At 43.1% G+C, this 288,358-nt stretch overlaps 2 protein-coding genes across 2 annotated transcripts; both read left to right on the top strand.

Moving 5' to 3' along the window:
• Positions 1-63,092: 63,092 nt before the first annotated feature.
• LOC141111093 (G protein-activated inward rectifier potassium channel 4-like) lies at positions 63,093-165,925 on the top strand. Its single transcript, XM_073603099.1, has 4 exons — positions 63,093-63,255; positions 116,636-116,912; positions 121,549-122,785; positions 164,231-165,925. The coding sequence occupies exons 2-4, from the start codon at positions 116,697-116,699 to the stop codon at positions 164,587-164,589; spliced, it is 1,812 nt and encodes a 603-aa protein (XP_073459200.1). The 5' UTR covers positions 63,093-63,255; positions 116,636-116,696; the 3' UTR covers positions 164,590-165,925.
• A 16,089-nt stretch (positions 165,926-182,014) lies between these two features.
• Positions 182,015-245,950, top strand: ZW10 (zw10 kinetochore protein). The gene is made up of 16 exons (XM_073603098.1): positions 182,015-182,233; positions 190,274-190,408; positions 197,099-197,200; positions 208,003-208,080; positions 209,168-209,327; positions 217,038-217,187; positions 217,270-217,461; positions 217,949-218,109; positions 218,186-218,368; positions 220,862-221,088; positions 222,214-222,285; positions 231,157-231,326; positions 231,436-231,566; positions 234,195-234,326; positions 243,883-244,085; positions 245,751-245,950. The coding sequence occupies exons 1-16, from the start codon at positions 182,129-182,131 to the stop codon at positions 245,869-245,871; spliced, it is 2,322 nt and encodes a 773-aa protein (XP_073459199.1). The 5' UTR covers positions 182,015-182,128; the 3' UTR covers positions 245,872-245,950.
• The last annotated feature ends 42,408 nt before the right edge of the window (positions 245,951-288,358 follow it).

The following is a 288,358-nucleotide window of genomic DNA, read 5'->3' as shown; positions in this document are numbered from 1 at the left end:
GGTCTTGTTCCCATTTATATAGGAATGAGGGCTGCACTGATGAATTTAGGGCCAATAGTTTCTGGTAGAAGAAAAAAATGGGGGGTATGGCCGGGAAATCCTCAACAGATACGGCACCTCATCCCATTTGGTAAAAAATGGTAGATAGAGGTAGGAGGGGACTATAATGGTGCCAATAGATAAAGGTCAACAATAGGTACTAAAAAATGACAATTTATTTTATTTACATATATAGAAAAAAGACATACACATAGAGTATACATACATACAAAAAAAAATAACCGGGGGTCACGTAACTAGTTAGCATGGAGGAGTCTCGTTCGTTATCAGAATTAACCAGACAAATCGCTCCACCAACTAAGAACAGCCATGCACAGCCAACAAGGGAAACCTTACCCGGCCCGGACACGGAAAGGATTGACAGATTGATAGCTCTTTCTCGATTCTGTGGGGGGTGGTGGTGCATGGCCGTAAATAAAATAAATTGTCATTTTTTTAGTACCTATTGTTGACCTTTATCTATTGGCACCGTTATAGTGCCCTCCTACCTCTATCTACCTTTTAGTGCCTGGTAGAAGTAGGAGATGGGTTTCTCAGGTGGTTGATCATCAACAAGTAATCTCTCCACCGGAGTTAGATCCGAAAGGGAGCATAGTGGTTGGGGGTAGAGATTTGGCGAACCTGGAGAGCAGATGGTACTTCCACTGGTCCATGAATGAGATTGTGGGAAATGGTAAAAGTGTGGATATGGATAAGATACCATTGGTCGTCGTCGCTTGGTGGAGTAGGACTGGGGACATGGAGATTCAGTCGCTGAATTTAGGGTCGACTTGGCCTTGTGTTTTGGATCATTGTCATGTTGAAATGTCCAAGTACGTCCCATGCGCAGCTTCCTGGCTGATGAATGCAAATGTTCCTCCAGTATTTTTTGATAACATACTGCATTCATCATGCCATAAATTTTGACCAAATTTCCTGTGCCTTTGTAGCTCACACATCCCCAAAACATCAGTGATCCACCTCTGTGTTTCACAGTAGGAACGGTGTACCTTTCATCATAGGCCTTGTTGACTCCTCTCCAAATTGAGCGTTTATGGTTGTGGCCAAAAAGATCAATTTTGGTCTCATCACTCCAAATGACTTTGTGCCAGAAGGTTTGAGGCTTGTCTCTGTGCTGTTTGGCGTATTGTAAACGGGATACTTTGTGGCATTTGCGTAGTAATGGCTCACTTCTGGCAACTCGACCATGCAGCCCATCTTTCTTCAAATGCCTCCTTATTGTGCATCTTGAAACATCCACACCACATGTTTTCTGAGAGTCCTGTATTTCACCTGAAGCTATTTGTGGGTTTTTCTTTGCATCCCGAACAATTTTCCTGGCAGTTATGGATGAAATTGTAGTTGGTCTACCTGACCGTGGTTTGGTTTCAACAGAACCCCTCATTTTCCACTTCTTGATTAGAGTTTGAACACAGCTGATTGACATTCTCAATTCCTTGGATAACTATTTATATCCCTTTCCTGTTTTATACAGTTCAACTACCCTTTCCCGCAGATCCTTTGACAATTCTTTTGCTTTCCCCATGACTCAGAATCCAGAAACATCAGTGCAGCACTGGATGAAAGATACTGGATGAAAGGGTCTGCCAGGAGTCCAGAAACTCACTGACCTTTTATATATATATACACACACACTAATTACAAGCAAACAGATCACAGGTGAGGATGGTTACCTTTAATAGCCATTCAAACGCCTTTGTGTCAACCTGTGTTCATGTTATCAGGCCAAAATCACCAGGGTATGTAAACTTTTGATCAGGGTAATTTGGGTAGTTTCTGTTGTGATTATTTTTTTTGTATAATACATTTTTATTGAAAGATATGAAACCGTTTACAATGAAATACGGGTACGTTTCCCCAGTAGGCAAATTCCATAAACACAGATCTCTACATTGATTAGAAATAACACGAGGGAGCAGTATGTGTATACTTGGCGACAATGGAAACTAATGGCCAGTCATTAAACATAGGCCAGCGCTACTCATTGGTTTGGTAGAGTACAAAATGCGAAAACAATTGCCATATACGGGCATAACGTACCACATTATGAGGATAGCAATATAGAAAACTGTATATAACAGAAAGCGGAAGTAGGAAGAGATATTAAGAAAAAGTGAGGTAGATGAGAGGGGGAAGGAGGGGGGAAGGTTACCCTGCCTCAGTAAGACACCAACTTGTACAGTAATTAACTAGTCGTCAGCTTACACCATTTGAGATATGATTTCCGCATATGTGGCAGAAAATTTAAAGGCAAACCAACAGGACCATATCTTCTTGGATAGTTTGGATTTATTTCTAAGGGAGTAAATGATATCGTCCATATGGTATTTGTGACTTATCTCCATTAGCCATTGGCGTAATGTAGGGATGATCTGTTGTTTCCAAAATCTTGGAATAAGCACCTTGATCGCATTCAAGAGGTGGGGTGTTATGGATTTTTTATACAGTCCTACTGATTTGCCTGTACAATTAAAAAGTATCACCCATGGGTCATTTGGGACTGCATAGCCCTGAATCTCTTTGATCCAATAAAATATAGTAGACCAATAGCGCGGATGCGTGGGCAGAATCTCCAGATGTGAGCATGTGTCGCCTGTTCTCCACATCCTTGCCAACATAGCACTGATATGGACAGAAAGACTTTGTAAAGCACCACAGGGTTATAGTGCCACCTTGTCAACATTTTGTAGTCCACCTCTGCAGTTTTGGAGGATATTGAAGAAATGTGGGTTAATTGAAGGATCATTGAACATTGCGTTTCTGAGAGAGGACTTTGTAGGTCTTGTTCACATTTAGATAGGAATGAGGGCTGCACTGATGAATTTAGGGCCAATAGTGCCTGGTAGAAGAAAAAAATGGAGGTATGGCTGGGAAATCCTCAACAGATATGGCACCTCATCCCATTTGGTAAAAAATGGTAGATAGAGGTAGGAGGGGACTATAACGGTGCCAATAGATAAAGGTCAACAATAGGTACTAAAAAATGACAATTTATTTTATTTACATATATAGAAAAAAGACATACACATAGAGTATACATACATACAAAAAAAAATAACCGGGGGTCGCGTAACTAGTTAGCATGGAGGAGTCTCGTTCGTTATCAGAATTAACCAGACAAATCGCTCCACCAACTAAGAACAGCCATGCACAGCCAACAAGGGAAACCTCACCCGGCCCGGACACGGAAAGGATTGACAGATTGATAGCTTTTTCTCGATTCTGTGGGTGGTGGTGCATGGCCGTAAATAAAATAAATTGTCATTTTTTTTTAGTACCTATTGTTGACCTTTATCTATTGGCACCGTTATAGTGCCCTCCTACCTCTATCTACCATTTAGTGCCTGGTAGAAGTAGGAGATGGGTTTCTCAGGTGGATGATCATCAACAAGTAATCTCTCCACCGGAGTTAGATCTGAAAGGGAGCATAGTGGTTGGGGGTAGAGATTTGGCGAACCTGGAGAGCAGATGGTACTTCCACTGGTCCATGAATGAGATTGTGGGAAATGGTAAAAGTGTGGATATGGGTAAGATACCATTGGTCGTCGTCACTTGGTGGAGTAGGACTGGGGACATGGAGATTCAGTCGCTGAATTTAGGGTCAAGGTTTCCCGGAGGGAAATAGTCATGACCCGTTATTTGTTCTGTTGTGATCATGATTTAAAAAAAGTAAACACCATTAATTGATAATAAATGGCTTCAGCCAAACACTAACCACGAGTGAAAGAAATGTTTTTGTGTTATCATTCATATTCTCTGAAGAATGGCCAAGAAATCATAAACTTATGAGCACAACTGTATACCGAGACCTGAGTATGTGAGTGCGTGCCTGTATATCACCAATAACTTCAGTCCCTTGGAAGAAGAAGGCCTTGAATCTTCAGCTAGCCACTTTAGTTGGTGCACTTGAAATTCCTGTTTGGTAGAGTGAAAATGCAGTATGCTGGCAGCATCTGAGTAGCAAGGTGGACACTGTGACTGCTTAACAAGATGTAAGTGTGACTCAGGCCCCACAAGTGTAGGTAAAATAGGCAATGTTGTCTGTATGCAGTGTCTTTAAGGTGGGCAAATGCCCGCTCACCAATCCTGCGACCAAGGCCCAAGCAAAGTAACCTGGAATAGTAGGCTCTTTAGGTTCATTCTGTCTGTACAGGTGCGACTGGAGAATGCATCTTGGATCCCTTGGAGCTCTTGGAGGGGGTGATAAGGGACTATATACAAGATTTTAGTAATGACAACGGTATCATTAGCAGTAATCAGCATGGATTCATGAAGAATCTTTCTTGCCAAACCAATCTTTAAATCTGCTATGACGAGATGAGCCCGTAGACATGGTGTATCTGGATTTTGCAAAAGCATTTGATACAGTTCCCCAAGAAACGTTTACTGTACAAAGTAAGGTCAGTGGCATGGACCATAGGGTGAGTACATGGATTGAAAACTGGCTACAGGGGTGAGTTCAGAGGGTGGTGATAAATGGGGAGTACTCGGAATGGGCAGGGGTGGAAAGTGGGTTCTCCCAGTTTTCTGTCCTGGGATCAATCTTATTTAATTTATTCATAAATGACCTGGAGGATGGGATAAACAGTTCAATCTCTGTATTTGCGGACAATACTAAGCTAAGCAAGGCAATAATTTCTCTGCAGGATGTGGAAACCTTGCAAGAAGATCTGAACAAATTAATGGGGTGGGCAACTACATGGCAAATGAGGTTTAATGTGGAAAAATGTAAAATAATGCATTTGGGTGGCAAAAATTTGAATGCAATCTACTCACTGGGGGAGAATCTCTGGGGGAATCTAGGATGGAAAAGAACCTGGGGGTCCTAGTAGACAGGCTCAGAAATGGCATGCAATGTCAAGCTGCTGCAAGCAAACCAAACTGAATATTGGCAAGCATTAAAAAGGGGATTGACTCCAGAGATAAAATGATAATTCTCCCACTCTACAAGACTCTGGTCAGGCCTCACCTGGAGTATGCTGTCCAGTTCTGGGCACCAGTCCTCAGGAAGGATGTGCTGGAACTGGAGAGAGTCCAGAGAAGGGCAACAAAACTAATAAAGGGTCTGGAGGAAATTAGTTATGAAGAAAGGTTACAAGCACTGAACTTGTTCTCTCTGGAGTAGAGATGCTTGAGAGGCGATATGATTTCAATGTGCAAATACGGTACTGGTGACCCCTCAATAGGGATAAAACTTTTCTGCGTAAGGGAATTTAATAAGACATGCAGCCATTCACTAAACCTTAAACTGCATAGAGGGTTCTTTACTGTAAGAGCGGTAAGGGTGTGGAATTCCCTTCCAAAGGCAGTGGTTTCAGCGGGGAGCATCGATAGTTTTTTTAAATTATTAGATAAGCACCTGAACGGCCATAACAGGGATATACAATGTAATACTGACATATAATCACACACATAGGTTAAACTTGATGGACTTGTCTTTTTTCAGCCTTGCCTACTATGTAACTACAGATATACATGCTTAAGTTAGGTTCCATGAATGGGGTTTACAACTACTTTAAAAAAAAAAAAAAAAGATTGTCCTGTGTGCTCTTACGTAGCTGCCTTTATGTTTGCATAGAGAATGTAAAAAGCATGTGTGTACAGCAACCACATGTGCCTTATCTTGTAGTTGTATTATCAGATTTGTTCTCTTTTATCCAAGAATGACGCTATGGTTTTCTCTAAATGCAATCCAAATATATTTCCCAAACAATTCTGCCTTGTTTTGTGGATAAAAGAAGAGTATGAAATTCTGTTTTCATGCTGACTAAATGCATGATGCTGCAGGCACCACACTAAGCACTTTTGCTGCCAGTCCATTGTGCCTGTAAAGAGAGGTTGTCATAGGAATTACCTCTGTGAACAGGCAGACCAACAGGGGCAGAAGTGTCAATTGGCATGACAGCTCAGGGAACAAAGTTATTTTATTTGTGTTGTACAGGACACAGGCAAAGTATTCAGAGACCCTGGGTTATAGGATCGTACCTTCAGGTGATTGGACACTGGCATGCTTTTGAGGACAAGCCCATTGGGTGCCACCCCTATGAACCTACCACACTCCGTGAGTCCTCAGTTTTATGCTAGATTCCTAAGGTGATGTACTTCTTCTCCTTCGTGGAGAAATCACTCTTAGCTCAACAATTTTTTTTCTTTATTTTATCCTTGGGGTCTTTAAACAACTTCTCACTGCCTTCTAATGCAACAAAGCAGTGCATCTGGATCACTCAACCTTGGTAAGCCTTAGGAGCCAGACTCCACACTGTGGGGATGGCTTGTAATGTTGCTTCGGGCACTGGATGCTGCATGGTTGCTCACCTTGGCACTTAGTGCAACATGTGTAGTCAGCAGCAGGGTACTATACAGGTCCAGGGCCGTGGTCAGTCCCTATGGAACCCGTTCCCTGAACACCCCTTTGGGGGTATTCCTACCGAGAGAGATGAAGCCTGGACTTTATATACAATCCAGAGTTGTGGACAGGCAAGACATAGTCACCCTGTGTGCTTCTTACTGACTATAAATGACCAGGTAATATTTCAATTCATTATAGTGTAAACTATAAATTTGGAGCTAAAATTCAACCATTTAGAGCTTAGTCTCAGGTGGATGAACAGGTGTGGCATCACACCAATAGTCTCACTTGTTTTACTGCCACTTCTTCCTCGAACCCTTATATGGTACTTAGGCTCTTCTTCTCACCTTTTCACCAGTGGCGGCTGGTGCTCAAAATTTTTTGGGGGGGTGCAAACAAACTGAAAAAAAAACATCAATTACAGCTACTGTGCCATCAAACGCAGCCACTGTGCCCATCAAGCGCAGCCACTGTGCCATCAAACGCAGCTACTGTACCCATCAATTGCCGCTACTGTGCCTCATCAAATGCTGCCAGTGTGTCCATCAATTACCACTACTGTGCTCCATCAAATGCTGAAAGTGTGCATCGCCCGGCACTTACCTGTCTCGCAGCAGGTCAGCAGCGGTGTCCTGTACACTCCTCGATGTCTTCTTTCCTCCTCTCTATCAGGCGTCCAATCACAGTGACTGAAACTTCAGGCGACAGGTAACAGACCCAAGCACCTGATTGGCTGAGAGGCAGTTCAGTGTTAGCAAAGCGAATTCCTTCGCTTTGTTAACACACAGCTGAGTAAACAGCGAACGCACAGCATTGCGCCCACTGTTCACGCCTATTAGAGCCTATGGCACCCCCGCCGCTGTAATTCAGGTGCCCGGCACTCGAAAAGGGGCTGGATACCTGAATAGGGGGTGTCAGCGGCCATGCAATGCATGAATCTATGGTGATAGAGCGGTGCCAGGAGAGAGGGGGCAGCGCTCCTGTGCCCTTTATGGACACACCACCACTGCTTTTCACTATGAGGACTCACTACAGCAGGGATATGCAATTAGCGGACCTCCAGCTGTTGCAGAACTACAAGTCCCATGAGGCATAGCAAGACTCTGACAGCCACAAGCATGACACCCAAGGGCAGAGGCATGATGGGACTTGTAGTTTTGCAACAGCTGGAGGTCCACTAATTGCATATCCCTGCACTACAGGATGGTCTATACCCGGATTGCTGCGTTCTCCTTCTGGAGACCCTTACCCTATACTCTGTACCTTACTCTTTGAGTATCCGACAAGGGAACACCCTCATATGTAGCCATTGTGGAGACCAGGTGAAAGAGAGCCATTGTGAAACTGCAGGCGAACATTCACTCTGCCAAAGGTCTGCACAACAACCAATCTCAGAGTGAGCCCTGGTTTTAGATGCCTTGATAATTCCCTGGTCTCTGTTCAGGCTAATCTATGCCTCCCCCCTCCAGTGTGAATGCTGCCTTGTTTGCTCAAAATGATAGAGCAAGGGAGGAAAATAGTGATTCTCATTGCACAGAACTGCTCCAGAAGAACCTGGTACAAAGACATACTCAGAATTCTAACAGACAACTGCTAGCCTCTATTTGCCATTTCATCCTGTTGCTCAGTCTCTGACTTTAATGGCATGGCTAACCTATGGTGTGTATGTGAGCTGCTCAGGCTGCAAAGAAGTCTAGTTCTGTACCTGCTGCTGTGAGTGCTGGCTGGGAATGAGCCCACCCATACTCCAGACAATAATAGATAAGAGCTGAAGGTACCGGGAACAGCACATCAGAATAAGACTTGCTGTGTGTGAACAAGTGGCAGTAAGCCCATGAGTAGACTCCAGTGGGGGAAGTGAAACGTGTTGGGGGCATGGCCTGGCGGGGGTCCAGGCTGAGACTGCCACTTGTTCACACACAGCAGGTCTTGTTCTGATGTGCTACTCCCAGGACCTTCAGCTCTTATCTATCTTTAAAGGCATAGCTGCTAAAGCCCAGGTCTTAAAAGACAGAGGGGTCTCTGAGGTTGTTATTCCTACCTTGCTAAAAGCAAACAAGCCACTTCCGGGAAGATGTAATATCATCCCTAGAAATCCATCTTTGCTTGACAGGTCTAAACACAGGCACTTCAATCTCAGAGATCGAAGGCCTTCTTACAATCAGGTCTTGACCAGAACTTGGCCTTAAGCACTTTGCAAGGACAGGTTCCGGCCTTGCCGGTTCTCTTTCACATACCTTTGGCTTCAGGGCTGGCAATAAAGGGGTGAAACCTTCCAAGCTGAAGTGGTAATTTGAGCCAGCAACAGGCAGAACCAATCAAATACTCTGAGTTTAGGGAAGGCCTGCAGAGCCCAGAAAATGAAGAACAGCTCAGGCTGGTTACAGCCTAGCAACAACACACACAAAATGTAGCTAGGGTTACAACAGCATAGGACAGGGTCTCTATGGATGGTGGATGGTGGATTTGCCGATACAAGGGTGAAGGGGTTGCCAGGATGGCAGGAACTGCCAGCAGAGTGGAATTTTAATTAGTCACTCATCTCTGCTCACGAACCATGTGTGGCTCTTACACTTTGTCTGAACACCTGCTGGGTGGTACATTTCATCGAACCACAAAGACAACCAAAGTCTAATCAAAATTAGTTCATTGATCTGTTTATCACAACATTTTTGTCCATGGACAAGTCCAAGTTGAAAATAATATCAGCACTTACTGTTAAGTATTGATTAAAGGAAAGCGTAACGTAGCAGCATGGATAATGTGCCAAAACACAGCAAGTGCACTTTTAAAATGATGTCCAGACCATAATCACACCGTGATAAAAGAATATGTTTACTATATTCATGATAAAATCAGTATTTACCCTTTTTCTGTTAATATACAGTAAGTGTAATGTCTTTCACAATAGCAAAATCACAAAATATGACATCTGTCACTGGTTTTTCTGGGGCATTGGCTGTTGAAAGAATACAAAAGCTTGCAAAACATTGATCCTACTATGCTATGTGTCATGGACATTTTATATTACATTGTGATGTATCATAACTTGCAAAAGCTTAGGAAGCACTGTCTTGCAGCCATAAATGTATGATATGGTATTGCTGACTTACTTTGAAGAAGCATGTTGTTTGTCTTTTGGCTACAGTTCTTTCTGAGCTACCACCCTGAAACAAGTATGCAGCAAATGAAGTCAGAGAGAAATGTAGAGGCTGCCATATATTCCAATAAGAACACTGGTTGTCTCTGGTTACATCCATTTTTTGATAAAGTAAAAAATCCTAAGCTATATACGCTGATCAGCCATAACTTTATGACCACCTAATATTGAGCAGGTCCCTCTTCTGCTGCCAAAATAGCCCTGACCCATCGGGGCATGGACACCATTAGACCTCTGTAGGTATGCTGTGGTATCTGGCACCAAGCTGTTACTAGCAGATCCTTTAAAACCACTTAACCGCTTCCCGACCAGACACTGCAGTTTCACTGCGGCAACATGGCACAATTGCGCGAATCGCCGTTATGTTATGTTGCTTCCTATTGTGGCCACTAGGGGCACGCGCGCGCCCGCTGCTCGACCCCGGAGCCGATGCGAGTGCCCGCCTGTCGCGACGAATCGCAAAAAATGGCCTGGTCAATCAGCAATCTTCAGGGGTTGAAGTGGTTAAGGACACTCTTTCTGAGATTTGGTGTTCACAAGTTAAAAACTGTTTTTTTTTTTGCTAGAAAATTACTTAGAGCCCCCAAACATTGTACATTTTTTTTTCTAACACCCTAGAGAATAAAATGACGGTCGTTGCAATACTTTCTGTCACACCGTATTTGCACAGCGGTCTTACAAGCTCACTTTTTTTGAAAGAAATTTTTTGAATTAAAAAAATAAGATAACAGTAAAGTTAGCCCATTTTTTTTTATATTGTGAAAGATAATGTTACGCTGAGTAAATAGATACCTCACATGTCACGCTTCAAAATTGTGCACGCTCATAGAATGGCAACAAACATTTACCCTTAATCTCCATAGGGGAAATTTAAAAAATTCTACAGGTTGCATGTTTTGAGTTACAGAGGAGATCTAGGGCTAGAATTATTGCTCTCACTCTCGATCGCGGTGATACCTCACATGTGTGGTTTGAACTCCGTTTTCATATGTGGGTGCTACTCAGGTATGCGTTCGCTTCTGCACACGAGCTTGGTGGAACGGGGCGTGTTTAAATCTTTTTTTTCTTATTTATTTTACCTTTTATGTTTTATTTTTACACTGTTCTTTTAAATAAAAAAATGTGTCACTTTTATTCCTATTACAAGGAATATAAACATCCCTTATAATAGAAAAAAGCATGACAGGACCTCTTAAATAACTATTTATTCAAAATTTTGAGCGTTTTTTGATTCAAGCATAAAAAATAAAAAACCCATTGGTGATCAAATACCACCAAAAACAAAGCTCTATTTAGTGTACAGCATTACATTACTACGCACCTTGAAGATTCTGAGGCCACATGGAAAAAGGTGTTATGGTCAGATGAGACTTACATGAATTATTTGGCCTCAACACCAAGCGATGTGTCTGGCGGCAATCCGATACAGCTCACCATCCAAATAACACCATTCCTACAGTAAAGCATGGAGGTGGTAATATGCTGTTATAGGGATGTTTCTCTGCAGCAGGAACTGGAGCCCTTGTCAGGGTAGAAGAAAAATTGGATTGGGCAAAATAACATCAAATTCTTGAGGAAAATCTGCTGCCCTCTGACAGAAAGTTGTCAATGGGAAAAAGGTTTACCTTCCAACATGACAATGACCCAAAGCACACAGCAAAAATGACCACACAGTGGTTGAAGGAGACAGAGGTGAATGTCTTTGCATGGCCTAGTCAGAGCCCAGACCTAAACCCCATTGAAAATCTGTGGAATGACTTGAAGACTGCAGTCCACAAACTGTCACCATCAAATTTAACTGAACTTGAGCAGTTCTGCAAAGAAGAGTAGGCAAATATCGCAACGTCTAGATGTGCAAAGTTAGTTCTGACATATCCCAACAGACTAAAGTGTGTAATTAAAGCAAGATGTGGCTCAACAAAATACTGACACAAGGGGGTGATCCTTTTTCCATCTTAGAGAGTCTGTTTTTGAATTTTTTCTGACATGTTGGTGTTCTATCTTTCACTTGGATGTTATAGGTTGCACTAGTAAATACAGCTGGATAAAACAAGAACTGTGCCTGTCAAATTCCAGGCTGCTTAGCAAAAACAATTTGATCCTTTTAAAGGGGGGGGGGGGGGGTGATTCTTTTCTATACCCACTGTATATGTATATTTACAAGTACTGGGCAGCACAGTACCTAAATGGTTAGCACTTCCACCTGACAGCAATGAGGTCTTTGGTTTGAATCCCAACCATGGCACTACCTGCATGGAGTTTGCATGTTCTCCTTGTGCTTGTACGAGTTTCCCCCACACTCCAAAGACATGCTGGTCGGTAAATTGGCCCTAGTGTGTGTGTATATGTTTAGAGACCTTAGATTGTAAGCTCCTTGACAGCATGGACTGATGTGAATGTAAAGCACTGTGTAAATTGTCAGCACTATATAAGTACCTGAAATAAATAAACTAGCCAATGTTAAATGTAAATACTTGTGCAACAGTCAGTACAGGTCTGGTAACTGTATAAGAATGTTTATGGTGATCTTTTTCTGCCACCTAGTGGAAGATGCATGAGTATACACAAAGAGCATTTGGCAAAATGTTTTCAAATCTAATGTCCTATATGAACAGATAAAAGGACCCAAGATTACGTTTAGCACCAATGGTTTCAATTAAAATCCTATTGGATTTTTTTTTTTTAGAGCCCATCTCTGGGCAAGTGTATTTTTTTAAGGTCCCCCACCCCCATGCAGCCCCCGTTTTATTTTTTAGTCTTTTAGTCTTTTAGTTTTTAGTCTTTAGTCTGTAGAAGTCGTCCTTGTAAATGCAATCTCCTAGAGCCCTGCTCATTGGCCTCAATCACGCATCCTGCATTTATCAAAAACAATTGTTTTCTGTGTGCTCTGTTCACACCATATGTCCCGTGTGCACTGTGCATGTATGCATTTTTATGCAAGCAACTCGCCACACTGCATGTCGCTGCAGTGCAATGTGGTGCATAGAGTTGAGTAAAGTGTAATTTTACTATACATCAGTAAAGTCAAAAAAAGCCATTAGTAATTACTAACTATAATAGTGTTTTGACCAGCAGTAATCCAATGCATGCTGTCCCTGATTGCTTCTAGGCAAGCCTGCCCATATACTGTCATTATTATTATTAACTGTATATTGAAATTTAAAGGAAACCAGTGTCAGTACTACTACTATGTGTAGGATGCCTTTGATGGACTTTCCTTCTGAAAATGCTACTTACCCAGCTGTCACGTTGATCCAATGTCTTCAATAAGATCATTAGTTTTGACCTCAATCTGCACGCTTGTTTCAGGTCAACCAGTCAGGCAACAGTTATGCCGTGTACACACAACTGGACTTTTCGGAATCAAAGGTCCGACGGTCTTTCCGACGGAGTTACGACGGAGTTCCATCGAATGGGACTTGTCTACACACGATCACAACAAAGTCTGATGGATTCGACTGTGATGACGGAAGACCGGACTAGAATAAGGAAGTTCATAGCCAGTAGCCAATAACTGCCCTTGCGTTGTTGTTTGTCCGTCGTACTAGTATACAGACGAGCAGATTTTTGGAAGGGAGCCCGAGGGCGCCACAACACTGGATCTAAGGTGAATAATGTTTCTCTTTAAAACAAGGTGTCCTCTAATTAGACAAGGTGCAGATTGTAATGTCACCACCACACTTCTCCCGACCTCTTCCAATCAGAAGATTATGGCTAGCACTGTAGTATCACTGATGACTATCGTGATTGTCAACCTCCACAGCAGTCTCTAAGGTATGAGATATACACATACCTGGAATTTAGCTTTATTGCTTCCCTCTCCACAATATATATACCCAACTTTACATCACTCCCCTGCTTCTGCATTCAGTGCTGGGAGTAGGAAGAAGCTCCAGGTTTGGGTTGAACATGAGTTTGCCCTGAACACAGCCTGTTCAAAGTTTGGTGAACGGGTGGGCAGTGTGCCTACTTCCCCAAACTTCCATATAATTTAGCGGGTCGCACACCAATGATGTCACCCAACAGCACATGTCGCAGTTCCCTGCTCCAGAGACAGCCCCTCTAATAAAAGAAGTGATGTCATTCATTTGCAGCTTGCTGATCTACACATTGGTTCTCAGCAGGGCATAGACAGGATTGTTCGGCCGGCACCTGGCATGTCCTACAGAGGAGGGAGCATTTGGAGTAGTGAAATCTATATGGATTTCCACCCAAACCAGTGATTGATCTAGTTGACCATTTGTCATTTAGCAGGGGTTTTACTACTGCTTCTAAATTACAGACTCCTTCCGGCTTTGAAATTGTAAATTAGCCATTGGGGACCCTGGGTGACATTGTTTACCAAATATGTTTTGGTTTAGCAGATTTTTTTCCTGGGTTCTCCAAACTTCTTGCAATCTGAACTTCGCTTGATTTGCTCACCTCTAAATAAGGAGTTGAAAAAAAGCTTGGTATTCCTGAGCATGAGGGGGACACATGGCTCACTCTATGTATCAGGGCTGATGCTTGGTAATTGATCAATGCCGTCGCATGGGGTGTGGAAAGAATTCTCAGCTAGCTAGAGCAACATGGCTCTTCAGTCATACTTGGGCCACCCCATGGGTGCTCCTAGCAACACTATGGGCCTGGGAACCCACTGTGTAAAAAGGCACATGGCCACGTTACTAAGTTTTTTTGACACAGTGCCTCTATGGGCTAGGCCTTTTGACTAAGTCCTGGGCATTTTTTGCTACCAGGCCTCAGGGCCTAGCCAGTGAACCTGCACGCGCACTAATTATTTATTTTTCTCCTTATGTTTTGTCACTTTGCACTTTTGTCTGTGTGTCTTTTCTCACTAAGATGGAGGGTGTGGGTCTTTGGGCCTACCTTGAAGTCTAGGGGAAGGATGTGTGGCCATCATGTTCCTTTCTCCCCTGAACTGTGGGGGGGGGGGTGTCTCTCTTCAGGAAAGCCCCCTCACCTAGTACTCCTTGGTTGTCTGACCATGAGCACACTTTTTTGTTTGTGTGATTAACGTACGCTTTTTTTGTACACTTAGGTGTTTTGTTTTTGCGCACCACCACGGATTAGAAAAAAAAACTTGGACCCCCTTCTTACTCTCAGCCGCTGAAAAGAGCTGTAGTGGAGTAAAAGGAGAGGCAAGTATGGGCTGATGGGGAGGGGGGCATTAAAGCAAACCTTTTGCTTTGCCCTGCAATTTAAGCTACAGGGGTGGAATTATACTCTAAAAAAATATTACAATAACAGTATCTTGCTTTGAAGTCACTTTGAGGTCTTATCAACTCTAAACAGTACTTTGCGCACTAATTTATACAAATATGTATGTAAAACTGCTGACATTGAGAGCTTATCCATTCATACAGCCAGAGACTCGGCAATCAGAATATAGTTGTAGTATCTCTGTACCCCTAACAGTTCACAGCCAGAAGGAATTAACCAATCCTACTTGTCAGAGAATAACATGTTTAATGGGAATGTTTATGTCTCCCCGCATAGTTAAATCACTTGTGACAGCAGTATATTATAAAAATAATAATAGCTTTTTAGTTATCAAGCACCTTATGAGTAAAGGAGCCCGAGGGAATAAAAGAAAGCCAAATTCAGCAATAAAGAAAAAAGCAAAATGTGCTATTAAAGCTTACCCTGTTAACATATGCAAATTGAAACAATGCTGGGAGATTTATTTTGTTGCTATTTCAAATGAGATTGTGTGTATGCGTGTGAAGGGAATGACTGCTTGTTTTCAGGCGCCTAGTTTATTAAGCACGTTGGCGCTAATACACATTATTTTTGTTTGGTAGCCTGGCGAGAATACTATTAAAAAAAATATATCAGTGTCTGAAAGTCTAGAAAGTTCAGAATGTCAGAGTCTAAAGTCCTACAGGCCCTGGTTGGATGTGCTGGGCCACTGATTAATGTGTGAACTTAGATTGGGCGTGATGGCTCCTATTTTGTCTCTTCTTCTTTGAGCATCAGAGCCTGTGGAATAATACACCAGCCTCACTCAAGCAGTGAAAAGAGCAAAGCCCTAAGTTGAGTAGCCCATAGTAACTATTCGGAATCAGTCTATCAAAGCCAGGCCAGCACCAGAGGCAGAGAAGAGCAATGAAGAGAAGAAACTTAAGGCCCCGTTCACACCTGAACAATTTTCTGCTTCTAGGTTGACGATCCAAGATACTCAACAAGCAAAATCCCATTCATTTCAATGGTCCATGTTCACATCTGAGCATTTTGTTGCCTGTAGCAAAACACCTTTCGCTCAAAAAAGGACATCAGCTTCTTTTTAGGCAGATTATAGGCAGATTGGAGTGTTTTTGGCCCCATAGACTTCAATGGGAACGCCTAAAAAATGTGCAGCATGAGCATTTAATGATCTTTTTGTTGCTCGCTTTCCAGCCAAACATTCCTTGCATTAAGGTAGAAAATGGGCCACTCTGTGCAATACCATTGTACAGAGCAGGTAAGTATAACATGTTTTTATTTTTCAAAAATGTATACAGTAGTTTACAACTGTTTAAATACAATTACATGTAAATATATTTTTAATAACTACAGCATAATTTTCTGTTGTTTACTATCTGCCTGGAATTAAGCTTTAAAAGAAAAACTTGAAAAGAAAAAACACAGAGGCTGCCATCACTGGCTTCTTATTCTTTAAGTACAAACAAATTGTAATCTGTGCCAGATTTCCACATTAAATAATATAAGTTGCTGCGCTAAAAGATCAAAATGATACAAATGATAAAGAAAGTGTCCATATATAAACAACTCCTGGTATTCTCCAAACAAAGGAATCAGTGATTATGGATAAAAAATCTCTTGATAAGTGTCCAATATAAGTGATCAGATATTCAATAACAACCTTATCCACGTGTACCACCACCGTGAATCATATATGGAAATCTAGATTCCAAAATATAAGAGTCTGGATAAACGTGAGTGGTATACAGAAGGTCTGGACAATTCCCTCTATTTAAGCTGAAGGGGGTGGTGTCATGGCAGATTTCCACATAGCCAGCATAGGCCCTGGTCTAGGGCAGCAGGGGTGCCAGAGCCCCCCTCTATACATCATATGGCTTTTTCCTCTTGTATAATAAACTTCCAGACTGCCGCCCTTCCTGCAAACAATCCTGCTGGAGTCGGAGCATTATTTCTGTTCCTGTACGGTTTGTACATTTTTGTTAGTCAAATAGCAACTGTGTGCTTACGGTTGACCCACTCTGGGTTCTGTACACCTAGAACAGACCTACTAGCAGACTAGGGTAAGGGTATGCCATGCTCTACCACTGGGCAGGTTAAGGTGTATTGACGTTTTGACACAGAGGGCAAACTGTTCAGCTTACATCCTCAGCATGGTTTTTGGTTGATATTGATAATATGTTAAAAAAAAAACAGCTGAATCCCTTCTGCTCTGCCTTCAATGCTGGGTGAAGGGGATATACAGAACCGTCAGTGTTCCAACACATGGGATTTGTATAAGAGGTGTTGCGTGAGATGTCATCAATGTGCAATGGTTTGCTTTTTCCTTTCCATGGAGTAAGATGAGGGCAACAAGATACAGTTGGCCTATAAGGGTAGAAAGTAGAAATCCAACCCTTGTTTATAATCAGGCTATTGTGCTTCCATTTTTTATCTTGTGGAGTTGCATGGGTTCTTCCCTTGAGTATTGTGCTGTGTGTTTTAAAACATTATCATGTGATTCAGAAAGCTTGCAACTATTACGAACTATCGCAACTTGTAACTATTGGTTACTGTTGCATTAAATGAATTTCAAGAATGTGCTCATCAACATTCTTTCTAGAGCAGTACAGCTCATAATATTTAATGAATGTAATACTACAGAAAACTGTCAGAGACACATTATATATGAATAATACAGATTACTGCTATTACAGCTCCTTCACAAATCATTTCTTCCACATCTATACTCCCTAATGCCCACTTAAAAATATTGATACCACATCAAGATATGAGATAGGAAGAAAAAATAACATAAAAAAGAGAAATAATTGGATAGTATAGCAAAAGATAAGATAGTGTGAAGGAAATAAACAAAACCACGTAACTACTAGAACCCAGTCTAAACAATATTTTCTTTCACTTGCCTGAGTAAGAATATAGGTAAGGAGAATACTCTCTGCCGATGCTACTCTGTGGCAGGACCCTGAGGCTGCATGATGAGCAAAAAAGGACTTAATGTGTCCCTGGACTGCAGGTTGAGACCATGGATTAAGAACTTTATTTTTTTTGTCTGATTTTGAGTTTCATTTTAGTTGGGATGTGTCAGGATCACTTAAGTGCTCCTGCTCCCCATTCCAGCATCCGGGTGTTGGCTGTTGCATTCTCCCTGTCTGTGTTCACCTGTTAGATAATTGATCTGGTCAGTCACCTGATATAAGCAAACCCGAACACTCTATCCCCTGCTTGTGATAGAGACAGAGTTACCTGCATTGTTCCTGATCAAGCCTCCTGTTTGTCTGTCTGTCATTGGATCAGATATTGGACTATTCCTTAAACTCAGCCTGCCTTTTTCTGGTCTGTCTTAGAACCACGCTATCTGTCTGCTATACTGCAAGTAGTCTGTTGTTTGCTCTGTTCGTGTCTGCCCAGGTGTGGTGGCCAGGCACTATAGCATTGTGTATAAGTCCTGGGGTCAACCAAGTACCGGTAGGCCTGCTTGCCTTAAGGGAAAGGGGGCTGCTATAGGTGAAGCACACAGTAGCCAGCTATGTTGTCCGACCTCCAGTATTGAGGTAGACGTGACATTCGTGACATTATCACAAGCCTTTAACAAAAAATTTCTGTCAAGATGGGCTCAGCGCAGGCTTTCTTATTTGCTGAGGAAATTTGCAAACTGACACGCCAAGTCTAGGAACTAAGTACAGAGGAACAGACAAACACACATGGATTTCTTTAGAATAACAAAAGCCCTTCTTTATATTTTTCTGATGCATGAGGGTATTGCCGTATTGTGACCCACCTGGATATCATTGGAGACATTTAAGAACCAGCAGCAGTGAGCAGTAAAGCCCATCAAAAGCACTACAGGCCTGATACCCCTGCAGGGGTTCCGACAGTTGGTGAGTGGGCAATTTGAGGGGGGAGCACAGAAGTCACCAGTCAACTCTGTTCACATGAAAGTCACCCTGGGAAATATCTTGCCTTGCTGTCGTGAAAAGTGCATGGGACTAATATACAGTGCTCCAATTGTCATAACATATGAACTGTGTAAACATTGATACATGTATGCATATGGTGGATATAGCCTCTCTTCATAGGAATTAGCAAAACCTCACTAGTATATGCTTCCTGCTACATACAGTATGTTTCCAGCTGCTTTGTAATAGTGCTGGATATGGTTACTGATTTAGAGATTGGCTATTGATCTATCAGTAACATATAGTGTTTATATAAGGTTTTTTTCTTATATGCTTTACATACCATTCTTAACGTAGGCTGCATGCAGTAATAGTTATGATTTACACACATGTCTCCTACCCATTTATAGTATTATTAAATATTCCCTCCCATACATCTTTGAGGGTTTAGAATCTTGTATATATGAGATAGATAAAAAAACGTTATGCTAATGTTTCCTGTATAGGCTTAGCCAACAGGTTTTTCAGGTAGCGCCGTTCTATCCCTACATTTTTATAATATATATGCTTGGCAGGGCACTCCTAGTGAGTGTCTTTGTATAAGGGAGGCAGCAACCTGTGTTTTTTCTTTGCCTTATAGACTTGTCCTAAGCGCGTTTTTTCAAGAATATTATCAAGTCTAGGAACTGTCTGTGCGTGTAAACGCACCTCCAGCAGTAACGCAGGAGCCAGAGCCTGATCATTTTCCTGGTAACCCCCATGTGTTTTCTAACTTTAAAAATAAATTGTATGCTATACTTTAAGCTCAGACCACACTCCTCTGATTCTGAAGCACAGCGGGCTAGCCTGATTATTACATGGTTGCAGGAGGATCCCCAGTCTTGGGTGTTTAGTCTCCCCGCAGATGACCCAGTCAGAGGGTCAGTTGAAGCCTTTTTTTAAAGCCTTAGATTTACTGTATGATGATCCTGACCATGCCCATTCAGCTGAAGCTAACCTTAGGTCACTTTGTCAGGATAAGTGCACTGCTGAACAATACTGTCCTGATTTCCGCTGCTGGGCACCTGACTCACAGTGGAATGACCCAACTCTAAGAAGCCAGTTCAGGTTAGGCCTATCAGACTCCATCAAAGACTCCTTAGTTCACTATCCTGAACCGAAGTCATTGAATGAAGCCATGCAAGTAGCCATCCGTATTGACTGGCATTTATGGGAAAGGCGTACAGAGATGTTTCGTTCTTTGCCCCCTAGTACACTGCCCACCTTTTCTTAATTTCCTGAGCCCTCTCAGCCACTCCAGGAGGATGAGCCCATGCAAATTGGCACTACCCATTTATCCTCTGGGGAAAAGGCTAGAAGGAGATCTCAGGGTCTCTGCATATATTGTGGCCACTTTGTCGCTAGTTGTCCTAATAAGCCGAGAAATGCCAAGTGTGGGTGGGGTCTGCTTCTATAGACCATACTGTGTCTGTTTCCCTCAGAGATGGCTTTTTTGTTCCTGCACAACTTAATTCTGCCAAGTTTTCTCACCACCTCTCCACTTTCATTGATTCTGGTGTTACTAGCAATTTCATTGATAGGGACCTAGCACACAATCTACAGATTCCGGTGACTAAGGTGCACAGACCCATCTCAGTCTTAGCCGTTGATAATTCTCCCTTGTCCATGGGTCTGGTGACCTTGTGTACGGTACCTATTTCCCATTGGGGAATTTCACAGGGAGACAATCAGCTTCTACCTGATCTCTTCTCCTGCTTATCCCCTTATCTTGGGGTATCCCTGGCTTAAACTTCCCAACCCGCACATAGACTGGGCTGCAGAGGAAATTGGGTCCTGGTCCCAAACCTGCATCCAGAAGTGCATTAAAACCGCTGATCAGTTGCCCATGTATAATGCTTGTGTGGCCCATACCAGTCACGTGCCTTTATTACAGTCCTATTCAGATCCTGATCATGACAACGTTTCCAAATGTGACTACAGTTTACATAACCATGTGCCTTTATATGACTCTGTTAAAACAAAAGACGCTGACAAGCCTATCAGTGGCATCACTAGGATTGGTGTCACCCGGTGCGGTAAAACATGGTGTCACCCCCCTCCACCAACTATAGTTGCCCCTCAATACAGACCCCCCTCCTTCAGTACAGACCCCCTCCAAGTATAGTCCCCCCTCAGTACAGACCTTCCCTCCACAAAGTATAGTCCCCCCTCAGCATAGACCCCCCCACTTTGTACAGACCCCCTCCCTCAGTGTAGACGCCCCCGACTAAGTATAAACCCCCTCTATCAGTACAGACCCCCCTCAGTACAAACCACCCCCCTGCTCCATCAGTACAGCCCCCAGGACAAACTACCCCCTTTATCAGTACAGCCCCCCCAGGACAAACCACCCCCTCCATCAGTACAGCCACCCCAGGATAAACCACTCCCTCCATCAGTACAGCCCCCCTAGCACAAGCTACCCCCCTCCATCATTAGAGCCCCCCATGACAAACTACCCCCTTCATCAGTACAGCCCCCCAGGACAACCTACCCCCCTTTATCAGTGGTACAGCCCCCCCACCTGTCTCAACACCGCGGAGGACATCCCCTCTCATCGCAAGCCGCACCAGCTCAGGCAGCTCAGATACATGAAACACCCAGACGACAGCTGAAGAGGAGAGAACAGTGTGCAGCCACGCCGCCCGGGTGGAGATGGATCTTGACAGGCAGCAGTGCCATAGAGACAGAGGAGGAGGAGAACACCCACGGCGCTGGAGGGTGGGTTTCCAGCTGAAAGAAAAAAACTTCCAAAGCCAGCAAGGGCTTTCCTCACCCTCGGGATGGTGTCACCCCTGTAGCGGGTGGCACCCGGGTGCAGACTGCACCCCCCGCACCCCCCTAGCAACGCCACTGAAGCCTATTGATATCTCTACAGGTCACCTCTCCAGCCAATTGCCACAGCCCAAACCCTCTCCTCCTAGAAACCAAGCTTATCTGTTGTCTCGTAGCCTTGAGCCCTGTTTGGAAACTTCCTCTAAGTCCTCAGAAGTCAAGTCCCCTGGATTATCCTCCAGGACAACGATCCTAAACATACAGGGGGTGTGGTCTGGTCGGAGTCCAGGCTGGGGTTACCACTCTACTCATCCCAGTAGGAAATCTTAGATGTGTGGTACTCCCTTCTTTCCTCAAGCTATTACAGGAGCCAGGACGGGCTCCATCCCCTGCCAGCACTCTAACAGCCGTTACGGACGCATTATCTGCACATCCCCCCTTCATCGAGCCTCACGGCACACACACACTTTCCACACCCTAAACATACAGACAGAGCTACAATGGAATGGTTTAGATCAAAGTATATTCATGTGATAAGACCCATACACACCACAGGACTTTTTGACGACAAATGCTAATGCAAATTAGCAGTTTGAAGGCAACATCCTACCGTGTGTACGCTAAATCGGACAAACTTTTTCGTTTGGTTTTCATCGGACAAATGTTGGCTGTGCAAACAGACAAACTTTCTGGCAACAAAAGTCCTATGGTGCAAAATCCTATCGTGTGTACACAAGTCCATAGGACTTTAGTCCAAAGTACAAACACGCATGCTCAGAACCAATGCAAAAGATCAGACAACAATACAGAAGTTGACCAAAGGGTGGCGGTAAAGAGCTGAAAAACCACATGATTTGGTGAAAGTTGGCTGAAAAAGTCCTGCCGTGTGTATGCTTAGTTTATGGCCAACGCCCTTTGTACAAAAATCCACAGGAAAGTTTGTACAAAGTCCAATCGTGTGTATGGGCCTTTAGAGTGGCCCAGTCAAAGTCCAGACCTAAATCCAATTGAGAATCTGTGGCAAGACATGGAAATTGCTGTTCACAGGCGCTCTCTATCCAATCTGACAGAGCATGAGCTATTTTGCAAAGAAGAATGAGCAAAAATGTCACTCTCTAGATGTGCAAAGCTGGCAGAGACATACCCAAAAAGACTTGCAGCTGTAATTGCAGCAATAGGTATTTCTACAAAATATTGACACACTTTTCACATATTTGTTTGTAAAAAAATGGAAAAACCATTTATCATTTTCCTTCTATTTCACAATTATTGGCCACTTTGTGTTGGTCAATTACATACAATCCCCAAAAAATACATTTATGTGTTTGGTTGTAACATGACAAATTGTGGAAAATTTCAAGGGGTATAAATACTTTTTCAAGGTACTGTAAGCAAGTGCCAAGTGATGATAGCATCTGTAATAAAAACTGTAATAAACCTGTGACTTTGCACCTACATTTTTGTAGCCTCCCTTTCAGGTTGAGATGTGCAGTGTGTATGTAAGCCTTTCTGAGCACTTCTCTCGGCAACGTTTGAGATCAAGCAGGATGTTGCTCATGGACCACCAACATTTCATTCTGAATATACATGTATGGCCCCTCGCCTGATACACAAAGCACACGTTCTGCTGGAGACAGCATGTTCTGTGTGGAAGACATGCCATCTGTCCGTTTACAGATAGTAAACCGGCATAAGCAGGAACTCTCGGAAACTCATCTTTAGTGGGGGATTATTGCTATAAGCTCTTGCGTATTCAGCCTCATTGTTACCCGAGAGGTTATAAAACATGCAGCTACAGGAAACAGAAGTACATTTATTTACAGTTTATAGCTATCAAAAGTGAGTAAAACACATAGAGATGTAAAAAACACAATACACAAATACAAAATAATGTACATACTGTAGCTTTGTTTAATAAAACACATAGCACATAGTAACGTTCAGTAATCCTTATTAACTAGACTTTTTTTTATAGTGACCTGATTTCAATGAGCAGACCTCTTGTCTTTAACCACTTGCTTACTGGGCACTTAAACCCCCCTCCTATCCAGACCAATTTTCAGCTTTCAGCACTGACACACTTTGAATGACAATTGGGCGGTCATACAACACTGTACCCAAATGAAATTTTTATCATTTTTTTCCCCACAAATAGAGCTTTCTTTTGGTGGTATTTGATCACCTCTGCAGTTTTTATTTTTTGTTAAAAAAATGTAAAAAGACCAAATTTAAAAAAAAACAATTTTTTTTATATTTTGTTATAAAATCTTAAAAAGGGTAATTTTTCTCCTTCATTGATGTACGCTGATGAGGCGGCATTGATGGGCACTGATGGGTGGCAGTGATGGGCACTGATGGGTGGCAATAATGGGCACTGATCGGTTACACTGACAGGCAGCACTGCTAGGTGGCAGTGATTGGCACCACTGGAGGGCATTGATAGGGCATTGATAGGTGGCACTTGTGGGCATTGATAGGTGGCACTTGTAGGCATTGATAGGTGGCACTCATGGGCATTGATAGGTGGCACTGTGGGCACTGTCAGGTGGAAATGGCAGGTGGCACTGGCAGGGGGTACTTGTGGCACATATGAGGCAGAATTGCCTCTTCCTCTTCGGGACCGATGTGCCTTGCTGATAAGCCAGTGATCGGATTTTTTTTCTCCTCGCGCTGTCAATGTGAGGCGAAAAGAAAAAACTATTACAGAGCTTTTGTTTTGATCATGTGATCAGCTGTCATTGGCTGACAGCTGATCACATGGTAAGGGGCCAGGACTGGCCCCTTACTCGGATCGGTGATCACCCTAGTCTCATTGACTTCGTGATCACAGCGCGCTCCGCGCATGCCCTGCAGGGCGCATGCACAGGGGAGGCCGTCATAGGGAGGCCTCCCAAAAATTCAGGTCCACGCTGTAGCCGTCATTCGGCTATAGCGCGGATGTCAAGTGGTTAATATGCAGGCTTGTGCACTTTTCAGCGTTTCTGTTTGCTTTTATGCATGCTACATGTCTGTCAACTATTAATAGGTACACCACAGTAGACATGTGCTTGACAAAAAAAATGTGTTTCGTTATATTCACTATAGCGCTGGTAAAAAAAAATACTCCCAAAATCCAATTTACTATAGTTCCCTGAAAACAAATAGCGCCCAAACACTTACTCTGCTAAAACCTGGAGTAGTGCACATGGAAATAATGTTTAGAGCATGATATAATTGCCTAAATAGTACTGAAATATGCAGTATATTATTTAAAGATAATCTGCTTTTAAACTGTGTGAAAAGTGATTTCTACACTGAAATATCTTTAAAAGTCTGAGCAGAGATAAATTCCCCGTTTTTGTAAACACAACTGAGCATGCTCAGACCTGCAAATAGCTCTCATTTTAGCTCCAATTTCTTTTTTACAGTAAATATCAAAAGTAATGCTGTATTAAAGAGCATTTTTTGGGAGTGAAAATCTGCGCTATTATGCCCCGTACACATGGTCGGATTTTCCGATGGACATTTTCCATCGGATTTTCCGACACACAAAGTTTGAGAGCAGGATATAAAATTTTCCGACAACAAAATCCGTTGTCGGAAATTCCGATCGTGTGTACACAAATGCGACAGACAAAGTGCCACGCATGCTCAGAATAAATAAAGAGATGAAAGCTATTGGCCACTGCCCCGTTTATAGTCCCGACGTACGTGTTTTACGTCACCGCGTTTAGAACGATCGGATTTTCCGACAACTTTGTGTGACCGTGTGTATGCAAGACAAGTTTGAGCCAACATCCGTCGGAAAAAATCCTAGGATTTTGTTGTCGGAATGTCCGAACAAAGTCCGACCGTGTGTATGGGGCATTATAGTCCAATGCAAGTTTTAGTCATTGATTCTAATGGTATAATTGTAACTTTCCCAAATAAATCCTTTTAATGTTGAGATGAAATGTATCTTTCTCTGAAATAAATTTTCCTTTGCAACATTGTTGCTTCTACTTCAACTATTTTGTTTTTAAGAATGCTAGAATGTTGAAGCTGTGTGAAGTTGGCACCCCATGTTTGTAAAACCTGAATGAAAATATACCATTCATTTGTGCTGCGTTTGTGCTGATTTGTGCTGCAAAAATAAACGTTTGTGCCGCTTTGGTTTCAGAGATATTGTGCGTTATAGTTGCTGTAACCCCGCTCACTTATGCACCTCATGTTGCTGAATTATAAAAACAAATGCGCCATTCTTTTGTGCCACGTTTGTGCTGGTTTGTGCTGCAAAAATAAACGTTTGTGCCACTTTGGTTTCGGAGATATTGTGCGTTATGCTTGCTGCAAACCTGCCTACTTTGCACCCCATGTTGCTGAATTTTAAAAACAAAGGCACCATTTGTTTGTGCCACATTTGTTCTAGTTTGTGCCGCAAAAATAAACATTTGTGCCGCTTTGGTTTTGGAGATATTGTGCGTTATAGCTGCTGCAACCCCGCCCACTTTGCACCCCATGTTGCTGAATTTTAAAAACAAATGTGCCATTCGTTTGTGCCATGTTTGTGCTGCAAAAATAAACATTTGTGCCACTTTGGTTTCAGAGATATTGTGCGTTATAGTTGCTGAAAACCCACCCACTTTGTACCCCCTGTTGCTAAATTTTAAAGACAAAGGCACCATTCGTTTGTGCCACGTTTGTGCTGGTTTGTGCCGCAAAAATAAACATTTGTACCGCTTTGGTTGCGGAGATATTGTGCATTAAATTTGCTGAAACCTCGCCCACTTTGCACCCCATGTTGCTGAATTTTAAAAACAAATGCGCCATTCGTTTGTGCTGCATTTGTGCTGGTTTGTGCCGCAAAAATAAACGTTTGTGCCATTTTGGTTGTGGAGATATTGTGCATTATAGTTGCTGAAACCCCGCCCACTTTGCACCCCATGTTGCTGAATTTAAAAAACAAATGCACCATTTGTTTGTGCTGCGTTTGTGCTGGTTTGTGCCGCCAAATTAAACGTTTGTGCCACTTTGGTTTCGGAGATATTGAGTGGTATATGTTGTCAAACCACACTGAGCTCTGGCTCTAGTGAGGCAGAGCCAGCTGTCAATCAGGCGGCAGGGTGGATCGAGACAGTATTATTGGGATCTGTCCCGGCTGCATCGCGGCTCTGCACTGTCAGGATATGCACATAGTTTTTTGTCACAGGAGAACCTACTATATGTCATCTTGTGAACAAAAACAGAACTAAGGCCAAAAAAGGTTGGGCCATAGTTCTCTTTTAATAAAAGTTTAAACCAGGTGTTAACTAAGCAAAACAGCACTCCGGCAAATTCTCTTATATAAGTCACTTCTTTTTTTAATTGCTTTTTTTGAAAAACGTCTATGTCAGTAAACATTCTTTTCCTGACAGACTCCATGGCAGACTATGTGTGGGTTAACCACGCCTCCTCTCCAATGCTATAGGACCCCACTCCCATAAATTTGGGCTCACCACTAGAGACTGCGTTCCTTTTTTGTCCTCGTCATTGAACCTACAAGTCAATGCACTTATGTTTATGGATGTCCAAAATTGATCATGGAAGTTGCTGCTGGGCAGTTTCAAGATAGCCCAGGGCTCAGCCTATGCAAGTGTGTGGCTCCAGGCCCCTGTGTCAGGGACGGCCTTCGTATGCCCAGGCTCGGTGGAACGGCTGGCAGGTCTGAAGATTCTCCATGGCAGCAGTTTTTGTATGTAAAAGCTCCCTATTTGTTTTTCCCTCATGTGCCTTGCTGTCTTCTTTTTGCTTCTATGGTGCCTGGAACACAAGTGCGTTCCAGGGTTCGGCTCCCTCTTCCGGGTCACGGCTCTGGCTCGCTACTGCGCATGTGCGATCCTTGGACGAAGCCGAGGCTTAGTTTTGCGCATGCGCAGTGTGGCAGGGGACCCAGCGGCCGTGCAGGCGCTCTATGGCAGGTCGCCACTGCGCAGGTGCAGTCTGGGCACGGCGGTGATGTCATTCTGGCGGGGATGTTTGAATCCCTGAGAGCCCTGTCATTCTAAGGCTTAATAAAGGCAGCTTGCGTCAGCTCCTCAGGCCCCAGGTTCCCAGATCATGGTTAGCTTCAGCTTGGGACTATGGTAAAAGAGGAAAGGGGGGCTAAGATGCCTCTTAAAGGGGAAGCTGTACTGCTGTTTGTACTCCTTTGTTCCAGGACATGTGAGTGTTCATACAAGGCTGCAGGATCGCCTCCTATTCGTCCGCCAGGGTGCCATGGACAGAGCACTGCTTCCGTGCGGCCAGCCCTCACGCTCTAGGTATGTGGGGCATGAGAAGGGGAGGGTCAGGTCCACGTGCAGATGGACTGATTCCTTAAACGTCATGTTCTCCCTTTTTTAGCCCTTCCAGAAAGACCATCAGCTTATTGTCCAAGATGACAGGGACCTTGCCAGGCTGCAACTCCCACCTTCTTCATCAAGGTCCAGACGTGACTCTCCATCTAGAATCCAACATCAGAGGAGATGTTCCCATTCCTCCTCCCAACAGAGGAGATGTTCCCAGTTCCCATTCCTCCTCCCAACAGAGGAGACGTTCCCATTCCTGCTCTCAACAAAGGAGATGTTACCATTCCTCCTCCAAACACCACACCCACCGCCACGACAGCTGTTTTGATCACAGATCCTGCTGGGGTTGTGGGAACTCGGTTCCTGGAAGTCAAGTCCTTATGTGACCCTTGTTATGCCAAGGTGGTCGGGAAAAAGATGCTGAAAGCCAGCAGCTTGGTCAAACAGGTGGTGCAAGAATCCCACAAAGAGTGGGGTACATCTTACATGCGGAGCCAGTCCACCACATTATCTGTCTCTCTGGCTGATGAGGCCCAGGAGGATCCGGGCCCATTCCAGCCTTATGATTCCTCCCCTGATTCCTTGCACAGCGAGATGGAGGGAGTTTGTCGGAGGCTTCGACTTCACCCTGGTTTCTCCAATAATTAAAGCGGTTAAAGAAGCCCTTAAGTGGGAAGACTCTTCTACTCCCCCAGCTAAACAGAAGAAATTCTTTAAGCATCTGGAGAAAGAACATTTCAATTTTCCACGCCTTTCTGAATTAAAGGATATTTTTGATGAGGAATAAAGCAAGGTAGATAAGAAGACCTCCATGTCAAGTAGAACCTTCAGGTTATACCCCTTCAAGGCTGAGGAAGTGAAATATCTGGAAAACGCTGCCCTCGTAGATGCAGGTTTGATGTGACTAGCTAAACGCATCACTCTTCCTCTGGAAGATGCAATATCCTTCAAAGATGGGATTGAGAGAAGAATAGATCAAGATCTTAAAAGGATTTATGGATCAGCTTGGATGGTCTTGCAAACCTGCCTTGGCCCTTGCGGCCATGTCCAAGGCCATGGAGGTCTGGATGGAGAATGTAGACTCCATGATCAGAGGAGTCTCAGAAGAACTGGCCAGGGGCCTCGGTAATCCAGGAGCTGAAGCTGGCGGTGGCCTTCCTGGGGGAGGCTTCAATCAACCTTATCCGCCTGTTGGCCTGGACTATGCTGTCCTCGGTCATGGCCAAGCGGGCCTTGTGGTTGCACCCCTGGCTCGGCTTGTCTCATATGTGAAGAGACAGGGGGGCACTTGGAGCTCTACTTTGCTCCAAGAAGTCAAGCCCATCATGTCCTGGGCACAGAAAAATCTGGCCAATATTTCAGCAGTCTTTGTCCCTGGAGTCTAGAATGTCCAAGCAGACTTCCTGTCGCTCACTCAGCTGGACAACAGCGAGTGGTCACTGCATGCGCAGATGTTCGAGTGGATCCTGTCCTTGGGAGTCAATCCCGAAGTAGATTTATTTGTATCCCCCTGCAACTTCAAAATCAAGAAGTATTACACTCGGGGCTGTTGCAGCCATGCCTTCAGAATAGATTTCCTGACAGATCAGTGGAAGCTCCAGCAAGCTTTTTCCCGTTCCCGATCATCCTCAGATTCCTGTGGAGGCTTCAAGCGGAGGCAGTTGAGGTGGTGATGATAACACCTCACTGGCCAAACATTCCATGTTTCCCTTTCTGACCCAGCTCAGCTTGTGGGACCCGCTACCTCTTCCTCTCAGGCCGGACCTTCTTTCTCATGGCAGCAGCCCTGCACCCTTGTCCGGCATTACTGAGACTGATGGTCTGGATCTTGAGAGGGAAGGGCTGGAGTCTCTCTGGTATGCTTCAGGAGCAATTTACACCCTCATGGGCTCGAGAAGGGCAAGCACGAATAAAGTCTATGAGAGAATTTGGGCCAAGTTTGTCAAATTCTCATCCTCTACAGGGAGATCATTCAGGGATCCGGGAATCCCAGGATATTCTCAGCTTTCCTCAATCTGGTCTAGATCTGTCTCTGTCCATCAGCTCTCTCAGGGTCCAAGTCAATGCCTTGTCGGCCTTCTCTGGTACATCGTGGGCTGTTCACCCTCTAACTCGGCAGTTTTTTGGTGGGGCAACAAGACTCAGGCCCCAAAGAAGACCAAGATTCCCCAGGTGGGATCTTCCCCTGGTCCTCGACTCAATGTCTGGACTAAGCACCTCGGGATTTGCCCCGCTTTCTATTAAGGACTTTTCTGCAAGAGTCGCCTTTCTTGTAGCCATCACTTCGGCTAAAAGGGTTTCTGAGATTGGGTCCTTGGGTCATGAAGAACCATTCCTTGGGTCCTCATCCCTATGCTCGGCTCAAATCCGAAGTCTCTTCAGTGTTCCATGAGGACCAAGCAATTGTCCTACCTACATTCAGGACCCCAGGTTCCTCTGAAGTTCATCCTCTGGATGTAGGCGAAATGCTGAAGAAATACCTATGAGTAGGGATGAGCCGAACACCCCCCTGTTCAGTTTGCACCAGAACCTGCGAACAGACCGAAAATTCGCACGAACGTTAGAACCCCATTGACATCTATGGGATTCGAACGTTCGAAATCAAAAGTGCTCATTTTAAAGACTAATTTGCATGTTATTGTTCTAAATGGGTTTGGGGACCCGGGTCCTGCCCCAGGGAACATGTATCAATGCAAAAAAAAGTTTTTAAAACAGCCGTTTTTTCGGAAGCAGTGATTTTAATGATGCTTAAAGTTAAAAAAAAAAAAAAAGTGAAATATTCCTTTAAATATCGTACCTGGGGGGTGTCTATAGTATGCATGTAAAGGGGCGCGTGTTTTCCGTGCTTAGAACAGTCCCTGCACAAAATGTCATTTTTAAAGGAAAAAAAGTCATTTAAAACTGCTTGCGGCTTTAATGTAATGTCGGGTCCTGGCAATATGAATGAAAATCAGTGAGACAAACGGCATGGGTATCCCCCAGACCATTACCAGGCCCTTTGGGTCTTGTATGGATATTAAGGGGAACCCCGCACCCAAATTAAAAAAGGAAAGGTGTGGGGCCCCCAGGCCCTATATACTCTGAACAGCAGTATACAGGCGGTGCAAACAAGACAGGGACTGTAGGTTTGTTGTTAAGTAGAATCTGTTTGTAATTTTGAACTGGTACATTTTTAATGTGTTTAGCTCCAGCCATAAAAACTCTTTTAAGCTTTTTGGAAAACCTAGGGAAGGGTTATCACCCCTGTGACATTTGTTTTGCTGTCTGTGCTCCTCTTCAGAAGATTTCACCTCACTTTTTGTCCCAATGACAAATGTTTTTTGAAAATTTGGGGTTTTTTGTGAAACAAGGATTGGTGATAAAGCATCAGTGGAAAGGAGAAATGTTTTTACCATATTAACTCTTACAGGAGAGAATTTCCCTTCCTAGGGGTAGATTTCATCTCACTTCCTGTTGTCTCCTTCCATTTGCAAGTAGGAGTCGTTTGTAAGTTGGATGTTTGAAAGTAGAGGCCTGCCCTATATACTCAGCAGAAATTTGGGCCTTAGGTGTTGTTGTGGCCACAACACTGTAAGCCCTCACAGGGCCCTGCTGTGAAATATTAGATCAAGAATTGTAATTACATGCCCATGTTGAACAGGGGCAGAAAAATTGGGTCTTTGGTGGTGGTGCTGGTGCCACAACACTGTAAATCCTCGCACATACTCTTGGTGGGTGCAGAAACGGGCCCTGCTGTGAAATATTAGATCAAGAATTCTAATTACATGTCCCTGTTGAACAGGGGCTGAAAAATTGGGCCTTAGGCACTGGTGCTGGTGCCACAACACTGGAACCCCTCACAGATACTTTAGTTGGAGCGCAGGAACTAGCCCTGCTGCAAAGAATTGCATCAAAGATTGTAATTACACGCCCCTGTTAAACAGGGGCTGAAAAATTGGGCCTTAAGCACTGGTGCTGGTGCCACAACACTGCAACCCCTTACAGATACTCTAGTTGGAGCGCAGGAACTAGCCCTGCTGCAAAGAATTGCATCAAAAATTGTAATTACACGCCCCTGCTAAACAGGGGCTGAAAAATTGGGCCTTAGGCACTGGTGCTGTTGCCACAACACTGCAACCCCTCACAGATACTCTAGTTGGAGCGCAGGAAGTAGCCCTGCTGCAAAGAATTGCATCAAAAACTGTAATTACACGCCCCTGTTAAACAGGGGCTGAAAAATTGGGCCTTAGGCACTGGTGGCAGGACTGGTGGTGCCCAGAACCAAAAATGTTCTTACAAGGTATCATCATGATCATTGAGGAAGAAGAGGATAATTATTCAGTATAACAGGATAGTCACTCAGCATCAGCATAGGCAGTCTTTGAAGGGATCTGACATTTCAAAAAAAAGTATTCGGTTACATCAGCATCAGGTTCTTGGTAGCTGGTGGTGATCCAAGACTGATTCATTTTTATGAAGGTCAGTCGATCGACCGAGTCGGTGGACAGACGCACCCTGTGATCGGTTACAAAGCCTCCAGAAGCACTGAATGTGCGTTCCGAAAGAACGCTGGTTGCAGGACAGGCCAGTAGCTCAATTGCATACTGTGCAAGCTCTGGCCAGTGATCCATCCTCAAGACCCAGTAACCCAGAGGATTTTCGGTGGGAAAGGTCAGATCAAGTCAGATCTTGCCCCTAGGTATTCCTGCACCATGTAAAACAGACGCTGGCAATGGTTGCTGGAACCGATCATACCTTGGGGCTGCGGACTAAAAAATTGTCTGAACGCGTCGGTCAGACGGCCACCTTCTCCACCGCTCCTTCTTTGACTGACCGAAGCCTCAGCAATACGTTGTCCAGAAACGGGAGTTTGTAACCTCCCAGTCTCTGGAAAAGCGTTGCTCAGACCTTTCTGCAAGGCCTCCCGAAGATGTTTCATCCTCTGCTCCCTCTGCGATGGCAAGATAAGATCCGCAACCTTACCCTTGTAACGTGGATCAAGGAGGGTTGCCAGCCAGTATTGTTCCTTCTCCTTGATACCACGAATACGAGGATCCTTCCGCAGGCTTTGCACGATCAGGGAGGCCATGCAGCGTAGGTATTCGGTCCGGAGTCCTCTGGGTCACTAAGGACGACATGACTAGCAGCCACCTCCTCCCAGCCACGTACAAGTCCATGTGTTTCTTGGGACTGTAAATGATCCCTTCAAGACTGCTGCTGAGTGCCAGGCTCCACCTCCATACTGACAAAATCCTCCTCCTCCTCCTCCTCCTCTACCTGTGTGATCGGCGGGCACGCAGGAACACTGTCTGGATAAAGGGGGCCTTGAGAGCTAAGGAAGTCCTCCTCTTCCTGCCTCTGTTCTGCCTCAAGTGCCCTGTCCATTATTCCACACAGCGTGTGCTCCAACAGGTGGACAAGGGGGACAGTGTCACTGATGCATGCATCCTCGTGGCCTCCTCAAATGGTGACAGGACAGTGCATGCATCCCTGATCATGGCCCACTGGCGTGGGGAAAAAACCAAGCTCCCTTGACCCTGTCCTGGTGACATAGTTGCACAGGTACTCATTGATGGCCCTCTGCTGCATGTGCAGCCGCTGCAGCATGGCCAACGTTGAGTTCCACATGGTGGGCATGTCACAGATTAGGCGCTTCCGGCCCCAACAATATAAATATACAATGATAACAGCCAATCCGGTGCCCTGAGGAAGTCATGTGACATGACGTAACGCGTAGGACGTGACCGGAAACACAACACACGCGGACCGGAAGTGACGTAGCGGGGATTGAAACCGCTGTTTTTCACTGCTGCCCAGCGCTGTTTTTAATGTAAGCAGTTTATACGTTTTAATAAAACTTTTGGTCATACTCTATTACACTATTGGAGTCCCCCTTTTTTAATTACCCCCTATGCGGAACCCATTTACTGGAGGGAACATCGCTGATGGCCTATCTACAGGCACTCCAGAACGCCAGCACTGATCCAAGTGGAAGGAGTTCTACATCCAAGGGATTCTAATAGGCACTTTTATTGTGTCATCAAGGTGAGAGTTCTGGGAGCCCCGAGTGGGGACCAAACACCACGAAAGTCACCAGATCTCCTATCAACGCACGTGCACTTTGTTCAGTCACTTTATATTGATGCATTAGTCACTTCACTGTATATATTAGCACTGAAGTCACTTTAGATGTTTGTTTGTTTTTTATAGAGCATATTTCTTATAGATGCACTTATTTGCAATACTTATTGTTCACTTTGTACCAGTGAATAGTTTTTTGCGCAGAATCACAGACACATCTTATTGTTGTGGTATTTATAAAAAACCAAGCTCCCTTGACCCTGTCCTGGTGACGTAGTTGCACAGGTACTCATTGATGGCCCTCTGCTGCATGTGCAGCCGCTGCAGCATGGCCAACGTTGAGTTCCACCTGGTGGGCATGTCACAGATTAGGCGGTTCTTGGGCAAGTTAAATTCCTTTTGGAGGTCTGCCAGCCGAGCACTGGCATTATATGACCGGCGGAAATGCACACAGACTTTCCTTGCCTGCCCCAGGACATCCTGTAAGCCCGGGTACCTGCACCACCAAGTTAAGGACGTGAGCCAAACAGGGCACATGGGTCATTTGTCCCTGTCGGAGGGCGGAGAGGAGGTTGATGCCATTGTCGCAAACCACCATTCCTGCCTTAAGTTGGCGTGGCATCAACCACCTCTGAACCTGCCCCTGCAGAGCTGACAGAACCTCTGCCCCAGTGTGGCTCCTGTCCCCCAAGCACACCAGCTCAAGCACCGCATGGCATCTTTTGGCCTGCATACTTGAGTAGCCCCTTGAACGCCTACGGAGCACCGCTGGTTCCGAGGACAAAGCACAGGAAGAGGCCATGGAGGAAGAAGAAGAGGAGGGGGTGGAGGAGAGAGGTGTGTCAGAATCATTAGTAGTGGCATTTTGGAGGCGTGGTGGCAGAACAACCTCCAACACTACTGCACCTTGTCCTGCATCCATCCCAGCTGCCAGAAGAGTCACCTAATGCGCCATGAAACTTAGGTAACGTCCCTGTCCATGCCTGCTGGACCATGAGTCATCGGTAATATGCACCTTACCGCTGACCGCCCTGTCCAGCCACATGCCGGTAGAGAGCCGGAATCGCCTTCCATGAGAAAAAGTGGCATTTGGGTACCTGCCACTGAGGAACCGCACATTCCACAAACTCACGGAAGGGGCAGAGTCTACCAACTGAAAAGGTAGCAGTTGAAGTGCTAGCAATTTTGCCAAGCTACCATTCAACCTCTGGACATGTGGATGGCTGGGAGCAAACTTCTTTCGGCGGTGCAGCAGCTGGGGCAGGGAAATTTGCCTTGTACAATCTGACGTCGGTGTACCGAAAGCAGATTGCCCACAAGTACTTGGCTGTGACACACCTAGTTCTACACCTTCATTCCTCTTAGTGCAGGTCTCAGAGAGGACTGAAGCTATAGTGGGGTTGGAGATCTCAGATGATGAGGAGCAAGGAGAGGTCCTCTTTGTTCTTTGGTGTGGGTCTTTTAGACACGCTTGCCAACGAACTGCATGGCAGGTCAACATATGTCTGGTCAAGCATGTGGTGCCCAAGCGGGAGATGTTTTGGCCACGCGAGATATGCTTGCAAATAGCATCAGTGCGATCTGATGCACTCGTCACAAAAAAGACCCACACCAAAGAACTTTGGAATAACGCGCAGAGACAGCAGCACCCTGCACAAGCGGAGCTTTGCGTTGTGATGCAGTCAGTGTGCTGCCCTTAGGCTGGCCCTTGGAGGGCATCCTGCCTCATTGGTGATGTGCCTCCTCCTCCTCTCTCCTATCAGGCACCCACGTTGAGTCAGTGACCTCATCATCCCCTCCCTCCTCATCACTGGAGCAAACCTGGCAGCATGCTGCAGCAGGGGGAGCATGACTGCCAGATTGCTGTCCTTCTTGGGCACCCCTCTGTCGGTGCTCACGTTACTGCCTTCATCTAGCTCAGTATCATCATCAGAGCCTTCTAAACGCTGGGCATCCTCCTGGAGCATGTACCCAACACTGTGGTCAAACAGTTTGAGGGACTCCTCAGGAGGACATAGTGGGGCTAGGGAAGGAGTCACTGATGTCATTGAGCCGAGGGAAGAGGCCGCGTTGGCAGCTGCTTTGCCAGACAAAGTACCCTGAGCATGGGTGAGGAAGGATGAGGACGGCTTGGTCATCCACTCAACCAAGTCTTCCACATGTTGCGGCTCAACACGACCAGGTGCCGAAAAAAAGGCCAAGCGTGTCCCACGGCCACGTGCTGGTGAGGATGCACCGTCTCCACGACCAGCACTGTTGCCTCTAGACACAGAGCCTAGCAAAATCAACTGCCTACCTGTAGTATGAGAACACCACCAATCTTCTACAGGTAGCTTTAGATGAACACTGTGCAGAGGTTGCACTACACTAACTTGTAGCTTTAGCTGAACACTGTGCAGAGGATGCACTACACCAGCGTTAAAATAATGTAGCTGCCTGCGGTAGTGATAGGATCAGGAAAACACCACCAACCTTCTACAGGTAGCTTTAGCTGAACACTGTGAAGAGGATGCACTACACTAACGTTAAAATAATGTAGCTGCCACCCATTCCCCACCGACTTGTCCCGGGTTCTGGAGATGGGTGGCTGTCCCCTCCCCTTTCTTCTTCCTATCTCTATTCTTTTCTTTCCTTTTTCTTTTTGAGAATCTATACATTTATGCAAAGGGTACTAACGAATACAATGTCTGAGATGTATTACAATCCAGTAGACCCATTTCACTTTCTCACTAACTGTTTATACTGAAAGGCTTCTCCGCCCAACGTTTGGGTGATTTTATGCCGAATTGAAATGTGATAATATGATCTCTTTGTCTCCCTGTACCCAATGCTATAATGCTGTATTGTTTTTCTGTGGAAAATAATAAAAAATTGTCAATTAAAAAAAAAAATAATGTAGCTGCCTGCGATAGTGATAGGATCAGAAAAACACCACCAACCTTCTACAGGTAGCTTTAGCTGAACACTGTGCAGAGGACGCACTACACTAACGTTAAAATAATGTAGCTGCCTGCGGTAGTGATAGGATCAGGAAAACACCACCAACCTTCTACAGGTAGCTTTAGCTGAACACTGTGCAGAGGTCGCACTACACTAACTTGTAGCTTTAGCTGAACACTGTTCAGAGGACGCACTACACTAACTTGTAGCTTTAGCTGAACACTGTGCAGAGAATGCACTACACTAACTTGTAGCTTTAGCTGAACACTGTGCAGAGGTCGCACTACACTAACTTGTAGCTTTAGCTGAACACTGTGCAGAGGTCACACTAAACTAACTTGTAGCTTTAGCTGAACACTGTGAGGAGGACACACTACACTAACTGTAAATAGTCTAGCTGCCTGACTGTGGTACTAATAGGAACAAAACAAGCCTGCCTGTCAGTAGGAAGATAATAATAGGAACGGATCTAGCTAAACTGAATACAGTATATATATATATATATATATATATATATATATATACAAAACACCTGGGATGCATATATATACACAATACACTGTAAGTGCAGCTAACTGACTGACTGTCCTGCCTAATCTATCTAACTTAAATCAAATGACACTGTCTCTCTGTCTCTGTCTCTCAATGCCGGAACACACTACACAGGGCCGCCGTGCAGGCGGCTTTATATAGTGTGGGGCGTGTACTAAACCTCCTGAGCCATAATTGGCCAAAGCCACCCTGGCTTTGGCCAATTACAGCTCTCTCTACAGACGGTGCTGTGATTGGCCAAGCACGCGGATCATAGTGCATGCTTGGCCAATTATCAGCCAGCAATGCACTGCGATGCCGCAGTATATTATGGGCTGTGACGCGCAACACGAATTTGGCGTGAACGGCCCATATCATGCGCAATTCAGCGAACGATTGAACAGACGATGTTCGAGTCGAACATGGGTTCGACTCAAACATGAAGCTCATCCCTACCTATGAGTTACTTCCTCCTTTAGACTCTCCGACTTCCTCTTTGCTCCACACTCCGGCAACAACAAGGGGAAACTGGCTTCATCCAGAAAGATTGCGACCAGTCTATCTAGCAGGCTTATAGGGCTAAGGGCCTGGCTCCTCCAGAGGCAGGGACAGCACACTCTACCAGGGGTATGGCGGCTTTGTGGGCAGCAGCCCAGCATGTGGCTCCTGATGCCTCATGGGCCTCCATTAATACCTTTATGTCACACTCTTGCATAGAACCTGCTTCTCTATCCTCTTCAATCTTTGGTTTAAAGTGGTGTTCCGGCCGAAATGATACTTTTTAAATAAAAATACCCCTATAATACACAAGCGTAATGTATTCTAGTAAAGTTAGTCTGTAAACTAAGGTCTGTTTTGTTAGTTTATAGCAGTAGTTTTTTATAAAAAAACTACTGCTATAAACTAACAAAACAGACCTTAGTTTAGTTTATAAACTTACAGCAGGCCTTGGCCATCTTAAGTGTGGGCATCTGAAGCCAGACTGTATTTCTTCCTGGATCTCATCCTTGCAGATCTCGCACATGCTCAGTGCAGCACAAGCAGTGTAATAGGTTTCAGGTCAGGTTTCCATAGCAATGGCAGTGTCAGAGGAAGTTGCCGCCCCTTCCCAGAAGGCATTGCAAACAGGAAATGATGCGATGGGCCACGGCCAGGGAGGAGGAAGTGAAAAATGAATACAGCAGATATACAGTAGGTGCTGAGAAAAAAAATGTAAAAATATCCAATTCGTTTACAGTGCACAGTTTAGTGAGGGATGCTGAAGAGTTGTAAAAGTGGGTGGAACTCCACTTTAAGAATCCAGTCGGTTGTTGGGGAGAATTAAACTTCTTTTTATCAGCATACCCACCTGTGTGGTTTGGCTAGTTGTTTCCCGCACATAGTCTGCCATGAAGTCTGTCAGGAAAACGGAAAATGGCAGGCTATTGCCCAATATATCCTGACAGCTCAGAGCCGCGCTGCAACCGGGTCAGATCCTGACAATACTGTCGAGATCCACCCTGCCACCTGATTGACAGCTGGCTCTGCCTCACTAGAGCCAGAGCCAGCTGAGCCCGCCCCCTCCCCAGATTTCCTCCTCCATCTGTTCTTCCAGTCAGCGCTAGAGAATCGGAAGGGGGGGATCCCTCTGGGGGTGGCAAAACTACGCATGCGAAGTAAAACATCACGTACAATATCCACCAAATTTGCACAAACCGCGAACAAATAAATCTAGTTGTATGTAAGATTTAATAACGAGGTGTAAAGTCAGTGTGGTTTGACAACATATACCACTCAATATCTCCGAAACCAAATCGGCACAAACGCGGCACAAACAAATGGCGTGTTTGTTTTTAAAATTCAGCAACATGGGGTGCAAAGTGGGTGGGGTTTCAGCAACTATAACGCACAATATCTCCGCAACCAAAGCGGCACAAAATTTTATTTTTGCGGTACAAACCAGCACAAATGTGGCACAAACGAATGGCGCATCTGTTTTTAAAATTCTGCAACATGGGGTGCAAAGTGGGTGGGGTTTCAGCAAATATAATGCGCAATATCTCTGAAACCAAAGTGGCACAAACGTTTATTTTTGCAGCACAAACCAGCACAAACACGGCACAAACAAATGGCGAGTTTGTTTTTAAAATTCAGCAACATGGGGTGCAAAATGGGCAGGGTTTCAGCAAATATAACGCACAATATCTCCGAAACCAAAGCGGCACAAATGTTTATTTTTGCAGCACAAACGTGGCACAAATGAATGGCGTGTTTGTTTTTAAAATTCAGCAACATGGGGTGCAAAGTGGATGGGGTTTCAGTAAATATAATGCACAATATCTCCGAAACCAAAGTGGCACAAACGTTCATTTTTGCAGCACAAACGCGGTACAAACGAATGGCGCGTTTGTTTTTAAAATTCAGCAACATGGGGCGCAGAGTGGGCGGGGCTTGCATTTATTTGAATGTTTAATATCTCAGAAACCGAACTGCCACAAACGCTCATTTTTGCAGCACAAATCAGCACAAACGCGGCACAAACAAATGGTATATTTTTATTCAGGCTTTACAAACATGGGGTGCCAACTTCACACAGCTGATTGTGCAATGTTTTGATGTTTTGGTCAAATATATTTTTCTCTGTCACTTTCACTTGTTACTCTCCATCTCACAATCTCTACCCAAACTCACACAGGTGTCTTTACAAACCACAAACAATACCATTGCTGATGCAAATTTAAAATGAGTCACAATTTTTTGTGCTTTTTATTATTTCCAAATAATCATAATTTGAGCCCCAAAAATGTGATATGTGTACCAACATCAGAAAAAAAAATGTAATTCCCAAAAATTTGAGGGTAACATCTCTATTCTACACTGACCCACAAAAAAACACCAAATATCACAGAATAAATCAAGAAGAATAACTCTTGTGTGATGTAATTCCATCACCTGTATGTCACATGTGGCAGCTCTGTGGCTTAGAGGTTAGAACTTCTGCTTAGCGTCCTTAGAGAAGTTGTCTTGTCTCCCAGGTCCTAAAACTATGTCTAAATGTAGTATTTATGTGTAGGAAGGTTCCACCACCATTGTAAATCTTGCCAGATACACTATCTAGCCAAAAGTATTGGGACGCCTGCCTTTACACACATTAAAAATTGATTTGGCCCACCCTTTGCAGCTAGAACAGCTTCTGGGAAGGCTGTCCACAAGATTTAGTGTGTCTATGGGAATATTTGACCATTCTTCCAGAAGTGCATTTGTGAGGCCAGGCACTGATGTTGGATGAGAAGGTCTGGCTCGCAGTCTCTGCTCTAATTGAGCCAAAAGGTGTTCTGTTATGTTGAGGTCAGGACCCGTAGGGTTCAAAATTCATTTGGACCACCCTCTGCAGCTATAACAGCTTCAACTCTTCTGGGAATGCTGTCCACAAGGTTTAGGAGTGTGTCTATGGGAATGTTTGACCATTCTTCCATAAGTGCATATGTGAGGTCAGGCACTGATGTTGGACGAGAAGGCCTGTCTTACAATCTCTGCTCTAATTCATCCCAAAGGTGTTCTGTTATGTTGAGGTCAGGACTCTGTGCAGGCCAGTCAAGTTCCTCCACCCCAAACTCGCTCATCCATGTCTTTATGGACCTTGCTTTGTGCACTGGTGTGCAGTCATGTTGGAACAGGAAGGGGCCATCCCCAAACTGTTCCCGCAAAGTTGGGAGCATGAAATTGTCCAAAATGTCTTGGTATGCTGATGCCTTAAGAGTTCTCTTCACTGGAACTAAGAGGCCAAGCCCAACCCCTGAAAAACAACTCCACATCATAATCCCCCCTCCACCAAATGATTTGGACCAGTGCACAAAGTAAGGTCCATAAAGACATGGATGAGTGAGTTTGGGCTGGAGGAATTTGACTGGCCTGCACAGAGTCCTGACCTCAACATAACAGAACATCTTTGGGATGAATTAGAGCAGAGATTTAAGACAGGCCTTCTCGTCCAACATCAGTGCCTGACCTCACATATGCACTTATGGAAGAATGGTCAAACATTCCCATAGACACACTCCTAAACCTTGTGGACAGCATTCCCAGAAGAGTTGAAGCTGTTATAGCTGCAGAGGGTGGTCCAAATGAATTTTGAACCCTACGGACTAAGACTGGGATGCCATTAAAGTTCATGTGTGTATAAAGGCAGACGTCCCAATACTTCAGACAATATATTGTATATTGCTTGTGACTGAGCATAACTATGGTCTTAGGACTGGTTCACACCACAGAGATGCAGACAGCATGTGTGAAGCTGCCCGCTGGCTAAATGGGTAGCAATTCCATCTAGCAGCACTGGGGTTGCTGGTTCAATTCCCCAACATTCTAATGCTTGTGTTGAAGTTTATATATTCTGCCTGTGTAGGTTTCTCACCACAATCCAAATACATAGTGGTATTGTATTTGTCTCCCGATGAAATAGTCTCTAATGTAAGAAAGTTTGTTTTGGACTTTAGATTGGAAGCTCATTGCAGCCATGGATGGATGCTAATGTTTGTTAGCACTAATCATGCCCAGGGACTTGGACATTTAAAATTGTAAGGTTTGCACGGGTACATATGCTTAGAAAACTGTTGCTTTGTTTATGTGCATGCAAATGGACTTCGAACTTTGGCCTGTAGTTGGAGATTTGATGCACATAGCCAAGGGCTAACACAGTTGCAAATAGTATTATGTGTTCCTGCTCATCAGGTGCAATCACTTTAACATACATGAAGAGACAGATTGAAAGATACTGGTGGGGGTGTACTTCTATTGGGCATGTGTCAGTGTGCTAACAATACAACCTATCTTATATAAACGTGTGCAGTGGGGGGGGGGGGGGGGGGTAGTTTGGCCTGAGAAGGCCAGGTTTTTTGCTGTGATTTGTGGGGGAGAAGGAATGATATTGTACATATTGACAAACGCCCAACTAGAGCTGTTTGCTGAAATTCTTGTGCATTTTTTCCATCAAAAGTGGATTTATGTGTCCATGCTGTCAATGTTGTGTGTGTATTGTTCATGTCTGACTATGCAAACATGATTTGGGAGCATGTGCTGACCTTCTACTCTTTGATCTCATTGCTTAATCATGTACACAGAAATGCAGCTTCCAGCAGAACATGGTCACTATGTATGTGTGTGGATTGTGAGCCGGTGGTGGGTGTTATATTTTGAATCTATGCCTTTTTTAATATTATGTTGCAATGCTTTGTAAGAATAATGACTGTTAAGTATGTTTCTATAATCTTGCAGATAAAAATGATGTGGGCTGATGGGTGAGTTGTAGTATGAAATGTTACCCGTTATACACCGAAAGTAAAGCTGTGTCCACTCTAAGGTTTAGATAAATTTTAGATTGTAAGCACTTAAGAGCAGGGCCCTTAAAACCCAACTGCTAACTGTTTTGCTAAATGTAGCACCATTTATCCTGTAGATTTTATTTTTTAAGCTAGTAAATGAATGTGCATAGGTTTGTTTCTGCTGACAAAATAAAAGTACATTATTGAGCTTGTTTGTTGTGTTTTTTTTCTCTTTTCTTTCTTCTTTTAATTAGTTTTTTGGTTGGTGGTTTTGGGGAAGTGCAATATCTTTCTTTTATATCTTATAATTTCTATATGTACATTTCACTGCTTTTTTAGGTGAATGGATAGGGGTACAATGTACCCCATACCAATTCACATGGTGGGGGGCGGGATCTGGGGGCCCCCTTGTTAAAGGGGGCTTCCAGATTCCGATACCCCCCCTGCCCACAGACCCCCACAACCACCGGGCAAGGGTTGTGGGGATGAGGCCCTTGTCCCCATCAACATGGTGACAAGGTGTTTTGGGGGGACCCCAAAGCACCCTCCCCATGTTGAGGGCATGTGGCCTGGTATGGTTCAGGAGGGGGGAGCGCTCACTCACCCCCCCCTTTCCTGACCTGCCACGTTGCATGCTCGGATAAGGGTCTGGTATGGATTTTGAGGGGGACCCCACGCCATTTTTTTTTATACATTTTGGCATGGAGTTCCCCTTAATATCCATACCAGACTCAAAGGACCTGGTATGGACTGGTGGGAGGAACCTACACCATTTTTTTTCCTAGATTTTTTACTCTATATTGCTGGGAACCGGCAATTCATTACAGGCACAAGCAATTTTAAATGACATTTTTTCCTTTAAAAATGTAATTTTGCTGCGGTAGTAATAAACACGGGAAAGATGTGCTACTTTACAGGCATACTAAGGACACCCCCCAAGCACGATATTTAAAGGAGATTTTCATTTTTATTGTTTCACTTTAAGCATTATTAAAATCACTGCTCCTGAAAAAACGGCCATTTTAAAAACATTTTTTCCAATTGATACATGTCCCCTAGGGCAGGACCCAGGTCCCCATACACATTTTATGGCAAAGTACTTGCATATAAGCCTTCAGTGAGAACTTTTTTTTATTCTTGCAGGTTTTGCAGGTTTGAGTCCCATTGACTTCCACTATTCCCGCATATGTGATCTGACAGTCATGTTTGCCGGCAATAGCGCTGCTTTCCACTTGCATTAGTGCCCAGTTTCTAAGAGTTGAAGTCTTAATTGCCCTTATTCGGGTGCTATTTTCCGGGACTGCAGGATAATTTTTTGGCGCTATAGTAAATGACCCCCAATGACTCTTTAACCTGTTGCCGCCCGCCCACTGTCATATGACGGTGGAGCGGTGCGGCTCTTGTTCTGGACTGCCGTCATATGATGGCGGCACAGTCACACAGGGCATGTGCGTGATCGCGGGCATGCAGCCCTGCACTGTTGGTGGCGGCGTGTCCCCGAGACACAGCGCTTCACCGACAGGGGTGATCATGGCTGTTCATGTGATCGGCCGCGATTACGTCACAGCCGATCACAAATGGGTATTCCCCGCTTTAGACCGCACATGCACGCGACCAGGAGTGCGCAGCACGGTCATGTCGGTGGCGGCATGTGCCCAGGAATACTGTTCATCACCGACAAGGGTAAACAGCCAATGGCTGGCGGCTGTTTACCACATGATCGGCTGTGATCCATTCACAGCCGATCACTAAATGTAAACATAAACCGGTTGCTAGCTGTTACTGGCTCTTCTTTCCTCACACACCGTTTCCAGTGTGAGGAGAGAACAGCCAGGAGCAGCGAGTTACCAATCTATGTATTGTAGTGTACTGCACCAACACCACACTAAACAGAACCTGTCACATCGCCCCCCCCCCTTACAGCTATCACCCAACAGTCACCACATCAGTGCTTTTAAAAATGCACCTGTCACCCATCAGTGCCCACAAAGTGCACCTGTCACCCATCAGTGCCCACAAAGTCATCCCGCCTGTGCCCAACTGTCATTGTCAGAGACTGCCGTCAGCGGTGCACCTGTCACCCATCAGTGATCGTCTCCAGTGACCGTCATCAGTGACTGCCATCAGTGACCGTCATCAGTAACCCATCCGTGACCCTCATCTGTCACCTATCAGTCCCATAAAGTGCACCAGTCACCAACAGAGACTGCCATCATTGACTGTCACCCGTCACCTGTCACCCACCAGTGACCGTCACAAGTCACCTGTCACCTGTCACCCACCAGTGACCGTCACCTGTCAGCCATCACCTGTTGCCCATCAGTGACCGTCATTTGTCACCCGTCGTACAGCCCATCAGAAGAAATGTCCAAAAGATTCTATACAATTGAGGAGGCATTCCAGATCCTCTCCATGACTGATGAGAGCAGCGGAGAGTTCTCATCAGATTCAAATGCAAATTCCGATTGTGAATCAAATTCGAACCAATCGATAGTAGTGGATCGGCAAATGAATCAGAGGAAGAATGGATCCCTCCTAAAAGAGCATGGTGCTCTGGCAACCAGGCAGCCACCAGCAATATACCCCAGGATCAAATTCTCAGGCCCAGTACCAGCGCTGCCGCCAGCGATAGATGCCAAAACCAAAGGCCCACTACCAGTGCTGCCACCAGCGAAAGGCCACAAGAAATGCCCAGGCCCAGTACCAGCACTGCCGCAGCATCACGCCTAAATGCCAGCAGAGGAACCTCAAATCCTCCAACTACCAGCACTGGAGTGCCACGTCCCCCAAGAGCCAGGGCCACTACATATCTTCCAGCTGGTCTTGCAAATCCAATATGGCTGCCTTCCGACTCAGGATCAGCAAGAATTCCCTCTTTCACCGCACAGCCAGGTGTGCAGGCCAATACCCAAAATTTTTCTGAAATTGATTGTTTTTATTTATTTTTGCCCGACACTTTGCTGCAACTCATCGTGGACCAGACCAATTTATATGCCCAGCAGCAAAAACCCCCAATCATCTTATGTCCCCGATAAGCATATATGTGTACCCTTTTCAGGCCGGCTAGGAATAAAACAATACATTCCTAGCAAAAGGGCCAAATACGGAGTGAAATTTTATAAGCTTTGCGAGAGAGTCACGGGTTATCTGTATGCGTTCCGCACATACGAAGGAAGAGATTCCCAGCTCCAGCCCCCTGAGTGCCCAGTCTACATGGGCACAACTGGTAAAATTGTATGTGACCTGACATACCCACTGCTGAAGAAAGGTTACCACATATACCTGGATAACTTCTACACGAGCCTGCCCCTTTTCAAACACCTATACCTCGCAGAAATCCTGGCCTGTGGAACCTCCAGACAGAATAGGAAGGGCTTCCCACAAGCCATAAGTATGGCTATAAGAATAAGAAATTGCGAAGGGGAGAAAGAGCAACTTTGAGATGCAACGAAGTGCTGGCCTTGAGGTAGAAGGATACCAGGTACATGATGTCCACCATCCATGATGACACTACAGTTGAAGTTCAGAGAAGACGAGGTCCCATTGTAAAGCCAACATGTGTACAAGATTACAATCTGTACATGGGAGGGTGGATTTCAACGACCAAATGCTTCAGCCCTATTTATCAATAAACAATAAGGAGGTCCCGTTTCTGGTACAAGAAAGTAGCACTCTATTTAATTCATTTGGCCATTTGTAATGCCTACATAATTCACACCAAATCCACAGAAAGCCCTGCCCACTTCCTAAAATTCATAGAAGAAGTTATCACGTCCCTCATCTACCATCAAAGACCCCCCCCAAAAAAAAACCTTCACTCTGATGCTGTTAGCCGACTTCATGAACGCCACTTCCCGGACCACATTCCACCATCTGAAGCAGGCCAAAAAAGCCAAAAAAGATGTTGAGTATGCAGCAACAAAGGATTTCGAAGAGATACCAGCTACCATTGTCCCCAGTGTCACTCCGAACCCGGCCTTTGCATTGGTAAATGCTTCAGACTATATCACACGTCCCTAAAATATTAGCCCATATTCTTAACCATTTCCCCATTTTTATCATCTGTGCTGACCATTTCCCATGCTTCCTCAAATAACCATGCCACTGCCTTCCATGTGAACTGACCCTGGCATGTTTTTTGACTATGCCTCTGCCAACCATTTGGACTGCTTCCACGTGAACTGACCCTGGCCTGTTTTATCAACTATGCTTCTGCCTACTGCTTGGACTGCTTCCATGTGAACTGACCCTGGCCTGTTTTATCAACTACGCTTCTGCCCACTGCTTGGACTGCTTGCACGTGAACTGACCCTGGCCTGTTTTATGGACTATGCTTTTGCCTACCACTTGGACTGATCTGTTGCCCTGCTACTGTAGTACACAGGGGTCTCACATGTGAGGGGCTCCAGAAATGTTTTTCCAGATGGAGAAAACAATTTGTTTTGTTGTCTCCATGTTTCGTAAGGGTCTGGAGTCCGGAGGCTTCATAGAGATTTGGGTGGGTCAAAGCCTCTACCCCTGTGCCCCTGTGCACAGGTCTTACCTGATTGTGGCCCTCAGCCTGCTGCTGACTTACTGCCGCCATCCCCCTGTCTGCAGCATAAACTGACCACACCTCTGCCTGCTACCTGGACTATGGAAATAATGCCTGCTGTCTGCTGCCTGCTGCCTGGACCAATTCTCTCCTCTGGGGATACTACTAAAACTACAGGTAATACTTTTTTTTACCCTTTCCTCAGCAGAATTTATTTTGGAGTGTAATTTTTCGGTATGTAAATGCTATGTGTTAGAAATATAAGGGCCTTGAAAAATAATAAGTTGTCAGGAAATTAGATGTGTAATTTATGCTTGTAGAACGCCTGAAGGTGCTACTAAAATGGTGTGCCTCTGTATGTGGTCAGGCTGTGTAAAAGTCTCATACATGTGGTATCGTCATAGTCAGGAGGAGTAGCAGAATGTATTTCGGGGTGTCATTTTTGCTATGTACATGCTATGTGTTGGAAATATCTTAAAAATGGACAACTTTGTGGGGAAAAAATGCGTTTTCATTTTTTTTACACATTTTCCAAAAACTTCTGGAAAAAAATGAACCATGCAAAAGACTCATTATGCCTCATAGATTATACGTTGGGGTGTCTGCTTTCCAAAATGGGGTCATTTTGTGGGCTTTTCCATTGTCCTGGTGCTCCAGGGCCTTCAAAATTGTAATAGGTGGTTGAGAATTGAGATGTGTAATTTATGCTTGTAGAACACCTGAAGGTGCTACTTCACTGTTGGGCCTCTGTATGTGGCCAGGCTGTGTAAAAGTCTCACACATGTGGTATCGCCATAATCAGGAGGAGTAGCAGAATGTATTTTGGGGTGTCATTTTTGCTATGTACATGCTATGTGTTGGAAATATCTTAAAAATGGACAACTTTGTGGAAAAAAAATGCGTTTTCTTTTTTTTTACACATTTTCCAAAAACTTCTGGAAAAAAATGAACCATGCAAAAGACTCATTATGCCTCATAGATTATATGTTGGGGTGTCTGCTTTCCAAAATGGGGTCATTTTGTGGGCTTTTCCATTGTCCTGGTGCTCCAGGGCCTTCAAAATTGTAATAGGTGGTTGAGAATTGAGATGTGTAATTTATGCTTGTAGAACACCTGAAGGTGCTACTTCACTGTTGGGCCTCTGTATGTGGCCAGGCTGTGTAAAAGTCTCACACATGTGGTATCGCCATAATCAGGAGGAGTAGCAGAATGTATTTTGGGGTGTCATTTTTGCTATGTACATGCTATGTGTTGGAAATATCTTAAAAATGGACAACTTTGTGGGAAAAAAATGCGTTTTCATTTTTTTTACACATTTTCCAAAAACTTCTGGAAAAAAATGAACCATGCAAAAGACTCATTATGCCTCATAGATTATATGTTGGGGTGTCTGCTTTCCAAAATGGGGTCATTTTGTGGGCGTTTCCATTGTCCTGTGCTCCAGGGCCCTCAAAAGTGTAATAGGTGGTTGAGAAATGAGATGTGTAATTTGGGGTCATTGTAAAATGGGATCATTTTGTGGGTATTTGTACTTTCCTGGCTTGTAAGGCTCGGTTCACACTGGGGCAACACGACTTCAGCGCGACTTTGCACGGCGGCTTCGACGCGACTTCGACGCGACTTCGACGCGACTTTAGCAAATTACAAGGCGACTTGAAGTCGCCTGCATGACAGGCGACTTCGCCTGTGGCCAATCAGCTCTCTGGGAGGGAGGGGGGGAGGGAGGGGTTTTCCCTGCAAAGTCGCTTGACTTTACAGAGAGATCCAACTTGGAGGCGACTTCCATTGATTTCTATGGTACAGGTCGCCTACCAAGTCGGATCAAAGTAGTACAGGGAGTACGCTCTGAAGTCGGAGCGACTTCAGTAGCGTCTATTAAGACGCTAGCGTTAACTCCCATTCAAACTATTTCTGGGGCGACTTGGGGCGACTTGAGGGCGTACAAGTCGGATCCCAAGTCGCCCCAGTGTGAACCGAGCCTTAGTGTCTCAAGAAATGAGATAGGTCTTCAGTACATCAGGTGTTATCAGGTGTGATTAATTCTCAATGATTGGCATTAGCTTGTAGACTCTTTCACTTTCACAAAGACCAAATAATATACACTAATTAGGGTTATTTTTACTAAAGATATGTATCCGTATAAATTTGGGACAAAATTTATGAAGAAATATTACTAATTTGCAAATGTTATGACAGAAACAAAGAAAAAGGCATTTTTTCACCAAATTTTTAGTCTTTTTTTATTTATAGCACAAAAAATAAAAAACCCACTAGTGATTAAATACCACCAAAAGAAAGCTCTATTTGTTTGAAAAAAAGGACGCAAATTTAATTTGGGTACAGTGTTGCATGACTGAGTAATTGTCATTCAAAGTGTCATTCAAAGTGTGAGAGCGCTGAAAGCTGAAAATTGGTCTGGGCAGGAAGAGGGTGAAAGTGCCCCTGTAAGTGTTTAAATCACCTTTGGCTTAACTAAAACAGCATTATTTTGAAATGGTACTCTAATAACACACACAGTCTTTGATTTCAGAAACATGTTTACAGTTCGAATTCAACTGGAATTCTATGTAAAATTCGATTGGAATTTCAATTAGAATTTCGGAATTTCGGAGCATTGGGTAAACTTTGTTTATACTGTAATTCAGGTATTCAGATATATCCAAATCTCCGAATAATGAAAAATTTGTCCGAATATTTATTGGGACTGAAACGAACCGCACATGTCTACACCACGGTGCCATATTTCCCAACTTTCAGAAATGATAAAGAAGGACACCTTTAAAGTGGTTGTAAACCCATCCAAAAAACAAAAAAACCTGCAAGACAAAGGCATAATGAGCTAGTATGCATCGCATACTAGCTCATTATGAAATACTTACCTTAGATTGAAGCTGGTGCACCGCTGTGACCGGTGACATGTCTCCGGATTGTTACTTCCGGGTTTGCGGGCTCCGGCGCTGTGATTGGCCAGAGCCGCGATGACATCACTACCACACATGCCCGCGGGAGCCGCCAGTCACAGCACATCAGCTGAAGTAATGGCATGAATGTGCTGTTGCTTCAGTGCGCATGTGCTGATGACGTTGGTGGTGGGATATGAACCAGAAAGAACATTGGGCGCCAGTCACTTTTATGCTTAAACAAAAGAGAAGTTTATTTCTCAGAACAGGAAAAAATATGAGAGGGGAATAGGGCACAGGACACCCTTAGTAACGATCAGCAACCAGCAGATTGGCAGACTCCTTAGACAGAAATAGGTGAAGTAAGGCAGACAGCAGTACAGGAATAAGAGCCTTTAAGCTGAACCAGCACATCTGTACTTTGTAGGACAAGCTGTCTCCTCTAGTAACTAAACTTTACTCACTGATTCATGCACTGATTCCCTTGGATGAGTTCTCTCTGAAGTTGTCCCAGCCACTTCATAGCCTACTGCTCATGAAGGGTCCTCTCTCTGGTGCTTCCTTAGAACGCCATCCCTCTAGAATTAAAAAGTAAAAATATGTGGCGCTATTCCATCAATCAGTAACAGTACAAAGTGTGGTAAAGTGGGCAGAGTATAATCCACCTCGTGTGGTAATATGCCAAGCAAACGTGAATAATGGCCACGGATTGATGCCACCATACAAAAATGGATCAAATAAAAGCGGATGCACTTCTGCGATAAGAAAAATAAAGTATAAAATATATATAAGCAATTAAATAGAAAGTGCCACAGTGCTAGATGAGATAAACAATCACCCCTCAATAGGTGAAAGAAAAATCTGCAGATATGGACAAATGACTTCCCAAGTGAATGCTCACAACCAAAATTCATATATAAAGTGAAAGCAATTAGATGTAAAGTGACTCAGTGCTTAATGAAATATAACTGTGAATAAGAAAAATTACCTTCCCAAATAAATTGCTCACAACCAAAATTCATACACAAGTGATGCCGGTGACTCAAAATTATTCGCTAAACATAAATAATAATAAATAATGACGCTGATACAGAATAAATAAAGTCACTTCTTCTAAGTGAGCTAAAAAATGTATCTAGGCAGTGATAAAGTGACATATAGTGCAGTATAAAATATTAAGATCAGCACCAAATGTGTGCATAGATTGCAAAATAGTGTATAATAACGACCAAATTGAATAGTAAAATCATGCCATAAAATACAATAATACAGTAATGAAATAGTCAATGATAATAGGACAGCTAATCCCACAAAAGAGATGCTGTCCCAGATAGTGACAATAGTGCAATAATGTCCATACAAAAGTGCGGTAGTGATGAGTGATTTCCACAAAGAGTCTTTAGACACAGTGCAAAAAAATGTGCAGTGACTGATAATTTTTCTTCTATGCATGTTGTAGTGCATCTCCCAGGTGTTTCCCCCAGCCTCTCACCTCCAACAGCGGCCCCCAATGGGCCTAGTAGGGCGGGTGGATAATTCTAGGAGAGGATGTATTTCCTGCAGCGTGTCTTTCAAACATCCAGTAGGTCTGTCTCTCTGCAACTCATCCCACAGCTCTCAGCACTCTCAGCGGTCCCAGCAGTTTTTAAGAGCAAAGAAAAGATCTCATGGTGTAGTATTTAAAAGCCCATTTATTAAAAAAACATAGTAACTTACATTGAGATAAACAGCAAACAGTAGATGTGAGGGAAGCTTCCGGGTTCGGCCGTCCCCGAGAAGCGTCGGCACCTGACTCCTCCTACCCTGACGCGTTGCGTCACAGCACGTGACTTTATCAAAGGGATGAGGAGTCCGGTGCCAGTCATTCCATTTATATATGCGCCGTTGACATAGCAACGGATCAACAATAACAAAAGCCGAGCTTCTGTGTGCAATGCCGCATCATAGGGGGATGGCAATGATAAATTATTTAAAACCAAGGATTACATGATCAGTAAACAACATCTCTTCATTTAGACTGTAATATTAAAAACATCTTAAAAGTAACGCTTGTTCAAGCCATTAACATTATAAATTCTTGTGTTTAAAACAAAGTATTGGATAAACTATAAGGCCATTATCGCCATCTTGTGGTGACTAGGAAATTAACCTTGTTAGCCATTCTAATTCCACAGAGAACCATATAGTAAGAACAGAAATATTCCAATAAAAACGCTGGTCACTCTGTCAATACCCAAAACCATAGACAACCAGCTCATCAGGAGTCAGGTGCCGACGCTTCTCGGGGACGGCCGAACCCGGAAGCTTCCCTCACATCTACTGTTTGCTGTTTATCTCAATGTAAGTTACTATGTTTTTTTAATAAATGGGCTTTTAAATACTACACCATGAGATCTTTTCTTTGCTCTTAAAAACTGCTGGGACCGCTGGGAGTGCTGAGAGCTGTGGGATGAGTTGCAGAGAGACAGACCTACTGGATGTTTGAAAGACACGCTACAGGAAATACATCCTCTCCTAGAATTATCCACCCGCCCTACTAGGCCCATTGGGGGCCGCTGTTGGAGGTGAGAGGCTGGGGGAAACACCTGGGAGATGCACTACAACGTGCATAGAAGAAAAATTATCAGTCACTGCACATTTTTTTGCACTGTGTCTAAAGACTCTTTGTGGAAATCACTCATCACTACCGCACTTTTGTATGGACATTATTGCACTATTGTCACTATCTGGGACAGCATCTCTTTTGTGGGATTAGCTGTCCTATTATCATTGACTATTTCATTACTGTATTATTGTATTTTATGGCATGATTTTACTATTCAATTTGGTCGTTATTATACACTATTTTGCAATCTATGCACACATTTGGTGCTGATCTTAATATTTTATACTGCACTATATGTCACTTTATCACTGCCTAGATACATTTTTTAGCTCACTTAGAAGAAGTGACTTTATTTATTCTGTATCAGCGTCATTATTTATTATTATTTATGTTTAGCGAATAATTTTGAGTCACCGGCATCACTTGTGTATGAATTTTGGTTGTGAGCAATTTATTTGGGAAGGTAATTTTTCTTATTCACAGTTATATTTCATTAAGCACTGAGTCACTTTACATCTAATTGCTTTCACTTTATATATGAATTTTGGTTGTGAGCATTCACTTGGGAAGTCATTTGTCCATATCTGCAGATTTTTCTTTCACCTATTGAGGGGTGATTGTTTATCTCATCTAGCACTGTGGCACTTTCTATTTAATTGCTTATATATATTTTATACTTTATTTTTCTTATCGCAGAAGTGCATCCGCTTTTATTTGATCCATTTTTGTATGGTGGCATCAATCCGTGGCCATTATTCACGTTTGCTTGGCATATTACCACACGAGGTGGATTATACTCTGCCCATTTTACCACACTTTGTACTGTTACTGATTGATGGAATAGCGCCACATATTTTTACTTTTTAGTTGTTTTTTGGGGAACTGAGTGAACCTATCTATGTGAGCGGCTCTCCATCGGGTATTTTACCGTCAGTTTTACTAATCCTTTACTCATATTGTGGTTTTGCGCACTGGTTCTCACATATCCATCCCTCTAGAATTGTTACCGGATCTTTGGCAGGCTTTTCTCTGTATAAACTTGAACACCCGGATAGACTGCGGTTAGGCCTAGCAGCTGGCAGCCACCTGAATAGGCCCCAGGCTTTGGGCCCAGCAGCCAGGAACTCTATATACACCATCCACCCAGGCCATGCCCTCAGGCGGGAACACACTCCCTGATCACCTGACTTCATTCCATTAAATAACCTCTCCCAGCATGCTTAGCCACAAATATGATTGGCTGAGAAAGGTATGTTTATCATAACCTGAACTTCTCTGTAACTCATTACTCTAATGTCAAAGGTAACAGCACCACCTATTGACAGAAGGGAGAAGCCACAACTTAGAATGGAATTAACAGAAGTCATGTAATCACAGAATACTACAAATTGGCCAGACTGATTACCACCCAGCACAACTAAATTTAGTTGTAGCCATGTTCTAGGGACAAGGGTGCTACACCTTAAACCTCAATCTCTCCGAATCTACGGTTACGTTACCCAAACATAATTTTGAATTCAAATGGGCCACTCATTCTCTTTCTTATTTATGAATTCAATTGACCTCTTTCATACATAATTTCTACTCTGCAAATTATCCTCCTATGTTTAGAAGGGTTTCAGAAGATATGAATTAATGGTTAAGGTCGAATCTTTCTAGGTTTGGAAGGATTTCATCAGTCAAGAATTTCATATCTTTTTCTAAATCTCCCTATCATAACTTCTAAACAAGACCTCCTTCTAATTCAAAGAAAAGTCTTACATTTTATTTGGGGAAAAAAACACCATAGAATTAATAAACTAACAATTTACACTCCAAAAAAATGTGGAGTCCCAAGTGTAATTGCTTACTATCAAGCAGCTCAGATAGCCCAACTGGCAGTCACCACAATTCCTGGTCCAACTCCACACTGAGTTGACATGGAGGCCCTTGCATGCTCCAAAGCAGGGGTAGTCAATTAAAATTCACAGGCGTCCGGTCAGAAAAATTTTCTTCTAGCGGAAGTCCGAGTGTCATATTGGTGCTATGACTGCACGTGATATCCTCCACATCGCAGCCTCCTGTGCACGTCACGGTCCCCTCATCCCAGACCCCCCATCCCAGACTGACCCATCACAGACAGGTCCCCCATCACAGACTTACCCCTCATCACAGACTGACCCCCGTCACAGACCGGCCCCCCATCACAGACTGGCCCCCCATCACAGACTGGCCAGCCATCACAGATTGGCCCCCATCACAGGCTGGCCCCTATCACAGACTGACCCCCCATCACAGACCCCCCTTGATAGTAGACTCATAGCAGCACAGCACTCCCCCCTCCCCACAGAGCCCTACCTTATTCACACAAGATGGAAAGTATGGAAGCCCTGGACAATGGGCGGGACTTTTCACGTTAAAGGTGAGTTATAGATTGCTGGGACCGCCCCTCCGTGTAGCAACCAATCACCCACTTCTTAACGTAAAAAGTCCAGCCCTTTGTCCAGAGCGACCGTGCTTCTCATCTTGTGTGAATAAGACAGGCGGGGGGGGGGGGGGCAGTGCAGCGATCTTATCGAAGGGAGAGACCCGTGCACAGCACGCCTGCCAGGCTTTGAACATAGCAGCAGGCAGGCAGGGGAGCCGGCAGTGTGGAGAGGACATATAGGCAATTATTTGGTGGGGCTGTGGTCCGGGTAGTATGGCTACTGGGGCAGGAACCGGACCGCGGTCCGCTATTTAGTGATGCCTGCCCTAAAGGTTCGATTGCAGCTTTAATGTGGATTCCTAGCAAATTAAGGCCCCCGATGTTATGTCCTAATCTTTCTTTCTCGTTATTACTTTGGGATAGATGTCGAATAGGGAAAAATCTTTGTTCACCTCATACACCTTTATCTCCTTTATTTATTAATCCTGAATTTATACCTGGGTTAGCCTCTGATCTTTTTCAGTGGTGGGAAAATAAAGGTTTGCCACGTATTATGGACTTTTTATCTGGGAATAAATTATACTCACTAGAATATTATCAATCTGTATTACAATTGCCATCCTCAGAACTGCCTTGATACAACTTGATTGATTTATTCTTAGAAAATTGATTTAGTAGAATTAGTCACCCATTCAAGTTATCCCTATTTGAACAATCTTGTACTACTAGAAATCCCATAACAGGCTGTATATCTATTATATATAATATTTTAATTGAACCTGAACATAAGCTCCCATATATGGCACAATGGGAAAACGATCTTAATTTTTCTTGGGAAACCTCAGAATGGTATAAAACAAAAAATAATCTCTCTAAAATTTTGATAAATACATCTTTAGTGGAATCTAATTACAAAACTCCATTGCGATGGTACATTGGTTTCCATTGAGAATAGCTAAAATAAATCGACAAGTCTCTTCTGAATGTTTTAGGAATTGTTGTCAAGAAGGTTCTATGGTACACATCTAGTGGCGATGTTCCCAAATACGTAAATTTTGGATAAAAATATTTGACTTTATACATGACATGGAATTACCAAAAGAAATATTATTAAATTCCCCTGAAATTGCTCTTTTTCAAAAATTTTATACGAGTTTACCTAAACACACCAAACGCTTAATTTCTTATATAATCCTAGCCACTAGAATAACAATTGTGCATTGTTGGAATCAATCTGGAATAACATTTGAGTATGTTATACAAAACTTAAACTGGGTTATGATCAACAATAAATCGACTTGCATTTGTACGATGCCGTATAGTTTACCTGCTCCGTCGAATCTTCTTAGAACTTTCAACAGACACCATAAGCGTATACGTGTGTACTTAGTTCTAGCTATTTTACTGCTCCTCCTCTTTGGTTACAATCAGCCAATAACATTCATCATCATCATTATTTTTATTTATCTCTTCTCCCCTACGTCAAATCTTTCTCCCCTACGTCGAATCTTTCTCCCCTACGTCAAATCTTTTCTCCCCTACGTCGAATCTTTCTCCCCTATGTCGAATCTTTTCTCTCTATGTAGAATAATCTTGGACTAATAGAGTTAAGGTTAGGCACATTCGACCACAGGTTTGATGGACACAGATTGTTATTGTCATCATCATGTCGAATCTCCTATCTATATCGAACTGTTGTAGCAACGAAAACGAAAATAAAGCATTTGTTTATGTCGGATCTTTCGTTTTTCGGATTCTGCTCTTACGAAAATACCTGAAATTCGGACGAAAATGCATTCGGAAGAAAACAAATGCACATGTCTATTATTCATCTTTGAATACTAGCGATTCGACATATAAACCTTAACTGTCCTTATCTTGCCCACATTATTCTTCCATTTATTTTATTTATTTTTTATTATTTTTTTTCAGTTTGAACAGCTTTAAAAAAAATATCCAATTGATTAGTGATTAATTACAATAATACTTATTATACTACCAGAATACTACTTTATATACTAATTATTTTAATATCTTATTTAAACAATATTATTTTAAATTAGTTTGTCATAGAGACGAGAGGCCACTCGTCTTTATGACACTGCTGGGCGGAAGCGACGTCAAAACATCACTTCCGCCAATACATCATAAAGGCACATTCTTTTCAATGTAATTTTTTTAAATTACTTTTTTTTTTTTTTTTTTTTTTAATTGCATTTTAGTGTAAATATGAGATCTGAGGTCTTTTTGACCCCAGATCTCATACTTAAGAGGTCCTGTCATGCTTTTTTCTATTACAAGGGATGTTTACATTCCTTGTAATAGGAATAAAAGTGACACATTTTTTTTTTTAAACAGTGTAAAAATAAATAAAATAATGTAAAATAAATAATAAAAATTAAAAAAAAATTTTTTAAAAAACCCCTGTCCCGACGAGCTCGCGCAGAAGCGAACACATACGTGAGTAGCGCCCGCATATGAAAACGGTGGTCAAACCACACATGTGAGGTATCGCCGCAATCGTTAGAGTGAGAGCAATAATTCTAGCCATAGATCTCCTCTGTAACGCAAAACATGCAACCTGTAGAATTTTTTAAACATCACCTATGAAGATTTTTGAGGGTAAAAGTTTGACGCCATTCCACGAGCGGGCGCAATTTTGAAGCGTGACATGTTGGGTATCAATTTACTTGGCATAACATTATCTTTCACAATATAAAAAAATTGGGCTAACTTTACTTTTGTCTTATTTTTTTATTCAAAAAAGTGATTTTTTTCCAAAAAAAGTGCACTTGTAAGACGGCTGTGCAAATACAGTGTGAAAAAAAGTATTGCAATGACCGCCATTTTATTCTCTAGGGTGTTAGAAAAAAAAACAATACATAATGTTTGGGGGTTCTAAGTAATTTTCTAGCAAAAAAAACTGTTTTAAACATGTAAACACCTAAATTCCAAAACGGGGTCCTTAAGTGGTTAATACATGGCAAATGATGTTCACACTTTGTATAGTGATAAAACTGAATAAAAAACATTGAATAAAAAAAAAAATAAGTGAAAAACTTGATGTGCAAGCAAACAAAAAAGTGAATACAGTGCAATGAACTTGAAAAGTCCGATGTGCCACCTTAGGCACAGATAGCAACCAAAAAGTGATAGTACGTAGGACAATCAAAAGATGGATGAGTGATGATACCCTGTACCATAACCAGTGAATAAGTCCAATATGGTGACACCTCAGTATGCACTAGCCTCACACCTTACTGCTGTAAGGTAACAGCATAGAACTAGGTCAAATGCTTCAGACGGCCTCCGGGGGTTCTCTGGAGGTTCCTCTCCAGTGGGTCTGGCTGGTAGTACCTTACGATGGATAAAAGCCTCCTGTATGGTTTAATTTTTCCTAATCGATATATACAGCTGTCACATTACCCAGCTTTTTCCCAGGAGCTTCTAGTACTCTGCATAGAATACTTTTACAGTGAGGGATTTTCACACTCCCACCTGCTTCCAGGTGTTTAAAGTGGTATGAAGAACACTGACCACCTATGCCGAAGTGGCAACTGAATACAGCCACATTCTCAGCACCTTTCGCTCCTGAGGAAGTGGCACGCGCGAAACATGTCAAGCTTTATATAAAGGGATGGTGGAACCCTCTACTCAATACTACTGTGTTTTTAAATGTAGTTGGTTTTTTTTTGTAAATTCTGTATATATCTTATTTGTTGAAGCCGTGCCCATATAGTCCATGAACTATGGTTCAAATTTTTTTGGTGATTTAAACATAAGCTATAATATGTTTAATTTTCAAATATGTGTACACACACAGCATAATATTATGTGCTTGGGGTGTATTTTTAGTGTCAAATATGTTTTTATTAACAATATCAAAGAATATTTATACACAAATATTGATAGTCAGTTATTGATGGCAAAGACATCACTGAGTATTTCTTAGTCCAGTGTACAATGTTTGATTAGATCTTGCGTGAAAGGGGACCATCATCAACCAGCAATATTATATAGTAATGAACTGTCCATAAAAGCCTATAAATTAGTCTAGGAGAGACTATAACCACTGACTATGAGGTCATATTAGAGTTCAGGAAAGCGAGGAGAAAGAAAAGAAAAGCGGGTGGAGGAAAGAAAAGAGGGACAGGATACAGGGGGGGGGGGAGGGGCGTGGAGCAGACCTCGGCACGACAATATATGCAAGGAGTATTAAAGATGAATATTCGTGTCTAACCTTGAGTGGTCAATAAGGTTTTCAGGGAGTCTGACGTAGAGTATTCAATCCAGATAAGCCATAGAGTTTTGAATTTATCAAAAGTATCGTTATCCATGGCCAACCTCTCCTCCATGCGCATAATGTCATTCATTGTCGACACCCATAAAGTAAGTGGGGGTCTAGTGGGGGTTTTCCAAAATAAGGGTATGATCTGCCTGGCAGCCAATTAAAAAAAAGTGTAAAAGGGAGCGTTTCTGTGAGGTGATGGAACCAGGAAGCATGGACAGTAATGCAATTTCTGGGGAGGGTGGTAAGGGTTGATCATAGAGACTACTGTAAATGGAGAAAACCTGGGACCAAAGTGGTTGAATAGATGAGCAGTCCCACCATATATGTAGGTAGCTTCCGTTTTCTGAGCCACACCTCCAACAGGATGATGGGACCGAGGGGAAAATTTTGTTAAGGGATTGAGGGTCCTTGTACCATCGGGAAAGAAGCTTAAAATTTTTTTCCTGTGTATAACAGGATATTGAAGATTTATGCGTAAAGTAATATGATTTTTGCCAATCCTCTGAATGTAGTTCCTTTCCCAGCTCCGTGGCCCACTTCTTGGTGTATAAAGGAGGTCGGTTATGTAGTAGTATATTTTGTGTCGTGTATAAGGTGGAAAGTAAGTGTCTGGGGGTTTCCGTAAGAGAGCACAGTTGTTCGAATTCCTTTAAGGGTCTGTGGATTTGAGATGTGGAGAACAGGTCGGAGCAATAGGAGGATATACAGAGGGCTGTGAGCCAATTACCCTGTGTGTTTGGAAGGATGGGTGCACCAGAGGTAGGGTTTACAAATGATCTCGCCACGGGCCACATAGAGCGGGAATATGGGCCGATTGTGGTAGAGCCTTCATCCTGAGGGAGTGCGGGGTGGTCAAATAGGGAAGTGAGTGGTGAAGGGTCTGAGGAAGGGTCTGAGGCTGCAATCGTCAGTGGGGAAGTAGAGGAGAGTGAATGTAAATGTCGTTCGTATCCCCAAAGCAAGGCCCTGAGGATAGATCCTGTTCCACCATGGTGGACGCCTTGGGGAAAGGGCGAGGGAACCATTCTAGGACCCGGCATAACAGTGCAGCTCTATGGTATAGCTCATAGTCAGGTAGGCCCACTCCACCTTGTATTTTAGGGTATGTGAGTAAGTTGTGACGAATGCGGGACATGCCATTTTGCCATATGAATCGTATGGACATAGAGCGAAGAGACGTGAAAAATTGTTTAGGGACCATAATAGGAACGGTTTGAAATAAATATAGTAATTTTGGTAGGGTGTCCATTTTCAATGTATTAATGCGCCCAAACCAAGGTAATGTGGAGGGGTTCCATGAATCTAATTCCTTCCTAATCCGGGCTAGGAGGGATATATAATTTAAGGCATAGAGATCGGAGAGATTGACAGGAATTGTGATCCCTAAATAAGAGATGCCTCTGGAACCCCATTGGAAGGGAAAATTAGTCTGTAGTTGGGCAAGGGTGGTACTGGGTAATGATATGTTTAAGGCCTCAGTCTTAGACATGTTCAGTTTGAAGTTACTAAACTGTCCAAATCTATGAAATTCGTGCATCAGGGAGGGTAGTATGAGGTTGTTGTATGTAGACTAGTAAATCATCTGCGTAAAGCGAAAGTTTATGTTGAGATGAGGGTGTCTGAATTCCTACTATAGATGTATTTTGTCTAATGGCCTGGGCCAGGTGTTCGATCACTAAAACAAAAAGACAAGGGGCAGCCCTGTCGTGTGCCGTTTGAAATCTGGAATGAAGCGGAGGAGGAACCGTTGACCAGGACTGACGCCGAGGGACGTGAGTATAGGGCCATGACCCTAGAGACAAAAGTGGAGCCAAGGCCTATCTGTTGCAAAGAGAGGCGTAAAAAGTCCCAATTGACCCAGTCAAAGGCCTTCTCGGCATCAAACGAGAGCAGGCAAGCTTTTAGATTGTGTTTTCGGATACAGGAAATGAGGTGAATGGTTTTTGTGGTATTGTCCCTAGCTTCTCGGCCAGGGACAAATCCCACCTGGTCTTTATGTATGAGAGAAGGTAGGATAGGAGATAGGCGGTTAGCCAGGACTTTGGCGTAGAGCTTAATATCCAGGTGAAGGAGTGAAATGGGACGATAACTGCTACATTGAGAGGGGTCTTTGCCAGGTTTGGGTATTACTGAAATATTAGCTGCTAGGAGGTCTCTAGAGGCAAGATGGGTATCGTCTATAGAGTTAAATGCGCTAGTTAGTAATGGGGTCAGATGTTGAGCAAAGGATTTATAAAATCTCGGGGAGAACCCATCGGGGCCTGGGCATTTGGGGTGTATTTTTAATCATTTGTTTGTGAAATTCGTCCAATGAAAAAAAAATGGATAAATGAGCCCAACTATGACTTAACAGGATTTTCCAAGAATTTCCTAGCAGAATTTGTCCTTTGTATTATATGACATTTCCTGGGCAAATCTTAGTTCAAATCTCACCAAGATAAATTAATCTTGTTCATCAAGAATTGTTTGGGACCCCCATTTCGATTTTTTTTTTTTTTGGCTGAACCCCCTCAAGGCACCCTCCAATGCTGAAAGGGCATGTGGGTTGGCATGAGAATTACTTAGGCCCCATTCACAGCTGAGCGTAGCGTTTCCAGGCAGAAAGTAGTGCGATTTTACCGCGATTTTGCCACGTTTGTGCCACAATTTTGTACAGGTCACCAAAGTAAAAAGAAGAAAAACACCCAAATCTGCCTAAAAAAAAAAAAGTTCCAGAACTTGTATGAGCTTCAGGCATTTTGGAGCTTCTGGCTTCAGGCATTTTGGAGTGGAGATGTGAACCATCTCTATAGAGAATAATTGATTTTTTCCCCTCCAGCATTTTGTAGCTTCAGGCTTCAAGCTACAAAACACTCAGGTGTGAATGGGGCCTTAAGGTGCAGCATTAAATGCTGTATTGTGTATTTTAAACGTCTTTTTTGCTTTGGGGCTGTGGATTTTTAGTTTATGAATGCTGAGCATTCATAAACTAAAAATCCAAAACCCCCATGCAAAGAAGCCGTTTAAAATACACAATACAGCTCCAAACTAGGGAATATTTTAATATTGTACAAGATGAAAAAGTGAACGTTAGTTGAATTTTTAGAACAGTTAAACAAACCAATACAAAAAACAGATAGTGGACAAGTGTTGATTACTTTCTCACATGAGCGAATTTGGTTTGATGCTTATTTGACTGGTGAATTATATTTGATAATTGTTGAAAACAACTATTACAAATTAAATGCATGTGTAAAATTAAATCTTGGTTGAAAAATTGGAAAAAATTTGGGCTAATGTTAGGTGAATTTTGGGTCAATTCAATAATAACCCCCCTTCCATTTATGATGATGTAATTGACAGCATTTTAAGTATAAGTAATAATTTTTATATTTATTTAAATTAAAAGAGAACTTTCTTTGAAAATCAATACTGTATTTTTTTGTAAAGAATGTCAGTTTTCAAAATTGGTTACAAAACTTCTAATATTGTGTACTGGTGGCTTTAAGATATATATATAGAATCTTCATATGAATGATAGTGGCTATTAGTTCCCAACATGTTTCTGCTGTCATACTATGATATCTGATCATGTTTATATGATAATACTTGCACCTTTCACCTCGACAACACAAAGGGTTGAACACAAAGCCAAAAGTGAGATTAACCCTGCGGTGCCCATGTGCTTCTGGTTGCTGGTCCACTGATTAAATCATCTGGTGGTAATTCTGGTTGACATTGAGACAGATTAGTGAGTGACCTCCTTCCGTAGAGGATTGGAGCCTCAGTGACACTGGTACACATTTACCCTCCGGCACGTCTGTCAACCATGCATGGGGTCTCGGACCCTTGCTGATTCTAAATGATTCTCTCTGCTGCCGCTCCAACAAGAACCCTTTCAGGACTCTCAGTTCGTTAAGATCCTCAGAGACGCCAGGATGAGGTAGGAATTTGATCTTACCCAGCCAGTTTTCTAACTCCCTATGTGCTCTGTTCAAAATATGAATGATGATGTTCACAGCTATAGAATAAAGTGTTCCACCATACAGTTCACAGTGAAGGATTCCTTGTCCTTTACATCATGCAATAAATTACATCTAGAGTCATATATATATATATATATATATATATATATATATATATATAAAGCTATTTGATATAAAAAAAACAGTGAAGCACAATATATCATAAACACATAATACATTTTTTTTAATTGTTTTTATTTTATATATATATATAAAGCTGTTAATATGACATTTACCAAACATTTACTGCAGGTAAATCAACCATTGAAATTTAAAACATATTATCAAAGACTCACCTGGAATGAACGCTAGGTGAATGTCATATTCACTGCTTTAAAAGTAAGTGAAAAACAGCCTTTTCTCTATAAAAAGTATAACCCTTTATTTAATTTCACCTGTTTATATATATATTTATTTATATATGATATATTATATATATAATTTGATATATGTATATATTTCCCTTATATATATTTATATATCTATTAATATATTGACATATATATTTAAACAACAGTAAAGAAAAGTTGACATACAGGAAAATTGAAAAGTTGAAAATATAGGAAAATTGGATATGCAAGGACTTTAGCTTCTGTTAAAAAAAGAGTGCATATATCAAGAGAAGCATTCATTTACATCACAATTAATATTTCTTAAAATTAATACACCACTTGTCGGTTTTATTTATTATTTTGATTGCGAACCGTGCTTGTTTGAGGCTTTGAATTGCCATTTTTTCTCCCCAGTGGCAACCATTATGTACTGTAGTACACAATACAAATACACCCACATGACCACATGTGGACAAAGCAATCTACTGATCCTTCATCCTTTCTGCAAATATACAAAAACTCATTTTAAAGGATTAGTCTTTTCAAAAATCTGCATTAAAGACCTAATTTTCTTTTTTTTTCCCGCACTGTAATATGGATTTCCTGGCAGTTGTGAATGGCAAAAAAAATAATATTGATATGTTTTAGTAAATGCGACCTTGTTTTGAAAATCAGTACAAAAAAAAAAAAAACAATGAGCACAACTATTTCTCACTGAATGCTTTGACGAAATTGGTCTCAAAGGCATTATGTAAGCACAATATATAGAGGAGGTAGGGCACACATGGCCATGGGTTTTCCACATTTTGATTCCAAATGTGAATTGACTTCTATTATGGTGAGCGGGTACATATTATTTCTAATGTTACACCCAATTCAAATATAAGCAGAGGGGTAAAACTTCATAGAAATTCATATTTTTTAACTTTGTAACTATGTTAAGTATATAAATTAAAACATCTTTGAGAAATGTATTCCATCACAAAACAGATAATAGACAGGTGAAAATATATATACAACAAAAAATCTAATATTCAGTATGTAAACAAATACATAAAATATGTAATTAAACCCCTAACCCTAAGGCTAGAAAGGAAACATAATGTAGATTTAAACATCAATCATCATGGTTTATCGTTGTAGGCCTTTTCATCTCTGTTATCATGTATATACAGTAAATGGTTTCATATTTTAAGCTACATTTTGACCTCTGCTCTTGTTTGTCAGATTTGTTGAGCTAGCCATGCACTGTCCAAATTTCAGCCAGTTCCTGATGAACCAGACAAAATTTGCTCCATGGGTGGCCCTGTTTGCACTCTTCTGCCTGACATCCTTGGGCTGAAAACTTGAAGAATCTGGGTAGAAAAACGTCGCTTGAATAGCACCTGCATTCAATCAGATGCAGCCGCTGTTCAGATATTCTGACTGTCAGAATACAACAGCCGGTGCTGCAGATTCGTCCACCTGCACTGGTTAGCATAGATGGAGGGATCTGTTAGATTTTTTTCATTCAGCCTGCAGGCTGAACAAATAATACATATGCCTTTTGGTCAGCCTATAGCCTAGTACACAAGGGCCAAATGTTGGGTGGCATCAGCCGGTTCACTAGAAACTGGCCGACATTCGGCCCTTGTGTAGGGAAGGGGAGATTTCACCACTCCAGGAAGGTCAAACGATAGTAAACCTCTTCACCAGTTTAGAAGCCACAGGTGCTGGCAATGCATATAGCAATAGATAGGAAGTAGTTCTGGACAGCCGCACTCCGAAAAAATTGCCTTTTATTCAAAAAACAAAATCAAAAGTACATGCCACAGCAGAACAGAAGATCTGACGCGTTTCACACTACAAACAGTACTTAATCATAGTCTCAGCTATGATTAAGCACTGTTTGTAGTGTGAAACACGTCAGCTCTTCTGTTCTGCTGTGGCATGTACTTTTGATTTTGTTTTTTGAATAAAGGCAATTTTTTTGGAGTGCGGCTGTCCAGAACTGCTTCTTATCTATTCGGCCCTTGTGTGCTGTAGCCAGGTGGACAGAAACCAGTCGATAGGGCATGACCAAAAAGGGTCTGCTGATTGGCTTCTGATAAGCACTTTCAGCCAATGTCTGAGAGTGCTGATCAGAGTGTTCTGGCGGAGGCCGTCCCCCTGTCAGAACACAATAGCAAAGCAGGGGAGGTCGCTGTACTAACATCGCATTGTTAGTACAGGGGCTCCTCCAGAGCCGTCAGTTATTTAGTTCAACCCTGCTGGTTGAACGAAAAAAAAAAAAAACTACTAGTGTGTACGAGGCTTTACACTTCTGGAGAACAATCATAAAACAATGATTCTGAACACAGAAGATGTCTTATAGTGCATATGTCTTTAGTTACAGTATACTATAACAGCGATTATCATTCAGCTGTACTTTTATACAAGTGCTTCCTTTTAATCAGTCTCAGCATAAAATAAGCAGTATAGTAAAACATATAAACTCATTACACCCAATCTAAGGTGCATTTTGTAAGCACAATGGGTTATGTAATGGAACACTGGCAAGATCGTTTTAATCCTATTCTGAACCAGGACTTGTGAAGCCATAGCTGCTATGCTGACAGCGTGCGCACTGCGTGTTCCCAGAACAGAGACCAATGATTAGAACCGGCTTCCAATCCTGTGACCACTGTGGCAGCCAATGGCAGTGGTCACATCATCCGCCAATCTTTCCCGCTCCCCTGTGTTGAGAACTTTGTAATGGGATGCTGTGATGGGCAGGAAAGGGTTAAACCTGTAATAACAGAAACATGTTAGCTGGCATTCCTATCCCAAAAAACCTCCTGAAAAGCCTGGTTGTACCTGGCTCAGTGCTTTGAGTCACTAGAGAGAAGCATACAGCAAAGTGAGGTCTGAAGACAGACAGATCTATGAGCACCAAATTCAAGCCATCAATGTGACAGCCCAGTAACTAGTGTATTGGCATTCAGCAGCCAAAGGAAAAGTTCTACTTTTTGATGAACATTTGATCTAGTCAATATATTTGCTACACCAATTCATGTTATTAAAATTGACCTCCTCATACTAATCTGCAGACAGAGATGGTTTTATAAAATTGGCAAAAAGTTGGCAACCATGGTATTGGTTTATGTGCAGATGACCCCCCAGAAATCTCACGGTTGTGTGATTGGTTCAGTTTTTTCCTAGAGACCTAAAAAAAAAAAAAAACCTTAAGGTTAAATTTCAGACAACCCCAGCAGGGTTTTCAGGCTTGTGGTATTTCATTATTGATGTGGATGCTTCACATCTGGAAGGATTCCAAGATGTAGATTTTCTTCTACAACACATTGACTGATCAGGAGGGAGACAGTGAAGTGTGCTAAAATCTTTGTAATGTATGTAATTGGCCTAGAGAAAATTGTGGTATTCCATTTTATATTGGTTTAAATTGAAAATCACACGGGGTTGTAGTTAAAAATCAACATTTATCAAAGTATAAACCTGGCTGATGAACAAAACCTTGTAGAAATGGCACGGTACAGCAGTTGTTCTGGGGCAACAAAAATAATACTATGCACTAAATGAAAATTAGAGACTGACATTAATGTAAACTTTGCTGGATAGGAAGCAGCTTTATTTCCTCACCACATTGAAGAACATTTTGACACTCTTATCAAGATGTACATGATGTATAGAAACATTGGTCTAGTTTTATTCATGTGCTGAGGGACCAAGGTAGCTTCACTTGTAGCAAAGCAATTTCTGTTCAACCACAGTGGCCATACATGAATCAAAACTCAGCCGGCCCAATTTCAATCCATGTATGGGAAGGCTAGTCATACCCAAGGCAATCTATTGATTACTTTGTGTACGATCAGTTTGTTGGGTTTTTGCCGAACGATCAGTGCCACCGGCTATAGCTAACAACGCTAATCATTGTGTTCTGATAAATCAGTGGTGCTCCAGATCAGCAGAGACAAGGAGTCAGAGAAAAAAAAAGGCAAGAGAGATCCTTTTAAGGGTAGTATTTAGTTGAATGTATGGGAAAAGTACATCATAAAGTAGTGTAGTAAGCATATACTCACATTCATAAGGTTGCTGGATACCTGTCCTAGGGTCAGGCAACCTATTTTAGCACATGTGGAGAATATGATTGTCTCCATGCAGAGTGTGGGTGGTCGTACTAGATACTCGTCACGGTTCTCTGGAAATTCTTGCATCACACTAGGCTGAGATCAGATCAGTTGAACAATGGCCCCAAAATGGAATCAGTGTGTACCCATTCAATAAAAAGATGCTTCCAAGTGGATTTTTTAGGAAGGTTGGTATTTATTGATCATCAAAACAAGTTAAAACATCATCAACATATTTCGTGGCTCTTTAGTGGCCACTTCATCAGGAAAAGATGTACAGTACACTTTAGTGCGTGGGATCTGTGTGCATTCCTTCAGCCCAGAGCATACTGTTTTATTGCTGGTGTTGAAATGTTGATGGTATTTAACTTTTTTCATGATCAATAAATAACAACCTTTCTAAAGAATCCACTTGGAAGCAGCTTTTTTTTTTGAATGGGAGCGCCTCACACTGGTTCAAGTTTTCTATCTTCGTATTCTATCTACCATTGTATTCTGATGGCCTGGAAGCCTCTCCACTGTCAGAATACAATAGCTCATCAAGAAGGATTCCCCCATCCACAACGAATATGTGGATCAGGGAATCGGCTAATTTTTTTTTTGTAAACTGGTGGTTGAATGAAAAAAAAATGAATCATGTATGGCCGGCTTGAGTGCAGTAGTGTTTTCAGATCTTCATCCATTATCAAAGTGTTGTAACAACTGTCTGTGTTGTCTTTGATAAATCAGGTTCAATGGTATATAGAAATGCTTGTGGCCACATAAAGACAAATGCATTGCTTTATTAAAGCGATATTAATCCTCAAAACAAGAATTTAATATATTGCTGCTTACCAATCTGTAAATGTGGCGACTGCAATCACTTTTTAGGCTTTTATTTATTTATTTGTATCTGTTGATCTGGTCATTATTAAACTCCCTGTCTTAGGGTAACTCCACCCTGAATGGCGGAGTAACAGAGATACCTTTGGACAGCAACATTTTCAGCCCTCGGACAGGGTACTGTTAGATGCACTAGACGATTTAGGGTTGAAAATATTTTTATTGGTAGTATAAACAGTGTAACAATGACATGACTGATATATCAAATAAAGTAGAGTGGCAGCGAGTGGGCCAAGTGGCTATCGCCTGCAGCGGTGCTCGTGCTGTGAAACATCATAAACATAGATAAGTACAAATTATATCAAACAATAAATAATAAGGGAAAAAAGAAAAAGAAGGATAGGGAAAGAAAGGAATGGGGAAGAAGGAAGAAAGGAGGGGGGAGAACAGAAGGAATCTGCTGGGAGAGCATGGAGTAGAAAAGACAGTACCTTGGCTAGTGAGGGCCATCATCACATATTAAAAATTCATGGCAAAGGTTGGACTGACCTCGGAGGGGTGGGGAGAATGTCAGCCAGAGTATCGGATGAGGCACTAGACGATTTAAATGGACCTGGCAGGTTTTTTTCCCCATCTTTGTCCCATTGGGGAGACTTGCCTTAACTTCTTGTCCCATAGCCAAAGCAGAAAGTGAAAAGAAATTACTAAAAAATAAGGGAATCCCTTGGGGCTCCTCAGGTCATCAGAACTAGTGTCCACATTGGAAGATTTCCCCTCTATTACTTTTTTGGGGACAACCCAAAATTTGATATTTTCTTTTACTTTCACGTTCAATGATAATGGTACACAGGACAAATAGAGAGGGGGGATCTCCACAAAGGACACAGACAGCAATAAAAACCAAATAGGTGATCTAATCCCTCTCCAAATCTAAAAAAAACCCTTTGCCTTTAGTTATACTTAAAAGCTGAACTCCAGCTAACACTTTTTAAAGCAGTAAAAGCAGCAGTTTTTGGTTTTCGATAGAGTGCAGAGGGATTAGAACTCCTATCAGGTCTTTATTGCTGTCTGTGCCCCTGTTAGGGAGATTTACCCTCTCCATTAGACCTATTTACCATTATCAATGAAAGTGAAAGTAAAATAAACTCACAAGTTTTAGGTCGTCCCCAGAACAGAATTAGTGGAGATAGCTTCCAATGGGGACACTAGTTCTGGTGACCCTAGTGACATCCAGGATGTCCTCACTTTAGAGGGATTTTCTCTCACTTCCTGTTTTGGCTATGGGAAAGGAAGTGAAGGGAAATCTCCCCAATGGGACACTGATGGCAAAAATAAGCCTTACAGGGGTTATAACCCTCCCTTACTCTATTCAAATTAAAAATAAATGTTTTTCTTTAATTTCTAGAGGAAATTAATGCAGCCATCACATCTAGGGATTTGTGGCCTGCAATATATTACCACTTAAAAAGCCTAACTCAAGTTTATAGGGACCTTTAAATTTTTTTTTTTGAACTAAGCTGGTCCAAACAAACAATTTCTTTCACTAACACATGTAGCAGCTACGTGCGCTGTATAGACGATATGTAGCATCAGCTATATACAATATACAGCACTGTGGTTCGGCATTGGGATGTGAACCTCTCTTCCCTTTCCTGGAACAAAGTTGAGTTGGGCTGAGCACTGGTCAGCCATTTATAGGAAGCTTTGTATTTATATGAATGAATGCAAGGTTTCTTCTGATTGGCTGAGGTGGAGAGGTGAGTGAATGACATCATGATCTCCACCTCAGCCAACTGATTCATAAAATACAAAGTTTTCTGTGAATCGCTGAGCAGCACTCAATCCAACTCGATTTTGTTCCAGAGGCAAAACAGGAAGTTCATGTCCCATTACCAGAAGACAATGCTGTATACCATTGGTTCCCAAACTGGCCAGATGTGGCCTTTTGCTTGTCTTTTTAGGCCCTGGACACTATTCTTCCCACTGATATAAGGCACTATTCCTTCTACAATAACAATGGGGCATAATTCCTGTCACTGATAGCAATAATAGGGCACTATTCCTACCACTGACCCAACAATGGGAACTATTCTTCACACTGACATGAACTGCAAAGCCCTATTCTTCCCACTGACAACAATTATGGGGCACTATTCCTTGCCCTCATACCAACAATGTGGCCCTATTCCTCCCACTGATACCAAGGATGGGGCAGTGTTCCTCCCACTGACACCAATGATGGGGCACTGTTCCTTCACCCAATATCCACAATGGGGTACTATTCCTCCCAATGACGCCAATGATGGGGCACTATTTCTTCTCCTGATACCAACAATGGGCCACTATTCCTTCCACCGATAACAATGATGGATTATTCTTTACTCACACTGATGTCAGTGCATTTTCTACTCACACTGGCCACAGTCCGGCCCCCTCAAACCTCTAAAGGATAGTAAACTGGCCCTTTGTTCAGAAAGTTTGGAGACCCCTGCTGTATACACTATGTAGCTGAAGCTACATACAGTTTATACAGCGGGCACTGTCACTGCATGTGTTGGTGAGGGAAATTGTTTCTTGGGCTTTAATTTAATGGAGATACAATGTGTTAAATCTTGGTTTTAAAGCAGTGAAATAGAACATTCTTGTGGTAGCCAGTATTTCAAAGTTAAACCAAGTGCTGCTGCTTTAAATATTTTATTTCAAAATGAACAAATATTGGAATTTCATTGGCTAAACCAGTCATTCTAAAAAAAAAAAAACCTCGGAATTCCAGTAGCGGGTCAATCATATTAATGGCAGGTTTTAATTATGCTTAGTGAAATCATGTGGATTCTTAACAAGGATCAGACTAAACACAATTTGCTACAGTAAGTTTGGGGAATTGCCAGTAGCTAGAGAGGGAAAAAAAGTATAATCTCAGCATGTGTTTCTATTTGTCATGTGCATTGTTAGGCTCTGCTTAGGCTGCATAGTTTGGAAAAAGAAGGAAAGTGTATGAAACATGATGAAGACCATTATGAAGGTGTCACATGCTTGGGGAATCGAAAGGTCCCTTTAAAAAGTATTTTTTTTGTGAACTCTTTGAGCAGTTTTGAAAAACATCTAAAAAATGAACCTGTATTTGGTCAGCCTTAAACCTCGTACACACGATCGGATTTTCCGGCGGGAAATGGGTGATGACAGGCTGTTGGTGGAAAATCTGTCCATTTGTACGCTCCATCGGACAATTATTGTCGGATTTTGCACAGATAAATGTTGGCTAGCAGGTTTTTGTCTATTGTCGGATTTTCCGAGCGTGTGTACACAAGTCCGTCAGACAAAAGTCCAAAGTACAAACACGCATGCTCGGAAGCAAGGAGGTGCCAGAAGCGGTCGGTCTTGTAAACTAGCGATCGTAATGGAGAATTGACATTTGTGACGTGGCAAATTATGAAATCTCGAAATGCAGTGCACATTCTCTTCTTCTTTAATGATGGAGTTATAATAGTAATAATTAAGTTGCTTTGCTGGTGATACTGATGGAGTTATTGCAAACAAATTTTCAAAGGCTTTTTTTTTCTAGTGATATCAAGAATAATATTATTATGCTTTTTTTTATCCCGTAGTTTTTAAGACCAAAGATACATCTATGTTGGTGTCCCTTTTGTGCATTTAAAAAAAAAAAAAATTAGATATGTTATCTGCCAATAGAACTTAACCAAAAAGTGCATTCTATGCATCCAAAAATATAGAAAATATACCAAATCAATTCATTATTATTCAACCAAAAAAATGAAATAAAAGCCTCATGCATGTGTCCTGCTTCTTAATATAGGGGGTCAACAATGCCAAAAGTTGGTGAAAGTAGGGATCCGTCATCCGGAGATAATGCCGAAAATCATTTGGATTATTCTCCTGGAGCTCCCGCAGCAAAGGCATATGACATAATTGGTAATGATTAATAAAGCAACCATATTTTGGGTCAATAATAAATAACACGTTATCTCCTCTGATCCCGCAACATGTCTGGTTGACGAATGGCTGTTCAGAAACTAAATGAAAAGCGCAAAATGAAAAGTGCGGAAAAAAAACGCGAATCAACACTCACCAAACTTCTACTAACACAAAATTAGCGAAGGAGCCCAAAGGGTGGCGCTAAAGAGCTGAAAAACCACGTAGTACGTCAGTACGTTCATGTTTGTTGGCCGACAATTCCTTGCCGTTTGTATGCAAGACAAAATCCTGTCACGCCTTCGGACAAAAGTCCGAGGTTTTGTCTGCAGAAAATCTGATTGTGTGTACGAGGCTTAAGCCTAGAAAGTTTTATCTAGGTAACAATAATGATGTCAAGTGGTTGGAAAACTATTGAAGGTCTGTTAGGCCTATTTATGTGTCTCAGTAAGAGCCCATTCACATTAAACTGCAGCACACATATTTGAACTGAACAAATACTGTAAGAATGAATGGGATTTCTACAGCAAACGCTTTTTCATGCAGAAAAATTCTAATTTTTCAGCATGAAGGGGAGCATGCAGCCTCCAGACAATGTTTCAGTTCAAACATTTATACATTCTTAGGTTGCAGCAAACCTTCAATGTCCTCTGTAGTTGCAGGCACTATGAAGAAACTTGTCCTCAAAGCTTTGAATAGAAAAACTGAAATAGTTCCCTCAGCAGTTCAGCCTCCAGCCTTCCAGCTTTCTAATTTCTAATGTAAAAACAAGCATTTGGATGGGGCAAGGTAGCTACTGGGAGAAGGGCTTAAAAGACTTAGTGCTTCTGCAGTGAAGTCTGAGGATGAACTACTCCACAGTGCCCGCATCATTACTTTTTTGCGCAACAGATTTGTGTGGGTGGTATAGTGGTGATCTGTCAGAATGCGTCCTCCAACCAAGTCACCAGGCCCCTCTCCAGACCAGCACTCTGCATGATCCTTCCATGACGGGTCCTCCCCTGGGATCTTCTCGGTTGTCTAGCTTCTTCACTCAGGATACACAGCTCAGGACCGTTCCTCCGCTGCTGTGGTAGGCCCAGACAGGCTTCTGGGCCCACCCACACGCCGCAGCGAAGCGGGCCTCCGGAACGGAGGACCATGAGGTGGTATTCCTAGTGCATACCTGTCGGCCAGGAGGGCCAGCAGGTGGCTGAAAACGAACCCTAAAACATGGCGTCTGTCCCATAAGTACCCTCTCCCAGAATGCAACTCGGAGGACCACCTCCACGGAGTTATCTCCGGGACAGAGGAGCACTCATTCACTTCAACACGTTGCTTTTCCAACACCTGCCGATGGTGACAACGACACCCACCGGCACAATGTGGAACTGCATGCAACGTCAGCCAAGCTGGAACAGAGGCAAATCTAACTTCCTATAATAAGCGACCCACTAAATTTACCTATCAGCGGTAGATAAAAATCTACCAGCGCTACAAAGAAAATAAACTGAGACTTTAATATCACTTTAAACTCCCCCTTTCCCTGGCATGTGTGCATATGTGCACATGCCATAGTTTTAAAGATGGCAGCATGGAAAAAGGGCAGTTTAATTCAGCTATAAAAATACGTAAATTCTTGATTGTCTATATCCTGGCCACAAGTTCACTTTGTATTGCTTCCCTTGTGTGAAATCCCTGGTGCTCCTGCCAGTCCCTCTGCTTTCCTATTAAAAACTGACCACACTAAGCAGGAGAACACACAGTGGTCAGTACTCAGTTCATGCTGGGAACTAAGCCTGCTCTCCTCCAATGATCAGACTTGTCCTGACATGCTCCAGCTGAGCAGCCATTCACTATGAAGCTCAGTGTGCTACTGCTTCTCCTCCCCCAGCTCTTATGCAGTTGAGAACAGAGGGAATGTGATCACTTATAAAAAGTGAAAAAAGGTATTTAGAATGTTTTTTTTATTATTTCTATACACAAATGTTTTGCCTCCCATTTATATTTTAAATGAAATGGGTTGTTTTTGCGAGGTGATCGTTTACAATTACTGTATTTGTCGGCGTATGACACGCACTTTTTTCCCCTTAAAATGAGGGGAAAATCACGGGTGCGTGTTATACGCCGATCCCCGCTGATTGTGAGCGGAGCGAGCGCCAGCCGCCAATATACATACATAGCTGAGTGTACTCAGCTAGGCTTGGCTAGTTCTGCTCACAGTCACGCCCAGTTCCGCCCTATGATGGACATAACACAGGGACTGGGCGTTACTGTGAGCGGAGCTAGCCGAGCCTAGCCGAGTACACTCGGCTATGTATGTATATGAGCGGCGCTCGGCTCCGCTCACAGTCACGCCCAGTCCCGCCATTGGACCTGTATTAAGTCCATCATAGGGCGGGACTGGGCGGGACTACAAAAGGAGCCGAGAAGAGACGAAAAGAGCCGAGGACCGGCTCTGTGTATCTCGGCGCCGGCGACGCCATTTTCAAACTGCAGTGACACTGACAAGTCACTGCAGTTTAACTGCAGCCTGGGCAAGGCTGCAAATGTCACTGACAAGGATGCAGATGGACACTGACAAGGCTGCAAGGCTGCAGATGGACTCTGACAAGGCTGCAAGGCTGCAGATGGACACTGATAAGGCTGCAAATGACACTGACAAGGCTGCAAATGACACTGGCAAGGCTGCAAAGGCTGCAAATGACACTGGACAAGCATGCAGATGGACACTGATAAGGCTGCATTGATGGGCATTTAAATGTAAGTTTTTTCCTCAAAATTCCCTCCTAAAATTGGGGTGCGTGTTATACGCCAGCGCGTGTTATACGCCGATAAATATGCCCAGTTTAAGTTAAATTCTTGCCCTTTACCTAGAATATAATAATAATAATAATAAGTAATTACAGAAGCTCTTAATACACCAATTGCAGCTGTAAAGCATTTAAAAGTTCTTTAACCACTTGCTTACTGGGCACTTAAACCACCCTCCTGCCAAGACCAATTTTCAGCTTTCAGCGCTGTCGCACTTTGAATGACAATTGCGCGGTCGTGCTACACTGCACCCTAATGAAATTTTTATCATTTTTTTCCCACAAATAGAGCTTTCTTTTGGTGGTATTTAATCACAGCTGGGGTTTTTATTTTTTACTAAACAAACAAAAAAAAAAGGAAATTTTTGAAAAAAAAAAAATCATGTTTGATAGTTTGTTATAAAATTTTGCAAACAGGTAATTTTTCTCCTTCATTGATATGCGCTGATGAGGCGGCACTGGTGGGCACTGATAGGCTGCACTGATGGGCATGGATAGGCACAGTTAAGGCAGCACTGATAGGCACAGTTAAGGCGGCACTGATAGGCATAGTTAAGGCGGCACTGATAGGCACAGTTAAGGCCGCACTGATAGGCACAGATAAATCGGTACTGATGGGCACAGATAAGGCGGCACTGATGGCCACTGATGGCCACTGATGGGCGTCACGGATGGGTGGCACGGATAGGTGGCACAGATGGGCACTGATAGGTACCACTGATGGGGGGCACTGGTGGGCGGCACTGATGGGGGGCACCGATGGGTGGCACTGATGGGCAGTGATGGGCGGCACTGATGGGCAGTGATGGGTGGCACTGATGGGCACTTATGGGCACTGGTAGGTGACACTGATGGGCACTGATAGGTTGCACTGATGTGGGTGCTGATGGGTGGCACTGATGTGGGTGCTGATGGGTGGCACTGTGGGCACTGATGGGTGGCACTGTGGGCACTGATGGGTGGCACTGTGGGCACTGATTGATGGCACTGTGGGCACTGATTGATGGCACTGTGGGCACTGATGGGTGACGCTGGTGAGCACTGGTAGGCGGCACTGCTGCCTACTGCTCTGTATCAGAAGAGCCTGATGCCCCGATCACGGCCGCCGGTGATCAGGTTTCTTTTTTCCTCCTTACGCTGTCAGCGCGAGGAGGAAAAATAGCTGATTACCGGCTCTGTTTACATCACATGATCAGCTGTCATTGGCTGACAGCTGATCATGTGGTAAGGGGTCGGGACCAACCCCTTACTCTGATCTGTGATCAGGCGAGTCTCATAGACTCGCTGATCACCGAGCGCGCCGCGCGCGCCCTGCAGGGGGCGCGCAGGCCGCTCGTGCACGGGACGACGTCAATAGACGTCGTCCCGGCAATTTAGATCCGCGCTGTTGCCGTCATTTGGCAATGGCCCGGATCTGAAGCGGTTAAACTTGAATTCATTTAGTCAAAAACATTTCCACATTATTCATTCTTTTTTAAGTGAATTGCTATAACTATATTTTGGAAGGGAACAAAATATCCTCAGACCTTCTTAAGGCATTTGTAACAGTTACAGGTCAATGTCTTATAACTTTTATTAATAGTGTTATGCAAGTTAAACAGTAACTGTCCAAACCCCCTGCAGGTGATTTTGGAGCTTCAAGGAAGTTGTCTGCTTTTTTTTTTTTTTTTATTAACAATCATGCCCATACTTTCCAAAGTTTGAGCTAACCCCAGTCTGCAAGGCTTAAAATTAGGCTCCTATTAATATAAATTACCAGGTTTATACAGATGATCTACTCTAAGGGGACCCATACTAACAAAAAACATGGGTTTTAACCCTTCTCTATTGTGCCCAAAACTAAAAAACTGTGCTTGAGATACATAAACTGTAGTTTAGGGGCTGACCCAGGGGCAGATCCAGGGGGGCAATGGGGCAATTGCCCCCCCCCCGAGAAATTAGTTGCGGGTGAGTGAGTGGGCGGGCAGCTCGGCGAACGGGTGAGTGTGCGGGCGGCCTGGTGGGCGGGCATCTTGGCAGATGGGTGAGTGTGCGGGCAGCTCGGCGAACGGGCATCTCAGCAAATGGGTGAGTGTGCGAGCAGCTTGGTGGGCGGCAGCTTGGCGGACGGGTGAGTGTGCCGTCAGCTCGGCGGGTGGGTACCTTGGCGGACGGGTGAGTATACGGACGGCTTGGTGGGTGAGCGGGCGGCTGGCCAATCAGTGGACCGGCGGGCGGGGGAGCAGAGAGATGACATCATCTCTCACCGCCCACCCTGCATCCTTGCAGTTCCGCTCTCAATGTTACATCATCTATCTGCTGCCTGACTTCACTCTGGGACATAGCAAGAGACAATCCCCACATTAGCAGGAAAGTGACACAGCAAGTGACAATTGTAGCAGGCAGGTGACAATCCGCAAAGTGTGGCAGGTGACGTGGCAAGTGACAATCAGCAATGTGTGGCAGGTGATGTAGCAAGTGACAATCTGCATCTGGTGACAGGCGACGGTGGCAAGTGACACGCCCAGGGCTCCCACTGATTCTACATTATGGTGAGTTGAGGTTCATTTTATATAACAATGTAATAATAGAAATAATGCTCTTCAATCATCCTGACACCATAACAACCATGGTGCCTGGATGATTGAAGTGCCAACACCAGCCATTTCCCCAATAAATTAAAAAAACGTATTTTCTGGCAGTGCCCCTCCGAAGACTAGACTCTGGATCCGCCCCTGGGCTGACAACACTGTCTCACCATGAGATACTACTACTAGAGGGAGCTTGTAACATTTCTATGTGGAATATTTATATGAAAATATGACATAGAGAAGAAAGGTGGCCACCGCACACTCTAACAAGGGTGACAGCTCAGGTGCAGTCCATATAAAAAAAATGCACAAAAATAATCTATATGTAGGTGCAATCCACAGGACAATGAATAAATACTGAAAGTGCACAATAGTTTTTATGCAGCTTGTGTCCTGTGCTAAACAAGTAAAAGCCTTATCCAGACTAAAATGTAAAAAATAAATAAAAATGGACACTGTAGAAAAGGGTAGAACCTATGTTAGATTTTTATTTGTGATCTATTCCCCTTTTGCAGAGCTTTTTCATCACGTCCTGGGCAATAGATATGATGGTAACCTCTCCAGTGGAGTCACAGACTACTGCAAGGCACATTTTATTTCAGTAAAATGGAAGATGACTAAAACCTTTTTTAGGATACTAGAATTGGGGTGGTGGAGCTCTGGACTCAAAGCTTGGTGGACGTTCTGATTAAATATAATAATTTTTATAGTGTAGCTGCTCTCTATTGCCCGGTGGAGCCCCATTATGGTTGCTGGAAGCAAGACTGGTACAAGGGGTAGGCAGGAGGGGCAGCTGCCCTGGGCACTGTGGTATCATGTGAGGTGGGGGGGGGGGGCACAGGGAAATTGAGGAGGGAAAGGATTTGAGTTGGAAGGGGGAATTTGTGGGGCGGCAGGGGGAAAGTATTCTTCTAGGAGGAAAAATTTGGAAGGAGGGTGCTATGAGTGGTGATTTAAGGGGATTTATGTTGGGAGGGGGGAAGGGGGGAAGAAGATTTGTGCTAGGAGGGGGGGATTTGGGGGGGATTTTTGCTGTGGGGGGATTTGAAGTGGGAAGAGAAGATGTGTGCTAGAAGGGGACATTTTAGAGGTAGAGGATTTCTGCTAGGAGGGTGGAATTTTTGGGGGGTTGGCATTTGAGCTTGGGGGATTTGGGGGATGGGAGGGCAAAGATTTGTGCTGAGAGGGGGGATTTAAGCAGGGGGGCAGATCTGTACTGGGAATAGGGGGAGGTTAGGGGGTAAGCATGCAGATTAGTGCTCAGTGTTTTTGTTGGGGGACTTATGCTGACACATAATGCTCATACATCTTGGAGGGGCGCAGTTTAAAATGTTTGCCCTGGGCTCTAAATGACCTTGTCCCAGCACTGCCTGGCATGGTCAGTTTGTATAGAGAAGAAGGATGAGAGTGCCAAACCTTAGGAAACAGTCCAGATAAGAATTTTATTTTTCACAATAACAGCAGAATCCATCAAGAATTACCAACAAACATGTTTGCTGTCAAATCTTGAAAGACCCTTTTATTGTGAAAGAGAAAAATATGGACCAATTCCTATGAGTTTGTTCTCTCGCCCTTTCTCTCCAAACAAGTCTATTATTATTGTCTGTGCTTTCATGTTAAAGTGGTCAGTCTTTTCTTGTCACCGGGCAGGAGGTGAGGTGTCATGGGTATTTACTGTTTCCAAGTCCATCAAAAACTAAAGTAACCAATAAGAAACCAAGGTTCACCAAGGATCACCAAGGATCATAATGATAAACTAGTGATTTTTTGTTCTTTGGTTTTAAAATTGTGTCTCAATGACTTTGGTAGTGGTGACTTTTGCCTGGAGGTAGGCTATATCACAAGCCTATTGTCCCATACTTATTAATGCCCATCAATACAGTATGTTGCACTCCTTGTGTGCTTAGATGTAGTGCAGCTGGAAAACATTGCCATCCACCTAACTGTAAATGTACATCATGATTTTGATGTTAAATACTGGGGTTATGGCTGCAGCTCGATGCCATAACCCCAGTATCGTTTTTTTTCCCTTAAGTGGCCGGATTTTCGATAAAAGTGACCCCAGCGGTGGATTCTCGGCGAGATCACTTTTATAGGCGGCGGGAGAAGTGCCCTCCTCCCTCGGCTTCCTAGTTATTTCCAAGCTTACCGGAGGCCGTTGGTTAGACCCGAAACCGATCCAATGCGGTCGATCCCACTGCGCTTGTGCGCAGAAGCAAACGCACACGTAAGTTGCGCCTGCATTCGTATACAGTGTTGAAACCACACATGTGAGGTATCGTTATGATTGTTAGAGTGAAAGCAATAATACTAGCACAAGACCTCCTCTGCAACCCTAAACAGGTAACCTGTAAACATTTTTAAAGAGTCACCTCTGGAGGTTTTTAGGTACCGTAGTTTGTTGCCATTCCACAAGTGTGTGCAATTTTAAAGCGTGACATGTTAGGTATCTTGAGAGGTAGATTAGGTGACATTATGGTATCAGGCACCTCATCCCTGTTAAATTAGAATTAGCAGCAGCAGAATGTTTGGGATTATAACGGTACTCACAGTAAAGAAATATACATCTTTTATATAAAAATAGAAACGTTGTTACATAAAACAACAAAAACCCATCATTTGTTGTTGTTTTATCTAATAAAATTTCTATTTCTATATAAACAATGTACACTTCTTTACTGTGAGCACCGTTATAATCCCAAACATCCTGCTGCTGCTAATTCTATGTTAGGTATCTACAGTATTTACTCAATGTAACATCATCTTTCACATTATACAAAAAAATTGTGTTTTTTTTTTTTAATTCATTAAAGTGTATTTTTTCCAAAACAATCACGTTTGAAAGACCACTGTGCAAATACAGTTTGACATAAAATATTGCAAGGAACGCCATTTTATTCTCTAGGGTCTCTGCAAATATATTATATATATATATATATATATATATATATATATATATATTTTTATATATATATATATATATATATATATATATATATATATATATATATATATATATATATATATATATATATATATATATATATATATATATATATATATATATATATATATATATATAAAATATGTTTTTGGGTTCTAAGTAATTTTCTAGCAAAAAATATTGATTTTAACTTGTAATGCCCCGTACACACGAGCGGATTTTCTGTCGGAAAAAACTTGGATGGGTTTCTGACGAAATTCTGCTCAAGTTTACCTTGCATACACACGGTCACACAAAGGTTCTCTGAACTTTTGACCGTCAAGAACGCAGTGATGTACAACACTACGACGAGCTGAGAAAATTAAGTTCAATGCTTCCGAGCATGCGTCGAATTGTTTTCAAGCATGCGTAGGAATTTTGCACGTCTGAATTTGTACAGATGATCGGAATTTCAGATCTGAACTTTTTCCAACCGAAAAATAGAGAATCTGCTCTCAATCTTTTGCTGGCGGGAATTCCGCCAGCAAAAGTCCGATGGAGCATACACACGGTCGGAATTTCCGACCAAAAGCTCTCATCGGACTTTTGCTGGGGGAATTTCCGATCGGATGTACGGGGCATAACTTTAAGCAACAAATGTCAGAAAAAGGCTGGGTCAACAAGGGGTTGTTTACATCAGCCAGTCTTGTCTAAGGCGGTCCCAACCCAACAACGAGGCCATTTGCTTTTTGTCCTATGGTATTGTATCGTTGGTGCATGCTGAAAAAAAAAAAAAAAAGGACATGTTGCGTTCCAACTCGCTGTAATGCATCACAACCCACTGCAAACATAGCAATACATAGACATTTTTAAAAATGAAATAAAGGAAAAGGAAAAAAAAAAAAGCATTGCAATGTGTTTTAGCAATGCATGCCAGCACAAATTCATACTCCATACACGTTATATGCACGCTATGGTGTGAGCTGGCACTGATATATTTTTTATAGATTTTCTGTTATGTCTGTACACCCCAAAGACATGATGATAACTGTTTCTCTGAAAAACAGCAGAGAAATTATTTAAAAGGCTGTTTATGAGGACAGGCACGGTTTTGCCTTTTTGATGGCTGCTTCTGGTGGGTACAGATTAAAGGCAGATGGAAGAGAATTACTACACAGTAGCATGTGCTTGATCTGAAGATAAAAATAAATCAGAATTAGGCAGTAGGGTTTAGTAATTTTGTGCTGTGTTTAGCTTATTTGGGCTGCAAGCAGAGGAATCCTCTACTTCGTGCACCTCTCTGATCATACTAAAGATTGCTTTCCATTTATCCTCATTGGATATGTTTAGACGGATAACAAAATAAAAGCTTCTAAACTCATGCCAAATAATTATTCCTGTGATTTTTTTTTTTTTTTTTTCTTAAATCCGGCTAAATCCGGCAGAGCTCTTGGATGTTACAATTCTTCTCTCTGACTTCAAGCTTATAGGAACTGTGTAGTAATCTGCAGTTTAATTTTCCTTCTTCATTGGGAGTCTTACAGAAATGAGAACAGATTTAACTCTGTACAGGCAGCACAAGCTAGCTTTACATGGATCAAATGTTATCATTGATCAAACTAATTGGCTTTCTGTGTAATAGGAATATAAAGATTCTTATAAAACGCATATTTTTAGTAGCCGATAAGAAACCAAGGATCATAATGCTAAATTAGTGAATTTCTGTTATTTGGTTTTTAAATTTGGGTCTCAGTGACTTTGGTGGTAGAATAAATAAGGCGATATTACTTTCAAAAGGTAACGACTGCTTTCAAAGAATAAATGTGCTCAAGTGTCAAATCACTGATTTTATCATTGATTAACCTGGCAATCATGTGGATAAGCTGACAGCTCAGGAGGAGCCGCTGTACTAACTATCCGACGTTAGTACAGCTATCTCCCCTGCTATTCTATTGTGTTCTGACAGGGGGACGCCCCCCCGGCCAGAAGATTCTGGTCAGCGCTCTCAGCTAGGGATGCACTGATACCATTTTTTTTACCACGAGTACCGATACTTTGTTTTTTAGTACTCACCAATACCTACTGCAAATGTTTTGTTTAAACTTCAGCTGTCAAGAATGGTACAAAGCATTGAAACATTTTTTTTTTCAAATGAAATACAATTTTTTTAATTTTGCACTTTTTCAATGTGAAACGCGTAAATATATGTTAACTACTTACCGACCAGCCGCCATCATAACACGGCGGCAGGTTGGTTCTGTGCGAATCGTCGTAGCTATACGGTGGTTTGCGCAGGCGCACTTTGTGAGCGGGCACGCCTGCTGCACGCTGGGGGAGCATGCCTGTGGGTCGGGCTGACCTGCAATTGCCTAGTACAGAGGCAGAACGTGAATCTGCCTTTGTAAACAGACTGACAGAAGACATCTCAGAGATCTTCTGTTCCCAGTCATTGGGAACAGCGATCCCTGTTATGTCCCTGGCAGCCCACCCCCCTACAGTTAGAACACACCCAGGGAACACACTAAGGGCCCTTTCACACTGGGGCGGGGGCGGCGTCGGCGGTAAAGCACCTCTATTGTAAGCGGCGCTTTACCGTCGGTATTCGGCCGCTAGCTGGGCGGTTTTACCGCCTGCAAAACGACCCAGTGTGAAAGGGCCCTTAACCCCTTGATCGCCCCCTAGTGTTAACCCCTTCCCTGCCAGTGTAATTTTTACATTGATCAGTGCCTTTTTAAGGCACCAATCAATGTAATAATGTTGCTGGTCCCCAAAAAGTGTAATTTGGGATCAGATTTGTTCACCACAATGTCGCAGCCCCGCTAAAAATTGCAGATAGCTGCCATTACTAGTAAAAACAATAAAAGAAAATAAAAGTCCCTAAATCTATCGCATAGTTTGTAGACGCGATAACTTTTGCTTAAAGCAATCAATATACGCTTATTGCAATTTTTTTTACCAAAAAATATGTAGAAGAATATATATCGGCCTAAACTGATGAAGAAATTATTTTTTTTATATATATTTTTTGGATATGTTTTATAGCAAAAAGTAAAAAAAAAATTTTTTTCAAAATTGTCCCTCTTTGTTTGTTTATAGCGCAAAAAATAAAAACCACAGAGATGATCAAATACCACCAAAAGAAAGCCCTATTTGTGGGGAAAAAAGACGTTGATTTTGTTTGGGACATCGTCGCACGACTGGCGCAATTGTTATTTAAAGTGACGCAGTGCTGTATCGCAAAAAAAGCCTGGTAATTAAAGAGGCAAATCCTTCCGGCGCTTAAGTAGTTAAAGGTGTAAAAATATTAATGAACAAAGCAAACAAAAAAAGATTAAATTATTAATAGTTTATAAAATAGAAGTGAATAAAAAAAAAAAATCAGCAGGAAAATAATAATTAACCACTTGACCACTGGGCACGTAAACCCCCTTAATAACCAGACCAATTTTCAGCTTTTGGTGCTCTCACATTTTGAATGACAATTACTCAGTCATGCAACACTGTACCTATATGAAATTTTTGTTCTTTTTTTCACACAAATAGAGCTTTCTTTTGGTGGTATTTAGTCACCTCTGGGTTCTTTATTTTTTGCGCTATAAAAGAAAGAAGACCATTCGGTAAAAAAATGCATTTTTCTTCATTTCTGTTATAAAATTTTGCAAACTAGTAATTTTTCTTCACATATTTTGGCCAAAATTTATACCGCTACATATCGTTGGTAAAAATAACCCAAATCGGTGTATATTATTTGGTCTTTATGAAAGTTATAGAGTCCACAAGCTATGGTGCCAATATCTGAAAATTGATCACACCTAAAGTACTGACGGCCTATCTAATTTCTTGAGACTCTAACATGCCAGAAAAGTACAAATAGTCCAAACACATACAACAAACCAAGTTTAGCGCTGTCCCCCTATACCTATTCCAACAGTAAACAGTCTGTATATATGTATATATATTTTCAGAAAAGTACAAATACCCCCCAAATGACCCCTTTTTCGAAAGAAGACATTCCAAGGTATTTAGAAAGATGCATGATGAGTTTTTTGAAGTTGTCATTTTTTCCCACAATTCTTTGCAAAATCAAGATTTTTATTTTTATTTTTTTCACAAAATTGTCATATTAGCAGGTTATTTCTCACACACAGCATATGCATACCACAAATTACACCCCAAAACACATTCTGCTATTACTCCTGAATATGGCGATACCACATGTGTGAGACTTTTACACAGCGTGGCCACATACAGAGGCCCAATATGCAGGGAGCACCTTCAGGCGTTCTAGAGCACCCAGACCAATTCTGACATTTCTCTCCTACAGGTAAAAATCATAATTTATTTGCTAGAAAATTACATAGAACCCCAAAACATTATATATGTTTTTTAGCAAAGACCCTAGAGAATACAATGACAGCCGTTGCAACTTTTTATCTCTACGGTATTTGCGCAACAATTTTTCGAACGCTTTTTTTGGGGAAAAAAACTTTTTTTGCTTTAAAAAAAAAAAATAAAACAGTAACGTTAGCCCAATGTTTTTGTGTAATATTAAAGATTAAGTTATGCCGAGTAAATAGATACCTAACATGTCACCCTTCAAAATAGTACACGCTCGTGGAATAGCGCCAAACTTCGCTACTTAAAAATCCCCATAGACGACGCTTTAAAATTTTTTACTGGTTACATGTTTTGAGTTACAGAGGAGGTCTAGGGCCAAAATTTTTGCTCATGCTCTACCGATCACAGCGATACCTCACATGTGTGGTTTGAACACCATTTTCATTTGTGGGCAGGACTTACGTATGCGAGCACACGGGGACACGGGGGGAAAAAAAATATATATTTTTTTATTGTTCATTTTACTTTATTTATGTTAGTTTTACGCTTTTTTCCAAAAAATACATTTTTTGCTCACTTTTATTCCTATTACAAGGAATGTAAACATCCTTGTAATAGGAATGTGGCATGATAGGTCCTCTTTACAGTGAGATATGGGGTCAATAAGACCCCACATCTCACCTCTAGGCTGGAAAGCCTGAAATAAAAAAAATAAAAAGATCCTGGCTTCGATCGTAGTGGTGAGTCGAGGAAGCACCTGAGGGAGGCGGGGGGGGGGGAACACGTCCCCTCTCGCCTCCAGTAAGAACGATCAAGCAGTGGAACAGCCACTATGATCATTCTTATGGTGTAGGAAATCGCCGGCTGAAAAAGCTGATATCTGAATGATGCCTGTAGCTGCACAAAGTCAAGGACGTTGTATGACGGTCGGTGGGCGGGAAGTGGTTAAAACGCATTTTTTTTTACACAAAGTTGTCCATTTATACAATATTTCTAACACATAACATGTACATACCAAAAATGACACCCCAAAATAGATTCTCCTACTCCTCCTGAGTACGCCGATACCACATGTGTGAGACTTCCACAGTCTGTCCACATACAGAGGCCGAGTACAGCCGAGTATGGCTGAGCATGGCTGAGCATGGCCGAGCATGGCTGGGTATGGCTGGGTATGGCAGAGTATTGCAGGATATTGCAGATTATTGCGGGGTATTGCAGGGTATTGCGGGGTATTGCAGAGTATTGCAGAGTATTGCAAAATATTGCGGGGTATTGCAGAGTATTGCAGGGTATGGCAGAGTATTAGGGGGTATTGCAGAGTATTGCATGGTATTGCAGAGTATTGCACGGTATTGCAGAGTATTGTGGGGTATTGCAGAATATTGCAGGGTATTGCAGTGTATTGCAGAGTATTGCGGGGTATTGCAGGGTATTGCAGAGTATTGCAGGTTATTGCGGGGTATTGCAGAGTATTGCAGGGTATTGCAGAGTATTGCAGAGTATTGTGGGGTATTGCAGAGTATTGCAGGGTATTGCAGAGCATTGCAGGGTATTGCAGAGTATTGCAGAGTAGTGCACGGTATTGCAGAGTGTTGCAGAGTATTGCACGGTATTGCAGAGTATTGCGGGGTATTGTAGAATATTGCAGGGTATTGCAGAGTATTGCAGAGTATTGCGGGGTATTGCAGAGTATTGCAGAGTATTGTGGGGTATTGCGGGGTATTGCATAGTATTGCAGGGTATTGCAGAGTATTGTGGGGTATTGCGGGGTATTGCAGAGTATTGCAGGGTATTGCAGAGTATTGTGGGGTATTGCGGGGTATTGCAGAGTATTGCAGGGTATTGCAGAGTATTGCAGAGTAGTGCAGGTTATTGCTAAGCATGGAGGGATGGCTGAGCATGGATGGATGGATGTGACAGCAATAGTCACAGAGCAGCGCTGTGGGCACTACACATCCAGCCCACAGTGCTGCTGCCATCCGATCCCTCCTCTCTGTACCAATCGCTACAGAGAGGGGAGGGAGGAACCGGCTTCATGACATGACGCCGGTTTGTTTACATGTGATCGCTCCGTCATTTGATGAAATGATCATATGGTAAACGGTCGCCATCAGTGATCCGTGATGTGCCGGGTCCAGATGTTCTCGGGTGCGCGCCCCAGGGGGCACATGAGAGCAGGATTCTGGGAGAACGTCACTGTACACCCTCCCAGAGTTATCCAATCGCCCTGCAGCCGTCATTTGGCTATGGGCCAGTTGGTAACTGGTTAAATGGAGAAGGAGAATAAGGAGTTAATTAAGGCTGATTAGTGTAAATCTCCAAACTTTGGGTACTCAGATTTTTTAAATACCTGTCTTCCATTCCCTAATGCTGCACCCTCTCTTTTCTACCGGGTGCAGCGTGGAAGCTTTCATTTGCCTCACCTGCCAGCTGCCTGTAGCCAGTGAAAGGAAGCAGGGAATGCATAACCCCGCCCACTCACTACACAATACCCTTTAGTAGCAATTCAGCACGGCTCAAATTTTCAATGATGGGTTACGTTCCTTCATGCGGTGCCTCATCACATTAGGTGGTGGAGGGTTGCACTGTGGAGGGGAGGGGGGTGGTTGGATGACAGTGTGTGTGTGTGGGGGGGGTCAGTAAAATGCATCTTTGCCTGTGTAGACAAAAATCCTTGCACCGACCTTGAGTAGACGTGCCTAGATTTGACTATTTTATATGGAGCATGCACACTGCGCCTTTAGAAAAATAAGTGGGCCTCACTAGCCTTGTTGTAACAACTGGAAGAACTAGAAAGTAGCGTTAGGGTTTATTCACACCAGATGCAATAACATGTTTTGATCAATGCATGCCAGTGTATATACATTGAAAAAAATATGTATTTCAATAGAAGAAGTTCGCACCAGTGTGGTGCACTGGTAAGCGCTGCCCTACGCTGAAACAAAGTAGAACATGCATACTTTTTTTTCAGCGCAAGACGATGTAAACGTATTTAAGCAAGTAAAGCACATTAACGCAAGAGTCAAAATAGCCAGTTGAAGTTTTCTTTACAAATAAAGCTTAGTGAAGTAAAATGGACAAAAGTATTGCAGCACATTTAAAATACAACAAAGCATGCAAATGCTTGTCAATGCACATGTGTTTTCATGTTCTTTTACGCAAACTTTGTGGTGTGAATAGAACCTTAGGGCTGGTACATACAGGAACAGACAGCTGCTGGTCCACTTTACGGCTCCAGCAGCTGTTTGTTCCCAATTGCAGTAGGGGGCAGTGGGGTGCATCACACACACGGCTCCTTTTTTGTGTACAAACTTTATTTGAAGTGTGCAAAAGTAGACTTCATTCATGTCACTGCACAGCAGCGCAATATACTGTGCTGCTGTATAGTCATATGAGATTATGTACAGTGTGCTGTAATAAAATGCAGCATGACTGCATTTTATCGCAGCACTCTGAAGTGCAATTGTCAGTTTTCACTTACCTGGTGGAGACAGAGCTGGAGCGGGGGCCTCTCTTTCACCTCTTGTCCAACACCCCTGGTAATGGTGACAGGAGTTGGGAGGACACAGAGAGGCACGAGGGCCGGTGTAGCAGGTAGTGCCAGCTGGTGTTTGCAGGAAGTAGATGACTGTAGATCACCAGGCAGGAACCTGGAACTGGAACACAGTGACACCTGATCGGCAAACAGAAGCATAACCAGGGCACAAGCTAAAAGGTCATCAACAGCTAGGCAGGCACAGGAACATCAGGCAAAGGCAGAGTCAGGATACAAGTCTGGATCTGTACACAGTTGGACAAAGAGGTACAGGAACGCAAGACAAGAACAAAGGCAGAATACAAGCCGAGGTCACAGCAGGCAGGCAGAAATCCAAAGACAGATCAGGAGCAAGCCAAATCGTACATGGGTAGGTAGGTATGGCAGATCATGGCTCAGGTAAAGCAGGAACTAGCTGAAGATCACTCAGCAATCGATTTACGTCCTAGTCCAGCTTAAATAGGCCATTTGGTGCCAGTGCGTGTACACGTGCATATGCACATATGTTTTGTGCTCACGCTAATACATTTGCATGTGCATGCCAATGCTTGTTTTGCATTGAGCCTTTGCCCAGAATTATAAACATGAGCATATAATAGCCTTCTGGTTCCAACACATACTGGGTTTCTCTTATAACAGCTCTGTACTGTGTTGCAGTGTGAATGGAACACAAAGAAAATTGCACTGTGTGAATTTCCCCCTAAAAGGGGACCTTCATTCAGTTGGCACGCCACTTACTTTTTTCCCAATCTGTCCTTATCTGGTCTGTTTACAGAATTCAACAGCTCAAGCTGAAATTTATACGCAACTGAATGAATCAGGGAAGCTTTTTCTCCCCCTCCCAGAGAGTCTGTTAGGAAAGATCCTAAAGTAGATTCAACCAGAGAGATATAGTCTGAAACAAGCTTACAAAAGGATGTTCTCTGGGTATTTCTTGCAGTTGAAATGGAACTTCAGCCACAAGGGCTAGGAGTGAGTAACCTTGAGGCTGGTCTACGTGACAGGCAAGCACAGGGAAAAAAGGAATATACCAGAATTACAACATCAATAATAAACAAACAGCTGGGGAAGCACATAATGCTCTGTAAATCCTTTGTGTATATATTAAAAAAAATAAACTCTATATACAGTATCTTACAAAAGTGAGTATACCCCTCACATTTTTGTAAATATTTTATATCTTTCAAAACTGAGGAAATGACACTTTACTACGATGTAAAGTAGTGAGTGTACAGCTTGTATAACAGTGTATATTTGCTGTACCCTCAAAATAACTCAACAGACAGCCATTAATGTCTAAACGGCTGGCAACAAAAGTGAGTACACCCCTAAGTGAAAATGTCCAAATTGGGTCCAATTAGCCATTTTCCCTCCCCAGTGTCATGTGATTCGTTAGTGTTACAAGGTCTCAGGTGTGAATGGGGAGCAGGTGTGTTAAATTTGGTGTTATCGCTCTCACTCTCTTATACTGGTCACTGGAAGTTCAACATGGCACCTCATGGCAAAGAACTTTCTGAGGATCTGAAAAAAAGAATTGTTGCTGTACATAAAGATGGCCTAGGCTATAAGAAGATTGCCAAGACCCTGAAACTTAGCTGCAGATCGGTAGTCCAGACCATACAGTGGTTTAACAGGACAGGTTCCACTCAGAACAGGCCTTGTCGTGGTCGATTAAAGAAGTTAAGTGCACGTGCTCAGCATCATATCCAGAGGTTGTCTCTTTGGGAAATAGACACATGAGTGCTGCCAGCATTGCTGCAGAGGTTGAAAGGATGGGGGGGGGGTCAGCCTGTCAGTGCTCAGACCATACGCCACACACTGCATCAAATTGGTCTGCATGGGTGTCGTCCCAGAAAGAAGCCTCTTCTATAGATGATTCTCAAACGAGCCCGCAAACAGTTTGCTGAAGACAAGCAGACTAAGGATATGGATAACTGAAACCATATCCTGTGGTCTGATGAGACCAAGATAAATTTATTTGGTTCAGATGGTGTCAAGCATGTGTGGCGGCAACCAGGTGAGGAATACAAAGACAAGTGTGTCTTGCCTACAGTCAAGCATGGTGGTGAGAGTGTCATGGTCTGGGGCTTCATGAGTGCTGCCGGCACTGGGGAGTTACAGTTCATTGAGGGAACCATGAATGCCAACATGTACTGTGACATACTGAAGCAGAGCATGATCCCCTCCCTTCAGAGACTGGGCCGCAGGGCAGTATTCCAACATGATAACAACCCCAGACACACCTCCAAGATGACCACTGCCTTGCTAAAGAAGCTGAAGGTAAAGGTGATGGACTGGCCAAGCATGTCTCCAGACCTAAACCCTATTGAGCATCTGTGGGGCATCCTCAAATGGAAGGTCAAGGAGTTCAAGGTCTTTAACATCCACCAGCTTCGTGATGTCATCATGAAGGAGTGGAAGAGGACTCCAGTGGCTACCTGTGAAGCTCTGGTAAACTCCATGTCATAGAGGGTTAAGGCAGTGATGGAAAATAATGGTGGCCACACAAAATATTGACACTTTACTCCCAATTCGGACATTTTCACTTAGGGGTGTACTCGCTTTTGTTGCCAGCAGTTTAGACATTAATGGCTGTGTGTTGAGTTATTTTGAGGGGCAGCAAATTTACACTGTTATACAAGCTGTACACTCACTACTTTACATTGTAGCAAAGTATAATTTCTTCAGTGTTGTCACATGAAAAGATATAATAAAATAAATTACAAAAATGTGAGGGGTGTACTCACTTTTGTGAGATACTCTCTCTCTCTCTCTCTCTCTCTCTCTCTCTCTCTCTCTCTCTCTCTCTCTCTCTCTCTCTCTCTCTCTCTCTCTCTCTATCTTTTGCAAATATACTAATATATATATATATATATATATATATATATATATATATATATATATATATATATATATATATATATATATATATATATATATATATATATTGTATATTTGAAGTAAAAAAAATAAATAAATAACATGAAATTGATTTAAAAACCATCATAGTTTCTCTTTTACAGGATTCTCAGTTTACATTGAAAGCTTTTATAAACAGCTATATCTCCCTAATAGTACTTTGTACAGTCCTGCAAAGACTTTTAAGTTCAGCCAATCAGTTGTAATGAATCCAATAATCTGCAAATCCCATTAAATCAGTTCATGATACGATGGATTATAATTTCCATTTTGGATCACATTTTATTGCATATTGAACTCAATGTTTTTGTGATAGGATAATCAAGGATTTGTTGTTGTAGTAAACTAATGATACAATCCATCTTTATAAAGCCAGAAAAAGTCAATGCATAAGGCCTTTTTTACAGTGACGTAGGTGACAGGCATTTAGGGTGTGTTTTTGCTGCTCCCCAAATGCCTAGCAAAGAAGTCTATAATGGATAATATAGACATCGAACAGAGTTGTTCACATTTAAAAAAAACATGTAGCATTTGCGTTACTTTGCGTCACTGTGCGGTGAATACAAAGCTACATGTCGAGTCTGGGGGGGGGGGTTTGCATTGAAACTTGTCAACACCTTCCATTCAAGTCTATGATAACACACTGTAAACGTGCCTGTAGCATTCACAGCATGTTTACGGTGCGCTTACAACACGTTTGACAAGCGTTTATCAAATATCAGTGAGGTGGAAAAAAACTAATAATAATCTGTTTGGAAAAAAAAAATCACTTGGAGGGTTTCTGTGATGCATTTTTTTAAACACACCTTAAATGTGCTTTAAACGTGTCAAAAACGATTTAGGCCCGTTTGCATTAGTGTCAACGTTAGAATTTTTTACAAGTGTGAACTTAGCTTTATGCCCTGCACACACAATCTTACATTCCGACAGCAAAATCCATGGATTTTTTCCGACGGATGTTGGCTCAAACTTGTCTTGCATACACACGGTCACACAAAGTTGGTCAGAAATTCCGAACGTCGAGAACGCGGTGATGTACAACACGTACGACGAGCCGAGAAAAATGAAGTTCATTAGCCAGTGCGGCTCTTCTGCTTGATTCTGAGCATGCGTGGCACTTTGTGCGTCGGAATTGTCTACACACGATCGGAATTTACGCGAACGGATTTTGTTGTCGGAAAATTTTAGACCCAGCTCTCAAACTTTGTGTGTCAGAAATTGCGATGGAAAAAGTCCGATGGAGCCCACACACGGTCGGAATTTCCGACAATGAACTCCGATCGCACATTTTCTGTCGGAAAGTCTGATCGTGTGTACAGGGCATTAGAGTTGGATCTTTCAGATGCTGTATAGTCAGGAAATTCTGTAGGTTAATTATAATACACTGCGGAAAATACAATTGGAAAAAATTGATTATTATTGGCTATAGCGACCAATCAGATTCCTTGTTTCATTTATGTAGGGAATAAAAGATGAAAAACAGTTACTCTGGAAAAGAGCTTAATTGTTTCCATTTTCTCTTTGTCCATTGTTTTTATATGTAGAGTAGAGTGTGGACTATTCTCTCTCTCCTAAGCAGAATCTCAGCTAGACCTATGTTCAAATGTCTGCCAGGTAACAACATGAATCCTTAACATACGCAGATAATAGAAATGAATGCTGAACTCCAAGGAGATCTAAAAGACACACATGAAGAAAGCTTGTTATTTACAGTATTTGTACGTCATGGAATGTTTTTTTCCAATATACAGTAGGGTTCAGACTGGGAGTGGGACAACCAGAACAAGGAGCCAAGCGGGTGTGCTGCAATGCTCATGTACTAGCAAAGGACATTGCGTTCATCATTCTGCTGCTTCTATGTCTCCCCCCAGCCTGTGACTGGACAACGAATAAAGAAGCAGCAGACTGATGAGCTCATAATGTCTCTCTGCATTCTACTCTTATTTCGTTTTGGTTGCCACTTTACCCAGTCTGAGCTCTACTGTGCATGAAAAAAATACATTTGATGGTGTGGGTTGCTCAAGGCTTTTTTCAGCAGTGATGCGGGGGTATGCAGTTCTAGCATCTCCAGCATTGAATGTATGTAATGACAAGGGGTGATGGGGTGTGCTTGAGGGTCTATTGATGCTGGCGGGTAGGGGATTTATTGTAGCTGGGGGAATCTATTTTTGAGAGGGGTCTATTTTTGCTGGTGGGGGATCTATTGTTGCTGGGGGGTCTACTGTTGGAGGAGGGGTCTATCCTTACTGAATGCTGGAGATTCTATTGATTTGGGCTGCTGGGAGATCTGTTGTTGTTGGGGGAATTATTCTTGCTGGGAGGATCTATTGTTCTTGGGGGGTCTATTGTTACTGGCTGCAAGGGATCTACTGTATTTTACTGCTTTTCTTGTTGTCATTAGCACATTTCATACAAGTTCCTTAGCACCACAAAATGATACTTAGTTCTGTACTCTATAAAAGGAGCTTTACTGGGAGGTGGGTAGGGGACAGAACCAAGGGACGGTGCTCAGAGGTGGGTAGGGGGCGGAGACAAGGGGTGACTCAGAAGCAAGGAGTACCTGCAACTATTCTCTGAGAAAACAGTCCTGGTGTTACTCAACTGTAGCAGAGAAAAAAAAAACAAGCCTATTCCCCTTCCAGACAGGGCTGTGCTGTATGGCAGCAGGGTTGGATGCACAGAAATATGGAACTAATTCCATATTTATCCAACTAATTAAAAATGTGCTGCACTGATATATGATGTACTTAGTGATATCCATGCTCTGAGTTTGCTAATGAAAACACTGATGCCTAATGTACTGCGTGACTTGGCTGATCGACTTGGCTGATCAGACCTGTTCATTCAACAGTTGATCTGACGATCAGGGGGCGGCCACACTTGCTCAAAATTTGGCTGGTCCCTGCTGAACCGGCTGAATTTTGATGCATCTATGGCCACCTTGTATCTTGATTTGTGTTGGGGGGGGGAGGGGTGGTGCTAATGTTGCAACATTTTTGATGTTTACGCCAAGGCTTTTATTGTTCCCAATATCCACTCGGCTCCACTTGTCTTCCATTAGTGGTATGATGAATATAAAACAAAACCAAAAAAAAACAGCATTAGCTAACCTCTTCATAATGTGGTACAGTACAGATTCCAATACAATGGACAGACAATGACTGTAGTGCACTATAATATAATGCAGTCTGCCTTGCTAGTTTTCAGCCTCAGTATATCTCTCACTTAGTCTGCATTGCTCTTTTTTTATATCTTTTCATTTATTTTGATGTGTGATGTGGGATTGTGGTGTGTGTTTAGCACTGCTGAGTAGACTCACAGGACTTGTTCTATCATTATTATGGATAACGCTTTGCGTGTGAACTTCAACACAGTTCAAGACTCTATAAGGCCCAGAAGTGAAGACACGGAAGGGTGTATAAACAAGGAGATGCAAAAATAGATTTTTTTGCACAAATCTTGCAAATTCTCAAAGTGGAACTCTCTTAATCGACAGTAAACTATTTTTAATCTTTGTGTTGCTAGCCTTAGATAGGATAGATAAATTGATAGGAAAGTATATTATATTTACTTGTTTAAACTTTTAAAAACAAGATGCCCTTACTCAAGATGGCCATGGCTCTCAACACAATAAAGCATGGAGACATGGATAGATGGGTGAGTTTGCTTTGAATATTAAAAATAAATTCAATAGCGTTTTCAATTTATGGTGCTCAGATACAGTTTAGTTCCACTTTAAAGATGAACTCTAAAAAAAAAAGAAAAAGTAAAGGTGGTCATAGATGGATAGAAGTCAGGCCGGTTCAGCAGGACCCAGCCGAATTGAAATCAGTGTGTGGCCATTCCTGTTCGACAGCTAGATCAACTTCTGTTGAATGACCAATTTGGAAATCATTTGTCGCTCAATGGATGCCTTACAATGTCCCTGTAGAGAACCTAGCTTGTGTGGATAGAAGAATCGTTTTTTTTCATTCAGCTCACAGGTTGAGCAAAAAAAACTACCCGTCTATGGTCAGCTTAGGGCTTCATGTACACTAACAGCTCCTAAACTTGAGTCTAGGAGCTTTTGGCATTTTTTTTTGCCAAAGCTCCTAAACTCAACTCCATAAAAGCCATGTACACATACTGTAGGCTTTTAGCAGAGTTTTAAGAGCTGCTGTGGTTAGGGGAGCTTCAACCTCCCTCTCCTGAACACAGAAGAATTGCGTTCAGGATAGGAACGTTTTGACCTCCGGTCACAGGAAAACACAAAATGTTTTCCCACAGCCGTGGTGATTGTAGGCAGGGTGTACATGAAACCTTACACTTGCACTGGGGCCTCCTCCGCACTGCAGATTTTAAATGTTCGTCTTCTCTGGGGGATAGGAATAAGGTGAAATATTTACCTTATTCCCTTCTCCCACAGGCTTTCTCCTTTTTGTAAGACCAATCCCCTGAGGTTGCTCTTTTTCACAGCTCACCGACATCATCGAATACAATGCAGAACCAATGGTCCTGTTTTTTATGTATGCAGACTGAAGGTCCGCTCATTTCCTGGGAGTGTTAAAGCTCTAAAGTAGTACTCCAGACTTTTCATTTTTGGAAGGAATAAAAGCTATGTCATGTTTGTATTGATATTTGGGTCTTCAGAAAAATATTAACTTTCCAATCCTTGTAATGACAATTATTGAACTAGGAGATATTTGCAATGAGTTAACATGCATCAATGGGGAAGATTTAAATTCTTCATTGGGTTTTGCTTGCATCTCTGGACTTTTGGATGCTTTTCAATACTAACATGTAGGTTTACCAGCAGTTGTTTGTAGAGCTACCCCCCGCAGGGGCCGCTGATAATAGTTGGTTCTTCCCTAATAGTACAGAGGCTGTCCACCACCATAAGCACCAGTCAATACACTCCGGGTTCAATAACTCAGTCTAGGGTATGTGTTTTTCAAACTTATTGTTTGTAGAACTTTAAACAAGAGCAGGGTTCAGGCATGGGATACTCCAAAACACTGAACAGTAACAAGAGGACACTCTTCTCTAGGCTCACACACCAGGGTTCTGGAGGACAAGGGAATGTCCAGTACTCTGATACCCTGTATGAGCTGTCTCCGTCCAAGCTACTGCTGGCATTATATCCCAAAAGCCCACACAATCACCAGAAATCAGTTCAGAGTCATTACTCACAAGTCCCCAGGACAGCTGCGTACCTTCCTGCTACCCCTGGAAACACAGTCCAGTGAGGGAGACAATCCTCCTCCAGACCCTTATGTCCCACAGCTCCTCAGACGATCACTCTATGCCCTCAGCCCTGACACTGCTGAGGCCTCAAGAACAGCTACACAGTCCACAAGCTACCTCAGAGGGGCAGCAGCCCCCCCTTCCCCCAAAGGCTCGGAACTCTGACTCTGGAACTCTCCAGGGGAGAGAGAACCATCTCTGCAGGGCATCAGACTGTTATCACCTCCTCAGCCACCTTCTGAATACTCCTCTCCAGGGATTGGCAAGGAATTGAAGAAAATTCAGGCTGCTCATTTGAATCTCCCTCCATATGTTCTGGAAGCTTCTTCCAGAGGCAGTAGGAAGCAATCAAACTCCCAGCCTGTGAAACCCTGGACAGACCAGAAAAAAACAATCAATGCTCCCTTGGCAACAGAAGGAGACAAAAATGAAATTTGCCTAGCATCCTATGATAGGAGGGTGCTACATATCTTAAAGTGATTGTAAAGGCAGAAGGCTTTTTATCTCAATGTCTGAATGGACACAAGGAGCTGTGACTCGGCTCGGGAGCTCCATAGCAAGCTGCTTGCTGTGGGGGCACTGAACAGAAGGGAACGTCCAGGAGCAGAGAAGAGGGACCCAAGAAGAGGAGGATTGGGGCTGCTCTGTGCAAAACAGAGCAGGTAAGCATGACATGTTTGTTATTTTTAATTAAAAAAAGGAGACTTTACAATCACTTTAAGCTGACCATACATGGATCAAAATTTGATCAGTTCAGTGGTTAAAATTCAGTCCATGTTTGGCAAATGTGGTTGAACAGAAGTCGATCTATCTTAAGTTCAACCACCCTAAGGGATTTTAGCCACTTTATTAGCAATGTAGGCTATAGCCTTAGTGGTGATCAGTGTATTCTGACAGCATGGTGGATGGGGGAATCCTCCCCACTGTGTCTTTGTATTGAATGTGAGTATGGGGGAATCAGGTCAATTCTTCTTGTTCAAATCGCCAGTTGAACAGAAAAAAAATGGACTCATCTTTGGGCAGCCTTGGTCATTCAGGTACCCTTGTGGAATCCTTGTAGAAACATGCAAAAAGAAAAAAGAAGGTAAACGATGAAAGTGCCAGTCCTCTGTTCTGAATAGGGATTGATGAATCTGCCTGGGTTTGGTTTTACAAATTTCTCTTGCAGTTCAAAGTTCGCACGTTTTGCAGAGAACCCTATATGTTTATCTTGTAAAGTCTATCTTGTTATTCAATTCTGGCCATTTGTAGGGCTAATAAAAGAACTTGGTCCAAACTAACTATTTAAAGTTCACTAAAACATAAAGTTAGGTTTTAAAGCTAAAGTTGTCGGTCTATAGGGGAAAAGTGAGGCTCGTAGTGCATTCATGGTAATTAGGATGTGAACATGTAGATTTTATTACTATTATTATTATACAGGATTTATATAGCGCCAACAGTGTGTGCAGCGCTTTACAACATGAGAGTAGACAGTACAGTTATAATACAATTCAATATACGAAGAATCAGAGGGCCCTGATTGTTAGCGCTTACAATATAAAAAGGGATATAAAAGGTAGTAGCTGTGGGGGGATGAGCTGATGGAGAAAATGAAAGTACGGTTGTTAGGTGGGGGCAGGATAGGCTTTTCTGAAGAGAAAAGTTTTCAGGGATCGCCTAAAATTGGATAGAGTTAGAGGTAGTCGGACAGTGAATTCCAAAGGATGAGAGAGCCTCAGGAGAAGTCCTGGAGGTGAGCATGGGAGGAGGTGACAAGGGAGCTAGAGAGCAGGAGGTCTTGGGAGGAACGAAGAGAACGATTTGGTTGGTATTTTGAGACTAGGTTAGTGATGTTGCTGGAGACAGAGTTGTGGGTGGCTTTGTAAGTTATTGTTAGTATTTTAAATTTCATTGGTTGGGTGAGTAGCAGCCAATGGAGGGATTGGCAGAGAGGTGTAATAGATGCTGAGCAGTTTGTAAGGTGGATGAGTCTGGCAGCAGCATTCATGATAGACTGAAGGGGGCATAGCCTATTTAAATGTGAGCCAATGAGGGGGGAGTTGCAGTAGTCGAGAGATAACCAGGGAGTGAGTTAGGAGCTTTGTGGTTTCATTGGTTAGGAAGAGGCGTATTTTGGAGATGTTGCCGAGATTGAGGCGGCAAACTTTGGAAAGTGATTGGATGTGGGACCCGAAATGAGAGTTCAGAGTCCAGGATAACACCTAGCACCCTGGCATGTGGGGACGGGTGGATGGTTATGTCATTGTTCTTGACAGAGAAGTCGGGGAAAGAGGCACATAGAGGAGGAAATATTATGAGCTCAGTTTTGAATAGATTGAGTTTGAAGAAGTGGTGTGACATCCAGACTGGTGATGTGTGAGGAGACTGAAGGAGTGAGCTGAGGGGTAGAGAGATAAAGTTGGGTGTCGTCAGCGTAGAAAATTATATTGAAAGCCATGGGAGGCTATCAACTGACCCCGGGAGGAGGTGTAGATTGAAAATAGGAGAGGTCTAAGAACAGATTTCTACTTTATAAACAATATACAGCCACGTGAGAGTGACATGACCGGGATATCTGGTCGGGGCATTGCTCCATGTGACTGATGTTAGAAGGAGAGCTCCTGCAATAACTCTAATCAAGTGAAGTGTAGATTTATCCGATCACAAAACAAAGCATTTCATTTGACACAGCTGTGTGTGTGTGAGGAGAGTGACAGAGGGATAATGTGGGTCAGCAGAAAGGCCATGTCAGAGCTAAGTGGAAGCCCTGGACAGGAATAGAAAGGATTATGTCACTAACACATCACTTACACCACAGAAATCTTCACTCTGACCCCAAACATTTCCATTTCTTCTTGGCACATAGACACTTAGGGCTAATTCACAGCAGCCAATGTGTTACAACACAGCGGCTGATTTGTCCGGCAGAATCACTGGAGTGCTGACATCGCAGCGCCAGCTCTGACAGTTCACTGGCCACCACTCTGCCTGCCATCATTTTTTTTTTACCACACACTATGCAGTGGTGTAAGCCGAGCATACAGGAGACAAGGCATTTTCCCTTGTCTTGCAGTAGGACTGTTCTGGAAAAGCCACCCAATGCAGTCTCACCACACCTAGTGTGAATAGAACCATAGGGCTCATTCAGACTGGCACCGAGACCTGTGCTCTGTTGGCTGGTTTATACAGTATACAATATAATCATTGTGTTACCATGGTTTATCCTCCAAGTGTCCATTTTTTTCATTCTCTGGGCCCATTCATACCTCACCACTTAACAAGTGTTACCACCAGCATTTCATGCACTGACACACATTGCACACAATGTACTGTATTTATATATTCAAACAATACAATCAATATTTTTGACAATCCAATATAAGCTTACTTGAAAAAATCTCCTTTTATGTTGTGAGTGCTGCCTGTCTGTTGGTCCTCGCTTTCCACAACTTCCTGAATTCCCTGCATGCTTTGCAGCTTCTCCTCTGGTGTTTAGTTTCAATTTCCAAGGACTACATATCCTATGGTACCTTGTTGCCTCCAGGAAGGGATTCCTGTACTGACTCCACCTCCTGAAACTGCTCCTTTCAGCTCCTACCCAGGGATGCACTTCTATCAGGAGCGTGTAGAGTTTTTGATCCTTCACAGCTATTGGTCTCATTCCAGCATCCTGGTTTTGGTTGTGATCCATTCTCTCTGCCTTTCCACCTGCAAGGTGATTGATGTGGTCAGTCTCTGGGTGGAGACCAAACTTGATTTAAGCCAGCCAAGCCTGCAGTCTCATGCTTGTGATATTGTATTTGTTACATGCTCTAAGCTCCCTGTTTGTCTGCGCTGCTCTGCTAGATTGGATTCGCTGATTGATGACCTTTGATCGGATATCAGACTACTCTCTGCTTTTTTGCCTAACTATTTTGAAACTTGCCTGCCTTGTACCTGAACTATCACTGAACCACTCTGCCTGTCTGCCAACCACAAGTACCTGTTTGCTTTGCTCAGTTCGCGCCTGCCCCTGCGTGGTAGCTAGGCACTACAACATTGTGTATCACAAGTCCCCAGGGTAACCGAGTACCGGTAGGCCTGCTTGCCTCATGGGAAAGGGGGCTGCTAAAGGTGAAAAACACAGAAGCCAGCTATAGTACCTGGCCACCTGCATTAGGAGTAAGTGTGACAACTGCAATTTGTACCTATACTGAGAACTTACGTATAGTCAAAACTTCTTCTTTCACTTTGAATAGAGTAGTGAGATGTTAGAACCCTCAAGGCAATGTCATAATGTGCTAGTATGCATCGCATACTAGCACATTATGTGAAATTTACCTTAGAACGAAGCCCTCCAGAGGCGCGCTGTCACCGCTGAAGGTGCTTCTATCTTCACCCAGTTTTCCTTCTGGGTTTGCGGACTCCAGCTGTATGAGTGGCCGGGGCTGTGATGACGTCACTCCCACACATGCGCGCTTGAGTCACCGTTTACGACACAGGACTCTGAAGAAACAGCGTGGGTATGCCGTTCCTGCAGAGCGCATGCGCCAGTGATAGGAGATATTTACAATACCAATAGGTAAGCCTTATTATAGGCTTACCTATAGGTAAAAATCATGCATGGGAGTTTACTCCCACTTTAACTACTTGCGGACCGCCCACCGTACATAGACTGCGGCGGGGCGGCCGCTATGTGCCAGATCACATACTTAGTACATGCATAGCAGGAACATGATCAATGCCTTCCCATAGTAAAAGCACCTCCCCCACAGTGAGAAAACACAGGCTAGGCACCCAGTTAACCCTTTGATTGCCCCTTCCCAGTTAGTGTCATTAGAATAGTGACAGTGCATTTTTTTTTTAGCATTGATCACTGTAATAATGTCACTGGTCCCCAGTTAGTTAGTGTCCGATTTGGTTGCCGCAATATCGCAGTCCCTCTATAAGTTACTGATCGCCGCCACTACTAGTAAAATAAATTAAAAAATGTATCCCATAGTTGGTAAATGCGATAACTTTTGCGCAAACCAATCAATATACAAATTTTTTTAACCAAAAATACGTAGCAGAATACATATTGGCCTAAATTTTTCAATTTTTTGTTACCTTTATTTATTGGATATGTTTTATAGCAAGTAAAAAATATAGTTTTTTTTTCAAAATTGTTTATAGCACAAAAAATTAAAACCACCAAAAGAAATCTCTATTTGTGGGGAAAAAAAAAGCACAAAATTGTTATTTGAGTACAGTGTTGTATGACCACGCAATTGCCAGTTAACATAACGCAGTGCCGTATCACAAAAAAGGCCTGGTCATGAAGGGGGGTAAATCTTCCAGAGGTCAAGTGGTTTTATATATATATATATATATATATATATATATATATATATATATATATATATATATATATATATATATATATATATATATATATATATATATATTTATATATATATATATATATAAAATATTATATACACCTACACACATACAGGTCTTGTCCCACAGCCTGTGACTGGACAGTGAAAAGTGGAGCAGTGCACTGATGAGTTCACTCTCTGTCATTCTGCTGTCTCCTCCTATCAGCATGCTCCTTGTTATTACATGATCACTGCAAATAATAAAAACAACATTAAAGACTTGCTATCAAACCATGAACTACGAAGGAAGGATATATGGATAATGGTAACTTGGCAGTATTGCACGGGTCATGTGATCTGTGTGCACTGTGTAGAAGACACGTGAGTTGAGGATTGCGTTCTGAGCCTGGACATTACCAGTTACAAATTAGAAGCTATAAATAGCAAATGCACCTTTAGCTGTGAAACCCAGAGACTTAAATCCTTCTGAAGCCAAATGTACAGAAGAAAATTGTGCTTCCCGAATGGACGGCCATTGATAAGCAATGGTTTTCCTCTCTGATCTGCAAAGTAATCTTAGCATTTGATGAGCTTCAGGCCTCATTTGGTAGGGATTACAGGACTCCATAATCCAGGCCCTAAACCTGTCCTCTTTCTGCATAGATTATACATGTGTCATTTACAGAGTGCCGCTCTGTGTTAATGAAGACCCTCTCTCCAGTACAAGGCAGCTTAGACACCATAGCACAGATGTTGGGCATTTTTTTTTTTTTATGTTTGCTATTATTTTAACAGAAAGGCTTTTATCGATATTATGTGCATCCCAGTCTGCTTTGTCTTTATTAGTAGACATTTATATCAGTGTTTTGTGATTATACTCTATTTTCTATTTTCTATGTTGTGCTATGTTTATAACATTCCACTTTAAGTGTGAGGTTTGTTTTTTCAACAGTAATGCCCTGTACACACGATCGGACATTCCGACAACAAAATCCATGGATTTTTTCCGACGGATGTTGGTTTAAACTTGTCTTGCATACACACGGTCGGACAAAGTTGTCGGAAAATCTGATCGTTCTGAACGTGGTGACATAAAACACGCACGTCGGGACTATAAACGGGTCAGTAGCCAATAGCTTTCGTCGTTAATTTATTAATTTAATTGGAGCATGCGTGGTACTTTGTGCGTCGGATTTGTGTACACACGATCGGAATTTCCGACAACGGATTTTGTTGTCGGAAAATTTTATAGCAAGCTCTCAAACTTTGTGTGTCGGAAATCCGATGGAAAAATGTCAGATGAAGCCCACACACGGTCAGAATTTCCGACAACACGCTCCGATCGCACATTTTCTGTCGGAAAATCCGACCGTGTGTACGGGGCATAAGAGTTTTGGGGATAATATTTAAAAATGTGTTGGCAGTATCATAAGAACTGCTGTAAAAGTGCTGGTACATTGGATTTGGAAACCAACATGCATGCGAATATTTGTAGAAGCTTACAGTACAGGTAAAGATATACTATATCAATTGATATTTTCATATCTTTAACTGTAGAAATGTAAATATTGGCATGCTGAGGGCTAGTATGTGAGGGACTATTTAAGATTAGTTAAAATGACACTAAGCAATATCCTCAGAGGTGTAACCAGAACCTTCAGGGCCCCGCTGCAGGAAACCATGAAGGGCTCCCCTGACCTCTGGGGCACTTCCCATCGGGCCCGGTGCCCTTCCACTGATCCCACCCACTGGCCCTTTACTCCTATCACAAGTACCTTTAAAAGCCCTGGATTACACTGATGCAGCTTATAATGCAATTTGCATCACATAAAGTCACATAACAAATCAAAACACATTCATTTCATTCACATTCATTTCATTTCAGGGGGCTTCCAGATTCTGATAAGCTCCCTGCCAGCAGACCCCCACAACCACTGGACAGGGTTTTCGGCAAGAGACAAGGTGCTTTGGGGAGGGGGGTGCAGAGCCCCCCGCCCCAAAGCACCCCCCCATGTTGAGGGTATGTGGCCTGTATGGTCAAGGAAGGGGGGGGCGCTTGCTCCCCCCCTTTCCTGAACTGCTGGGCTGCATGTTCGGATAAAGGCCTGGTATGGATTTTGGGGGGACCCCATGCCTTTTTTTTTTTAATTTTGAAGTGGGGTTCCCCTTCAAGATCCATACCAGACTCAAAGGGCTAATTTTTTTTTTTTTGTAAATTTGGCGTGAGGTTTCCTCAATACCAGAAGCAAAGGAATAGTTTTAATTGGTCAAAAGACAAGTCTCAATCAGCACAAAGTCGGATCCTGTTCATTGAAGTCGCATAGAAGTCGACCTGAAGTAGCAGGGCAAAGTCGTATTGGAAGTCGTGCAACTTTTGTGTCGAAGCAGTGTGAACATAGCCTTAGCACTAAAGAGGCTCAAAGTTGAACTCAGAGCACATACAGTATCTCACAAAAGTGAGTACACCCCTCACATTTTTATAAATATTTTATTATATCTTTTAATGTGACAACACTGAAGAAATGACACTTTGCTACAATGTAAAGTATTAGTGTACAGCTCGTATAACAGTGTAAATTTGCTGTCCCATCATAATAACTCAACACACAGCCATTAATGTGTAAACCGCTGGCAACAAAAGTGAGTACATCTTTACGTGAAAATGTCCAAACTGGGCCCATAGTGTCAATATTGTGTGTAGCCTCTCATCATTTTCCCAGCATTGCCTTAACCCTCTTGGGCATGGAGTTCACCAGAGCTTCACAGGTTGCCACTGGAGTCCTCTTCTACTCCTCCATGACGACATAATGAAACTGATGGATGTTAGAGACCTTGCAATCCTCCACCTTCCATTTGAGGATGCCCCACAGATGCTAAATAGGGTTTAGGTTTGAAGACATGCTTGACCAGTCCATCACCTTTACCCTCAGATTCTTTAGCAAGGCAGTGGTCATCTTGGATGTGTGTTTGGGGTCGTTATCATGTTGGAATATTGCCCTGTGGCCCAATCTCCGAAGGGAGGGGATCATGCTCTGCTTCAGTATGTCACAGTACATGTTTGCATTCATGGTTCCCTCAATGTACTGTAGCTCCCCAGTGCCATAGCACTCATGTAGCCCCAGACCATTACACTCCCACCGCCATGCTTGACTGTAGGCAAGACACACTTGTCTTTGTACTCCTCACCTGGTTGCCAGCACACACACGCTTGACGCATCTGAACCAAATAAGTTTATCTTGGTCTCATCAGACCACAGGACAGGTTCCAGGAATCCATGTCCTTAGTCTGCTTATCTTCAGCAAACTGTTTGCGGGCTTTCTTGTGCAACATCTTTAGAAGAGGCTTCCTTCTGGGATGACAGCCATGCAGACCAGTTTGATGCAGAGTGCAGCATATTGTCTGAGCACTGACAGGCTGACCCCCCACCCTTTCAACTTCTGCAGCAATGCTGACAGCACTCATACCTCTATTTCCCAAAGACAACCTCAGGATATGACGCTGAGCATGTGCACTGAACTTTCTTGGTCGACCATGGCGAGGCCTGTTCTGGGTGGAACCTGACCTGTTAAACTGCTTTATGGTCATGGCCACCATGCTGCAGCTCAGTTTCAGGGTCTTAGCAATCTTCTTATAGCCTAGGCCTTCTTTATGTAAAGCAACAATTCTTTTGTTCAGATCCTCAGAGGGTTCTATGCCATGAGGTGCCATGTTGAACTTCCAGTGACCGGTATGAGAGAGTGAGAGCAATAACACCAAATTTAACACACCTGCTCCCCATTCATACCTGAGACCTTGTAACACTAACGAGTCACATGACACTGGGAAGGCTAATTGGGCCCAATTTAGACATTTTCACTTGGGGGTACTCACTTTTGTTGCCAGCGGTTTAGACTATAATGGCTATGTGTTGAGTTATTTTGAGGGGACAGCAAATTTACACTGCTATACAAGCTGTACACTCACTACTTTACATTGTAGCAAATTGTAATTTCTTCAGTGTTGTCACAAGAAAAGCTATAATAAAATATTTACAAAAATTGAGGGGTGTACTCACTTTTGTGAGATTCTGTAACTGTAAAAAAATAACAGTGGTTATTATTAATAATTAACAACAATTACATATTCTTACAAAGATTGTTAAAGTACAATGAAGGTCTCGTGCATCTGGGCAGTCATTTTTTTTTCTGCCTCTTAACACCCCTGCACATTAGCCTATGTGTCAAAGTACACATAAACACATAAGCATTTAGAGAAGTTTAGAGGTAGTGGCATTATAGAGGCAGAAAAAAGCCCACAGCCAGTGCACTCAGGAGCAGTGGCGTTTTGGCTGAAAAAATTGACGTGCCTAAAGGTTTGTAAACACGTGTCATCGCTAGGCGCGTTTAGGGCATGAACGGTAATTAATTTCAATGGCCAGAATAAATAATTATTCTGGCCAAAGAAAAAAATGAATGCCCAATCACTTGACACCTCTAAGCGCTCCATTTACAAGCGCCCAGCGTTATTTCTTCCGAAATGCTTCTGCCAGGAGGAGAGGAGTCTAGGAGACTTGTCAAAACTTCCAGTGTGTAAACCTAAAGGTTCATACCATATACGACAACCTAAACAAATACCAAATCTAGTTAAATAAAGAACTTTGTTTCCTTTCCCTGACTGAGCTTAATCTTCCTTCATATGTGCCGCACACATTCCCGATTCCCAGTCACTGCAGCTCTCAGTGGGAGGGTTTCAGCAACAGAGGTAGTGCTGTCAATCCAGAAAGGCAGAACTGGGTTTGGCAAGGTGCTTGTAGGCGCCCCCCAGCTGCTCCACATGGCCAAACTCTCCTAGCTGGGGCCCTTCAGTAAACGAGTCATCCTGGAACAGTTCCCAGTCCTGTTGCTCTATGCAGACCCCTGTGTCTACCACACATGTGCACAAGGCAGCTCTTAGATCCTCTTCGCTCCATCCCCTGATCCATATTTATGTCAACTTCCCACATGCCTGGAGCACACTCTCTTGCAGGCCCTGCAATTTATTGTGGTTGCAAGTTAGGGCTCTGTAGATTTAGCCAAACTCCTTAGACCCATGAGACACAAGGGCCCAAGCACTTGGCACATGAAACATGAGGGGGAGTTCTCAGGGCCGTCTTTAATATTGATTGGACCCTGGGCAAAACTTTTCTTGGGCCCCCCCCCCATGCAGTTTTGCTTTCCACCTGCTCTGAGACATACAATATATAGCAGCTAGACTCAAAATCAGTTTACTGAATCAGATCAGGCAGCTATTGCGATTGGTTGCCAGAGGTTACAGTGTATCATTACCGCTCACTGACTGGTTGCTAGAGGTTACAGCACACATTATGGCTCACTGATTAGTTGCTAGTGGTTACAGTACATGATTTCTGCTTGTTGATTGGTTGCTAGAGATTACTGTGGATATGACCTCAAGGGTGGCATGATATACATATCAATGCCGCTGGCCACCCCTATTTACATATAGGATGGTGCATATGCATGTCGGTAATTTACATGTAAACACAGGGTCTGCAGGTGAGTCATCTGTACACAACAATAGGGCAGAGCTGGGCAGGATTAGTAGCAGCACTTCACACTGAGATATTGGGACACAGCACAGGATTAAAACCTCAAGGGACGAGGGAAATTAAACCAGGATAGTTGGCAAGTATGAGACAGCTGGTTTGGGCCCCACAACAATGACGGGGCCAAGGGCAGCTGCCCCTTTTGCCCTGCCTTAAAAACGGCCCTGGGAGTTCTGCTCACACTGCCAGGAGGGTGACCACTTTCCCTAACCATCACAAGCTCCCAGGCCAGTCAGGTTTGCACTTCCCACATCAAAGTTTTTTTTCAGCTTTGCATTCTGCTTACCTTTCCCTCGGCTATACATTGCAATTCCTTTTAAACACATTACTTGGCTTCTCTTGCATACGTTGACAATAATGAAGCATTGTAGTAGCTTTTCATAAACTTTACTGAACATTGGTTCAGTAAAATGGTTTACAGGCATTTAATTGCCTAGTATACTTAAGAGAACTATGTGATTCGAATTACAGACCCAAATGTGGCAGTAACAATCCCAGACACTGGTAGCACAGAGTCCAGACTACATGGTAGCTATTCAGGAGGGGATGCTGAGGTGCTTACTCATGTAATAAAGTCCTTGGTCATGACCTCTCCAAGCCTTAGGACTCATAGCATCCCCTTCCCACAAGGAGGAAAGTGCTTTGACTCTAGTCTTGCATCTACTGTTTTGTCTGCACTGGACCCAGAGTAGCTCCTCCTCCCACCTTAGAAAGAACCAGGGTCAGGCTACTCAAGAACACAGGACATAGATAGAGAATTCCTCCCTGCATGCAGATTCACAAGCTATGGGTAGTGATGCTCATAGCCCCCCCTTCCGCAACTTCATCTCATCCCAATGTGATGCAAGCAGGTACAGCCTACATGCGAGTGGCAACACTGTTTTGAATTTGGAGCAGTGCAGCATTGTTTCCACCCTAGCATTAGGTGACCAGGTGATTAGGATCAACAAGTCTTTGTGGGACATTGCATGGGAACCAAGAGAAAACTTTTATTTCGGAAAGGACTTATAATTAAGTGCTGCAGCACATTTTTTTTAAATGGGAGACCATAGTTCTAGTTTAAAAAAATATATTTGAAATGCAATTAGCGCAAGTACCTGAATCTGGCTTGGTGACAGCCTTCTGACATCTTCTATACAACAGAACTCAAATTGGAAGAGAGCAGAACTAGGAGCCAGTCAAGTGTCCTGCATGTACATGGATGACAAGCATCCTGTATTTACCAGCTTCTTTTGCAGGAACTCCTTTTTTGCAGCTATATTATACATATAATTGGGTCGCTTTAAACAGGTCTGAGGTTTCGATGCCCATACTTTTTAACAGTGTTAAACACTGTATCACCAAAACTGTCACAAAGATGTAAGTTATATGGTCCCAATACCCAAAGTACCATGTGCTTCTCTTCTTTCTGGGCTGCCAAATGAAGCAGCAGTGAAGGGAAGGTGAATATGTACAGCTTATCAGGTGCTTATAATCTAGTTAAAGGAGACAATTAAACAATGAAACACCATGAGCTTTCATATAATTGATCCAATTCCACTTAAGCAGAAGTAGTGTATAAGCTTAGAACAACCTGAGCATTGGCTTAAAACAGCAGATGAGCTAACTAAACATCCTAAAAGTCTTTTATTCAGCCACCGCACAACTGAGGCTTATCACAACACATAGATGGTGATTTATCCAGTTTACAGGCAATCATTCTGATACCACACAAAGCCTTTTTTTAAACCAAAGCTCTCTTTGACGGAAACAGAATATATTAGAAAAGCCTAAATATTGCTATCCAGTGCCTGGGAGGTACCTAAGAAATGTAATCCATGTGTTGATCCAGTACCTCAAAGACACAGCAGTCAGTCTGCAGTTCTATCATGACCTATGCCCCGAGCTCTAGTGCCCACTCTTTACTTTTAATGGTTGATGAACAATTGATAGCAAAATGGTTTTGCTATGTGACCCTATGATACACACTTAATACTTAAATTGGTCAGAAGTTGTGGTCAGATTTTATTTAACACTAATCTTTTATGTGAAAAAATGGGGAGTAGATGAGGAGTAGGGTAAATCACTTTTCTTAAATCTGAATTTGCAACTAATCTGTCAATTATGTGGTGATCAGATTTTTACTCCACTGAGGCAAACCCACTAAGGCAAACCCATGGACTGTGGTGATCAGATCTTTACTAAACTGAGGCAAGCCCACCAAGGCAACCCTATATACCGTGGTGATCAGCAGTTTACTCCACTGAGGCAAACCCACCATAGCAAACCCATCCCCTGTGTTGATCAGATGTTTAGTCAACTGAGGCAAGCCCACTAAGGCAATCCCATATATTGTGGTGATCAGATTTTTACTCCACAGAAGCAAACCCATTCCCTGTGGTGATCACATGTTCACTTCACCAAGTCAAACCCATTCTCTTATAAACTTGTAAAAGGGTCCCCCAACAGTGAATCTACAGGATAAAATATGGACTATAGCTAGACAGCTTCTATGGATACAAGGTATCACTAAATACACCTCCCTATGGAATAATGAGTCCTTATCTGAAGTATACAAGCTTTCCCTATTGCCAGAAACTGAATATTACCACATTAAAACATTTATATCGGAAAGGGGTGCTACGTGCCTTTTAACAGCTCCAGGTAGAATTTATACTAGATAAGTAAAACCTTTTCCAGTACCTAAAACTACAGCATGAGCTTCATGCTCAAGCCATGACTACAAACCTACAAATCAAAGCGACCCCCTTATTAAACACCCTTGTTAGAACCTGCAATATGCTAAAGTTCTAATGAGTTTGCTATACTTTCAACCCTTCCTTAAACATCCTATCAAATTTCCATTACTCTTTAAAAGTAGATGGGAATGGGACATGGCCATGGGTAATGCCACTGATGACTGCTGCTATCTGATACGGCATCTATTGCCAACAATGTCCTTGTCCCAAACTAGCAGACAGAAACAACTCTTCATTTTGCATACAGCGGGGCTCCCTCCGCAACCCCCCTACATACATATCTGACCCTGACTTCGATCCAATGATGTGTAGGAGATATATCGAAAACAATGTTTTACCAGCGCCACTATTATCTAGAAATCCAGTATGAAATCACAATAGGAATACGTGCAGAAAGGATTGACCGGGGAACCCGGACCTGGAATACAAACAAAAATGTTCAGTGCAAGAGCCCCCCTAAATGTACTCAAGTCCCCTTAAATGTTGGCAATGGATAGCCAATTAAATAAACCTTAAACACAAATGATTAGTATATATGTTTCCTTTTTAGAAAGCTGAAAGATTTGCAGGTAATAAAGCAAAATGTGCAAGAAAGTTAATAAAAAAATAAAAATAAGCTGAGGTGTGTGCTAATGAGGTCAGCTGATGAATTCCTTCCTGTGTCTCACTAGCTTCTAATATGTATGTCTAATATTTACATACCAGCAAAGGATGAAACGTTCTAAGGAAATATAGCAAAAGCGCAGAATTCAGCATAAGGATTAGATGCTTTGGTACTCCATCACCAACATCATCAATGGACACACTGAAGGGTGCTTGGGATCAAGCATGCACAGCTGCCCCCACAGTAAGGGACTTGCTATAGGGGCACCAGGCAAAGGTGGTGGAGCCAGGAGTGGCCGTGGGGGACCCGAGAAGATGAAGATCGGGGCTGCTCTGTGCAAAACCACTACACAGTGCAGGTAAGTATAACATATTTGTTATTTAAAAAAAACAAAAACAACAACTTCACAATCACTTTAACACTTGGATCCAAGGTGCTTTATGATATGTAATAATTGTAAACTAAAAACTGGCTAACGTATTAGTATTGTGAATAAATAAGTGCAGTGCTAAGGTTGCAAAAAGCAAATTTGCATAAATAAATGATATAAATGTGACTTAAACATAAATGTATCAAATAAACAGAGATTCATACATGGTGAAATGTAAAACAAACAAAGAAAAAGTGAAATTTCTGAAAAAAAGCAGGTATGGTGAAAAATGTGCTAGTATGGTGACTATACCATAAATAAGGTGAGCGATAGAATTTAGGGTGTTAATATTGAACAGAAACACATCAAATAAACAACGATTAACACATAATGAATGTGAGTCCAAACTCAGAAAAAATTAGAGTAATTTCTGAAAAATGTGCTAGTATAATAATGTGCTAGTAATATAATAATTGCACAATAAACAAAGACCAAAAAACGAAAATGGTAAATTATAAAGTCCAAAGAAATCCAATTAGATGTGCAGTCCCATTAGACATATGAGGGATTCTAATCACCGGTATGAACTGTGAAGGGAAAAACAGAAATACCACCATCGTAAACAGGGGGAGGCTTACCAGATCTTATTGACTTGGCAGGGCTTACACCACCCAAGTCTGCAGAGCTTATTAGGTTGAACACATCTGTTGGAAACAACTGGTCCTAGATCTGTATCAATCAATCGACCTTGGACTGTTACTGAATAGTGACTTGAAGGCTCCAAATCATCTTTTCATTGCATGATATATCCCTCCTGGCATTTACCTTCCACCCTCCTCACGATGATTGGAGCCTTCAAGGCCTTCTCTCACCTTATTTATGGTATAGTCACCATACTAGCACATTTTTCACCATACCTGCATTTTTTTTCAGAAATTTCACTTTTTCTTTGTTTGATTCACATTTCACCATGTATGAATCTCTGTTTATTTGATATATTTATGTTTAAGTCACATTTATATCATTTATTTATGCAAATTTGCTTTTTGCAACCTTAGCGCTGCACTTATTTATTCACAATTTTTGCTTTTTGTCTACAAGCTGTGCTGGTTGCTAGGTTGCAGGTTCACAGCTCAGTATTCCTTTAACTTTATTTAACGTATTAGTATTATTATAATTTATGGATGCTATCCTGTCATCATTGTCCTTGTGCTGTCCATAGTAGGATAAATTCTGACCAATATCTTTATGTTTATGATGTATGAGTAGCAGTAACTGTTTCATTTTTGTCCTTGTTATTACTCTCCCCACTTTCTGGATACCATTTTTACAGTCAGCAATAGCGATTGCAGTCCTATATTTCAGGTACTTTCTGTTCTGTACACTTTCTAGTATACCTTCTTCTTCAGTCTTCTAAGCAAGTAATCTTATTAAGTCCTGTAAGAGGCGACTTGAAAGGTCACTTATTACATTTTCTAGGAAGCCTAGTTTACTATTCTATTTTAATTTATTTCATTTTATTTTGGTAAATTTTGAATTATGTATTGTTTCACAATTTTTTATCACTATAAGATTTACAGTATACGAAATGTGCTACAGCTTGTTTTGGGTATACACTGTGTTACTACATCTACTAATTGTTGGCAATGCCTTGCAACTTTTTTGAAAGCCACTCTTCACTTTAAGCTAAACCCAAATGCATACTTTGGGGAGTGTTCTTCCTGCAAAACCAAAAAAAAGTGATCTATAAGGGAGCTTCCTCCCTCAGAGGTAGAGTGGCCCCCAATGTACTTGACCCTCCCCCAATAAAGAAAGGTTTTTTTGAGAATCTGACAGGGTTCTACCAATGTAGGAGGTGTAGGGTGTGTTCCCTCAATGGGTGCACGCACAGAAGAACCCATAGGTTTGTCTCTACCAGCACTTCGGTGGAGTTTGAGATTGAGCCGTTTGTCACATGCTCGACCGAGGGGGTTGTTTATTTACTTCAATGTCCATACGGGGTACAGTATGTTAGCAGGCCTAAGCGCCCCCTCTCTGTCAGGTTGAACGAGCATGTGACAAATATTAAAACTGGTTTCCTCAAGCACCCAGTCTCTAGACACTACGTTGAGGTCCATAATTAAAATTCTGCCAAGACCATCTTTTTAAGGATTGACAGGTACACCCCCCACTGAAGGAGTGGATCCTTAGTGCGTGGGATTTCAAAGTTAGAGATGGCATGGGTATATAAATTAAAATGCTATACTTTTGGACTCAATGTGGAAGTAGACCTCAATGCATTTATCGATAACTCATAAGTGATGTCTGCCCAATATGTGTACTTGATATGAACCCTTAGTGGCCATGCCTGTATTGCTTACATTTTTTTATTATATTCCTCTCCCTTTTATCATTAAAAATATTTTTTGGTTTTTAATTTTTAATGCTATCTTTAATAATGATGCCCGTTGATCATTTTTGATCATTGAGTTTATTATTAGTCTCTCATTTGTGATTGAGTTAATATTAGGTTTTAAGTGTTAGGGATTGTGGCCTCAGTGGCCATACCTTCCCAATTATGCCCTTTGAGTACTTGAATTTTGAGGTCACTATTGGTGACATTTCCCCTTTTTTTTCACTAGATGGTATGGTGGGATTGTTATTCATTTATCTATCCCATTATGGCCGTTTTGTGTAGATTGAGATTTTACTTTATTATATTTTGATTTATATTTTCTATGCTGGGTTGTTCCACATAGATTTTTGGAATATTTATCTTTGTCCATATTAAATATGATATTATCATTTTTTAGCTTGCTAATCAATCAACTCTGTTTGGCCACTTCCTGTTTATAATGTGAAGACCAGGTCCCGCTGCTGAGGTTTCACAATGATTCTGTGTATCTATTTATAGCAATGAGTCAGTGCGTCGCCCAATCCCCAGTCGATGTCTTTCTGAGACAAGACGTACGTTGGGTGGTTGACGCGCTGACTTCATCGCGGTGTACCTCATCCTGAATGGGTGTTTGCAAGGGTGTTTGCAAGCCGGCCAGCTACTGTTTTTATCCACGTTTTACCCCTTCATTCACATATTTTTGTTATTTGTTGTTTGAAGCTCAACTTATTTCTCTTTATATAAACCCAAATGCATACAATTGGTATTTTTTTTATAATGAATGTTCGAATAAATTAATTAATATATTTTTTATATTACATGTTAATAAATAGATAATCAAAGGGTAATCAATTTCATTGTAGACCAAATATTTAATCCTAATCCTGGTCTACATATTCTATTTTTTAAGGGGCAGCTTTATTTAGCAATATACGTTTAATAGTTCACGTTTATTTTGTGTTCACTAATTTGCATTAGTTATCACCAATTCTTGGGTTATTAATTTAGGGCCATTGGCGCGGTGGGGGTGTCTTCTGTTTGAAGGGTGCCGTATCATCCAGGATACCTAGTCAATAATCAATTTCATTCCTCTCTCCAGGCAATCAGTTTCTCCACACAAGCCAAAGCCCAGTTGAGGCAGTACATATTTTGTTACTCAAAATAAGTATGACTTTTCTTGCGTAAATTATTGTTCTTACTATGTATTGGTTTGCCGGTGTGATATCTTCCATTATTCCCAATAAGCAAGCACAAAGTTCACAACATTTAGGCAAACATTTACCCTTTATTATTTTCATATATCTGCATTTACAAATAGTGAGATTCTTTTGGCAGGAAGTGTAATGCCGCGTACACACGAGCGGACTTTACGGCAGACTTTGCCCGGCGGACGGGATTTCGTCGGACAATTCGATCGTGTGTGGGCTCCAGAGGACTTTGTTTTCTCAAAAGTTGGATGGACTTAGATTTGAAACATGTTTCAAATCTATCCGACGGACTCGAGTCTGGTCGAAAAGTCTGCTCGTCTGTATGCTAGTTCGACGGACAAAAAGCCACGCTAGGGCAGCTATTGGCTACTGGCTATGAACTTCCTTGTTTTAGTCCGGTCGTACGTCATCACGTACGAATTTGATGGACTTTGGTGGATTGTGTGTAGGCAAGTCCGTTCATTTGAAAAGTCCATCATAAAGTCCGTCAAAAAGTCAGCCGGGCAAAGTCTGCCGTAAAGTCCGCTCGTGTGTACGCGGCATAAGTGTAAACCTCTGAAATGGTAAGGTTTGGTCACCACCACCAAAGGTATGGCACCCTTAAAGGCCTTGTTAACAGTTTGCTAGAGATAAATACCTAATATACTACATTTAATATATTTTATGCATGTTATTTACCTGTAAAAGCCTCCCTTGTGTAGACATACAAAGCCTGAGACTGCTCTGAGCACCATCATCCTAGATGTGATTTCCAAAGCCCTAGCAGACTCAAAGTTGTCACTCAAGTGACTCGCAATAACAGCCTATCTCAAACTTTTAAAGATGAAGGAACCTTTGAAATAACTTCACAGTCTGAAGGATCCCCTGCTAATAATTATTATATCTAGAGCTCGCAGTACATAAGCATGATGGTCACTGAGAAGAATGCTCCACACATCTGTGGTCATTGGGAAGGATTCCCCCTTATAGATAGCTAAATATAAAAATAATAATATAAAATAAATATAATATATAGATAATTGGTGACAGTGGTAACTTACCTAAGAGTCACAAAATGATCATCGCTTAAGAAACCCAAAACAACCTCTGGAGGAACCGTAGGGTTCCATGAAATCCTGCTTGAGAAGGCTGCTCTATAGTATTCCCCTTTGCTTTTCCCCCAACAGCTACATTAAAGGTTACAGTATATAGGGAGATGGGGGGAGAAACTGGGCCAGCAGAGAAAGTAAAAAGAATTTAAAATGCTTTTCTGCACTTTTACCTGCAATTTTTTAAACTGTTGACAAGGCATCTTTAAACATTAGTAGAAGAAGGCAAAATCTTCAGATCAAGCACTGTCTTGTCTGTCCTGTCTTTCACAAAATTAAAAAATAATAAGTAAATCTTGTTGTTGAGTCTATTTTAACTCTGTAAATAGTTCCTCCCTGCGTTGCAATAAAACATTTCTTTATTGCTTTATGAAGTTCAGATTATACCTAGATTTAAAGAAAATATCCAAGACAATCTAAATGGCGTTTTGTAACTGTGAGGCAATAGTTCTTGTCTTTAATCTACACAATAGAGTGGATCTTAATATAGTTTAATTGTTACTCATGGTTATCATTACAGGATTCAAGACAGGAGGTGCCATGCTCTTGCATAAATCCATATGGTCATCATCTGACCCACAATGGCATTTGCTGTTCCTAGCAGCAGCATGGATCTGCAGCAGGATAATGGGGCCTGCATGCGAAATCATGTTAATGACAACAGCCTGAAAGTAGATGATCCTCGAATCAGAAGAAACTCCATTCCTCCAGTTCAAACACCCACGGGAAAGCATATGCTTGCCTATCTGCCAAGGCCGCCTACAGATACCAACAGATATGGAACTTTCCCTCAGAAGGTAAAGCATTGCAGCTCCTGCTTACTTTTTTTTATCACTTTTTACCTTTGTATTACATATTTTTCAAAACAATACAAAAATATTTCCAAATGGAACAATATCATTTCTGTGCATAGCTTTACATAAGTAGTCGCACATGTAACCAGCCCTGCATTTTCATCACTGCACCTGTAGGAGCACAACCTTCATAGAGGGATCCCCTCTCTTGTTTTACTGGTCCTAACATTACTTAGCATATTATGACAATGTGTAAATAAGCTAATAGAAGCTGATTATATTTCTACTGATAATGAACATAAAATATATGGCCAATAACTGTACAGGAAAAAGTCTCTTCTGCCTATAGGCAAAAACCTTGAGTATCTAATACTAAATCCAGCCCTACCTGTAACCATCAAGAGATCTCTGCTAATGTACTTTAGGAAGCGTTATGCCGCGTACACGCGATCAGACTTTCCGATGGGAAATGTTTGATGTGAGCTTGTTGTAGGAAAGTCCGACCGTGTGTATGCTCCATCAAACATTTGCTGTCGGAATTTCCGCACACAAATGTTTGAGAGCAGGTTCTCAAATTTTCCGACAACAAGAAAGTCCGATCGTGTGTACACAAGTCCGTCGCACAAAAGTTCAGGCATGTTCTTAATCAAGCAGAAGGAGCCGCACTGGCTATTGAACTTCCTTTTTCTCGGCTCGTCGTGCATGTTGTACGTCACCGCATTCTCACATTCGGAATTTTTGCCCAACATTTGTGTGACCGTGTGTATACGAGACAAGTCTGAGCCAAAATCCTTCGGAAAAAAATCCATGGTTTTGTTGTCGGAAAATCCGATTGTGTGTACGGGGCATTACTCACTTTGGGGTTGATTTACTAAAAGCAAATAGACTCTGAACTTTGAAAAGAGCAGTTGCACTCTGAAAAAGCAATTGCTCCAGAGCTTAGTAAATGAGCAGAAGCTCTGCTGACTTCCATCATCCAGTCAGGTGCAATCAAAAATGCTGTTTTTTTGGGTGTATTTTTTGCAAGGTGAAGCTTTACCTCGTTTACTAAGCTCCAGAGCAGGGATGTGCAATTAGCAGACCTCCAGCTGTTGCAGAACTACAAGTCTCATGAGGCATAGCAAGACTCTGACAGCCACAAGCATGACACCCAGAGGGAGAGGCATGATGGGACTTGTAGTTTTGCAACAGCTGGAAGTCCGCTAATTGCATATCCTTGCTCTAGAGCAACTGCACTTGTAGAGTGCAATTGCACTTTATAAAGTGCACAGTCTATTTACCTGTAATAAATCAACCCCTTTGTGTCCTAAATGATTAAATAAAATGATTCCTTTCTACTTGCAGAAAATCAACTAATCTTTCTTTAAAGTATACATATAGGGAGGAAGTGATAGAGGTTGTCTTAAAGTGATTGTAAACCCTCATCTTGTAAACCAACCCATTCTGTTTAAAATAGAAATGAAAGGCAAAACATTTGTGTATAAATTAAAAAAAAAAAAACATTATAAATACCTTTTTTCCCCTTTATTATAAGTGATCACATACCTTCTGTTCTCAACTGTATAAGAGCTGGTGGAAGGAGTAGCAACAGCACACTGAGCTTCCCAGTAAAAGGCTGTGCAGGTGTCATGACAAGTGTGATCATTGAAGGAGAGCAGGCTGAGTTCCCAGCATAGCTAGAGAACTGACGACGCTGTGCTCTCATGCCTAGTGTGGTCAGTTTGGAATAGGAAAACGTAGGGACTGGCAGGAACACCAGGGATTTCACACAAAGGAAGCAATACAAAGAGAACAGGAGACTTCTTCATACAAGTATATGGTACAGCAGGCACATATCAGGAATATGAAATGTTTGGGTAACAAACACTTTAAGCCTAGTACACACATTGAGAAATTAGGATGAATGATCATATTTTTTTTTTTTTTTTTCATTATAGTCTCATATCAAAAATCAATAGGTTACTAAAATTATGAAAATTATGAAAAGTACACTTTAAGCAGTAATCATAACATTCCTAATGTATCCCCTGCCAAGTGGGTGAGGTTATCAGGTCCACTAGGAAAAGCACCAGTGTTGCATTGCACTTGGGTTAGAGAAGAAGTATGGCCCAATCTCTTCTGACCACACTTCTCCTGTGGGTCAACAGGTGAAAATAAAGGGAAAAAAATGGGGAAAAAAGAAAAATGTATGCAGCCACCACATCTAAGGATTTGATTTAGGTATACTTTAGAGCAGTGGTCCCCAACCTTTTTGGCACCGGGGACCGGCGGTTCTTTGTGGCCAATTTGTCAGAAAAAGGCTGGTGTTAGCACTTCAATCATCACAGCACCATGGTTAATATGGTGTCAGGATGATTAAAGCGCATTATTTTTATTATTATATTGTAATATAAAATTAAATAGTTCAACTCACCATAATGCAGAATCTGCCACCAGATGCAGCTTGCCATGGTGCCTATCACCAGATTGCCACTTTCCACATCGCCTGCCACCCGATGCAGATTGCCACATGCCACCCGATGCAGATTGCCACATGCCACCAGATGCAGATTGCCACCAGATGCAGATTGCCACAGTCACTTGCCACATGCCACCAGATGCAGATTGCCAAATGTCACCAAATGCAGATTGCCACAGTCACTTGTCACATGCCACCAGATGCAGATTGCCACATGCCACCAGATGCAGATTGCCACATGCCACCACATGCAGATTGCCACATGCCACCAGATGCAGATTGCCACATGCCACCACATGCAGATTGCCACATGCCACCACATGCAGATTGCCACAGTCACTTGCCACATGCCACCAGATGCAGATTGCACATGTCACTGTCTCCTGCCTCCTAGACGCAAATTGTCACTAAGCACAGAGGCAGTGCAGTGGAGTGGTGGGTTCCACGTGAGAGAAAACAGCGGTGATGCGGGGCGGACGGTGAGAGATGATGTCATCTCCCTGCTCCCAAGCTTCACCTCCAACAGTATACTGGCCGGGCTGTGTGGGCAGAACAGCGGTGATGCAGGTGGGCGGTGGGAGATGACGCCATCTCTCTGCTCGCTTGCTTCACCCTCAACAGTATACCGGCCGGGCTGTGTGGGCAGAAGTGCGGTGTTGGCAGTGATCTCTCTGCTCGCCCGGGGGTTGGAGACCCCTGCTTTAGAGGATAAGTTCACCTTTTAACAAAAAATAATGCACATTTTTTGCAGGTAAAAAAATGTGCATTTACTATTTTTGGTGATCAGCAGATCGCTGGTGCCATGCAGATCTCCTGCAGACTGTCAGTGTAAGCTCTGTGCCCCATACATCATATGGGCAGGCAGCTTTGGACAGGTAGACTCAATGAACTACCACAGCGCTCAAAAGCACTGTGATAGATCATTGAGAACTACAAGCCGACAACTGCAAAGGTTGTTGGTAGTTGTAATCCATTCATTCATAGATCACTGGCTGGCTGGGGCGAGCGGATCCCCGCACGGCAGCGTTTTCTTTAGATTGTGGCAGCGAGTGAGGGGAGAAGATTCATCACTCGCTGCCAAAAAAAAGATGAACTTATCCTTTAAAGGAGAAGTATGGCCAAAGCTACTTTGGCCATACTTCTCCTGTGGTTCACAGGAGTGCACTTCTACACTCCTGTTACCTAGATTTAGCTGACAGCAGGTTAAAGCCTGCCCTGGGCTGATGTCTCTGAGCTGGTCCAGGCTATGCAGGAATCCTGACAATAACGTCAGGATCCACCCAGATTCCTAACTGGCAGCTGGCTCAGCCTCTTATGCCCTGTACACACGGTCGGATTTTCCAATGGAAAATGTGTGATAGGACCTTGTTGTCGGAAATTCCGACCATGTGTGGGCTCCATCACACATTTTCCATCGGATTTTCCGACACACAAAGTTTGAGAGCTTGCTATAAAATTTTCCGACAACAAAATCCATTGTTGGAAATTCCGATCGTGTGTACACAAATCCGACGCACAAAGTGCCATGCATGCTCAGAATAAATTAAGAGACGAAAGCTATTGGCTACTGCACCGTTTATAGTCCCGACGTATATGTTTTACGTCCCCGCGTTTAGAACGATCGGATTTTCCGACAACTTTGTGTGACCGCGTGTATGCAAGACAAGTTTGAGCCAACATCCGTCGGAAAAAATCAATGGATTTTGTTGTCGGAATGTCCGATCAATGTCCGACCGTGTGTACGGGGCATTAGTGTGCTGCTGGGAGCCTGAGCCCCTCCACAACCTGGCGCTATAGTGACAGTCACCTCTTTGTGTTCAGAGCGGACCCGAGAACTGAGCGATCAGTGGTCTTTGATTGCTCAGTTCTCGGTAGAGCCATCAGATCTATGCTGCAGCTATCTAGGTATGTACATTTGTTTTTTCTACTTCCTGCACTTCTCTTTTAAATAGCACACGCTCCCATAGTGCAAAACTATTTTAAACAGTATGTTTAATCGTAAATTATATAACTGACCTTGGGGGATTGTGTCTTAACAATAGTAAAGTTTTACTTTGAAAATATTCAGATGTGGTAAGCAACTGAATTTTTTTTATTCATGGATTCTATTAGACAGTTAGCTACTGTATAAAGATTGTTTCCGTAACATCTCATTTACTATTTTCTTTTGCTTTCATATAGCCTGAAACAATGGTTGTCTCTGTCACATCTTGTGATGATTACCAGCACAAACTGGAATTACCTCCACCCAAAAAAGGTAGCATCATCTCAAGTTTCATACCGCTTCATACCCACAGTGTCAAAGGAACCCGGCATAGGAGATTCAGTTCTATAGAACCTACAAATACCTGTGCTACCCCTCCAGTTGCCAAGCAAAGGCCTAGTGTGACTATTAACACAGAGGACTTACCCCGATACCAACGAGCTGCCAAGCAGGAGCCACCTCATCGAGAAAGCGTCTCAAAATGGTATCCCAAACATGCCCTTAGTGTTCCAAATATTCCCCTGCGAAGTAAAACCCCAACCCGTAGTGTTGTCTCAGCTCCAGCCACCACCAAATCACACAGGATTCGTTGTAAGCTCATGTATGATGATCGTCAACTCTTTAACCTCACTAATCGTCAAACACGTCAGAGATATGTCACCAAGGATGGGAAGTGTAGGGTCAACCTTGGACGTATTAATGAAAAGAAGAGGTTTATATCAGATATTTTTACCACCATTGTGGATCTAAAATACCGCTGGTTCATTTTTGTATTCATGTTATGTTACATTGTCACCTGGGTTGCATTTGGACTTATTTATTTTTTGGACGTCTTCCTTAGAGATGACATGAATCACATTGGGGATCCTGAGTGGAAGCCTTGTATTGATAATGTTGACTCCTTCCTTTCTGCCTTACTTTTCTCTGTTGAAAGTCAAAGAACGATTGGCTATGGCACTAGAATGGTAACTGCCTATTGTCCAGAGGGTGTAATATTAATCATGGCTCAGTCAATCCTAGGGTCCATGATTGATGCACTCATGGTGGGCTGCATGTTTGTAAAGATTTCTCGGCCTAAAAAGAGAGCCGAGACTTTGATCTTCAGTAAGAAATGTGTGGTGTCGCACAGAGATGAAAAGTTATGCTTGATGTTCAGAATTGGAGATCTACGGGATAGTCACATGGTGGATGCCAAGATAAGAGCTAAACTTATCAAATCTAGGCAGACGAAGGAAGGTGAATTTATTCCACTGGAGCAATCGGAGATCAACCTGGGTTATGATACTGGAGAAGATCGTCTATTTCTGGTGGAACCTCAGATCATCTGTCACAACATAAATGATCACAGCCCTTTCTGGGAAATGTCTGCAGAGTCCTTGAAACGAGAGCAGTTTGAAATTATTGTAATATTAGAGGGCATTGTAGAAGCCACAGGTAAGAAAACATTTGAAACTGTATCTGTACAGCTAAAATGTCTAATTTAAAGAGTAACTTCACTTTCGTAGGGGAAAAAATTAGCAAATAAAGAAAAAAAAATATAGTGTATACAATTGCGACGGAAGTCATATTGTAATTGAATGTTATTAAAAATCACCTTTCCTTTTCAATCACTGCTGTAATTTTCTGAAAATTCAATGCAACATGGCTACCTGGAGGTGTTCTGTACACAGAATGTGTACAGAACTTCCCCCAGAAACATAATGTCCTGCTTGTGTGATTAGCTCACTGATTTTCCCAGAAGTCTGCACTAAGATACAAGTCAGATTTCCGGCATCCCCTGCAAAAAAAATGCCATTTTTGGTGGGGTACTCCCAGTAGGGACACATCTAAAGGGATGTAGGCCCAGCAGCTTTCCTCATTAGTGCTCTGCAGGTGCACAGCTGATTGATAATTATGAAACCACTCCCATTAAACCCATTCGGCACAGAGGCACAGAGGAACAAACTGTGATTTCTTCAGAATAACAAAAGGTAGGAATCTGCAACAAAGTTTGTTAAAATCCCTGCAATGTACATAGAAGACCCAGAGGGGAATGTTTTTTCTCAACAAAAGTGGAGTTACTCTTTAAGAGTTTGTTTATAAAAAAGTTTTGAACTTGAATCCGATTCCATTTTAAGTACCGTGTATGTTTTACCTAAATAAATTAACAATATTTAAAACACTTAAACAAAGCCCAGGCACCACTCAGCCATCCAACTACCGGTACTTCTGGGACAACTTTTTATCTGTTAGAAGTATACATATATATATATATTCCCTGTTCACCCTTTCCTTTGCTTTACTCTTTCCTCCCCTTGGAGGTCAGTTGCATAAGCAGTTGTTTAAAAAAAAATCTAATTAAACAAGCCTCAGAGTATCCAACCACTTCTTACAATTTTTCCAATTTTTTTAAGCAAACTCTATTTAAATTACAACTTTAGGATGGGCACAAAGCTCTCACCCCTCCTTGGACCCCCATTACCACATTTTTCAGTATACAGTACATACTATTTTTCAGCTACCTTTCCTAGTCCCTAGTCACATAAAGCTTGGAAACCGACTCACTCCTCCTAGATTTTCTTTGTTAATCTGGGAACTACACAGATGAGGAATGTGTTCTGTGATCATCAATTGTTATAAAGAGAAAGTACCCCCCAGTACTATGGGACTTTAAGGGCGAACTTTTGAAAACACGTTTTGAAATATTAAAAAAATTATTATTTTAAAAAACAATGGTGTAAAACAACACCATACATAAAACAGTACATATTATACATATAGTATTTTATGAATATAGTACTGGTATGTGCATGCTTTTTGGTTGTGATGTCCCATATTTTGACCCAACATCTGCCATGTTTTATCTTTAGACTCTAGACTCTGTTTTCCCTATTCCAGAGCATCTCCAACTATTATCTTCTTCATGCCCCTGAAGAAGGGATTCACCCTGAAATTCCCGAAACGCGTCGGGCCATAGGAGAAGTGCTTATCTCATACTATATGTATAAATGTACTGTTTTATGTATGGTGTTTGTTTGACACCATTTTTTTTTTAAATAATACATTTTTTCATGTTTCAAAACATTGTGTTTTCAAAAGTTCGCCTTAAAGTCCCATAGTACCGGGAGTACTTTCTCTTTATAACTTTAACCACTTAAGCCCCGGACCATTTGGCTGGCAAAAGACCAGAGCATTTTTTGTGATTCGGCACTGCGTCGCTTTAACTGACAATTGCGTGGTCGTGCAATGTGGCTTCCAAACAAAATTGACGTCCTTTTTTCCCCACAAATAGAGCTTTCTTTTGGTTGTATTTGATCACCTCTGCGTTTTTTATTTTTTGCGCTATAAACAAAAAAATAGCGAAAATTTTGAAAAAAACGCATTATTTTGTACTTTTTGCTATAATAAATATCCCCCAAAAATATATAAAAAAATTTTTTTTTTTTCCTCAGTATAGACCGATGGGTATTCTTCTACATATTTTTGGTAAAAAAAAAAACGCAATAAGCGTTTATTGATTGGTTTGCGAAAGCGTCTACAAAATAGGGGATAGTTTTATGGCATTTTTATTAATAATTTTTTTTTTACTAGTAATGGCGGCGATCAGCGATATCATGACTGCGACATTATGGCAGACAGATCAGACATTTTGGTGCTATTTTGGGACCATTTACATTTATACAGCGATCAGTGCTATAAAAATGCATTGATTAATGTGTAAATGTGACTGGCAGTGAAGGGGTTAACCACTAGGGGGTGCTGTATGGGGTTAAGTGTGTCCTAGGGATTGATTCTAACTGTGGTGGGGAGGGGCTATGTGTGACACGACACTGATCACCGCTCCCAATTACAGGGAGCTGTGATCAGTGTCATTGTCACAAGGCACAATAGGGAAATGCTGATTTACATCAGCATTTCCCCGTTCTTCCTCCCCGTGAGACGATTGCGGGTATCCCTGCGGACATTGAGTCCGCGGGACCCGTGATCACACTCACGGAGGTTGTGGCGGGCGTGCACGCCCGCAAACCGCTTCTTACAGGGCAAGGTACAGGTACGTTAATCTGCCTGTACATGCCCTTCTGCCGACGTATATCGGCGTGAGCCGGTCGGCAAGCGGTTAATATATTGGGATGGCAATATATTAACAACAAATAAAAATGGAGTTTTGTTTACTCTCCATAGTGGTTCTCCTCCTATAATGTGATCATCAATTGAGTGTTTGTGAATAAACCATATCTATGGTCAAAATGTATAATCATATATTAACCACTTGAGCCCCGGACCATTATGCTGCCTAAGGACCAGAGGTCTTTTTCCAATTTGGCACTGCGTCGCTTTAACTGCTAATTGCGCGGTCATGCAATGCTGTACCCAAACGAAATTTGCGTCCTTTTCTTCCCACAAATAGAGCTTTCTTTTGATGGTATTTGATCACCTCTGCAGTTTTTATTTTTTGCGCTATAAACGGAAAAAGACCGAAAATTTTGAAAAAAAATGATATTTTCTACTTTTTGTTTTTAAAAAAATCCAATAAACTAAATTTTAGTCATACATTTAGGCCAAAATGTATTTGGCCACATGTCTTTGGTAAAAAAAATGTCAATAAGCATATATTTATTGGTTTGCGCAAAAGTTATAGCGTCTACAAACTAGGGTACATTTTCTGTAATTTACACAGCTTTTAGTTTATGACTGCCTATGTCATTTCTTGAGGTGCTAAAATGGCAGGGCAGTACACAACCTCCCCAAATGACCCCATTTTGGAAAGTAGACACCCCAAGGAAATTGCTGAGAGGCATGTTGAACCCATTGAATATTTATTTTTTTTGTCCCAAGTGATTGAATAATGACAAAAAAAAAAAAAAATATTTACAAAAAGTTGTCACTAAATGATATATTGCTCACACAGGCCATGGGCCTATGTGGAATTGCACCCCAAAATACATTTAGCTGCTTCTCCTGAGTATGGGGATACCACATGTGTGGGACTTTTTGGGAGCTTAGCCGCGTACGGGGCCCCGAAAACCAAGCACCGCCTTCAGGATTTCTAAGGGTGTAAATTTTTGATTTCACTCTTCACTGCCTATCACAGTTTCGGAGGCCATGGAATGCCCAGGTGGCACAAAACCCCCCCAAATGACCCCATTTTGGAAAGTAGACACCCCAAGCTATTTGCTGAGAGGCATATTGAGTCCATTGAATATTTTATATTTTGACACAAGTTGCGGGAAAGTGACACTTTTTTTTTTTTTGCACAAAGTTGTCACTAAATGATATATTGCTCACACAGGCCATGGGCATATGTGGAATTGCACCCAAAATACATTTATCTGCTTCTCCTGAGTATGGGGATACCACATGTGTGGGACTTTTTGGGAGCCTAGCCGCGTACGGGACCCCGAAAACCAAGCACCGCCTTCAGGATTTCTAAGGGTGAAAATTTTTGATTTCACTCTTCACTGCCTATCACAGTTTCGGAGGCCATGGAATGCCCAGGTGGCACAACCCCCCCCCCCCCCAAATGACCCCATTTTGGAAAGTAGACACCCCAAGCTATTTGCTGAGAGGCATGGTGAGTATTTTGCAGCTCTCATTTGTTTTTGAAAATGAAGAAAGACAAGAAAAAACTTTTTTTTTTTTCTTTTTTCAATTTTCAAAACTTTGTGACAAAAAGTGAGGTCTGCAAAATACTCACTATACCTCTCAGCAAATAGCTTTGGGTGTCTACTTTCCAAAATGGGGTCATTTGGGGGGGTTTTGTGCCACCTGGGCTTTCCATGGCCTCCGAAACTGTGATAGGCAGTGAAGAGTGAAATCAAAAATTCACGCCCTTAGAAAGCCTGAAGGCGGTGCTTGGTTTTCGGGGTCCCGTACGCGGCTAGGCTCCCAAAAAGTCTCACACATGTGGTATCCCCGTACTCAGGAGAAGCAGCAGAATGTATTTTGGGGTGTAATTTCACATATTCCCATGGCATGTTTGAGCAATATATCATTTAGTGACAACTTTGTGCAAAAAAAAAAAAAAAAATTTGTCTCTTTCCCGCAACTTGTGTCGCAATATAAAATATTCCATGGACTCGACATGCCTCTCAGCAAATAGCTTGGGGTGTCTACTTTCCAAAATGGGGTCATTTGGGGGGGTTTTAAACTGTCCTGGCATTTTATGCACAACATTTAGAAGCTTATGTCACACATCACCCACTCTTCTAACCACTTGAAGACAAAGCCCTTTCTGACACTCATTGTTTACATGAAAAAGTTATTTTTTTTTTACAAAAAAATTACTTTGAACCCCCAAACATTATATATTTTTTTAAAGCAAATGCCCTACAGATTAAAATGGTGGGTGTTTCATTTTTTTTTTTTCACACAGTATTTGCGCAGCGATTTTTCAAACGCATTTTTTGGGGAAAAAACACACTTTTTTAAATTTTAATGCACTAAAACACACTATATTGCCCAAATGTTTGATGAAATAAAAAAGATGATCTTAGGCCGAGTACATGGATACCAAACATGACATGCTTTAAAATTGCGCACAAACGTGCAGTGGCAACAAAATAAATACATTTTTAAAAGCATTTAAAAGCCTTTACAGGTTACCACTTTAGATTTACAGAGGAGGTCTACTGCAAAAATTACTGCCCTCGATCTGACCTTCGCGGCGATACCTCACATGCATGGTGCAATTGCTGTTTACGTTTGACGTCAGACCGCCGCTTGCGTTCGCCTTAGCGCGAGAGCAGGGGGCGACAGGGGTGCTTTTTTTTTTTAATCATTTAAACTGTTCCTTTCATTTTTTTTTTTTTTTAATCATTTTTATTGTTATCTCGGGGAATGTAAATATCCCCTATGATAGCAATAGGTAGTGACAGGTACTCTTTTTTGAAAACATTGGGGTCTATTAGACCCTAGATCTCTCCTCTGCCCTCAAAGCATCTGATGACACCAAGATCGGTGTGATAAAATGCTTCCCCAATTTCCCAATGGCGCTATTTACATCCGGCGAAATCTAAGTCATAAAATGCTCGTAGCTTCCGGTTTCTTAGGCCATAGAGATGTTTGGAGCCACTCTGGTCTCTGATCAGCTCTATGGTCAGCTGGCTGAATCACCGGCTGCATTCTCAGGTTCCCTGTTGAGACAGGAGAGCCAGAGAAAAACACGGAAGACGGTGGGGGGGGCTTTCCCTCCCACGGCTTGTAAAAGCAGTCTAGAGGCTAATTAGCCACTAGGATTGCTTTTACATGAAAGCCGACCGCTGGCTGAAAAGAATGATACCAAGATGATACCTAAACCTGCAGGCATCATTCTGGTATAACCATTCAAAGTCGTGAATGGCGTACCTGAAGACAAAAAAATGGTTAACAATAAAGCACAGTAAACGGTAAAGTATAAAAAATTGCATACCTGAAAAGCAAACATGATAAAACATAATAACAATAAAACATTGCAGAATAGAATACAGTAAAAAAGAGCAGTCACGTCACCAAGTGTTACTGCAGTGCTGGTTTGACTACGACCGGGGTGTACTAGGCCGCTGGCGCTTGCCAGTTCAATAAAAAGCTACAAAAAAAACTGTTAGCGATCGCAGGGATCAGGCCTGACTCTGCGAATGCTGCAGTTATGCGTTAAGTGTTTTGTAAGTGACAGTGATTGATCGATACTGCACTTGGGTGGGCTGGGCCGGGCGGAGGGGCAAAACACAGGTGCTAGCAGGTATCTGGGCTGATCCCGCTAACACTGCGTTTTTGGGAACCCTAAACTGCTGGGGACGCTAGTATAGATCTGATCGGATCAGATATTGATCCGTTCAGATACTATACGACTAAGGGAGGTGTACGGTGCGTGCGTGGGTGTTAGCGGTACTGGCGCTAATCTGACGCTGCTTGGGGCTGGTGCTTGCCAGTTCACCAAAATACTACCAAAAAAACTGTTAGCGATCGCAGGGATCAGGCCTGACTCTGCGAACGCTGCAGTTATGCATTTAGTGTTTTGTAAGTGTCAGTGATCGATCGATACTGCACTTGGGTGGGCTGGGCTGGGCCGGGCGGAGGGGCAAAACGCAGGTGCTAGCAGGTATCTGGGCTGATCCCGCTAACACTGTGTTTTTGGGAACCCTAAACTGCTGGGGACGCTAGTATAGATCTGATCGGATCAGATATTGATCCGTTCAGATACTATACCACTAAGGGAGGCGTATGCTGCGTGCGTGGGTGTTAGCGGTACTGGCGCTAATCTGACGCTGCCTGGGGCGACGCATATCACCGCCGGGCGATCAGGGGGCTAAACCTTTATTCGGTAATAAACGGCGGGTGCCCTGACACTATAAAAAATAAACAAACTAACCAGCGTCACCCGTAACGGTTATACGGTGATCAGTGGTGAAAGGGTTAACTAGGGGGCAATCAAGGGGTTAAAACATTTATTCGGTAGTATATGGGGGTCCCTGTCGCTATAAAACGCTGACGGCGAACCTAAATATTTAGGTCCCTAACTAGGGTCACCAGCGACACTAATACAGCGATCATAAAAATGATCGCTTAGCGACACTGGTGACAGGGGGTGATCAAGGGGTTAAAACTTTATTAGGGGGGGTTAGGGGGGTATCCTAGACCTACAGGGGGGTAATACTAACTGTCCCAACACTGTAACTGTCACAAACTGACACCAATGCAGTAATCAGAAAAAAAAAAAAAAACTGCTGGTGTCAGTTTGTGACAGGGGGGGGGGGGTGATTGGGGGGGGGATCGGGGGCGATCGGGGGGGGGGATCGGGGTGTTTTGTGTGCCTGGCATGTTCTACTGTGTGTGTGTAGTGTTGTGCACTCACATACCTGTCTTCTCTCCTCGGGCCGGAACGGAAATTACCGAGCCGAGGAGAGATGACATCATTTCCTTTGCTGCTGTTTAGCATACAGCAGCAAAGGAATGATGTGATTCTCCAGCGGCGATCGCGAGAGGGGGGCCACGAACGGATGGCCTCCCCCTCACCTCTGATCGCCGCTGGACAAAAGACGACCGCCTCGGGCACCGGGGGGGGGGTCCGATCGGACCCCCCACCTGCGGAAGGCAAATCACGTATATGTACGTGATTTTGCCTGTCCGTGCCACCTTGCCGACGTAAATCGGCGTGAGGCGGTCGTCAAGTGGTTAACCACTTAAGCTCCGGAAGGTTTTACCCCCTTCCTGACCAGGCCATTTTTGCGGTACGGCACTGCGTTGGTTTAACTGACAATTGCGTGGTCATGCAACACTGTACCCAAATAAAATTAATGTCCTTTTTTTCCCACAAATAGAGCTTTCTTTTGGTGGTATTTAATCACCTCTGTGGTTTATATTCTTTGAGCTATAAACAAATAGAGCGACAATTTTGAAAAAAAAATAACAATGTTTTACTTTCTGCTATAAAACATATCCAATAAAAAAAAAAAAAATAAAAAAAAAATCAATTTAGGCCAATATGTATTCTGCTACATGTTTTTGGTAAAAAAAAAAAATCCCCAATAAGCGTATATTGATTGGTTTGCGCAAAAGTTGTAACATCTACAAAACTATGGGATATATTTATGCATTTTTTATTTATTACATTTTTTTACTAGTAATGGCAGCGATCAGCAATTTTTAGTGGGACTGCGACATTGCAGCGGACAAACCTGACACTAAGTGACACTTTTTGGTGACCAGTGACACCAATACAGTGATCAGTGCTAAATAAAATGCACTGTCACTGTACTAATGCCACTGGCAGGGAAGTGGTTAACATCAGGGGCGATAAAAGGGTTAAATGTGTTCGCTGGGAGTGCTTTCTTACTGTGTGGGGGATGGTTGCACTGTAGGAAGACAGAGATCTGTGTTCCTGCTTAGCAGAAACACAAGATCTCCATCTTCCTTACTAGCAGAACAGCAATCTGCCTTGTTCACATAGGCAGACCGCCATTCTGCCTCTTTCCAAACATTCGATGGGTTTCCGGTGGACCCACTGATTGGCTCCTGCTGTGCCCAGAGCCCTTGAAAAAAATCATGTACAGGTACGGAATTTTGCGCTTAAGGGCTGCCTTGCGGCAGTAAATGTAAGTGGGGCGGTCCTTAAGTGGTTAACTGCCATTCATTTCCATTCATTTCCATTGAATTTCAATGATTTCTAGCTTACTCCTATTAATTTGAAGGATTTTGACGTTTGTAAACTTACTTTGTGAAAGTCCTCACATATTTACTTCCTTGAATTCTGTGACATTTAGTCACTATGCCCTGTGAGTAGGCACTGCAGTTGTCACACAGTTCACAGAGCCTGCCTTTTGAACTACAGAGGTGCTAAGAGGAGGAGTTTCAGGAGGTGGAGTCAGTACAGGAATCACTGCTTGAAGGCAGCAAGGTACCTTGGGATATGTAATCCTTAGAAACTGAAAGTAAACAGCAGAGGAAAAGCTGCAAAGCATGCAGAGAATACAGAATGTTGTGGAAAGAGATGACCAGGAGACAGACAGCACTCACAATCTGAAAGGAACGAAAGTGTATGCTGTGACCACAGATTTCCTTTCAGTAAATGGAATTTTGGGCCTGGAATCTCAATTGCCTTTGGAAGTTCTTAGTAAAGCATTAATTTAGCTCTTAAATGAAACATGCTGGGACAATTATGGCAGTTGCCTTTGCTGACCTCCTTTATCTGCTGCATAGCTGTCTCTGGCTTTTATACTTATTGAGTCATTGACCTGGAACAAGTATATAGTGAGAAAACTCCTGATAATAATACTTATTATAAATCAGTGGCCCAAAAATACTGAGGCTTTAATCTCAACATGACTGCCAGGCAATTAACATTTTCAGGAGGTCCGCTCTGGATTTCTACATCTTTTTGTAGTACTTACCTCCCGGTGATGCATAGATTCCTGGTTCCGGATGGCACTTTCCAGCAATGCCACACCCTCTGACACACCAAGACTAATGAAGACAAATGTATACACACCCAATGAGGCAACAAAAATGGCAACAGCAGTTAACAGAAAGTTAAACAAATTTGTATAATACGACAATAACAATGCGTGAGTCAAGTACAGTATTTTCAGACCCAAACCTCTTCACGTGCCTGAACCCTGACTGTAGGGGAACCCTTAACACAGGTGATTCTCATTTGCAGGCTAAGAGTCTTGGAACCTTTCTATAACCCCTTCCACTGACCAGTGTGGTACAAGACGTCAGCTAGCGTTGGGGCCCAAAGTCCTGCATTGTAGCACTCAAATAAATTTGTATTTCAACAGTAAAGGGTCTAAATCCCCAAACAAAATCCCAAATATTGGTGACACCATTATAAGGTGTTCCCTTTAAGAGGCAGTTGTAACCTGTGGCCTCTCATCACTATGCAGTCCGCTGTGAATCCTCTTCCCTTTCTCTGATATCCGGAACCCTGGTCACTCAAGGGCTGCCTCCAACGAAATCTGTGGTGTCGACAGTAATGCTGGACTTTGTAGCAATGATCTCTTATGAACCAGTGGCACCCCTCTCCACCAGCTCGCTTCAGGTGTGTACAATTGTGTCAGTAGTGTTTTATTCCTATATAGTTAAAGCAAATGACTTGACTTACTGGCTTCTCAGAATAAACAGCTACAGAGGTCAAAGAGGGATCAGAACTTGGAACACTCTCTAGGAGATGCAGTGATTTTGATAGCAAGTAGAGTCATCATTTCCATTACTTGTGACATTTGTGACTTCAGGATTGCCATTTCCAAATTTTCACACACCAACCCAATTCTGGTCATGACTCTTTTGGCCTCAAACAGGGCTTTTCCTTCTCACTACCTTAAGGTAGAACTATGGACAATACTTTTTTTCATTTTAATGAAGGAAGGGTTATAACCCTTGTCAGTTTTTTTTGCCATCTGTGTTCCTTTGGGGAGATTTAGCTTCACCTCCTGTCCCATAGCCAAAATGGGAATTGAGAGGAAATCCTTGCAAATTAAGTGAATCACTTGGAGACCCTCAGGTCACCAGAACTAGTGCCCCATTTGAAGATTTCCCCTCTACTTTTCTAGGAACAACCCAAAATGTGTGATTTACTTCCACTTTTAATGATGATGGTAAATGTACAAACAGGAATTCAAATCCATTTCCACTTGGTCCAAAACTAAAAAAAAGTTTCGCCTTTAGTTATACTTTAGGATGTCTCCTGGATCTAGATTGGATCAGAATGTAGGCCACCTCTATGGATCTGCTTCATTCAGGTTTGATCCATGCCCGCAGGCTCCATTTCTTTCTTTAGAGCAATTTGGTACAGCATCTTGTTCAGTTGTCTGATACACTCATACATTCAATCACTTTAATGGTAAAACATGCTCAAACTGATAAATCAGGTCAGAAGCGTTCTCTATTCACCCAAGTTTCTCTTGTAGCATGTTAAGGTAGTCATAAGCCGTACAAGTCTGAAGACTGAACTTAACATTTCTGATTAAATTCTCTGCAGCATCTTCTATTAAGCTCTTGGTGATTTGCTTTTTTTTTTTTTTTTTTTTTTTGAGCTTCTAAAATGTCCCATTCTTCCAGTCTGTTCCATCCAGCTCTCATACTATTCTTATCCAGTGGGCACTGGCTGTGTCTCAGAGAAGATTCTTAGCATTCTGTAGCCTGCACCTCAATGACAGTACTAGCCTAATTACACCTGGTCATGAAATCTCCCAAAGCATTAGAACAAGAACTTGGTCTATATGGTGGCTGAATTTGCTCATACAGATGCCCTTTCTGTCAATGTTGCCTGACTTGTGCTCTCTGCATTGGTGTCTGGCATTCTCAGTTGGACTAAACCAACCACAATGCCGTTGGTCAACTATAGACTAGCCCTTTGGAAACAGGTTGGTATTCCTCTCATCCACTCTATCAGTGTGTAGGTGCAGGAGTTTACCTGATCTGCTTTGAAATCCAACACAAAAAAACATTGTTCTGGAGGATGATGGCCTTTCCTCCAGAACAATGTTTTTTTGTGTTTCTTTGTCTGATGGATTTGTTCTTATTCCCAAGTGACTCCAGGGACATCCAGAACTACAGACAAGATTGGCGATTTTGCTCTTGGTACCACTTGGCAGCAATACAAAAATATAACAAGTATTTTTGGTCCAAAACCCCTCAGGGTACCTGAACCCTGATTCTAGGGGTGCCCTAAATACAGGTGATACTCATTTAGAGGCTAAAAGTTTTAGAGACAAATATATTTTTATTGTACATGTCAATGAAATAACAGCAGAGGGATACTCTCTTAGCCAACAATACAAGCTGAATATTGATGACAAATGTAACAGTATTATTTGTAACATACACTTAAAGTGGTTGAAAAACCCCTTACAACCATTATTATTATTATATATTATTATAGGCTTACCTGTAGCTACCGTGGTTATCTCCTAAACCTGCACGGTTTAGGAGATATCCCCAGTATCGACGTCATTGGCACATGCGCACTGAAGCAACAGCTCGTTTGTGCCATTGCTTCAGCACAAACGAGCGGCTCCCGCGCATGGAAGTGACGTTATTGCGGCTCCGGCCAATAACAGCGCCTGAGTCCGCGATACCCGGAAGTAACTCCGGAAAACATGTCGACGGCCAAAGCAGTGTGCCGGGACCACTGCGGTGACTACGGTAAGTATATCATAATGAGCAAGTATGCTCACTATGCATACTAACTTATTATGCCTTTGTCTTGAAGGTTTTTTTTTGTTTTTTTTTTCTCCCCGTGGGTTTACAACCACTTTAAGGGTAGATAAATCAGGCATAGGAAAACATGAACATATAATAAAAAACAACAAGACAAAAAGAGTAAGCTCTAGAGAATAAAGGAGGAGATGAAGAGAAGCGTGTAAAAAAAAAGACTAAGGGGGAGAAGAAGGGGTTAGGCCCTGAAGAGTTTGTGGAGAAGAAGGGAATGGGGACTTGAGCAAACATTGTGTACCAAATTGTAGAGAGATGATCAGGGTGCAGTGCTGGACTGGTCATTGGGTGATAACATGCGTTACAGGGTATCTGAGGTGGAAAAGTCAAGCCAGATGAACCATAAAACCTTATATTTCTCCAATGTATCATTATCTAAAGCCAGCATCTCTTCCATACACATAATATCGTTTACAGTAGAAACCCATAAGGATAAAAGAGGGGTAACAGCTGTTTTCCAAAACAAAGAGATCAATTGTCTGGCAGCTGACAAGAAAAAACTTAGCAGCCTCCATTTCTGTGATGCCACCGAGCCCAGGAGCATAGACAGGAGTGCAATTTCTGGAGTGGGTATCAAGGACTCATCATAGAGGTTACTGTATATGGAGAAAATCTGAGACCAAAAAGGTTGAATCCGAGTGCACTCCCACCAGCTGCAGAGATATGTGCCCTCAGCCGAGCCGCACTGCCAACAGGTGGGCGGTACTGATGGGATTATCTTATGCAGGGAGTGAGAGTCCCTGTACTACCAGGAGAGGAGTTTGAAGTTTTTTTTCTTGCACGTAACAAGATACTGTGGGTTTATGCATAAAATGAAACAAAGTTTGCCAATCAGCAGTCATGAGCGCTCTCCTCAGATCCGCGGACCACATCCTGGTGTATGTTGGAAGTTGGTTATGTAGCAATTCATGTAGTAGTTTATAGATTGAACAAAGTAAATGTCTGGGTATCTCAGAGAGAGAGCACAGCTGTTCATACTCAGTCAGAGGTCTATGGGTTTGAGAGGAGGTAAACAGATTGGTGCAAAAAGAAGATAAGTGGAGGACAGTATAAATATTCCCTTGGCCTACAGAAATGACAGATTTGCCTGAACTATCGTGAATAAAGGAGTGTGCCACCGGCCAGCATGAGAGTGTGAATGGGCCAAACATGGAGGAGCCCATTCCCTGAGGCAATGCAGGGTTGTCAAATAATGTGGTATTAGGGGAAGAGGCTAAAAATGTTAGAGTCATTCTATACCCCTCACACTGACCAGTAACACACAAGCCCAAAGTCCTGCATTGGAATGCTCAAATAAATTTGTATTGCAACAATAAAGGGTGAAAATCTGCTTACTAAATCCTGAATTAGGGTGGTGCTGTCCCTTTGAAAAGAGGGTAACGTAATTGTGGCCAGTGGCCTCTCACTACTATGCAGTCCTCTGCAAAGCCTCCTCTCTTTCTCTGGTGTTCAGAATCCTGGACAATCAAGGGCCTCCTCCTCCGTATGGGACTTTCCAAGCCCAGGCTTCTGCATCCCTTTTCTCCTCTTGGCCACACACCATCCTCCTGGGACTTGTAGTCCCATATACAGTCCCATATACAGTCAGGTCCATAAATATTGGGACATCGACACAATTCTAATCTTTTTGGCTCTGTACACCACCACCATGGATTTAAAATGAAACAAACAAGATGTGCTTTATCTGCAGACTTTCTGCTTTAATTTCAAGGTATTTACATCCAAATCAGGTGAACGGTGTAGGAATTATAACAGTTTGTATATGTACCTCCCACTTTTTAAGGGACAAAAGTAATGGGACAGATTAACAATCATCTATCAAACTTTCACTTTTTAATACTTGGTTGCAAATCCTTTGCAGTCAATTACAGCCTGAAGTCTGGAACGCAGAGAAATCACCAGACGCTGGGTTTAATCCCTGGTGATGCTCTGCCCGGTCTTTGCTGCAACTGTCTTCAGTTCCTGCTTGTTCTTGGGGCATTTTCCCTTCAGTTGTGTCTTCAGCAAGTGAAATGCATGCTCCATCGGATTCAGGTCAGGTGATTGACTTGGCCATTGCATAACATTCCACTTCTTTCCCTTAAAAAACTCTTTGGTTGCTTTCGCAGTATGCTTTGGGTCATTGTCCTTCTGCACTGTGAAGCGCCATCCAATGAGTTCTGAAGCATTTTGCTGAATATGAGCAGATAATATTGCCCGAAACACTTCAGAATTCATCCTGCTGCTTTTGTCAGCAGTGACATCATCAATAAATACAAGAGAACCAGTTCCATTGGCAGTCATACATGCCCACGTCATGACGCTACCACCACCATGCTTCACTGATGAGGTTGTATGCTTTGGATCATGAGCAGTTCCTTTCCTTCTCCATACTCTTCTCTTCCCATCACTCTGGTACAAGTTGATCTTGGTCTCATCTGTCCATAGGATGTTGTTCCAGAACTGTGAAGGCTTTTTTAGATGTTGTTTGGCAAACTCTAATCTGGCCTTCGTGTTTTTTAGGCTCTCCATTGGTTTACATCTTGTGGTAAACCCTCTGTATTCACTCTGGTGAAGTCTTCTCTTGATTGTTGACTTTGATACACATACACCTACCTCCTGGAGAGTGTTCTTGATGTGGCCAACTGTTGTGAAGGGTGTTTTCTTCACCAGGGAAAGAATTCTTCAGTCATCCACCACAGTTGTTTTCCGTGGTCTTCCGGGTCTTTTGGTGTTGCTGAGCTCACCGGTGCGTTTTTTTTAAGGATGTTCCAAACAGTTGATTTGGCCACATCTAATGTTTTTGCTATCTCTCTGATGGGTTTGTTTTGTTTTTTCAGCCTAATGATGGCTTGCTTCACTGATAGTGACAGCTCTTTGGATCTCATGTTGAGAGTTGACAGCAACAGATTTCAAATGCAAATAGCACACTTGAAATGAACTCTGGACCTTTTATCTGCTCCTTGTAAATGGGATAATGAGGGAATAACACACACCTGGCCATAGAACAGCTGAGCAGCCAATTGTCCCATTACTTTTGGTCCCTTAAAAAGTGGGAGGCACATAAACAAACTGTTGTAATTCCTACGCCGTTCACCTGATTTGGATGTAAATACACTCAAATTAAAGCTGAAAGTCTGCAGTTAAAGCACATCTTGTTCGTTTCATTTCAAATCCATCGTGGTGCTGTATAGAGCCAAAAAGATTAGAATTGTGTCGATGTCCCAATATTTATGGACCTGACTGTAATTCTCCTTTTAACAGAGGCTGTCTCCTATGGACTACATCTCTCACAGTTTAATGCAACTCCCAGCAGTCCTTCCCTGCTCATGGGCCTGCTTTCTCTCTTCCCAGGCTGCACTGCAGCCAATCTCAGTGTCTCTCTATCCCGGGCAGTGGGTGGACTCTCTCTTGGCTATGGATGCAAAAACAGCCCGTCATGGCCTCTGGCCAGCTCTCTCTGGCCTCTTTGAAGCTGCTCCATACACTGGCAGATGAAGAGAGGTGAGAGCTACAATGTGTGGGTGGCTGTAAGAGCTGTCACAACTTTGTCCATGCGGCTCTGGCAACTGAAGCGCTGGATCATGGCCATATTTATTTTTGATGTTCCATTAAATAGTACTGCCTTTCCTTTCCAGCATTTATCCCTTGTGTTTAAACGGCATGTAAAAAGGATGACTTAAAGTAGAACTATAGGCAAAACTTTTTTTTTAATTTTGGATAGAGCAAGGGAGGGTTATAACCCCTGTCAGTACCCTGCCATCTGTGTCCCATTGCAGAGATTTCCCTTCACATCCTGTCCCATAACCAAACAGGAAGTGACTGGAAATTCCTGAAAATTAAGGAAATTCCTTGGGGACCCCCAGGTCACCAGAACTAATGTACCCATTGGAAACTTTCCCATATATTACTCTTCTGGGGACAACCCAAAATTTGGGATTTTTTTTTACTTTCACTTTTTACATTCAGGAAAAATAGAGAGGCTGAATCTCCTTAACCACTTCAGCCCCGGAAGGATTTACCCCCTTCCTGACCAGAGCACTTTTTACAATTTGGCACTGCGTCACTTTAACTGCTAATTGCGCAGTCATGCAATGCTGTACCCAAACAAAATTTGCGTCCTTTTCTTCCCACAAATAGAGCTTTCTTTTGATGGTATTTGATCACCTCTGCAGTTTTTATTTTTTGCGCTATAAATGGAAAAAGACCGAAAATTTTGAAAAAAAATGATATTTTCTACTTTTTGTTATAAAAAAAATCCAATAAACTCAATTTTAGTCATACATTTAGGCCAAAATGTATTCGGCCACATGTCTTTGGTAAAAAAAAGTCAATAAGCGTATATTTATCGGTTTTCGCAAAAGTTATAGCTTCTACAAACTAGGGTACATTTTCTGGAATTTACACAGCTTTTAGTTTATGACTGCCTATGTCATTTCTTGAGGTGCTAAAATGGCAGGGCGGTACAACCCCCCCCCCCAAATGGTCCCATTTTGGAAAGTAGACACCCCAGGGAAATTGCTGAGAGGCATGTTAAGCCCATTGAATATTAATTTTTTTTGTCCCAAGTGATTGAATAATGACAAAAAAAAAAAAAAATTACAAAAAGTTGTCACTAAATGATATATTGCTCACGCAGGCCATGGGCATATGTGGAATTGCACCCCAAAATATATTCAGCTGCTTCTCCTGAGTACGGGGATACCACATGTGTGGGACTTTTTGGGAGCCTAGCCGCGTACGGGGCCCCGAAAACCAATCAGGATTTCTAAGGGCGTAAATTTTTGATTTTACTCCTCACTACCTATCACAGTTTTGAAGGCCATAAAATGCCCAGATGGCACAAACCCCCCCCCCAAATGACCCCATTTTGGAAAGTAGACACCCCAAGCTATTTGGTTTGAGGCATGTTGAGTCCATTGAATATTTTATATTTTGACACAAGTTGCGGGAAAGTGACAATTTTTTTTTTTTTTTTTTGCACAAAGCTGTCACTAAATGATATATTGCTCACACAGGCCATGGGCATATGTGGAATTGCACCCCAAAATACGTTTAGCTGCTTCTTCTGAGTATGGGGATACCACATGTGTGGGACTTTTTGGGAGCCTAGTCGCGTACGGGGCCCCGAAAACCAATCACCGCCTTCAGGATTTCTAAGGGCGTAAATTTTTGATTTTACTCCTCACTACCTATCACAGTTTTGAAGGCCATAAAATGCCCAGATGGCACAAACCCCCCCCCAAATGAGCCCATTTTGGAAAGTAGACACCCCAAGCTATTTGCTTTGAGGCATGTTGAGTCCATTGAATATTTTATATTTTGACACAAGTTGCGGGAAAGTGACAATTTTTTTTTTTTTTTTTTGCACAAAGCTGTCACTAAATGATATATTGCTCACACAGGCCATGGGCATATGTGGAATTGCACCCCAAAATACGTTTAGCTGCTTCTCCTGAGTATGGGGATACCACATGTGTGGGACTTTTTGGGAGCCTAGTCGCGTACAGGGCCCCGAAAACCAATCACCGCCTTCAGGATTTCTAAGGGTGTAAATTTTTGATTTCACTCTTCACTGCCTATCACAGTTTCGGAGGCCATGGAATGCCCAGGTGGCACAACCCCCCCCCCCCAAATGAGCCCATTTTGGAAAGTAGACACCCCAAGCTATTTGCTGAGAGGCATGGTGAGTATTTTGCAGCTCTCATTTGTTTTTGAAAATGAAGAAAGACAAGAAAAAAATATTTTTTTTTCTTTTTTCAATTTTCAAAACTTTGTGACAAAAAGTGAGGTCTGCAAAATACTCACTATACCTCTCAGCAAATAGCTTGGGGTGTCTACTTTCCAAAATGGGCTCATTTGGGGGGGGGGTTGTGCCACCTGGGCATTCCATGGCCTCCGAAACTGTGATAGGCAGTGAAGAGTGAAATAAAAAATTTACGCCCTTAGAAAGCCTGAAGGCGGTGCTTGGTTTGCGGGGGGTCCCGTACGCGGCTAGGCTCCCAAAAAGTCTCACACATGTGGTATCCCCGTACTCAGGAGAAGCAACAGAATGTATTTTGGGGTGTAATTTCACATATTCCCATGGCATGTTTGAGCAATATATCATTTAGTGACAACTTTGTGCAAAAAAAAAAAATGGACCCGACATGCCTCTCAGCAAATAGCTTGGGGTGTCTACTTTCCAAAATGGGGTCATTTGGGGGGGTTTTGAACTGTCCTGGCATTTTATGCACAAGATTTAGAAGCTTATGTCACACATTACCCACTCTTCTAACCACTTGAAGACAAAGCCCTTTCTGACACTTTTTGTTTACATGAAAAAAATGTTTTTTTTTTGCAAGATAATTACTTTGAACCCCCAAACATTATATATTTTTTTAAAGCAAATGCCCTACAGATTAAAATGGTGGGTGTTTCATTTTTTTTTCACACAGTATTTGCGTAGCGATTTTTCAAACGCATTTTTTGGGAAAAAACACACTTTTTTAAATTTTAATGCACTAAAACACACTATATTGCCCAAATGTTTGATGAAATAAAAAAGATGATCTTAGGCCGAGTACATGGATACCAAACATGACATGCTTTAAAAATTGCGCACAAACGTGCAGTGGCAACAAAATAAATACATTTTTAAAAGCCTTTAAAAGCCTTTACAGGTTACCACTTTAGATTTACAGAGGAGGTCTACTGCTAAAATTACTGCCCTCGATCTGACCTTCGCGGTGATACCTCACATGCATGGTGCAATTGCTATTTACATTTGACGCCAGACCGACGCTTGCGTTCGCCTTAGCGCGAGAGCAGGGAGGGACAGGGGTGCTTTTTTTTTTCTTTATTATTTTTTTGCTTTTTTATCTTATTTTTAAACTGTTCCTTTTCGTTTTTTTTTTTTTAAATCATTTTTATTGTTATCTCAGGGAATGTAAATATCCCCTATGATAGCAATAGGTAGTGACAGGTTCTTTTTTTTTTTAAAATTGGGGTCTATTAGACCCTAGATCTCTCCTCTGCCCTCAAAGTATCTGACCACACCAAGATCGGTGTGATAAAATGCTTTCCCAATTTCCCAATGGTGCTGTTTACATACGGCGAAATCTAAGTCATAAAATGATCGAAGCTTCCGGTTTCTTAGGCCATAGAGATGTTTGGAGCCACTCTGGTCTCTGATCAGCTCTATGGTCAGCTGGCTGAATCACCGGCTGCATTCTCAGGTTCCCCGTTGAGACAGGAGAGCCAGAGAAAAACACGGAAGACGGTGGGGGGGGGGGCATTCTCTCCCACTGTTTGTAAAAGCAGTCTGGAGGCTAATTAGCCGCTAGGATTGCTTTTACATGAAAGCCGACCGCTGGCTGAAAAGAATGATACCAAGATGATACCTAAACCTGCAGGCATCTTTCTGGTATAACCACTCAAAGTTGTGAATGGCGTACCTGAAGACAAAAAAATGGTTAACAATAAAGCACAGTAAACAGTAAAGTATAAAAAATTGTATACCTGAAAAGCAAACATGATAAAACATAATAACAATAAAACATTGCAGAATAGAATACAGTAAAAAAGAGCAGAACAATAGAGAGAGAATAGAGAGAGAGAGAACACTAAAACGACAACTATTTTTTTTAATTTTATATATTTTTTTTGTGTTTTTTTTTTTTTACACTGTTTTTGTAACTGTAACTTTTATAACTGTAATCAGTTCCAGATTCGGGTCTCTCAAAATGTGATGGCATCTTGGGAGACCCTGTGAAAATGTGCCTAGTCTGTGCAATGCTGTACCCTACGCTAATACTCAACTAGTGTATGGTAGCGTTCAAAACATTCACCAATGCAAAGACCAGGATTGTCAGGACAGGAGGGACAATAATAGCGGGTATCACGCCTATATCCGCGCTTTTTTTGGGGGTTCGTTGGGTAGGGGTACTCGGGAGGACATAAAGAAAATGCCTCTCATGCAGCCGACTGCATTTGGTTGGGGATGTGAATGGGGGAAGTACGGGTGCTGCAGAAGTGGTGGGTTCCCAATTAGGATTGGCGAATGCAGCAGGAAGGGCATTATGGGCACGACGGGCCTGTTTGTCTTCTTCTTGGTGGCAGCGGGACACTACTTGTGCTTGCCACCTCACCAGCTTGAACTGCACTTATGGGACTCGCCACGTCACCAAGTGTTACTGCAGTGCTGGTTTGACTAGGACCGGGGTGTACTAGGCCGCTGGTGCTTGCCAGTTCACCAAAACGCTACCAAAAAAACTGATAGCGATCGCAGGGATCAGGCCTGACTCTGCGAACACTGCAGTTATGCGTTTAGTGTTTTGTAAGTGTCAGTGATCGATCGATACTGCACTTGGGTGGGCTGGGCTGGGCTGGGCCAGGCGGAGGGGCAAAACGCAGGTGCCAGCAGGTATATCTGGGCTGATCCCGCTAACACTGCGTTTTTGGGAACCCTGAACTGCTGGGGACGCTAGTATAGATCTGATCAGATCAGATATTGATCCGTTCAGATACTATACCACTAAGGGAGGCGTACGGTGCGTGCGTGGGTGTTAGCGGTACTGGCACTAACCTGACGCTGCCTGGGGCTGGTGCTTGCCAGTTCACCAAAACGCTACCAAAAAAACTGTTAGCGATCGCAGGGATCAGGCCTGACCCTGCGAACGCTGCAGTTATGCGGTTAGTGTTTTGTAAGTGACAGTGATCGATCGATACTGCATTTGGGTGGGCTGAGCTGGGCCGGGCGGAGGGGCAAAACGCAGGTGCTAGCAGGTATCTGGGCTGATCCCGCTAACACTGCGTTTTTGGGAACCCTAAACTGCTGGGGACGCTAGTATAGATCTGATCAGATCAGATATTGATCCGTTCAGATACTATACCACTAAGGGAGGTGTACGGTGCGTGCGTGGGTGTTAGCGCTACTGGCGCTAACCTGACGCTGCTTGGGGCTGGTGCTTGCCAGTTCACCAAAATGCTATCAAAAAAACTGTTAGCGATCGCAGGGATCAGGCCTGACTCTGCGAACGCTGCAGTTATGCGGTTAGTGTTTTGTAAGTGACAGTGATCGATCGATACTGCACTTGAGTGGGCTGGGCTGGGCCGGGCGGAGGGGCAAAACGCAGGTGCTAGCAGGTATCTGGGCTGATTCCACTAACACTGCGTTTTTGGGAACCCTAAACTGCTGGGGACGCTAGTATAGACCTGATCAGATCAGATATTGATCCGTTCAGATACTATACCACTAAGGGAGGCGTATGCTGCGTGCGTGGGTGTTAGCGGTACTGGCGCTAATCTGACGCTGCCTGGGGCGACGCATATCACCGCCGGGCGATCAGGGGGCTAAACCTTTATTTGGTAATAAACGGCGGTGCCCTGACACTATAAAAAATAAATGAACTAACCAGTGTCACCCGTAACAGTTATACGGTGATCACTGGTGAAAGGGTTAACTAGGGGGCAATCAAGGGGTTAAAACATTTATTAGGTAGTATATGGGGGTCCCTGTCGCTATAAAACGCTGACGGCGAATCTATATATTTACCTCCCTAACTAGCGTCACCAGCGACACTAATACAGCGATCAGAAAAATGAAAAATCAGAAAACTTTATTGGGGGGGTTAGGGGGGTACCCTAGACCTAAAGGGGGCTAACCCTAACTGCCCTGCCACACTAACTGTCACAAACTGACACCATGCAGTAATCAGAAAAAAAAAAAAAAAATGCTTGGTGTCAGTGTGACGGGGGGGAGGGGTGATTAGGGGGGTGATCGGGGGGGGATCGGGGGGTAAAGGGGGTGTTATGCGTGCCTGGCATGTTCTACTGGGATGTGTAGTGTTGTGCACTCACATTGCAGTCTTCTCTCCTCGTCGCCGGAACTGAAAATACCGAGCCAAGGAGAGATGACAGAGGCAGGGGAAGATTCTGATTGGCTGGGAGCGATTGCGAGGGGGGGGGCCACGAATGGATGGCCTCCCCCTCATCACTGAACGGTCCCAGACCAAAGCCGACCGCCTCGGGCATGGGGGGGGTCCGATCGGACCCCCCGCCTGCGGGAAGGCAATCACACACCAGGTACGTGATTTTGCCTGCCCGTGCCATTCTGCCGTTGTATATCGTCGTTAGGCGGTCGGCAAGTGGTTAAGGCACAGACAACAATAAAAACTGACATGTGTTCCAATCCCTCTGCACTCTATCCAAAACGAAAACAAAAGTTTTGCCTTTAGTTATACTTTAACACAATGTAACAAGTTTAATGTGATTATGTTTAAATAAAGCTACAACAATATTCATAGTTACCAAAAATATAAAGAGCGACTCCCACAAATCAACAAGTGGGTATGAGCAGTGCAAGGGATGAGTATACCATATAATTACCCCCGGATCTGTGCCACTGAGCCCTCAATTAGCTGGCAGAAAATCCTGGTATAAGGTTTTACCACTAAGAAAGTTTCTTATTGTAACAGACAGTCAGTTCACAACTGCAATTCCTACAGTCCATAGTTTGAAAATGAATCAAGGATTTTAACTGGTTAGTGGAAAAAATTATCTTATTGGCAGTCTTCTCATACAAAAGCTCCCTATAGCCTTTTGGCATTATTAAGTCCCGTGCCTTTAGGCTGTTTGTATTAGATGGGTTTCGCTTTCAGAAGACTATGGAGATGTTAAACCTTAACTGTTATGCCCTGTACACATGAGCGGAATGTCCGATTGAAAAAGTCAGACGGAAGCTTTTTATCGTCTATTCCGATCGTGTGTATGCCTCATCGGACTTCTTTTTTCAAAAATTCTGACGGACCTAGAAATAGAACATGCTCTAAATATTTCCAACAGAACCAATTCCTGTCGGGAAAACCGATCGTCTGTATGCTGTTCCGACAGACCAAAAACGGAGCTTGCTCTGAAGGCAGTACAAGATGGAAGCTATTGGCTACTGGCTATTGAACTTCCTTTTTCTAGACCCGTCGTACGTGCTGTACGTCACCGCGTTCTGGACGGTCGGACTTTGGTCGGACTTTGGATTGACCGTGTGTAGGCAAGACCGCTTGAATGGAATTCCGTCGGAGTTCCGTCAGAGAAACCTTCGGAGTTTATTCCAGCGGCTAAACTGGTTGTGTGTACGCGACATTAGTATCAGATGGGTTTTGCTTTCCTTTAGAAGACTATGGAGATGTTAAACCTTGGCCGTTTGTATCAGATGGGTTTTGCCTTCCTTCAGAGAACTATGGAGATGTTAAACCTTGACTGCTTGAAGCAGGACAAATGCAGGTCAGAAAGAAGTCAACTGCAGGCCAAAAACACCTGTCGCTGAATTCTGGATGATCTCAGAAGATTCTTGAACTGATGTCACACAGGTCCTTCTCTGCAAGTTCTTCCTAGACTTCTATGGACTTTTCACCCTGGGAATATGGGCAAGCAGGTTGATACAATGTACTTCATGCACATGTAGCCTTCCATCACCTCCAATATACCAGGCTATATGCCAATTTACTATGATGTGACATTCCTCTTTTTAGTGTAAGCTCTGGTTCACACCAGTGCGATTTGTTATGTGATTTGGCAGTTTAACATCGCATGACAAGTCGCACCTCATTGCCAGCAATGAAACCCTTCAGTCGCAGCGACTTTGAAAAAGGTTCCTGCAATACTCTTTTGCGATTTCATTGTGACTTGCATTGACTTCTGTTAAATGAAATTGCAAGACGCAGTGAGATCGGAGGTCTAAATCGCCCTGATCTGCGGCTTTGAAATCGCGTTGAAGTAGCGCAATTTCAAAGCCGCACTGGTGTGAACAGAGGCTTACTCAGAACAGTGACAGTTGTGGCCAAAATATAATTTTGTTTCAATGTGAAAATATGCTGTTTCTCCTCTTGGTCCAGTACAGCTACCTGTGCTGCTCAGCTAGATATACTGTACCTCTGATATTTAGCATAAAGTAATCAGTCACTGAACACATTTATCATTATATTTTATAATAGATTACTAATAACAACTAGTTTCAACTTAGTTCAAAGACAGAAACTGCGATGTTATTGAGATACTGCCTTTAACAATACTCCAAAAAGTGCGTAATATGCAGAGCTGTCACTCTGATGTACAACATAAGGAAATGTGGACAACCCATTCCTTCTATGTTATATTATTCCCCAAATTCTAAATGCAACTGAACGTGTGTTGGTTTAGCATTTATCTCTGAAACATAGAGCTACAAAGAAATGGACTGTAAACATTTAAAATTGAGTTCAAAGTAAAAGCTTTCCTAAATATGCAAACGTATATTCTGAAACTACTGACTTAGAGCCTGGCTTATTTATTTTTGTGTTCTTGCTGAATGTAAGGCACTTCACAGTGCCGAAGAGTCAATCCTTTTTAAAACCAGATGATGAATTTGCACATTTTTGGATTCTTCCTAAAGTAGAACTAAACTGTATGTGAGTACCACAAACTGAAAATGTGATTTCACTTATTTTTAATATCCAGAGAAAACTCACCCATCCATGTCTCCATGCTTTATTTTGTTGAGAAATCACTTTGAAAAACATCCCGCTAGCATTTCTAGCCATGGCCATCTTCACCACTTCAATACCAGGCACTTTCCCCCCTTCCTGCCCAAGCCAATTTTCAGCCTTCAGCGCTGCCGCTTTTTAAATGACAATTGCGCGGTCATGCTACACTGTACCCAAACAAAGTTTTTATCCTTTTGTTCCCACAAATAGAGATTTCTTTTGGTGGTATTTGATCACTTCTGGGATTTTTATTTTCTGCTAAACAAATTTAAAAAAAAGTTTTTTTTGTTTCTGTTACAAAACTTTGTAAATAAGTAAGTTTTCTCTTTCATTGACAGGCACTGATGAGGCAGTACTGACAGGCACTGATAAGGTGGCACTGATGGGCACTGATGAGGTGGCACCAATGAGGTGGCACTGATGGGCACTGATGATGGGCACTAATATACGGCACTGATGGGCACTGATAGGCGGCACTGATGGGCACTCATAGGTGGCACTGATATGCAGCACTAATGGGCATTTATAAGCGGCACTGATGGGCACTCATAGGTGGCATTGATGGGCACTGATGAGGGGCACTAATATACGGCACTGATGGGCACTGATAGGCGACACTGATGGGCACTGAAAGGCGGCACTAGGCGGCACTGATAGACGGCACTGATGGCACTGATAGGCAGCACTGATGGGCACTGATAGGTGGCCCTGATGGGCATGGATGGGTACTGATAGGTGGCACTGATGTACACTGATAGATGGCACTGATGGGCATCCCTGATTGGCAGGCACTGGTTAGTGATGGGCACTGATTGGCATCAATTGTGGGCACTGATTGGAATCAATTGTTGGCACTGATTGTCATCCCTGGCGGCCATGGGTAGCATACCTGGTGGTCACAAATGGTGGGCATCCCTTTTGGTCCTGGCGGCGTCGCTGGTGGTCCTGGGTGGGCATCCTCAGGGGGGCTGCACTGATAATCAATCAATCAGCGCAGGCCTCCCTGTCAGAGGAGCAGCTGATCGGCTCTCCTCTACTCACGTCTGACAGACACAGCGATACACAGCTTTTCCTGTTTACACCGTGATCAGCTGTGATTGGACACAGCTGATCACGTGGTAAAGAGTCTCCATCAGAGACTTTTTACCTAGATTGGAGTTGCAGTGTGTCAGACTGACACGCCGCACCACTGATCGCCACTCTGCGCTCCCCCGCAGGCGTGTGCCGGCTCGTGATCCTGATCACGTCATATGACGTCCGATCAAGATAACCAAACCACTTTGCCGACATCATTTTGCTATATGGCGGGCGGCAGGTGGTTAAGTAAGGGCAGGTGATTCATAAAGTATTTACTTCCTTGAACCCATCTCCCCCTAGCTCAGACAAGCAGACAGGAGGGTGTGTAAAAACCCCTCCTCCAGATGAAAGAAAAAAGAAAATGCCCATGCAGACTCTTGGGATGTATGAGAAACCAGGAAGCAACTGAAGAGATGTAAAAGCAAAAATTTTAAACTAGCAAATATATTATACCTTCCTATCTATTTACTAATGCTAGCAGCCTAAGGATTAAAAATAGTTAATGTTCTCTTATATCCTCCATATATCAAATTACTTTATCACTAGATCCTAAATTGTGTCTTGTGAATATTTTCGATCACTATTTGGTACCTGATGAGGCAGTAGATTCTATCATTAGACTGCTTCACATGGCACGAAAAGTAATTGCCCAAAAATGGTTGTCCTCTAACCCTCCAACAACTGCGGAGTGGAAAAAGTTAACACTGTTGCCCCCCGAGAAAAGCTCTTATACCAGCATAGGATTTGTACCTGAAAATTTCATAGACTATGGAACCCTTGGGCTGTGATGAAGGGGGGGGGGGAGGGAAGCTACAAAGATGACTAAAGTGGCAAATTGCCTCCAGGAGTGTCACCAATCTGGAATCTGTCCCCGTGCCTGGAAACTGGAATATGTCCCCGTGCCTCTCTCCTCAGTGTTCGTCAGGTAGAGTAGTGATGTACAGTGTGAGGGGGAAAGAGACGCACATAGCGTGATCCCATATAAAAGGTATATTTATTTAATAAAACAAGTCCAATCAACTTCCATTTAAAACAATGCTGCAGTGTGTAGTAACTACAAGCGCCGAGCTCATCTCCTGTGTCATTATTCACCCTATTTGTGTTGGTATATGCATTTTTGTTTTGCTATATTCAAGCAGTCACTGTTTCACGATTACCTTTATATATTAGGCTTTGTCTGCCCGCAACATGTCATGTTGATCAGCTACGTTGCACTGCACTGCATCCCCACCATGTTCTTTTAGCATGTAGGATCTATTCATGCATTGGCCCGTTTCTGCTTTTTTAGTTCACTTTGCCACTTTAGTCATCTTTGTAGCTTCCCTCCCCCCCCCCCTTCATCACAGCACAACTACCATCTTCCCCCACTTTTGTCCCATTTGTCCTGCCTTGGATCAGTACTTAGGTGTTGCGGCAGTGTCCTTTTAGCATAGCCCCCCCCCCGACAGCGCAGGAGTTTCCACTTTCACATTATGGAACCCTTGGTTGCAGTGCCTGGTCTGGCCCCATTCCACCTAATCGCAGACAGGCTACTATACTAGAGCCAATATGCTCACTTAAAGTCTTGATATTATTTTCTTGAAGAGGTCTCATTACACTACAAGCCATTTGTAACTGATAGGTACTCTGGTCTATTTGTGCAGGTTAAGTTAGGTTTAGGTTATAAGATAGCTAAAGGTTTATGTTTGTAGCATCCTTGTCTTAAACAGGGTTGCTAGTAAATTTAGTTGTGCTAGGTGGTAACTAGCCTGGCTAATTTGTAGTCTTTGATCAAATAGTTTTCTCCTAAGCTTGAGTTTAACTGTGATTTCTCTCTTTTGTCAATAGGTGGCACTGTTACCTTTGGCATTGGTATGATAGACTGCAATGAATTCAGGTTATGAGTAAATTTGCTTTTCTCAGCCAATCAGTAGGAGTTTCTATACTGCTGAGGCTGCTGGGATGGTCTATTTATTTGGAGAGAGTCAGGTTATCGGGGTTCTTTCCTCTCGGGCTGCGGCCTGGGTGGGTGTGTGTGGAGCAGCAGCAGAGGTGTAGGCCTGAAGCCTGGGGCCTAACCACATGTGAAGAGGCTCCGTCTGAGAGGACCCTGATCGTTGCCAGGAGGCAAGGGAGAGAAAGTTGCCAGAGGGTCAACCACTCTTGTTGCCAGAGGCAGGTGTAAAGAATTGGAGTTCTGAAGGAGTACTAGAGCAGACGCTTCATCACCTGGGGACTGTGAAGGAAGTGGGAAAGCTTCAGAAGATAACTCATCCAAGAAGTACAGCGGGTAGCTGTGAGTAAAGCCTAAAGGAGTACAGCGGGTAGCTGTAAGTAAAGCTTGAAGAGAAGTACAGCTGGTAGCTGTGAGTAAAGCTTGAGGGATCCAGCGGGTAGCTGTGAGTCCGTGGAACCCAGCGGGTAGCTGTGGGTGAAGCTTGAAGAATGCAACAGGTAGCTGTGGGTGAAGCTTGAAGAGTCCAGCAGGTAGCTGTGAGCTAAGCTTGGGCATCTACAGTGGGATACTGTGAGCAAAGTTGTTGCTAGAGGAGACAGCAGTTGCTACGAAATACAGATTGCTGCATTCAGCTTAAAGGGCCCTTTTCTGTATTGCTGCCTGCCTAGTTCTATTTTTGTCCAAGGAGTCTGCCAAGTTGCTATTGCATTTGCCTAAGGGTGTCCTGTGGCCTACCCCTCTCTCCCCTGTTGTTCCTGTTAAGAGAAATAAAACTCTTTGTTAATTTTTAAAAGTGACTTGCACCCATCTTTCCATCTTGCACAACACCCACCATGCCTAGTAACGTGCACCCGAGGAGGAATGTCAGCTCTCCCTGACTCTGGGGGTCACCACCAGGCCTCTGGAGGTTGGGAGTATATACTGTATACTGTATTTCTGATATTGCAGTGTTTTCTACCTTGCTACCAAATAAGCTAATGTCTGCCGATTATGTACAGTGGGTACAGAAAAGAATAATCTCTCTTTAAAATAATCAAATAATCACGTTGTTTCTTTGCAGCCTAAAATTGAGACAGACACATTTTTTTTTTATCCAGCTGTATTTACTCAGAGCAACTTATAACATCCAAATGAAAGATATAACGCCAACATGTCAGAAAAAAAATTCAAAAATCACTGAGTTGGAAAAGGGATCACCCTCCCTCATGTCAGCATTTTGTTGAATCACCTTTTGCTTTAATTACAGCCTTTAGTCTGTTGGGACTAGCTTTGCAATATTTGCCCACTCTTCTTTGCAGAACTGCTCAAGTTCAGTTAAATTTGATGATGATTGTTTGTGGACTGCAGTCTTCAATTCATTCCACAGATTTTCAATGGGGTTTAATTCTTGGCTCTGACTAGACCATACAAGGACATTCACCTTTTTCTTCCTTAACCACTGTGTGATCATTTTTGCTGTGTGCTTTGGGTCATTGTCATGTTGGAAGGTAAACCTTCTTCCCATTCACAACTTTCTGGCAGAGGGCAGCAGATTTTCCTCAAGAATTTGACGGTATTGTGCCCCATCCATTTTTCCTTCTATCCTGACAAGTGCCCCAGTTCCTGCTGCAGAGAAAAACCCCTATAACAGGATATTACCACCTCCATGCTTTACTATTGTAATGGAGTTATTTGGATGGTGAGCTGTATGGAATTCTGCCAGACATATTTGGTGTTGAGGTCAAATAATTCCATTTTAGTCTCATCTGACCACCATAAACATACCTTGAAGGCCACATGGAAAAAAGGTGTTATGTTCAGATGAGACTAAAATTGAATTCATTTTTTTATTTTTTCTGACATGTTGGTGTTATATATTTCACTTGGATGTTATAGGTTGCACTAGTAAATACAGCTGGATAAAACAAAAACTCTGTCTGTCTTCATTTCTGGCTGCAAAGCAACAAAATGTGATTATTTTGAAGGGGGGGGGGGGGTGTGATTCTTTTCTATACCCGCTGTATGTCCATATGCTTACGGAAGCTGCTTACGGCTTTCTGTGGGTTACTTGAACTGTCAATGTATGTCTGATTACCTTCTTTAGTTTGTTGTGTGTAATGTGCCGCTGAGGTGGCTGTGTGTTTAAAACTAAAAATTTTATAAAAAAGATCTGATTAAAAAAAAAAAATGAATTTTGATTGAGAAAGTTTAGTTCTGCTTTAAGATATACTTGCAGATTTGTCCAGTCTGTAGAGATTCATATAATTCATAAATCACAATTGCTTGAATTATAATCGGGGAGGACTGAGCTGAGGTCAGAGGGGCATTTGCCCCTGGGAGAGTTCTAACAAGATATTTTTAGCAGTGACCCTGAATAGAGATACTTCATCATTCAGGTATCAATCAGAACTTGGCCTGGAGTCTGTGACTCCCTGCTCTTACCGCCTACCTGATCCATGTCTTTATGGACCTTACTTCTTGCACTGGTGCTCAGTCATGTACGAACAGGAAGAGGCCATCCCCAAACTGTTTCCACAAAGTTGGGAGCATGAAATTGTCCAAAATGTCTTTGTATGCTGACGCCTTAAGAGTTCCCTTCACTGGAACTAAGAGGCCAAGCCCAACCCCTGAAAAACAACCCCACACCATAATCCTCCCTCCATTAAATGATTAGAACCAGTGCACAAAGCAAGGTCCATAAAGACATGGATGAGCAAGTTTGGGGTGGAGAAACTTGACTGGCCTGCACAGAGTCATATCCTCAATCCGATAGAACACCTTTGGGATGTATTAGAGTGGAGACTGCGAGACAGGCATCCTCGTCCAACATCAGTGCCTGACCTCACAAACGCACTTCTGGAAGAATGGTCGAACACTCCCATAGACACACTCCTAAACCTTGTGGACAGCCTTCCCAGAAGAGTTGAAGCTGTTATAGCTGCAAAGGGTGGACCAACTCAATATAAAACCCTATGGACTAAGACTGGGATGTCATTAAAGTTCATGTCAGTCACTTTTGATAATATAGTGTATTTTAAATGCAGCTAGTATATGTCACTTAAAAGGATTGTAAAGCTTCATTTTTTTTTTAAATAACAAACATGTCATACTTACCTCCACTGTGCAGTTTGTTTTGCACAGAGTGGCCCCGAACATCCTCTTCTGGGGTCCCTCAGCAGCGCTCCTGGCTCCTTCCCGCATCGAATGTCCACATTGGAGAAGCTCTCTCCTACAGTGGATACCCATGCGGGCGCTCTCACGGGTCCTGCATCTGTGTCCATTCACAGAATGCAGGACTCGGCCCCACCCCCCTGGCGCCACGTCATTGGATATGATTGCCAGCAGTGGGAGCCAATGACTGCGCTGCTATCAATCTATCCAATCAGGACATGAGACACCAGCTAGAGCTGGTGTGCTCGTTCCCGGCCGGCGAAGGATCGGGGTCAGGTAAGTAAAATGGGGGCTAGGGGGGGCTGCAGCACCACAGAAGGTTTTTCACCTTAATGCATAGAATGCATTAAACCAGAGTTCCACCCAAAAATGGAACTTCCGCTTTAAGGGAAGGTGACCCCCTGACATGTCACATTTGGAATGTCATTTTTTTGGGGGGGGAGCAGATACCCTCTTTTTAGAGGGTCCCAGCTCCCACTTCCTCCCGGCGAAGGAAGATCACCTCTCCCCCCTCCCTCTCAGCAATCATCTGGGACAAGTCACAGGTCCCAGATGATCACCCGGCCAGTCATGGTGCGCTGCGCGGCTCGTGCATGTGCAGTGGGTGCCCGGCTGGGAAGCCACAGCCAGGTGTCAACAGTTACAATGCCAGCGACGCACAGAGGAGGGGCAGACAAGCAGGGCTTCTATCCATGGCATCGCTGGACCCTGGGACAGTCCAGGCAGTATCTGGAACCCAGTGATGGAATGAGTTCCAGCACTGGCCTCCACTAATCCCCTGCTCCAATCTTGCTAAACCCTCGCCCTAATCCTGGGCCCCCTGGGCTCCAGCCCCCCTGCAGCGCTGCTGACTCTCTTTCTCTCCCTCCCACCAGCTGTGCTGCAGGGGGATTGGTTCCAGTATATGTACCCAGCGCTCACCTTCCCTGCTGTTCTAGTTATCGCCACCCCCACTACTCTGATCACTCTGTCCCTCCCATCCCCACACTACTTCCGGCTTCAAATCCTCTCCCTCCTGCTGGCTGCAGCTGCTGCAAGGAGAGCCACACAGGGCATTGGTTCCAGTTGTACCATTTCCCCAGCCCCTACCTGGTGCTCTGATAATCCCAAATTACCCTTTTCGATCCCCCTTCCAGCTCAGATCCCCCTGTATGCCCCCCAAGTGCAGTGCTTCCAGCTCTCCTCTTCTCCCTTCCGCCAGCTGCAGCTGCTGGGGACACAGGAGGATCGGTTGGATGGAGAGAGAAGGGTCATTAAATATGTCATATTTACCAGACCCTTCCTTTCTTGAATGAACATAGTGAGTGATCGGTACCAATCACTCACTGTGATCATTCATAACTGAAGCATAGTAAACTGTGTTTGCTATGCTTCAGTTTGTGAATGAACAGGAAGTGATTTTGTATAGAGCGCTTCCTATTCATGTCCTATCAAGTGAAGCTGAGGCGTCAGAGAAAGGGACTGAGGAATCTGAGGAACTGTAAATAAAATAGTAAAAAAATTATAAAAAAATATTTAACCACTTCCAACCCAAGGCCGTCATATGACGTCCTTGACTTTCAGTGGGAATATCTGAATGATGTCTGCACCTACAGGTATCATTCAGATATCCTCTTTTTCAGCCAGCGATTCTGTGCACCTTCAAGAATGATCATAGCGGCAGTTCAGCCGCTAGATTGTTCTTACAGGCGATGGGAGGGGACACCCCCCCTCCCGCCGCCCTCTGTCTCCAGGCTCTCCCGTGCCATCGGGGACCCGGAGAAAGAATCGGCCGCCCCTGGATGATGATTATAGAGATTTTCGTTGACCAGATGGTCACCAGTCATCTCTATGACCGTCGGAGGCCCGGGCGTGACCTTATGACGTCGCGTCCAGGCCACGCTGGAAAGCATGGAATCGTGAATTTTTTTTTAATCTCATGCTTTCCAGCCTGGAGGAAAGATGTGGGGTCTTATTGACCCCGCATCTCTCCATAAAGAGGACCTGTCACACACCATTCCTATTATAAGGGATGTAAAAGAGAAAGTGTAAAAATAAAAAAAAATAAAGTAAAATGAGCAATAAAAAGAAAAAAATAATTAAAGTGCCCCTATCCCCGGTAGCTTGTGCACCGAAGCAAACGCACACGTATGTCCCGCCCACATATGTAAACGCCATTCAAACCACACATGTGAGATATCGCCGCGAGCGTGAGCAATAATTCTAGCACTGGGCCTCCTCTGTAACTCTAAACTGGTAACCTGTAAAAAAATTTCAAGCGTCACCTATGGAGATTTTTAAGTACCGATGTTTGGCGCCATTCCATGAGTGTTTGCAATTTTAAAACGTGACATGTTGGGTACCTATTTACGCGGCATAACTTCATCTTTCACATTATACAAAAAAATTGGGCTAACTTTACTGTTTTGGTATCTTTTTCATTCATGAAACAGTTTTTTCCCCAAAAAACGCGTTTGAAAAATTGTTGCGCAAATACCGTGCAACATAATACGTTACAACGACCGCCATGACTGCTGAGGTGCAATAAGCCCAGGTCCCATACCATACCATTTTCCAGCCAACTTTTAACCTTACCCCTTCGTCCCATCCAATAAAGACCGCTTACAACCATTAATGTTGGAAAGGGCAAGGCCACAGCTTTTATTAACTTGAACATATAACATTTAGAGGGATTGATCTGCAACAGAGTGCATGTAGGGGACGCCCCTTTGGATTTTAAAGGCAGAAAAAAGAGTAAAGAAAGTAGTAACCATAAAAGGCACCAACAGTGCCAAAAGACATATATCATTAAACATTCCAACAGTGCCAATCACAGTTGCACTGTGAGCACCCAATTCCAAATTGTAAAAGGGAGATAACTGAGGGGTCTGTCCTTACCATAAGTGTCGGACTGGCCGTCTATCTCCCGATTAACATGAAGGGCGTACCTTTTACAGCCATGTTTGCTGGCAAGGCCACCAAAAACCGTAGCAAGCTGTGACATACCAACCATAATTAGGGCGGGAGGGTGGGCAGCTCTTACCAATCTTCTTCCGAAAAGACCCAGAATCCCCTGGGGCGCCACACCAGTGAGCTCAGGTCCAACCCCATCCCATCCCACCACCAATCCGCAGTGACCCCACAGTCACCTTACTCTGCCCTGGTTATGCCCCCATCAGTCAGGGCTCTCTTTCCCAAGGGGTTCAAGAGGCCTGCATTTTATTCCCTAGGGTGTCTGCTAAAAAAAACATATAGAATATTTGAGGGTTCTGAGTAATTTTTTAGCAAAAAAAAAAAAGATGATTTTTACATGTAGGAAAGGAGTGCCAGGTCCGGTATGGAAGTGGTTAAGGGTTTGATAGGTGTGCAAGTGAGTGGTCCTGAATGTACCCTGTCAGTGCCGTTTCACACTATCGCGACTTGGGATCTGACTTGTCAGACCTCAAGTCGCCCCAAGTGGCTTGACATCAGAAATTCCATGCAAGTGAATGAGAGCCGTCTTAATGTACGCTACTAAAGTCGCTCCGACTTCAGAAAAGGTCCCTGTACTACTTCAAGGCGACTTCTAGGCGACTTGTACCCATAGATTTCAATGGAAGTCGCCTACAAGTCGGATCGTGGTCTATAGTGAAGCGACTTCACAGGAAGAAAAGATGGTTTTCTCAAGCAAACCCCTCCCTCCCCCAGAGCTGATTGTTGTTTGATTGACCACTGGAAAGTCGCTTGTCCTGGAGGCGACTTGAAGTCGCCTTGTAAGTCGCCCCAAGTCGCGCTGTGGTGTCGCCCTCAGGTCGTGTCCAGGTCGCCTGGCAAAGTCGCGGCCAGAGTCGTGTTGCCCCTGTGTGAACCGAGCCTGAGTGTTCAGGGCTGTACCTACACGCACACACACCTGTCAAATTAGGAGCCGCAGCTGTGTTCGGACAGTTGTTCCGTCCCATTGCATAACATAGGCTGCCTACACACAGCTCCAGCCACATAAACAAACTGCAGATTCACACTGTACAGGCCACAGTGCCCAGAATCAGTCCCCAGACCTTATTCACACACAAAGCTTTAGCTTTATTTATTAGCTCAGTGCAATTTTTCTTTTTGGATTTAGTAGGAATTTTGTAAGTTATGTTGTGTTTGTGACCACTAATATGATTTTAGATTATTTGTAGCAAAAATATTGTTTCAGTTTTATTTATTTTTTCTTTTGGTGGGGGCTGTCAGGTAGGTTGTATGAGGCCCTGTGATCTCTAACAGCAGCCCAGAATGGCAGGCTGAGGCTCTGGCTGCCTATCACAATATTACAAAGACAGCGCAAAGGGAGCCTTCCTCTAGGCTCCTCCTCTGACATCATCATGCACAACAGTAGGAGGAGGAGCCGAGGAGGAAGGATTTCTCTTGGCATTGAGCCGTTCTGATTTGAGGTCTATAAGTTTTGGAATGAAAAATGTCACCCTGAACTGGGGAAGGAGGGGTGTCAGGTGCCAAAGATTTTTTCTGTTAGAAGTGATTTGGGGAGGGGGGTTTAGTATATGTACTAGGGGATGATTTGGGGGGGGGGGGGGGATTTGGGGGGAGCATGTATACTAGAAGAAAGATTTGAGGAGGTTGTGCTGTGGGGATTGTACTGGAAGTGGGGAGAGGATTTGTGTGTGTGGGGGGGACATCTACACTTATAATCATGGTCATCAGTGCAGCCTCATCAGTGGCAATCAGTGCAGCCTCATTAGTGCCCATCAGTGCAGTTTATCAGTACCTATCATTGCCGCCTCATCAGTGGCCATCAGTGCAGTCTATTGGTACCCATCAGTGCTGCCAATCAGTGCCCATCAGTGTTGCCTGTCAGTGCCGCCTATCAGTGTCCTTTAGTTCCGCCTATCAGTGCCACCAACAGTGCCCATCAGTGCCCCATATTAGTGCAACCTCATCAGTGCCACCTCATCAGTGCAGCCTATCAGTGCCGATCAGTTCAGGTTCATCAGTTCATTAGTGAAGGAGCAAAATTACCTGTTTGCAGGCTTTTTTTCTCAGGGAATAGGTGCAGGAACTCCCCCTTCTGAGTCACCATTCCTCTCTGCCCCCCACCCGTCTCTGAGCACCATCCCTTGATTCTACCCCCCTACCCACCTCCCAATACAGCACCTTTCAGAGAATACAGAACCAAGTATTTTGTGCTACTCAGTAATTTCTATGAAATTTGTTAATGAAAACAAGAAAGATAGTAAAACAGATCCCGTGCAATGAGCAACAATAGACCCCACCCCAGCAACAATAGACTCCACCCCAGCAACAATAGACTCCACCTCAGCAACAATAGACCCCACCCCAGCAACAATAGACTCCACCCCAGCAACAATAGACTCTACCTCAGCAACAATAGACTCCACCCCAGCAACAATAGATCCCCCACGCAACAAAAGACTTTCCCCCAGGAACAATGGGCCCCCTACAACAAAGTACCACCCCAGCAACAATAGACCCTCCAGCAACCAGCAACAATAGACCTCTCCCTCAACAGTAGATCCCACCCAGCAACAATTGACCCCCCCGCAAGATAAGGCCCCCCCACGAGCAACAGCAGACTTACCCAGACTTACCCAGCAACCATAGACCCCCATACAAAAACAGATCCCCACCAGCGACAATAGATACCCCAGCAGCCAGCATCAATAGACCCTCCAGCACCCTCTTGCAAGTATATACGTTCCCCCGCGTTCCCGCTGAAAAAAAGCCCTGCCTGTTTGCAAAGTTTTATAACAGAGACTTTTTTTTTTCCTCAACATTTTTGGTCTTTTTTTGTTTGTTTGGCAAAAAATTAAAAAAAAACCCAGTGGTTATTAATTACCACCAAAAGAAAGCTTTTTTAGTGTGAAAAAATTATAACAATTTCATTTGGGTACAGTGTTGCATGACTGCGCAATTGTCATTCAAAGTGCGACTGCGCTGAAAGCTAATAATTTGGCCTGGGCAGGAAGGGGGTAAAAGTGCCCAATAGGCAAGTGGTTAAAGCGGAACTGCAGTCATTTTTTTCTGCTTTCCATCTATTAAATCTTCTGCCCTTGTTGTTTTAAATTTGGATAGTAAAACATTTTTTTCTGCCAGTAAATACCTTATACAGCCCACTTCCTGTTTCTTGTCTGGTAAAATGCCTAGGCTTATGATATCATGCACAGCTCTCTCTCTCACTCTGGTTAGAGTTTGGGGTAGCGCCCCAAAGCACCTTGTCCCATGTTGATGGGGAGAAGGGCCTCATCCCCACAACCCTTGCCCGGTGGTTGTGGGGGTCTGCGGGTGGGGGGCTTACTGGAATCTGGAAGCCCCCTTTAGCAAGAGGACCCCCAGATCCCAGCCCCCCCGTGTGAAATGGTAACAGGGTACAAATGTACCCCTACCATTTCATAAAAAATGTGTGAAAATGATAAAAAAAAAAAAAACACAATACACGCCTTGGGACAAGTCCTTTATTTAAAAAAAACTGTCCCACAGAGTCTTCTTCTTCTCGCGCTCCGATGGACCGAAAAAGAAAAAAAAAAAAAAAGCCGCATGTCGCCTACGATCTGCCTCCATGGGAGGCACCTACCGTAATGACCAGCCGCTCTCAGGTGACAGCTCTTTTATAACTGAGGGCGGGGCCACATGATGACGTTGCTGGGTGACCCCGCCCCCTCTGATGCACAGGGACGTCCCTATGGCTTTCCCGTAGTGTCAGAGGGGGCGGGGCCACCCGGTCTGAGTCACTCTCACAAGATGATAACACAAAAATGTTTCTTTCACTCATGGTTAGTGTGTGGCTGGAGAATATAGCGCTTCTGGAAACTGGACTTCAGAGCTTACATTCTAATGCCGCATACACACGATTGGACATTCCGACAACAAAATCGTGGATTTTTTTCCGACGGATGTTGGCTCTTGTCTTGCATACACACGGTCACACAAATGTTGTTGGAAATTCTGAACGTCAAGAACGCGGTGACGTACAAGACGTACGATGAGCCGAGAAAAATGAAGTTCAATAGCCAGTGCGGCTCTTCTGCTTGATTCTGAGCATGCATGGAACTTTGCGCGTCAGAATTGTGTACACACGATCGGAATTTCCGACAACGGATTTTGTTGTCGGAAAATTTGAGATCCAGATCTCAAATTTTGTGTGATGGAAATTCCGATGCAAAATGTCCGATGGAGCCTACACACGGTCGGAATTTCCGACAACGAGCTCCCATCGAACATTTTCTGTCGGAAAATCCGACCGTGTGTATGGGGCATTACGGTTTAAAAGTCCCTCCTCTCCTCCCCAATTGGTTGGACGGTTGCTTCCCTTCCCTGTGTTACCTGAGCTGCATTGAGCAGGTTTTACACTATGGAAGCCTTTATTTCTTTATGGGGATCGTGTGGCAATATGTACCTTTGAGTGGTGTTATCCAGGAAGAAGCTGAGACCATTGCAGAGTTTACCAAAGGTCCGGGCTGGGTATTAAGCCGAAAGTGCTTGTGATTTCCTGTTATCGGAGATCATTGGAAGTCGGTAAGCGGCAGTGTGTGTAGTGGTGAAAGTCATCTCTCTCCTATCACAGTCTTTGGGTGCATCGTTTGTCAGCTTCACATCAATCACTTTTATTTGATAGACTTTATTTGTGATATTCATTTTTCAATTTTTTACTACATTTATTTGTTAATGATTCAGGAGTCTAGCGCAACTTAATTATTGAAAGGTGTATGTTTTTTGTGTATCTCACAAGAAGTTGCAGCTTGGTTTCACATTTTTTACTTGATTTTTGATAGTGCAGTAATTTTAATTTGTTTGTTATTCACCATAATGACAACAGAAACTACCCAAATGACCCTGATCAAAAGTTTACATACCCCAGTTCTTAATACCGTGTATTGTGCCCTTTAACATCAATGACAGCTTGAAGTCTTTTGTGGTATTTGTGGATGAGGCTCTTTATCTTCTCAGATAGTAAAGCTGCCCATTTCTCTTGGCAAGAAGCCTCCAGTTCCTGTAAATTCTTGGGCTGTCTTGCATGAACTGCACGTTTGAGATCTCCCCAGAGTGGCTCAATGATATTGAGGTCAGGAGACTGAGATGGCCGCTCCAGTACCTTCACTTTATTCTGCTGTAGCCAATAACAGGTCGACTTGGCCTTGTGTTTTGGATCATTGTCATGTTGGAATGTCCAAGTACGTCCCATGCGCAGCTTCCTGGCTTATTAATGCAAATCATCCTCCAGTATTTTTTGATAACATACTTCATTCATCTTGCCATCAATTTTGATTTTGACCAAATTTCCTGTTCCTTTCTAGCTAACACATCCCCAAAACATCAGCGATCCAACCCCATGTTTCACAGTAGGAATGGTGTACCTTTCATCATAGACCTTGTTGACTCCTCTCCAAATTAAGCTTTTTTGGTCATGACCAAAAAGCTCAATTTTGGTCTCATCACTCCAAATGACTTTGTGCCAGAAGGTTTGAGGCTTGTCTCTGTGCTGTTTGGTGTATTGTAAGCGGGATAATTTGTGGCATTTGGGTAGTAATGGCTTTCTTCTGGTGACTCGACCATGCAGCCCAACTTTCTTCAAGTGCCTCCTTATTGTGCATCTTGAAACAACCACACCACATGTTTTCAGAGAGTCCTGTATTTCACCTTTAGTTATTTGTGGGAGGTTTTTTGCACCCCGAAGAACTTTCCTGGCAGTTGTGGCTGAAATTTTAGTTGGTCTACATGACCGTGGTTTGGTTTCAACAGAACCCCTCATTTTCCACTTCCTGATTAGAGTTTGAACACGTCTGTCTGGCATTCTTAATTCCTTGGATATCTTTTTATATCCCTTTCCTGTTTTATACAGTTCAACTACCTTTTCCCGCAGATCCTTTGACAATTATTTTGCTTTCCCCATGACTCAGAATCCAGAAACATCAGTGTAGCACTGAATGAAAGATGCAAGGGTCTGTCAGGAGTCCAGAATCTCATTGACCTTTTATACACACACACTAATTACAAGCAAACAGATCACAGGTGAGAATGGTTACCTTTAACAGCCATTCAAACCCCTTTGTGTCAACTTGTGTGCATGTTATCAGGCCAAAATCACCAGGGTATGCAAACTTTTGATCAGTGTCATTTGGGTAGTTTATGTTGTCATTATGATTTAAAAAGAGTAAACACAGTTGATGGATAATAAATGGCTTCAGTCAAACACTAACCATGAGTGAAATAAATGTTTTTGTGTTATCATTCATATTCTCTGAAAATTGGCCAAGAAATCATAAATTCTGCCAGGGTATGTAAACTTATGAGCACAACTGTATATATCGTATATATATACACATACACACACATATATGCAATAATAAATCTTTCCTGCATTCCCCTTAAAATATTAGTTACGGGGTTCTATGCAGCATTGAACAGGTAGAAAATATTTGTGGTCCTCAATATGCAATACAATATTTTACATTATAAATCAGTGGATAAAACTGGGAGGAGAAACATTAAATAATATACATAATCTTAACAAGCAATAAAAGCGCTTTAAAACAAGCCCTGAATGACCAATCTAAGAATTAAACAAGCTGGCACACAAGATAATCCTCCAATATATATTTTTTTAGCAGAGACCCTAGGGAATGAAATGGCGATTGTTGCAGTTTTTTTATGTTACACAGTATTTGCGCAGCAGTTTTTCAAATGCAATTTATTATGGAAAAAATACACTTTAATGAATAAAAAGAAAAAAACACAATACATACCCCATTTTTTTTATAATATAAAAGATGATGTTACGCCGAGTAAATAGATACCTAACATGTTTTTAAAACTTTAAGACTGCCCAAGCAAAAGATCCAACTTTTTTTTTTTTTTAATCTTTTGCTTTAAAAAAAAAATTGTTTACTTCCATCATGATGTCGCTCCAGTCCTCCAAGGCCATAGAGGCAATCAGAGACAACCTAGTCTCTCATTGTCTCTTTGACCAGTCAGCCACACTGTCGGATCATTTCCCGGGAGTGCCGGTGGAAACGGTAAGCCTGAGATATACCGGCGAGTGAACATGATCTAGTGGATAATGAGCCAATTGGATTGCTTTCATGAGAAAGCCACCTGCTGGCTGAAAAAAAAAAGTATACCAGGGTTATGGCTGATAACAGCCATAACCTCGGTAAACCACTTGCAAAAAAAATGTTTACTTCCGTCCTAGCCCGGAAGTGACATCATGACATCACTCCGGTCCTCCGAGGCCAACGTATATATATGCATTGCGTGATTTTACTGGTTCTTCAATTTAACTGTCCAGCATTCACCAAATGCTGAAATATCGGTTATGACTGGACTGATCATTTAATGCTTCAACTTTCTAATGTTGTAAATGGTAAACCCTCTTTTATCGCTGACTGTTTTACAGCAGCCATGGATAGAGATTGTCTTCAATGAGAACAAAAGAGTGTAACTGCGTACGCATTATGTGTTATATCATATATGCACTTACACTATAAAACAAATGGAGGGGTGTGGTAAAGCAACTCACCGTATAATTTAATAAATGATCTTTTTATTATTACGCTATTAGTGCCCCTTAATATAATATATCTCAATTCTCATCCCATACAGGAATGACATGTCAAGCCAAGACCTCCTACACAGAAGATGAAATTTTGTGGGGTCACCGCTTTGAGCCTTGCATGACTCTGGAGAAAGGAGCATTCCGTGTTGACTACTCTCATTTTAACAAGACATTTGATGTCCAGACACCTTGGGCGAGCGCAAAAGAGATGCAAGATATCAAAGAGAGCGAACAGAATGACAGATCGACTCTCAGCCTCTATTGGGACAATAATATGTTTCAGACAGTTCCTGAGGACCCAAATGCAGAAATGGAGAACTCATCTCAGAATAACCAAGACGGGGTGGACTTTCCCCGCTTTCCTGAAAGCACTCGAGATGTTGAAAGTAATGACCTTGATGTGTGATAGAATACTCTTTGTCTTTAGTTGCCAATGTGTAATGATTTACAGCAGGGAGAAAGAAAACACTTAACAGAACATGCTTTCATCCTATAAAACTAACATGTTCTACAAGTCAAATGTAATTCACAGTAATTACTGTTCTGTACTGTAATTCATTTTATAATTATGATTGCATCCAAGTGTCTTTTGCTACAATATCGATATGCAAATGCTTTATATTAAAAATGAAAATGTTTTCATTCATGTAATTCCACCTAATTAATGCCAGAATTTGAATCCATATCTACTTTGTATCCCTCAACATTAATTCATTTATTCATGCCTTTTCACATTTCTTCTGCCATTTTTGTTTCTTACACTATCTGTGTTTTTACATTACACTAAACTTTATTTATTTGTGGCAATGAAACAATTTACAGGGGCAATGGAGAGAGGCAATCATTATCCATGGCTGTCATTCTGATCTAATGGCTTTATACATTTTTCAGGTGACAGCGACAGGAGCGACTGGTCCATAAGGGGTGCAGGAGCCGCCCCCCCCCCCATAGTTTATATGCAGTTTGCATGCGGGGTGCTGGACTCATAGCTTGCTATGAGTTTTTTTTTTTTTTTGCAAGCACATGATTAGAGCCTGAGGCTCTAATTGGCTTGAAAAGGGTTGGGCTCTGCGCCCCAAACCCACTCACTTGAGACACTAGCAAATCAATATTCTCTATTGGTTTTTGGTTCCACCTCCCAGACAATCAGGGCAGGAGGCAGATCTGAAGACTGGGTTGGCTGGGAGGAGAAGCCAGGGAAGCCGCTGCGGTGGAGTGGTGAGTGCGGACCTGGGGGGGGGGTTGTTTGCCGCCCCCCCAAAAAAGTTTAGCACCAGCCGCCACTGGTCAGCAACTACCAGCAAGCACATAGATTAAGAATTCTGACTTCACTCTGAATTTTGTGATCTGCATGTTTGTTCTGGCTGAATGTATGAGAGCATTTTTAGAAAGAGGGCAGTCAATATGCAGCTGCTTTATTTCTTTCAGTACAGGTTTCCTTTTAAGCAAACAGCTAATTGCAAAAATGAAATATATACAGAATAAGCCAGGATTTTTACATGTCAAAGGATTTGTATTTCTCTCCATCCATTCCTGAAATTTATACAGCTCTACCACACACACAGCCTTGTCTAGCAGGACAAGATATCTGATTTTATTCTGCCACAGTTTAGTATCACTTACAGTTCTTGTACCTCCCACAGTCTGTGACTGGACAGTGAAAGGAGAAGCAGCACACTGATAAGCTCATCTCTATGCCACTGCATGCATCAGCATTTAAAATAATAAATGATGTATTTATGAACACAAAACTGAATACATTTTTTTTTTATCTGTCTGGATTTTATCTTTCTGGACAAGTCAAAAAATGGAGGTGTGACCTGTCCACTGATTTATAAAGAATGCACCAACATGCCTCCATCCCAATTAGGTAACAAATAAAGATAGAGGAGAAAAGAGGGACTTTGCGTGAGGCATGTTGGTGAAGATGTAAACTGAATAGTATATGCTAGAATATGTTATCTAGGGTACGTCCTATACATAGTTGTGTCCACAAAAAGTAAACCAGGTATAAATGGTATAAAAGTTTAATTACATAGGTCCTAGAACCAAATACAGTCATAAAAAAAAAAAACATCATACGCCACATTTAGGCATGTAATAGACAATATATTTGGAAGGCATAATATAGACACTGGTTGTACAATTTACAGTAGAGAATACAATGTATGCTGGATGAATATGTGCATCGATAGTTGTTAACTCAACGCGTTTCTTGGCTTATAACCAATCATCAGGAGTCCGATGCAATTTAGGCTGCATTGAAACAATAAATGTGTATTAATATATGGGCAGATATATAGGAGAAAGATGCAGAAGAATTCAAATTTGCCATCGTACTCACAGACAGTGTCTTGGTCTATGGTAACCTAAATCCTAGAATGCAGCATTGATCCGGGTCTACAAAGTCTTTATCTTTCTGGAGTTCAACTTTAAAGTCGTGATAAAGCCTACTTTCTGATTTTTACCTACAGGTAAGCTTATAATAAATATAATTACCTGTAGGTAAAAGGAACGTGCACCGTTTATGGGATATTCACACTGGATGCAGCCAATTATTATTATTATTATACAGGATTTATATAGCGCCAACAGTTTATGTAGTGCTTTACAATGACATCACCCGCGCATGCGCTCTGAAGGTCCGGCATACTGTGCTGGACCTTCAGAGCTTTGTGCCGGAAACGTTGCTTCGGCTACTCACAGCACCGGAACCCGTAAGAAAGACCGTGGGAAGATGTCAGCCCTTTCAGCAGGAACAGTGAGCTGCTGGAGGGCTTTGTTCTAAGGTGATTGTTTCATAATGTGCTAGTATGCGATGCATACTAGCACATTATGCCATTGTCTTACAGGTGTTTTTTTTTTTTTTTAAACTCTGCTGCGGTTTACTACGGCTTTAAAGAGCAACTTTCACCTTGCACATTCAGGTGTCGGAGCTTACCTAGGTGGGTGAGGTCACTAACTGCCTGGGTAATCTCTGATTATGGTAAGCCAGAACACATGGGGAACTCACATACTTCTCATACCAGGACGCTTCACTATGTTATAGCATAAAAGCAAGAGCTTAAACTGGGGTAGTGGCAAAGGAGCGTTGATTGATGTATATAAATTATTTGGGGGGGGGGGAGTATTCTGTCAAGAGCAAGGCCTTCATTTTCCATAATCTAACAATAATGTTTACCTGGAAGTAAGCATCTCTATGTTTTAGTAAGAGAAAAAATAAATTGCCAATGGTGGAAGACATTGCTGTATTTTTAATATTCTACAATGTTATTATTTTCCAGCACTGTCCAGTTTGCTTGAAGGGCCTATCTTGTATTTCTTATACGGTGGGCAGGACCTTAGTTTTAAATGGTAAGGTCAGAGGTATGTATGCTGTATTCTGCTGAGGTGTTTGCTATGTTCATACCCCTAGTGATCCCAGTACAGAACATGGCCGCATGCTCTCTGTCAATACTCAGGACAGATAAATTCAGGTGTTCTGATGCTTACCATGAATAGGTGGAAATCCCCAGCACTCAAGGAACTATCTGTAAATTTAGGAACACAAGCTGGACGGCTAAACAATGTTTAAATACTATAAATAAAAAATTATCTATAAATCCTGAGAATAATGTATTTTATCGGAAAGGAATTCTGGAACAAAGTATTAAACTTCATTATACTAAATATGTTAACTTAAAAAAATGGTGAAGCACCCCTTCTCTTGGGGTGGTGTGAAATGACCCCCTATGTAACAAGGCAAGCTAACATTTCAGTTGCAAGGTCTGGTCCTTGGTGTATGGTGGGGCAGAAAATAGGTTGGGTGCCAGGTATTTTAATATTTTTAAATTTTATTGCTGAGCTCAAAACTAGGAGAGAGGGTTTAAGGATGCAGGATACCCCAAAAGTGTACAAATATGCATATCATGGGATACTCCAGCAACGTTAAGTAGTAACTTGAGGATACCTATCTTCCTCCTAAATATTCGGAACAGTCCTTACAGCAGCAAACAATGGGCTGAACTATGCAGGGACACCATGAGCAATGTCCACTTTTAAGCACAAGCTGACTCTAATGCAAGAGAGATAGCAACACACAGTCACTGGGACCTCACACATTGGACTATACTCACTAATATCTTTTGATAATTGGATGCCTCTTTTCAAAATTTTCCAGACACCTCTCCTGTTAAACCCCTCAGACCAAAAGCCAAAATTAAGTCTCTTAGTCAGCTCCAGTACAATTCAGCAGAATAAGCCTCCCAGCTAGCCATTTGGTACCTCGATGAGCAGCAGAAAAGCACAGCTGGATGGCCAAGATCTCCTTCTCCTGGACAACAAGACCTCCCTGCTCCAGGCCTCAGACAATTTATGCTCACTCCCAGCTGGCATCTGGGCACGCTCCCCCAAGGATTGGCCTGGACCACATAGTTACATAGTTGGTGAGTTTGAAACAAATCCATCCAGTCCAACCTGTGTGTGTGCTTATATGTTAATAGTACATTGGATACCCCTGTATGTTGTGGTTTTTAAGGTACCCATCTAATAGTTTTTTGAAATAATCGATGCTCCCTGCTGATACTACTGCTTGTGGAAGAGAATTCCACATCCTTACCGCTCTCACAGTAAAGAACCCTCTACGCCACGGATATGCAATAAGTGGACCTCCAGCTGTTGCAGAACTACAAGTCCCATGAGGCATAGCAAGACTCTGACAGCCACAAGCATGACACCCAGAGGCATGATGGGACTTGTAGTTCCGCTAATTGCATATCTTTGCTCTACGCAGTTTAAGGTTAAACTGCTTCTATCCTAATTTTAGTAAATGGCCATGTGTCTTTTTTAATTCCCTTTCAATTAAACGTTTTTTCCCTATGCTAGGGTCACCAGTATGGTATTTGTACATTGATATCATCCCCTTTTAAGCGTCTCCTCTCCAGAGAGAATAAGTTCAATACTTGTAGTCTTTCCTCATAGCTGAGATCCTCCAGTCCCTTAAATAGCTTTGTTGCCCTTATCTGGACTCTCTCCAGTTCCAGCAAATCCCTCCTGCGGACTGGTGCCCAGAACTGGACGGCATACTCCAGGCGTGGCCGGACCAAAGTCTTGTAGAGTGAGGGATCTATCTTTACTCAATATGCCCCTTGACAATCTAACTGTAGTCAAAGAACCTGTACATAAAAACCCTAAAATCTGAATTGAGGACTTTAACGGTACCACTTAGATTATAATAAAATATTGAATATTTATTGTACAAAATATAAAAGCATATAAACAATTAATGCATGTGGTACCGGACATTTTGTGTCTAATATTCACTACTTTCTAAACGCAGTTAAAGAACCCTTGATCTGTGGTCAATGAGTCCTTCTAAGTCCAAAATGCAGCTTTTACCCAGCTCCTATGTAACACTCTTTAGCAGCCCAGTTTCCTTCAGCGAACAGCTCCAGCAGACACTCTAAACAAACATTAGACACGTAACGACAAGGGAAAAAGAGAGCGCTCTGGAAAGGAGCTCCGATTATTTATCATCTCCTAAACCAGGGGTCTCCAAACTTTTCAAAGGGCCTTTGTTGCCTTTGTCCTGTGCTTTAGACTTTAGAAGGGCCGTATTGTGGCCAGCGGGGGCAGAAAATGTCCCAGGCCCAGCATCAGCGAGAATAAATATGGCCTCAGGGTTGGTGGTCAATAGGAGAAGTCATCAAACCCCTATTAGTAGGATGAATAGTATCCCATCATTGGTATCAGAGGAAGAAATAGTGCCCTCTTGTAGGCTGTCAGTGGGAGGAATAGTGCCTCATATCACAGGGAGAAATAGTGCCCCAAGGGCCGGATAAAGGCTAGCAAAGGGCTGCATCTGGCCCTCGGGCCACAGTTTGGAGACTCCTGTCCTAAACCATACATATGAATATCACCATCAGGGATTGTTTGGGTCAGATACATATTCATAACTGACCTTTCTGCGCTATTACTGAAGCCTAATTCACAATAAAAGAAGAAGGCAATCAACTTGTAGACAGGTTGCCTACAGGAGTATAGTTTTAGTTAGTGGCTGGCTCGGGCTGTGAGGGAAAGAGTTAATGTGTGTGCTGTGGTTCCCAGGCTTATTAGGTCCAGTCTACCCCCCTATAAATATAAATAGGGGGGAATCTGGGTTCAAGGGGCTTACAGTTCCCTTTGGGGCAGGACGTGCTATGATTCCTGTGGAGGAGGTATGCTGCACCCTGCAGTTCGTCTGAGGCACTGGGGTTCCAGAAATCAACCAGCCCTTGGAAGATGCCAATATAGACTACTACCTTGTGGAGATGTGCCTGAGCAGCCAAATAGTCGTAGTTAGGTCAGGAAATGGACATTGTTCATGATGAACTGTAATACCAGAAACTCTTTAAGTAAAGTTGCAGCAACTGTTCTAAACCTGGACTGAAGGGGGTGCATGGCATATTCAAAAGAACTTGGGCTCATAAAAAACATGTGAGGTATGAAGCTCAGCTACTACAATGATCTACTCATCAGGACAATTAATGTAGTTGCTATGGGTAACCAGGTGTTAGTAAAAGCTACACTGCAACCAGTCGTGAAGCGTGGTACGTTGTATAGGTGACAGGTCCTCCGGTAGAGAGGGTTCAATGTTCTGGCTCCCTCCCTAATGGTCACTTTGCAGTTGCAACTGGAACCGAGCCTGCATTTTGGAGATCCAAGGCCTGGTCACATAAGTACAAGAAGAAAGAGGTTAACAAGTGCACACATGAGGTCCACGCTATGTTAATGGAGGACACGGTCGAAACTGGGGGGGGGGGGAATAGGGGGGTCACCTGCCCCTGGCGCTGACAGTGTTATTGGTGGGACCCCATTCTGTTACTGGGAGTAAGGTAACAGAGGTACATTGGACTGGTGGAGAGGCATGTGTCAGCAGTGTCCTTTCTAATGCAAACATACATCAATTTATAGTGTGTAGTGATATGGTACAGTACTTTACAGTGAAGCTCTGTACTTTAATTATTGCACACAATTTTTTTTATTACAGGTACTTATATAGCACAGTCAATTTACACAGTGCTTTACATATATATACAGTATATTCAAGGGCGGCCCGTCCATTAGGGGTGCCCGGGCACGGCCCCCCCATACATGCATCTGGCCCCCATGCAGGATGCTGGACGTATGAATTCCAATGGTGTTTTGGATTCAGAACACAAGTTCCGATATTGTTTTTATTATATCTACCCCTGATCAGATTGTTGAATATAAGCATGCATGCTTCAAGTAAGCTCACACTGAGACTGCTTAGTTCAGAGTCAAATCACTTTCTGTTTAATATTTCCGCTTCTCAAGATTTTTATACAATTCCATTAAAGATTGAGATACGTCAACAAGACTGGCGCATACAAACCACAAATATAAAAATACATATAGTGATAGAACTTTGGTTTTAGCTGGGTGCTCATTTGCGGAAGTTGCTTTATTTTTGCAGCACTTTTGCAGCATTTCATCCTCCTTTTAATTCATTTGTGTTATGTTGGTATATTCTGAATGTATTCTGGGAAGCAGGCGCAAACTTTTTGTTAACTCTTCAGTTCCACAGCAGCAAGGGAAAAGGTGAGCTTTGCAGAAAATTCTGAATATGTCTTACTGTAAGGCTTATTAAGCGTAGAAGCTGAGTTTATATATGTTAGGTATATAAAGCATGTATTGGAATAGACAGTTCACCATGTTCACATTTCTTAATCACATCCATTACAGTCCCCCCTTGAAGCTGTCTATTTCAAACTGTCCCTCATACTAAAAGTCCTACTCACTCCCCTAGCCCATTCTCCTCTGCAACTCTTTTCAGCTGTATATAGAGAAGAGCAGTGACTAATTCACTACCCCCCTCGATACAGCTTGGAGAGGGGCAATCAGGCGCTGTCTGTCCCTTTAATCCTATGGTGTTGCATCTCGGGGGAAAGTCACTGTAACGGAGCGTAACACATAATCATTGTCAAGTCTTACATAATCTTCATCATCATCTGGTATTTCTTGGTTCACAAACATGGGAGTAGATTGGTCAACAGCTTTTTCTACACACTTCTTAAAGCAGGGAAGAACACAGCAGACCATGACAGCAAGGATCACTAGAATTATCAGAATGGCTATTCCGATCTGTGTTAAAATTCCCTGCCATCCCCCCTTGATCCAGGTGAAGTACTGATCCCAGGGGTTGGAGAGCCCTGAATTCTTCTTTAATTCTTTGGACAAATCCTCAAGTTTTTGGATGGCTAAAGTCACTTTACCATTTGGGTCTGTGTTATCTGGGATATAAGTACAGCATGTTTCAGGTAACATCTTACACACACCCCCCTTTTCAGCTAGGACCATGTCTAAGGCCATACGGTTTTGGAAGGTCATATGTGAAGCGGCTTCTTGTTGTTCGGCTAAACCTCGGTGTGCATCTCTGGTGTAAATAACAAACCTTTGTTGGTTGTAGTAGATGTAATTTATCCAGTCTACATTCTTGTTTACAGTGATGATGGGGATCTGGCACTCAAACCTTGCTGCTACTTGGTCTTGCTTTGAACTCATCTGGGACCCCTCTAGGGACCCCTATGGCATCTATGTATACATGAGGGTCAAAGTTTCCTGCTGGGGCACACCTATGCATGTAGAGGCATTATAGCCTTGGCCAGTGCACATTCTCCTGTCCACTGTCCTGTCAATCTGCTTCTAATTTTTAATGTGTCCGCAGATCCAGTACACATCTCCCAAAGACTGGACATGGTTTTGCACCAGATCTGCAGACACCTCACTATAAGATCCACAGTAACCCTTAGTTAAATGCCCAAGAGGTTTTCCCACTCCCTATAACCATCTATAGCATGTCTAATTGCCAGGATATATGGTGATACCTTCTCCTGGTTTGGGGGTCTTGGTAACTATGGGATATTCCTTCTTCCAATGTTCACACAGGGAGTGGTCAGTGGTTGTGTTGGTAAACAGGCTGAGGAAACATGTCTCATATTCGTGGGATATGTTCAGGGGTACCGTTCCCAAGTGTGGTCTAGCCCCCCACACACACATAACAATTGGTCTTATTGTGTTTCCCTGCACTGTATCTCATCCACTCAAGCCACATGTTGACATCTGAGAACCTGGTTTCTGCAGCCATAGTATCCTCAAAGGTAGGGTCTGCTATGACCACCATGTCCTTTAATGTCTGTATATGGGGCCTCAGGGGGTTTGAGCTAGATGTGGATTGGGGAACTCCCCACTATGGGTTATTGAGCATATCTTTCAGTTGAAAAGGCTTTCTAAAACCGGGATACCCACTTCCCCACCATAGGCCCAGAACATAGGTCCTACTGTCTTCTGGGCTAGGATTCTCAATGGTCAGCTTGAACTCTTTGGTGTAATACTGATTTGTGTGCTTGTTGATTGTCATTCTATCTAAGAGTGACTTCCCATTTTTGTCTTTTCTATATTGGGCGTTTTCAAGTTTGTACCCCCAGTTTGTACCCCCAGTGTTCCAACCCACTGCTCCCCAGGAATCACAGTTGTTACCCCAATAGGTGTCAGTGACACATACATACACAGTCATGGGTCTTACTGCTTCATCCCAGGACCGGATCTTGTACATAGTACCTGGAATTAGCTGTTCATAAGAGGATATAAAAGTGGCAACATGTGTATTGGATGAGTTATACCAGAATTGGGTTATACCATCTTTGTGTTTGATGGCTACCTCTTGCGCCTGGGCAATGATTACTATAGAAAGGATATATAAAATCATTTGGTCCCCTCAGTCTTTTCCTCAGGTACAGGGACTTTCTTGCAGTGGGAGGAGTTTGTCCACGTGTTCTTCCCAGCCACTTTGACTGATACGCGGTGACTGCGTATCCTGTGTGTTACCATCCAGTGTTGTCTGCATATCTGGAACCATCCACAAAAATTGTCAAGTCAGGATTCTCAAGGGCTGTTTCACTGACTGTCAGTAAGGCCCCTTTCACACTGGGGCGGTTTGCAGGTGTTATTGCGCTAAAAATAGCGCCTGCAAACCGCCCCTAAACAGCCTCCGCTGTTTGTTCAGTGTGAAAGCCCAAGGGCTTTCACACTGAAGCGGTGCGCTGGCAGGAGAAGAAAAAATCTCCTGTCAGCCGCATCTTTGGAGTGGTGAAGGAGCGATGTATTCACCGCTCCTAAACCGCTCCTGCCCATTGAAATCAATGGGACAGCGCGGCTATACCGCGGTAATACCGCGGCTATAGCGGCGCTATACGAGGGGTTTTAACCCTTTTTCGTCCGCCAGCGGGATGGTTAAAATCGCACCGCTAGCGGCCGAATACCGCGGTAAAACAGCGCTAAAAATAGCGCTGTTTTACCGTGGACGCCCCCTACCGCCCCAGAGGTTCCCCCCTCAAGAAGAGGAAGCAGAGTGGATGGGTTAAGGGTATCACATCGGAGGATGGTGATGTTATCAGGGAGAAGCAAGGCACACTGGAGTCTGAGGTGTCTTACTGAGGACAGGTGTTTGGCCTGTACTTGGTTCAGCATGGCAGTTATGTCATAAGGGGCATTGGGCTGCAAAAACAGTTTGAAAGTCTTTTCATAGTCTGGAAACTTCAAAATTGTCCACGGCTTCTGGAGGAAGCAGGAAAGGGTCAGATTTCAGGGCATCATAAAGGGGTTGCATCAAGAGGGAGGCTTCTGGAACTGGGATCCAAGAACGGCAGTAGTAGATTAATCCTAGAAAGGCATGAAGGGGCTTTTGACCTTGTAGCAAAGGGAGGGCCTTGATTGCAGCAACTCTTTCTTCAGTGAGCTGTCGGGAAGATGCAGTGGCCTAGGAAAATCACCTTCTCTCTGGACTTTTTGCTTTAAGGCCTTGCATCCTTGCTCAGCCAGGTAGTGGAGGAGGCTTTCAGGCATCATCAAGGGTATCTGCACAAAGCAGGAGGTCATCTACATATTGAAGTATTACAATGTCTGGGTGTAACTTCATCCAGGTGTCCAGAATGGGGGCTATTGCCTTGGCGAATTGGGAGGGGGAGTTCTGGGCACCTTGTGGCATAACAGTCCAGGTGTAGCGGGCAGGTGACACAGGCTTGCCTGAATCCTTGCGGAGAAGGTCCATGTGATCCGGAGAGGGGCAGGGTGGTGGGCGAGGTGGGGTGTCATGTCCCTGGTACTGGGCGCTTTCATGTGGACCACGGTTGGGGCTTGGTTGACTGTGGGTGAATTTCCGAGGGCTTCGGTATTCTCTTCTAGAGTGACCGGGTCTTCCGCAGTTGTAGTAGACACGTGGAGTTGGTACTGGTGGGCGCAGATAGGGTGTGTCAGAAGCCACCATGAGGGGAGCTACTCTCTACTGCTCTGTGAGGATTCTGGACCTAATAACAACGTCTCAAGCTCCATTGCTCTATACTCCGGGCGTGATAGGTTCAAACCCTTTCAGATTGATACTTTAAGACCAGAGACAAATGCAACAGTCACCACTTAGCCACTGTGCTGCCCACACAATGACATTGATGAGCATGCTCACTGTGAAGGGTACCCCCATGTGCAGGGTGAAAAGGCCCTGCCCAAAAACTCACTGAGCTTAGGGAAGAGATCTTCAGTGCATCAAAAAACAACAGCTCAGGCTGGTTATAGCCTAGCAACAACACTCTTTAAATCTAGTTAGGGACACAGCAACATAGAGTAGGGCCCCTAGACCTTTAATATTCATTCTTGAAAATAAAGATCATGGTTGGGTTTTGTCATAATATTTGTACATAAGTGCAGCTCTATCCAAAACGTTTCGGAAGGATAGGGCTAGAACCTCTACCTCTATCCTGTCTGCATTAGGTTGGCCATAGATTATACAATTTTTTTGTACAAATTTCCTTTAGATTTACCAAAAAACATAAAAACATACATTAAACACTTTTCAACTTGTATACAATCAGGCAGGCATGTGCACTATATAGCTGAAGATAAATTCAAAGGAAATTGAGAAAGAAAATTATATAATGTATGGCCAGCCCACAGCTCCCAACTGTCCCTGATTTCGAGGGACTGTCCCTGATTTGGAGAAATGTCCCTCTGTCCCTCATTACTCCTCAATGGTGCCTCATTTTGGTCTGATCTATATAGATGTATATAAAATGCAGTTTTTATCTATCAAAAAATGTTTTCCAGTGCTAAACCTTTCATCTGATTTCTAAATTGCTGCATTTGTAAATTTCAAAAGCCAATATAAAGGAATAGTAGTGGTAAAACAAGCATTTGTGGGTTTAATCAATCTTGTTTTTTTGTACAATTCTCCTTTAAGGGGGCGTGGCAGGGTGTGTGTCCTATGCCTGCATACTTTTGCTTATAGGTGTCCTTCATTCTCATCTCAACAAATTGGGAGGTATGCCAGCCTAACAGTTGGAAATATTTCATTCACTTCCTATCCTGGAGGCATTGAGAGGAAATCTCAAGAGGAACACAGCAATAAAAGAAAATGAGTCTGACTGTATTGAGTATAGAGTTGACCATCAATGGTCAGAAGCCTCCCAAGAACAAAAGTTGGGAAACGATGTATTACCCTGCCCTCTGTCCTGTAGGGTCATACTTTCTTATGATTTGCAACTCAACCAACAATCAGAAGCAGCACACACTTGCATAGTTGCCAACATTGCAAAAAAAATATGTGGGGCACTTTTTTTGGCTGTAAGCGGAACCGTACAATAATTAGGAGGCGGGGCATTCGTTTGTAGGCGTGCCTTAGCAAAAAATTACAAGTGCGGCGCGCGAAGCAGACCCCCCTCAGTGCAGCCCCCCCTCTATTAGTGCAGACCCCCCTCAATTAGTGCAGACCTCCCTCAATTAGTGCAGCCCCCCTCAGTGCAGCCCCCCCCTCTATTAGTGCAGACCCCCCTCAGTGCAGCCCCCTTCTATTAGTGCAGACCCCCCTCAATTAGGGCAGTCCCCCCCTCTATTAGTGCAGACCCCCCTCTATTAGTGCAGACCCCCCCTCAGTGCAGCCCCCCCTCTATTAGTGCAGACCCCCCCCTCAATGCAGCCCCCCTCAGTGCAGCCCCCCGCTCAGTGCAGGAGCGGCCGGTGTTCTGCCGAGAAAGTTCCCCTCGGCATGTAAGGACCCCCTGTACTGCACAGGCGCAACGCTTGCGCAGTACGGGGCTGGGGAACTTTTCGGCAAGACACGGCGATGGCCGTGTCTTCTGCTTCAGTGGAGAGGGGAGGAGCCGTGCAGCTAAAGAAGCCCATTGGCTGCATGGATCGAGCCCCCTTCCTCTCTCCACTTACTCAACACTGGGACACTTTTTTTGGCTGTAGGCGGAGCCGTACAATAATTAGGGGGCGGGGCATTCGTTTGTAGGCGTGTCTTAGCAAAAAAATTACAAGTGCGGAGCGGGAAGCAGACCCCCCTCAGTGCAGCCCCCCCTCTATTAGTGCAGACCCCCCCTCAATTAGTGCAGACCTCCCTCAATTAGTGCAGCCCCCCTCAGTGCAGCCCCCCCCATTAGTGCACAGCCCCCCCTCAGTGCAGCCCCCTTCTATTAGTGCAGACCCCCCTCAATTAGTGCAGTCCCCCCCTCTATTAGTGCAGACCCTCCTCTATTAGTGCAGACCCCCCTCAATTAGTGCAGCCCCCCCTCAGTGCAGCCCCCCTCTATTAGTGCAGACCCCCCTCAATTAGTGCAGTCCCCCCTCTATTAGTACAGACCCCCCTCAATTAGTGCAGCCCCCCCTCAATGCAGCCCTCCTCTATTAGTGCAGACCCCCCCCAGTGCAGCCCCCCCCTCTATTAGTGCAGACCCCACCTCAGTGCAGCCCCCACTCTATTAGTGCAGACCCCCCTCAATTAGTGCAGCCCCCCCTCAGTGCAGCCCCCCCTCTATTAGTGCAGACCCCCCCTCAATGCAGCCCCCCTCAGTGCAGCCCCCCCGCTCAGTGCAGGAGCGGCCGGTGTTCTGCCGAGAAAGTTCCCCTCGGCATGTAAGGACCCCCTGTACTGCGCAGGCGCAACGCTTGCGCAGTACGGGGCTGGGGAACTTTTCGGCAAGACACGGTGACGGCCGTGTCTTCTGCTTCAGCGGAGAGGGGAGGAGCCGTGCAGCTAAAGAAGCCCATTGGCTGCATGGATCGAGCCCCCTTCCTCTCTTCACTTACTCAACACTAGGGGGAAGATCGAGCGGTGGCGCCGGCCACCATTTTGCTGGAGCCAGCTGCTCCAAAAATAAAAAAAACAACATTCCCAAATTTCCTTATGTAAAATCCCGATTCGGGACAGCCTCCAATCGGGACGAGGGTCCCAAAATCTGGATTGTCCCGGGAAAATCTGGACTGTTGGCAACTATGCACTTGGTCTACTAGTTCCTTCCTTTCAAATTAGTTGTTTTTGGCTTTTAGTGAAATTCCATTTATCTGTAGGATAAAGGGGCTCCTGCATGACACTGCCTAAGGCTGGCAGGCAAGCAATTTAATTTTTTTCAACAATCACATTTTATTGCATGGTGTGAAAATTATACACAGCTAAAAAAATAGCGATGCTTTACTGCTGATGCACCCACCACCCCAGTGTGAAAGGGGCCTAATACACAATACTACCAGTAACACCCTCACAGACAATAGGGCTCATTTATAACAGAGGGCAGATAACACTATCCACTTTCCATAATACTCCATAAGTCAAGATGGGACCCAGAAGGAGCCAGTGAGTTGATGCCGGCACTGGTAAGGGATCTTGTAAGCATCAAACCACTGTAGCTAAAGTAATTCTGACTTTAGTTATGCTTTAAAGTAACATTAAAGTTTCCTTTTAAGAAAAAAAAATAACAAACATGTTATACTTACCTGCTCTATGCAGTGGTTTTGCACAAAGCATCCCCACTTGTCCTCTTTCTTGACCTGCCCGCAATTCTTTTTTACATTCAGCTGTCAGTGGGGAACCCGCTGAAAAAAAAAGAACCCTGCAAAACAATAGCATATTGTGCTAGTATGCATCGCAAAAAGCACCGGAAAAACACTTTTGGAGGATGTGACTCCCCAAAAGCCACATAGATGTGAACCATAGGCGTGTGCACAGGGTGTGCCAGGTGTGCCTGGGCACACCCTAATCGCCTTGTGTGGTGCATATTCCCCCCTGTTTAGAGCACTGATATTTCATCACAAAAAAAAAATGTTACAAAATAAAATAATTTAAAAAGAATAAAAATAAAACTACTGACACTGTCCACTGCCCTACTGACACCATCAGTACATATACACATGCATATGTATTTGAGCTTTGGGGTGCACACCCTAATGCAAGAGGCTGCGCACACCTATGATGTGAACCTATAGTAAAGGTTTGAACCAGGGCTTATAAAACAGCCACAGCTCCAGTAGAAAAGCCTGCCCTCTGACAGCATGTTCCAGAGAAGGACCCTGACTCTCTGTGGAGAAGCAGTGGTAACCCTGCAGAGGTCCGACACACCCCTTGCTGAGTTAAGGTAAGGTGACCAGATTTTTAAAATGAAATCCGGGGACATATTTTTTTTTTACTAGTAATGGCAACAATCGACGACTCTTTGCCCGTCGCCGCTGCCGCTGCCCGCCTCACAGCCTGTCAAGTCTAAAGCCCCATACACACAATCAGATTTTCTGATGATTTTTTCCTTCAGATTTACCAAAACCATATAATATGAGGTCAAACCTTAGGAGTTTCAATTTGTATGCAATCAGGCAGGCCCTTGCACTACATGGTTTTGGTAAATCTGAAGACAAAAATCAGCAGAAAATCTGATAGTGTGTATGGGGCTTTACTCTTTGGGCCCAGGCTACTACTGGGTGGGGAGCAGAGGAAGATCACTCCACCAGGGAAGGCAAGGAGATAAACAGGCAGGCGGCTGGCCGGGACTTTAGCCAAGGCAGAGGAACATGTGAGTGGAGCTGAATGGGCATGCGCCTGAAACTGAAGAAATAGTCCCTCCGCTCCGACCAGCACATGATCATCAGAAAGGGGCACAGATAATAGAAAAAAATAAACCCCCATAAGCTAGTAGGAGCGGCAGAGGAGGGGGGGTGCAATTCAGATTTTTTTTTTTTGTCTTTGGCTGTCTTTGAAATTGCCCCAGCCCCTGTTCAAATCCAATCCGGGCACAAAACTGGGGACAGACTTGGTCCGGGGACAGTGTCCTCAATCCGGGGACTGTCCCCAGAAACCGGGGATGTCTGGTCACCCTAAGTTAAGGCCCATGCACCTCTGCAGAGTGACCACTGCTTCTATACAGACAGCAAAGGTCCTACACTGCAACTAGGGTGACCATGTGTTCTGGATTTCCTGGGACAGTCCTGCATTTTGCAGGTCTGTCCCAGGCACCTTAATTCCGGGACAATACAGTGTCCCGGAATGAAACTGACACAGCCGGGGGGGGGGGGGGTGGGTTTGGTTGTACATTTCGACGCATTGCCGCTTTACTCACTGACAGCTCTAGTCCTGGCCGGCCGAGACCCGTTTAACCTTATTTCACCACTGGCTCTACACTGCCCAAACTGGTTACTAGGACCGCCTGCTGCTCAACACAGAGCTAGGCTGAGGCCCCAGCATTCAGAGCGGAGGTGGATTTAACTTCTACTACTGCTTTAGCTCCACCCATCTCCTCCTCAATTTTCTCTGGCAGCATGCTTAGAGGGAAGAGAACTGCCAGGATTTGAGAGCAACTCTTAATACTCAGAGGTGAGGCTGGGCGCTGGGGATGGATGGCACACGATGTGTGTCATGAGGCACTTACTGCAGAGATGACGGCAGATGAGCTGGCAGCAGAAGACAGATGACACCCTCAAAGGGATGGGAGGAGGACACATCCCTAGATCTCATGGGTTCATGCTGGCTGGGACATGTAGTCCTTCACTTTTGGAGGATGTGACGCCCCAAAAGTGAAGGACTACAGGTTCCAGCATGAACCCCTCAGAGCTGAAGATTTGACGACCCCCGCCCCCCAACTAGTGAAGAACTACAGGTCCCAGCATGAACCCATGAAATCTATGGGGTCACACTCTTAGATCTCAGGGGTTCATGCTGGGACTTGTAGTCCTCCAATTGTGGGGGGGGGGATTCACACCCTTTGATTTAAGAAGCTCATGCTGGGACTTGTAGTCTTTACATTTTGGGGTGGAGTCCCATCCTTAGCTCTGAGGGGTTTATGCTGTAACTCTTGTAGTCCTTTGTTTTTGGGGGATGTGACCCCCCCCCAAAAGCGAAGGACTACAGGTCCCAGCATGAACCCCTCAGAGCTGGAGATGTGACCCCCACCCCGGAAATGTGGTCACCCTAACTACAACATGCTGGCAGGGTACAAACTATTCTACTAATGGCCCGTAACACATGATCAGAAAATTGTACGAAAAATACTGCTTTCGAATCGATCGTATGATAATCTGATCGCTAGTACACAGCATTCGAGAGCCGATCACGACAGTTCAGCCAATATTGTTTGTATTATAAAAAAAAACAGCTTTTTCCTTCAATTTTACTTTATTCTTATTTTCCTGGATGTGGAATCTTCCCAATAAGGGAACAGAGAGCAATGATCCTCTCCCGCCACAGGAGGTCAGTAATGAGCCCTCTCCTCCCCTCTATGGGTAATGTAATGTAAACATTAGCGAGCACAGAAGAGCGGATGTACATAGAAAAGGCTATCCATCAGACTCCGCCCCCCACCACCTTGCACCTATCACACCGGCTGTTCTCCTTCTCGCTCCACCCTATCACAGCCACGCAGAAGACCCCGTCTCCCAGCATCCTTTAGGAAGCTTGACCTGGCTCTATAGCTGTCAGTGAGTGTGCGCGGTGCATGCCGGGACTGGTAGTTCCCTTGTTGAGCTGTGTAGTGTGAGGTGTTCGGGGACCGCGATAGGCAGGACTACAATCCCGGCATGCCCCGCGCTCTGGGCTCACTCTTCCAGTTTGAAAGCGGCCCCGTCAGCGCTGGGCACGGATTGGGGGGTTGTTGGTTGGCGGGATGGCGTCGTTTGTGACCGAAGTGCTGGCCAGTTCTGGGCGGCTGGAGAAGGAGGACCTGGGAACCAAAATCACCCGGCTGTCCCGGAGGGTGGAGGAGGTGAAGGTAATAAAGAGGACCTGTCACCTATAGTGTACTCTGTACTGTACGGGGATAGGAAGGGTCTGTGTCCTCAGTACTGTACAGGGATAGGAGTGGTCAGTGTACTGTACAGGGATAGGAGTGGTCAGTGTACTGTACGGGGATAGGAGTGGTCAGTGTACTGTACGGGGATAGGAGTGGTCAGTGTACTGTACGGGGATAGGAGTGGTCAGTGTACTGTACGGGGATAGGAGTGGTCAGTGTACTCTGTACTGTTTTTTGCACTAACCACTTCAGCCCCGGAAGATTTTACCCCCTTCCTGACCAGAGCCCTTTTTGCGATTCGGCACTACGTCGCTTTAACTGACAATTGCGCGGTCGTGCGTCGTTGCACCCAAACAAAATTGATGTCCTTTTTTTCCCACAAATAGAGCTTTCTTTTCTTTTGGTGGTATTTGATCTCCTCTGCGGTTTTTATTTTTTGCGCTAAAAACAAAAAAAAAGAGCGACAATTGTGAAAAAAAACACATTTTTTTTAACTTTTTGCTATAATAAATATCTCCCAAAAATATATAAAAAAACAATTTTTTTCCTTGGTTTAGGCCGATATGTATTCTACATATGTTTGGTAAAAAAAAAAAAATCGCAATAAACTTATATTGATTGGTTTGCCCAAATGTTATAGCGTCTACAAAATAGGGGATAGTTTTATGGCATTTTTATTATTATTATTATTATTATTATTATTATTATTATTATTTTTTTTTTACTAGTAATGACGGTGATCTGCGACTTTTTTTTTTTTTATTGTGACTGCGACATTATGGCAGACACATCGGATAATTTTGGGACCATTTAATACAGCGATCAGTGCGATTAAAAATGCATTGATTACTGTAAAAATGTCCCTGGCAGTGAAGGGGTTAACACTAGGGGGCAGGGAAGGGGTTAACTGTGTTCCCTGGGAGGTGATTCTAACTGAAGGGGGAGGGACTACCTACAGGAAGTGATGGATCGTGGTTCCTAGCTAATAGGAACACATGATCTGTCACTCCTGTCACAACAGAACAGGGAAGTGTGTATTTACACACACTCGTCCCTATTCTGTGTCTCCTGGTCACGATCGCTCATGGCTGGCAGTCATCACGACCGTCGGCCACAAGCATCGGCAGCCCTGCTGTGCGGTGGTGCGCGCTCGCCTGCTATCCCGACCCCGCGAGCCGACGCACAGCTACGTGGTTTCACGCAGGGGAGCCACCCTGCTGCAGTAAAACTGCGACGGCTGGTCCGGAAGCAGTTAGACAAAAAAAGACCAACAATTTTGAAAGTTTTTTTTTTTTTTTACTTTCTTCTATAGAACATATCCAATAAAAAAAATGTAACAAATCAAATTTCTTCATACGTTTAGGCCAATATGTATTCTGCTACAAATTTTTGGTAAAAAAATCCCAATAAGCGTATATTGGTTGGCTTGCACAAAAGTCATAGCCAGAGTCTACAAACGATGGGATAGATTTATGGAATTTTTTTTTTACTAGTAATGGCAGCAATCAGCGACTTATAACGGGGCTGCAATATTTTGAAATTTTTTTAGGGACCATTGACACTAATACAGTGATTGGTTCTAAAAATATGCACTGTTACTGTACTAATGATTCTGGCTGGGAAGGGGTTAACATCAGGGGCGATCAAAGGGTTAACTGTGTGTACTGTGGGGGAGGGGCTTTACTAGTGAAAGGAATTGATCCATGTCTCTGCTTTGCAGGAACACAGGATCACTACCTTCCCTACTGACAGAACGGCAATCTGTCTTGTTTACATAGACAGATCGCTGTTCTGGCTCTCTACCTAATGATCGACGGGTGTTGGTGGACATTGAGTCCGTGGTACCCGCAGATCAGCTCCCACTGTGTATAATCAGAGCGGGTCGCCAGTGGAGCACGTATGCGACCCAGACTTGGATGTGCAGGATCACACGCTAGGTACATGATCCTGCACAGCAGAGCCTCCTTGCCGTCGTATGTGTACGTTTTATACAGTCGGCAAACGGTTAAAGTATATGTGAGCCTCACCATGTGACACCATGTGATAGAAATGCAAAGCAACACCTGTGTGTGTGTTTGTTTATGTATGTATATATGTGTGTGTGTGTGTGTGTGTATATATATATATAGATAGATAGATAGATAGATAGATAGATAGATAGATAGATAGATAGATAGATAGATAGATAGAGATATATATATATATATATATATATATATATATATATATATACACACACACACACACGCTCTGTATGTCGCCCCCCGAGCCGATGTGAGTGCCCGGCGGTCTCGATCACCACCAGGCTCCCTCGATCACCACCAGGCTCCCTCGATCACCGCTGAGACACAGAGAACCCGGAACTGTGTGTGTGTAAATACACAGTTTCCGGTTCTCTGAGGGGAGAACAGACAGATCGTCGATCTGTCATCTCCCCTACACAGTCCACATCCCCCTTCAGTTAGAACACAAACTAGGACACACTTAACCTCTTCACTGCCAGTGACATTTTTACAGTAATCAATGCATTTTTAATTGCACCGATCGCTGTATTAATGCCAATGGTCCCAAAAATGTGTCAAAATTGTCCGACGTGTCCGCCATAATGTCGCAGTCACGCTAAAAATCGCAGATCACCGCCATTACTTGTAAAAAAAAAAAAAAAATAAATAAAAAATAAAAATGCTATAAATCTATCCCCTATTTTGTAGACGCTATAACTTTTGCGCAAACCAATCAATATACGCTTTTTGCGATTTTTTTTATTTATTTATTTTTTTTGCCAAAAATATGTAGAGTAATTCATATCGGCCTAAAGTGAGGGGAAAAAAATCTTTTTTTTATATATTTTTGGGGGATTTTTATTATAGCAAAAAGTAAAAAATAATGCGTTTTTTTTCAAAATGTTCTCTCTTTTTTTTTTTTTTTTTTGTTTATAGCGCAAGAAATAAAAAACGCAGAGGTGATCAAATACCACCAAAAGAAAGCTCTATTTGTGGGAAAAAAAGGACGTCAATTTTGTTTGGGTGCAACATCGCACGACCGCGCAATTGTCAGTTAAAGTGACGTAGTGCCGAATCGCAAAAAGTGCTCTGGTCAGGAATGGGGTAAAATCTTCCAGGGCCGAAGCGGTTAAATTTATAAGTGATCACATATGGACCCATGTTGTCAGCTGTGTAGGGGCCTTAGAGAGGTGGGGGAAGAGACTGTAGAAAACCGCAGTACACTGATCTTCCCAGTGAATGGCTGTGCAGGGCGGGCATGTCAGCACAAGTCTAATCATTGGAGGACAGGCACACTAAGCTTCCAAGTAGAGTGCAAATATGAAAACTGACCACACTGGAATGGCTGGGCTCCTGTGCCTAGTGTAGTCTGTTTGAAATAGGAAAGCAGGGGGACTGGCAGGATCACCAGGGAATTTCACATAAAGGAAGCAATACAAAGAGAACAGGAGACTTCAAAGTGGTTGTAAACCTCTGATTGTGACTTTTACCTGTAAGCCTAGAATAAGATGTTTAAACTCTTTGATTTGGGAGAGATATCCAGCAATTTCCTGTTCTTTGTGACACTCGTGGACTGGACAGGAAGTAAGTAAATGCAATCAATGGGGGCAAACCCACCACACACAGCAATAAATACCTGACCGAGGTTCCATCCCCTCCCTCCTCACCTTTTGTATGGTTTAATTTGGGCATTAGATTTGGATCCACACAACATTTTTCTGACTGGAATGTGGAGGAATTTGCTGAATGACCTTTCTTCTTGGGTTGCTGGTTCTTGTTGCTTCTGCACATTCCCTGATCTGAGTTGACTTCTAAGTGGAACTATCCCTTGATCTTTACCTGATATTTCCCCTAACCTAGAAATCTTTGTCTGCTTCTGGAATTGCATAGAACAACCCTCTTCATTGCATATTAGGACAGTGCAGCGTTGGTATGTACTTGTAAACTATTGTCCTGACACAAGATCCTAGAGCTGGCATTTGAAGATGTGCAGCTAATGCCGTGTTACTATAAATGTGGCTGTTCAGTCATAGACAAACCTGACAATTTACTGTATGACTGACAACAGTGGATTTAGGCTTATTAGAACCTGCCAATAAACACACATAGTATGTAAAGCTCACCTGTCTGAAGTAGAACAATATGCTCTGCACTTTATTCTAGCTGCTCACAGATGATTTTTAAATAGACTTTAGCATTTTCATGAAATTTGAGTGATCAGAAAGCATCCCAAATGCAGGTGAAATGCTCAAAAAGCATCACTTTCTAAATGCCCGGCAACTGCTTGCTAATCCCTTCTAATTACTTTGTTATGGGGGTGCTCAGATTGGACACAAGTGATTCAGTGACTGATGCACTTGAATCTTCCCAGTGATTACCTGCGAATGAAACAGTGATTTGTGTGTGTGGTCTCATTATACTGTGTATAAGGCAGTGAGTATATAAGGGGACTTTCAGACCTGATTCTTTTTACTCCACTGTGGTATAGTTTTTGTCTGGGTGAGATTATTGCTCAGTCATGAGAGAGTGCAAGTCAAAGAAGTCACTTGAAGAGCAGTGGATGGTGACGTTGGAGGAGAAGTCGCTTGGAGAGCAGTGGATGGTGACATTGGAGGAGAAGTCACTTGGAGAGCAGTGGATGGTGACGTTGGAGGAGAAGTCACTTGGAGAGCAGTGGATGGTGACGTTGGAGGAGAAGTCACTTGGAGAGCAGCGGATGGTGACGTTGGAGGAGAAGTCACTTGGAGAGCAGCGGATGGTGACGTTGGAGGAGAAGTCACTTGGAGAGCAGTGGATGGTGACGTTGGAGGAGAAGTCACTTGGAGAGCAGTGGATGGTGACGTTGGAGGAGAAGTCACTTGGAGAGCAGTGGATGGTGACGTTGGAGGAGAAGTCACTTGGAGAGCAGTGGATGGTGACGTTGGAGGAGAAGTCACTTGGAGAGCAGTGGATGGTGACGTTGGAGGAGAAGTCACTTGGAGAGCAGTGGATGGTGACGTTGGAGGAGAAGTCACTTGGAGAGCAGTGGATGGTGACGTTGGAGGAGAAGTCACTTGGAGAGCAGCGGATGGTGACGTTGGAGGAGAAGTCACTTGGAGAGCAGCGGATGGTGACGTTGGAGGATAAGTCGCTTGGAGAGCAGTGGATTGTTAAGATGCTTTTGTCTGTGGCAGAAGAAACGACCTGGCCCACCATTTGAGAGCACAAAGGTGTTTCTCCTTTCTGGGGGAGCACCGTAGTCATGTCCTTTTTTTGCAGAAGCAGTTGAGGTACTCCAACGAGATGAGAGATGGACCAAGTGTTCCTCTGGCTTCTTATGGAGTTGTGCCAAGCTAAAGCGAGTACATTATAAAGTTTTGCAAGTCTGTTTCATTTATTGAGAGATGTCTTGTTTTTGGCTATTAAGAGAATAGCCATCCAGTTTTACTTTCCCTCTAATTTAGTGTGCCTTTTACTCACACCCTCTAAGAACCTTGGGTTTAACATCGAGAACAAGTGACTCTGTCACAGGGAGAAAAGCAGATGTGCTATGGAAAGCAGTGAGCATTTTGGTTATGTAGCCATGTTTGAAGAGACTATATAGTGCCCTTTATTATGAGTTCTGGTGTAGCAGCTTGCCAGTAGCAGTAATTTGCTGTAGTTGAGCAGTGGCTGCCTTCCATGCAGGTTCATTGTAGGTGACCTGAAACATCAGAAACTTGTGTGACACTGCTACTGAACAAATGATGTAATAGATCTTCAGAAAGTTTTGCTTTCATGGGAAAAACTAAGTGCTATGCTATTCTAGAATGATAGACTACAAGTGGTCAATAGGCTGCTGAACCATATGTTCATTTCCTAGCCTTCCCCCTGAGTAACTAGCTTGCTGTGTTACTTCTGTTGCATATTTTCTGTACTCGGTGTGTTACTATATTTGTCATTTCACTTGTAAACTTGTCACCAAGAAAACTATTTTTGGGCCTCAGTGCCCTTGGTACAGCATTTATTACTTGATCTTTCTGCTGAGAATTTTCATATAAAACAAAACAACAACAAAAAAAAAATAATAATAATAAAAAAAATTTATATATATATATATATATATATATATATATATATATATATATATATATATATATATATATATATATATATATATATATATATATATATATATATATATACTCCATTTATGTCTGTTGCCCCATTATTTATTCACTCCCCAGCAGGTTATTCTGCCTCCAGTTTTTATAGTCTGTTCTGGTTTGGGCACTCAGGTTCTGATGTGTTCTCCCTATGGAGAAATGGTTCTTAGTTGCCCTTCCTTCTCTGACTGGTCTTCAGAAGTAGAGAGGTGACATGCTTACATCACACTTCCCTCTGTAGGTGGGTGAGATTTGCACAGCACCTGGTCATGACTTGCCCACAGCTACTCATTGGCCTAGATGTTGGTGGACTCCTATTGATTCATATGAAATGTAGTTCCTTGTAAACAAGTCAGATGTCACATGCGGCCCTTCTTGAGATCCTCCCCTGTTGCTTGAGTGCAGTACATTTTACTGATGGTGCAATGACCGCACAATAAAACAAAATCCTTCATTAATTGAAAAGTAAGCTTTTCACTTTTCATGCCGACGCCAGGAACATGAAAACTGGTGAAGCACTGGCCCAAGTGAGGACAACCCTAGATCCCTGGACAGGTAAGTGTCCTTTATTAAAAAGTCAGCATCTACAGTGTTTGCAGCTGCTGACTTTTTTTATTTTTTTCTCTTTAGGGTGAAGTGTGTGTGTTTTTTTTTTTTTTTTTTTTTTTTTTTTTTTTTTTTTCTTTCATACTAGAATAGCGTTTTTAGTGTCCATAGGCAAAGATCGCTAGGAGTGGTTAGTGGTCAGAATCTCAGCTTTCAGCTTTATCAAATTTTTTAAATGCGGCCAATGTAAATAACTCAATTGGTCTTGATTTCAGCTTGCTGTAGTCCCCTGCACTGCAGTAATTGAACTGGACGTGGCTGGGACCACCCTAAGAGCCTATCAGGTCCTGCTGTACATGTGCTGCCAGGGGGGGCTGCAGAATGAGAGATGTTCTTGTCTGTTCTGCTGCTCCTTTGTATTGGTAGGTTGGCCCTGTCTCTGACCATGTTGTGCTGCAGGACAAGGTCCAGGATCTGGCTGTGCTGTCAGGAGCACATGAGTGGCTGCTTTTCCTTTGGTGAATATTCGTTCCCATATACAGTATATATCAAGTGTATTTAGTTGATAACCTGGAGTTCATAATCCAGCAGTACTCAGGCGTCAGTTTTTTCATTTACCTGAGGAATTGATCTTTTGATACTTTTATACATAGATGCAATTTTAAATAAAGAATTACAAATAAAAATTAATTGAAATGCAACTTTTAAGAGAAAGCCATAGCTAGGTCAAATCAGAACGAGGTAAGTCTGCTCCTTTTAAGGGGAACTAGAAGGATAGGCAAACTTTGTTTTAAAATGGGAAGTAAACTTCTCTCACTAACTTTTACCTATAGGTAACCCTGTAATAGGGCTTGGCTATAGGTAGTGTAAATATCTCCTAAAACGGGCACCGTTTAGGAGATATTTAGTGTACATGCAGCCAATTACATCACTGGCGCATGCGCTCTGAAGGAACGCCACCCGTGCCATTCCTTCAGAGCCCTGTGCCATAACTTGCAATTCCCACACGCATGTGCGGGAGTGACGTCATCGCGGCTCTGGTATACTAGCACATTGATATCACCTTGCAGGGTAAGAAAAAAAAAAAAAAAGTCCAGAGGTTTACAACCACTTTAAAGTAAATGTATCCTTTTAAAAAAGCTATAAAGACCTGTATGTTGTAGATGATGAACAGGAATATAGCGATCCACTGTTTTCCCAGCGCAGAAAAGTTGAAACGTGACCATTTATAAATGGCTGTCTGTAGTATCTTCATGTATTGGGGCTTTATGTGTAGTGAATACTGGGGGTTTCTCGTCTAAATGTTTGGCTTGGCTGTGAACATGTTTATATTGATATTTCTGCAGGGTGAAGTATGTGACATGATAAATAAGAAATATGACGAGTTCCTTCCCAGCATGCAAAGCGCTGAAGATCTGGTGACACAAGTAAACAACCTGAACAAAGATGTAGACCTTCTGAAGCTGCGGATAGAGAATGAGGTGAGTACAACCATAGCAGCTCTGGGGTACAGAGAGAAACGCCCGCAAATATCTTTGTGTTCTGCTTTTCAAAATCGATGTTCAGATGCAGATATATTTCCTGTAAAATCTAAATTTTTTTTTTTTTGTGGTAAGAAAAAGTACTGTAAATATTCAGAAGAATAGGAAAAATATTTAATATATAACGTTTTATCTTAGATTGTAAGCCCTCTGATTCCTCTTGTATTGTAATTGTACTGTCTGCCCATCATTTTGTAAAGCGTTATGCAAACTGCTGGTGCTATATAAATCCTGTATAATATGAATAATACTGATACCATGGCATATGCTTCAGGAGAATGGAGTAGTCCAGTCTGTGAACGCACACAGTCCGACTTCTGTCTGCCTGCTTGGCCTTAATTCCTTTCTAAATGTGTAAATAAACTTCTTCCGAATGTATACTACTCAGAAATACAAAAACAACTATTGCCTACTACTTTGCCTCTTCATGGCATAGGGAAGGAAAAGCCCAGCTGTTTGTTACAGGAAGGGTGGGGGAGTCCGACACAAAATCTGACACCATCAGCAGCATTCTTATTTTTTTTTTTTTTTTTTTTAATCAGAATAAATAGTTTATTGAAGAACATTTACAGCCATACATGTCATGAAAGGAGTAACGTACGGTAAGTTTATATAGGCTTATCCTTTATAAAACATCAAAGCACAGAGTTAACGACTTTACCAGGCATGTTCATAGATCCGTTTAGATAAGTCAAACTACATAGTTTCATCAGAAGCCAATTAGATTATCGTGCTATGCGAGGTAGCTATTTCACTATGTATATAAGTGGAAGTAAAACAAAAAAACAGAAATGGGGGGGGGCATAAACGTCTGCTGGAGTATTAATTACCATGGCCTGATTGCCTTCATCACTAATGGAATATATTTGGTTAGCTAGGTACCACAAAGCTGTCTTTTTGTCAATAAATCACAATTGTAATAGTCTTTCTTTCACCAGTTGGTGGGGAGCTATGCTGGGAGTAACTATCCATGGTTGCCATATTGAAAATCATTTTTTACTAACATTCCTATGTTGGTAGGTGAGTTTTTCACGTATTAAGGTCGCATTAACTGCATCCACCCCCTGTCTCCCGCTTGGCATGCGGAGATATCCAATATCAGCTTATGGGCTACATAAAGCAGCCGCAGGACTGCCAGGTGACCATTTAGTGAGAATGAGGGTATCTCCAAGGCACCCAACAGTCAAACAACTGGATCATTCACCAATGAAAAATGGAAAATTTGGGAGATGGTAGAAAGAACATAATGCCAATAACGAAAGAGATTCAGGCATTTTCACATCATGGGTAAAAGATTCCTGTTGGTTCTATTGCATTTGGGACATAGTGGTGAATCTGTTTCCAAATTTATGGAGCTGAACTGGTGTTCTGTATGCTCTATGTAATAGAAATAGATGAGAAAGCTTGTGAGATGCCAAAACTGATACTAAAGGGGCAGAGGTTATACCTAGTTCCCAAGCTTCCCCATCTATATGTCCCAGGTCTTTTTCGCTGTAATAGCTTTGAGTATAACCTCGAGATCATCCCCTTCTTGTTCTCTGTTAAGAAGACATCAGACAGCAAAGGGTGGATCATAGGAGTAAGCAGGGAGGATCTAGGCTTTGAATAGCGTGTCTGAGTTGCAAGTATTTGTAAAACTGACCTCTAGGAAGATTAAACTCCTGTCTGCATCTCCGTGAAGGACTTGAGTATAGTGCCAATATATAATTGAGATACGTATAGAATGTCTGCCCTCTACCAAAGGTGGAAATCTTAAAGTTTTTAAACAGTTCTTTGTAATACAGATTGTTTGGGAACAATCTACATAAGTTTTGCGCGGTGGATCTGGTGGGTATGAATCCCGACTGATCTCTATGTATTCGTTTCTGAATAAAGTTAGCCAGCCTGTTAGCTAGTACCCTGGCCTGAAGTTTAATATCAGAAGTGAGTAAGGATATAGGTCTATAGGAATCTGGTGACAGGGCATCTTTTCCTGGTTTCAAAAGTACCACGATGATCACCTTATTTATAGAGGGGAGCCTCCCAGCAACCATCGCATTATTAAATAGTTTGAGAAGGGTCGGTTTCAATGATGTGGTATAACGTTTGTAAACTTTGGACGGTAATCCATCAGCACCTGGCAACCCGCCTGTAATGCGTTTGAGCTAGTGCCATAAGGAGCTCGTCCTCAGTCAGTGGGGAATTAAGTTGGTTGGTTTTGTCTACAGACAGACTAGGTATAGGGTGTTAGTCTAGAAAAGCATGAATAGCAGTAGAAGTGGGGTTGCACTTTAGAGGTGTAAACAACTGTAAAAAAGTCCCTAAAAACTTTAAAAAAAGCCTGGGGTAGAGTGATGAATTGTACCCTGTGTATCTGTCACAGCAATGATATGGGAAGAGGGCTGGTTTGTTTTGGCTAGTAGTGCTAACCTGTGCCTCATGTTTTCCCCTTCTTCAAAGTGTTTCTGCTGGAGGAAGAAATGTTTGTTCTCAGCTAGTTGCAGAGATAGCTGTCGGAGCATTGATTGAGACAACAACCATGCTCTCTTGGAGTCATCAGAGGGATTAGCAACATATGTCGCCTCTGTTCTCTGTGCCTCTGATATGATAAATATCTCTCATTCTTTGGTCTTAGATTTTACATGTGTAATTAATCTAATAAATTGGCCGTGTAAGAAGGCCCTGGCCACATCCCATACAATGGCCATGTCTGCAGTACCATCATTTTGAAAAAGGAGTTTAGTAGTTCTGGTATTGGATCGGGGTCTGGGAGGAGAAACAACCAGAACAATTTCCAGATTCAATTTCCAGCCCGTGTGTCTCCTCGAGACTCCGACCCGAATTTCCACTGAGAATGGAGAGTGATCTGTGATGTCTAGCAGAATAATGTGAGAATACAATTAGCTGTATCATAAGGTCATTTCCCAGCCCCAGATCTATTAGTGACAGCCCCCCAATAGAGGCAGACTGGCAGGAATATTCCCAGGTGTCAGGATTGCGCATTCTCCACACATCAGTAAGGCCAATCTCTGAGAAAAGACGTGAAAATGTTGTAGGGCCTCTGCTGTGTGCAGTGCCCAGGTTAACATGCACTGAATGTTTGTCTTTCTCGTGCTCCATATAATTGTTAAAGTCTCCCAATACTAGGACAGGTCGTTCAGGATAGTGAGCCATAAAATTTGCAAGTAGTCTAAGGAGATGAGCTGAAAACGATGGAGGAATGTACATCCTTGAGAGTACACATCTCTAATTCAACCTCTGTATGGGAAAATTGGATACCTTGTCTAATCAAATACTCACTTCCCTCGAGTACACTGAATACGTAGCATGAAATTGGTGGTATAACTGCCTTTGTGCAAATTGAGGAGTAGTGCTCGGGGAAAGTTGAGTCTACTGCAAGCAGATCACGTCTGCATTCAGACGTTTAATTGTGCGTAATACTGCCAATTGCTTAACTGGACTGTTCAAGCCCCTAATATTCCAGGACGTAACTCTGGTTATTCTAGCCATACATGCAGTAGTAGAGTAATTTGGCAGAATAATGGAGGCAGTGACCACATGCCTCAGATCCATACTGGTAATATTGGGGAAGACCAGATTCCGGAGACAGACCGTCCGGGAAGATATTCCATCGGAAGCGTACCAGAAATTTAAAAGTATATGAGCATAAGGAGGATGGCCACGGTAGGTAGAAAGATAAGGAGTGCAGGGCCTACAGGGCCCTGAAACCAAGGAAAAAAAGGGGGGAAAAAAAAGAGTTAACTGGAAATCCACACAGGACCATATAGGTAGTGGAAGCGCACTAAAGTGTCTCAGCAACAAGAACAGCAGCCGTTTGTTCCCCAACAAGTGTAGTAACCAAAAAACACTCCGCCTGACATTATATATCCGTGGGAAAGGTTATGTAATTGCAAGGGTCCTGTGACACACATGGAGGTTAAACCTTCACTTTAGGTTGGAGGGCGACTTCTATTCCGATCCTCGCGCAGGGAATGTTCATTTCTATCCAGCCATTGTGCAGCAATTGAGGATTTATCAAAGAATTGAACCGAGCCCATGGATTCCACCCACAGATGAGCAGGGTACAGCATAGCATATTTTAAGTCCAGATCCCTAAGGCGGCGTTTCACATCCGTGAATTTAGCTCTATGTTTCTGCAAATCTGCAGAGAAATCTGGGAAAAGGGAGACTTTGGTGTTGTCTATCCTCAGTACTTCAGGCCGAATTCTAGCATTATGAAGAATTGCATCCCTGTCCTTATAATTAAGGAGCTTAAATAAATAAAAATGGCCACAGGGGAGCTCCAGGTGGGGGTGGCCTAGCAGGGAAACTGTGCGCCCTTTCCACTGAGAAAACCCCTCTTCTCCAAACGTTGTAGTGAGCCATTTTTCAATTAAATCTACTTGGTTCTTGCCTTCTACTTTTTCTGTTAATCCTATGGCTCTTATGTTATTGCATCCTGTTTTCTAAATCTTTCAGGCGGGATGCATGTTGCACAGTAAGGGGAGAGTTGTATGTGAGGACCCTCTGCATGGGCGCCATGTCATCTTCTATGGAGCTCACTATCCCCTCTAGAACAGATGTTCTCTCCCTCAGCTTTTGTGCATCCTGTGGCAGAAACAAGATCTCTGATTTAACCCCCTTAATCTCGGTAGTGAGTGCAGCTATGGAGGTGTGTTACAGGAGGTGACTGCAGTGAAGATATCCCACAGCGTGGGCTCACACATGTTATCAGAAGTGGCGGAGTCGTGGGGCCCAATAAAGATATCCCCCCAGGGTGCTCAGTGCGTCCCAATCAAAGCCGGGGCCTTTAGCTTCCTCCAGGGCTACGGTGTCATCGGCTTCTGATGTGCTACCCGAGGAGTCCTCCGGAGCGTTGGTAGAGGCTAGGTGGTCCTTGGGCTGTGGTTTAGAGAACAGTTTCTACACTGCCTCTTTATAGCTGTCCTTTGCAGATCTTTTGGACAGGGCGCCATTTTGGGCCATGAGGTCTGAAGTCTGGGCAGCGCTCAGCTTCTTGTTCGTGGCCATCTGGGTCAAAGAGACCAGGTAAGGGTAAAGCCAGGGTTTGCTGAACCTCCACGGCCGTTGATGGGATAAACGGAGCAGTATAGTTGATATCCTCAGGATAAAAGAACTGATTCCTGGCGGCGCGAGCTGAAAGTGCGTCCGGCTACATCCGCTGCCTGGCCACGTTCTAGCATTCTTAGTTTAGTGATGGGGGAGCGGTGGGATACTGAGATGAGGATTTAGTTGCAATTAAAAAACTGTTAGAAGTTAACGTTTTGTTAGAAAAGACAATCAATTTTTTCCAGAAAAACGTTCCCCTGTCTCCTGGTAGTTTGTAAGTTTCAATATATGCTGTGTGGCACATGTGCAGTATACAGTGCCAGCTTCTGTAAACTGCGAAGAATGGAGCCTGGTGCTGGGGCCAGGTCTCAAAAATCCTGACATTCCGCTTTACAAGTGCAGGAGTTACATCATCAGTGGTCACCGAAGGAGAAGAGTGACTGGACCTGGAAGCAGCAGTGAAGAATGTGGCAGCACCAGGGAATGGAGAAGTGACTGGAGCTTTGGCATGCCATTGCTGGGGAAGGGTGCTGTAAGTGGTATGTGTGCCACGATGTGCACATATGCTGTACTTTATGGTAAGAGCTCACTCATCACACTATGGGGTGCAATGTCTGGTGCAGTTCTGCATAGAAACCAATCGGCTTCCAGGTGTGTGTGTGTGTGTGTGTTCAGTTAAGCTTCAATTTAAAAAATCTGAAGTTAGACGCTGATTGGCTACTATGCACAGCTGCACCAGATTTAGCGCTCTGCCATTTTAGTAAATCAACAGTTTTATTTGGCCATACAGCACCAAACACATTAGATAGTGTACTGGTTTATATCCCATTACCTACAGGCGGCAGGAAATGGAATATAAAAATAGAGATTTAACATAGAAGGAAAGGGTATATAAATCAATAAAATTGCAAAGCTCTGTCTCCTCTGTAAATGTGCATCTGTTGTGCATAAATACTCCCCCACCAACAACGCCTAGAGCAGTGGACAGGCGACTTCGCTGTTCCATGGAATTTAGGCCTGTTGTTGGCCCTCCACATTACACAGAAAAGCCAAAGCTTGATGGTCATCTGATTTGTGTTTTTTCTTTTTTTGGGGTCCAGACTTCCTCAGCTATAACAACTTAGTGGCCATACTCGGGTCCTGTTTTTTTTTTTTTTTTCTGTTAATTCTACATATTTTTCCACAAAATAATATTTTTGAAATGACATCAGGGTTGTGTGGTCATTTTAAATGAATGTTTAGCAGAGTAGCCGTCAGTATGATCTGGCATATGGGACTTGCTGAGAAGGTTTGTAACTGATTCAGGCTCTCTGTGCTCCTCTTTATTCCTCAGTATTCTAAGCCTTTCATTTAAACACTTTATAAAGCCCATGCTTTTGTCATTCTTGTATCTTGTAAAAAGTTCATGGTCATGTTTTATTGATGCTGATGTCTCTAACAACCAAGAATTTAATCAATATTTACCAAACATGAATTTTCTGATTTATTTTATGCATATGTTGTCTATTGTGGTCAGTAATTTGCATATTGACATCTGTGTGGTTGAATTGTATTTATTTAACGTGTATCTCCTTTATTTAGGTGCAAAATGACCTTAAAGTGGCCATCAGTGAGTTCACAGAGTTGAAGCAACAGCTGGAAAAAAACACAATTATCCTCGCAGTTCTGCAACAGCTTCAAGAGGTATCACTGCACAGAATCAATGTAATTCATAGGAAGTCTGAATTTATTTTTAGCAGAGAGAAGACTCTTTCTCTCCTTTTTATCAGGTTCCTGTAACAGTGTGAATATATTAATGCCTGTCGTGTAAAACTCTCTGATCATTACAGCATCTTGAAAGACTGGGTGTTTCATTTTAACACACCTATCATTATTAAACTTCACCCCTGTCTGCTTCCCAGTAGGAAAGAGGAAGCTGAACACAGCTTGGTGCACAAATACAAGTGCATGTGCGTAGGCAATACAAGAGAAAACTTGAAAAAACACCATGCAGAATAGATATATATGGAAATCCTGGGTTTCTGTGTATTCACTATTTAAAGTGGCTCTAAAGGCAGATATTTTTATCTTCATGCATTCCATGCATGAAGATAAAAAACCTTCTGTGTGCCGCAGCCCTCCCCTAATACTTACTTACCTGAGCCCAATCTTGATCCAGTGATGTTGCATGAGAGCCTCGACTGTCTGGGACTTTCCCTCCTCATTGGCTGAGACAGCAGCGGGCGCCATCAAAGTCAGTGAGCCAATGAGGAGAGAGGGAGCGGGGTCGAGCCGCAGCTCCTTGTCTAAATGAACACACAGAGCAAGCAGCTTGCTGTGGGGACGCTCGGCAGGAGGGAGGGGCCAGGAGCATCAGGGAGGACTCGAGAAAATAATCTGGGCCGTTCTGTGGAAAACCCCTTCACTGAGCAGGTAAGTATAACCTGTTTTTGTTTTTAAACAAAAAAAAAAAGTCTTTTAATATCACTTTAATTGTCCTAATAGTGTAGCCTTAACTTGGATAGCTGTATGTCCTGTCCAATAAGCTGTATTAATTTCCTCTCGGAGCAGAAGAGTTTTCTCAGTGCAGGCTTGTATTTAACGGGAGCATCTTACAGAATAGGAATATATCTACATAATGAAAAAAAAAAGATCCTCGACGTTGCATGTCAAGAACAGAAGGTTTATTGTAAATCAAGCCACAAGCTTCATGTGACATCCACAGATGTTTGTTGCTTGATTTATGTTGAACCTTCTGTTCTTTGTGACTTTGCAGACCATTTTTCTGTGTGTCTGCAGCCAGAAATTACCTTTTGCATAAAGACTTTTTGCACTTTAATTGTCAGTGTGCTGCCCATTGTTTACTATAAGAAAAAAACACACACAAACGCATAGACCAGAACTACAAACTACAAAAAAACATCATATTCTTCCTAGCTCTTCCCTTTGCTGCTTTACTACTCCATGTGTAAATGTTCCTTTCTTAGATCATATTTAGGGTGTAACATGTTAGCATTATTATATCTGTAGCCTTTACTTCCACTTTATACTCTTGTGGCCAAAATGAGTTTGAGCAGATTGATGACAGGCTTCATGTCCCTTTGTGGCTGTGTTACCAGAATAACATTTTTTCTTTCTCGAACATCACGGGACACAGAGCCACAGTAATTACTGATGGGTTATATAGGTATCACTGGTGATTGGACACTGGCACACCCTATCAGGAAGTTCAACCCCTATATAATCCCTCCCCCTTGCAGGGATACCTCAGTTTTTACGCCAGTGTCTTAGGTGATGGACGTGTAAAGATGTCCTGTGCTGAGCTCCAAAGGGAATATCCTAAGATCCTATACTGGGGCAAGCCAGGCGAACCGGATCCATTCAAAGTGTCTTTTCATGGCTGAATTGAATGGTACCCGGGCCTCGTGTCCGAAGAAACGAGGTTTTACCCGTAATGCTTCTCTTTTTAGAGAGCTGGACCCCGCAGATCAGAAAATGGCTTTAAACTTCCTAATTTCTGGCGAGGTGCTTTACGGTCCCAGAACTGTTGGATCCCCCTACTGATGGGGGCCCCAGTCTCTGACGGTTTTTTCAAACGGAGCCCACCGTAAGAGGTGAAGATTGGGTCTGTGTAAACAGCACCCTGCGGCTGGATAAGGTAAGAGGAGATTCCACAGAATTTTTGAGTTCTAGTGGCTTTTCTCCTTTAAGGTAAATGCATGCTATGCCTATTGTGACCACTGGGGGCTGCCAAGAGCACAAACCTGCACATGCTGACTCTGTCTCAGGTGTTGTAATCGCTGATTATGTCCCAGCGTCTCAAGCAGGCTGCAAACAGGTAAGGTGGAAGGGGGGATTTCTCATGTTTGAATGTTCCCCCCCAGGCTAGAGAGGGGCCACAGGGGTCTAGAAAGTGGTTATACCACCCGGGCTCTGCGGCCTAATGGCCACCATCTCTGAAGATAGCCATTCAGGCAGATCTTGTTACCATCCTCCCTCCCCCCCCATCCCCAGCCTTTCTCCAGAAGCATGACAGGAGAGTTGGCAGTGCGGGAAGCACTCGTTTTTTTCAAAACTCGAGGGGGGGGGGCGGTAGAGGAGGGGGCGGGACGTCAGCACAGAGTGCTTAGACTCCCACTCAGGCCAGCTGCAGGCTATTAAAGGCACTCTGTACAGGTGCACTCAGCCTTCTGAGAGACACAGAGCTGACGGTCGCATGTAAGGTGGGACACAGGCATTATCCTAGGCAGCATTTACTGAAGTAACACCAGACTGAGCATTGGGTAGCAAGGCTTTTAGCCAGACTACATCGCTCAGCGGGCAGTGTTCATTTGTATACCTCACACCTTGTTGCTTTGCACTATGGGTAGAAGAGGTTCAAGCACCCCAGGAACCAGAGACACTAGGGGATCTCGTTCAGGTTCTGAGGGCCCCCTGTCGGCAGCATCCTCCCCCCTAAAGATGGGCCAGGGACGGCTAGCCGGGGAGAGCCATCGGGGTCAGGGGCTACACCTGCCTCTGGCACTTCAGCCCCTGTATATATTACACAAGAGGTTTTTTCCTCAACCATTAATGGTCTAGAGGAAAGATTAATGGCCGTGATTACGTCTTCACTCAGTGGAATAAAACGCACTAGGCTTTCCTCTGTTCCCCAAGACCCTCAGACAGAGGAGCTCTGGGATAAAGGAGATGAATCCCTTTCAGAGGATCGGGATGGGACGGATAATTCCTCTTCGGGGGAATCAGGTGGAGAGGGACCCTCTGCGACTTCCCAAGAGGAGAAAGTCTTAGTGCAGATCCTCACTGGATTGGTCCGCTCCACATTTAAGTTGCCCATACCTGAAACTGCTAAGGAATCCTCTTCTGCTTTGGGGTCACTGAAACCTTTCCAAGCAGCACATGCTTTTCCTGTTCATACTTTACTTGAAAAGCTCATTTATTCTGAGTGGGATCACCCAGACAAACGTTTTTTTCCTCCGAGAAAGTTTTCAACACTTTATCCGATGGAAGAAAAGTTTATTAAAATGTGGGGAATACCGGCTATTGATGCCGCCATTTCCTCCGTAAATAATAGCCTGACTTGTCCTGTAGACAATGCTCAGATGCTCAGGAATCCTGTAGATAAGAGGATGAAATCCCTATTGAAGGATGTTTTCTCCTTAGCAGGATCAGTGGCCCAACCTGCAGTAGCAGCGATTGGAGTCTGTCAATACTTAAGAGACCATGTTAAGCAGGTCATCAAAGTATTACCTGAACAGCAGGCCCAGGGGTTTGCTAACCTTCCAGCGGCCTTATGCTTTGTGGTTGACGCCATTAGAGATTCTATCGTGCAAACCTCCCGTCTTTCACTGGGGTTGGTGCATATACGTAGAATCCTATGGTTGAAAAATTGGTCAGCCGAAGCACCATGTAAGAAGCTACTGGCTGGGTTTCCATTTCGTGGTGCAAGGTTGTTTGGAGAGGACTTGGATAACTATATCAAGAGAATCTCTTGTGGGAAAAGCACTCTCTTACCTGTCAAGAAGAAGAGTAAGCGTCCCTCTTTCAAACGGACTCTTTCCCCAGCGCCGGGGGCTTCAGCCTCCAGGCAGTCTCGACGACCGCCTCCATCGGGGTCCAGAGACAAGAGTCAACCCCAGGGACAAAAGAAGTCCTGGGGAAAGAAGCCTACTAGGCAAAACACTAAGACCTCTGCATGAGGGGGCGCCCCCGCTCACTCGAGTGGGGGGAAGACTGCGACAGTTCTCAGAGCTCTGGCACGAGGACTTCCAGGACAGATGGGTAGTCTCCACGGTAACCTTAGGGTACAATCTGGAGTTTCAGGAATTCCCTTCTCCTCGGTTCCTCAGATCAAATGTTCCCAGAGACCCAGAGAAGAAGCAGTCGCTCCTTCTAGCGTTAGAGCGACTTTTGTCACAGGAGGTCATTATGATAGTTCCCGCAAAGGACCAGGGATTGGGCTTCTATTCCAACCTTTTTACGGTCCAAAAGCCAAATGGGGATGTCAGGCCCATTTTGGACTTAAGGGATCTGAACCGATTCCTAAGGATTCAATCCTTCCGCATGGAATCAATTCGAACAGTAGTTCCCACCCTGCAGGGAGGAGAATTTCTGGCATCAATAGACATCAGAGATGCATATCTGCATGTGCCCATTTTTCCTGCTCATCAGAAGTTTCTGCGCTTCGAGGTAGGAGGGCGCCATTTCCAGTTTGTGGCTCTGCCTTTCGGGATAGCCACTGCACCTCGAGTGTTCACAAAGATCTTGGCTCCTCCTCTGGCCAGATTAAGGGCTCAGGATATAGCTGTCATAGCATACCTAGACGACCTGATCTTCATAGACCGGTCGGTAGCCTCTTTGAATGGAAACTTGAGGACCACGGTCAGGTATCTAGAACACCTGGGTTGGATCCTCAACTTAGAAAAGTCTTTCCTAAAACCAGTAAGAAGACTGGAGTATTTAGGTCTGATTATAGATACAAGCCAGGAGAAAATATTTCTACCCCAGGCAAAGATCACTGCTTTGAGAGAGCTGATTCTGACAGTAAGGACCAAGAAGGGTCCCTCAGTCCGCCTTTGTATGAGGCTACTAGGGAAGATGGTGTCTTCATTCGAAGCAGTTCCCTATGCTCAGTTTCACTCAAGAATGCTGCAACACAGTATTCTGTCGACCTGGAACAAGAAGGTTCAGGCAGTAGACTTTCCGATGCACCTGTCGCATGCGGTGCATCAGAGCCTCAATTGGTGGCTCATACCCGAAAACCTGCAGAAGGGGAAATCCTTTCTACCGGTTACCTGGACGGTGGTAACAACAGATGCCAGTCTGTCAGGTTGGGGAGCAGTTCTGGAACAGGCTGCGGTCCAAGGGGTATGGTCCAAGACAGAGAGGACCTTACCCATCAACATTCTGGAGATCCGGGCGATACATCTAGCTCTAAAGGCCTGGACTATCAGGCTACAGGGTTGTCCGGTCAGGATCCAGTCCGACAATGCCACAGCAGTGGCTTATGTCAATCATCAGGGAGGCACCCGGAGCCGAGCTGCTCAAAAAGAGGTGAACCAGATCTTAGTCTGGGCAGAGATGCATGTGCCATGCATATCGGCAGTTTTCATCCCGGGAATAGAGAATTGGCAGACGGACTATCTAAGTCGCCAGCAGTTACTTCCAGGGGAATGGTCTCTGCATCCCGACGTCTTTTGGGCCATATGCCAAAGATGGGGGGTTCCAGATGTAGATCTCTTTGCATCCCGATTCAACAAAAAGATAGACAGATTTGTGGCAAGGACAAAAGATGCGGGACGGATGCGTTAGTGATTCCGTGGCATCGGTTCTCACTGATTTACGCATTCCCGCCTATTCTGCTACTACCACGACTCCTTCGCAGGATCAGGCAGGAAAGGAAGTCGGTACTTCTGGTGGCCCCCGCTTGGCCCAGAAGGACTTGGTATGCAGAAATAGTAAGGATGACGGTAGGTTCCCCGTGGACACTACCGGAACGCCCAGACCTGTTATCTCAAGGTCCAGTGTTCCATCCTGCCTTACAAATGCTAAATTTGACGGTTTGGCTATTGAGACCCATGTTCTGAAGAGTCGTGGGCTCTCAGGTCCTGTCATATCTACCTTGATTAATGCAAGGAAGCCAGCTTCCAGGATGATTTATCATAGAGTCTGGAAGGCTTATATAACCTGGTGTGAATCCAGAGGTTGGCATCCCAGGAAATATGTCATAGGTAGAATCCTTGATTTTCTACAGATGGGATTAGAGATGAAGCTGGCCTTGAGTACCATCAAGGGTCAGGTCTCTGCTTTATCAGTATTATTTCAGCGGCCACTTGCTTCGCATTCTTTGGTCCGAAACTTTATGCAGGGGGTGATGCGTCTTAATCCTCCGGTTAAAGCGCCCCTAAACCCCTGGGACTTGAATTTGGTCCTGGCTGTGTTACAGAAACGGCCTTTTGAACCAATAAGTCAGATTCCTTTGGTCTTGTTGACAAGGAAATTAATTTTTCTGGTGGCCATCTCTTCTGCTAGAAGAGTATCAGAATTAGCAGCTCTTTCCTGTAAGGAGCCTTATTTGATTATACACAAGGATAGAGTGGTACTACGCCCTCATCCTAGTTTTTTACCGAAGGTGGTTTCTGATTTTCATTTAAACCAAGACATTGTTCTACCTTCCTTTTTTCCAGATCCCTGTTCTCCGGAAGAGAGATCTCTACATTCGTTGGATGTAGTAAGAGCAGTTAAGGCCTATCTAGGGGCAACTACTCAGATCCGCAAGACGGATGTTTTGTTTGTGCTGCCAGAGGGTCCCAATAGAGGACAGGCAGCGTCAAAAGCTACCATTTCTAAATGGATTCGACAGTTGATCATTCAAGCTTACGGTTTGAAACAGAAGATTCCTCCGTTTCAGATCAGGGCACATTCCACAAGGGCTATTGGTGCTTCTTGGGCAGTGCATCACCGGGCCTCTATGGCTCAAATCTGCAAGGCCGCAACCTGGTCTTCAGTTCATACATTCACCAGATTCTATCAGGTGGATGTGAGAAGGCATGAGGATATCGCCTTTGGGCGTAGTGTGCTGCAGGCAGCGGTACAGGGTCCTCAGGTCTGATTGCACCCTACTTGGTCGTGGTTCCCCCCCCTCAGGTAGCATTGCTCTGGGACATCCCATCAGTAATTACTGTGGCTCTGTGTCCCGTGATGTTCGAGAAAGAAAATAGGATTTTTTAAAACAGCTTACCTGTAAAATCCTTTTCTTTAGAAGGACATCACGGGACACAGAGGTCCCGCCCCTCTTCTAATACACTATATTGCTTGGCTACAAAACTGAGGTATCCCTGCAAGGGGGAGGGATTATATAGGGGGTTGAACTTCCTGATAGGGTGTGCCAGTGTCCAATCACCAGTGATACCTATATAACCCATCAGTAATTACTGTGGCTCTGTGTCCCGTGATGTCCTTCGAAAGAAAAGGATTTTACAGGTAAGCTGTTTTAAAAAAATCCTATTTTTTAACCACTATGAAATTTGGTGTGCTGCCCTTTCCTTCTTTCAACAAATTGGACATGCTTGTGTCCCGAACCAGGGATCCTCTATTATGTGGGGTGGATGCCCTAGTGAATCCTTGGATCAGTTTTCCGTGATCTCTGCCTTTTTCTTCCAGTGCAGCTTCTCCTGCGTCCCTTGTGCAGATTAAAGGTGAAGGGCATTCTAGTGATTCTAATTGCACCAGCTTGACCAAGAAATACTTGGTATGCAGACATTGTATGTCTCTTTGTAGATGAGCCGTGGGCTCTTCCAGATTGACCAAACTTGCTTTTGCAAGGCCCCGTCTTCTATCTCTCAATTTACGCTTGCTGGCTCTTGAAGTCCAGGTCCTAAGGGATAGGGGAGTTTCTCATTCTGTAATCCCTACCTTTTCATTCTAGAGAGTCAACATCCAGGAAAGTGTGCCATCGTATATGGAAGGCTTATTGAAAATTGATCACACCTGATAGGCCATCAGTACATCTCATTTCTTGAGACCCTAATGCCGCGTACACACGACCAGTTTTGCCATTGGAATAAACTCTGAAGGTTTCTCTGATGGAACACTGATGGAATTCCATTCAAGCGGTCTTGCCTACACACGGTCAAACCAAAGTCCGACCGTCCCGAACGAGGTAATGTACAGCACATACGACAGGACTAGAAAAAGGAAGTTCAAAAGCCAGTAGCCAATAGCTTCCGTCTCTTGCTTGCTTCACAGCATGCGTCGTTTTTGGTCCGTCGGAACAGCATACAGACGAGCGGTTTTCCCGATAGGAATTGGTTCCGTCGGAAATATTTAGAACATGTTCTATTTCTAGGTCCGTCAGAATTTTCTAAAAGAAAAGTCTGATGAGGCACACACACGATCGGAATATACGATGAAAAGCTTCCATCTGACTTTTTCTTTCGGACATTCCACTCGTGTGTACGCGGTTTTAGAAGCCAGGCAAGTACAAATAACCAACAAATGACCCCTTTTTGGAAAGTAGACAGTCCAACGTATGTGTTTTTTTTTTTTTTTTTTTTCCCCACAATTCTTTGCAAAACAAAGATTTTATTCTTCTTCTTTCTTTTTTTTCTTCACAAAATTGTCATATTAACGGATTATTTCTCTCACACAGCATATGCATGCTACAAATTACACCTCAAAATACTTTCCGCTACTCCTCCTGAGTATGGCAAAACTACATGTGTGAGATTTTTACACAGCCTGGCCACATACATAGGCCCAACATACAAGGAGCTCCATCGGGCGTTGTAGGAGCATAAATTACACACATCATTTCTAGACTACCACTTACACTTTTGAAAGGCCTGGAACTCCAGGACAATGAAAACGCACAAAAAAATTACCCCATTTTGGAAAGTAAATACCCCAATGTATATTCTGTGAGGCATAAAGAGTCTTTTGAACATGTCATTTTTTTTCTAAAAGTTTTTGGAAAATGTGTCATTGGCCCTTTACCCTGATCTGTGACACGCCGGGTCTGGGAGACCTGACGGTCATGGACATTCCCGTGTGCACACCATTCTGGGTGGACTTCATAGTGCACCCTCCCAGAGTTATCCAACCGTGCTGTAGTCGTCATTCGGCTATGGCCTGGTCGGCAAGTGGTTAAACCTCTCGGAGAGATTCCCCTGTTGCTTCTTAACTCGTAAGGTTGTCTTTTTGGTGTGCATTAACTCGGCTCACAGAGTATCGGCGTTGGCTGCGCTTTTTTGTAAGGAATCCTTTCTGGCTCCTTAACACAAGATAAGGTGATTTTGAGGCCTTGGTTCTCTTTCTTATCCAAGGTGGTTTCTTTGTTCCACCTGAATCAGGAAATTGTTGTGTTATCCTTTTTGTCCTAATCCTAAGCAGGGACTTAAAGTAGAACTAGAGGTAAAAAATGTTTTATTTTAGATTTAGAAGGAAGAGTTGTAACCCCTCTCGGGGGCCCATGTCACCAGAACTAGTGTCCCAATAGGAAGATTACCCCTCTATTGCTTTTCTGGGGACAAAAATTTGGGATTTTACTTTCCCTTTCAATGATAATAGTAAACAGGACAAATAGAGAGGGAGAATCTCCATAACGGGTAAAAGACGTCAATAAAAATTGGCAGGCATTCTAATCCATCTCCACGCTATCCAAAACTAAAAAAAAAGTTTTGCTTTTAGTTATACGTTAACCCTTTGTATGTTATTTAGGCTGTTAATCTGAAGTCTATATGTTTCAGCAGTCTGATTTCCCATTTTGTTCTGCCTGAGGGTCCTCAAAAGGGTCAGGCTGCTTCTTGATCCACTATTTCGGGGTGGATTTGTCGGCTCATTTCTCAGGACTATGGGTATCAAGGGTAAGGAACCTCCTTTCCTAGTCAATGCTCATTCCACCAGGAGGGTCAGTGCTACCTGGTTTTCTCTTCACATTTTCTAAGTTCTAGCAGATAGATGTTTTTTGTCTCTGGGGATGCCAGATTGGGGGGATAGTTTTGCATGATTTTTGGCATGTTGGCCTTGTTGCTGCTGCCTCCCAATCATGTTCAGTGGTTTGGAACAATCCAAGTAGTCATGAATATGAATTTCTCTTATGTACGATTAAGAAAATAGGATTTTTGGTATAGCTGTAAAATCTTTTTCTTGGAGTACATCAGAGGACAAAGATCTCTTCTCTTGTGTTCCTCACTGCTTGCTACAAACTGAGGCAGCATAACCCAAGTAGTCCTGAATATGACCTCTTCCGTGCCCTACCTGTGATGTAGTACAAGTAAATATAAAATCCTAATTAATAATTCAAAACAGAGGCATTGAAATCGTGTCTCCTTTTTTTTTTTTTTTTTGTCCCTCATTGCTTTTTTTTGGCAGCTTGCTGGCCCTTTAATGCAATCTCACAGCAGGTTTTCCTGAGCTGTTAGATCCAGACCTTAGAGTCTTTGTTGTGATCTTTAAATCCTCCTCCTCTCTGTGCATTAGGTGAATTGTTTGTGCGCTCCCCAACCCCAAAGTTGCAGGAAACGCCTCTCCTTAAAGCGCCGACGGTGGGACTACACATGCCAATAGTACTTGCTGTTGTCCTTTAAAAGTGTGCATGTGTAGCGTTTCATTAATTTTCTGTTCATGTCTCCTCCCTCTGTCAATCAATAGCAGGTGAGCGACACAAACCCCATACATTTCTAGTCTTTCTGTGCACAGAGTGGCTGGATGAAACAGTGCAATCCTTAGGAGGGAGCGTGCATGCAGTGCTGGCTGTATATGCACAGCACTGGAAATGGGAGCCATCACAAAAATGTAAGTGCTATAAAAGACTATAAATGAAACAATCCTGTGCTAAATAGGGGGAGGTGCAAATATGAATTCTAAAAGAATCCTTAGATGTAAGTATGGCTCTGTAATGCTGGTTTGTGTGATTTGGGTTTAACACTTCAATGTCCATAATCTGGGTCAGAGTTGCACTTTGAAGCAGTTGTCATGTCTAATTTAATTTTCTTTTTTTGTTTCAGTTTAATATTGCTATTGAGAAGTACAACTTGAGATTGTCTGAGAGGAGCTACATTATTGCAGCTGGACATCTAGAAAAGGTATTGAGCTTTAAATTCTTGACTACACACCCATTCCAAGTAACCATTCAATCAGCCAGTGATCTGCTATTATTATCCTCATCTTCAAGCAGTAAAGTAGACAAGGGTGAATGGGGTTCATAGACAGATGTGGCTCTCTGATTACCTTGCTTCCAGGGCCATGTTGAAGACCTTGCTAGCCTTTCCATAGTATTTATAATTCAGTAGTTGACTAGTAAAACTAGTCTTTGAAAATTAATAACAAGTGCTGATTTAAAAAAAAAGTTATATAGCAGGCAGAGATGCTGTGTGTGAAAATACGGCATATCTCCTTTCAGAGAATAGTGATGGCTGCACTCCCAGAGCTCCTTAAAACTGTCAGATGTAAATTAAAGTGAGAATTCCATGAAATGGCATGCACCTTGTTGGACTTAAATTCCAGTATGCAAGCACATTTTACAAAGTGTCTGAATTCCTTCAGTTCAGCTTTAGCACTACACAAGATATGACGTTTACCTTAATGTGAAGCAAAGCAAGAAATGCAAGTGAAAACTGCTCCACAAGATCTAGTTCAAAATTCACATTCTAGATCATTCACCTTCACATGTCAGAGACAGAACACAAGTGCCGGTCTACACACCTATTAGATATTAATAAATACTTACATATGGTAGCTATTAGGTGTAGGTATACTACTGAGGCTCCATTCACACTTGTGCAACTTGTAATGCAACTTTGGATATCCAAGTTGCATGACAAGTTATTCCCCATGTTTTCCAAAGATAACCATTCAAATATTTGCGACTTAAAGTTGCAGCGACTTTAAAGTAGTTCATGCACTACTTTTGTCTGACTTTCATGCAACTTAACTTCAATGTTAACCCTCAAAGGTTGCATGAAAGTCATACCTGAATGTTATACAATAAAACAGTTGTCCATTATCACTGGTCTAAGCCAAAGTCGTATCCAAGTTGCACCCATCCAAAGTTGCACTCCAAAGTCTACACAACTTTGGAGTCTTACAAGTGTGAATGGAGCCTTAGTTGAGTATTTTGCTCCTTGGAATGGACCAGAGTCCTGTAATGATCAGTATTGGTGTTCTCTGTAGGCACAGAGTTGTCTGAAGATACTGAAGTCTCGGAAAGGCTTTGAGCTGCAGGTGTTGAAATCTCTGGGAATAGAGCTGACTGTACAGAAGCAGAATATGTTGTATCACCTTGGAGAGGAATGGCAGAAACTGGCAGTATGGAAACTTCCGCCGTCCAAAGGTAACAGTAGCCTGCATGCCGCTCATGGTTCATGGAGCGCAATACTTATAAATTTAGGTAGTGATGAGTGTAGTAAATGTAGTAGAGTGTAGCTAAATGAAGATTGGCTCTAGACTTTCCCAATTAAGTCAGCAACAGATGAAAGGACCCTGAAGATTTTTTTTTTTTTTTTTACAATGACCTATAAATAAGTAACTTTAAGCCTATCCAAACCTATGAACAAACATGTAATGCGTTGCAGTTTACCAGTCCATTCCTGCAGCTTATTAAAACATTTCTTTTTTTCACCTGTGTCCCCTATTTGTTGATTTGTTTTAGAAACTTGTAAAATGTACATACAGTAGACCTGAATTGAGAAGCATATTTACTCTGTCATTGCGGGCCTTTCCTCTTGAATAGGAAACTACTCTTGCTGTCACACTGGTATATTGATTTCAGTTTTCTGTATCACCAATAGGAGAAGTAAATTGTAGAAACGAGAAGCTCAGACTTTGCATTGCATTTAAACTTGCCTGCTTGTTTTCAGTGACTCCACTGAATTCAGTTACAGCCAGGTAACTTGTATTTTCAGAAGTAGATAAGCATTGGTAGCCTCCGTGTTTCCCTTGTACAAGTTTCCAGTAAAGAAGCACAAATCGCTATAGTTAATAGTTTTACATACCCTAGAATGTTTGGCCTTGGTACATACACAGAAGGTTAATTTCCAACATTTGTGGCTTTTTAAATCAAAATTAGTGTCTGAGTATAAATCGTCAATGAGTTTGTTAGCTCTCACATGGATGCACTAAGCAGGCTAGATACTAAGCCATGGGGAGCAGAAAAGAACAGTCAAAAGACCTGCGTAACAAGGTAATGAAACTTTATAAGGATGGAAAGGGATATAAAAAGATACCCAAAGCCTTTAATATGCCAGTCAGTACTGTTTAATCCCTTTTTAAGAAGTGGAAGATTCAGGGCTCTTTTGATGCCAAGATCAGGTAGACCAAGAAAGATTGCAGCCACCACTTGCAGAAGAATTGCTCAGGATACAAAGAAAAACCCACAGGTAACCGCAGGAGAAATACAGGCTGCTCTCCAAAAAGACGGTGTGGTTGTTTTTAAGTGTCGCAATTCAACGATACTTGAACAAAAAGAGCTGCATGGTTGAGCTGCCAGAAGGAAGCCTTTACTGCGCCAATGCCACAAAAAAGCAGGCATGAGATATGTCAGTGTGTTGTTGGGCATATTGTAACCAGGCTTTTTTGTGGAACTTGTCCAGTAAAGGCTTCTTTCTGGCAATTTGACCATGCAGCTCTTTTTTGTTCAAGTATCATCGTATTGTGCTCCTTAACTACTTGCATACTGGGCACTTAAACCCCCCTCCTGCCCAGACCAATTTTCAGCTTTCAGTGCTCTCACACTTTGAATGACAATTACTCAGTCATGCAACACTGTACCCAAACAATTTTTTTGTCCTTTTTTTCATACAAATAGAGCTTTCATTTGGTGGTATTTGATCACCTCTGGGTTTTTTAATTTTTGCGCTATAAATGAAAAAAGACCGAAAATTTTGAAAAAAAATGCTTTTTTCTTCGTTTCTGTGATAAAATTTTGCAAATTAGCAATTTTTATTCATAAATGTTGGCCACAATTTATACTGCTACATATCTTTGGTAAAAATAACCCAAATTAGTGGATATTATGTGGTCTGTGTGAAATTTATAGAGTCTACAAGCTATGGTACAAATCATAAAAAAATGATCACATCTGATCACACCTGATGTACTGAGGCCCATCTCCTTTCTTGAGACCATAACAAGCCAGGAAAGTACAAATGCCCCCCAAATGACCCCTTTTTGGAAAGTAGACATTCCAGGGTATTTAGTAAGAGGCATGGTGAGTTATTTGAAGTTGTCATTTTTTCCCACAATTCTTTGCAAATTAAGGTTTTTTTTTATTTTTTATATTTTTTTCAGAAAATTGTCATTGTAATAGCTTATTTCTCTCACATGGAATGTGCATACCACAAATGACACCACAAAATACATTCGGCTACTCCTCCTGAGTATTACAATACCACATGTGTGGGACTTTTTCACTAACTGGCCACATACAGAGGCCCAACATGCAGGGAGCATCATCAGGTGTTCAAGGAGCATAAATTACCCATCTAACTTGTTGACTACCTATTACATTTTGAAGGCCCTAGAGCACCAGGACAATGGAAACGCCCACAAAATGACCCCATTTTGGAAAGCTAACACCCCAACGTATAATCTATGAGGCATAATGAGTCTTTTGAACGGTTCATTTTTTTCCAGAAGTTTTTGGAAAATGTGGAAAAATATGAAAACGCATTTTTTTTTACACAAAGTTGTCCGTTTATAAGATATTTCCAACACATAGCATTTACATAGCAAAAATAACACCCCGAAATACATTCTGCTACTCCTCCTGAGTAAAACGATACCACATGTGTGAGACTTTTACACAGCCTGACCACATACAGAGGCCTAACATTGAAGTAGCACCTTCAGGTGTTCTAGGAGCATAAATTACACATCTCATTTCTCACCCACCTATTACACTTTTGAAGGCCCTGGAGCACCAGGACAATGGAAACGCCCACAAAATGACCCCATTTTGGAAAGCTAACACCCCAACATATAATCTATGAGGCATAATGAGTCTTTTGAATGGTTCATTTTTTTCCAGAAGTTTTTGGAATATGTGGAAAAAAAATGAAAACCCATTTTTTTTTTACACAAAGTTGTCCGTTTATAGGATATTTCCAACACATAGCATTTACATAGCAAAAATGACACCCCAAAATACATTGTGGCACTCCTTCTGAGTATGGCAATACCACATGTGTGAGACCTTTACACAGCCTGGCCACATACAGAGATCCAACATGCAAGGAACACCATCAGGTGTTCCAGGGACACATAGCATGCATATACCAAGAATTACACCCCAAAATACATTATGCTGAGCAAAGAGAAACAAAAGATTACCTGTGGTTTTAGTAGTATAGTTGTCCCCAGGAGGATAGCACTGGTCCAGGCAGCAGGCAGGGACTTGGTCAGCAACAGCGAACACAATTTTTCAGGCAGCAGGCAGAAATACTGTCCATAGTCAGTACAGGCAGCAGGCAGGGATACTGTCCATAGGTCAGTGCAGTGCAGGGTCAGTGCAGGCAGAGATTGTCAGCAGTGCCAAAATATTGGTCTTGGTAGTAGGCAGGAACAAGGTCCATGTGCTGTGGTCAGTGCGATAAACAGAGGCATGACAGCAGTAACTCCTACAGGCAGCAGGCAGAAGTAGGGCCTCGTTCAGGACAGAATGGGGACAGGGGTAGAGGCTTCTCCCACCCAAATCTCTTTGAAGCCTCCGAGTCTCCAGACCCTAATCTAGGAATGAGAAAACAAAGAAAATTGTTTTCTTCATCCAGAAAAACTATTCTGGAGCCCCTCACATATGTGAGACCCCTGTGTTGAATCCCACTAGTCCAGTTGCAGGGTACAAGATCAGTCCAAGAGGCAGGCAAGAGGCATGGTCAAACAGTCCAAGGTCAGTTCCAGATCAGGCAAAGGTATGTACAGAATCGTTAGGCAGAAGCATGGTCGAATAACAGTCCAGGGTCAGTTCCATATCAGGCAGAGGTATGTACAGAATCGTTAGGCAGAAACATGGTCGAAAAAACAGTCCAGGGTCAGTTCCAGATGAGGCAGCGGTATGTACAAAATCGGCAGGCAGAAGCGTGGTCAAATAACAAGCCAGGGTCAGTTACAGAGCAGGCAGTGGCATAAGGGGTGTGAAGGCAGGAACTGAGGATTACGGTTACCATACTTCACTAATAATTTAGTGAAGTATGGTAACGGCGGAAGCATTCACCTATACAGAGGCCTGGTTCGGAAGGACATTCTGCACAATAATAAGATGTGTCTCTTCTGACTCCTGCTCTGGTACACACCTTACATCTTTTTTGGCGTCTTTGGCCTGTTGGTCTGGGAGGGAGTTTATCTGGAAAGTGGCGCTCGGAGAGTCGACTAACAACATCTGATCGGATGTTTACTGGTGGGCCGTTCGGGAATATAAGGGCAGTGTAAATTTCCTCCAGGTAGCCAAGGAAGCGTTGGGGGTTTTGGGTGGATTTGCGGTAAATGATATAGGAGTTGTATATGGCCAATTGAAAAAAATAAATCGCTACTTTTTTGTACCAGTGGTATGTCCTTCTTGAGGCAAGATATGGTTCCAACATTTGATCGTTAAAGTCGACTCCCCCCATAAACAAATTGTATTGATGGATGCATGTGGGTTTCTGGATGGGGCCATTCCTTCTGGGGATTTCCACATAGGTGTTGTTGTGGATGGAAGACAACATATACACATCCCTTCTGTCCCTCCACTTCACTGCCAGAATCTCTTTGTTATGCAGACATGCCGTTTCTCCTTTTCTCAACTTCTTATTAACAAGACTTTGAGGAAAGCCCTTCCGATTTTTTTTTCACGGTGCCACATGCTGGCGTCTTCTTCTGATGAAGGTTGTGGAACAGGGGCAGAGAAGTGTAGAAGTTATCTACATACAGGTGGTATCCTTTGTCGAGTAGGGGGTATATGAGGTCCCAAACAACTTTCCCGCTGGTTCCCAAGTAGTCCGGGCAATTAGGAGGCTGCAGCTGGGTGTCCTTCCCTTCGTACACCCTGAAGGAATATGTGTACCCTGTGGCTCGGTCACATAGTTTGTACACCTTCACCCCATAGCGGGCCCTTTTGCTGGGGATATATTGCTTAATTTTAAGCCTGCCGCTAAATTTCACAAGGGACTCATCTACACATATTTGTTGGTCCGGGGTGAACAGCTGGGGGAATACTTCGGAAAAATAATTTAATATTGGGCGAATTTTGTAAAGCCTGTCAAAATTTGGATCAGTTCGGGGAGGGCACTGGGTATTGTCGCTGAAATGTAGGAACCTCATTATCATCAGATACCTGGTTCTGGGCATTACCGCGGAGAAGAGCGGCATGTGGTGGAGGGGGTGGGTTGACCAATAGGAACGGAATTCGTTTTTTTGAGTGAGCCCCATATTCAATGTGAGGCCCAAAAAAACCTTGAACTTCTCCACTGTCAGGTCTCTCCACTCATAGGGACGGGCATAATATGATGTGGGATTTTGCAAAATAAATTGCTGTGCATACAGGTTGGACTGGGCCACAATTGACGCCAACATGTCCTCCGTAAAAATTAAATTAAAAAAATTAATTGGGGTGAAATTCCCTGTATCCACCTGGACTCCTGGCTGGGCCGTGAAAGGGGGAACGCTAGCTTCTCCTGAATTGGGAGGAAGCCACAAGGGGTTCTGAAGTGCAAAGGGAAGGCTGGCATGGGACCTAACCCTTTGGGGCTGGGGTGACACCCCACTGGTACTTGGCCTTTCTTGCCGAGGCACTGCGGTGCTAGTGGATGCCACTGCAGTGCTAGTGGATGCCACTGCAATGCTGGCGGATGCCACTGCGGTGCTGGCGGATGCCACTGCGGTGCTGGCGGATGCCACTGCCTCCTCACTAGAACGCCTTCGTTTGGCGGGCCGAGTTTCTTCCTCCGAGTCTGTAAGTGTTTCACTACTGAGGACTGGCTCGTAATTTACGTCAGAATCCGAATTGGAGAGGGAATCTGAATTGGAGAGGGAATCTGAAAAATAGAGCTCCGCGTTGCTCTCGTCGGCCGTAGAAAGAATTTGGTATGCCTCCTCGGCGGAAAAGCTTTTTTTGGACATGGCTGCTGGTGGTTTATGAGATTGCACAGCTGTGTGCTAAGCCTGCACTGATGAGGTGGCACTAATTGATGGCACAGATGTGCACTGATGAGGCGGCACAGGTGGGCACTGATCACACAGATAGGCACTGATGAGGCGGCACAGATGGGCACTGATGGGCACTGATGAGGCGGCACAAATGGGCACTGAGGCAGCAGATGAGCACTGAGGAAGCAGCACAGATGTGCACAGATTTACACTAATGAGGCGGCACAGGTGGGCACAGATATGCACTGATGTGGCACAGGTGAGGTGGCACAGATGGGCACTGATGAAGCGGCACAGATGGGCACTGATGAAGCGGCACAGATGGGCACTGATAAGGCAGCACAGATGTGCACTGAAGCGACAGATGGGCACTGATTGGTACAGATGGGCACTGATGAGGTGGCACAGATGGGCACTGAAGAGATGGCACAGATGGGCACTGAGGAGATGGCACAGATGGGCACTGATGAGTTGGCACAGATGCGCACTGATTGCACAGATGCGCACTGATTGCACAGATGCGCACTGCACAGGCGGGCACTGATGGGCACTGATGGGCACAGACGGGCACTGATGGGCACAGACGGGCACTGATGGGCACAGACGGGCACTGATGGGCACAGACGGGCACTGATGGGCACAGACGGGCACAGATGGGCACTGATGGCACAAGTGGGCACTGATGTGCACAGGTGGGCACAGATGGCACTATATTGGTGTCACTGTGGGCACTGTTGGGCACTTTTTGGGCACACTAGTAGTTTTACTACTCACAGAATCTCTCTCTCCTCACACGCTGTCTCTGTGTGAGGAGAGAGAGAGCCGGCAATGAGAGATGATCTCAATTGTTTACCTTTTTAGATCATCTCTCATTGGAGGCGGCGATCGCGCTGTAAACGGCCGCTGTGATTGGCCGTTTACAGCGATCTGTGATTGGCTGTGTCCAAGGGACACGGCCAACACAGATTTTCCCCGAGGCGCGCTCACGAGAGCGCGCTGGGAATGAGGAAAGGGGACGACGTCAATGGACGTCGTCCCGGTTTTTCAGATCCGCGCTGTTGACGTCATTTTACAATGGCCCGGATCTGAAGCAGTTAAAAACAACCACACCATCTTTTCCCAGAGCAGCCTGTATTTCTCCTGAGGTTACCTGTGGGTTTTTCTTTGTATCCCAAACAATTCCTGTGGCAGTTGTGGCTGAAATCTTTCTTGATCTACCTGACTTTGGCTTGGTATCGAGATCCCCCAAATTTTCCACTTCTTATTAAATGATTGAACAGTACTGACTGGCATATTCAAGGCTTTGGATATATTTTTATATCCTTTTCCATCTTTGTATTGTTTCATTACCTTGTTACGCAGGTCTTTTGACTGTTCTTTTCTGCTCCCCATGGCTTAGTATCTAGCCTGCTTAGTGCATCCATGTGAGAGCTAACAAACTCATTGACTATACACAGACACTAATTGCGATTTAAAAAGCCACAAATGTGGGAAATTAATCTTTTAATTGCCATTTTAACCTGTGTGTGCCACCTACTGTGTATGTACCAAAGCTAAACATTCCAGGGTATGTAAACTTTTCATCAGCGCCATTTGGGCGATTTCTGTTGTAAATCTTTCACAGTACAGTTTATGCATTTTTATAAAGTGTCATAGCTGGTCATCAGCAATTTATGTCAAAAACATCATATTGCAGCAGAAAGGGATGACAAGGCATACTCTGGCACACAGAAATGGTAGATTGCATTACCTGTTATATGCACTCTCTGCTGGCAAGTCCAATAACAGATGATCCATGTAGTAATGCAGAAGTTCTGGGAGTCAAATTAAAAAATGTACCATGTCCTTATTTGTAGCCGAAAGAAGCTACTACCAAATATTGCATTTTTTTTTATATAATTCTGTTTTTTTTTTTTCCCTGAAGATTATTCAAGTCTGGAAATGATCCTAAAGACTGAGCTGCACTTATGTGCTTTGCCATCAGCTGATGAGTCACCTTCTGAACCAATACTAGGGTCTGTCCTTCAGGCTTTGGCCATCCTAGGAGAGCTAAACACCAAACTTAAGTTCTTCAGTAAGACCAGACAACTTTCTCTAAGACCGATCTATTCTGCAGAATACTTTTCTGTAACTCAATTATTCCTTTTCTATTACAGGCCAGCTACTGCTGAATTATATCCTTAAGCCTTTGGTAAAATATCCATCCCTTCACGTTCTGGTGGAGCCTCAACCTCAGGGAGTAATACTTCGTTTTGAAAGCACTAAAACAGAGTTGGAACATCCAACTCCACCTCAGGTGTTCATGAAGCTGATGCTGGTCCTGGAGTTACTACACAAGCACTTACTGGGTATGGCTCTCTCATTTTGAGTTGTTAGAGTGGTAAATCTGCCTTATGAAGGGGTTGCTCCATGCAGGCTAGGAAAGCCGGGGTTGGTAGAGAGGCATCATTATTTATCGATAGGCCTTTGGTTTTATAGTTTGCTTGAAAATCCTGCTACAGACAATGTACTGGGATCTGCAACCAATGTTCTTGTCTATATATGCCCCCTTCATAGAAGTCTGAGGGAAAATGACGCACAAGCATGCGACAGGTTATTGAAGTTGATTGCACCAAAATGTGGAGGATCATGAACTCTGTGGCATGTGCAGTACAAATTACTACAGAATTTTCTCAGTTGCTTTTATCAGGCAATTTGTGGTACTCAAATTGCTACATTATCCTGTGCATTAGACCTTATTATCTGTTTATTGTGCAATTGAGTCATCTTGAATCTATTTAACAGTGGAGTAATGACTCCTTGGAATGAATTTTTTCTGTGCATTATCTCCTCCAGATGTCCCAGTAGAAAGCCAGAAAGTCCAGGAGGGGAATAAAGTGGTTCTAGCAGAGGTTCTTGGTGATCTGATCTGGGAGGAGATTTCTGAGGCCATCATTAAAGACTGTCTGGTATACTCCATACCTACCAATAGCAGAAAGCTTGAGCAGTATGAGGAGGTATGTATATTATTTGCAAATTAATATCGTTGTCTAGTGTCAGCTGAAGGCTTTAATTTTTTTTTTTTTAATTCAGGTTATAAAGGCTACAGAAGATTTTGAAAATGCTCTCAAAGGTATGAGATATCTGAAGGGTGATGCAACAGAGCTGCTGAAATATGCCCGGAATGTCAATGCTCACTTTGCCAGCAAGAAATGCCAAGATGTGATTGTGATTGCAAGAAACCTCATGACCTCTGAGATACACAACACTGTGAAGGTGAGACATGTACACTTATATTATTGCTTTGTTTTCAATAGCCCTAAAGTAAACCGAAGCTTAAAGTGGTTCTAAAGGCTCAAGTTTTTTACCTTCATGCATTTAATGCATGAAGGTAAAAAACCTTCTGTGTGCAGCAGTCCCCCCAGCCTCCCTAATACTTACCTAAGCCCCATCATGATCCATCGATGCGCATCAGAGCCTCAGCTCTCCTGGGTCTCTTCCTCCTCATTGGCTGAGACAATGGCTCCTGCTGCTGTCAATTACGGTGATTGAGCCAATGAGGAGAGAGGGGGCGGGCCAAGCTTTGGCTCCGTGTGTGTTTTGGACATGCAGCAGTGGCTTGAGAACGAGCCTGCTTGGGTGCCCCTTTGCAAGCTGCTTGCTCTGGCAAGAGGGAGGGACCTGAGAAGAGGAGTATCGGGGCTGCTCTGTGCAAAAACATTGCACAGAACAGGTAAGTATAATATGTTGTTTTTTTTTGTTTTTTTAAAGAAAGCCTTTAATATCACTTGAACCACTTCTTGACCAAGCCTATTTTTGACACTTGCTGTTTACAAGGTAAAATCAGTATTTTTTGTTAGAACCCCCAAACATTATATATAGATATAGATATATAGGTAAAGACTCTGGAGCATAAAAATGGCGGTCATTGCAATATTTTATGTCACATGGTATTTGCGCAGCTGTCTTTCAAATGCAATTTTTTTTTTTTTTAAATTAAAAAATGAGAAAAATTGGCTCAATTTTTTTCTATAATGTAAAAGATGATGTTACGCCGATTTAAATTGATAACTAACATTTCATGCCTCAAAATTGCACATGCTCGTGGAACGGCGACAAACTTCGGTACTTAAAAATTCCCATAGGCCACGTTATCTACAAAAAAAAATGTCTACAGGTTACCAGTTTAGAGTTACAGAAGAAGGTATTGGGCTAGAATTATTGCGCTCACTCTAACGATTGCGGTGATACCTCACATGTGTGGTTTGAACACTGTTTACATATGTGGGTGCAACTTGCATATGCGTCTATGGGATGGGGCACTTTAATTTTTTATTTTTATTTTTTTCTTATTTTACTCTCTATTTTTTTATTTTTACACTGTCCCTTTTAAAAAAAAAATGTTTTGATCACTTTTATTCCTTTTAAATGGCACTCCTGTGCAAATCCTTGTAACTGTACGGCGGACGCTTTGAGTATAGGGGGCGCGCGTCGCGTCCCTAAGGAGCCGATGCGCGTACCCGGCGGCCACGATCGCTCCTGACAGAGCGAGAAAAGGGAATTGTGTGTGTAAACACACAAATCCATGTCCTTTCAGAGGAGAGGAGACAGATCGAGTGTTCCTTATATATAGGAACAACAATCGGTATCCCCCCCACAGTTAGAACACACAGTAAGGGAACACATTTAACCCCTTGATCGCCCCCTAGTGTTAACCTCTTCCCTGCCAGTGACATTTACAAAGTAATTAGTGCATTCTTATAGCACTGATTGCTGTATAAATGTCAGTGTTCCCAAAAAATGTGTCAAAAGTGTCCGATGTGTCCGCCGCAATGTCCCAGTCCCGATAAAAATCGCCACCATTACTAGTAAATTACATAATAAAAATGCCATAAATCTTTCCCCTATTTTGTAGACTTACTAACTTTTGCGCAAACCAATCAATATACCAAAAACATGTAGAAAAATATATAATGGCCTAAACTGATGATTTTTTTTTTACATTTTGGGATATTTATTATAGCAAAAAGTAAATATTGTGTTTTTTTTTTTTTTTTTTTTTCAAAATTGTCACTCATTTTGTTTATAGCGCAAAAAATAAAAACCACAGAGGTGATCAAATACCACCAAAAGAAAGCTCTATTTGTGGGAAAAATAGGACATAAATTTTGTTTGGGTACAAATTCGCAATTGTCAGTTAAAGCGTCGCAGTGCCGTATCACAAAAAATGGCTTGGTCGGGAAGGGGGGGGGGTGGAGGAGGTAAATCCTTGATACAGGAATACTCTGCTGGAGACAGCATATGCATTTTTGACTTATTGGGACCTGTCGGCTTAGAGTTAGGTCCTCCTTTCAAAGGTGGACTCGCCGACTCTTGAGAAAGAACACTTTTTTTTTTTCTCCTAGACCTTTTTCTCATGGTCAGGTAGGACAATTCTTCATCAGGAGTCTCATTTTCATCTTCATTCTTGTCTACTCTTGTAGGGGCACTTTCCATGCATGCAATCTCTTTAGTCACATTGACTTTTTGGGAATTAAACCCCTGAACTGGGGGTCTCGGGAGTCACTTTACACCCCTTGTATGCTGTGGTGTGCCTAGAGAAATTGGTTGTCAGGCCAGACCACCCATTTTTAAACATGAAGTTCTCATCCCCTTGATGCTAGATGTTGGGGGTGCAGTTTTTTTGTTCCTTTTTTAAATGGTTTTCAATGGAGACTTCTAGGTTTAAATTTATTTTTACCTAGTGCTGTTTTTTTTTTCTTATTTTAGATTACGCCAGACTCCAAAGTAATACTGCCAAAACTCCAAAGCCCTGGTGGAGAGAAGGTGAAGATACAGAAGAGCCCTTCACATGAACCGTCAGCTCTAGAAAATGAGTTCAAGCTCAGCCAACACACCTTCTCTTTGCCTACCTGCAGGATCAGTGAGTCTGTTCAAAAACTGATCCAGCTTGCTTACCAGACCCTCTCTGAAGCCACTGCCAGCAATCCACCTTGGTAAGGCGGCAAAGCATTCAAGCTAGCCTCCGGCCTCAGCTTACAAACATTAATAAAATAAGCTTATTTGTGACATGCAACTAAAAGATTTTGTGCCTAGACAAGGTATTATTTTTACAAAACTCAATTAGGCTTGTCCATGATTTTTAAATATATGCAGTTTTAACACCGAATACACCTAGTGAACTATGTGGTGAAATTGGCTCTGGCCAAAGTCAGAAAAAATTTTTGTTTGTATATTCTTTCAACTGTCGTACAGTAATTTTTCTTGTATGACCAATCATGTCAAGAAGATTTCATAGATGTCATATTTTCCCAAAACAGCCAAAAAAAAAAAAAAAAGTTAAACTTCGATCTTAATTTTTTTGTCTGTACATTTCAACGGGTCATTTTTATTGCATGAATGTATTGGGTTGAGGGAAAAATGTAACCCCCCCCCCAGTGGCAGAAACCATAACCTCTAAGACATTCTTGTACAAGTCTTTCTCCTACTTTTCTTAATTTTTCTAAGACTGTCGGTAATTAATGGTGATCAGTTATGTTAAATGGTAACTTTGCATTTTCGGGAACATAGTATGTTTTTTTACTTTTTCACTTAAAAAAACCATCAAATCCTCCATTTTGGTCAAGGGTGCCCACACTTTTTGCATTCACTCTCGTGATATTCTTGCATGAATATCAATTTCTGTTAAAGGAAATCTGTCATGAAAGAAATATAGGAGGTGCCATTGCTGCTTTCCTTCTGAACACGTTAGTTCCCTGGCTCTTATACTGTCCCTTTTGGCTTCAGTACTTTCTGTAAGCCAGAAGAGTATGGAGTTCATGTGCTGTACGTGTTTTGTGGGTCTGCGATTCAAATTATTGAAGACGGGCAACTAGTGTTTTCAGACCGGGACCAGCAACGGTAATATTTATCTCCTTACAAGTGTCCTTTAAATCTAACTGGCCTACCTGATTTTGAAAGCAGCAGCAGCTTATATGACCCATGACGACCACATTGAGACTTTGGATAAATCTTGTACTTTCTTGCTTTTTTTTTTTTTGCCAAGAGATACCTGTGCATGTCTTTATGCTTATGTTTAATAGTTGTAATTTATTTTCTCCACCACCTTCCCTTCTTTCTAGCTCCATCCAGCTATTCTACACTGTCAGAAACATTTTTCATCTGTTCTATGATGTTGTCCCAACGTATCACAAGTGAGTGTTCCAGCATCCTCATGAACCTCATGGCTTAAGCTGTTTGCATGAACATGCATTTTTGTGCTTAGGTGATTGTAATATGCGCCATGCTTTTTCTTTTTTTTTCCTGCTTACATTTGCAGCAGCATTTCCCAGTGCCACTGAAGGTCTTGATTTCATGGAAGGTGGTGGGGCTACTGGCAATATTTGAAAGCAAGCATACAGTACAAATGGCCTATGTTTGAGACCAGCACTAAAACCTGTAATGGGGAGATTATATAAAAGTAGGGCTAGCGCAAAACTGGGAAAATCTGCAATTTAGCATTTTGTGATTATAAATAATCTTGTCACTCATTTATTTCACAAACCTTGCATGTTGAAAATATGTTTGCAGTTTCTGGAAAAATATATTTAAGTCCAGTAGTCCTTTCACTACAGGTTTTAAAAATATCTTCAGAACTGCTGCACAAAGCTGAGGCCTGGTTTAGATCTAATTGTATATGAAAGGGACTCTAATAGAGGCAAAACGCCATGTACATAAAATCCCAACTCAAAACTGCGCTTTGATGGTGATACTATCCGCAGTGAAAAAAATGATATAACGAAAAAGCGAGATATCTTTCAAAGAACAAATTCCAATATATCAAAAAAGCCGCGCTATAAACAGTGCTAATTTTAAAACGTATGTATATCAAAATTATTCCAAGTGTAAATAGAGTGATACAATGATAGTGAAAATATCATACAATCTATTTTTTACCAAATGTGAACAACACACAACAAAGTCCAAATGTAGATGCAGCAATAAAGTGCATAAAAAGTGAAGATATAAAGTTTAGGATTAGAAGTGATCCTTTTCAAAAATGGAATTTCTGTAAGAAGTAGTGAGCATTCAGGTCTCCCAAATTGTGACACTGCCACCTCTGTAAAGATATAGGCTTACCAAATTTAGTGGACCCTTTAAAAAAAAAGAAGTCAAATTGGCATGTGTCCACACACCCTGGCCAGGGTAATTCCAAGGCTCTTCTACAGGATCCACTCAAAGATGAGCCTAAGGACTGTATTGCTCATCTCAATGGTATCCTGATATGACTGTAATTAAACATTAAGGAGAAGCTCCACATAGTGTAAAACCCTTCTAAATGTTTTATTAAAAGTAAAAGTTGCACTTATTTCAGGAGGTACCATAAATCACATAGATAAAAAACACAGCCAGCTAACAGCAAAGAAGCGGTCCTGCCCTTCCTGGAACACGCAATGATGTCAGCACGTCGCTCCGCCATACACGTTTCGTGACGCATGGCGACACAAGTGACGAACCGCGTAGGGCAGCGCAACATGCTGACAGCATTACGTGTTCCAGGAAGTGCGGGATGCTTCTTTGCTGTTGTGTGCTGTATTACTGATCTTTGTGGCCTCGGCTGCTTCCGTTGGTGTCTGTAAATCTGAGGCATGGGATTCCCTCAGGCAGCGCGTCAGGTACGTAGGATGATAACGTCGGGTGAAAGAGAGCGGGGGGGCGTGGCTGTAGCGCTCGCGTCTGACGAAGGAGCATGCATGCTCCGGACGCTGCCTGAGGGAATCCCACGCCTCGGAGCTACGGACACCACCGGAAGCGGCCGAGGCCGGCCCCACCACAGTCCAGCTGGAACCAGATGAGACTCTGTGATGCCTAGGAGAACTTACTCATGCCTGTTTTTATTATTCAAATATGAGTGCATAATTTACATTATTAAAGTCTTTTTTTTTTACTAATCTACTACCCTTAGAGCAGCGCTGCCTTTTTTCTGTTTACTGGCACCCTCCTGCCTGACCTTTTTTTAATCAAAGGACCCAAGCAGAAAATTGTTGGCTGAACAGTGCTTGCATCCAATCCTATACTGGCACAGTTTGGGTATTTTGACAGCCAGTTGTGCCGGCTGTCACAATACATTAACTGCAGCGACAGACTCGTCCATCCACTCTATATAGTGTGCATGGAGTAAACAGCCTGCAGGCTGAATGGGGGAAAAAAAAATCAGTTTGCATGGCTAGCTTTAGGCTGGGTTAACACTATTACGAATTGAATGTGGGGTTTCTCTACATCCAGTTTGCATATCAGAAGATTGTGACCGGCTCTCTATTTAGCCTGTTCACAGATCTCCGCAGCGGCTCCCGTTCGAAATGCACAGGAGCCCTGTGTGTCTTTTGGTCCATTTCAGGTCCGAATTCAAAAATTTCTAAACGCCGGTTTCAGCTTTTAAAAACATGTGTTCAGCAGAGTTTGCACCGGCATCTCGTGTGCATAAGCCTAATTTTTCAATCAAGGGATCTAGGATGACGCATTGGGGGTTATTTACTAAAGGCAAAGCCACTTTGCACTACAAGTGCACTTGGAAGTGCAGTCTCTGTAGATCTGAGGGGAAGCTCTGCTGATATTATCCAATCATGTGCAAGCAAGAATGCTGTTTTTTATTTTCCTTGCATATCCACCTCAGAGCTACAGCGACAGCACTTCCAAGTGCACTTGTAGTGCAAAGTGGCTTTGCCTTTAGTAAATAACCCCCAACGTGTCATCCTAGATCCCTTTATTGAAAAATTAGGCCATATGCACACGATGCCGGTGCAAACTCTGCTTTTTTTTTTAGAAGCGCCCGTTTTGCCGCGTTTGCATGCCGCGTTTAGCTGTGTTTTACCGTGTTTGCGTCTAGAAGCGTCTGCAGAGCAGAGAATGACGTTTTGCGACCCAACTTTGGGGCCCCGTATTTCAGGGCCACTTGGTGCTAGGAACCCCAAATTTGGTGTACTAACACAGTGGAACTAGCACTACAACAACCCCAAATTTGGGGTTGGACTAACACTAAAACATATCCAAATTTGGGGTTCCTAGCACCAAGTGGCCCCGAGATATGGGGCCCCAAAGTCAGGTCGCAAAATGTCAAGCACTTTTCTGCAGCAGAGAATGACATTTTGTGACCCGACTTTTGGGGCCCCATATCTCGGGGCCACTTGGTGCTAGGAACCCCGAATTTGGATATGTTGTAGTGCTAGATATGGGGCCCCAAATTCGGGTCATAAAATGTTCCTTTAAAAAAACTTATAAACGCAAACGCGGTACCAGCGTTTAGCCGCATTTGGCATCTGAAATGTGGAAAACTTTTGCGTCTGAACCCATTTTTTTGCTTCTGGAAAAACGAGGTTACACTCAACTGCCTAAAAACGCCAAAAAACGGGACTGTGTACATAGGATAACATTGAATGGGTTCAGGGGCAGTTGAAAAAAGTGTCCAACTGCCTCTGAACGCGCATTTAACAGCCTCTCGTGTGAATGAGGCCTACAAGATGCTGCATGGAAAATTGTCAGTCAAACCGCACTTGCATCCAATTGGATGTAAGCATTGTTTGGGCATTTCCTTCATCTGTGCTGTTTAGCGTGGATGGGGGGAAAGTGTAATGCCCTGTACACACGGTCGGACATTGATCAGACATTCCGACAACAAAATCCATGGCTTTTTCCGACGGATGTTGGCTCAAATTTGTCTTGCATACACACGGTCACACAAAGTTGTCGGAAAATCTGATCGTTCTGAACGCGGTGACGCGGTTTCCCCAGCCCTACTGCTGACTTTTTTTTTAATAAGAACACACACACCTGTCCCACGGTCCAGCAATGCGGCCGCCCGAAGCCTCGCTTCTCTGCCTGCCTGGAGTTTGCATGTTCTCCCTGTGCCTGTGTGGGTTTCCTCCGGGTACTCCGGTTTCCTCTCACACTCCAAAGACATGCTGGTAGGTTAATTGGATCCTCTCTAAATTGTCCCTAGTATGTATGAATGTGAGTTAGGGACCTTAGATTGTAAGCTCCTTGAGGGTGTAGGGACTGATGTGAATGTATATGCGCTGCGTAAAATTGACGCCGCTATGTAAGTACCTGAAATAAATAAATAGTGTTGCCACTCATACTTTGCTTTTCCACTGTATAGATCCCTTGGGAATAAAAAGCAGGACATTGTAGGCTTACACAGACAGGTTAAACCTTTAACCAAATTTTAAAGGTACAAGCTTCTTGTTTCTGCGTGAGGCAACCCAGTGCGGATGTCTTTTTTGAAAATAAATCTGGAAACCTGCATAAAGTAAATTGCCTTTCTTGTAGCACTGACATTATTCTCAGCAGTAATATTTTACTATAGAAACACTCTAAAAAATCAGTGTGAGTGAGCAGCTGCTATATGAACAGTTATAGCAAATCTTCTGCGTTTGGCCTGATAAAAGGCATGCTATAGTGTTACAAGCATTTCTCTCCTGTTCTGTGCAAACACGTTCTGCAGTACAGAGGGCTGGGTGTTTGTTATCTCAGTAGTTTTGCTGAGAATTTTACAGTTTGTACCATATGGTAGAATAGACTTTAGGCTTTGTAGGTATTGCTGAGCTTTTGTCACACTAAATGGTGACAGACAATGGTGGTGCAACATTAGAATTTGCTAAATATTCATTAACCATGTAGATGACGGAGGTCAGGTAACAAGTGTTTGCATTATTGTGGCTACCAGTTAAAGCAGACCATCTCTAGATGTTAAAGGCTTACTATATTAATGTTCTGGGGGATTTAATAAAGCATTAAAGTGGTTGTAAAGGCTGAAGGTTTCTTTCTAGGTAAAAAAAAACTTCAGTGCAGCTCCCTCCTCAAGCTCTCCCTGCCCCCACACACCAATGCCCTGTACACACGATAGGATTTTCCGACCATAAAATCCATGTTTTTTTTTCTGACGGATGTTGGCTCAAACTTGTCTTGCATACACACGGTCACACAAATCTTGTCAGGAAATTCCGAACGTCAAGAACGCGATGACGTACAACACGTACGACAAGCCGAGAAAAATGAAGTTCAGTAGCCAGCGCGGCTCTTCTGCTTGATTCCGAGCATGCGTGGAACTTTGTGCGTCGAAATTGTGTACACACGATCGGAATTTACGAAAACAGATTTTGTTGTCGGAAAATTTGAGATCCAGATCTCAAATTTTGTGTGTTGGAAATTCCGATGGAAAATATCAGATGGAGCCTACACACGGTCGGAATTTCCAACAACAAGCTCCCATCGAACATTTCATGTTGGAAAATCCTATCGCGTGTAAGGGGCATTACAGTGAGGGAAAAAATTATTTGATCCCCTGCTGATTTTGTACATTTGCCCATTGACAAATGATCAGTCTATAATTTTAATGCTAGGTTTATTTTAACAGCGAGAGACAGAATAACAAAAATATCCAGAAAAACACATTTCAAAAAAGTTATAAATTGGTTTGCTTTTTAACCTCCCTGGCGGTATGATTATTTCGTATTTTAGGTGCTGAAAGCGGTACAATTATTTTGCATGGAAATTTGGCGTTTTATATTGTAGGTCTGTAAATCTTAACAATAACACACTTAAATCTGTCCAAACCAGAGTCTAGTAGATATCCCGGGTATGATAAAGTTTGAAACACAAAAACATAAATTATAATATAATAAATAAAAATAAATAATTAAAAAAAATGTAAAAAAATAGTAATAAAATAAATTTCCCCACAATTCACTATCGCTCAATTCTGCAAGTGTTCTAATTTACTATCGCTGTTTTCTAGCTGGTCTAAAGCCACTTTTGACGTAAAGGGACACTTTTTGGTTGCTATGGACAATCTCCAGTTTCCAGGCAGAAAGAACAGTGTATATCATGTAAAATTGCATGCAGGGCATGGGCCAGAGCACTGGGGACAAAAGGGATGTGAAATCATTTCATACAGTACTGTAATCTGTAAGATTACAGTACTGTATGTGTTATGATTTTGACATTTTTTTGAATTTGCCGCCAGGCTCCGCCCCCGTGCGTCGCGCCGCTCGCAGGGAACGGAGCCTGGCACGGAGAGGCTTCGGAGGAGGACGGAGCCCTCGGACACTGCGGGGGACATCGCAGGATCCCGGGGACAAGGTAAGTAACGCCGCCCCAGGATCCTGCAATGCGATCCCGAGTGTGGCTCGGGGTTACCGCTAATGGTCCTGAATTTTAACCCCGAGCCACACTCGGGAAAACCGCCAGGGAGGTTAAAGCGGAGTTCCGCTTAAAAAAATAAATAAAAGTCAGCAGCTACAAATACTGCAGCTGCTGACTTTTAATAATCAGACACTTACCTGTCCCAGGGTCCAGCGATGCAGGGGATCTGTGCCCCGCTCGTCTCCCTCCTCTGCTCGGTGGCGCCGGCATTGTAACTGTGCGGGCACCCACTGCGCATGCGTGAGCCGCACGCCGTGACTGGGCGCTCAATCATCTGGGACCTGTGATGTGTCCCAGATGATTGCCTAGGGGGAGGGTGGAGAGGTGATCTTCCTTCCGGTGCCGAGGGAAATGACATGCTAAATGTGGCATGTCAGGGAGTCACCTTCTCTTAAAGCGGAAGTTCCATTTTTAGGTGGAACTCCGCTTTAATGAGTGAAATAACTATTTGACCCCTTCACAAAACATGACTTGGTACTTGGTTGCAAAACCATTGTTGGTAATCACAGAGGTCAGACGTTTCTTGTTGTTGGCCACCAGGTTCGCACACATCTAAGGAGGGATTTTGTCCCGCTCCTCTTTGCAGATCCTCTCCAAGTCATTAAGGTTTCCAGAATGACATTTGGTAAATTGAACCTTCAGCTCCTTCCACATATCTTCTATGGGATTAAGGTCTGGAGACTGGCTAAGCCACTCCAGGACCTTAATGTGCTTCTTCTTGAGCCACTCCTTTGTTGCCTTAGATGTGTGTTTTGGGTCATTGCCATACTAGAATACCCATCCACGATGCATTCTCAATGCCCTGGCTGAGGGAAGGAGGTTCTCAGCCAAGATTTGATGGTACATGGCCCTGTCCATGTCCCTTTGATGCGGTGAAGTTGTCCTGTCCCCTTAGCAAAAAAAACAAAAAAAAACCCAAAGCATAATGTTTCCACCTCCATGGTGGGGATGGTGTTCTTGGGATCATAGGCAGCATTCCTCCTCCTCCTCCTCCTAACACTGCGAGTTGAGTTGATGCCAAAGAGCTTGATTTTGGTCTCATCTGACCACAACACTTTCACCCAGTTCTCCTCTGAATCATTCAGATATTCATTAGCAAGCTTCAGACGGGCCTGTACATGTGCTTTCTTGAGCAGGGGGACCTTGCGGGCACTGCAGGATTACAGTCCTTCACGGAGTAGTGTGTTAATTGTTTTCTTGGTGACTATGTTCCCAGCTGCCTTGAGATCCTCTCTACTGGCATTGGGCTTTCATTTTTTTGCCTAAAGTCAATTGGAAATTGTACATTTATCTGAGACTATCCTGTCCGTATGGTGACCATGTTGTGTGATTTTACTGCAAACTGAACAGTGTTGTCATCCGGTTAAACAGGGAGTCCACCTGAAAAAAAATTATTAAAAACCAGCAGCTACAAATACTGCAGCTGCTGACTTTTAATAAACGGACACTTACCTGTCCAGGAGTCCAGCGATGTCACCGCCATTCTCGGTGAGGGAAAAATGAAGTGAAGCGTTGTGGCTTCACTTCCCGGTTCCCTACTGCGCATGCTCGAGTCGCGCTGCACGTCCTAAGTGGTCCCCGCTATCTCCTGGGACCTGTGTGTTTCCCAGGAGACAGCGGGGGGGTGCGGGAGGGGGCGTGACTCCCGCGGGAGTCTATTCCCAGAAGTGGGTGCAGATACCTATCTAATACAGGTATCTGCATCCCCCTCCCCCCCTGAAAGGTGCCAATTGTGGCACCGTAGGGGGGGAGGAATCAGATGAGTGGAAGTTCTACTTTTGGGTGGAACTCCCCTTTAGAGAAAGTGTGGGAAAAAAAATCTACTGGAATTACTGTAGCAATGAAACGATTTTACAAGGGAGCTCAGAAAAGAAACTGCTGTGTTTTTTAAATGTGAATGACAGATTGTAAGCTATATGGCGTTTTTATATTGCTCATAGTTACACTTTTAAGATAATTTAGGTCTTGTGATGAATTTATAGGTTAAAATCCTTACTTTTCTATGACTTTCAGTCCCAGGTTCCCTTATACTGTATATCCCTGAAAGACCTAGTGAAGAAATAGCTAAAACTTTGTGTACGTTTTCGATAGAGAGGTGAGGGTTCAAAGCTATTGTTAAGTTTTCATTGCTGGTGAGTCATTGTTCTGGAGGATCCATGTCACTGTATGTCTGATGGCCGTTATCCCGGTGGCAGAAAGTGGTGAGAATTCCAAAATTTTTGAGCTCTCACATAAGAGGAGGAGGTAAGGGTAAATCTTCCAATGGGGATACCTCATCAGGTAACAACTGAATTAGAGGGGAGTTTCTCTCACTTCCTGTTGTGTCTCCAGGCTAGTAAATGAAGAGAAATCTTTCCTAATGGGACACAGCAGAAGAAAATAAAGTGATGGGTTTTAACCCTTCCCTACTCTACAAAAACTGCGAAAAAAGCTATACGTAAACTTTTAATGGGTTGGTTCAGCTTTACAGAATAAATGTAAAGATGAACTAACACCAGACACCCTCCCCACCAGTTCCTGCTGTATATGTCCCAGCACCCCCCGCAGTCACTCCAGTGGTCCAGGGAGTTTAAATCTCCGCTCTTCTCTCTTTTCTCCGTCGATGATTCCAGGATGGACCAGTTGGATTGTGGCCAGTGGAGGTGCTGACCAATCGGGAATCCATCTGGTCTGTCCTGGAAGTGCATATGGAGAAAAGAGCAGGGATTTTAAATCCCTGGAGCAGCTGCAGGGATGCTGATGGCTTAGTGTGTAAATTCCTGAGCAGGTATCTGTAAAGGGAGCATTGAAGGGTCAGGCTTAGTTCAGATTATATTTTGTTTGTGCGCAGTATTTCTTCATCTTGCTACTACTGCAATCAAATTCTGAATGTTCTTAATTTACAGACAGAACCTACAGAAACTTCCTCAGCTGTCTGCCATTCACCACAACAACTGCATGTACATAGCACATCACCTACTAACGCTCGGGCACCAGTTCCGCTATCATCTTCCTTCTCCGCTCAGCGATGGAGCGGCTACTTTTGTTGACATGGTACCTGGCTACAGACGACTAGGTGGGCATTACTAATAAGACCTGTATATTTTGATTTAGTTTTGATTAGACTATTCCTTTATACTTTGTAGTTTGTACATGTGGTTAATATTCTTTTTATTCCTACAAAGGCACAGAGACTTTTCTGGCACAGATGCGTACCCAGAAAGATGAGCTACTCGACCGCTTATCAAATGCTAGATCTTTCAGCAATATGGAGGATGAAGACAATTATACTGCAGCCCATAAGGCGATACGACAGGTGAGAACGGACTTCTCTGTCTCAGCATAAGGTTTCGTTTAAGAATTGTGGTTGAAAAATAACCTGATATGCTGTTTTTAAAGTAGAGATCCAGGCTTACTGGCTCAAACGAACTATATCCATTACTAACTGATGCAGCCGCTGTTTGCACTGGACTATACTGTAGTAGCATCAACTACATACTGTAAGAGGTGGTGTGTCCTGCAACAATGTAACTTATTTAACGGAGGAGTCCAGCCAAAGCTCTGCTGACGTCACAGATGTCCAGGCATCGCGACAAAGTCTGGATCCGCCAGGTGCCTGGACTGACACCCGGCTCAGACTCTCGGCGAGCCGCTGAGAGACTGAGCCGGCCGCTCCCACCCCTCCACAGCTCAGCGCTCCAGTGAGGGAGGAGGGGGCAGAGCAGAGAGTTGTGACTGACAGTCAGCACTTCTCTGCTCAGGGAGCGCTGAAAACCGAGTGATCGGTGATGTTCGATCGCTCAGTTCTCAGTGTCGAGGCGCCGGCAGACAGATGCAGGTTCGGACCGATGCTGTATCCACCGAGGTAAGTATGATTCTTAAAAAAAATAAATAAATCCTTTGCTTCTCTTTTAAGAGACACTTCCTGTCTGCTGCCGAAACTAAATTGAGTCAGCCTAAATGCTTCTCTGCCATTTCAGGAGAAGCCTTGTATTTTTACCAACAAATACAAGGCTTCTGATTGGCTGAGGTGGAGAGGCGGGTGGATGATGTGATTTATACCGCAGCCAATCAGATGAAGCCTTGTATTCATCAACAAAAATACAAGCCGCCTTCTGAATGGCAGAGAAGCATTCAGGCCAACTTGATTTAGTTCCTTCAGCAGACGGGAACTCAACCACACTGCTGTGGGACTTAACACAACATACTATATGTAGCTAAATGCTGCTACAGTATAGTACAGCACACAGAGGCCGCATCCGTTAGTACTTTAACTAGTTTGTTGTGCTGCCTGCACATAACAGTTCATACTTGCGTCACCCACCAGTGAATTTTCCGTAGTGTCAGATTCCTGGTCCCCTGCTGCACCCTGTGGATTCTTCCATTACGGAGCACAGCGGTGACATGGGGGTCAGAAGATCACTCCACTGACTGCAGCAATGAATAAGAATCCGAAACACAGAAAAATGTGTCAGATGTTAAAGATTGTTCTAGCATATATATTTCTCGAGTGCAAGACCGATCGCAGGCAAGAATGAACTTTTCTTTGCTCGGGGCTTTTTGTTTTTGGTATTTTAAGCTAGCCACATATTTGCTTTAAGGCCTTTGGAAACAATCAGTTCAAAATACATGCAATCAGGTATGCCCTGGCACTTTACAGTTGTTAAGTTAATCTAAAGAGGAATTGTACTTTTAGATTTAAATGTGTGGCTGTGAGGAACATTGATTTTATAATCCGATTGTAATGAAAGGTTTAAAGTGGCAGTAAAGCCCTCCTTATTTACTTGTACTTACAGGTAAGCCTGTAATGAGGCTTACCTGTAGGTACAGTAAATTATCTCCTAAACATGCGTTGTTCAGGAGATACAGTGGATATACAAAGTCTACACACCCCTGTTAAAATGTCAAGTTTCTATGATGTAAAAAAAAATGATAAATCATTTCAGGACTTTTCCCACCTTTTAATGTGACCTATAAACTGTTCAACTCAGTTTAACAACAAACTGAAATCTTTTAGGTGGAGGGAAGTAAAAATAAAAAACTAAAATAATGGTTGCATAAGTGTGCACACCCTTAAACTAATACTTTGTTGAAGCACCTTTTGATTTTATTACAACACTCAGTCTTTTTGGGTATGAGTCGATCAGCATGGCACATCTTAACTTGGCAATGTTTGCCCACCCTTTTTACCAAAAACATTCCAAATCTGTCAGATGGCAGGTGTGTACTGACTCCTATTTAACATGAGTTTGAATGTGAACACTGCTACATCCCCAGTTAATCGAGGGTGTGCACACTTATGCAACCACATTATTTTTTTAACCCCCCCCCCCCCAAAAAAAAAAAAAAAGATTTCTGTTTTGTTTTTCAGTTGAGTTGTACAGTTTATAGGTCACATTAAAGGTTGAAAAGATTCTGAAATGATTTGGCTTTGTCTAATTTTTTTACATCACAGAAACCTGACGTTTTAACAGGGGTGTGTAGACTTTTTATATCCATTGTATTTACAATAGTCGCAGCCAGTGATGTCACCAGCACATGCGCTCTGTACTGGGACGGCATTGAGATGCCGTGTCGTCATCATGACTCGACCATTCAAACGGCCAGATAGGCTGTTTGAATGGCCGAGGGTGGAGATGGAAGCCCTATCAGCGCACCACTGAAGGGCTTTGTTCTAAGGTAAGTCTTTCATAATGTGCTAGTATGTCTAAACTTAGATTGTACAACCAAATCTTTACACGTGTGGGAAGCTGGACCCCTTTAGCCTCCCTCCCTTGCAGTAGGTGAGGCATTTTCATGCAGTCTAGTTCCTCACACTGTAATATTTTTTTGGGGGGCTTTGCCCACCACACTGACAGTTTTCATGTCTATTCAGTGGTGACAGCCCTAAGAGGAGTGCTTGCACAAAGTTTAGCAATGTGTCTGTTGGTTCCATATTTCACAGGTTATCCATCAGCTGAGTCGTTTGGGAAAGGTGTGGCAGGACGTTCTTCCTGTGGGTTTATACTGCAAAGCTATGGGCACCTTGCTTAACACGGCCATCACAGAAATGATCAGCAAAATCACTGCTTTGCAGGTAAGGTACAATTATTTAGAAATTTTTTCTTTTTTGCTTGAATTTCGACTCCTTTTTTTCCTTATACCCATCCCTATCCTTTCTTCATCCATCCACTAATGTGCTTAAAGCTGAACTCCAGGTTGTTTGTTGTTGCTAACAAGTTATAACGCACACTAGCTTATATCTCTCTCTGGACTTCCAATGTTAAGATGATACCATCAGAAGTCCCACCCAGTTAATGTGTCCTTTACTAAGAGATTTGATGGTGTCACTCTTTACCTGTGGTCTCTCTTATGGTAAGCAATCTAGTGGAGGGTGGGATCCAGCTATAAGGTAAGGATACCTTTGATTTGACTATATAGAAACTTTTGGCACTATATTAATCCTATATAATAACAAGGGAACAAACTGCTTTTAAAAAAATCTTGCCAATTGAATTTCTGAGAGAGAAAAGAATTGGCCAGTGTTTCAGCCCACTTTTGCCTACCCAAAAATGAAAATGGGTTCTTAGCCTGAAAAATGCTTAAAGCAAAACTAGCTAAACCCTCCTATACTTTACAGCCAAAGAAGCTGCCATCTTAGCCATGGCACTGCACATGTGATCAGTTATAACACCGGCTGTTTTATGGCTTTACAGTTCAGTTGAGAGCAAAAGCAAATATGACAGTTGTTGTTCATGGCGTGCCTTGAATGAAAAATGTTTTGGGAAACCGTTAAATAGGTTTAGTTCCACGTTAAAGTGGAACTTTAGTCAGAAAATAAAGTCCTGCTAGATCACTTCATGCTGACCTTTTTTGCAGGTATAGCTATGTAAAATATTTAAAATAAGTGCCTGTACTGTTTAAAATCCAGTAATGCACTGTTTCCCAATGCTCTGCACATGCTCATTTGCTTCTTATTTTTAGGCTCTGTGCCAAATTTGTGGAGGTTGATCTGCTGTCAGCCTAAAGATTTACTGTTGCTCAGGGGCTCTGGGCTTCAGCAAAATGGCAGCCTCCAGCAAGAAGAAACAGTAACCATGCTGGAGGCAATTTACAACACACACTAATTTTGGTAGCATAATTATTATTGTGGAATATGTGTTCCTTGCTAAAGAACATTATTTTTATCAACTTGTTATGGGTAAGGCCTCATTCACACCATGGTGCAGAGACATCCGTTTTTCTGCACGTGTTCTGCAAGGGCACAAAAAAAAAACAATTGTTCTCAATGTGCCCTGTTCACAACACTGGTTTCACAATTTTTTTCTGTGTAGGATCTGCAAAGTATATGCAGTTTTCTGGTTGGGGAAAAAAAAACCTGACATAACATCAACATTGGTGTGAATAGGACACATAACTGACGCACATTTAAACTGATGTGAAACTGGTGTGTCTGCAAATTAAATCTGTGTGGTTTTCCCATCAGTTTTCATGCACATGTGGTGTGAACGAGCCCTAAAGTTCCACTTGAAGGTAACAGTAGTACTGAAGGCAGATATGTTCCTGTGTTGGCCTTAAGGACAAGTGCTGTTTCTCATAAGCCTGCTTGTGTGTGCTAGCGCTTCCCTTCACAACTTTTGCCCTTCCATGTCATTACCTTTTTTTTTAATCCGTTCTCAAACTCATTACGCAGAGGTAAGGAAATGTTGTGCAGGAGAGACCTGGCTGCTGTTTGTATTGCAGAACAAGTCATTAATAAAGTATTGCAGAACAAGTCATTAATAAAACAGATAACAGATAATAAAACAGAGCTCTTTTTCTACTCCCTTGTTATCCATTAAAGAAATGTGTGACAAAGGTTCATGGAAAATGCAATCTGAGCATGGTGGTTTGTTGATGCTGATCTCCATGTAAGCACACGGTTGCTGATTCTACTGAGGGGGTTTAATTGCTAAACTGGGTCGGATTTATTGTGATGAAGGTGCAGTATGAGGGAAATTCCAAATTATTTGCTGAGAAATTTTGGTTAAAAGAGAAGCTTTTTTGGCCATGGATCTCTTCTGCGTCACAAGAATGCACTTATTTCTGCATTCATGTATTTCTGACCCCAATACAGCTAAAGCCCGCTCTTGACTAATGTCACAGAGTCGATACCAGGCTCTGGAAGGATCCCAACTTGATGGTCAGGATCCACCCAGATACCTGACTGACAGCTGTCTCAGCCTCTCTGCATGCTGCTGAGAGCCAGAGACATCTACTACAGCCCCCTGTACAGCCTGGCACTCAAGTGAGCGCTAGAGGGCTGAGCGGTGACTGACCGTTACTGCTATCTGCTTAAAAACTGAGAACTGAGCAATCAGCATTTATGTGATTCCAAAAGGTGATTCAGCAGGGAGGTAGGAGGCAGAAAATCAAAACTTCCCCCTTTGGGTGACATTCTGCTTTAAGTTGAGCTACGGGGTATGTTGAAATCCCCACTGCAGGGGTGAAATGCTTATTTGGGTCTAGGGGAACAAGAAAATCAGTTTTATTTTCCCAATCCTTCACTCCCGCAAGCTTCTCCGTGCTGCAAGACTGGTCCCCACAGCCTCTTCTCCTCTGTGCTTTGGTGGTTTGATGCTCTCTGACTTCATTGAGATGCAGAGCCCATAGACCTGTATTGGACCTGAGGACACCGGGAACAGTCCACTGCTGGAGATGGAAAAGCGCTGTGTGCTGGGGGAGTGGAGGATCATTGAAGTAAAACTGCTTTTCCTGTCCCCTAGACATAAATGAACATTTAACCCTTGCAGTGCAAGAGCAGCCCCACTGCAAGGAATAGTTGGGCTTTATAGCATGCCAGTTCATTTTCAAATACAGTACGATTTTCTATAGACAGCTGACTTTGCAGTCTAGTTGGTTGGGGGTCAGTGTGCTTTACATTGTTACTTTGTACATGGTTTTAATGACTACATCTATGGGTGGCCACCATGTTTTATTAATTCTTTGGTAGATCTTGGGAAGATGGTTGCCATTTGCAATAGCTCTACAGTATACAGTATCTCACAAAAGTGAGTACACCCCTCACATTTTTGTAAATATTTTATTCTATCTTTTCTTGTGACTACATTGAAGAAATGACACTTTGCTACAATGTAAAGTAGTGAGTGTACAGCTTGTATAACAGTGTAAATGTGCTGTCCCCTCAAAATAACTCAACACACAGCCGTTAATGTCTAAACCACTGGCAACAAATGTGAGTAAACCCCTAAGTGAAAATGTCCAAATTGGGCCCAAAGTGTCAATATTTTGTGTGGCCACCATTATTTTCCAGCACTGCCTTTAACCCTCTTGGGCATGGAGTTCACCAGAGCTTCACAGGTTGCCACTGGAGTCCTCGTGCACTCCTCCATGATGACATCACAGAGCTGGAGACCTTGCGCTCCTCCACCTTCCGTTTGAGGATGCCCCTCAGATGCTCAGTAGGGTTTCGGTCTGGAGACATGCTTGACCAGTCCATCACCTTTACCCTCAGCTTCTTTAGCATGGCAGTGGTCGTCTTGGAGGTGTGTTTGGGGTCGTTATGTTGGAATACTGCCCTGTGGCCCTGTCTCCGAAGTGAAGGGATCATGCTCTGCTTCAGTATGTCACAGTACATGTTGGCATTCATGGTTCCCTCAATAAACTGTAGCTCCCCAGTGCCGGCAGCACTCATGCAGCCCCAGACCATGACACTCCCACCACCATGCTTGACTGTAGGCAAGACACACTTGTCTTTTTGTACTCCTAATTTGTTTTGCCGCCACACAGGCTTGACACCATCTGAACCAAATAAGCTTATCTTGGTCTCATCAGGCCACAGGACATGGGTCCGGTAAACCATGTTCTTAATCTGCTTGTCTTCAGCAAACGGTTTGCAGGCTTTCTTGTGCATCATCTTTAGAAGAGGCTTCCTTCAGGGACGACAGCCATGCAGACCAATTTGATGCAGTGTGCGGCATATGGTCTGAGCTCTGACCCCCCCCCCCCCCCCCTCCCCTTTAACCTCTGCAGGTATGCTGGAAGCACTCATACGTCTATTTCCCAAAGACACCCTCTGGATATGATGCTGAGCACGTAAACTCTTTGGTCAACCATTACGAGGCCTGTTCTGAGTGGAACCTGTCCTGTTAAACTGCTGTATGGTCTTGGCCACCATGCTGCAGCTCAGTTTCAGGGTCTTGGCAATCTTCTTATAACCTAGGCCACCTTTATGTAGAGCAACAGTTCTTTTTTTCAGATCCTCAGAGAGTTCTTTGCCATGAGGTGAAATGTTGAACTTCCAGTGACCAGTATGAGAGAGTGAGAGCGATAACATCAAATTTGACACACCTGCTCCCCATGTACACCTGAGACCTTCTAACACTAATGAGTCACATGACACCGGAGAGGGAAAATGGCTAATTGGGCGCAATTTGGACATTTTCACTTAGGAGGTGTACTTACTTTTGTTGCCAGCGGTTTAGACATTAATGGCTGTGTGTTGAGTTATTTTGAGGGGACAGCAAATGTACACTGTTATACAAGCTGTACACTCACTACTTTACATTGTAGCAAAGTGTCATTTCTTAAGTGTTGTTACATGAAAAGATAGAATAAAATATTTACAAAAATGTGAGGGGTGTACTCACTTTTGTGAGATACTGTATATATTTTTGAACACCTCAAGATAGGAGGAGAAAATGCTTATTACCTAGCTATAAATACCCACACAACTGAAACGTTATGAATCCGTCGATTTTAATTCATAATCCTTGCTTTTTCCGGATGGTTTCCACGCACAGTTCTCACTCCATATAATCTTGAGGTTTGAGCATGAATAGAAAATAATGACTACCTGCCCATGCATATGTCATTATAATTATTTCCAAGTACTAGGTCATCGGAAGCGAGTTTCCAATTCTCATTACTGAAATGTTATTGCACTGCTCATTCTTGTGAAAGCTGTCATAAGTGAGTGACGCTGTACATGAAAATAGTGGGAGACGTTCATGAAACATGAGCAGGCTAGAAACGTTCACTTTTCTTTCCATAGTGTACATGGTCTTTTTCTGATGCCTACATATTTATAGCACTCTGTAGCATACCTTGTACAATATTGTCAGGAAAATAGTTAGCAAAATTACGAATTTTAAAGAATTTCTAAATCTTAAATTTTAAGAAAAAAAAAAATGTCATACCTACCTGCTCTGTGCAATGATTTTCTCCAATCCTCCTTCTCTGGGGTCCTCTGCTGGCGCTCCTTGCTCTTCCTGCCAGGCCAAGTACCCCCACCAGCCAGCTGCTTGCTAAGGGGGGGTACTCGTGGACCCGAACACCATCGACACAGACAGTGAGGCTTTGACCCGCCCCATGCTCATTTGTCATAGGATTTGATTGACGGCAGTAAGAGCCAATGGCTCCCAGTGCTATCAATCTGCCTGTGAGGAGGGAGAGAGGAGAGAGTGGCTGCTCTTGTGCATAGCGCTGGGTCGAGATCGGGCTCAGTTAAGTATAAATGGGGGGGGGGGGTGATGCGGGACACAGCGGTTTTTTTTTTTTTTTACTTTAACGTTGTAGTAAAGTACTGACAGACCAAAAAAAAATCTGGTCCCTGCAAGATAATGTCATAATGTGCTAGTATGCATCTCACAGTAGCACATTATGAAAGACTTACCTTAAAATGAAGGCCCTCCAATGGCACACTGTCACTGCTTCCGTCTTCACACTGTCTTCCTTCGCGGGCTTCGGCCGTTTGGCTGAGTCACGATGACGTCACTCTCACACATGTGCATAGGAGTCATGGCCGCAGCACAGCACTGTCAAATGGACAGCATGTCATCCATTGAGAGTGCAGTGCGCATGCAGTGGTGATTTCACCGTCTGCAACTAAAGTAAACATGTCCTAAATGGTGCACGTTAGGGAGATATTTACTGTACCTACAGGCAAGCCTTATTATAGGCTTACCGGTAGGTATGACTCTAAAGTTAGACTTTACTACCACTTTAATGCAGAGAATGCATTAAAGTGGTTGTAAAGGCAGAAGGTTTTTTCTTTTATCTTAATGCATTCTATGCATTAAGATAAAAAGGCTTCTGTGTGCAGCAGCCCCCCTAATACTTACCTGAGGTCCCTCTCTGTCCAGTAATGTCCACGAGTATCTCAGCCGTCCGAGATTCTCCTTCCTGATTGGCTGAGACACAGCGGTGGCGCCATTGGCTCCCGCTACTGTCATTTAAAGTCAGCTAACCAATTGGGGGAGAGAGGGGGCCGGGGCTCTGTGCTATGACTCGTCTCAGGTGCCCCCATAGCAAGCTGCTTACTGTGGGGGGCACTGAACAGGGGGGAGAGGCCAGGATCACAGAAGAGGGACCCAAGAAGAGGAGGATTCAGGCTTCTCTGTGTAAATCCACTGCAACAGATCAGGCAAGTATAACATGTTTGTTATTTTTAAAGGAAAAAAAAAACGAGGCTTTACGATCACTTTAAGGTAAAAAAAAAACCTTAAAGAGGAGGTTCACTCTTGGGGAACAATACAATGAAGTCAGCAGCTATCTAGTCAGCAATTCAGTAGTCGGCAAGTCAGCAATTTCTTTTAATAAAAGGACACTTGCCTGTCCAGGGATCGGCCTCACCTGGGCTAGTTTTTCACTAGCCTTTGGGTTCCCCGCGCCGACATCCTAACTGGGCAGCCAGCAATGCTGCTTTTGGCTGCACAGTCGGATGCTGTGCTGCTCTTTGTGAATGGTCCTGAAGTCTGTGGGGAGGGAGGGGAGAATTAGAACTAGGTATCTGCCCCCCCCCCCCTTCAAAAAAAAATGACATGCCAAATGTGGCAGGGGAGGGTGACTTAAAGCGGATCTTCCCCTTTTGGGTGGAGTTCTGCTTTAAGGCTTTAGATCCACTTTAAGTCTCCTATTTATGACCCATAATATATACTGTAGCAAGAGAGCTCATTCTTGCTTGTGTCTGGTTCTCATCTGTGCATTGCTATTTAAACCATTTTAGGAAGGGAAATTCTTTGGGCCTCTCATTCTTACATCAAACTTGTGCTTTTTATCTGTGCAGCATATAGTTAAAGCTGAACTCCAGATACGATCTGTATTGCACAAAGTGTGCATATTTCGTACCTCTGGGGCAGCTGCCAATCATTGTGGTAGTCTAGTGTTACTACAGAGATAGCTGCTATCTTCTGGATCCCTCTGCACGCTGACCACAGGGGGTCACTTATTTTGGCACTGCCACCACTTGCAGAACGTCTGGTTTTCATTGAATACAAGGTGTTTTCTGTTTGGCCAAGGTGGTGACTGTGACATCATTGCCTCTCTTCTCCAACGCTCCACCTTGTCAGATTACACCTTGTATTAATTTAAAATTCTGTGCATGGAAGCAGAATGTGTTTAAATTTCCATTCGGTGTCGGGTGCTAAAGGAAATACCCTGTACATCTGCATGTGACTTTGGCATTGTCACACGCAGAGTCCATAGCCACGTCTGACGTACAGTTTTGGCAACTTGTAGCTTACACAGGACGTTCACTTGCTCCTGTTGTCTGTACAGAGCAGCAAGGCAGTAAAATGGAGGCAAGTATGTGTGTTAAAATGAACCTATTGTCTTCCCCTGCATGGGCTAAAGAAAAAAAAATGTGAGGCATTGTCATGAGAGCTTTGTGTAGGCTGCAATTGCTGGCCCTTTCCTTTCAAGAGTGTTTGTTCTCTGCTTAAGTGGTGCTAAAGACAAAACATTTTTTACCTTAACGAGGAAATTTTTGTAATAAAAACATCTTTGCCATTCTGAAGCTTCCCTCCAACCACTTTGCATATTATTTTATATATACTGTGATTCTGTACTTGCCAAATATGCTGCAGAAATCTCCCTCCACTGGGTCTGGCTGCATCCATTTTAACTGTGTGCAGCTGAAGCTGCTGCCTGATAACTTCCTGGATTTACACAGAGGCACACATCCAGCTCTGCAGCTCTCATTGGCCCTCTTATGACTCATCCCCCATCCTGAGAGAGAGAGCTGTGCATGATGTCATAAGCCTAGGCTTTTTTCCAGACAAGGAACGTGCTCTCACCCCCTATGAACTTACTTGAGTCCTGTCTTTATCCAGTGCTGTGCCAGTCTGCAGTGACACTGGTCTCTGTTCCTCTCGTCACCAATGGCTCCTGCTGCTGTCAATCAAATCCCGCAAGGAGGGGGTGGGGCTGAGCTGCGCTTTGTGTGTTTATTGATTGAATACAGCCCCGGCTCAGGTGCAAGCCTGTAAATCTGCCCCCATAGCAAGTGGCCTACTATGGAGATGGACACAGGAGAGGAGTAGTAGACCACGCCAGTGGGGGCACCCCAGAAGGAGGAGGTTTGGGGCTACTCTCTGCAATACCATACCAAGCATGTTTGTTGTTTTAGAAAAAAAATAATCATGATTTAGGCTTCAGTGCTTTGCTTTGTTTGCCTCCAGCAGATATAGAGATAAGGATCTCTTTTCTTTCTTTCTTTCTTTCTTTCTTTCTTTCTTTCTTTCTTTCTTTCTTTCTTTCTTTCTTTCTTTCTTTCTTTCTTTCTTTCTTTCTTTCTTTCTTTCTTTCTTTCTTTCTTTCTTTCTTTCTTTCTTTCTTTCTTTCTTTCTTTCTTTCTTTCTTTCTCCAACCTGCTTTGTTTCGGGTATGTGACTCAAAATGTGACTCAAATTATTGAAGGCAGACACAGCCAGGCAACAGAGCATTTTATTAGGCCATTAATTGCATCCTTCCTTGGAAAAGGTTTAGGTAAAGTGGTTGTAACGGCTCATGGTTTTTTACCTTCATGCATAGTATGCTTGTAAAAAACTTTCTCTGTGCAGCAGCCCCCCTCTAATACTCAACTAAGCCCCAACTAAGGACTCTCGGCCCCCATCGGCTCAGACAGCAGCGGGAGCCATTGGTAACGAGTCAGTCATAGCCAGTGAGCCAATGAGGGGGTAGAGGCAGTTGGGCAGAGCCACAGCTCTGTGTGTAAATGGACAAGCAGAGCTGTGGCTCGGGACAGAGCCTGCTTGGGTGCCCCCATTGCAAGCTGCTTGCTCAGGTGGGAGGGGCCAAGAACTTCGGTGGGGGACCTGAGAAAAGGAGGATCGGGCTGCTCTGTGCAAAACCACTGCCCAGAGCAGGTGAGTATAACATGTTTTGTTTTGGAGCGGGGGGGCTTTTAATATCACTTTGCATTTATGTACACGCTATTATGTCTAGTGGAGCTAGATTTCCCAGTACATACATAATGTCTGACATTTCATTAATGAATCCAGTTGTTCTGAATCACTGTTCCTTTCTGCCAGGTCCTGCCCACTGTGTGGTGACTGATGCAGGAAGCAGAATCACCACTTCATACATGGGGAGGATCTGTACGAATGGTGTTGTTTAAAGTAGACAAGAAGGAAAGTCCATGTACCACCCAGTAGGTGGTTGGTGACGGCTGCACAATAGAGACGCTTGTGGTGGGGGGGCGGGGGTGTCAGTGCAAACATATTTATTTTTTATGTATTTAAAATGTACTAATACCACTGTGACTCTGCACTGAGATTTGTCGTCTACGTTTTTGTATTTAATTTTCCTGGCTATTTTTTATTTTTGTTTTATTTTGTCACTTTTGATTTTGGTGTAATTTTCTGGTGTGATAGGACATCTCCACAGAAGATGGAGAGCGACTGTATGCTCTGTGCCGGACCATGGTGGAGGAGGGACCCCTTGTGTTTACACCGCTTCTTGAAGAAGGCAAGAACAAGAAGTTCCAGGAGGAAGTACCGGTCTATGTACAGAAGTGGATGAAATTCAAAGAGCTTATGATCATTCTGCAAGCAAATCTGCAGGAGATCATTGATCGGTAGGTGTCAGGTTTCCTTTTTGATAAAAAAAATTGTTGAGCTTAGGCAATCACTATTTCACCTAAAGCTGCTTCAAACCTCTCTTTTTTTAGTATGTTCATTGGAAGGGACTATAAGTAAGTATTTCTGTACTGAGCTGTACATTCAGGGGACAGATACTATTTAGAAAGTGTAGAAAAAAATGTATTTGGTTTAGCCAAGCTAAATAGGTTTTAAAGTGTATCCTTTAAAACTATTGTTGGGCTCCATCCCCAAAGCAGAAACATGGACACTTCCATTGATAAACCTTCTTTCAAATATATAAATGAACCACTTAAGGGCCGAGCCTATTTTTTAGACTCTGTGTTTACAAGTTAAAATCATTTTTATTTTTGCTAGAAAATTACTTAGAACCCAAAAACATTATATATATATATATATATATATATATATATATATATATATATATATATATATATATATATATATATATTATAATATAATTTTTTTTTTTTCCCCTAACACTCTAGAGAATAAAATGGCAGTCGTTGCAATACTTTCTGTCACACCATATTTGCGCAGCAGTCTTACAAGCACACCTTATTTTGGAAAAAATATATTTTTTTTTAATTAAAAAATAAGACAACAGTAAAGTTAGCCCAATTTTTTTTTATATTGTGAAAGATAATGTTACACCGAGTAAATTGATACCCTAAATGTCATGCCCGCTCGTGGAATGGCAACAAACTTTTACCCTTAAAAATCTCCATAGGCGACGTTTAAAAATTTCTTCAGGTTACCCGTTTTGTGTTAGAGGAGGTCTAGGGCTAGAATTATTGCTCTTGCTCTAACGATCCCGGCGATATCTCACATGTGTAGTTTGAACACAGTTTTCATGTGTCGGCGCTACTCACGTATGCGTTCGCTTCTGAGCGTGAGCTTGTCGGGATGGAGCGCTTTAAAATTTTTTTTTTTATTATTTATTTTACTTTTTATTTTTTATTTTGACACTGTGTTTTAAAAAAAAAAATAAAAAATTTGGGTCACTTTTATTCCTATTACAAGGGATGTAAACATCCCTTGTAATAGAAAAAAAAAGCATAACAGGACCTCTGAAATATGAGATCTGGGGTCAAAAAGACCTCAAATCTCATTTACACAATAATGCAATAAAAATAAAAAAATAAAAATTAAATTTTGAAGGAAAAAAAAATTCTCCTTTTTTAAGAGCATTGGGCGGAGGTGACGTTTGACGTTGCTTCTGCCCTCCAATGCTATGGAGCCGAGCGGGGGGGCCATCTTCCCCTCACTCGGCATCCAGGCAGTGAGGAGCAGATGCGATCGTCTCCGCCACTACCGACGGCTCTGGTAAGCGGCGGAGACTATTGGAGGGGGCTGGGCACCTTTCCCGCCATTGATAAAAGTGATCTTGTGGCGAATCTGCCGCAGAGACCACTTTTATCTTAAAGAGAAACGCACGCAGTTCCCGAAAATACCAGGGTTATGGCAGCTAACTGCCATATTTAGCGTCAAAGTACTGACGTACCAGTACAGCGATTTTGCTCAGACAGAAGTAGAAAACACTGCACTGCTAACTAATTGTATATCTGCAGTTTTTTGCTAATAATGCTTTGCTCTGCAGGATCGCTTGAACTCACTTTGTGCTTTTCTTTCCCAATCTTCAGGTGGGCAGATGGTAAAGGACCCCTTGCTACAGAGTTCTCCACCAATGAAGTAAAGAGTCTAATCAGAGCTCTCTTCCAGAACACAGAAAGACGAGCAGCAGCTTTAGCCAGAATTAAATAATTTGTATCCCCTGTATTCTACCTGTAATATTATGTACATATCTCATTGTGAGAAGGTTATTAAATACATTCTTAAGAAAGCTTCTGTTCTCTTGTGGTGGGATTCGATTCATGTGTTTGTTTTTTATATGTTATTCTTTTTCAACTTTCTTTTTTTCTTTTTTTTTTTTATTTCTTTTTTTATGGCTATACATCTGTATAAAAAAAGTTTCTGTTCTCCCCCTGTATCAACTGCCAAACAGACCAGATCTGTTGCTTCAGGGTCCAGCCTGTTATTCCAGTCCAGAATTCTTTCAGTTGACGGCTTGGTTCTTCAGTGGGAGGGAAAGCTTTTTAGTTTTAGATAGAGTGTAGAGGGGTTAGAACACCTGTCAGTTTTTATTGCTGTCTGTGTCCCTGTTCATGTTTTGGCTCTGGGACAGGAAGTGAAGGTGAATCTCCCCAATGGGATGGGTGGCATAAAATAAAAAAAATTAAACCGTGCTTATAACCCTCCCTTACTGTATCCAAAATGGGGGGAAAAAAAAAGTTTTGCATGTTCGACTTTAAAGGAAAGAGGGTGTTCAGATAAGAGTGATCAATACTCTTCCATTAAGTAGAAAGGTGATGAAAAAAAAAAATGTATGTGAAGTTTTGAAAAGTGTTTTCTAGGTGGTGTGGAGAGAGGCAAGTTACCCTCCCTTTTAATTACCATGGTGCTTGAGTTTCTCCAAGATGGAGTACAAAAAGTTGTGTCGCACAACACCTTTACAGGTGCAGGTGTTAGAAGCTTTGTTCATATTTTTAGATTTAAGATTGTCACAGGACCCTCTGGTATAGAGATTTCTGTTAACAAGGGATAGAGTTCCTTCCATGGGTAAAGTTTTCCCTCATGGGATTTATCTAAGGTACTGAAAGCCTTGACCAGGCAAACGTTTGAACCTATGAAAAATATGCCATTACGTTTTTTGACACTCAAAATAGCTCTTTTGTTGGCTATCACTATGGCCAGGAGGATTAGGGGATTTACAGATTCTATCCAACAAGGAACCTTTCCTAACCATTTTTCAGGATAGGGTCATATTGAACCCGTATCCTCTCTATTTACTGAAAGTGGCATCTCCGTTTCCTAGGTCCCATGAATTAGTCCTTCATTCTATTTGCGATGATCCTAAGAATCCAAGGTAGAAGATTTTTCACTGCTTAGTTGTCAGAACATATCCCCTGAATTGTCTATAACAGTGGTTGCCAAACTTTTGAACCTCATGGACCACTAAATTCACAATTTTTGAATCTGGCGGACCACTAACATAAATTTTACATGCCTTATTATTATTTCAGGTACTTCTATAGTGCCCTCAATTTACACAGCACTTTACATATACATTGTACATTCACATCAGTCCCTACCCTTTAAGGAGCTTACAATCCTAAGGTCCCTAACTCACATTCATACATACACATACTAGGGACAATTTTAGATAGGAGCCAATTTACCTACCAGCATGTCTTTGGAGTGTGGGAGGAAACCCACGCAGGCACAGGGAGAACATTCAAACTCCAGGCACAGGTAGTGTAGTGGTTGGGATTCGAACCAACGACTCTTTTTACTGCTAGGTGAATGTGCTCTCCACTACACAACTGTGCCACCCAATTATACACACAATGTTCTGGCTCTCTGCCCCCACACTCCGCATAACACTACTGCATTACACAGACTCATCATTGGATCTCACCTCCTTATCCAGCCATGTGCTTGAGCTCCGTGCTCCCTCCCATAGTCTGTGATGGGCTCTGCCATTGAAAAGTCCCCTCCTTCTTCACTTCCCACTCTCTGATTTACTATTGCCTCTGAGTTCACAGGAGCTGGAACTACAGAGGAGACATTGGGTATCAATGTGTTCTGACGGTATTGACAACACTGGAAACAACATTAAGCGGTATACATCTGCCACAATGTTTATTTGCGGCAGAACCCTTGGGGACCACCACAACTTTCTCCTGAACCATCAGTGGTCTACGGACCACTGATCGGCAACCACTGATCTAGAAAGAGCTAAAGATTTTAGGACTAACCATTTGTTAGTCCTGGTCAGCGGGCCCAGGAAGGGGTTGCAAGCTTCCAAGGCAACTATTAAAGACTCTAAAAATGCCTCTTAAAATCACCACAGAATTGACCTGGCTATTCTGTAAACCAACCTTGGCAAAAGCAATATTGCACGCTTATTATATGGCAAGGTGACCATTCAGGAATCATTTGTATCTAAAGGCCAGTGCAAAGACCTGAAATCTGGACCCCTAAGCACACAGAGAGCCTTCTTTTAACCTCCTACATGACCGCACTATAGCTGAATAACAGCTACAGCACGGTCGCACATTGCCGGGAGGGTGTCCTATGAGGTCCTCCCGTGATCGCGCTTCCCTCTTGGTCCTTTGGACGCAGCCGATCACAGATGGGGTAAAGAGCCAATCACAGCAGCTCTTTACCATGTGACCAGCTGTGTCCAATCACAGTGTAAACAGGATTTGCCGGTTATGGACAATTCTTTCTTCACGATGATCGCGCTTGAGAGGAGAGCTAATCCACACAGGGGACATCTACACTGATAATCAGGGCCCCAACAGTGCCCACCAATGCTGCCTATCAGTGCACATTGATGGAGAAAAATTACTGATTTACAGAATTTTATAACAGAAACTAAGAAAACATTTTTATTTTATTTTCCCAAAATTTTCGGTCTTTTCTTGTTTTGGTCAGCAAAAAATCCAGTGGCTATTAAATACCACCAAATGAAATCTCTATTTGTCTCCAAAAAAATGATAAAAATGTAATTTGGGTAGTGTTGCATGACCACACAATTGTCATTCAAAGTTTGACAGCGCTGAAAGCTGAAAATTGGCCTGGTCATGAAGGGGGTGAAAGTGCCCAGTAGGTAAGTGGTTAAACCATTTTTTCCATCCACATGTTTTAGGCTTCATCTCAGTCTACTCTAAAACTCCTTTCACACTGGGGCGGGGGCGGCGTCAGCGGTAAAGCGCCGCTATTGTCAATGGCGCTTTACCGTCGGTATTCGGCCGTTAGCGGGGCGGTTTTACCCCCCGCTAGCGGCTGAGAAAGGGTTAAAAACCACCGAAAAGCGCCTCTGCAGAGGCGCTTTGCCGGCGGTATAGCTGCGCTGTCCCATTGATTTCAATGGGCAGGAGCGGTCAAAACACCGCTCCTTCCCCGCTCCAAAGATCTGCTGGCAGGACTTTTTTTCCCGTCCTGCCAGCGCACCGATCCAGTGTGAAAGCCCTTGGGGCTTTCACACAGGAGACAAAGCAGCGGCACTTTCGGGTCGGTTTGCAGGCGCTATTATTAACGCAATAGCGCCTGCAAACCGCCCCAGTGTGAAAGGGTCCTAACAGCTGTTGCACATCTCGAAGAATGTATTTTGGTATGAGAAACTGTGGTAATCAGTCTAGCCTGCTCTACATGATTAGTTAATGGCCAGAGAATTTGAGACCATCTTCATTTTTGTTCCTTATTCAAGGATGAGAGTGCCCCAGTAAACCATGTAGATAAATTCAGATCACCAGATCTAAACAGAAGCAGCCGGTCCATTAGGGGCGCAGGGGCGCTGCCACCCTAGTTAGCATGCGGGGATACATGCAGGGTGCCAGAGCTCATAGGTTTCTATGAGTTTGAGGGTTTTTTTGTCAAGCCACATGGATAAAGCCTGAGATGCTATTTGTCTTGAAAAGGGTTGGGCTTGGGACGCAGAGGACTGAACCCACCCACTTGTGACACTAGCGAATCCATATTCGCTATTGTCTTCCGGTTTCTCCAATCAGGACAGGAGACAGGAGGTGGATCAGGTTGGCCGGGAGGGGTGAGTGCAGGGTTGACTGTCATTGTGGAGGGGCTGAGTGTGGATCAGGGGGGTTTGTTCCTAACCCCCCCCCCCCCCCAAAAAAAAAAAAAATTGTTTAGCACCAGCTGCCACTGGATCTAAACATCAGGGTAGTACAGAGTAGAATGGAGTGTTTATTTTTGATTTCCACCTGCTTCATCCCTGAAGGACAAGTGACTTCTTATCTTGAAGAATGGGACAAATTGTCACTGCACAACATTCAGGGCTTGTATGACAGCATTCCAAGAAGGCAAAGTTGGGCCCTAATTCCTATTGGACTTTTATAGTTTTGTCTGCCCCAGTAAGTTTAGTACTCTTTCCCTGTACACAAAGAAGCCACAAAATGTTTTTTCTTCTTTGCCTATAGTACTCTATGATTCTGCACAAAGTGGAGCATAATTATAGTTGAAACTGTTTTTAATTCTCGGAAGTTTTCTCATTCCTTAATACTTTATAGCTGTAGTTAATGGGGGATTACAATACCTTTCAGAGCATGCAGTCCAGAAACTGCTTTTTGAACACTCGAATAGTTTTCTTGTCCAATAAAACCAGAGCGATTATGATGCTCATGATTGCACAAACTTTTATAAGAGGTTTTTATTGCTTCATTCAATTATTCAGTTCTCTTCAGATAGCTGCGGGTCTGCTGAAAATGACAATTACTTTGCCCATAATCCTATTTTCACAGATAAAGCAGAATAGTTCCCCGAAGTTTTTGAAGGTACATGATTCCTAAAACCGAATTTATTATATGTATTTGTCAGTTACTGAGAATTTTGACTGCTACCATAATGCTTGCTTGGCTGAGATGAAGGTGAAGTATCCTCCACATCTTTTACCCAGGCTTCATGAAACATTAGCGTGCTATCTACATGGAAAGTTTTAATATTGCCAATAAAATAGCATTGCATGCACCATATCATTTTGTGCAATTGCTGTCTATTTAATGCACAATTGATCAATAAATTATCGCTAATGCAGGGAAAAGAATAAAAACAGAAAAAAATGTTTTATATGAGGTGAGTTTAGATACATGCAGATAAAGGTTAACTTTTAATTCTTGTGCAAAGTAGACCTGGAATCAAAATGCAAACCGCTTAACTTGTTCACTCCCATACCTCCTGTAAAATAAAAAGTAAAAAATAAAAGGAAAATAATCCATCTGGCCAATTCCTAGATTCTCTTGTGACTGGACCTTCTGTGAAAGCTGTGGATCCAAAATCTTAAGAGAAATGATTCTCTTTAGCACTGCACAGGAGGGTCTTTGATGAGGGGAGGGTCACTAAATGACCATGGTAAGTATTTTTCCCCCATCATCTTCCAGTATATCCACTAACATACAAGCTTTTAGGTTGTATCCCCTTCTTCAAGGTCCAATAGTATTAATACACAAGGTTTTAGCAGAATGTTAAAGTAAGGCAGGACATACACGGTTCGAATCCTGCTGAACCGGCTGAGATTCGAACCATTAATGGGAAGACTGAGTGTACCAGGTTGATCAATCGTACAACCAGCCTACCGTATCCTCTTGCGATTATCACTAGCGGCAGCTATAGTCACAGAGGGGGGCGTTAAACTGTTGAATTGTGATTTAGAAATCCCAGGTCTAGATTTAGGCCATTATCTTTTGCGTCAAATAGAGCTATCATTCTTAGAAGTTTTCCTGCCCTGAATAGTTTTGAAATTCCCTTTTAAGGGCTAAGACTTTAAGGTCTTTCATAGTGTGGTCCAGTTTTGAGACATAATGTCCCACAGGTGTGCAGAAACGCTCTTCCTTATGTTCCTTAATGGTATGTCTGTGCAAGTTCATCCTCGCCAACATAAGATACTTTGCTACATTTATTGCATTGGATGAGGTACACAGCATTACTGGTGGTACAGCTGTATGTCCTGTGATATTGAAGGTCCCTTTTGAGTGTGCGACCGTTTTTGATGTCACACACTCAAAGGGGACCTTCTTCATACCTGTGGGACATAATTTCTCACAACCACCACACTATGAAAGCGCTTAATGTCTTAGTTCTTAAAAGGAATTTCAAAACTATGCAAGGAAAGGAAAGGAAAGGAAAGGAAAACTTTTGAACTAAGAATGATAGTTCTCAAAAATTGTATAGAGGGTGGAGGATTGCAAGGATTATAGCGGTGCCAAAAATACACAATCGAACTTAGATAAAAAGCATAAACATTTTATTAGGAGAATTTATAAAAAGGACATAAACGAGGTGTGCATTTACAGATTCAGAAAATTAAAAACATTTGTAGCGACATTTTACGGGAATCAGCCAGGAGAGTGTGGCGGCCAGTTCCGTAGACAGGTATATTGATAGTCCTACATGTTTCGCCAGATATGGCTTCTTCAGGGACAGATGTTTATGTCTTAAAGCGCTACTATACAGTCTATGAAAAAGAAATTTAACAATCAATACCAAATATGTCATATCTAACATCAATTTAAATCCAATAATAAATAAATTGAAAAGGTGTAGATAGATAATTTGTTATGTTTGCGAGCTGTCACACATGGACCCACACGCATATGCCCGGAATGTATCAGCAGGTACCACATCCCAAATAGGTAGGCATCGCACCCCCCACCCCCAACCCCCAACCAGGCTAGAATACCCACAAGATGAAAAGAGGGGGCTACCTGTAAGTCACCAGGGATGGGCACAAAGAACTCCCGAAGCCGCCCCGTGAGCTCAGGGTACAGTAGGAGGCTGCAGGGGGCAAAGAGGAGGACCAGGCAAAAGGTATTTTCTAAAGAAAGAAAGCAAGTGTAGTGATTATAGTAGATCCCAAATGAATTGGGGCACAAGGGGTATATAGGCATATAGTAGGACTAAAAAGTCTCTGAATACTTACAGATTTTATTTAAAAAGGTTGTATATAGGACATGGGAACACACTGAATTTGTAACGTAGCAACTGCCTCTTATCACAAATAGGGTCCAAATACAGAATACCTGAGAGTGACGAAAGTAAAAAAAAAGGGGGGGGGGGAGGGAAGGAAAATTATATTTTGAATTATATAAGTATATGTGCACCCAGCAGCAATGTGTTGGGAGGATATAAATGGTGTTAACATGGTTACTGGTGGGGACTGATATGGGAAAAAAGGTAGGTGTGCAGCACTTACCCGTAGGGATAGAGCAGTACATAGGTTGGATACCTGGTGCTGGGAATGCATCTACTTGTAACACCGCATTTTAGAGTGCTAAGGAGATAAATAAAGCATATAAGACACCAAGCCCATATAGGCTTGCTGTCTCAAAACAACACCCATCTGTTCCATAAAGGATAGTACATACCAAGTGGAGATGTTGGAAGCAGATCCATGTCCTATGAATCCCTGGCGCTGACACGGCCTGGGATGCCGGCGCTCTTATGCCCCCCAACACACGTGCGGCGTCTGACGTCATCGCACGTGTGAGCGGACAGAGGAACCACTGCGCATGCGCAACTCGCCGCCACCTACGGGCCTACAAGGTCCAGAAGGCATAGCGAGAGTGTCAAAGTGACGTGTGTAAACATGTCACCGACACTAGTGCTATACTGAAGGGCCAGTAACAGCCGTTCAGTACCCTGGAGGTGGAGGGATCAAACGATCACCAGATGCGGTGGCTGGGGGCGGGCAAATGCAGATTGCAATGCCCTTGAGTGTCCATACAGCCGGGGTATCCATGTGGGCTCAGGCAGCGGCATCGGAAGGAATCCGCGCCACCCACCTAGCTCCTAACGATAGCCAGATGCAGGGATCACTTGGCCAGCCCGGCAAGGAAGTGAGAGAAGGGGGGGCGCCCCCCAGGGGCATGCAGGACCCAGCAGGGACAATCCCGGGAATAATGAGGGCGGGTGGAAACAAGCCTGGGACCTGTGGAATATAGCCCGCACACCGTGGGCAAAAAATGAAGAAGAAGGGGGGGGGGGAGAACCAAGTCAGCAGCGTGTGTCCTAGACAAACAGGCATGACAGCTCGCAAATTACAAAAATGCATAGATATAAGCATAATAGTGTAGCAGATAGTATAGAAGTTTGATTTTAAGGGGAATTGTAGATATGCAGTGAAAAAGAAGAAAGTATTAGTAGTAAACAATATAGTTAATATATTGATAAAAAATTATACGTCACAGTCATATATCAATAAATAGAGACTGTATCCTAATCGACCAGGGCCGACCCTCAGTGTGGAGAATGCTTATGGCGGGAGGAACGTACTGTGAAAATGTCTATAAAGATACCTACATAAAGGGGATATTCATAGAAATGACTTAAAGCTAATATATTCATTAAGTCCTGGGTGTCGAGTAGCATCTAAAATATGTATCCATTTTGTCTCTAGTTGTAATAATTTTTGGTCAATGTCGCCTCCTCTGGCATGTGCAAGGACATGTTCGAGGGCTGTAAAGCATACAACATGGGGGTCAAAGTTGTGGTAATCCGCTACATGACGATTAATCGAAGTGGATGTCTTATGTTTGTATAGAGGTTTGATGTGGTCACGAATCCGTACGTGAAATGCACGTTTGGTTTTCCCGACGTAGTAGCTACCACAGATACAGGTAGCCAAATAAACTATGCCTATAGATTGACAGGTAACCTTATGTTTAATTTTGTGGATTTGGCCGTTTGGTAGCAGAGTTTCACGTGTATCATAAATGAAGTCGCACATGTCGCATTTTCCACAAGGAAATGTGCCAAAAGTTGTCAATGTAAGATCAGATTTAGGTGCATGGTGACTAGTTATGATTTTGTCTCTTAGTGATGGAGAACGTCGATAGGTAATCTGAGGCTCGGATTTAATGTATTTTTTAATGGTGTTATCAGCAGTGAGAAGAGGCCAGAACTTCTTAAGAATATCTCTGACCTCACTGTGATGTTGTGAAAATTCAGTTATCACACGGACGGGTTGAAATTCGTCCGTGTTTTTATTCGAGTAGATTAGTTTGTTCCTATCGAGTTTCTTGACTTTGTTGAAAGCTTGTTTCAACAGCCTGTGGCTATATCCTCTTCTTTTTAGTCTCTCATATAAATCTTGAGAGGCTGCAAAGAAGTCCTTGTCATGCGAACAGTTACGTTTAATGCGAAGATATTGGCTGTATGGAATGCTATTGAGGAGTGGTTTAGGGTGAGCACTTTTGGCATGGAGAATGGTATTTCCAGATGTATCTTTACGATACAAGGCTGAAGAAAGATTACCTTCCGGATCCAGTAGAATCTCCAGATCTAGGAAGGTGATCCTTCTCTGGCTACACTCCATCGTAAATTTAAGGTTGTATGAATTATTGTGGCACAGGTATATCGACGATGTGATCTTTTTCTGTTCTGGCACTCGTGAACACCTTTTGAAATTTGTTGACACTCTTGGAATTAATTCATACAACCTTAAATTTACGATGGAGTGTAGCCAGAGAAGGATCACCTTCCTAGATCTGGAGATTCTACTGGATCCGGAAGGTAATCTTTCTTCAGCCTTGTATCGTAAAGATACATCTGGAAATACCATTCTCCATGCCAAAAGTGCTCACCCTAAACCACTCCTCAATAGCATTCCATACAGCCAATATCTTCGCATTAAATGTAACTGTTTGCACGACAAGGACTTCTTTGCAGCCTCTCAAGATTTATATGAGAGACTAAAAAGAAGAGGATATAGCCACAGGCTGTTGAAACAAGCTTTCAACAAAGTCAAGAAACTCGATAGGAACAAACTAATCTACTCGAATAAAAACACGGACGAATTTCAACCCGTCCGTGTGATAACTGAATTTTCACAACATCACAGTGAGGTCAGAGATATTCTTAAGAAGTTCTGGCCTCTTCTCACTGCTGATAACACCATTAAAAAATACATTAAATCCGAGCCTCAGATTACCTATCGACGTTCTCCATCACTAAGAGACAAAATCATAACTAGTCACCATGCATCTAAATCTGATCTTACATTGACAACTTTTGGCACATTTCCTTGTGGAAAATGCGACATGTGCGACTTCATTTATGATACACGTGAAACTCTGCTACCAAACGGCCAAATCCACAAAATTAAACATAAGGTTACCTGTCAATCTATAGGCATAGTTTATTTGGCTACCTGTATCTGTGGTAGCTACTACGTCGGGAAAACCAAACGTGCATTTCACGTACGGATTCGTGACCACATCAAACCTCTATACAAACATAAGACATCCACTTCGGTTAATCGTCATGTAGCGGATTACCACAACTTTGACCCCCATGTTGTATGCTTTACAGCCCTCGAACATGTCCCTGCACACGCCAGAGGAGGCGACATTGACCAAAAATTATTACAACTAGAGACAAAATGGATACATATTTTAGATGCTACTCGACACCCAGGACTTAATGAATATATTAGCTTTAAGTCATTTCTATGAATATCCCCTTTATGTAGGTATCTTTATAGACATTTTCACAGTACGTTCCTCCCGCCATAAGCATTCTCCACACTGAGGGTCGGCCCTGGTCGATTAGGATACAGTCTCTATTCATCGATATATGACTGTGACGTATAATTTTTTATCAATATATTAACTATATTGTTTACTACTAATACTTTCTTCCTTTTCACTGCATATCTACAATTCCCCTTAAAATCAAACTTCTATACTATCTGCTACACTATTATGCTTATATCTATGCATTTTTGTAATTTGCGAGCTGTCATGCCTGTCTGTCTAGGACACACGCTGCTGACTTGGTTCTCCCCCCCCCCCTTCTTCTTCATTTTTTGCCCATGGTGTGCGGGCTATATTCCACAGGTCCACAGGCTTGTTTCCACCTGCCCTCATTATTCCCGGGATGTCCCTGCTGGGTCCTGCATGCCCCTGGGGGGCGCCCCCCCTTCTCTCACTTCCTTGCCGGGCTGGCCAAGTGATCCCTGCATCTGGCTATCGTTAGGAGCTAGGTGGGTGGCGCGGATTCCTTCCGATGCCGCTGCCTGAGCCCACATGGATACCCTGGCTGTATGGACACTCAAGGGCATTGCAATCTGCATTTGCCCGCCCCCAGCCACCGCATCTGGTGATCGTTTGATCCCTCCACCTCCAGGGTACTGAACGGCTGTTACTGGCCCTTCAGTATATCGCTAGTGTCGGTGACATGTTTACACACGTCACTTTGACACTCTCGCTATGCCTTCTGGACCTTGTAGGCCCGTAGGTGGCGGCGAGTTGCGCATGCGCAGTGGTTCCTCTGTCCGCTCACATGTGCGGTGACGTCAGACGCCGCACGTGTGTTGGGGGGCATAAGAGCGCCAGCATCCCAGGCCGTGTCAGCGCCAGGGATTCATAGGACATGGATCTGCTTCCAACATCTCCACTTGGTATGTACTATCCTTTATGGAACAGATGGGTGTTGTTTTGAGACAGCAAGCCTATATGGGCTTGGTGTCTTATATGCTTTATTTATCTCCTTAGCACTCTAAAATGCGGTGTTACAAGTAGATGCATTCCCAGCACCAGGTATCCAACCTATGTACTGCTCTATCCCTACGGGTAAGTGGTGCACACCTACCTTTTTTCCCATATCAGTCCCCACCAGTAACCATATTAACACCATTTATATCCTCCCAACACATTGCTGCTGGGTGCACATATACTTATATAATTCAAAATATAATTTTCCTTCCCTTCCCCCCCTTTTTTTTTTACTTTCGTCACTCTCAGGTATTCTGTATTTGGACCCTATTTGTGATAAGAGGCAGTTGCTACGTTACAAATTCAGTGTGTTCCCATGTCCTATATACAACCTTTTTAAATAAAATCTGTAAGTATTCAGAGACTTTTTAGTCCTACTATATGCCTATATACCCCTTGTGCCCCAATTCATTTGGGATCTACTATAATCACTACACTTGCTTTCTTTCTTTAGAAAATACCTTTTGCCTGGTCCTCCTCTTTGCCCCCTGCAGTCTCCTACTGTACCCTGAGCTCACGGGGCGGCTTCGGGAGTTCTTTGTGCCCATCCCTGGTGACTTACAGGTAGCCCCCTCTTTTCATCTTGTGGGTATTCTAGCCTGGTTGGGGGTTGGGGGTGGGGGGTGCGATGCCTACCTATTTGGGATGTGGTACCTGCTGATACATTCCGGGCATATGCGTGTGGGTCCATGTGTGACAGCTCGCAAACATAACAAATTATCTATCTACACCTTTTCAATTTATTTATTATTGGATTTAAATTGATGTTAGATATGACATATTTGGTATTGATTGTTAAATTTCTTTTTCATAGACTGTATAGTAGCGCTTTAAGACATAAACATCTGTCCCTGAAGAAGCCATATCTGGCGAAACATGTAGGACTTTCAATATACCTGTCTACGGAACTGGCCGCCACACTCTCCTGGCTGATTCCCGTAAAATGTCGCTACAAATGTTTTTAATTGTCTGAATCTGTAAATGCACACCTCGTTTATGTCCTTTTTATAAATTCTCCTAATAAAATGTTTATGCTTTTTATCTAAGTTCGATTGTGTATTTTTGGCACCGCTATAATCCTTGCAATCCTCCCCCCTCTATACAATTTTTGAAAACATTGGGATGAGGTGCTGTATCACATTGAGGACCACCCAACCACCTCTTCTAAGAATGATAGTTCTATTTGATACAAAAGCTAATGGCCTAAATGTAGACCTGGGTTTTCTAAATCACCATCCAACAGTTTTATGACCCCCTCTGTGACAGCACAAGCCAATCAGCGGGTGGCAGCCAATAGATGTCCGCCGCCACCCACTGATTGGCGAAGAGGAATACAGAATAGAGCTCTCTTCTGTCAGCAGGGATGTGCTGGTTTTTGTTTCCCTGCAAAGCAGGGAATAAAAGCCAACACATCCCTTAGTGAAAGCGCCTAACAGTAAACATATAGGCATGCATTTAACCCTTTGATCGCCCTAAATGTTTAACCCCTTCCCAGCCAGTGTCAGTACAGTGACTGTGTATATTTTTAGCACTGATCACTGTATTCGTGTCACTGGTTCCCACAAAGTGTCAGTTGGTGTCAGACTTCCAACCATACTATCGCTGTCCCACTAGAAGTCGCTGATTTCTACCATTACTAGTATAAAAAAATATCAGTATATCTACCAATATCAATATCAAATTTCAGTATATATACCATAATTGTAGACGCCATAACTTTTGCGCAAACTAATTAATATACGCTTATTGGGATTTTTTTTACCAAACACGTTTAGCAGAATACATATTGGGTTACATTTATGAAGAATTTTGTTTTTTGTTTTTTTGTTTTATTTGATATGTTTTATAGCAGAAAGTAAAAATTATATATATTTTTTAAACTTTTTGGTCTTTTCTCATTTATAGTGCAAAAAATAAAAAATGCAGAGGTGATCAAATACCACCATAAGAAAGCTCTATTTGTGGAAAAAAAACGACAAATCATTTTTGTTTGGGTACAGCATTGCATGACCGCACAATTTCCAGTTGTCACAAAATGGCCTAATCATGAACAGGGGTAAATATTCCCGGAGGTCAAGTGGTTAATTACCATTAGATTTTTTTTCTGTTTGTTTGTGTTTTCCCTCAGAGTTTGTGTTACTTTAATATTCCACTAAAACGTTGTGTACAGTATTAGTACTGCTTGGACCTTGGAGAAGGACACATCCCAAAAGCTTGTCCTGAAAAATTGTTAGTGCAATAAATAAAAAAGAATCACGGATAGTACTATTTCTGTTGTAAGTGCACTAATATGGCTACAATTACCCATTCCAGGACAGCAAACTTATAAGACGATGGGCTCCTCCCTAACAGGGGACACAATCAAGCAGTAAAAAACCCTCACATCCCCTTGTCCCTCAGTTTAGATTGTGTTTCTTACTGGCAGGCAGCGCAATGTTTTTTGTTTTTTTTCTCCCCTGGCTGTTATGCTGGAAGGTCTCCCTCCGGCACAGATCTGCAAAGCAGCTGAGTGATGGTGGAGCTCTTGCGTGGTAGCTCAGTGGGTTCTGCCGAGTGTTCGAGAATCTTAACCCCAGTCTGGATAGGGGCTTGACTCCTGAAGTACCTTTGGCATTCATGTGCAGCACTTGGCATTCAGCATAAAGGTCTTACGGGCTGTGGTCCCACCCTGAGATAAGCCTGGATTACTTGCTTTTCTTCTCTGGTTTGCTGTCCTGGTAGATAATTGAAGAAAATCCCAGACTTACTGATTAGTGTGTTTCTGGGAATCTTCCATGACAGCAGGCCTACTTCCCACCTTCGACTTGTTGGTGTTTGGTTATGGTGTATTTTTTCCCCTCGTGCACTGGTGAAGGAAGTCTAGTCTCGGGAGGGCACTTCCAGAAAAAAAATTTGCAGGCAATTTATCGAGGCAATGGCTGGTGTTAGCGCTTCCATCATCAAGGCACCATGGTTGATGTGTCAGGATGATTGAAGCGCATTATTTCTGTTATTATATTGTTACATAAAATGAAGTAGTTCAACACCCCATAATGCAGAATCATTGGGAGCCACGTCACCTGCCACACGTTGCTGATGGTCACTTGTCACGTTACTTGCCACACGTTGCTGATTGTCACTTGCCACAAGTTGTGGATTATCACTTGCCATGTCACCCGCCACACATTGCTGATTGTCACTTGCCACAAAATATTTGATCGATCAATTATCTACTTGTTGTGCCACATCCTAAATTCGAGTTTAGAGCAAAAGGAGTTCCCCTAGCGGACTTTAAAGGCACATTTTTTAAGAAAATATTTTAAAAAAAAGGGTATGTAAAGTAGATAACAGTTTATTAGTTACAAAAAATAATCAAGTGAATCACATAGTTACAAAGTTAAAAACAAGGAATGCATTTCCATAAATATAGAAGTTGATACCAATACATGTGCACCCGACGCGTTTCGGAGTTACTTATGCCTCCTTCTTCAGGGGTGATTGTAGGGTTTGCAACAAGAATTTTCTATATGGGAAATAATATGTATAACATAGACATGATGAGTGCACAATAAAGGAACGTAAATACAAAATCTATAGTTGTATGAGTCTGTATACATACACATTCATTTCTCTGTTTATACTTACATTGGTATCTACGGATATAGGTTGTGCATTCCAAGACGAATTAAAAGAAACATAGATATGTTGACGTACTGCCCATCGGACACGCCCCCTGGTCGTGGTGTGTAGAACTTTAGTGAAGTATAGCAGGAGTATTCACATAGCCACTGTCAAGGTGGAAGTAGAGACGTATAAATATATAGGGTGGTTTTATTCTTCCTTCCAGTAGGAAGAAAGGCCCAAGGTTAGCGGGCATATGACAGTTTAGATCTGAGGTCACACTGGGGCCAAATGTGTATCCTGTAAATCATGAAGATATATATATATGTAAGGATGTGCATACATATGGATAATTAAAGTAGTACATGGAGAATCCAAAAGCTGTATCCTACCTGGTCCGCCTACAATAATGGGGGGCAGTAACTGGTGGTAAATATGGATCAGATGTGGTTCAGAAAGCTGGAGAATCAACATAGAAATGGGAAGTATATTAAAACCCTGGTTGGTGAGAGGGAGGGGGGGAGGGGGGGGGGGGGAGGAAGAGAAAGGAAAGGAAAAGGAAGGAAGGCAAGGAACAGAAAGTAGAAGAGGGGGAGGGGGGGGGGGGCAGTTCGGAAAGGAGGGGGAGGGGAAAGAAGAAAGAGGGGGGAGGAAAGCAAGAGGAGGGAGGGGAAAGGGAAAAAGAGAGAGAGAAAATATAGTGGGTAAGAAAGCAGAAAAGAAAGATGTATGACATCTAGATAGCATAAATGACTAGTGATTTCAATGAGGAAGGATGGATCACCAAGCATATCATAAGAGAAGGGAAAGCCCCAGAACATAGTAGATAGCGGGTGAAGCAAATATAGTATGATAGGCAACAGGCAGGGTTTACAACCAGTGACTTCAACATAGGGATCCATGTCAATAGGTAGGGGATAAGTTACTAACCAAGTGTCACAGCACCTCGCACCAAGAGCGTCCTGTCTGCAGCAGATGACGCCTGGTGTGGGCTGGAGCCGAATATATAAAGCCCTCCCCACCTATCAGCTGTTGATGGAGGAGATACAACAGCTGATTGTGGTGAGGGAGGGACGGATACACTAGGACTGGCCCCCCGGGTGGAGCGCGCGCCGCCAGGCATCCACAGCGCATGCGGACGCAGACGTCGTGAGGCGTGGCCACGCCCACTGCACCCGCCGGCACGTCTGGCTTCCCCAACGGACTGCGCATGTCCATTGGGGTCGCAAGATGGAGGACAGATGATTCTGTACCTCACACAGCGCCACCATGAGTCCAAACTTCGCTCAGGCGGCTCTTTTCGTGCCGGGCGGATCACAGATCATAATGTGAAGCTAATAAGTAATAAGTCAAAGCATAAATTAATGCAACTGAACAGGGGAAAAAATAGTATCACATCTTTTGCTATCACAGGGAAGCAGGGCCGATAGGCAGTGCGGTACGGGTTAGGAGTGAAACCCGATGGAGGAAAACATTTCAAACATGACAAAATAGTAATTATGTACAGATATTAAAAGTACAATTCGAGGGCAAGTTATACAGATAGAGTGATATCAGGTTATATGCATATAGTCCAGAAATCAATAACCTAGAGTATCATACAATATACATAATAGAAAACAACATTACAATACATGACCTAGAGTGGCATACTGTATAATATAGAGACTGTATGTCCTATAGTATAATTAGGATTGCCCCTATGTGCGGGTCAAGGGGGGGGCCCCAATATGTAATAGTCGGGCTCGGTCACTGTAACGAATGTTGGGTATGGGGTCTTTTTTCTTTTTTTCTATTAGTGGGTATGGAAAGCAGATATATGGGGGGGTATCTCAAAACATATGGGGGGGCCCCATAGCCAATAATAGAGTCCCCTATGTTTGAGGGCAGTGATAGATGGAATAGATGTAGTCGGCTGGTCTCTAATGTCACCCCAAGCATATAGTTGTCTGTGGGGTGGTCCTCCCTATTGTTCTCTGCCGCCGGAGGAAAAGCCTTCGAGGAAGGGTTTAAACCAAATGGTTTCGTTTAGGCCTGGGGGTTCGGTAGCCCTTAGGTTATATATCCATCGAGACTCTAATTGCAGCAATGTCTTGTTCCAGTCCCCTCCCCTTGACTCTGGATGTACCCGATCCAAGATGAGAAATTTGATTTTTGGGCATATGCCATTATGTACTGTTAGGGTGTGTCTCCCCAGTGGGAGGTCCGGATCCCCAGTTTCCATGCTTACTAGGTGTCTATATGCCCTCTTCCAAAATTCTGTCTTGGTTTTTCCTACATAAAAGCAGGTACATTCACACAGGAGTAAGTAGACAACCCCAAAAGTCCTGCAATTGGCAAAATGTTTGGGGTGGAAAGATTGACCATTTGGAAGGGTCGGGTTTCTAGTTGTAAGCATGTATTTACAGTATCTACATTTGCCACACATAAATGTCCCCTTATATTTACAGTGTATCTTATTATTCTCTGCCTTGAATTCACTGGCTGTGATTTTGTCTCCCAGGGAGGTGGTTCTTTTAAATGTAAAGAGGGGTCTCTGTGGGACCAGTGGTCCTAAGGTTGGATCGCATTGTAGCATGTGCCAATACTTTGTCACAATGTTCCTCACCTGTCTGTGTTGATTATTGAATTTGGTAATGATTCTAAGAGTACCAATATCATTCTTGTCAGACTTGTTGGCTTTTTGAGAATATAGTAATTCCTCTCTTGGCTGCAGGAGGGCTTTTTTGAAAGAGCGTTTCAAAGACGCATGGGAATACCCCCTTAGTAATAGCCTATCGCGTAGCCTATTCGCCTCCAGTTTGAAGGTGTCACTATCTGAGCAGTTTCGTTTTGCTCTCAGGTACTGGCTGTATGGAATAGAGTTAAGGAGGGGTTTAGGGTGGAAACTGCTTGCATGTAATATGGCATTGCTTGCGGTTGATTTCCTATACAGTTTGCTAATGACACTACCTTCCTCACCTCTGCAGACCTCTACATCAAGAAACGTGATACACTGTTTATCAAATTACATAGTGAAGTTTAGGTTGAAATCATTGCGGTTCATCCTCAATAGACACTCCCTGAGGAGGTCGATCGATCCGTCCCAGACGATGAAGAGGTCGTCGATGTACCGGTACCAACATAATATGTGGTCCGTGTACATCGACAAGCCCTCATCACCTAGGAACATGGCCTCCCACTCCCCCAGGTACAGGTTGGCATACGATGGGGCACAACATGTCCCCATCGCAACCCCCTGCACCTGGAGGTAGTGGGAGCCGTTGAAGGTGAATACATTATGGCTGAGGATATGTTCCAAAAGTGAAGTAATGAATTCACTATATGTAGGGTCCAGATCTTGTGTTGTGCGTAGAACATGTTTTATGGCTGCTACGCCCTTCTCATGGGGGATAGAGCTATAGAGAGATTCAACGTCAATTGTGACAAACATGGCATGTTCGGGGATTTTTAGTTGGTCAATAATTTGTAGAAAGTGTACTGTGTCCTTTACAAAAGAGGGGAGAGCATGAACAAATGGTTTAAGTACTTCATCTATCAGCCTGCTCGCATTTTCACTAATGGCCCCTATGCCGGAGATGATCGGTCTGCCGGGGGGATTTTTAATGTCTTTATGGACTTTGGGCAGTGCATAGAATACTGGTGTACGTGGGAAGTCATTTCTGATAAACTGCCATAAGGATTTGTTGATAGTAGAATTAGAGTATGCCATATCTATCAGTGTGTAGAAATCTTTATTATATTTCTTAACCAGACTCGCTGGTATGGGACGGTACCACTCTCGATTATCCAGTATTCTATTGCACATTTTGATGTAATCCTTATTGTCAAATACTACAATGTTCCCACCCTTATCTGCATTTTTAATCGTAATATTGTCATTTTTTGACAATGATTTGAGCGCTGCCTTCTCATTTTTAGTGAGATTTTCAGGGAATTTGTTGTAAATTCTCATTTTGTCTAGTTCTTTGCCAACTAGCCTTAAAAAGGCTGCTGCGTTTGGATGAGTGCTTGGCGCGGGGCAGAAGTCAGACTTCTTTTTGAGTGTGGGGATATTTCCCCTCGGGGGTTCATTTGATTTTTCGATGGACTCTAGAATTTGAGATAAATTAATTTCATCTATAAGATCAGTTGGGTTATTATCATCCAGAAGGGATACTAAGTGCTCTAGTGCTTGGTGTTCCTGTGGCGTCAAGTTGGTGGGTCCTTCCTGTTTGTGATAAAGTTTTTTTAATATAAGTTTGCGTATAAACAGTTGGAGGTCCTTATAGATCTCGAACTTGTCCAGATTTTGGTTAGGACAAAAATTTAGGCCTTTTTGCAGGACATTAGTTTCATCATGGGAAAGTATGTGCGATGAGAGATTAATAACATTGAGACTGTTGAGTCTCGATTCTTGATCAATATCAGGGATAGTTAAAGTGCTATTTGAGTGTACGTATTGGGGTTGGATTGCGTGGGTTGTACGCCCATCAGGATTTTCTCTAAAAAAGATGGATCATTTGAGATTGTGTCCAATGTTGTGACTGTCGAGGGGTTTGATTGGGAATTCATATCCCTTATTGGAGTGTGTGTATTGCTCTGTGCGTATGTTTTAGAGGTTGGTTCCTGTGTTGCTGTGGGGGGATGCGTTTTTTTAGGGATATCAAGAGTTAGTTTCTTCGCTTGTTGCCCCTCATTGGGGTCGCCCCGAAATGTGCGTTTGGTGCTGTGTCCCGTGTTGGGTTTCTGGAGTGTTTGGGTGTGAGTTTGGGGTGGATTAGGGGTGGTTTGTGAAGGATTGGTTTGGTATCCCTGGTATTGATAGTTTCTATTCTGATTAGTCCTATTTTGAGTCCATCTATAGGCCCTTCCATCTTTAAACGCATTCCTATCACGGATGAGTTTCTGTCTTTTTTTAATGAGTACATCTTTATTGAATGTTTCTAGGTGCGTTTTCAGTCTATCTTCTTTGTTAGTAAGTGGTCTCTGCGTTTTTAATTGCTGTAACTTGTTGCAGAGGATTACAATGTCTGAGTCTAGGATATTAGATCTCTTTTTATATTCCTCGATAAGAATTTCCATTAGCCTTTGCGAGCATGCCCGCAGTGCATGTTCCCATTTGCTTTTGAACTCCGAGTCCAGACCTTCTAATGTCGGGAAGATCTGGACTCGCAGTCCTGCAGGGTTGATGTCCTCTTTAATGTAGTCCTGAAATGATTTGACATGCCAGTAGAAAAGAGATTTTTTCTCCAGAGTTTTGGATAGTCTGGAGAAGAGGGAAGATATTTCGGAGTCAACAGATTCCTTATCTCCAAAATCTTTTAAGTAGCCCTCCATCAATGTTTCCCATCCGTCACCCGTAAAGCTAGTCATTTTTGTCTCTTCGTAAATAACCCAATATTTAAGAAAAAGTGTTTGATATTATTTTTATTACTAAGTTAAAAAAGATAAAGAGTAGGAGCAAAAAGAATAGATTATTGGCGGTCCAGAATACTCAGCCAGAGTTCTGGACGGCCATATGAAGATAATTGTCGATCTGATGCGGGGAGCGGTATCTACTACCAGTAAACTAGGAACAAAATATTTGATCGATCAATTATCTACTTGTTGTGCCACATCCTAAATTCGAGTTTAGAGCAAAAGGAGTTCCCCTAGCGGACTTTAAAGGCACATTTTTTAAGAAAATATTTTAAAAAAAAGGGTATGTAAAGTAGATAACAGTTTATTAGTTACAAAAAATAATCAAGTGAATCACATAGTTACAAAGTTAAAAACAAGGAATGCATTTCCATAAATATAGAAGTTGATACCAATACATGTGCACCCGACGCGTTTCGGAGTTACTTATGCCTCCTTCTTCAGGGGTGATTGTAGGGTTTGCAACAAGAATTTTCTATATGGGAAATAATATGTATAACATAGACATGATGAGTGCACAATAAAGGAACATCCCCTGCCACACGTTTCGGATTGTGACTTGCCTGCTAAATGTGCAGATTGTCACTTGCCTGCTAAGGTGCAGGTTGTCACTTGCCAGAGTGAAGAAGACAGCAGAGAGATGCGGAATCGCTCTGCTGCCTGCCGTTGCACAGTGAGGGCAGAACTGCAGTGATGCACAGTGGGCGGTGAGAGATGATGTCATTTCTGTGCTCCCCTGCCCACCAGATGGCAGACTGGCCAGCCCGTGGGCTCACCTGCCGACCCGCCTGCTCACTCACCCGCTGACTGGCCCACCCGCCCGCTCACCCACTGACTGGCCTGCCCGCTCACCCACCGGCCCATCACTAACTTTGCGGGGGGGGGGGGGGGCAATTGCCCCGTTGCCCCTCCAGGATCCGCCCCTGAATCTACTTTAATATCAGCTGAGGGATGAGGGGTTTCAGGGGTTTTTCACTGCTTGCCTGATTGTGTTCCCTGTAAGGAAGAGCCAATCATCCCTCAGGTTTGATGTCCTAGTAGATTCCCAGAAACACAGTTACAGGTAAGTCTAGCTGGGATTTTTGCCTTAATCATACAGAACCGGATACAGGCTGCGTATTGATAGATCCCGATGTATACACAGCCTGTGGCTTGTACTGAACTTCCAAGATGTGGAATTTATAAGTAAGTCAAAATTCCTTTTTTTTTATTCTGCTAATTTTATGTAGCTTTTATACCTATAGTAAAACACCTTTTTTATTAAAAAAAACAATCATCTTACTGTTTAAAGCGGTTGTATTGCTCGCTTGGTGATTTTACCTACTGGTAAGTTTATAATAGGACTTAACTGTAGGTAAAATGAATGTCTCCTAAACCTTGCAGGTTTAGGAGATATTGACCCTGCATGCTGACGTCAGTGGCACATGCACTCTGCAGGTCCGGCGTATCCTGCCGGAACTTGCCGGGAAGAAGGGCTCTTGCGCCCGTGTGTGGGAGTGACGTCATCGTGGCTCCAGCCACTCACATCGCCGGAGCCAGCGATCCTGGAAGAATCACAGAGGGAACATGTCAGCCCCCTCAGCGGTGACCGGGCGTGCTGCGGGAGCTTCGTTCTAAAGTAAGTATTTCATAATGTGCTATTATACATTGCATACTAGCACATTATGCTATTGTCCTGCAGGGTTTTTTTTTTCTCCCATCATCTTCCAGTACAGAAACAATTAAGTACTGTCTGTAATACTTTTTTTTTGTTATATATTTACTAATATACAGGCTTTTGGGTTGTACCCCCTTCTTCAAAGTCCAAGAAGTATTAATACACAAAGTTTTAGCAGAATGTTAAACTAAGGCCGGCCATACATGGTTCGAATTCTGCTGAACCGGCCAAGATTCAAACCATTAAAAGGAAGACTAAATGTACCAAGTTAATCAATCATACAACCAGCCTGCCGTATCTTCTTGCGATTATCACTAGCAGCATCTATAGTCACAGAGGGGGGCGTAAAACTGTTGAATGGTGATTTAGAAATCCCAGGTCTAGATTTAGGCCATTATATTTTGTGTCAAATAGAGCTATCATTCTTAAAGGGAAGTTCAAAACTATTCAGGAAAGAGAAACTCTTGAACTAAGACTTTAAGGTCTTTCATTGTGTGGTCCAGTTTTGATAAATAATGTCCCACGGGTGTGCAGAAACGATCTTCCTTATGTTCCTTGATGGGATGTCTGTGCAAGTTCATCCTTGTTTGTAACTTCTGTCCTGTTTCACCAACATAAGATACTTTGCTACATTTATTGCATTGGATGAGGTACACAGCATTACTGGAGGTACAGCTGTATGTCCTGTGATATTGAAGGTCCCTTTTGGGTGTGCGACCGTTTTTGATGTCACACACTCAAAAGGGACTTTCTTCATACCTGTTGGACATATATTCTCACAACCGGACCACACTATGGAAGCGCTTAATGTCTTAGTTCTTAAAAGGATTTTCAAAACTATGCAGGAAAGGAAAACTTTTGAACTAAGAATGATAGTTATATTTGATACAAAAGTTAATGGCCTAAATGTAGACCTGGGTTTTCTAAATCACCGTCCAACAGTTTTATGACCCTCTCTGTGACAGCACAAGCCAATCAGCGGGTGACGGCCAATGGATGTCCGCCGGCACCCACTGATCGGCGAGGAGGAAGACAGGATAGAGCTCTGCCCTGTCAGCAGGGATGTGCTGGTTTTTGTTTCCCTGCAAAGCAGGGAATAAAAGCCAGCGCATCCCTTAGTGAAAGCACCTAACAGTAAACATATAGGCACGCATTTAACCCTTTGATTGGCCTAGATCAGTGATGGCAAACCTTGGCACCCCAGATATTTTGGAACTACATTTCCCATAATGCTCATGCACTCTGAAGTGTACTTGAGCATCATGGGAAATATAGTTCCAAAACATCTGGGGTGCCAAGGTTCGCCATCACTGGCCTAGATGTTTAACCCCCTCCCAGCCAGTGTCAGTACAGTGGCAGTGTATATTTTTAGCACTGATCACTGTATTAGTGTCACTGGTTTCCACAAAGTGTCAGTCAGTGTCAGACTTCCAACCATACTATCGCAAACCCACTAGAAGTCGCTGATTTCAACCATTACTAGTATACAAAAAATAATTAAAATTCCAGTATACCATAGTTTGTAGACGCTATAAACTTTGTGCAAACCAATTAATATATGCTTATTTGGATTTTTTTTTACCAAAAACATGTACCAGAATACATATTGGGTTACATTTATGAGGGATTTAGATTTTTGGGGATTTTTTTTATTTGATATGTTTTATAGCAGAAAGTAAAAAATATTGTTTTTTTTTTCAAACTTTTTTTGTTTTTTTCTCATTTATAGCGCAAAAATAAGAAACGCAGAGGTGATCAAATACCACCATAAGACAGCTCTATTTGTGGGAAAAAAATTATATAATTTTTGTTTGGGTACAGCATTGCACGACCGCACAATTTTCAGTTGTCAAAAAATGAGGGGCAAAAAGAGGGGCAAATATTCCCAGAGGTCAAGTGGTTAATTACCATTTGTTTTTTTGTTTGTTTTTTCCCTCAGAGTTTGTGTTACTTTAACATTCTGCTAAAACTTTGTGGACAGTATTAGTACTGCTTGGACCTTGAAGAAGGGGACATACCCCGAAAGCTTGTCCTGAAAAATTGTATGTTAGTGCAAATAAAAAAGAATCACGGACAGTACTCAATTGTTTCTGTTGTAAGTGCACTAATATGGCTACAATTACCCCTTCCAGGACAGCTAACTTGACAGATGATGGGCTCTTCCCTAACAGGAAACACAATCATACAGTAAAAAACCCTCTCATCCTCTTGTCCCTTTTTCTCCTCTGGCCGTTATGTTGGAAGGTCTCCTTCTGGCACAGATCTGCAACGCTGAGTGATAGTGTAGCTTTTGCGTGGTAGCTCAGTGGGTTCCGCCGAGTGTTCGAGGATCTCAACCCCAGTCTGGATAGGGGCTTGACTCCTGAAGTACCTATGGCATTCATGTGCAGCACTTAGCATTCAGCATAAAGGTCTTACAGGCTGTGGTCCCACCCTGAGGTAAGGTTGGATTACTTGCTTTTCTTCTCTGGTTTGCTGTCCTGGGAGAAAACCACATTTAGACTTACCGATTAGTGTGTTTCTGGGAATCTTCCATGACAGCAGGCCTACTTCCCACCCTTGACTTGTTGGTGTTTGGTTATGGTGTATTTTTCCCCTTGTGCACTGGTGAAGGTAGTCTACTTTAATATCAGATGAGGTGGTTCAAGGGTTTTTCACTGCTTGTCTGATTGGCTCTTCCTTAACAGGGAACACATTCATCCCTCAGATTTGCTGTTCTGGAAGATTCCCAGAAACACTGTTACAGGTAAGTCTAGCTGGGATTTTTGTCTTAATCATACAAAACCAGACACAGGCTGCGTATTCATAGATCCCGATGTATACACAGCCTGTGGCCTGAAAAATAAAAAATCTGACTACCAAAATGCAAATAATACACAACTTTCTCTAGCATTACCCCAAAAATGAAACAACATAACACCAACATACTATAAAAACTACATACAAATCCTGATCATAAACCAGATTAAATCTTCACATCAGCCCTCACAGAGAAGAATTATATAACTTGATGTCCACCAGCAAAAATGATTTCCTGTGTTGCTCTATGGTCCATCATGGTTGTAAAAATCTGTCACTGATGGTACTCTGCAGACAGCAAACGTATTGTGGAGTGGGTTCGGAGGAGTTGTCCAAGATTGAACGTACCTTGAACAACATTCTCCTCTCCAACACCGTTGTTAAAGACTCCAATCCAACAACATGCCACAGGAGAGCGTGGCCACCACAGACTCATAAAACATCTTCAGCATCGCCCGGCCGATGTTAAAAGACCTTAGTCTCCTCAGATGATTATCCTTACACTCTGTGACAAAGTTCTCTACCACAGTTCTATACTTAGCATCTTTCCCATCCCTGATACATCCCACTATCGCAGAGTCATCAGAAAACTTCTGAAGATGGAAAGACTTTGGTAAAAAAAAAGTCAGTACACTGGAACATGCTGTTCAGTCATGTTCTTTAACCCCACAATACCAGCATCTACATACTTTCCAAAAAGGTGTAATTTTTGGGGGGGGGGGGGTGTTTATACTGTCCTGGTACTTTTGATATGTTTTATAACAGGAAGTAAGGGAACAAGTTTTCAGGAAAAATAAAAGTTTTTTTTTTAAATTAAATACCATGAAAAGGAAACAACCTAAAAATATCAGGGTAGTAGTGTTGCATGACTGAGTAATTGCCAATAAAACTATCATAGCACTAAAAATGACCCAGTAATAAAGATATATATGGGCTAGTACTCAAGTGGTTAAAGTGACAAAACTTTGGTAAACATAAAAAAATTAAAGACTTGATCCTTTCCAGGTGGAACAGGCTGTTTGCTCTATCTCTCCAGACACAGCAAAGCTCCCTGCTTTTAATGCCCAACATTATCTATGTCTCTCACCACTTGCTTGAGGCTAAAAGCAGCTATAGAAATCAGGAATGGCCTATTTTAAAGTTATTTTACTGTTAAGAATATATAAATAAAAAGTGTATAAGTATATACAGTATGGTACAAATGTTTTAGCAGGTGTAAAGAAATGCTGTAAAGTTAGAATGCTTTCAAAAATATATATTTTAAATGTTTATTTTTTTATCAATTTACAAAGTCAGGCATTCTGTAGAATTAGAGTCAGGTGTATGATTAACCAATTATACCAAGCAGTTGCTAATGATCATCAATTTCATATGTGGGTTGAAACACAGTCATTAACTAAAAGAGAAACAGTTGTGTAGGAGGCTTAAAACTTTGTGAGGAACAGCCAAACTCTTCTACTAAGGTGAGGTTGATGAAGTTTCATGTCACAGGTCATACACCATGGCAAGACTGACCACAGCAACAAGACACAAGGTAGGTATATTGCATCGGCAAGGACTCTTCCAGACAAAGATTTTAAAGCATACTGCAGCTTCAAGATGTGCTTTGAGGACTGTAAACACAGTGGTCTGCCAAGGAAACTTAATGCAACCTTACTTCCCTTCACCATCTAAAGATGTCCAGCAGTGCCATCAATACAGAACTGGTAGAAACCCAGGTACACCAATGTACTGTCCACAGAGGTTTGGCCAGAAGTGGTCTTCATGAAAGAATTGCAGCCACAAAGCCATACCTCTGATGTGGAAACAAGGCTAAGTGACTCAAATATGCATGAAAACATAGGAACTGGGGTGAAGAAAAACGTCAGCAGGTGCTCTGGACTGATGAGTCAAAATGTGAAATATTTGGCTGTAGCAGGAGTTTGTTCTCCGAAGGGCTGGATAGTAGGGATGAGCCGAACACCCCCCCCCCCCCCCCCGGTTCTGTTCGCACCAGAACTTGCAAACAGGCAAAGCATTCGTGCGAACACCCTTAAAGTCTATGGGACACAAACATGAAAAATCAAAAGTGCTCATTTTAAAGGCTTATATGCAAGTTATTGCCATAAAAAGTTTTTGGGGACCCGGGTCCTGCCTACAGGGGACATGGATCAATGCAAAAAAAGTTTTAAAAACTGACGTTTTTTTTCATGAGCAGTGATTTTAATAATGCTTAAAGTGAAACATCGTGTCTGGGGGGTGTCCTTAGTCTGCCTGTAAAGTAGGGCATCTTTCCCGTGTTTAGAACAATACCACTGCAAAATGACATTTCTAAAGGAAAAAATGTAATTTAAAACTGATTGTGGCTGTAATGTATTGTCGGATCCTGGCAATATAGATGAAAATCATTGAACAAAACAGCATGCCCCCCCCCCAAGTCCATTACCAGGCTCTTCAGGTCTGATATGGATATTAACTACTTAAGGACCGAGCCTCTTTCTGAGATTTGTTGTTTACAAGTTAAAAACATTTTTTTTGCTAGAAAATTACCCCCAAACATTATACATTTTTTTTCTAACACCCTAGAGAATAAAATGGTGGTCGTTGCAATACTTTCTGTCACACCGTATTACAAGTGCACTTTTTTGGGAAAAAATACACTTTTTTGATTTAAAAATTAAGACAACAGTAAAGTTAGCCCAATTTTTTTTTATTTTGTGAAAGATAATGTTACGCTGAGTAAATTGATACCCAATATGTCACGCTTCAAAATTGCACCCGCTCGTGGAATGGCGACAAACTTTTACCCTTAAAAAATTCTACAGGTTGCATGTCTTAAGTTACAGAGGAGGTCTAGGGCTAGAATTATTGCTCTCACTCTACCGATCGTGGTAGATTGTGGTTTTCATATGTGGGCACTACTCAGGTATGCGTTCGCTTCTGCACGCAAGCTCATTGGGACGGGGCGCGTTTAAAAAAAAAAAATGTTTTTCTTATTTATTTTACCTTTTATTTTTTATTTTTACAATGTTTTTTTTTTTTTTTAATTGTTAATTTTATTCCTATTACAAGAAATGTAAACATCCCTTGTAATAAAAAAAAGCATGACAGGACCTCTTAAATATGAGATCTGGGGTCAAAAAGACCTCACATCTCATATTTAGAATAAAATGCAATAAAAAAAAAAAAAAAAATTGTCATTTAAAAAAATTATTTAAAAAAATGTTTAAGAGCTGTGGGTGGAAGTGACGTTTTGATGTCGCTTCTGCCCAGCAGTTGTATGGCGATGGGTGGGGGCCATCTTCCCCTCACTCACCTCCATACCCAGCTAACGAAAGGACGCGATCGCCTCCGCCGCTGCCGACGGCTCCGGTAAGCGGCGGAGGGCACCGGATAATGGCGGGAGGGGGGGCCCTCTCCCGCCACCGATAAAAGTGATCTCACGGCGAATCCGCCGCAGAGACCACTTTAAACTTGTAGCGGACCGCCCTCTGAAGAAGGGGATACCGGGGTTATGGCAGCTAGCTGCTGCCATAACACCGATATCCTCCTTCAAACAGCTGACGTAAAACTGTGGCGGGCGGTCCTTAAGTGGTTAAGGGGAACCTTGTGCCAAAATTTAAAAAAAAAAATGACATAGGGGTCCTCCCCAAAATCCATACCAGGCCCTTCAGGTCTGCAAATAGAGTTGGAGGTTTGGTCAATGGTGTCTGCATTCCTGAGAAATACAGGCAGATACTTATCCATCATGCCATACCATCAGTATTCTCTCTGGAGAAGAGACGCTTGAGAGGGGATATGATTTCAATATACAAATACCATACCGGAGACCCCACAATAGGGATAAAACTTTTTTGTGGAAGGGAGTTTAACAAGACACGTGGCCACTCATTAAAATTAGAAGAAAACTACGTAGAGGGTTCTTTACTGTAAGAGCGTCAAGGATGTGGAATTCTCTTCCACGGGCGGTGGTATCAGCAGGGGGCATCGATAGTTTAAAAAAAGCACCTGAACGACCGCAACATACAGGGATATACAATGTAATACTGACATATAATCACACACATAAGTTGGACTTGATGGACTTGTGTCTTTTTTCAACCTCACCTACTATGTAACTATATGTAATGTCATTAAGAACTATCTTCAGTGTAAGGCTGCATTCACAGTATCATTTTCGGGCATTTTTTAAAGCTTTTTTGCAGCTTTTTCACAAGCTTTTTTTAAAGCATTTTAGAACGTTTTACAGCTTCAGGCATTTTTGTTTAGCCAATTTAAAATACTAGGGGGAGGAGAGGGAAAGGAAATTAGGGGTACGGACGTTTTATGAGCTTTTTTGAATGTTTTACGAGCATTTTTCTGCTCAAGTCAGGCGTTTCTATTGAGTTCTACGAGGCCATAAATGCTTGTAATCTGCCAAAAAAGAAGCGCATGTACTTTTTTGAGCTTCAGAGGCCTTTTGCTTCAGGCGACAAAATGCTCCTATGTGAACAGGTGTCATTGAAATTAATGGGATTTTGCTTGTTGGCAGTTTTATGAGATGAAAACGCTCATGCGTGAATGGGGCCTAAAGAACAAGGAGTATTGGAAGTGATAGTTTGGCCCCCACAGAGCCCTGATCTCAACGTCATGAAGTCTGTCTGGGATTACATGAAGAGACAGAAGGATTTGAGGCAGCCTACATCAACAGAAGATCTGTGGTTAGTTCTACAAGATGTTTGGAACAACCTACCTGCTGAGTTCCTTCAAAAAACTGTGTGCAAGTGTACCTAGAAAATAGATGCTGTTTTAAAGGCAAAGAGTGGTCACACCAAATATTGATTTGATTTGGATTTCTCTTCTGTTCATTTACATACCCATTTTGTTTATTGATAAAAATAAACTATTACCATTTCTATTTCTGAAAGCGGAGGTCCACCGACAATTACATTTTTTTTTTTTTAAACTATTCATAACCTTACATATTGTCCATGTTAAGGCCCATACACACGATCGGACTTTTTGACAACAAACATGCAAATTAGCTGTTTTAAGGCAACATCCGACTGTGTGTACGCTCCATCGGACAAACTTTTTCGGTTTTCATCGGACAAATGTTGGCTGTGAGAACAGACAAACTTGGCGTCAACAAAAGTCCTACGTCGGCTAGTCCGATTGTGTGTACACAAAACCATCGGACTTTAGTACAAAGTACAAACACGCATGCTCAGAACCAATGCAAAAGATCAGACAACAATACAGAAGTTGACCAAAGGGTGGCGCCGGAGAATTGAACGTCCTCTTCTGAAGTGTCATGAGTACGTTGAAATGTCACTACATTCGTGTTTGTTGCCTAAAAAGTCCTGCCATGTGTATGCTTAACAAGTTCACGGCCAACGCCCTTTGTACAGAAATCCACGGGAAAGTTTGTATAAAGTCCGATCGTGTGTATGAGGCTTTACACTAACTTGTTTGGTAAAATATATCCCCCAATGTCCAGTTTCGTACGAAAAATGTAATTTTAAAATGTGGTGATGGCAGGTTTCATTTTGCTTGTGGGCATGTGAACCCCACAAGCATAAACTTCCTGGATGCAGTGAATGCTGAGCTACAAGCATTCACCGCTCGCTCCCGCGCATGCCCACTTTGTACGGCGCAGAGCGCCGTAAACTTCCACATTGCAATCACAACGGGTGGCGTCGTCGGAAGTTCCTGCCCCGTTGTGATGGCAACGAAGATAACACAAAACACACACAGAAAGCCCAAACGTGACTGTCGTCATCGCGTCACTTCCGGTTTCCAAATCTCGTGAGAATTAACGGCGGGCATCCACACTGTCTCCTGGGAATAATGAAGTGCTCCCAGAAGACAGTGCGCCGCCGGATTTGACGACCATACCCGCCCATACCCGCGGGGGTCAGAGACAGGAAACAACCAAGAAAACACAAATATACAGGTTACCCCCTCTGAAAAAAAAATAAAAAATTTCCGTTTAACAATGTATGCAATGCAAGAATGCGTGGAGGATAACTTAAAAATGTATATGGACCTCCACTTTAAGAGTATGTAATTCGTTCAATGTCTGTAGTCTGGGCACAGATACAATTTAAATCCATTACGGTGGCAATTTTCTTAGAAACCCAATGTATTAAAAGTTACAGTATTTGGTAAAAACAATGAGGGCCACTTCACACCAGAACCTGTGCATTCCCCTTCAATCCGATTTGGCAGCTCTTTCATTTGAATGCACTACTTTGGCAAAACGTGCCACACCAAATCGCATGGTACTGTGGTACCTTGCAATCTGGTACCTGCAAATGCACTGCATTTAAAATCTGTGTTTGGGGTGCTGTTAAAAATATATTGCCACCTACAGCATATCGCAAAACCTTTGAAAAGGTTTTTTTTTAAAAGCTTTGAACGCGGTGTGGGAAATATGCACGGAGTGTGCCTTTTCCACGCTGCGTCCTGGTGTAAACAAAATACATTGTATTAAAAAAATAAAATGCATTCACTTGCCAGTATTTACAATAACTGCTGACAAATATGAACTATTCAGTTTGCATACATCTCATTGTAGCGTCAGTAAATGAAAACTCTGCTCCAGTCTGACCCAGTTTTCTCCCGCTGTAATGTCAATATGCCTCTTATACAACATAGAGAAGGTAAAGCCAGGCTGGCCATCACAGCCCGTATGTCAAAGACACCATGTCTTTCCTGTGCCAGTCATGTCACTGCTCTCTGCATATGTCAGCACTCAGGGGTAATGGGTAACTATAGAGAGTAGTGTTGACTTTTGACAAGTCTGAATTGCATTTCAGTAAGACTACTTTCACGTTAGCAGCAGTTTGCTTTTCAGAGGTCAGTGAAAGGAGCTTTGCAATGCTGCTGCCTCCTAATGCCTGTTTTTTGGGCATTTTCTTTTTTATTGCCAAATATCAATTTTGCATTGCGGTACTGCAACACAACAAAAGCATTTGGCTTGCAGTTGCGGCAAGGCCCCAATCACATGCCAAAGTTCAACAGGCAGTGCCGATTGTCAAACTCAGTATGTAGCATTAAAATTGCTGCACTAGGATGCAAAGCATTGCAGCCCTGGCAATGTGTACTCATCTGAGAGGCATCATGTCTGCTTGTAGGTGGGTAGGTAGGGGGGGCAGTAAAAGCACAGATCCACCACCTGTTTTTGTCACTCGCGTAAAAGGAGTCTAATGCCGCGTACACACGGGCGGACTTTTCGAACGGACTGGTCCGATGAACTTTCAGACGGACTTTCGACGGACTTCCGACAGACTTTCGAACGAATGAACTGGCCTACACACGATCACACCAAAGTCCGACGGATTCGTGCGTGATGAGGTACGACTGGACTAAAATAAGGAAGTTGATAGCCAGTAGCCAATAGCTGACCTAGTGTGGGTTTTCGTCCGTCGGACTAGCATACAGACGAGCGGATTTTTCAACCGGACTCAAGTCTGTCGGAAATATTTGAAGCATGTTTCAAATCTAAAGTCCGTCAGATTTTCGACTGGAAAAGTCCGCTGAAGGTCCGATGAAGCCCACACACGATCGGATTGTCCACCCCCGGGCTCGGTCCGTCGGACCAGTCCAATAGAAAAGTCCGCTTGTGTGTACACGGCATAACGGTAAAGATAAGTTTGCATTGGTTGCACATTTTAAGCAAAGGAGTACATTTAAACAGCTGATATTATGAAGGTACTGCTAGGTGTATATGTTTGCGAAAATGAAAGGTTCCCTTTCAATCTTTGGAACTATTTATTCTCATACTCCGTGTACTAAAAGTCAGACTTTACTAGTCAAAAACAGATGATGGTTTTGACAAAATACATATAGTTGTAGTCACCTGAGCTGGCTATCTTTTTTAAATTCAGGGTACTAAAAGCTGCATTTATTTTGGAAAAAATTAAAAAAAAAGTGTTTTCATAAAATTCAGGCTGGGGTTGACAGTTTATTTTTAATCTCAAAGTGCTAAAAGATTATTATTATTATTTTTTTAAATAAAGGTGGGTTTTATAAACACCACATTAGGGATGAGCTTTTCGAATGCAGAATGTGAACCCCTTTGAGATCGCTAAGAGCCCAATCTGTCAAATTAAAAATGTCAATTTTTAAGGTGGTTTTAAAAAATATGTTTGGGGGGGGGGGGGGGGGTCTGCTTGCGGACGGTTGCTGCCCTGGAGATCATGTACCAATGCAAAATTAAATAAATAAATACAATAAAAGAATTCAGTTTGGCCAAGAGCAATGATTTGTTCACATGCTTAAAGTGGAACATTAGAAATGACCAGATCATTCAAGTTGCATTTCTGTAATGTACAGATGTACATAGTACCCCTACTCATTCACAAAAAAAGTAGCCTAGAAATAAAGACACCCAAACATTTCACAATTCTTTGAAAAATTAAAAAATTCCAAAAAAGTGCCTCTTGTTAATCCATCCTCAATCATGATACCCACTGGTACCACTAACTGAATGACAACCCCCTCGAGCTGTCTTTAGCTAAATAAAGAAAAGGATAGCAACGTTACTGCTATCCCCACTCCTTTCCTCACGGGTCAGGGATTCTCGGTGACATCAGAGTTTCCTAAGGACATGGTGGGTGCAAGTACCTGCTGCTTCCTTAGGAACCATTGACAGCAGGTAGCTGTCATATATAGAAGTTGCAGAAATACTGCACAGTTGAAAGCTGGACTGGCATCTTGGGCAGAACAAGGTGGCCCAACTTGTAGCAGTATTGTACAGTATACAGTATATTCTCATGGCTCCATCATTTGGTTTCTATGCTCAACTGAGTATGGTTACACCCAGTTAAGAAACCCTGTTCTAAATATTGTTCTTGTTAAAGAAGTTTGTATTTCAACTTTTATAAATGTGTTGGTGTTACTCAACATGCCACCACAAATAAGATTATTGCACATGGATGCAGCAGAAATAATGCATCATGCAAATGTCTACGTGCTGTGGTGGTAAGCAGACTGGCATTCTTAGCACATGGCAGCTGATCCCTCTTTTAAAAAAAAAATCCATAATGCCCACTGCCCAGTAATGCTCACGTGTTCCCATACTATGTAAAAACACTTTTTGGTAATGAGTGGACATAAGGGCCTTGAGAACCTAAGATACGTCACTAGATGTTAATCGGCATGCTATGGTTTCATCCTCTGTCTACATCAGCCATTCTCAACCAGGCTTCTGTGGAACTGTAGGGTTCCTTCAGAGGGTACTGGAGGTTCCATGAGCTATCACTGATTGACCTCCCATTTGCTGGTACCTGCATAGTTTCAAGATCAATGCAGATATCAATGATCTTTTTAGCTGCCTGCTAGAGATGTACACGACAGAAAAATTAATTTTGTTTCGTCATGTTCGTTATGTTAGAATGATTTGTTTTCAGAATTAATTTTTTCATATTTTAATTTATTTAGGTGTTCCAAACCGAATCGTATTTTGGAAGCTATTTCACCAGATTGGCTATATTCATTTTAACGTGTTCATTCGTTATTTCTGGAGATTACTTATGTACTCTGTTTGGGTTGGATGGAGGTGGATCCATCAGAATCTCTGAATCGTAACATAACAAATGGAATAGAATTAATTTTGAATTTGTCAGGGCTGGGCTCCCCTGACAAATTCGAAATTAATTCTGTTAGTTCCTTCTCTGAGCTGGCCGCTCAGCTGTCGGCTAATTGCCAGCTCCTTTCTCTCCACAGTGTCTCAACTGTTGATGATCTGCTCGTCAGTCCTGGCTACTTAAAACCGTCCAGCTCACTTCATCTCTGCCTTCGCCTTTGGTCACATCTCAGAGACTTCTCCTGCATTCCTGTTGAAGACTTGCTCGGCTGACATCCCTTCTGGCTCCTGATCCTGTTTGCTGCACTACTACGTTGATCTCTGGCTCTCTGACATTGGCTGACTACCCAATCTGGTTACTGAATTCTGGCTATGTATTGACTACGCTTACTCTGTTTACCTTTTTATTATTATTAAACAAGTGTAATAAACTGTACTTCTGTCTCTGTCTGATTCATGGTTTTTAACAGTAGGCGAAGGCCATGAATTCAGAAGATGCAGTCAGTCCACTTGTTGATAATATTTTTTCCAGATTGAATGACCAGGATCACCGCATGGATCAGTTTGCCTTGGTGTTACAAACGCTCCTGAGTCGCACGGCTCACCTGGAATCTTCCACTATTGCTGCTCCGGTACAACCTGTGTTGCAGGCTGTCCCTGCTGCTGCTCCAGTCTCTGTGCAGGCACCTGCCTCGAGTATAACCTCTATAAGAGGTATGTCTGGTTCCGCTCAGCTTCCCCAGCGATTTGGGGGTGATCCAGTTCAATGCAAAGGGTTTCTCAACCAGGTTGAGATATACTTTGAGATGCTGCCCCAGGCGTTTCCCACGGACAGAAGCAAAGTAGATTTTGTGATATCTTTGCTTTCTGAGAGAGCCTTGGCCTGGGCAAACCCTCCATGGGAGACGAAAAACCCTGTGGTCTTGAGTTACCCAGAATTTGTGGCTTCCTTCAAAAGGGTATTTTACGTTCCCGCACGCTCCGCTTCTGCTGCCAAGAGCCTCATGTCCATCAAACAGAGTACGAGAACTGTTGCTGATTACGCCATTGAATTCCGTACTCTGGCAGCAGAGGTTGTTTGGAACAGAGGCCCTCGTGGCTGCCTTCTCTCATGGTCTCTTGGATAACATCAAGGATCAGGTAGCAGCCCAAGATATACCCATTTAGCTGGAGAGGTTGATCACATTTGCCATCCTCATTGACTCCAGACTCAGAGAAAGACTCCTGTACATTTGTTTCTGAGCTTTGCAGCCCCACCCTTGCCTCCCTCACCTCCCATGCCTCCTGGTACCGAGTCGGTCTGTGAAGATGAACCCATGCACTTGGGCTTCACGCGTCTCTCTGATGAGAGAGCCCTTAGGAGGAGGGAGAGATTGTGCCTTTATTGTGGCCAGGCTGGTCACTTTTTGAAGTCTTGTCTTACCTGTCCAGGGAACGCCCGAACCTTTAGGTCCTGTCACGGACAGACCTTAGGTGGCGTTGTTTCGTCTCCAGTTTCCCAGACACATAAGCCCCTGGTTTCGGTTACCCTGTCTTGAGCTGAGTCATCTGTCGAGATACAGGCTCTAATCGACTCTGGGGCTGCAGGCCTGTTCATTGATGCTGCCTTTGTATCGAAGCACTCGATTCCGCTGCAGCTGCGTGACACTCCACTTGCCATTGAGGCTCTTAACGGGAGACCTCTACAGCCTGCCTATGTGACTCATGAGACTGTTCCGTTGTCCATGACCGTAGGGGTCCTTCACCATGAGATAATCCAATTCCAAGTTATTTCCTCACCTAAGTTTCCACTGGTTATTGGTTATCCATGGTTACAGAGGCACAACCCTTCTTTTGATTGGCTCCATGCTGAGGTTCTGTCCTGGTCACCACAGTGCAGTGAGAGATGCTTCCAGAAGGTAGCCAAGGTCCTGTGCACCTCTTCACTCTCCTCCCTGCCGAAGGAGTACCGTGATTTTAGCAATGTATTTGACAAATGTCAAGCCGGTAGTTTGCCTCCACATCGGTCGTATGATTGCGCAATTGACCTTCATCCTGGTGCCATACCCCCTCGTGGCCGGATTTACCCTTTGTTGGTCTTGGAGGATAAGGCCATGGAGGAGTATGTTGCAGACACACTTTCTCGAGGTTTCATCCGCAAATCCTTGTCTCCTGCTGGTGCTGGTTTCTTTTTTGTGAAAAAGAAGAGTGGTGAACTGAGACATTGTATCGATTATAGGGGTCTCAATCTTTTCACGACTAAGAATGCCTATCCCATTCCGTTGACTACGGAGTTATTTGACCGCCTCGAGGGAGCAACGGTTTTCACGAAGCTTGATTTGAGAGGGGCATACAATCTCGTCAGGATTAAGGAGGACGACGAGTGGAAAACTGCGTTTAATACCAGATCAGGTCATTATGAGTATCTCGTAATGCCTTTTGGCCTTTGCAACGCTCCAGCAGTTTTCCAGGAGTTCATTAACAATGTCCTCTGAGATTTGTTGCAGTCATGTGTGGTGGTTTATCTCAACAATATCCTCATATTTTCCAAGTCCCTGGAGAGCCACCACACAGATGTCTGTCGTGTGCTTCAGAGACTAAGAGAGAACAATCTCTATTGTAAATTGGAAAAGTGCGAATTCCATTGTGAACAGGTTAAATTCATTCAAAATGTCATTTCCACTGCTGGTTTTTCGATGGACCCAGAGAAACTTTCAGCGGTCCTACAGTGGCCTCAACCCGTGGGTTTACGTCCTCTGCAGCATTTTCTTGGCTTTGACAACTATTATCGGAAGTTTATTCGTAACTTCTTGTCTCTGGTCAAGCCCCTGACTGATATGACCAGAAAGGACGGTAACCCACAGAGTTGGTCTCCGGAGTCCATTAAGGCCTTTGAGAGTCTCAAGGCTGCCTTTGTTTCTGCTCCTGTGTTGGCACACCCTGATCCTACATTGCCTTTTATCCTATAAGTTGATGCTTCTGAGACTGGAGTTGGCGCCCTTCTGTCTCAACGTCCTAACTCTGAGTGCGCTATGCATCCGTGTGGCTACTTTTCCAAGAAATTGTCACAGGCAATTACGTGCAATTACGAGATTGGTGACGGAGAGCTGTTGGCGATCATTTTAGCCCTGAAGGTACCACTGTGCCGGTTCTCATTCTTACTGACGATAAGAATCTCACATTCTTGTCTGAGGCTAAGCGCCTCTCTCCCAGAAGGGCGCGATGGACTCTTTTCTTGTCGAGTTTTAATTACATTGTCTCATTCTTACCCGGTACTAAGAATGTAAGGGCTGACGCCTTGTCACAACAATTTTCCTCCACTTCCAAGATGGAGTCGGTTCTGGTTCCTGTGATTCCTCCTGATCGTATTCTGGCTACGGTTCGCACCAGTCTTACTTCTTCTTTGGGTGACAAAATTCTTGCTGCTCAGGTCGATGCTCCTCCTGAGAAACCTTGTCACTGCTGCTTTGTTCCCGAGAGTCTCCGTACTGCTGTGCTCCAGACTTACCATTCTCCCAAGGCTGCTGGCCACCCTGGGAAGAATCAACTCTTTTGGGCCATTTCCCAACAATTCTGGTGGCCTAGTCTACATGCTGATGTAACCGCCTTCGTAGCTGCCTGTTCCGTGTGTGCTCACGACACGACACGACAAGACTCCACGACACCTTCCAGTGGGCCTCCTACAACCCATACCCAATAAAGAGAGGCCCTGGATCCACCTGTCTATGGATTTCATTGTGGAGTTACCCAACTCCCAGGGCAACACAATTATCCTTATGGTGGTTGACCGGTTCTCGAAAGTATCGCATTGTATTCCACTCAAGAAGTTGCCTACTTCTAAGGAACTGGCTTCTATTTTTGCTCGTGGGAAACCTCCGCTTACATGGGCTACCCAAGGGATAGTCAGTTTATGTCCCGGTTCTGGCGAGCCTTTTGTCCACAGTTGGGTATTCAGCTTGCTTTCTCCTCTGCGTATCACCCGCAGTCTAATGGGGCCGCAGAACAAGCCAATCAGTCCTTGGAGCAATTCCTACGTTGCTATATTTCTGACCATCATAACAACTGGTCAGACCTCTTACCATGGGCGGAGTTTGCTCACAATAGTGCCTTGAATTCAGCTTCCCGTTTGTCCCCGTTTATGGCGAACTATGATTTCCAACCTTTCGTGTTGCCTGCCTTGTTTGTTCCGCAGAGTATTCCTGTGTTAGAGGAGCATCTCCGTGGCCTTCGTTCCACTTGGGTACAAGTCCAGGAGGCTTTGCGACATGCTAACGATAGGTACAGACTCCATGCTGACCGCCTGCCTGCGCCTTCCTACCAGGTTGGGGACAGAGTCTGGCTGTCATCTCGCAACCTCCGACTTCGTGTTCCTTCTTTGAAGTTCGCACCTCGGTTTATTGGGCCTTTCCGTATCCTTCGCAGGATTAACCCAGTGGCTTACGCGTTGGACCTTCCTCCTAGTATGCGCATCTCTAATGTGTTTCATGTCTCCTTATTGAAACCTTTGGTCTGCAACCGCTTTACCACCTCGGTGCCATGTCCTCACCCTATACAGGTTGAGAACCATGAGGAGTATGAAGTACAATCCATTGTTGACTCCCATAGGTTCCGTGGGTGCATACAGTACCTGGTGCATTGGAAGGGGTACCGTCCGGAGGAACGCTCTTGGGTCTCATCCTGGGACGTACATGCCCCTGTCCTCCTCCGTGATTTCCATAGACGTTTTTCCCTCAAGCCCGGTGGTCCTCCGAGGGGGAGGGGTCATTGAGGAGGGGGTACTGTCAGGGCTGGGCTCAGCCCTATCTTCTCTGAGCTGGCTGCTCAGCTGTCGGCTAATTGCCAGCTCCTTTCTCTCCATGGTGACTCAGCTGTTGATGATCTGCTCATCAGTCCTGTCTACTTAAAGCCGTCCAGCTCACTTCATCTCTGCCTTCGCCTTTGGTCACATCTCAGAGACTTCTTCTGTGTTCCTGTTGAAGACTTGCTCAGCTGACGTCCCTTCTAGCTCCTGATCCAGCATTGGCTGACTACCCGATCTGGTTACTGAACTCTGGCTATGTATTGACTATGCTTACTCTGTTTACCTTTTTATTATTATTAAACAAGTGTGATAAACTGTACTTCTGTCTCGGTCTGATTCATGGTTTCTGACAGCATTCATTCATTATGTTATGATTTATGTCATTATGTTATGATTCAGATATTCTGATAACACAATAAGTAGGAATCATCATCTTATTTCACTTTTATACCTTACTGTATTTATTGCAATATGTTTCCATTTTATATGTAGTGCATTTTTTATAATAATTAAAAATGTTAATGCAAATTGAAAACAAAGTAGATTTGAATCAATTCAGATCAATCTATATATAGATCAAGAATGCTGGCAATCTGTTTAACCTTTTCTTTTGACCACTCTAAAGGAAATACTACTTAACCTATACCAGCATACTATGTTTCACCAATGGGTGAGAGCCTTGAGTATTTGTCTTCTAAGGCTTAAGGGGGTTTAAAAGTATAGGTGCATTTTTTGTTTCCCCCCTATATGATTATTTTTCATCTGTTTTCTATACTCCCACACATGGGCGTAGCATAAGGGGTTGCAGGGGCCACAATCGCAACCCCGTCCCTAGCTCCAGGTGGCCCCTGGAGCCTCCCTGTCATATTATCATATCCTCCACAAAATCCAGCTCCGATCTGCCCTAGTGCCCCACAGCCACGCTCCAGTACTGGGCTTCTACTTTGCCTTCCACATTCCACACCCCTCTGTTCCCATTGACTAGGGAGAAGCTGTGAGCCATTTCCTGAATGGAGAGGAGCACGAGGTGAGAACAGCCCAGGGTGGGGAAGTATCTGTGCTGTGTGCTGGCAACATGGAATGGTAACCAAGCTCAGTGAGGCAAGAGGAGGGGAGTGCCGTCCTGTAGCCACGATGGGACCAATGTCACTGGTGAGGTATGACACTGCTCAGTGTGTTCTAGTCACCAGCTGGGATTCTCTGTACCCCCCCCCCACCCGGGGATGTCCACTTACACCACTTCCCTGACAACTGGGGGAAAGACACACACCTCCGGGAGGTGACCTTCCCCCAACACCTGCCAACACTGACAGAGAAGCCTTTAGAAATTGCTAAAACAAATCCCTTAACACCTCCTCGGGGGGCCCCTGAAGGGCTGCAGGCTCCAGATTTTGTGTCACGTGGCTTTGCCCTCCCAGATCTAATTTCCCCCCCCAAATTCCCCTGACCACCCCCTCCACCCTGCTATGCTATGCCCAGCTACTGAGCTCCTTTCCCATTTCAGCACTCTATACGGTTTCTCCTCCCTAGGTCTGAAATCACATTCCTTAACACAGCCAGGTAGCCATGATCTGCACAGGGTGTATCTGCCTACTGCAACTACTCTGCCGTTCCGACCAGAGAATTTCACAAGTCAGATGGGCAACATAAAAGCCAGATACACCCTGTGAAGACTGGCAGACTGTGTGTAAAGGAATGGGATTTCAGCCCTGTTTAGTGTGTGGGAGGGAGGAGCTGTATACAGTGCTGGGATGGGAAAGAAGCTCTGCCAAGTGACCTGCCAGGGGTCCCTGTCCTCTGATTCTCTAGCGGTGATCCCTGTCCTCTGATGTAAAGAGGAACTCTGGGAACTCAAAACTCTTAAGCCACTTTGAGTATCTTGGCATGCGGTGGATGTATCTGCACGCACGTTGGAAGTAGTGGGGGGGGGCCCAGGTCAACCTTTGCATCAGGGCCCATAACCTTGAAGCTGTACCTCTGCTCCCACAGAAAACATCTTCTCTCCCCTGCTGACAGCTGGCAACCTATCCAGTAACCTGGAGTCTTTATATGTATTTTTTGGTATCTACTTCTGTTCCGGCTGCGATTTTGAGGTTACCAAAATTTTGGGTTTCTTGTGAAGAGCATCTTGCATGAATGTGAAATTTTGACATGCAGCTGAGTCTCCATCCACCTCTATTGGCTGCCAGCATGCTGCTTGGGATTGTGTTGACATCAAATCAAACAGGATCTGCACGCTGTATTGGTGCCAGCGCCTGCCTGAATGAGGCCATAGAAGGAGGAGTGAGAAGCGTTAGCGGGTTAATCAGACAGAGCACCAAGAATGCAAGTTGCCCTGTCTGTGAAAGTCCAGATGGGATGACTGCTTAGTGCCTGCATGGTTTGGTATCAGGGAATGCTTGTTTCAGAGATATTTTAATACTTGTTTAGTGTATGTAATTAGTTGATGTTCATAGTTTGGCTACAGATTCACAATACTATATACCATAAGACAAAAAGTCCCCTATGTGATGATTTTTTTGGTGGCAGGTTTTCTTTAATGAGACATGCAGGATCTAAAAGACTCTGCATGTCTCTTATGTGCCTATGTGCCCAACTGAATGTAATGCAATGCACATCGCACTGCATTATATTCTTTACCAGGCTTGATGGGGACCTGGAAGTGACGCCACATGTCACTTCTGGCTCAGCAACAAGAAGGAGAGGAGAGCAGACTTTAGTCCACTCTCCTCTCTCCCCTCTACCCCGCCAGCACCCACTATGTCACAGATAGGCAAGTGGAGCCCAGGATACATAGCGGGGGGGGGGGCACGTGGGGTGTGTGCAGCCTTCGGGTGGCAGCCCAGGCGCCAGGATAAAATTTATTGTCACCATTGCCACCTGGCACCTGTGGTTAGTCGAGCCTTGCCATAAGAGATTGATTATCTAGTACAAGACTCACAGTCTTTACACTCACATTAAGATTTCGCTGAACACATATCTACATTTCTCTATAACAGAAATGATTTTGTTTTGGATGTCCAATCACCATTGTTGCTCACTGTTACTGTTGTTCTGTCCCCTTATTTACTACGCACAAAGAAAAAATAACCACAGTCTGTTCTCTAGGCGCTATCGCAGGGCTTCTTTATAGTTTTCAGTAACTGGCTAAAATAACAAAACATCATATCAATGATACAACACAATTATTTACATTTCCAGTGAATAATGTTGCAGTTTTGCCAATGGTGGTGTTTCATAAATGGGGTAAGTTTTCGGAGTTAAACCTACAAATTACCAGCAATCCAGCATTTTTTTTTAACCACTTGCTCATCTCTAGATTTCTCAAATCCACTTTGAAATATTCTGGTATTCTGAGTTTTGGCCACCAGATGGAACTGTTTGCCTATTTTCCT

The sequence above is a fragment of the Aquarana catesbeiana genome, linkage group LG10, assembly GCF_042186555.1.
Source record: "Aquarana catesbeiana isolate 2022-GZ linkage group LG10, ASM4218655v1, whole genome shotgun sequence".
In the NCBI taxonomy this organism is placed as follows: domain Eukaryota; kingdom Metazoa; phylum Chordata; class Amphibia; order Anura; family Ranidae; genus Aquarana; species Aquarana catesbeiana.
Note: the sequence above shows the minus strand (reverse complement) of the source record. Positions and strands in the feature narration are given on the sequence as shown.

What these genes read in the sequence shown, in the direction of transcription:
- LOC141111093 (XM_073603099.1), top strand. Translation starts at nt 116,697, where the DNA reads ATGGCATTTGCTGTTCCTAGCAGCAGCATGGATCTGCAGCAGGATAAT. An exon ending in ATGGAACTTTCCCTCAGAAG is followed by an intron (nt 116,913 to 121,548) that starts GTAAAGCATTGC and finishes GCTTTCATATAG; the next exon opens with CCTGAAACAATGGTTGTCTC. An exon ending in GGGCATTGTAGAAGCCACAG is followed by an intron (nt 122,786 to 164,230) that starts GTAAGAAAACAT and finishes CATCCCATACAG; the next exon opens with GAATGACATGTCAAGCCAAG.
- ZW10 (XM_073603098.1), top strand. Translation starts at nt 182,129, where the DNA reads ATGGCGTCGTTTGTGACCGAAGTGCTGGCCAGTTCTGGGCGGCTGGAG. An exon ending in CACCAAACTTAAGTTCTTCA is followed by an intron (nt 217,188 to 217,269) that starts GTAAGACCAGAC and finishes TTTCTATTACAG; the next exon opens with GCCAGCTACTGCTGAATTAT. An exon ending in CTGCAGGAGATCATTGATCG is followed by an intron (nt 244,086 to 245,750) that starts GTAGGTGTCAGG and finishes CCCAATCTTCAG; the next exon opens with GTGGGCAGATGGTAAAGGAC.